At 46.2% G+C, this 244,521-nt stretch overlaps 7 protein-coding genes and 1 non-coding gene across 19 annotated transcripts in view; 6 read left to right on the top strand and 2 right to left on the bottom strand.

Moving 5' to 3' along the window:
• Positions 1–438: 438 nt before the first annotated feature.
• On the top strand, positions 439–6,920 carry RILPL2 (Rab interacting lysosomal protein like 2). The gene is made up of 4 exons (XM_048514701.1): positions 439–955; positions 4,413–4,564; positions 5,208–5,321; positions 6,832–6,920. The coding sequence occupies exons 1-4, from the start codon at positions 605–607 to the stop codon at positions 6,854–6,856; spliced, it is 642 nt and encodes a 213-aa protein (XP_048370658.1). The 5' UTR covers positions 439–604; the 3' UTR covers positions 6,857–6,920.
• A 2,106-nt stretch (positions 6,921–9,026) lies between these two features.
• On the bottom strand, positions 9,027–22,424 carry KMT5A (lysine methyltransferase 5A). 2 transcript variants are annotated; one of them, XM_048514698.1, is made up of 8 exons: positions 22,296–22,424; positions 20,262–20,380; positions 17,273–17,429; positions 16,457–16,670; positions 15,698–15,785; positions 15,143–15,202; positions 13,125–13,315; positions 9,027–12,279 (listed from the first exon to the last, which is right to left on the bottom strand). In XM_048514698.1, exons 1-8 carry the CDS (start codon positions 22,303–22,305, stop codon positions 12,069–12,071), a joined length of 1,050 nt encoding a protein of 349 aa, XP_048370655.1. In that variant the 5' UTR covers positions 22,306–22,424; the 3' UTR covers positions 9,027–12,068. The 2 variants fall into 2 exon arrangements, with proteins under 2 accessions (XP_048370655.1, XP_048370656.1); XM_048514699.1 differs by having other exon boundaries at positions 20,262–20,376; positions 22,296–22,393.
• A 1,268-nt stretch (positions 22,425–23,692) lies between these two features.
• On the top strand, positions 23,693–60,648 carry SBNO1 (strawberry notch homolog 1). 4 transcript variants are annotated; one of them, XM_048514338.1, is made up of 33 exons: positions 23,693–24,130; positions 28,325–28,446; positions 29,241–29,342; positions 29,917–30,226; positions 31,154–31,198; positions 31,474–31,574; positions 33,930–34,026; positions 34,950–35,110; positions 36,107–36,240; positions 36,329–36,419; positions 37,246–37,407; positions 38,013–38,148; positions 38,230–38,335; positions 38,776–38,929; positions 40,624–40,806; positions 40,953–41,050; positions 43,618–43,769; positions 44,839–45,036; positions 45,215–45,382; positions 45,494–45,660; positions 46,313–46,444; positions 47,021–47,156; positions 48,274–48,386; positions 48,493–48,564; positions 48,819–48,918; positions 50,181–50,255; positions 51,990–52,136; positions 52,522–52,616; positions 52,725–52,817; positions 52,929–53,066; positions 55,732–55,808; positions 57,846–58,039; positions 59,080–60,648. In XM_048514338.1, the coding sequence occupies exons 2-33, from the start codon at positions 28,327–28,329 to the stop codon at positions 59,220–59,222; spliced, it is 4,200 nt and encodes a 1,399-aa protein (XP_048370295.1). In that variant the 5' UTR covers positions 23,693–24,130; positions 28,325–28,326; the 3' UTR covers positions 59,223–60,648. The 4 variants fall into 4 exon arrangements, with proteins under 4 accessions (XP_048370295.1, XP_048370297.1, XP_048370296.1 ...); XM_048514340.1 differs by lacking the exon at positions 29,241–29,342 and having other exon boundaries at positions 23,887–24,130; XM_048514339.1 differs by lacking the exon at positions 31,154–31,198 and having other exon boundaries at positions 23,894–24,130.
• A 7,530-nt stretch (positions 60,649–68,178) lies between these two features.
• Positions 68,179–89,306, top strand: CDK2AP1 (cyclin dependent kinase 2 associated protein 1). 3 transcript variants are annotated; one of them, XM_048515089.1, is made up of 5 exons: positions 68,294–68,555; positions 84,736–84,842; positions 87,038–87,164; positions 87,885–88,864; positions 89,021–89,306. In XM_048515089.1, exons 1-4 carry the CDS (start codon positions 68,510–68,512, stop codon positions 87,950–87,952), a joined length of 348 nt encoding a protein of 115 aa, XP_048371046.1. In that variant the 5' UTR covers positions 68,294–68,509; the 3' UTR covers positions 87,953–88,864; positions 89,021–89,306. The 3 variants fall into 3 exon arrangements, with proteins under 3 accessions (XP_048371047.1, XP_048371048.1, XP_048371046.1); XM_048515090.1 differs by lacking the exons at positions 68,294–68,555; positions 89,021–89,306 and adding an exon at positions 68,179–68,267 and having other exon boundaries at positions 87,885–88,449; XM_048515091.1 differs by lacking the exons at positions 68,294–68,555; positions 89,021–89,306 and adding an exon at positions 68,186–68,271 and having other exon boundaries at positions 87,885–88,449.
• Positions 89,254–94,774, bottom strand: MTRFR (mitochondrial translation release factor in rescue). Its single transcript, XM_048515088.1, has 4 exons — positions 94,627–94,774; positions 92,883–93,190; positions 91,630–91,853; positions 89,254–89,914 (listed from the first exon to the last, which is right to left on the bottom strand). Exons 2-3 carry the CDS (start codon positions 93,162–93,164, stop codon positions 91,641–91,643), a joined length of 495 nt encoding a protein of 164 aa, XP_048371045.1. The 5' UTR covers positions 93,165–93,190; positions 94,627–94,774; the 3' UTR covers positions 89,254–89,914; positions 91,630–91,640.
• A 163-nt stretch (positions 94,775–94,937) lies between these two features.
• MPHOSPH9 (M-phase phosphoprotein 9) lies at positions 94,938–131,538 on the top strand. Of its 6 annotated transcripts, none has more exons than XM_048515081.1 (24): positions 94,938–95,156; positions 100,017–100,149; positions 101,192–101,339; positions 102,793–102,882; positions 106,111–106,631; positions 108,512–108,641; positions 111,911–111,986; positions 112,854–112,957; positions 114,533–114,655; positions 116,006–116,466; positions 118,524–118,739; positions 119,346–119,433; positions 120,108–120,323; positions 121,665–121,712; positions 121,908–121,972; positions 123,155–123,256; positions 125,112–125,249; positions 126,002–126,183; positions 126,771–126,944; positions 127,320–127,440; positions 127,914–128,014; positions 129,770–130,008; positions 130,481–130,549; positions 130,755–131,538. In XM_048515081.1, exons 2-24 carry the CDS (start codon positions 100,046–100,048, stop codon positions 130,854–130,856), a joined length of 3,618 nt encoding a protein of 1,205 aa, XP_048371038.1. In that variant the 5' UTR covers positions 94,938–95,156; positions 100,017–100,045; the 3' UTR covers positions 130,857–131,538. The 6 variants fall into 6 exon arrangements, with proteins under 6 accessions (XP_048371038.1, XP_048371040.1, XP_048371041.1 ...); XM_048515083.1 differs by having other exon boundaries at positions 118,584–118,739; XM_048515084.1 differs by having other exon boundaries at positions 106,111–106,370.
• LOC125443183 lies at positions 129,135–129,238 on the top strand. The gene has a single exon (XR_007246085.1). It is a non-coding gene; the product is annotated as a U6 spliceosomal RNA (small nuclear RNA).
• A 12,052-nt stretch (positions 131,539–143,590) lies between the features above and the next one.
• PITPNM2 (phosphatidylinositol transfer protein membrane associated 2) overlaps positions 143,591–244,521 on the top strand; it is a 242,925-nt gene continuing 141,994 nt past the window's right edge. The window contains 2 exon segments of the mRNA XM_048514019.1: positions 143,591–143,798; positions 178,744–178,842. The gene's annotated coding sequence lies outside the window, so the exon portion shown is untranslated.

A 244,521-nucleotide genomic window follows, 5' to 3' on the forward strand; every position in this document is an offset into this window, starting at 1 on the left:
ACTGGATGGGGATCTGAGTGCAGCTCTCCCCAGCCTTTGAACTACTCCTCCCCCCCCACCCCTGTTGGTTCACCAGCAGATGACGAAGACGGAAGACAGGTCTCAGTACTAGGTCCTTTTTATTTTATTTTTTAAAATCAATCAATATGAATGGTGACTGCCCCAGACAATAATTCAACATATCCAGCAATATTGCCCCCAACTTCAGCCTTCCTCAGCAGCTACACATGTTTTTTTAAGCATAAGCATTTATTGTCATTGTGCACGCACAACGAAATTTACACAACGAAGGTTGCCCATGCGGCATACAAATGTCTTCCAGGACTGCCTGCCAACTTCCCCTCCGGCTCCATGGCAACCTTCCCCTTTAGCCCCACCTCTCCTTCTGGCTTTTGATTGGGGCCCGCAGAGCTCCCCCCGCAGGGCAGATTGGCAGGAGTCAGTCCCAGATGAAAGTTTCAGAGGAGGAAGGAAGTTGCTGGGTGTTGCGACTTTGTCTGACTGGCTGCATGAGCCAGAAGAGCTGTCCCTGGCCAGGGAAGGACAGCTGGACCCCCCTCCCTCTCCTCCCTGCTTTCCCCCACTAGGTACCCCCTTCCTTGGCATGCATGCTGAACACCCCCAGGAGGAGGCTGAGCAGGAGGAAGAGGAAGGCAGTGGCTGCGAGCCCGAAGGGGCTTTTCGGAAGGACCCCTTCCAGCTGACAGTGGAGGATGTCTATGACATGTCTTATGTCTTGGGGAGGGAGCTGCACAAGATCAGCAGCGAGCCTCGGCTGGAGGTGCCGGCCAGGGTAGCGCATCTGCAGTTCAAGGTGGTCGGTGTGCTGGAGATGCTGGAAGCCTTGGTGAATGACAGCAGCCTGGCGGTGGAAGCCCTGAAGATGGAGAGGGACAACCTCAAAAGAGAAGTGGAGCAGCTCCGGGCACAGGAGTCCCACGGCTCCACACAAGAGGTAGGCGGCCCGTGGCTGTATGATGGTTTGTGAGGATTGTCGTTACTTTTTTTAAAGGAAGCGCTGGGAAACAGCCTTTCCTGGACCCCCTCCGCTGTCACATCAGTTATGAGGAAGCTGCTTTGATTTACTCACTGGGAAAGGATAGGAGGTACACTCATGGGTGACCCTGGGCCAGTCACATGCTCTCAGCCTGGCCTACCTCACAGAGTTGTTGTGAGGATAAAATGGAGGAGAGGTAAATGATGTAAGATCAGTGGTGGGATCCAAAAATTTTAGTAACGGGGTTCCCATGGTGGTGGGATTCAAACTGTGGCATAGCGCCAGTAGGGCTGGGTGGGGCACAACAGGGGCGTGGCCGGGCATTCTGGGGGCAGGGCATTCCTGGGCGGGGCTGTGGCAAGGATGCAGCCTTTCGCCAGTCCTTGGGCGGGAAACGAATGCCCGCAGGCGCAGGCTGCCACGCACGCCGGTGCACCTCCTGTTAGACTGCTTCAAGTTCTGCACGCTACTGCTGAGAGGAGGGGCGTAACTAAGGCAAAAATCACGTGGCAAAATCACCCATTAGTAACCCCCTCTCGGCACACACAAATATTAGTAACCTACTCTTGGGAACCTGTGAGAACCTGCTGGATCCCACCTCTGTGTAAGGTGCTTTGGGTCCCCATTGGGGAGAAAGACAGGGTACAAATGAATACAAAAATTAAAAATTGCTGTTGGGCACAGAGGTTTCAGTTAACCAATCGTGGCTAATCACCGTTAGGGGCCTCTCAGCCACAAATTTGTCAAACCTTTTTTAAAAAGCTGTTTCCGTTAGTGGCTGTCACCTCATCTTGCTATATAAATTGGAATGGACGGACCCCTTGTGCCTTTGGAGATTCTTGGGGGGCACTTCCTGTACCGGGATTTCAGATGTGAAAACTATCCTTTACAGCCCATCTTTCCTGCTAAATCTCAAAGCAACTTTTAAAATATTTTTGTTCTGCTTTCTGTTCTGCATTTGAGTCTTTCACACAAGTCACACAAGCCAGGGGTCAGCTGTTGCTTGACTTTTCAAGTATGAAAACATCCTAAGCCAGAGCAATAGCTACGCTTTTTGGTGGGTGCCTGAAATTTAAGAATTATTGAAATACTTGTATGATGAAGTCATGTAAAATTCTCCTCGGAAATTGAAAGAATTATACCATCATAAGAACATAAGAACTAGCCTGCTGGATCAGACCAGAGTCCATCTAGTCCAGCACTCTGCTACTCGCAGTGGCCCCCTGGACCCCCTCCGCTGTCACATCAGTTATAAGGTGCCTTTGGGAGCTCACGTGCAGGATGTGAAAGCAATGGCCTTCTGCTGCTGCTGCTGCTCCCGAGCACCTGGTCTGCTAAGGCATTTGCAATCTCAGATCAAGGAGGATCAAGATTGGTAGCCATAGATCGACTGCTCCTCCATAAATCTATCCAAGCCCCTTTTAAAGCTATCCAGGTTAGTGACCATCACCACCTCCTGTGGCAGCATATTCCAAACACCAATCACACGTTGCGTGAAGAAGTGTTTCCTTTTATTAGTCCTAATTCTTCCCCCCAGCATTTTCAATGAATGCCCCCTGGTTCTAGTATTGTGAGAAAGAGAGAAACATTTCTCGCTGTCAACATTCTCTACCCCATGCATAATTTTATAGACTTCAATCATATCACCCCTCAGACGTCTCCTCTCCAAACTAAAGAGTCCCAAACGCTGCAGCCTCTCCTCATAAGGAAGGTGCTCCAGTCCCTCAATCATCCTCGTTGCCCTTCTCTGCACTTTTTCTATCTCTTCATAAGAACATAAGAACATACGAACAAGCCAGCTGGATCAGACCAAAGTCCATCTAGTCCAGCTCTCTGCTACTCGCAGTGGCCCACCAGGTGCCTTTGGGAGCTCACATGTAGGATGTGAACGCAATGGCCTTCTCAAGTGCTGTTGCTCCCCGGATCACCTGGTCTTGTTAAAGGCATTTGCAATCTCAGATCAAGGAGGATCAAGATTGGTAGCCATAAATCGACTTCTCCTCCATAAATCTGTCCAAGCCCCTTTTAAAGCTATCCAGGTTAGTGGCCATCACCACCTCCTGTGGCAGCATATTCCAAACACCAATCACACGTGGTGTGAAGAAGTGTTTCCTTTTATTAGTCCTAATTCTTCCCCCCAGCATTTTCAATGAATGCCCCCTGGTTCTAGTATTGTGAGAAAGAGAGAAAAATTTCTCTCTGTCAACATTTTCTACCCCATGCATAATTTTGTAGAGCTTCCCCCAAATCATATCCCCCCTCAGCCAGCCTCCTCTCCAAACTACAAAGAGTCCCCAAACGCTTGCAGCCTCTCCTCATAGGGAAGGTGCTCCAGTCCCTCAATCATCCTTGTTGCCCTTCTCTGCACTTTTTTTTTTTTTCTATCTCCCTCAATATCCTTTTGAGATGGCTAATTGTGAACTTTGGATACAGTTACTCCCAAGTGCGGGCTCAGCGATCCACTGCTTTCACTATAAGGGCGTATGACAATCTTTGCAGTTTTATTCTCCAATTCCTTTCCTAATTATCCCCAGCATAGAGCTTCTGCCTTCCTTTTTCACAGCTGCCATGCATTGAGGTTGACATTCCCATGTGAACTATCAACTAAGACAGCCTAAAATCCCTTTCCTGGTCTGTGCACTGATAGCACTGACCCCCTGTAGCGTCAATATGTGAAGTTTGGATTTATTGCCCCTATGTGCATCACTTTACATTTTGCTACATTGAACTTTGCATTTGCCATTTCTTAGCCCACTCACCTAATTTATCAAGGTACTCTTGGAGCTCTTCGCAATCCTTTGTGGTTCTCACCACCCTACATAATTTGGTATCATCTGCAAACTTGGCCACCACGCTACCCACCCCTACTTCCAGGTCATTTATGAATAGTTTAAAGAGCACTGGTCCCAAAACGGATCCTTGGGGGACACCACTCCCGACATCTCTCCATTGTGAGAACTTCCCATTTACACCCACTCTTTGTTTCCTGTTTCTCAACTAGTTTTTAATCCATAGGAGGACTTCCCCTCTTATTCCTTCATTGCTGAGTTTTCTCAACAGTCTCTGGTGAGGAACTTTGTCAAAAGCCTTTTGGAAATCCAAGTAGACAATGTCCACCGGTTCACCCCTGTCCACATGCCAAGATCCTTTTTGAGATGTGGCGACCAGAACTGAACACAGTACTCCAAGTGCGGTCGCATCAAGCATCTTGGGTTCAGTTCTACTCTTTACAATCATTTCTGGAGGGAAAAGACATTTAATATGCCTTTCCACTTGGTGGTCTTGCAACCAGCATTTATATTTTCCAGCATATATTTTATCCTCATGGTTGTAAATCTCATGGTCCTTCTCCGAGCCACTAGGATGGGCAGTTAAATACTTGGATTTAAAAAAATCATCTTGTATGGCCTCCTAGGTCAGCCTCGGCCCCAACCAGATGGTCATAGACCTGGCGGACGCCAACCGGCCTCGCTTCACGCTGCAGGAACTGCGGGAGGTACTCCAGGAACGGAACCAGTTGAAGGCCCAGCTGATGGTAGCACAAGAAGAGCTGCAGTTGTACAAAAGGTGCGAAAGAGCACCTGGTCTGCTAAGGCCACATCTGCTTCATTAGACACTGGGGGCAGGCAGGGAGAAGAGACTCAGTGGTTAAGGCTCTCCATATGCATGTGCCCAGAGGGACCAATAGGGTCCTACTGCTCAAGGGGACATATGGGATCAAATGTCCCCGGGCTGCGGCCATTTAGTCACATGGGAGGCGGAAAATCACCCCCCAACCCCTCCTCTTTCCTCCTGGGTCCATACACTGACTTCAAGTCCTGGTGCAAAAAAAATTGTATGGTCGTGGTTCGGGGCGGGGGGTGGCCGCCCATGCGGAGGGTGGGGGAGGGCGGGAAGATTTTGCACCGGGCAATTTGCCCTGAATACGCCTCTGCCAGCACCACAGAAAATTCTGCTGCCTGTGCCAAACACAGGTCTCAATAAGGGGGATCTAGGAGACAGAAATGTAGCATTTTAAAAGAGACTGTCATACTGTGAAGAGTGAGGTGTGGTTTACCCATATTGGAAAATAAGGAGGCAGAGTCCTGAGGCGGAAGAAGAGGGTCTGTGGCTCAGTGACAAATCCACATTTTGCATTGAAGGGGGAAAAAAAATCCACATTTTGCATTGAAGGGGGAAAAGAAAATCTTCTCCCTTTCCTTCTCTCCAGTGGCTACATCTCCCAGAAGCAGAATCCAGTCAAGCAGAACCACAAGGAACCCATGGCGGGCACCACCTCTGGTTCAAGTAGAGGAAGTGAAGAGAAAACCACAATAAAGCGCCTGTGAGTAGTGCAGCTACATCTTCGGAGGTTTGGGAGAGAGTAAACAAAATGCTGAAAAAGCACAGATTTGGGTTTTGCACCAAGGTTTTTTTAAGAACATAAGAACTCACCTGCTGGATCAGACCAGAGTCCATCTAGTCCAGCACTCTGCTACTCGCAGTGGCCCACCAGGTGCCTTTGGGAGCTCACGTGCAGGAGGTGAAAGCAATGGCCTTCTGCTGCTGCTGCTCCCGAGCACCTGGACTGTTAAGGCATTTGCAATCTGAGATCAAGGAGGATCAAGATGGGTAGCCATAGATCGACTTCTCCTCCATAAATCTGTCCAAGCCCTTTTTAAAGCTATCCATGTTTTAGCTTCGTGTTGGAACATTAGCACACTTAGTACTCAGCAGATGGCCAGAAGCAAAGCTGCCCTAGACAAACCGCTAGAATAGTTACTGGGCCTGCTGGGGTTTAATTTGTTCACAACTGGCTGTCAAGGGAAACAATGCCAGGTCCCATTTCTTCTCAGTTTCCTACAAGGTGAGGTCTGGTACCTGCCAGCTGCAGTGGAGTGAATGAACGATGCACCTTATAAAAAGCCAAACGCTGGCCAACCGGTCGGTGGCAGTTGGCCCTTTAAGAATCCGGCACCCACTGACTGATGGCTTTTCAACAGCCAGCTGACAATCAGGGAGGCGGAGAGGTGGCAGAAGGTGCCCCTTTTGGGCCCTCATAAGCTGGACTGCATTCCCATAAGGCTCCTGAGCAGAGGAGGGCCCTGGGTTTGGGGGTGGCTTGGGTTTGGGGGTGGGAGGCAGGCCTGCTGTGGCTCCCTGCTCAGGAGTAGAGCTAAAGAGGAGGTGGGATAGGATGGTACCCACCCCTCTGCCCTGCTCCAAGACCAAGGAACTTCATCCAAATTAGGCCCTGGGTCCCCATGCTGAACTGGACGGGAGGGGCCGGCAATAAACAGAGAAGGGATCAGTTATTCAGGATGGGAAGAATCTAGGTGTCAAACTCATGGCCCTCCAGATGTTCATGAACTACAATTCCCATCAGCCCTTGCCAGTATGGCCAGTGTTGGGAGGGACTGATGGGAATTGTAGTTCATGAACATCTGGAGGGCCACGAGTTTGACACCCCTGATCTAGGAGCTCCTAAAAGCTTTTTCTTCCAAGCCTGGCAAGTACAAAACAACCTAGTCACTGAGGTTCAATGAAGGTGCCAAAAGATGCATCGTGGGGCCCAGAATCTCTGCTATTCCACTCCAACTTGGCCAATCCTCTCTATTCAGATAGCCCTTGGAAATTAGCTTTCTCAATTTCGTCATCACTCCCCGCTTCGTTCCATTGACTACACCTTTTATTTCACCTGAGACATCAAGAAGTTCATGTTCCGCTTTAACTTCTTTTGGCAAGAACTACTAGAGCCCTTCTCCGCACTGACAGGAGCCTGGGGGCCAGCTTGCCCTCTGGGGCTTCTCTTCTCATTCATGTGGCTTCACCGCTTTCTTCCCTTTTGATTGCAGGTTTGCTTTTAAAAGACCAAGATGAAGAGCTGCTGTGTTGTGACTCAAGAGGAAAAAAAAGTGTTAAAAGAAGAAAGCATGTTTTTTTTTAAAATAACAACCCTGATCTCTGAAGTTTTAGGATTTGTGTTAATTTTCCAGTGTTCCTTTCATTTTGCATTTGTGTACTACAGTTTCTATGGAGGAAGACTGTTTCTCATCTGTCAACCTCATACCGGAAATCTTTTTTTGTCTACAAGAGGCAAAAATAAATTAATGCGCTTTTGTCTTCAGTTGCTTTCTGAGACAGATTTGCTGGTATTGTTGTCACTCTCCCATGGAGAGATGTTGTTGTTCTGGGTAGTTACTGGATAACTAGGATATTTATGCTGATTTGAAGAAACTTTAGTCAAGGAGTCACTTGGGGCTTTTAAAAAGCCATAATCCAGACTAAAAACTGCACAAGATAGCCAGTGGTGGGATCCAAAAATTTTAGTAACAGGTTCCCATGGTGGTGGGATTCAAACTGTGGCGTAGCACCAATGGGGCTGGGCGTGGCACGACGGGGGCGTGGCCGGGCATTCCTGGGCGGGGCTGTGGCAAGGGCGCAGCTGCTGCGCCGGTCCTTGGGCAGGAAACGAATGCACACAGGCGCAGGCTGCCACGCACGCCGGTGCACCTCCTGCTAGACTGCTTCAAGTTCTGCGCGCTACTGCTGAGAGGAGGGGCGTAACTAGGGCAAAAATCACGTGGCAAAATCACCCATTAGTAACCCCCTCTCGGCACACACAAATAATTAGTAACCTACTCTCGGGAACCTGTGAGAACCTGCTGGATCCCACCTCTGAAGATAGCATTGGGAGCTGCTGTAAAGGGAAGCCGCAGAAGCCCTGCTAATTCACACCAACAGGGCATGTGTTCCAACTTCCCATTTCCTCCAGTGGCCAGTGACATTCCTCAGAGTTGTTCAGCAGTTAAGGAGTGAAAGAAATCCCAGCAAAGCCAGCAAACGATTCAACCCACTTGAAAACACAGTCAAGTACAGCTGACTTCACTCCCCTATCCCTGCATAACTGAAAATACAACAGTGCAGTATAGTGATTAAAAGCATGTGGATTCTAATCTGGAGAACTGGATTTGATTCCCCACTCCTCTACCTGAGTGGCAGAGTGGTGGTGAACCAGATGTCTTTCCACACTCCCACTGAGTGGTGAACCAGATGTCTTTCCGCACTCCTACATTCCTGCTGGGTGACCTTGGGCTAGTCACAGTTCTTCAGAACTCTCTCAGCCCCACCTACCTCACAAGGTGCCTGTTGTGGGGAGAGGGAGGGAAAGGAGCTTGTAGGCCACCTTGAGTCTCCTTACAAGAGAGAAAGGTGGGGTATCAATCCAAATTCCTCTTCTTATGCCCTTGTATAGATTTATACTGCAGTCACACTTGAAATACCCCATATAATTCCAGTTTTTCTCTCACAGAAAGGGTAAGGTTTTCATGCCCTCCTGCTAAATTTGCTGAAAACATCAGAGTGGCCCCTTTGGGAAAGGGGATGCCGGCAGGATACTGGTCCAGTCCAGCAGGGATCTTCTTACATTCTAACCTGCCCCTGTTTGCCAACACCAGTGGCATTTAGAGATACGTTGCCTCAAAACAGGTTTATTTGCCTGTTCTCTGCAGTCCTTAATTTCTCAGCTACTGGCTATGTCCTATGGCAGTAAATTCCAGTTATACATAGATTTTTATAAGCTCGGAGACATGAATCCCAGTTTGTCACGGGGAAAAGAAGTAGGAGCAGCAGTGGCGTAGGAGGTTAAGAGCTCGTGTATCTAATCTGGAGGAACTGGGTTTGATTCCCAGCTCTGCCGCCTGAGCTGTGGAGGCTGATCTGGGGAATTCAGATTAGCCTGTGCACTCCCACACATGCCAGCTGGGTGACCTTGGGCTAGTCACAGCTTCCTGGAGCTCTCTCAGCCCCACCTACCTCACAGGGTGTTTGTTGTGAGGCGGGAAGGGCAAGGAGATTGTAAGCCCCTTTGAGTCTCCTGCAGGAGAGAAAGGGGGGATATAAATCCAAACTCTTCTTCTTCTTCTCTGCCACCATTCTGAAGAGGGGCTGTAAAACTGACATCAAACCTCCAACTCCGTCCAGGGGCTCACAATGCGAAAGGTAAGTTGAGCAAGACAAAGAGAAAAGCTATGAAGGTTATAATAGCCGGTTCCCTGTTAATAAATAGCTCACTTTTATTTCATTTATTTGTACACAGAAATATTTTCAAGTGTTTTTTTTTTGCTTTTAAAAAATACAATATGAAGCCAGACCCCATATTTCCCCCCACCACTATCCCCAATTGTTGTTCAAAGCATACAACGGGGAAGTCAAGAGTGAGATTTTCTGAAGCAAATACCCACTAACTCCCTTAGTGTAGCCAAAAGCCCCCCCCCCCCCGACCCCCGGTGTGTCACATAAAACAGGAAGAGATCTCACGTTGGAAAACACAAAGCCATCAAAAGACAAGGCCCGAAACTGCCACATCCCCTCCCTGGCTCCCATGTGGTAGGGAATGATGGCAGGGGAAATGGCCCAAACACAGCAAATTCTTATTTGCCAGGAAGAATATGGACAGAGCGCTTTCCGCAATCACCACAGGGTTGTTTTTTACCACCGGCAGGCCCCAGAACTGTGCTGGAAGCAAGGCCTCCTCCCTTTCAAAAGGTGCTAGATTCCTTCCTAACTTGGCCAAGGTACAAAACTCCTCCAAGGCCGAAGAGAGGCACCCTCCCAGCCCTCCTCTTCTGTGAAGTGCTGAATCAACCTCAGGAGCATGGACCAGTCAGACACAAACACCCGGCGGAAAAAAGGCAGGCTCCTAATTCCGAGGACCTGATTCCAGCAGTGATTTCATAATTGTACCAGAACTGATTAAGATTCGAAGGCGGATTGCGGAAAACTTGTTCCTTGCACAGCTTCCACTGATTCCAGCCACCGACCCGCAGGAAAACATCAGTGTTTTCCAAGGTTTTTTCCGTCCCTCGTTGAGAATGAAAAAGAAGCAGAATTCTTCAGTTCTGTTACCATCGTTCAGCTTCACGTGTCCAAGTGGATCAAATGCCATCCGTTAAAAAGATAAAAACATCCAGCCATCTCTGGAGTGAAGTTCACTTCTCTTTTAAAAAAAACCACACAGCCGTGGGCATCTTCTCCCAGCAAAATAGGCAAGGCTTGGGTGCCGGGCAGCATCAGCAAGGAAGCCTTTGTTGAAAAGAGGCCAGGCTCTTCCCGCCATCTGGCCATGATCAAAACCAAACAGTGGCCTTACCATGATGGGGCCACAGTCGACGCAATACCCGTTATCTGCACACACACACACAGACACCGAGACCCGCAAACCCGCCTGCTAGTTTCTCGGTGCAAGAATTCCAGAGTGCAAGAATTCCAGAGTGGATAGGATTCTCGGTGCAAGAATTCCAGAGTAGTTTCTCGGTGCAAGAATTCCAGAGTGGATAGGATTCACGGGTCTCAGCAAGGAAGCCTGTACAGCAGAGGTGGCCAACCTATGGCGCTCCAGATGCTCATGGACCACAATTCCCACCAGCTCCTGCCAGCACGGCCAATTGGCTGGTAGGAATTGTAGTCCATGAACATCTGGAGAACCATAAGTTGGCCACCCCTGCTGTACACAGTACGGTGGCACACGTGACTGGCAGCAACTGGAACAAGCCATTCAGGGCCCGCCAATCATCCACTCCCTCAGCAAGTTTTCCCTTTATCTTACAACTTGATCACACCCCGGACCCCTCCCATGCCAGGCTTACCAGAGAACAGACAACCAGCAAGTCAAGGGGATGTCCAAATCAGGCTTCACGAGTTAGGTGCCGTTTGGTCCCACCTGGCTGAACTGCCTTTCTTGAAACATGATCAGCAAAGGGAGAGCGGAGATTAGGAAGCAGCATCTGTGGCCACAGTGAGAGGAGGAACACCCATTCATGCGCAAGGAACTTCTTTGCAGTCATCCGCACTGGGGTTCGGGCCCCCTTCCTCTATCTACTTGCCTACCCAGGAATCACAAGTGCATCCTAGCTAGCATTAATCCCCCCCCTTGGAGGATCTACCATCCCCTACAACTGGGATGCAAGACAGTGAGAATGGATGCATACGTACAAACAATGACAATCCCAGATGAAACCTCACAAGTGCCTGAAAAGTCAGAGAAGCCCTCGGGAACGACGAGAGTCCTCTGAACGCGACAGTCGCTGGCAGGACCAAAAGTCTGGAGCCAGGCTTGATATAGGCTTAGGGCCATGTTGGCAAACCTTTGGCACTCCAGATGTTATGGACTACAATTCCCATGAGCCCCTGCCACCATGACCAATTGCCCATGCTGGCAGGGGCTGATGGGAATTGTAGTCCATAACATCTGGAGTGCCAAAGGTTCGCCACCACTGGCTTAGGGAAAGGACCAGTGTCAGGGAAGCAACCCTCTCCTTCACTGCCATTTTTGCTGGCCTTCTCCCCTCTCCTGGGTGCTGGAGCTCACATGCAAACGTTACCCTTGCTCCCCATTTGGGCTTCAATGGCACCATGTTAGCCCAGGACCCACTGGCCAGATGGCGTTGCCACGAGTCAGAAACACAGCAAAATCAATACAGCCCGCCCCAGCATCTGGAAAGCTGTGGGGGGAAACTGCCACCAGCAAGAAGCAGGGAAAGCATTTTTGTTTCTGTGTCCCCCTACCCAGAGGGGAACCCCTGCCTATGCAGAGGCTGGAAGGACAACAGTGGAATTCCATGGCGAGGATGTGCGGGCCAGCTCATCACTGCATGCCCAGACATTAAGAAAAAAAATACCCATTTTCTGAGGATCAGCAGGGATTATCAGCATTTGCCATATTGTGGGAATTCACTTTAGATTATTCTTTTCCCTCCGCCAAGCCGAAGCATGGCTCAACCCGGTCAGCTGCACCCCACTACAGAATTCTGTATTAATCCCAACGGCTGCAATCAGGAAACACTGATCAGTTCACCTATCTGTATGTGAAAGGATGGGAGGCTGAAATGCCTGACCAGTCCAGTATATAAACAAGTCGGGAGGTCTGTTTCAGGCCTGCCCCGGAGTGGAGCGGTGGGTGAAGAAACCTTGCAACAGTCATTTTTAAATAATTACAGAGTAGACCCTGGAAACATCTCCGCAAAGAGTGCTGTAAACAAAGCCGATTGAATCCCCTTGGGGGAAAAAATGGCTCTTTCCAGAACAAAATGAGCTAGTGTTTTAGCCACGGGTGAGCCTCTAGAGAGGCTCTGCTCCGGTCTCCATAGTCATACAAGAGTTCTTCGCCAGCCTTGATGTCACGCAAAGCGACCAGGATGAGGTGTGGGACGCCGTCAATGTCATGGAGTTTCGTCTGACAGTTCCCGCATTTGCTGTGATTGATCAGCCTTCCCAGGCGATTGGTCTCTTTCGTAGCATCAACACTGCAGGAAAGGAGGAGGGGAAAAAATAACACGAGAGATTTTGGGGTGCTGTGTGGTTTCCGGGCTGTATGGCCGTGGTCTAGCAGCATTCTCTCCTGATGTTTCACCTGCATCTGTGGCTGGCGTCTTCAGAGGATCCTCTGAAGACGCCAGCCACAGATGCAGGCGAAACATCAGGAGAGAATGCTGCTAAACCATGGCCATAGAGCCTGGAAACCACACAGCACCCCAGTGATTCCAGCTGTGAAAGCCTTTGACAATACAAGAGATTTGATTTCTTCACGGCAAAGAAAAGAAACTGGAGTTTGTGGAGCTGGATTTCTGCCTCAACAGAACACGCCAGGACAGTTTCTCCATTAATGCTGGCAGATTTGGAGAACTACAAGTGCCAACAAGAAATGTTCTTCACTATTACACAGGGCTTCAGAGTGTGTTTATAGATCTTCACATACGTTGTCTCAGTATGTTAACAGGTGCTCGCCTAGGGTGAGTAAAAAGCACCTTCAAGCAAGCAGCTACTGAAGTTACGGAGAACCAGATGGCAATTTTTGTTTACAGTTGCACCGAGCATTACAACAGGATGCACAAGGCCAGAAACATTTGAGGATTGAGTAGGACTTTTTCTTAAGAGAAGGCCAATTCAAAGCAAGAATTATTTCAAGAACAGATATGAATTGTTGGCTTCCAACGTTCTGAAAGGAAACTACTGCTGGTTCCTTCATTCCATTCATGTAAAAAAAATAAATTCTACGTCTCTGTTACCAGACACTGGGGGAAACTGCTTTTACTCCATCATCCACTAACTAATGCTGCAGGAATGGAGAAAGGAGGGGGGGGGATCTTACCAGTACGTTTTGCTTAGGTATTGAAAGTAGTACATATAGCAGCCAGTGGAAGGGTCTTGGGCGTACACTGCTTCTCGCTTCTTGGCATCAGTGATCTCTATGAGGTCCCCATGATATTCGACCACAAACTCTCCCCGGTTAAAATGCCTGGTTGCAATGACCCCTCGCCCTTTGCCATCAATGAAGTCAATCTGCAGACGTGGGAAGAAGAGACGCAAGTTGCGGGCCAGCTCCAAGGCAGAAAACAACTTGCAACACGGAGGTTCTTTATCTTTGTCTCTCTGAACAGCCGATCCCCACTCACAGATGGCTTTTGGAAAGGCATTACTCGTCTAATAACAAATCTCCCAAGCCTGCAGACTCCATTGCCCCTCCCTGTTCCCTTTGCAGACCATACCTGAAGACTTTCACAACACAACCACAATCTACCATAACATCTTAAACCTTAACGAACTGTAGTCTTTTCTTGACTACAAATCAGGACTGTATCCTAATCAGAGGCGTACCAGGGGTAAATGGTGCCTGGAGACAAATTGTCTCCAGGACGTCCCCCAGGCTCTGCCCCTGCCCCTGCCCCGCCCACCTCGGCTCCACCCACATTGCCCTCGACCCAGCTGGCAGGGGGGAGGGAGGGAGGAGTCCTGGGCGGGGTTGAGGGGGCTTGGAGGCAGCAGGAAGTCCTGCTGTTTTGTCATTTTTGCATGCCTCAGACGGGGTCGAGGCGCGCAAAAACGACGAGACAGCAGGACTTCCTGTTCACGTGGGGGGCCGATTTTGCGCCCCCCACGGGACCAGAAGAGTGGCGCCCGGGGACAAGGGGTACCCCTTGTCCCTAGGCAGATAGGCCACTGATCCTAATTTAGAGTGCTGGTTTGTAGGCGAAAAACTAAAAAAAACCTGCAATTTAAGTTTGAACTTCCCAACAAATTCCTGTTCTTTTCCAGACATGAAGTCTTCAATCTCAACTGGCCACACAAAAAAAGGGACAGAGTCTCCTGGGTTCGTTCTCATCCCAAATGAGTTCACGAGAATGCAGTTCATGTGAAACCTGGGTGGCTCCTGTTTGAGAAATAAGAGGCCAAAGATGTGTGGAACAAGCCGTATGGCCCTTTGGATTGTGGCCACCGTCTGTGAGAAATGTTGACAAAATCCTTAAAATAGCATCTCTCCTTTTCTTCCAGGAGACTGGAATACCGACAGCTGTAGTCCTACAGAGTGGTGTTTTGATTTACTCCTTTGAAAAAGAAATGCTGCACTCTCAGGCCCTTTCCGCATGGGGGCGTATGATGGACGCCGATTTAATTCCCATCTCTGGGACTGGCTCGCATGGAACCGGCCTCGGAGCCATGGCGCAGAGCTGCGCCGGTGCCAAGCATCCAAGATGAAGGTCCTGCGGCCCTCCGGTACGTCGCCGAGGCCAGGGGACACGCCCCCCTGCCCTGTGCGACCGCTTGGGAGTCGCAGGGCAGAGGGGGCGTGTCCCCAGGCCTCGGCGATGCGCCAGAGGGCCGCAGGACAGGTAGGACGCCCGGACATGCGGGGAGGGAAGGCGCCGCGGAGCCGCCGTTTTCCAAAAACCTCGCTGGGCAAAGCAGCTGCGCCCCCTGTGCGAACGGCTCCCTGGGGACGGCGTTTTTGCCTTCCCCAGGCTGCCGTATTCCGCCCGTGCGGAAGGGGCCTCACACACAAATTTGTCTTTCTTCTCAGCTCACTCTGTGTGCGCGCGTTTCCTGCACGCGCACTTTTCCAGTCCAGACCAGCCTTTCGCTCTACCTTGCAACTTTTCCAGTCCAGCCTTCACCCTACCATGCAACTTTTCTACGCACAAATTTTGCATACAAATAATCATTTTTTTGTAGAGAATCTTACTGCATCTCGGTGATAACCACACATTGGCCTGTGGAGAGGTAACGTGTATACTTTCTCCCCAAATAAATAGATCTGTAGTTCCTCAGCACTGAGATATGTACAGAGGATCCAAACAAAGCCATCCACATTTCAGCCAACGCGCTAATTACCTTCATGCCTTCTTCTTTCCCACTTTCTATTAACTCATCGATTTGCTTCTTCTCCTCTAACTGGAAAGAAACAAAACAAAAACATGCTAGAGAGAGCACTACGGAAATGCTTTTCATTCTTTACCCCAGCATTCAATGTAAAATTGCCCCCCCCCCCACCAAGCAGCTTATGCCTATTAGTAACAAACGTATTAAATTACAGGTCTTTACTGTCTGATTGAATTGCCATTCGTAATTTGCAATTGCCCTCGAGTCTCAGAGAGAAAGGTGGGCTAGAAATTAAGTTAATAAAAATGATTTCTGTTGGCAAGTTTTCCACAAATGAACATTTGAAAAAATAGTCCAACTACCTGTGGTTTGAAGTGCCCGGTTTTGCCACCTTGTTTCCCTGAATGTGTGAACCAAGCCTTGGATCTGGAATCCTGTCCTGACTTTCTGTTTAGTGATGGAGTTCCCAATTCCTTGGTGGACTATTTACCCTGAAAGGATTGGCAAGACGGGGGAAGAGAACAGGTAGCTGGGAAGTTTATTCAAGGTAGCTACAGGGAATGGTACCTGCAATTCTTTTTTGCTCTTCCGAGAACTCCTTCTAACAGGGTAATAATCTGTCACCTTCCGATTCGGTTGGGTCTTCCCTTGAGCTCTGAGAAAACACAGAGAAAGCCATGTGAACACTGCTGGGTTTTCAGCAACTTTGTATTTCCAAGAGAGACACTCTACTGTAAATGCTACCGTGTTTCCCCGAAAATAAGACAGTGTCTTATATTAATTTTTGCTCTCAAAGATGCGCTATGTCTTATTTTCAGGGGATGTCTTATTTTTCTGTGTTCTGTTCGTCGGGCATGCTTCCAAACAAAAACTTTGCTACGTCTTACTTTTGGGGGATGCCTTATATTTCGCACTTCAGCAAAACCTCTACTACGTCTTATTTTCAGGGGATGTCTTATATTCGGGGAAACAGGGTAGGAAGGTCTCACTACATTCACACTCTGCTTGATGATAAGAGAGTTCAGCAAGGGACCGTAGCCTTGAAATCTTTGTTGAAGCGGCTACTGAAACAATGTCAATTGGACCATCGTCGTAATTCTTACTAGAAAATCAAAATTGCAGGTAACGCGTACTGGAGGTCAACACATTCAATAAATCAAAAGATTTTTAAAAAATGAATATATAATTGAAACCAGAAGCTTTCTAGTGGACAAACACGGGCAGAAAAGAATATGGGAGTTTGATTTTATACATGCCATCTGCTGCAATAATACTTTCTGAGCAAAAAAATGGAAACCTTCAACTATACCTGCAACTGGCACTTACTTTCTCTTAGGAGCAGGCTTCGTTTTTGTTCCCTTTTTCTGCACTGCTTTTGCATTCGCTGCAACAGCAGACTCGGCGGGCAGGGGCTTTTGAGTTTCTGTGGCCTCTTGTTTTTGATTCGAGACGGATGCTGGAGATTCACCCCCACTTTCTTTGTCATTCTGGCCTTCAGATTTCACGGCGTCATCTATTGCGTTGCCGATATTGATTCTACCTGCAGGTAACGGCACGTGGGTGGGTGGGTGGGTTAATGCTTGTTGGCATGAAAGGCCTCACATTTAATTTGTTTCCTTGCTCCTCGGCTTGCAAACTGTTCTCATCCAGTATCACCAGGAGGCCAGAAATATTGGGATACTGTGCCTCTCCCACAAGGCAGTCATGAGAACACCTGTTCACTTGTTAAGAATGCTCATGCTACAATTTTCATTTCACCTTCACATTTGTTGGAAGGATTTCTAAACAGAAAATTGCATGACCACACTATACCTCTGTCTCTGTGGACTGTTAGGGGGAAAAACCATACAAATAAATGGGTCTGATTCTCTGTATTTTTAAATATACTGCAGAGACAAGGCAAGTAGTGGTCAAGGATAAAGTCTTTCGAGCAGATATCCCAGGTGATTTTGGGCCAGTACTTTGACCATCCTTATGTACCAGGTGAAAAAAAAATATTTATGTACCAGGTGAAGACAAATTTACTTACAAAGCTTGTCATAAAGAGGAAAAATCAGGTTTTGGCAACAAATTATATTTTTCCTGATCTTTGATTCAAATGTGGTGGGTCTGGGTTGGTTTCTAACAGCAACGGATTCTTACCTTCTCCTTTTCTGCAGCTTTCGTTCACAGTTTTGCCAGGGCATTTGGCCTCATGATGTGCGGTGGAGTTTTCTTCTTGGAGCGGCGGTCGAATAGTGGGAGTTTTGTTCACACTCATGTAGGTGTAGATTTTGGACTGACAAGAAAATATGTTCTCCTAAAGTGAGAGAGATGCGAGAGAATCTACATTATCAAGCCCCTGGTCTCAGTGTTTCTAATGCATGTAAGAACTCTGGTAGAGAATCCCACCATGTATTTGAATCATTTCAGGGGGGGTTTCTTGTTCAAAGCACTTGACAACAAAACAAGAACATTTACAACTGTCCTCTCTCCCCCACCCTTCCTAATATCAGCCCCTCGCTCCGGTTCAAGCTATGTTTTATTCTGCCCTGGATATTGCTTGGCTACACATTCTCCTAAAGAACTTACTGTATCCCACCAAAGGCCCATGCAATCGAGAATCTGCTTTCTTACGAGGGAACAAACAAACATCCCTGGAATGCTTGTAAGCCAGCCAGGGAGGTCAAATTCTCCACCTGAAAAAGCAGGTATCTGGAAAAGGTGAGCTGTCCTTTTTTCATGCTGGGTTTCTATGGTTCCCAACCTCCAGGCAATACCTGAAGATGTGCTATTACAGTGATGGCGAACCTACGGCACGGGTGCCAGAGGTGGCACTCAGAGCCCTCTCTGTGGGCACGTGCACACAGAGTTCGTCATATGGGGGGCGGAAAATCACCCCCCCACACACACATCTAGGCTGGCCTGGGCCACTGAGCATGACGGGCCTGGCTGCTGCCGAGGGGGGTGGGGTGGGCAGAGGAGGCAAAGATGCTAGAGAGGCACAGAGCGGTGTGCACGGGACTTGCTGGAGGCTAGAGCAGACTGGTCCCTGCTCAAGCGTGTGGGGCGGAGGAAGAGGGAGCCAACCGGGTTTTTCTAAACTAAAACCTCAGCATTCAGGTTAAATTGCCTGGTTGGCACTTTGCGATAAATAAGTGGGGTTTGGGTTGCAATTTGGGCACTCGGTCTCAAAAAGGTTTGCCTTCACTGTGCTATTATAACCGATCTCCAGATGACAAGATCAGTCCCCCTGGAAAAACTGACTGTTTGGAAAGTGGATTTTATGAGTGTGTACTCCTCTGGAGTCCTCTGCCAGGCCTGCTTTCCCCAGGCTCCACCCAAAAAATCTCCAGGTATTTCTCAACATGTAGATGTCAACCCTGTGGCTTTCTATTGACTAAACACAAGGATGGGATACACCCTTGGCACTCAGCGCTGCCTAGTTACAACTACGATGCATTATATTTTTACTATTCTATCATCTTTTGTCTTATGTTTTAAAACTTGGGAGATCATGTTTCCAATTTTATAGGCTCCCCACTAAAGCTAATATTCATAACTAGTTTTTTTTTTAAGGGGGAAAATAAACATGCACAGATATGCAATATTCAGAATATACTGATGCCATTTCTACTTCACTTTTCTACCCAGTGGGGACCCAAAGAAGCCAACATTGTCCTCTTCTCCCCCATTTTACATTCACATCAATCCTGTGAGGGAGGTCAGGCTGAGAATGTGTCATGTGCTGTAGGTCACTAAGCAACCTTCTATGGGAGAGAAAGGACTTCAACGTGGGTCTCCCAGAAACACTTGAGCACAGCAAGAACGATTCCCGACAGTCAAACATGGAACAATTTTGTCAGGGAGGTATACTTAGCTCTCCCACTGTCAATCAAGATGGCCATCTGTCAGGAGTACTTTGATTATGTGTTCCTGCATTGCAAGGGGTTGGACTTGATGGCCCTTGGGGTCTCTTCCAACTCTATGATTCTAAGAAGCAGGTGAAGTCCAGTCTCTGGAGGAAAGAGCTAAACCTAATTACTGTGACAGCAGACAGACATACAAGGGGAAAGGATCATGGCTGGATAGCAGAAAGCATGGCTATTTCATTTTAATTCACTCTGCAGCGGATCCAGCCTCAAACAGACAGCAAGGTTCCAATCCACACTGAACCACATCCTTGCTGAGGGGCCTTATCCTTCCAGTCACAGCTCACTTTTTGTAAAATGGGAATAATTGCAGTGACAGAGCCACTATGGGGAAGAAAACACAGTGGAGATGAAAAATAATAAAAGGGCGTGGAGGAGAGTGCACTGACTATTTTGACTCCCCCTCCAAGCAACTGAAGTCAACCCCCACTGAATGGGGTATTATGGGATGCCACTTCCACCTGATTCTGACTCAGTGGCCTCCCAGAGGGCGGGCAAAGCAGAGCACCTAGGCAACGGAGGTGCAGAAGCAAGCTGTGCCAATAACAGGCGCGATGCGACCCTTGCAAAGCAGAGCCTTTATTAAAATCAATTCCGCACTTTTTAAAGAGATGAAAGCCGCTGAAGCATTTCAGGCGCTTGCAAAGAAGCCCGGAGAAGGGTCAAGCCTTCCCCTTTCCCCCAGTCCCATCTGCGGCGTTTCTCTTTTCCAAAAAAGAAGTGGGTGTGTCTGGACGGAGCACTTTGGCTTTGGAGAAACTGGCGAGAGAGTTTGTTTATCTATTGATTTCATTAAATGTATAGACCGCCCTCCCCCGTAGTCGGGCTCAGGGCGGTGAACAACCACAAGGCAAAAACAATAAAAACAGCCATAAAATACAGTAATAGAAACAATAACAACAGCAGATGGATGACCCCCCCCCCCTCCCCGTACCCATGAGAGTTGGCCAAGGGATTGGGGGGGATGGAAAGGCGAGCGCCACCTTTGCAGGCATGGCAGGCGTGCAAAGGATGCGGGACTCCGGCCAAGCTGCTGCTGCTGCTGCTGCAGAGAGCAGGGCGGGCCTGCTCCGCTCCGAGGCCTGGAGGCGCTCCCTGCAAGCCAGCCAGCCAGCCAGCCAGCCAGCCGGGCTCCTTGCGCGGAGCGGAGCGCGCTGCGCCCAGGGCGCACGGCGGGGCGCGCGCTTTGGAGAGGTTGGGCAGGGCAGGAGGGCGCTTACCCCGTTCATCCTGGGCCGGCCGGCGGGCCGCTTCTCGGCGCCCCCCTCCGCCGGGCCGTCAGCGCTGCCGCCGCCGCCGCCGCTTTGCTTGGCCGCCTTGGACATCTTGGGCCTCCTGCCTGCGGGAGAGGCGAGCGGTCAGAGCCCAGCCGAGGAGGAGGAGGAGGAGGCGGCCTCCACCACCCCGGCCCCGGGGCATCCCCCCTTCCCCGCCGGCGGCGCCACCACCACCACCAGCACCGCAGGGCCGGCGCCACCGCCAGCCGCCCGGCTTGCAGGGCTCGGGGAGCCGCGGCGAGGCCGCCCCTTCCCGGACGCCAGGGAGGCGGAGCTGCTGCTGCCGGCGGTTCCCCGGAGAAGGCGGCCGCTGCCCCCTAGAGGAGCCGCCAGAAGGCCCCCGGAAGAACCGCGCGCCTAGGCTCGGCTCCTTCTCCCCCAGCCCGAGGCTCCATCCTCACAACAACCCCGCGGGGTAGGTCAGGCGGAGAGAGCGGCCCAAAGTCAGTCCAGGGGGATTCGAACCCAATACTGCTGGGGCCTGGCCCCATCACTGCCACCAAGGATCCTAAGATATTGGAAATGGTGGCCACTTTTCTTATTAATACTTTGAATTAATCCTTTGGGGGTTTTCCCCCTGTTTATATTACCCTTACGAATGTTGGATATTATTATTTTTTACCCAGTTACTTGGTTCCCTATTTGTCTCTATCTTGTTTGATTTCCTTTTTTGATGCCTAATGAAGGTTTATTTCTTTCACTGCCACCACCCTGGCTCTTAGAAGCCAAGACTCTCTCCTGATCAGAGAAGCCAAGGTGGCGGAAGGCCTCTGAGCAGGTGCAAAGTGCATTTGCTTTACCACTGAGTGACTGTAGAGAGTCTCCACCAACCCCCAACTGCTCAAATAAGGGTTTAGTGGGGAGAAAAGAACTTCCAGATCAGACCACCAAGAGATTCGTGGGTTGCTCTAAAATGCTCCCCCAAATACTCTAAATGCTCCCCCAATACCAAATTTACATTTTCCCCGGGGGACACTCCACTCCAGAACTCCCCAGTGGGTTTGTTTTTCTTTTTACAGAGGATCTGGAGCATCAAGTTGCTTGTGTTTGGTAATGTGAAATCTGTACATGCTCAAAGGCACTACTGCAACTCAGCTGTGATATTCTCTTATGCTTTTGTATCTGACCCACACAGGTATGTACCTTCCCATCAAGACCTCCCAAGTCACTCCTGTTTTCCCCCACCCCATAAAGTTTACACCTTTTGATACACCTTCTACGATCTGCAGAGATTCTTGGCTAAGGCTTCTAAGAGCCAGAGTGGTGGTAATGATGCAACCAGGCCCTAGTAACTCTAACCAGCCGTTTTTCCAGAACGGAGTCCATAAGGAAATGGCTGTTTGATGGCCAGCGTCTCTGCCAATAAATTGGTGAGTCTCATCGCTCCCAGACCCCCTTCCAAGTGGCTCTGGCATTCCACATATCTGGAGCGTTGTGGGGTTTCCAGGCTGCATGGCCATGTTCCAGTAACATTTTCCCACGACATTTCGCCTGCATCTGTGGCTTGCATGCAGTCATATTCCAGAGCAGATTCAAACCTGGGCCCTCGATTCTTAATCCAACACCCTAACCACACTGGCTGCACCCCTTTAAAAACATCCCCCCCCCCCCCAGGGATCTCTTTGCCACCATATTTAACTGAAACAACCAACCCTTAGAAGTGGTGGTGGTGGGGAAACACTCTACTCTAGCATTTGAGTTAAGCCTGGGTGAAAGCCCCCTTCTTGGGAAGTCTTGTCCCACAAAACCTGCTTCTGGGGAGCCTTTCCAACAGTGGGTTCCTACCCCACCCACCCACCCACCCTCCCTCCCTCCCTGGTTCCCTTTTCCACCGCACACTCTTGGTCAATCTCAAGATTTTTCAGTCCAGCCATTACAATGCAGAGGTCGCACCCTGAAAGCACTCTACCTGCCCCCCTCCTCATTTCTTCCAACCCTTTGATGCCCTCCCCCCAGCCAAGAAGACCACAAAACCACCTTTGGCCATGATTCCGCGGAGCAGACTTCAGCCACGTTAAAATCCGCCTACTTCGGAAGCAAAGAGACGTCCCTGTTTGACAATTCAGAGCCCCAAAAATCTGGTCCCGCCCCTGGAGACTAACCAACTGCTTCTAAAAAGATACAACTGAGCGCTCTCTGTTCCCTGATTGGCTTGCCCAGCTGCTACTCGTGGCCTCGCAGCCTCTGGTTGGTGCGTGTGTGAATCGCCCCGCCTCTTTGTCTTTCCCCTTGAAGCTTAGCGCACCCTGGCGGGAAGGAGTGTTTGAAATGAGCGTTATCTGGCTGTTCATTGGCCAGCGGGGAGGATGAGCGGACGGTGATTGGTGGAGAAGGATCCCGTCTGTCCCTTCTCGCTGTACGCTTGCACCACGTGTGTAAGAAAGACATTTAATGCAGTTAAGTCTGATTCCCGCAAGCAGGGAACTGAGATTAGGGGACGAAGCACCTCTGCGGGGTGTGTGTGTGTTGCATTTTACAATACTCCACGACTTTAAAAACTACCTGCAAACAAGAAATTAACAAATCGATATAAAAAAAAAGTTTATATCATACAAAAGCACACGTGGTCCTGGCAAACGAAAGCAATGCCAGCTAAGGAAAAGGTCATCCAGATCCGCCTGTCACTTTATTTGCATGGCAGAGAACGGTGTATGGAGTGATTTTGACAGCCGTTCAACAGGTACAGTTGTTTTGGCGTCGGGTCAAGCCATGGCCTCTTTTTTTGGCTGGAAGTTGTTGTCAGAGACCTAGCATTCTGCATAAAATGGTAGTTATGTATATCTGGATCCCACGTGACTGTGATCCTTATTGGCTCGATTGGCTTTGATCCCTGAGCTGGATTGCCCCAGGCTAGCCTGATCTCATCAGATCGCAGAAGCTAAGCAGGGTTAGTCAGATCAATGGCAAAATGCGGGTCTTCATTTACAGTACTACGCATGCGCGCTAGCACCGGTTCGCTGACCAGGACAACAGCTTCGTTTGGCGGCTGCAGGTGCTTCCCACGTGACAACCGATTCGCCCTCTCTAATATGGCTCCCTCCGTCAGGCACCTCTCTCCCATCATGCACCGGTCGGCAATTTGTCACGAGGTTGGACGTACAAGCGACCTCCTCGCGTTAAGACGTCAACACTGCCATTTTACATGGGTGGGTCACGTGACTCCCAACGGTCGTCTCCTCGACCTCCTCTCCTTGCCCCTCCCAACGGAAAATCGGGCCTATGCCTGCGTCTGAGAAGGCAGTTATGGGGCTACATCAGCCGCTAACGCTCGGCGGACGGGTTGCTCCTCCACATCTTGTTCTTGCTTCCGGCCTCCGTTTGGATTTCTCATAGGTAAGAAAGGCCACGAAAGGGGGAAAAAAGCGGTGAGCCACGTGATCAGCGAGACGAGGGACGATCCGCCGGAGAGTTTGGACACGTGACATCCCGCAGCCTATGGCGGGCGGCCTCGAAGAACGGAGGCCGAAGAGGAAGAACGCGCATGTGCGGGAGCTGGCGAGCGCCCTCGTGTCTTCAAGGTGCAGAAAGAAAAAAGGAGCGCGGCGCGCGTGTGTCGTCGAACGGTCACGTGGCGAACGTCGCAGGAGTGTGCGCGCGCCGCCCGGCAACAGGAGGGCGGGGGCGGCGGCAGGAGGCTCCGAGGTCACGTGGCGTTGGAGCGTCGCCCGCCGCCCGCTCCCCTCCCCCTCAAGAGGGGAGGGAGGGACGGAGAGCAAAGATGGCGGCGGCGAGTTAGAAAGCGGCGGACGGAGCGGCGGCAGAGGAGACCGAGTGAGGCGGGCGTCGTCGCGAGCGCCCGAGAGGAGGCCCCAGTGAGTCAGCCGCTGCCCCCTCGAAAGGAAACCGCCTCGCGAAGGACCGGCTGGGGCGGGGGGGGGGGGAGGGGAGAAGGAGAAGCAACCCCGCGCCCAGGCAGAGTCGCCTCAGACTCGGTTGGCGGGCGGAGAAGCGCCGGGGCGTTCGGGCGACTTCCTCCCAGAGGTCTCTTCCACCGCCCCCTCTTCCCCACCCCCTGGCAGGCATGGAAGCGCCGCGTTCGCCCCCCCCCCCCGACCGCCTCAGGTCGCCTCGTTTGGGGGCGGGGGGGGGTCAGTCGTCCCGTCCCCCTCCTCCTCCCCCCCCCCGAATTGACCCTGGAGCCTTCCCCGTGGGGGCCGTCTCGCCCTTTGGGCCACCCCGCAGGAGCAGAGGCGAAGGAGGGCTTTCGGTTTCTTTATCTCTCCCCCCTCCAGTCTTTCCCATCAGGCAACCCCCCCGCCCCCGTCCTGTGGGTCGTCATTGTGTGGGAAGGTGACGGGGATTGCTCTCCTGCCCCCAACTGTGGGGTTTCGTTTCTGCCCCCACAGACACCGGGGGGGGGGGGAGGGGAGGATAGGTTGCCTCAGTTCTCTTCCCCCCCCCTTCCCTATTTCCTACCAGCGCAAGGATTCCCCTCCTATATATTTCACCTCCTCCGTGCCACAAAATTATGCCCTACACAAGATCGAGAGGGGGGTGTTCTTTGTATACACAGACTTGTGTTCATCCGACCGGGTTATGCCTATTCAACGTCCCGTATCCTGCGCCACGAGGAGGGGTAGACAGTGACAGCGTGCCTAACTGACCTGCTTCTGCTTGATGATGTTGTGGTGTTAGCCTATATGGTGCCTTAAAAAAAACACCTTTATATCTTTCCCCGAACAGCCTGAATCTCAGTCTCAGTGGGGAGAGGTCTTTCCGTGCTTGGCTCTTGGCAACAATCCACTCCCTGGCCGAGCCAGGCTCTAAGTTTGTTTATGCAGGAGTATCTGTGGGTCTCCCGAGTCATCGTGACATGGGATTGCAGCCGTGGTGTGCAAGCGAAAGCGTGCTTCTGCCACCTAGCTCGGTTTGTGGTCTGGCGAGGCGTGTGCTGCGGCCAGGGTGCCTCAGCAACGGAGGAACAGAGGAAACTTCCCTGCAGTTTGCCACTGGCAGGAGCATGCTTGTGAATGGAGCTCCGTCAGTGAGCTGGCCATTATGTGTTCCTTCTGCACGTGAAATGGTGAAATGCTTTGCAAGCTTGAGCTAGCAGAGTTTTTTTGTCAAAGGATGCTGAGAGCTTTGTGGCTGTCTTGTTGAGTGGGTGAACACTGAAGATAACCTCAGACCCTAAAATGTAATGGGAGGAGGTTGAGAAACCTTCAGTTTGTTTCTCCTGGCTGATGAAGCAGAAATACCTTTTGTTCCCTAATGTTTCCAGTCGTTTTTTCCCCTTATCTCTTTGGCAACCAAATTTGCTTCTTACCCTGAGAAATATAAAGTATCTGATTAAAAAAACCCTGAAACCAGAAGCTCTGTATAATCTGTTAGTTCTTATGTGCTTTATTAGTCTCCTATATTCTGATTTAAGGGTATTTTTTTTTGTCAGGAGCAAGCAAAGATGCCTGAGACAATTATGTAGTTGTTCCTAGCTCAACCCGGAAGTTTTTTGTCTTGCACATGTGTTTGTATGGAAGGCAAAGATTTGATTATTCTTCTAGAAACTTACTACTCCTGTGAGTTAAAATGTTTTGAAGTTATCAGGATTGATTGGGATGGATGCATTTTTGAAAGACTCAAGGTATATTATATCCCTGTAAGCTTAATCAGTGTGCTGTTTGTAAACAGATTGCTGGTGGAATTGCTGATGGTTGTTTGCAGGTGTAGCTTTCTGTCCCCAGAACTGTTGTTACCTTTTATTTTGTGAGATTTAATATTCATATTCAACCCTTTCCCACAATTAAAATCTACCTGAATGTAGGTAAGTGCTTTTTACCTGTTCAACTTAAAGTGTTAAGTATACGTTGAACTGGTTTACCCACGTGTGTTCTTTATCCTTGAACTGTGTTTTGCTGCACTGTAAACATTACAGTGCAAATTTTGATCAAATTGATCTTGGCTGAATAGATACACTGTCCTGTAACTTTCTGCTTCTTGCCTTCCTATGAGAAAAATGAATACTAGATTGATGGTGAATTGCATGCAACAACCTTAGTGCTTAAGTTCCACTATCAGTCTTAGTTTTTATTAATCAAAAGGTGTGTATTGTGTTACATTAAACCAATTGAACTGCAGGTTGCTGGATCTGTAACGTTAACAGCTGCCAAATACAGCTACTGTAAAATTCTTTGCTCCATTGTAACCTCCTAATCTCTGTAGATGAGTAACATCTCTGTACATCTGAGGATCTTTCTTTGACTGATCTATGGATGGGTTACAGTATCCTGAACTTGAGTTTGAGCTGGAATGTGCTTGTCTTGAAAATACTGAAAGATAGCAGAGCTTTTGGACTCTTACCCTGGGCTCTGGGCTCACAACTCCATGAAACCCTGCTAAGTTTCTTTGAAATTAGATGTTTCAGGGTTGCCTTTTGGTGACTCAGCCTTAAAAAGGGTTACTAGATTCGAGCTCACTAGCACCTTGAAGACCAACAGGATTTTTGAGTTAAAACCTTTTGAGATTCAACGGCTCCCTTCATCAAATGACTCTCAAAGCTTACACTCTGTAAATCTTGCTGGTCTCTGAGGTGCTACTGGACCCCCGCTGTTCTGCTGCAACTAGCATGGCCACCTTGTGGATAGGATTGTTTCTTTAGCGCTGAGGAATGTATTTCAAGATAGGACATGTACCATTTATTATTTAGCTTGGGAGTTCTATTTAACAAACATTACATGGCTACTAACAGTGAAAGGGCTGTTCAGATACAGTTATTGTAGTAATCGAGAGCAACTGGTTTCTGGCGTCGTTCAGGTAGCTTTCATTGTGGTCAGCCTAATTGTGGTCAGTTGTCTAGAATGTAGCATTGGTTCTCTAGTCTTTCTAGCAATGACATCAGCAAGATAAGAGAACCAATGATGCATCCTGTATAGCTGATATTTTACATGTTCAGGGGGTTTGTGATAATAGCAGACCCAATCCCATTACTTTTCTATCACTAAGAGGTAGTAAGGAGCCAGCCCCATGGTGCAGAATGTGGTAAGCTGCAGAGTACTGCAGTCAGAATCTCTGAGTTCAATCCTGATGGAAGTCGGTTTTGGATATAGCCTGTTCAAGGTTGACCCAGCCTTCCATCCTTTTGAAGTTGGTAAAATGAGTACTCCGCTTGCTGGGGGTGAAGTGTAGACAACTGGGGAAGGCAGTGTCAAACCAATCCATAAACAAAGTCTGCCTAGTAAAACATGCTGCGACAAAGCCCCATAGGTCAGTAATGATCTGGTGCTTGGACAAGGAATTACCTATACCTTTTAAAGAAATAGTAAGGTATGGGAGTGAATCTTAAGCAGCCTGTAGCCATTTTACCATATTGACTGGAGGCTTGTGTAGAATCAAGCCTTTTATGGGTGCTACAAGTGGCACAAAGTGTAGGAGTGCATAGCCCTGTTGGATAAGAGTGGGAGCATCCATTAGCCGTGCTATATGGCACAATCCTGCCTATGTCTCCTCTGTTGAGGAGGTTAGTAGGTACAAGGAGCTGACTATACCATAGAGTGCACTACGTTAATAGAGTGTACGAAGTGTACTGCCAGATGAAGTGACTACTGAAAGGGGACGTGCAGTGATCCTTTCTGTGGACTGACTTTTAAAAAATCTAAATCCCACCTCTGAGTGCATGGTAGCATGTCAAAATCCTGCCAATTTCCCTGGAGTTTCTCACACCTTGGTCTTAAACACATGTTGTTGTTGTTGTTGTACATCCCAGTGACATAGTGGTGGTTCTTCAGAGCAGGCACTTGGATAGAAGGGTGACAGGCTGACAGTGTTTACCTAACAGGAAGTTCAGAAACTTTCATCCAGCGTGTTCATTGCAGCGAGTACTACATGCATAATGTTTACATGTTCCCAGTTTTAAGAGAAAAGTAGTTGCCACAGTATCTTGTAGGTATCAAAACTTCATGCAAACTCATTTATGAAAAGGCAGTTGAGAGAAATGTTGACTTCTTAAGGTTTTTTTAAGTAGTATAAGTTGTTACAGCTTACTAACATGCCTATAACATCCTTTATTTCAGAAATGGTGGAGCCGGGACAGGATTTGTTGCTTGCTGCTTTGAGTGAGAGTGGAATCAGTCCAAATGATCTGTTTGACATCGATTCTACGGACGTGGGTCTTGCGACTCCAGCTGCTCAGCAGGTTGAAAAATCACAATTCTTTCTTTTCTGCTATAACATTGGGCAGCCTTTATTTTTGTTTCTTGAAATGTGCTGCTGAAATTGTTGGCCGATCCGTGAGGAAAGGGGAAGTTGGGTATTTTAATAACTCACTGCTAACATATATTGCCATTGGGCATTGTCTTGTTCATCAAAGCTACATGGTTAGTATAGAGTCAGGGCCTATTGTGATTTGTTCACAAACGCTACATCTTACTACATTTCATTCTTGCATCCAGTTTCAGGGCAAAAAGATCAGGTGGTGTGGCAGGCTATAGGAAACACACTTTTCCCCCTGCTTGTGTATTTCACTTAATCTTAGAGCAAGAGTAATTTATTTGGTATTACATTTCTGGCAGTTTTCTCTTATAAAATGTAATTCTTTGCTATGTTGCCATCAGTACTATTAACCGCAACTCCAAAGTCAAAGAATTTGATATAAAATTGGTAACTTGATGGTCATTGATTTTGGCTAATTACATAGATTGCAATAGGTATGTCTGCCAATAGATTGCACACATCCACCTGCTGCCATCCATATTTTGCATCTAGTCAGAGTTGTCATGTTTTTTATTTGCCTGGCTTGAGGCATGTCGAAGCATGAGTCTCCCTGGATAGGATATTTTTTTTGGTGTATTCTCTGGGTAGAAATTACACTTACGAAGCATCTTTGCTGGGATACGTCTAATGTTAAAAAGCAAGCATGCTGTATTAACACAGTCTTCTTTCCAAGCTATATATACCCGTGTAACTATGATAATCCCTTCCTTTGTTTAGTCAGTACCACTTAATGCATTAGAACTGGGTTTGGAGACTGAAGCAGCAGTTGCTGTTAAAGCAGAACCACAGACCCCTTCTTCAACTGTATTGAACATCAGGGTAAGCAGGTTGACTTGTAAGTGGTTTTTTAAGGGGCCACAGCACTCCTTTGCTCATCTCAAGTGCCCATAACATTCATCAGGTACTTGAAAATTGTAGGTTTAAATAAAAATGCAAGGATTATGTAGAACAGAAGGATGTATTTTGAAGTTTCTCATAGGAAGTATATGCAGCTTTCAAAGCCACATACTCAGGGGGTATCAGGTCCCTTCAAAAGCAAATGACTCCTTGCTTGCAATTGTGCAGGGTTGTCAGGTGCATTATCTCTGCATTTTGTACAGTCACATTCTTCTTTCCAAGAGGTAACTTTTTCGTAGCAGAGTTCTCCTTTCCCACTCCAAAAAACCCCACCCTACTTAGGGACATCTTGATCAAAAATTAACAGCTTGAATGAGGAAGTTTTGAGAGAAAGTTTCCAAGTAGTTCATCTGGCTTTGTAAATGTTACCAAAGCTAAATTTGGAAATACTGTAATCATAAATCCCCAATTGTTCAAGGTAATCGTTGTACACTAAAAACATGTACTGTATGTGCTATTCTTTTGATAACAAACACCATGTTTTCTGTTGTTACAGCAACCGCCATCTACCACAACTTTTGTATTGAATCAGATAAATCAGCTCCCAACTTTGGGGACAACTATAGTGATGTCGAAAACCACACCCGTTACAACTAACAGGCAGACGATCACTGTAGCAAAAATTATACAGACCAGCACCACTACCCGCCCCTCAGTCGCAGCGCCAGCAGTACGCAATGCTTTGACCTCTGCAGCTTCCAAGGACCAGATCCAGCTGAAAGACCTGCTGAAAAATAATAGTCTTAATGAACTGATGAAGCTGAAGCCACCTCCTAACATTGCTCAGCCAGTTGCAACAGCCGCAAGTAAGTCCCTTGAGAATCTCTGGTAGCGGTGGGCTGTTCTGTTTCTTAGGGTGAGATGGGAGGCTTTTACAGAACAGCATCTGAATAAAGAAGGTATCCGTTGATGCTTATGGGGTACAACCAGTGGTGGGATTCAGCCGGTTTGCACAGATTCAGCCAAACCGGTAGCTAACCGGCTGTATCCCACCACCCCAAGGGAAGGGATAGCGAGGGACCTTTCTGAGCTCCAGAGCGGCCTGCCGCATTGCTCGGAAAGGCCCCTTGCTCACCCTTCCAGGCCAAGCCACAGCCGCTGCGTTCCCTCTCCCATCCCCCCCGCCAGCCATGTTCCTCCACAGTAGCCACGTAAGTGGGCAGCCGGGGGAGGGGGACACACCATTAGCTAAATTAATAGAATCCCACCATTGGGTACAACCCCTTCCTTCTGAATGGCGTACAAACACCAGTTTGGTGGGTTGCAGACACTCGTAGAATTGGGAGGGGGATTACCATATGTGATGAAAATGTATAGCCATCTGCTGTCATGAAATTCATATTATAAGTGTTTTCTCAAACAAATTGTCTAGGGCATTTTTGCTGTTCGGTTTCTGTGAGGGTTGTAAATGCTTATTAGCCATCATTTTAGTTTCATCGGTCCTGGCAGACCTGGTGTTTTCAGGCTGTGTGCAGCATTTTAGTTTTGTGGCCCAGTCCATGGCTGGTATTCCATGTGTAGCCCAAGAAGCATGGATTTGATGGTTGTATGAGCAATTTATTTGATCCCTTTGAGCCTTGCAAAACAATCCATACACATTTAGGTAGCAGGCCCATAACTAATGTTCAGTCTTGTCATTGTGGGGGTGGGGGAGGGGTCGGATAGTATATTTTGCATTCATCTGAGGACTGTTAAAACAATTGAGACCCCCCCAAATGTTGACTTTTTTACAGAAATAATTGTAGTGTCTCCAAAGGTGGTAAACGCCACCAAGCCAGGTAAGCTGTCTTCCGCTGCTAAAACTGGGCTTGTGGCTTCCTGTCCTTAACCCGCGTATGATGAATTTAAGGTGAACTATAAGGTGAACTCTGGTGAAGGGTAGCTTTTTGAAATAGCCAACCTTGGTGTACAGGCCTGCAGCTTGTTTAATGTGGCCATGATGGAACTTCCTGACAGCTCTGGCATATTTACGTAAGAGCAATGAGCATTCCTGGGCTAGAGGAGGGGAAAATGTTGTTTGGCAAGTGACATGAACCTGGAATTCTTCCTGTAGCTGACCTCAGCAACGGAGCTGTGAAAAAGGAGGCGCCAACTAAAGAAGTAGCAAGAATATGGATCAACGATGTAAAAATGAGGAGCTTTTCTCCTACAATGGTAGGTGCATCTTCCAGCTGCTGCATAACAGAAATCAAGTTAGGGGTGAAATGGTCTGTGCGCATTGGATTCCAGAATACAAACTGAGGTCATTTCGGGTGTTTGTCATTGTGGTTCAAACTGTGGTGTTTTTATAAGTGCTTAATGTTTAACTGTAGTAACTAGGCAAGACCATTTCTGAGCCTGTTAGTGCTGTTTGGACCGAAGATGCCTACTTTAAGTCAGTGATTGTGGCCTATGTAGAATAGAATAGAATAGAATAGAATCTTTATTGGCCAAGTGTGATTGGACACACAAGGAATTTGTCTCCGGTGCATATGCTCTCAGTGTACATAAAAGAAAATACATTTGTCAAGAATCATAAGGTACAGCACTTAATGATTGTCATATAGGTCTAGTAAGCAATCAGGAAACAATCAATAGTAATAAAAACATAAAATGTAAAATCATAAAATAAAATGAAATGTCAGCACAGGCTATAGTCATACAGTCATAATTGGGAGGAGATGGGTAATAGGAATGATGAAAAAAGTAGTGCAGTAATTATATAATAAATATATAATAAATAGTTTGACATTATCGAGGGAATTATTTGTTTAACAGAGTGATAGCGTGGGGAAAAACTATTATTCTTATGTCTAGTTGTCTTGGTGTGCAGTGCTCTGTAGCGGCGTTTAGAGGGTAAGAGTTGAAACAGTTTATGTCCAGGATCTGAGGGAGGGTCAGTAAATATTTTCACAGCCCTTTTTTTGACCATTGCAGTATACAGGTCTTCAATGGAAGGCAGGTTAGCAACAATTGTGTTTTCTGCAGTTCTGATTATTCTCACAAGTCTGTGTCGATCTTGTTGGGTTGCAGAACCAAACCACACAGTTATAGAGGAGTTACGGATGACAGACTCAATGATTCCTCATGGGAACTGTATCCGGCGCTCCTTGGGCAGTTTGAGCTTCCTGAGGTTGGCGCAGAAAGAACATTCTTTGTTGTGCTTTTTTGCAGTGACATTTTTGATATTAGGTGTATTTTAGGTCATGAGATATGATAGAGCCTAGAAATTTAAAGGTCTCTACTGTTGATACTGTGTGTTGTCTAGTATTGTGAGAGGGAGGTGGGATGGGAGGGTTTCTCCTGAAATCTACCACCATTTCTCTGGTTTTAAGTGTGTTCAGTTCTAGATTGTTCCAGTGGCACCACGAGGCTGGATTGTTCAACCTCCCGATCTGTATCTTGGTTCATCGTTGTCTCGAATGAGACCAATGACTGTTGTATCATCTGCAAATTTCAGTATTTTAACAGATGGATCATTTGAGGATACCGGTCATTGGTATACAGAGAGAAGTGAAGTGGTGAAATTACACATGCCCAGGGGGGCCCCTATGCTCATTGGGTGTCTGATGTAACTTTTCCTCGCTTCACCTTCTGTTTCCTATCTGTCAGGCAGCTTGTGATCCGCGACACAAATATGCTCCAGGTACTGCTAGCTGATTTGTTTTAGTTAGAAGAATGTCCGGTCTGATAGTATTGAATGCTGAACTAAAAGTCAACAAAGACTGCACCCTTGCATAGGTCTTTGGCGATTCAAGATGCTGTAGGATATAGTGCAAAGCCATATTAACAGCATCATCACAATAGAATCTATTTGCTCGGTATGCAAATTGCAAGGGGTCCAACAGTGGATCCGTGATGGTTTTCAAATGGTACATCACTAGCCTTTCAAAAGTTTTCATAACTACAGATGTTAGAGCAACTGGTCTGTAGTCGTTCAGTTCCTTGATGCAAGGCTTCTTCGGCACTGTATAGTGGTAGAGAATGTTAGCAGGGTGTTCTTTTGTGGTAATCCTGGCTCACCCAAAATGGAGTACTTAATGACTGGCATGTAGCATGATAGGTCCGTGCACTGTGTGCTTGATTCATCTGAATGTTTGATTCAGTGTGCACAATTCCATAAATACTCCTCTGCTCTTTTCCCATCCCTCCGCTTCCTTCCCTATCCCCCCCCCCCCCAGGTCTTTTCCCCTCCCCATCTCCCAGCCTGCCATGTTAGAAAACAGTCTTAATGATTCATGGGATACAGAGTCTTAGGAGAGGGTCCCCTGTGGGGGTATCCTCTTTATTCAAAACCACAGGGAAATCCTATGATGCTAGTGTTGTTGGTCTAATGGTAGATATTTGTTATTAATGTTTTTATTTTACTTAAGGGGTTGATTATTAGACTAGAATGTTATTGTTTCTACTGTTATATTGTATGATGATATTGTTGTTCGCCGCCCTGAGCCCAGCTTGATGGGATAGGGCAGGATAGAAGTTTAAAGTAAAGTAAAAGTTAAGAAAGTAAAGCACTTCTATTTGCTGCAGAAAGTGCCAGTAACAAAAGAAGAAGATGAACCTGAAGAGGAGGATGAGGAAGAAATGGGCCATGCAGAGACTTATGCAGAATACATGCCAATAAAATGTAGGTGTTTTTTTTTCCTGTGGGGAAATTATTCTTTACTTATTGCACAGGTAATTGAACTTGGGTCCACAAGAGTGTTTCTACAAACAGAACTATTCCCCCTCAGGGGTGCTGTGTGGTTTCCGGGCTGTATGGCCGTGTTCTAGCAGCATTCTCTCCTGACATTTCGCCTGCATCTGTGGCTGGCATCTTCAGAAGATCTGATGGTAGGAAATCCTCTGAAGATGCCAGCCAAAGATGCAGGCGAAACGTCAGGAGAGAATGCTGCTAGAACATGGCCATACAGCCCGGAAACCACACAGCACCCCAGTGATTCCGGCCGTGAAAGCCTTCAACAATATTCCCCCTCACCTCTGCTGGTGTTTCCCAAAATGCTGTGCTTATAGGGTTCTATATCCTTTTAAGGGCAGCATTGGGGGTGGGGGTCATTTTGGGATATGAGGGAAGGGAAGAAAGCCGTTCTCCATAGCTGTTATTTTTGTATATGTGGATGCATTCCAGTGGATCCCATCCATAAATGATGACATTTGTAGAACAAAAATTATCCAGGTGTGTTCCTGGTAAATAGAGGTCGAGAGTGGGTCTCGATATGCTTCTGTCAGTTCGAACATTGATACTAAAATGGGATGATTTTTGGAATGTTTTAACTCCATGATACGCTTACTGGCTTGGTTGCTGTTATGTTTCTGCTGAAGTGAAGCGTGTGTGTTTGTAGTGTTGTTGTTCTTTTAATTGCTTTTCATAACTGATGGAAATTAAATTGGATGCTCAAGTAGGCAGCTGGAACTGTCTAATTATAGTCCTCTTGTGAGCAAAAACTTGCTCTGGGAGACATTACAAGTTTTCTATGTCTGTGAAACAGCTTGTGATAGGACATTGTGTGGAATATTGATGGCACTAATCCTCTTTTCTCCCCCAAACAGTAAAAATTGGTCTACGCCATCCAGATCCAGTGGTAGAAACCAGCTCACTCTCTAGTGTTACCCCTCCTGAAGTTTGGTATAAATCTTCAATCCCTGAAGAGAGTATTGATAGTGGCTGGCTGTCAGCATTGCAACTGGAAGCTATCACCTATGCAGCCCAGGTATGTTGCAAGACACTTGAATGCTTTGGTGTGCTTCAGGGACATCAAACTCTTTTGTTGTAAGGGCTGGATAGGACATAGATGTGATTTGGTTGGGCCAGTCCGCCTTGGTTGGTGAGCTCCCAGCAGGCACACCAGCCCAGATCAGCATGGGGGGGAGGGGGCTGCCTCAGCCTGTGATCTTCCAGTAGGCTCACCAGCCCAGGACAGAACCTCGAGAAGATTTATCAGGTCCATGAGCCTTTAATCTTTAAGCAAGCCTTTATTGGCATAGACAACCATACAACAATAATAAAAAAACGGATTAAAAAGCATATACAAAACAGGAAATAAATGTTAGGTTGAAGGAAATCTACTGGCGTTTGGTAATTTCCAGGAGAAAGTCTGCCACTATCATACAGAGTAGAAGGATCAGGGTTGTCCAACAAGTAGTGTAATCTAATTAAATCGGGGAGATCGGGTAAATGTAAAGGAGTAAGATTCACATACTTGGATCTGATTTCCTTGAATCTGAGACAGTGTAGTAATTGGTGGGCCAGAGATTCAACTGAGCCATCGTTATATGGGCACAATCTTTTAGCCTTTTCTTGCTTATTAAATCTGCCATGCAACAAGGCAGAAGGCATAACATTAAACCTGGCGAGCATTATGGCTCTCCTTTGAACGGGGTTTATTAAGCAATACAGGTAGTGTGCCAAGTGGCCCCATTCAAATGGGAGAGAAAAATACAGGGGGGAACATGTTTTCTTGGCTGTGGTGATTAGGGTAGGTCCATGAGCCAATGGCTCGTGGGGGGTGGGGGTGGGGAAGGGACCATGCCTGATCTGGCTCATGGGCTTGATAAGCCTTCTTAAGGGGTTGAATCCAGCCCCCGGTCTGTATGTTTGACACCTCTGGTCTGCTTGGTAACTAAATCTCTTAGAACTTTTTGGCAAGTAAGTCAGAGGGGGCCATGATGTCTGAATCTGTCCAATACTGTGTAACTTTCTGTTTCAGCAACATGAAACATTCCTACCCAATGGAGAGAGGGCTGGCTTCTTGATAGGCGACGGTGCAGGTGTGGGGAAAGGAAGGACCATAGCTGGAATAATCTACGAAAACTACCTCTTGGGTAGAAAGAGGGCAGTGTGGTAAGTCAGGAATGGCAAACACAAGCATCATGAGCTCTTGCAATCAAATGTGTACATCTTCATGGTTGTGTTGTTTGCCGTCTCCCAGGTTTAGCGTTTCAAACGACCTGAAATATGATGCGGAAAGAGATTTGCGAGATATTGGAGCAAAAAATATTTTGGTTCATTCACTAAACAAGGTATGGAGATTTTTAAACTATGTACCATCAAGGCAGAAACATCAGGTGATCTAGTCCTTGTGCCATGTGCCTCTGAACTTAGAATTGCTTTACAGTTCTTTGCGTTCATTCAGAGGTGTGGCGATCTACTCCCATTGGAACATAGTGTTTTCAATGTTAAAGGGTATAAATCTTTGAGGGCTGTTTTCAGACATTCGGTGGGCTTCATCACCTTTCTAATTGAATGAATGGCCATTTTCATACCTGCCAAATCCATTGCCGATGTTGTAACAGTAACTTGGTGGTGTTCCTGTAATGGCTGGTGTGCCAAGCAGACATGAAACATGCTGCAAACAAGCCAGTGCCATTGAGGCTGGTGGAATTTCCACGCCAGGTTTGGGGCACCTTCCACCGGGGATTGCACTAGCACAGGTTTTTTTTTCTCCCAAAAGTTGGATACAGCCCTTTTTCCAGCTTTGACAGCCATGGCTCCTGCTGTCTTTACCCAAGCCATTGTAATGGTGATTTAATTAGGGATTTTCTCCAGTTCTCTGAATGGGGGGGCGGGCTACTTCAGACTCTTCCCTCCTCCCCATTAGGCTGTTCCTTTATGATGCGGAGACCAAAGGTCACTGCCACCAGGGTTTTCCAGCCAGTTCTGTGCTGTTCGCTTTGTATTGACGTGCATATTGCTTGGCAATAATCCTGGTACAACTCTGTTTTTACTGCAAGAGGAGAGAAGCTTTAGGTTTACAAGAAGATTACAAAGTTTTGATGTCGTGCCTGTTATTCTTGGGCCAGTAACCGGGATGTCTTTGGCAGTAATTTAATCTTGTTTCCATTTTAGTTCAAATACGGGAAAATCTCTTCCAAGCATAATGGAAGCGTGAAGAAAGGTGTCATTTTTGCAACTTACTCTTCTCTTATTGGAGAAAGTCAGTCTGGTGGTAAATACAAAACTAGACTTAAGCAGCTTCTTCATTGGTGTGGAGGTGACTTCGACGGAGTTGTATCTTTTCTTTGGCCTTGTTTTGTCTATTTTGCCACCCAGCCACAGCTGATTTGTGGGGGTCTCTTAGGGCTTTCAAGGCAAGCAGTGTTCAGCCATGGTTCGCCATTGCCCAGCTCTGAGTCGCAACCCTGGTATTCCTTGGGGGTCTCCCATCCAAATACTGACTAGGGCTGACCCTGCATAGGGTCTGAGATCTGACAAGATCAGGCTAGCCGGGACAGGTTTTGTTGGGTAGCTAGGTGCAATAATGGTCACTTCCCTCCTTGAAAATTGTGTGCTGTGATATAAACCAGCTGCCAAACTTCACATCAAGTGTTCATTCTTTGCTAATTTTTAAGGAGACCAAATGGTTTTAGACTTTTATTGCGCTGTTCATTGTATAATGCTGTTTTAAGTGGAAATATTGATGCATAAATGTATTAAGTATCCAGGCTTATCTAGATCTTGGGCAGGGTACTTCTCAACGATGTAATGCTTCTGAACATAGCAAAACTGTTTACTTTCAGGTAAAACTAGCACCAGGCTTAAACAAGTCTTATTAATTAACAGACAGTTTTGAAATACAAATGTTGGGATGTTCTGTTCCTTAACGATATGTTCAGATCGTATTTGATGAATGTCACAAAGCTAAAAATCTTTGTCCTGTTGGCTCCTCAAAACCAACCAAGACAGGTTTGGCTGTTTTGGAGCTGCAAAATAAACTTCCAAAGGCCAGAGTGATTTACGCCAGTGCCACCGGTATGTACTACCATATATTTGCACCAAGTGCGTTGAATTTTTTTGTTGCTATCTATGATCCTTATGAGTGTTTGCTTTTAGGTGCTTCTGAGCCTCGTAATATGGCGTATATGAACCGTCTTGGGATATGGGGTGAAGGAACCCCATTTCGGGAGTTCAGTGACTTTATTCAGGCTGTTGAAAGAAGGTAAGTTCCTGAATCTGCCTGGCAGTTCCATTTACATAGGAGAGGAGGGTGCGTAGAGTACATGCTTCACATGCAGGGGCTGTGAGTTACAGTTATGAGCAAAAGGAATATGGGGAGCAGGCCTCAGAAGTCTGCCTGAGGCCTTCAGTTAGCTGGGCTTGGGCAAGGTACCCCAGCTGTCTGGCTCAAAGTGCAGCAGTTCCTCTGAAGTTGCTGATGACTTCTGAAAAGATCTTCCTCTCTGACATTTTTCAAAGGAAGGTGCTTGAGATTTGAGCTTCCTGCTGTGTAATGTCAAGGGGCTAGCTGCAGCTGTGCAAAAATCACTTGCTAGATCTATAGCCTTATGCAAAGTGTTCATAATGTGCTAGCATCTACTTGTATTAAAGCAGTCTTAATGGTTAAAAAATTAACTTGATTTATCCTGTCTCTGTCTTCAGAGGTGTGGGTGCCATGGAAATAGTTGCTATGGATATGAAGCTAAGAGGAATGTACATAGCAAGGCAGCTGAGCTTTTCAGGTGTGACCTTCAAAATTGATGAAGTTCAGCTTTCTCCGCACTATGTTAAAATGTATAACAAATCTGTGAAACTGGTAAGTTTATTTAAATATATGGCATTTCACATTGCATGCCACGATCGGAATATTTAAGCTCAGTGGGATCTAATTTGTAGTTTTTGTGCATAAAGCTTTCTAGCAATCTGGTAATTCAGATATGTGGCTATTTCCTTGTAAAACTTGCTTTCTTATCTAAAACATTTATACCTAATCTCTTCGCTGGATGCTGTCAAGGCATTATGCAGCAATGAAAACAATTAGTGCACTAACAACTATAGTAAAGTAACCACACTATTATAGTTGAAGTAAAAAATCAATAAAGAACATTAGTAGAGTCATAAAGAACATAGGAAATAAGCATCAGAAGAGGTGAATAGGTCAAACAAACCAAACCCAGACAAAAAAGTGCAAATTAGGACACAACCTGGAGGAGTTTTCCATTCAAGCACGTTTAGGGTGGGAGGCAAATCACTACAAAATAGTTCCCATAGAACAATGATGGCGAACCTTTTCAAGACTGAGTGCCCAAATTGCAACTCAAAACCCACTTGTTTATCGCATAGTGCCATCACGGCAATTTAATCTGAATACTGAGATTTTAGCTTAGGAACACGTTCCTCAGGAGTAGGTGAAGCAACCGTGCAACTCTTCAAATGGGTTAATCACGACTGTAGGAGGGTTTACTCAGAAGCAAGCCCCATTGCCAGCAACCGAGCTTACTCCCAGGTAAACAATCGCACCCAGGCCAGCCTAGGGGTGTGTGTGTGTGATTTTCTGCACCTCCACATGACGGACTCTGTGCACGCGTGCCCACAGAAAGGGCTCTGAGTGCCACCTCTGGTACCCGTGCCATAGGTTCGCCACCGCTGCCATAGAATGGTCAGTGACCAGTTCAGTACCCTGTCCACACGCCTCTTAAGAGGTGGCTTTGGGTGTGACTTCTGTTGTCCTAACAATCTCCATGCAGATGTAGGCATTAAAGCTACTTCTGTGTAGCGTAAGTTGTGTTTGTATCTACCAGCTTCTGGTATCTGGGCAAGGCTTCTTGCTAGGACAGAGAATATCAGAGTGAGTGGAATGTATCCTTGGGATCTAACCAATTCTTCGTTTGTCTAAAGTGAACTCCCTGTTCCTCAGTAGGCACAGACAGCCATCGTGTGCTTTACGGCAGTGGTTCTCAAACTGCGGGTCATACGGTCAGAAGAGAGGAGGAAGAGCAGGATGAGCTGGCAAAGGTGGCTTTGGGAGACTTAACAGCAAACCTGAGTTTGCTTCTCTGCAGTGTGCAAACTGCTTCTGAAATACAGCCTCTTTGTCTCTAATGTTGTGTATAAAGTACTGAGCATGAAAAATAAACTTGTTTGGCTTATAGCTCGCTTTGCATCTCAGTGAGAAAGATGGACAAGTAAATTAAAACAGGATACAAAAAAAATCGACATGAGTTTGTGGTGGGTTACTAAGGAAGCATCACACTTTTCTTAGCAGTAGATCGCCCTTGAAAAGGTTTGAAAACCACTGCCTTTAGTGCATGATCCAGAGTTGTCTGTGTACGCACGCTGGAGGTAGGAAGCCCGTGCAGTAAGCAGTATGCCCATCTTCCAGATCTTGATCTTGTGGCTCCTGCTTTGAACTATCTGCTTTGAACCATCTCCTCTGACGATGCCAGCAGAGGTAATGTTGCTTTATTTTAGTAATGATCTGAAAGCTGACAGAGAACTGTTTGTTTCCAGTGGGTTAGTGCCAGAGAAAAATTCCAGCAATCTGCTGACCTCATTGATGCTGAACAGCGAATGAAGAAATCTATGTGGGGGCAGTTTTGGTCAGCCCATCAGAGATTTTTCAAATACCTCTGCATAGCATCAAAAGTTAGAAGGGTGGTGCAGCTGGCCCGGGAAGAGATAAAGAACGGCAAGGTAAGTTTTGCTTGAAAGCGTTTCGCTCTTAGAAAACATGAGAGTGGGGATGGCCCGAGGTGTGGGAGGAACGTTATATGATCCGTATATTTTGAAAGCACCTGAGCTTGAACCCCCTAATATTGTGTATCCATTTATATCTCTAGTGTGTCGTTATTGGGCTGCAGTCCACAGGGGAAGCAAGAACGTTGGAAGCTTTGGAGGAAGGTGGCGGTGAACTGAATGACTTTGTATCCACAGCAAAGTAAGACAGCTTCCCCACTGAACAGATTGTGAGGCAGCAAAGTGCTGCAGCAATGTATGGTTCAGCAAAAAAAAAAAATCAAGACAGCCGGTCCTGCTCACTGATTTCTGCTCTAAAAACGGTGGGAGAGCTGATGCATTGGATCTCATGGATCATTTACTGTGGCACTTTTCCCTGCCACAAGAATTGGGGGAAGGCATCTTTGCACTGTGGGAAAGCTGCTGCCCAGTCCAGTTTCCACAGTCAGAGTTGCATTCCAAAAGTCACGCATAAAAGTCTGGCAGCGACAAGCCTGAGGGTAAACCAGAAACACAAGTCCAGAGATTCAGGCCAAGGTCAAGACAGAGCAGATATGTTGTCAAAGGCTTTCACAGCCGGAATCACTGGGGTGCTGTGTGGTTTCCGGGCTGTATGGCCGTGTTCTGGCAGCATTCTCTTCTGACGTTTCGCCTGCATCTGTGGCTGGCATCATCAGAGGAGATAGTTCAAAGCAGGAGCCACAAGGTCAGCAGCAATTTGGCATGTTGCTTCCATGCAGCAATGCCCTTTCCAGCTACTCTCAGGGGTCTGCAACCTGCTGGCAGGGGCTGCTGGGAATTGTAGTCCATGAACATCTGGAGAGCCGCAGGTTGCAGACCCGTTCTACAGGCAAGACTACTCAGAAGGCTTGTAATTTATTGTCAGCATGTTGTAGGTGTCTTATAGGTAATGTTTTAATGTTATACTTAGACATTTTATTGTGTTTTTAACTGGTTTTTAATTATTTTAACTGTTGTAACCCGCCCTGAGCCCTTTGGGATAGGGCGGGATAAAGATATGAAAGCTAAATAACACTGTGCGCCTGCCAGCTGCCTCAGACCTGCTCCTGCAAATACTTGTCCTCACTGTCGATGCAGGGCCTGTTCTGGGCTGCCAGGTGCACACTTCGCCTTCTGACCTGTTCTGCGTGTTCTCCTCTGTTCCCGAGGCTCTGGGGGTGAGGGAGGTGAACAAGCTGGCACCTGCTTTCCACAGCTCTCTCAGAGCTGGAGGGCTGCAGGGTCACTGCACCGGTGCCTGGCTGTGGGTTCACGTCCAGCCCCACAGGAGCATGTTCCTGGGGAAGAGGGTTTTATAAGATTTTCTCTCCCTCTCCCCTTGTTTAGCGTAAGCCATATGTAAAATATGGCTTGTATTGTATTATATGTTAATATTAGTTAATATCTGTCTCATCTGGGGTATGTAGAAACTGGTTTCTGAGGTCTCCACTTACATGTGATTGCCCAATCCGAGTGGGGGGAGGAGGGGGGGCTAAAGGGAATTGTGGAGGTGGTATGGCCGTACGCCAGTAGGAATGCCCTCCCCAGGGCAGTTACCCCGGCGGAAGAGCAAATTTGTTGGCAGGTGGCTACCAAGGCCTCCTGGGCATGGCACTGAGTGTCGCCTTGACGCTCCTGTGCCACCGCCATTCCCACTGGTACATCGTGGGCATTCCAAAGGCATGGTCAGGGGCACATTAGTCATCTTCCACCCTGGAATTTCCCTTAGGTATGCAGCGCCCCCATAAGCCCATTGAACCCAATGGGGGGCATTTTGACGGTGGGGAGGTTTTCCTTCATATTTTGCTTCCCCATGCTGCCGAAGAGCCCTCTGGAGATGCTGCAGCGTGGCTGGCCCTGGGTGTCAAAGGCTCTGGGTTGGGCTTCCCAAGTTTCACAGGTCAAAAGCTATAGCTTGAAATTGGCTTAGAAATCTGGGAGGCCAATCCTGGTTCTGGAGCAGCTTTTGTGTGGCCTGTTAGGTGTTATACTATTATGTTTTTTGCATCACGGTTGTTGCTCCCCTCCCACACACACACATATACACTTGATGGTTTTTAAAGTTCTGCAGAAACTGAATGCTTCAATCCATATTACATAGATATTTGCTGTTATGTCATAATTCAAATATTACCATGTTTTGCTGCTATTTGAATGAGCTTTAAAAGAACATGTGGGTTGCCTGCACAATTTCTGCCTCCTCCCCATGACACACAGGGAGCTAATTAGCTGAGTCACCTGCCTGATCTCTGCCCCCTCCCCCATTATTTAGGGTGAGCTAATTAGTGGCTTCCACATCACAGTTTACCACTACATCTGAACCAGGAAACCAACACTTTGTGATTTCCTCAAAGGCTAGATTTTTAGTCCACTGCTGTTAGGAGTTCCATATTTGTAAGGGGTAACTCCAATCATGGCTGGTTGTATCCGTTACTTCTAGCCTCATGCCAATATCTGGAAGTAATTCAGATCTGCTTGTTGAAGCTGTTTCTTGAGCTGTGGAGTTCCTAAGAGAGTGGTGGCGAATCTATGGCACTCCAGATGTTCATGGACTACAATTCCCCTCATGGACTACAATTCCCCATGGCCAATTGGCCATGCTGGCAGGGGCTGACGGGAATTGTAGTCCATGAACATCTGGAGTGCCATAGGTTCGCCACCATGGTCCTAAGAGAATGCTTGGGGAAGAGGCCTTGTGCATGATGCTTGATTGCCACTTCATCAAAAAAAAACCAACAACAAGCACTTCTGTTTGTTGTTATGTTGCAGGGGAGTGTTTCAGTCTCTCATTGAAAAGCATTTCCCAGCTCCTGACCGAAAGAAGCTGTTTAGTTTACTCGGGATAGACTTGTCTGCTCAAAGTAATAACAACTCGCCCAGGGACAGTCCTTGCCAGGAGGATAAAGTAAAGAAACGCAAAGGTAAGAGCGGCATTCTGAAGCTGCAGAGTTATGCTGATGTAATGATTTCTTTCTTAGCGCTTGAGATAAATTCTTTAGAAGGTTGTTTAGACCTGGGCACTGAGAGCCACTGAAAGAGCTTATCCTGAATGGGGCGAAGTTTATACACAAGGTCAGTTGTTAATGTGCACTTACCCATATTGTGGAACTGTTGGCCTAAAACGTTCACAGTTGTCCTTCTGTGGTGGGCCTGCATATCAGAGGAGGTGAAACTGGAGTGGTGGACTGGTGGGTTAGGAACCCCTTTTGACATATGACCGTTTTCATCTTGCAGTGGTGGTGTGGGAGGGATGGTGCCACTCTTTTCCGCAGTGTAGTGACAGAATAGCTGGTAGTATTCCTCTTGAGAGCAGTGAGGCTCCATCTTCATAGGACTACATCCACTGTAGACTGACTGGGTCTTCTACTGCACCAGTGCAAACCTGGAAGCTTTAACTGGGTGTGCATTGCAGACTCTGCCTACTAAATTCTCTACCACATCCCAGATGTGACTAATCTGGTTAGCTCTATGTGGATTGAGTGGTCATGTAATTTTAGTAGGGGGGGGGCTTTGGTTGGAGTTGTAGATGATATTCTCACGGAGTTGTTTATATACTTGTATTTTTTGGGGGGTGTTCTTTTATTATTGTACCCCACCAAGGGACTTTGGTGGTAGGCAGGAAATAAATTTACATTAATAAAATAATCTCTCGTGTCATTAAGCTCAGTGTTACTTGGGACTGTATTATGCAGTCCTGTTTCAGGCTTCTCAGAATTAAATTCCACCGAGCTCAACAGGACTTACTTGCAGGCAAATGTGGATAGCATGAGCCCCTTTTCCTTATCAGTGGCGGTTTTGCGTGTTGCACTTGTGAAGCTTTGAACAGTGGACTAAGGAACCCAGTTACAGTCTTGAGTTGTTGCCAGTTTCTGCCATTTGCTAATACTTATACAGCTGCCAAGACGTTGCTAATAAACCATGGGGAGGCTGTGGGGATAGTGCACATATGCCATTCCAACTTCACTGGTTCATTTTCTTTGCCTTAAACAGGTGAAGAAATAACCAGAGAAGCCAAGAAAGCCCGTAAAAGTGGTGGACTGGCAGGGAGCAGTTCAGATGAAAGCTACAGTGAGTCGGAGATTTCGGACAACGAAGAGAGTGATAACGAGAGCTCCAAGTTTTTAAGCTCTGGGGACGACGACGACTTCAATCCATTTAGGGATGAATCTAGCGAGGATGATGAAGATGGTGAGACACCGTGAGGCTGCTGTTCGTCAAAAGTCATAGGGTCTCTCTTAAGTTGCACTCCTGCTTACCTGAGCAGTTTGGTGCATGATTTACCTGCATGGCCGAGCAGAAGTGTGATTTTCCAGGAAGCCAAACGTTTAGCTTGCTGCTTCAGTATTTTTTTTCTTCTCCTCCTCAGACCCCTGGTTAATTAGAAAAGAGCACAAGAAAACCAAGGAGAAGAAGAAAAAGAAAAGCATAGACCCCGACTCTATACAGAGTGCCTTACTCGCGTCTGGCTTAGGATCCAAAAGACCAAGTTCTCTCTCTTCTGCAGTTGTTACTTCATCCACTACTAATGCATCTGGTACGATGGACGTAGTACTCTTAAACTGGATTTTGGGAGGTGGGATTCTCTTTTTGCCAATGGAAAGAATACTTCCTGGCTTGTAAACTTAACTTCTTTTTTTGTATCCAGCCAACAGTAATACAAACAGCTACATCACTAGTCAGGATGCTGTGGAAAGAGCCCAGCAGATGAAGAAGGAATTGCTTGATAAACTGGAAAAACTCTCAGAAGATCTTCCTCCTAACACACTGGATGAGCTGATAGACGAACTGGGTGGTCCTGAAAATGTGGCAGAGGTAGGTGCTGAGGTCGTCAACTGGAGTGGGCGGTCTTCTTGCCACTGAAGCAAGGAGCAGCAGTGGCGTAGGAGGTTAAGAGCTCGTGTATCTAATCTGGAGGAACCGGGTTTGATTCCCAGCTCTGCCGCCTGAGCTGTGGAGGCTTATCTGGGGAATTCAGATTAGCCTGTGCACTCCCACACACGCCAGCTGGGTGACCTTGGGCTAGTCACAGCTTTTCGGAGCTCTCTCAGCCCCACCCACCTCACAGGGTGTTTGTTGTGAGGTGGGAAGGGCAAGGAGATTGTAAGCCCCTTTGAGTCTCCTGCAGGAGAGAAAGGGGGGATATAAATCCAAACTCTTCTTCTTCTGAAGTAAAACTGGGGCCAGTACCTTTATACATTGATGGTCAGTAAATGTAAAATGTCCTTCAGTGAGGCTTTACAGTTTGCTTCTTGCTTGCTCATTGGAGCTGGGGGAAGGTGCTCCATTGAGCAATTGACAGGTGAATAGATTTATTGACCTGCTGGTCTTATCTTACAGAACATGAAAGGTTATAGGGTGAGCTTTTTCCCTTAGCAGTCCCAGAAACACACACAGTATTTGGTTTTGTTTTTATGGGATCCCCACGGCACTCTCTGGCAAACCAAACCATGCCTTGTTTCCAAAGATGACAGGTCGCAAAGGGAGAGTTGTGAGTAATGATGACGGGAGCATCTCTTATGAATCACGGTCTGAGCTTGACGTTCCTGTGGAAATCCTGAATATTACAGAGAAGCAGAGATTCATGAACGGAGATAAGGTAACCATTTCCAGTGCTTTGAGTCTTTAAGGAAGTGTTCTCATGCTGTATGTAAAATGCTTCATTTCAAAAAGAGGGCATAGTGTGTGGGTTTTTTTAATCCAAAATTGTTTTGGTGTAAACTAGCTGTTATTTAGAAACCTTGTGTGCAAATGGCTATGGCTTTGAGAAATTCCAAAGGACGAGCTGGGGTATGTTTCTTCTGGCAAGGTCATTCGGCTTGTTCTGATTCAAAGAAACTGGTTGGTACAAGACGTTGCTTTTTGAACATCCTACGCCCCAGCCGCTTTGATTCTGCTGAGTAACTGTGGGGCTGGATGCAGAATGTCTGCATTTGCCAGAAGAATTTGTGGGAAACCTTTAAAAAAATCTCTTTGGAAGCTTTATGTGTCAGTTGTCCAGGAAAAGGGGGGTTGTGCTTGCATTTCTTGTTTGCCAAGCATCAGTGTGCATAAACACACGCTGGATGACCCAAAAACTCTCCCATGAGCTGCCTAGGACAACAACATCCGTTAGAGACCAAAGCGTATAGGTCTTTGCTAAATGCTCCCTTTGTCTTTCCTTCCATTTAAAAAGAATATTGCCATCATCTCGGAAGCAGCCAGCTCGGGCATTTCGTTACAAGCCGATCGCCGAGCCAAAAACCAGAGGCGAAGGGTGCACATGACCTTGGAGTTGCCGTGGAGCGCCGATAGGGCAATACAGCAATTTGGTGAGCAGTTTGGTCCTTGCTTAATGTGGAACGTTGATTGGGTAGGATGTGTGTTGGTCTGTAGTATTAGCAGTAAAAGACAGCTTCATCAAAGTGGTCCCAAGAACCCCGTTTCCTAAGAACCCCGTTTCAGGGGTCCCAAGTGGTCCATCCCAAAGTGGTCCCAAGAACCCCGTTTCAGGGCAGGGGTCCATCTCGTGCAGCGTCCTGTCTTTACCCAGTGCCCAGCAGCGAGGGATAGAGACTTTCCCCTGGTGATGTCTCCTGGCACTGGTATTCAGAGGTTGACTACCTCTAATTGTGGAGGTCTCCTTTAGTCATCATGATAGGCTTATTCTCCAGGATTCTGTCAAATCCCATTGAAAGCCATCTGTGGTTGTCCCTGCACCCTCTGGCAGCAAGTTCTGTATTTTAATCACCTGTTGAGAATTTCCTCTTGTTCATCCTCAGTCATGAGCTTCATTGGGTTCCCCTGAGTTCTGATATTTTGGGGGGAAGAGAAAAAGGTCTGTTCTCTGTGTCTGCTCTTCTCCTTGCATAATTTGAAAAGTTCCTGTCATGTCTCCCATCTTCTCCCTTAATCCTCACTCTTCCAGACTGAAAAGTCTCACTCTTGATCCTTTTCTCCTGGAAAAGATGCTCCACCATCTAATGATCTTAGTCACCCTCTAGCTCTTCAGTGTCCTTTTTGAGGTACATTGACCAGTACTGCACACAGTGTTTAAAAATGAGGATGCACCACAGATCTATAATTCAATGTCATTCTGAAATTTTGTCTGAGTTGACAGGTGGAACTTGCTGTGCGAATTCCCCAATGTCCACTTTCACACAGCCTGTAGCGGTAGGTCTGATGAGCTCGAGCGCATCTCTGCAGTTCAGCCTAAGTTGGGTCTTAGTTGCCAGCAAGTCAAACTGGGAGTAATTTCATGAAGGATATGGTCGGTGACTCAATTGAGTGTTTAAAACAATGTAAATATTTGTTTAAATACTTGTTTAGTGATGCCTGGAGGAGGGTGGTGCACATTTTTGTGATCTTGCCTCCCAAGCCACCTCCCAGATTTATAAGAGCTGACAGTAGCAACTTGAATGACCAAAATGCACTTTCCACTTAACGCAGGTCGAACCCACAGGTCAAACCAAGTGACTGCCCCAGAATACGTCTTCCTAATTTCTGAGCTAGCAGGAGAACAGAGGTTTGCATCTATCGTGGCCAAACGACTGGAAAGCTTGGTAAGTTTGGATCAATGCATGCAAGCCTGGGTCAGCACATGTAGTTAGGTGTTTTCAAGCTCCAGGCCTTGTCAGTCTTCTTCATCAAAGTGTTGTTTCTTAACAGGGAGCTCTCACTCACGGAGACAGGAGGGCGACAGAAACGAGAGACCTGAGCAGGTTCAACTTTGACAACAAGGCAAGTATCTTTGTGTCTTTTTGACCTTTCTGCCGCTACTGTTTGGAGAATTAGCAGACTGTTACATTATCCTACCTTTCAGAGTTGCATCACTCTGCTTGCTGTTCCCTTTCTTTTGGGATGAGTAGAAGAAAATCTGTTTGGAGAGAGCAGCAACTGTTTCAGCCTTCAGAGGAAAGAACAATGTTACCCTGTTGAGTTGGATGTTTGTGTGTTCATTTGTTACACCAGCTTCTTTTTTAATCTTTAAACAGTATGGCCGGAATGCACTGGAAATTGTTATGAAGTCCATTGTAAACCTGGATTCCCCGTTAGTGTCTCCACCTCCTGACTACCCAGGAGAATTTTTTAAAGGTATGTGAAATTCATTTATCAGTACTTAATTGGGAATCACTTCTGATGTGCTCAGGGGAGCATAGAATGAACTCAGGTCACTCGGTTGACTGTAACTTGAAACAGTTATGCTTTGTTGCTGTATGAACAAGCCGGGGAGATCCTCAGACTTAACGTTCACAGCAAAGCTGTTGGCTTAAAGGTCAGGATTAAACCAAAATGTTTGGAATCCTCGTTTGTGATTTTTGAACAAAATGGCAAAACTCTAGTTTACTGTAAAGACTAAACTGTACTGTGGATGGCTAAGGATGTCAGGATACCTGCTCCGGAATGGCCAGTAGCCACCACAAGACAGCTTGGGAAGCAGGCTAACGGCAGTGAATAAGCACACATACACGACTGGTATCGTTCCAAAACAGGAAGGTGCTTATCTTCTTGCTTCCAAAATACCAGATAACACAGTTCTCAGCAAACTTTTCTCTACCGCTACCACCACATGACTCACAATCATCACACCACACCAACATTATCTCTTCTGCCCTTTTTATGGGAGCCTAGCTTGAGCTAGCCAATCATCATTTGGATGATGCAATCCAACATCTGGACATTTAATTACATTGACCTTTAAGCTTTGCTGGCCTTGAGGTGTAGACCATAATATGTCCATACTGGCAAAGGAATCCTCCCAGTCTCAAAGCAGCAAATCTTGGTTTATAGTTGTATCCTAATTGAGCTGCTTTGCTGTCTTCCTGCCAGTGAATTCCATGAATGTTACTATTCAAGCTGAACAATTAGTTCTCAATTATTTGGTTCCATGGGCTGGCACTGGCTACAGAATGCCCTTCAGCAATGTATGCTTCCTTCATTCTGGATTAGTTTCATCCGGCCTTTCGGTGGTAGATTTAGCTGCCTGGTGGAGCTGCTGAATTTCAGAACTTTTGGGTGGGATCCCACTGATCCATTCAATTGATGGTAATATCTTCCCTTGAAAAGGACGGATGTTAGCAGAACAGGTCTGCAAGATCTAGCCCATTTAATATGTCAGATGAATAGGTTTCGTTTATTGTTTGTGGTTTCAGATCATGGATTCCATGTACATGTTGGGTATGAAGGCAGGATAAAAACATGTAAAATATCTGAGCTGAAATTTTGTATTAAATTGTGCCATATCATGAGTAAAACTTAGATTAAAGGTTAGAAGTTATTTCTTAAGTAGCAAAGGTAAACTGTGAGGACAGGAATGCAAAGCATGAAATCCTTCATAATCTCTCTTACCCTTCTAGATGTCCGACAGGGATTAATAGGTGTGGGCCTAATCAATGTGGAAGATCGGTCTGGGATTCTGACACTTGATAAAGGTATTGTCTTTTAATTGAGAACTTCGAACGTAATTTGTTGGCTGTTAATCAACAGGGAAAACTTTACAAGCCTCCCAAGTGTAAGCAGAATAAAGCAAGGATAAAATTGCAGGGCACGGGGTCAGAGTCTCGGCATTATTTCTCCAGGCATGGCTCCTTTCCTCTTCTGTATGAATTACAAAATAAATACTGGGTTGTATTCACCTGCTCTTCTCCGTTAAGCCTGAACCCTTGATCAAAGAGCAACTCTTCACTGAGCTGAGAAGAATGGTAGGATTGTCCGTTAGTATTTTCTTAGTAACATAAACAGAGCCAGTCATAGTAATGTGCTTATTCTTTGAGCTGTGTCCTGGGAAAGTATACTTAGTCCCACCTCCCTGCTTTCTGCCTGAATCGGAAGATACCTGATAGACACAGATATTCAGTGTGTCCCTTGAGGTCTTTGAGGGAAGCACGCCAAGTTAAAAAGCCAGGAGAACCGACTGCAGTGATGTTAGCTCAGCTGAAGGGATGTGTAGAGCACAATGGTGTATGCATATTCTGATGTAACTAGGAAGCCAGCAAACTATTTGTTAATAGCGGACCTGGGAAGACTTTGCATTCCCTCGAGCTAGTGGCCAAGATGCCTTTTGGAGAGAGTCACTGAAAGAATTCTGGATTTTAGAATTAAAAGTACAATGCAGAAAAAAAAATAAACATTAAAACAATTGGCTGTGCTATCAAGGTTTCCTGTTGCCGGTTGTACAGGGCCGGTCAGCTTCCCTGCCCTCCCACCTGTGGCTGTATAATGCGACCAGCACCATACTATGTGCTGTTGAATAAGCAGAAGTTTTGCTTATTGAAGAGGTTGGGAACACCCACAATAATGGTCCACAGCACTGTGGACTGTGTACATTATAGTGTACTTTGTTGGCAACCCTGCAGCCACATACGTTAATGTGATCCAAACTTCACGTGGGAAGGTTAAGAGCTCGTGTATCTAATCTGGAGGAACCGGGTTTGATTCTCCGCTCTGCCACCTGGGTGACCTTGAGCTAGTCACAGCTTCTCAGAGCTCTCTCAGCCCCACCTACCTCACAGGGTGTTTGTTGTGAGGTGGGAAGGGCAAGGAGATTGTAAGCCCCTTTGAGTCTCCTGCAGGAGAGAAAGGGGGGATATAAATCCAAACTCTTCTTCTTCTCCTCCTCCTCCTCCTCTTCCTCCTCCTCCTCCTTCTTCTTTATTATGGTTAAATGACTTGCACGGCTATTTAATGCTGTTAATTTAAAAAAAAACCTTGAAATTCTTAATGAAGCTGATTTTTCTTCTGGTTTTTTGAGGGAGCAAGGAATTTTATAAGTGAATGAAGGGCTGGTCTGCTACCCTTCAAGCTGGCAAGTACTGTTGCCATACCCAGGAGTGGGGGCTTCTGCAGGACTGTCGTGTAGGCATTCTTGTGGATAGGCCTGTGTAGAGGTGGCTGGCTTCTTACTGCTCTCACCCCTTGGTCTGAGTGGGTTGTCAGGGTGGTGTTTTCCCACTGATCCAGAGAACAGCCTCTAAAGTTGAAATAATTGCAAGGTCAGAGTCCACTGTACAGGGCCTGACTATGGTACTTAAAGAAGACCTGTTGAGTCAGCATCCACATTCAGTTAAAATATGTTCTCTTCAGGATAAGGGGGAGGGGTGTGATATCTCCTAGTTCTGACTTAGAATCTTCATCATGCTTTTTAATGTTTTTTTTTCCTTTTTAAGATTACAATAATATAGGGAAATTCCTAAACCGAATTCTGGGTATGGAAGTGCATCAGCAGAACGCATTGTTCCAGTACTTCTCAGATACACTCAACGCAGTAATACAGAATGCTAAGAAGAACGGAAGATACGACATGGGCATTTTAGGTGAGTGCCAGAGTTTCCACATGCCGGTATGCCAGCTTCCCTTCGGAGTCCAGTTCCCTATGCTACCAGTAATACAGGGACATAACAATGAACATGCCGCATGCTGCCCATCCAGCCAGTATCAAGGCCCTGCTTTGAGCTGTCAGAACTCTGCTGCCCAAGTTACCTTTTAAAAAAACCAAACCAATGAAGCTCTTCAGATGGCTTAAGACAGGGATGTGAAACATGTTTCTCAGTAGGTTACAGTCTGCTACTTTGTCCTCCCATTTGACATTGATTCCATGGTAGTTTCAGGAAATGGCTATATGGAGTCATGCTGCTATAAAATTCTGGTTTTGTGACTTTCTTCTGCCTCTCTCTCCCTTCCCCCCCCCCTTCCCCCCAGATCTGGGTTCAGGTGACGAGAAAGTGAGGAAAGCAGATGCTAAAAAATTTCTAACACCAGGATATTCTACCTCGGGACACGTAGAACTGTATACTGTAAGTCTGTACATTTTCTTCCTGGTTAAAATAATTAGCGATTAGTGTCACATCTTGGTGAAGGGCTCTTAAATGGCTAAGTGTCACTCTTGTTTTTGTGTGTTTCAGATAAGTGTGGAGAGGGGAATGTCTTGGGAAGAAGCAACTAAGATTTGGGCTGAGCAGACTGGACCGGAGGATGGGTTCTATTTATCATTACAGGTGAGGCTGCATCTTTTGTGGAAACATCTTCCAACAGGGAAAGGGCAGACCCATTCAATCTGACTTGTCAAGTGGGGCTAATAAGGTTTTTTCCCTGTTTTTTTCCCCCAGATACGAAATAATAAGAAAACAGCCATCCTTATGAAGGAGGTGAATCCCAAAAAGAAACTTTTTCTAATACACAGACCAAATACCGGGAAACAGCTCAAATTGGAAACCTATGCAGAAATAAAGAAAAAATATAAAAAGGTTAGTTTTTCAAAAATCTATTTTACCTTTATACGACATATTACCTTGTGCTCATGCATCTTGTTTCCAAAGTGCTGTTGATGTGCTCCGGTTCCACTGAAGCATCCCTGCTTTTGAGATGATTTTTAATATTATGCATTGTGTGTGCATACAGCCCCTCCCTCTTTCTTTCCCTCTCCCCTCTTTGTAATTTAGTCTATTCTCTTCCATACACTGACCAGCAAGGTGATTTTCTTGACTGAAGCCCTCTTTAGATTGCTCTTTTTAAGGTGTGGGCGTCAAGTGTACTTCAAGTGAAAACCATGAGGAATGCTCATCAAGGGAGCTCCTTAATTGAGAATATAGTCTAGAACAGGGTGGCCAAACTTGCTGAACGTAAGAGCTACGTAGAATAAACTTCAGATGTTTGAGAGCCACGCGTTATTAACAAATATTACACATTTTGATCATTACATGCACATTTTGTTACAAACCTTTTATATAAATACTAGCAGGCCTGGCCACGCATTGCTGTGGCTGAGTCTGGTGAAGTGGAAAAGAAAGAAAAGGGGAAGCGAATGGTTCGAACATGTGTCATTGCACAATGATTGCAAGGGAGGGGAGGGACAAGGGGCCCCTCACTCCCCTCCCTCTCTCCCGTTCCCTTGCATGGCAACCCGGCTGGTCCCTCCCTAACATTCTCCTTCCTCTGCTAGGGTGGGTGGGCCATGTGCAGGTGGCTGGTCCTGTCCCTTTCACTTCCTTCCCTTGCAGGTGAATTATCTAGCATAAAACACGCTGGGAGGCATGAGCTACATTGTGTTCAAATTTCAGAGCGTTTGGTCCAGCAAACCCCTGGACCCTCCCTTTGTGTCATTGTGTCATTGCACAATGATTGCAAGGGAGGGGAGGGACAAGGGGGCCCTCGCTCCCCTCCCTCTCTCCCGTTCCCTTGCATGGCAACCCAGCTGGTCCCTCCCTAACATTCTCCTTCCTCTGCTAGGGTGGGTGGGCCATGTGCAGGTGGCTGGTCCTGTCCCTTTCACTTCCTTCCCTTGCAGGTGAATTATCTAGCATAAAACACGCTAGGAGGCATGAGCTACATTGTGTTCAAATTTCAGAGCGTTTGGTCCAGCAAACCCCTGGACCCTCCCTCGCGTTCCCCTTCGTCCGCTAGGGTGGGTCGGCCATGTGAAGATGGCCCGCCCCATCCCTTTCTCTCCATAAGGCAGTGGTTTTCAAGGAAGGCATGGTTGGTTCCCTTGTATCAGAGCGAGTTGCTTTGATGGCCAGCAGATGGCGCTGTTGTGGAACAGAACTGTGGTTCCAACTGTCACAGGTGTGGCATAGACACAATAACTGGCACAGTTGTGACGTGTACACAACAGGAGGTGTGGAAACAGTATGGAAACCTGACCACACGCGAATGTGACGTGTGAAAATTTCAAAGCAATCGGTCCAGTAGTTTGGGAGGTTATCTGTCAGCAGAAAAATGCACTGATCAATTTTTATATATATAGATAGATGAAGAAATACACATAAACATCATTAATATTCATGTATATAAAAGCTTGACCAAGAGGCCAATTAAACAGCATTTGCCAAACCACCTCCCCCTTCTCTGATTTGCATTCTTCCCTTTTTGTTTGTAGCTGGTGATTGTGGGCACATCTATTAATGTTTTGCAACTCACTTTGTCCCAATCCTATTTGGCTGTCCATTCTTCTGTCTGCTCCCCTCCCACCTCACTGAGACCAGGAGTTCAAAATTCCTTCTGGCTACTAATTAAAAGCCAGCCCTCTGTTGCAGTAAGACTCCCGGTCTAGATATTTCTGTGCCACGTGAGATGCAAGGCAGAGGACACTTCAGGACACTAACCAGACCTGTCAGCTTGGATGATAGTGCCAAGTGATGGTAGTGCATGTTGGGGGCAACAAGTGAAGCCTTTCTCCCTGCTTGGCACCTTCCAGTTGCCTTAGGCCATGGAACTGTCTCTCGTTCTGTACTTCCTGGATTCTTTTCTCTGCAAAGATTTGCCTGGGGCTGCACTGGCTTAAGCCGATCCATTGTGGCTGTTGTACAGCATTTATGTTGCTTGTTAATGGTTTCCTAGTTATACTGGCCAGTGATCACAACAAATTATGAATTTGATTGGTTTCCCAGCTCAAGAAATAACATCTCACAAATTGCTGTACTGTATCCTAGTGGTTTATAGTTTTCAGAGTACACCCTGTTGGTTGCATTCTTGTTATCCATTTTGCTCAGGAAATAGTACCCAGAAAGTGTAACAGTGTAATATTCATGACTCCTTAGATACACTGTGACCTGTGTGGGTTCCATACACAACTGTTTGGGGGAGGGGGGGCATGGCCTATCCACATTGGTAAAAAATATTGAGAATAAGCTTATAAAGAAGGTAATAAAACATAAATGTAACTTATCTGTCAGCTACAAATGTGTCTTGGTAAGGTAACTTCTAAATCCTTAGTAGTATTTTAGGGCACCTTAGAAACTAATATTCATGTGATGTTACACAAAAGCCACTTAATTGTTTTGGCAACTACAGGCTAAAAATTGTGTAATTCTCAGTAAGCTGCTTCCATTACAAGAACACAGTCATATGTTTTACTCTTTGACTCAAGAAACAGAATCAGGCTGTAATCATGTCGTCCATTTGTTATTCCAGGTACCTTCTGAAGATGCCTTTCCCCACTGGCTAGAGCAGTACACGTCGTCAGCCGACATTTGCACCCATGCTTATTGGTGAGTTCTTACTCACCGAAGTGCAGTCTTCTTCCCACAAGGCTACTCATAGTCGCTTGTTTGGGGTATATTCCAAAAAGTTCCTCTAGGGGAAAACATGGCAGAAAGTTTTGTCGACGGCTTTACCCCGGCACTAGTAGCATAAGAATAGTGCTAGTTCGACTTAGATTTTGGGGGAGGACTTTTTGTTTTGGTCTTCCTTTCATGTTTAAAGTATGAGAAATTTTAAGGGGGAGCTTGGTCGTGATTTCTCATGTTGACTGGGCAGAGACACATGAAACCTCATTTTCCACTGTGTAGAAAAACAGCATTGCACTTTTTATCCAGTGGCCTTCTGTGCAGGCAGGCATTCCTCCCTCCCTCCCTCCCTCCTTCCCTTCTGCAGACTGCTATTTAACATGTTGCACTGAGTTCCCCTCTTTAACTATTAATACAAACTTCCACAGTGGCAGAGAGAAGTGCTCTCCCTGCTCCCATCATGTGATCACTAGGAGGGAATGGCTGGCTCTGCCTACAGGAGGGGGGGAGGAAGTACTCACTATTGCAGATCTTTCTGGAACACTTGCTGAAAGCTGTCCGCAGCAAGCCTGCACGTGCGTGGTGTCTCCAGTGTGGGATTGCACATGAAAACCATGCAGATGAACATCTAGAATTAAAGTTAAGGTATCAGACTAGAGCAGTGTTTCCCAACCTTTTCGAGGCCAGGATACCCTTGACCTCACTCTTCATATCTCACGGTACCCCTGCCGCCACCCTCCACCTTCCCCTCCCATTGCCCCTGCTTGCCACACCCCCCCCCCCACCTTCCCCTCCCAGGGTGAAGGGAAGCACTGGGGGGGGGCTGCTGACCTTGTGGCAGGCCCTGCCCCATGGGCCAGCTCCATGTCCTTGCTGGCGCCGGTGGGAGACACCACAAAAATGAAGGGGGGGGGCGGTAGTGTTGCCACGGTACCCCTGGGACATGCTCTATACTCAACCAGGGAACCCTGGGACATGCTCAACCAGGGAACCCTGGTTGAGAATGGCTGGACTAGAGTCTGGGAAATCAAGGTTCAGATCCCCACTCTGCCATGGAAACTTGCTGAGTGACCTTGGGCCAGTCATACACACCCAGTCTTGACCCTGGCAACCATTTGGATGGGAGATCTCCGAGAAATACCAGGGTTGTGACGTGGAGGCAGGCAATGGGAAACCACCTCTGAACACCTCTTGCCTTGAAAACCCTCTGGAGTGCCTGTAAGTCAAGCTATGATTTCGTTGGGAAAAGAATCCTTGTGTTCCTTCTGCTCTTGCCAGAGAATCATGCAGCAATCTATCATTGCTGCAGAGGCCAATTTACTGGAGATCCCTGGCCTCTCAATGATGCGGCTGGCCTCCACTCGGGCCAGGGCCTTTACGGCTCTGGCCCCTGCCTGGTGGAACTCTCTACCACCAGCTATCCGGGCCCTGCGGGACCTTGGAGAGTTCTGCAGGGCCTGTAAGACCGAGTTGTTCCACCGGGCCTTTGGAGAGACCAGCCGCTGAGGATGCCCCACCCACCACCCCTTGCTCTACAGGGGTCCCTAACATCATCGGGACCCATTATTTTCTTTTGGGAGGGTTGCATATGGGTTTGTGGGATACTGTTTTAGAATGTAGTTGTTTTAACTTATATGTATGTTTTTATCTATGATATTGCACTATTCACCGCCCTGAGCCCTTCGGGGATAGGGCGGTATATTAAATCAAATAATAAATAAATAAATAAAAATTGTAGATTCAGGTTTGCTGTTAGCTGCTACTCATCTCCAGAAGTTGTTTTTATTATCTATATTGAGGCTTATGTGTAATGATGGAGAATATGGAGCCTGGGTATCAGTTTTGTTCTGTTAGTATGGAGAGGAGGAGGGACTAGTGTGAGACATTTACATCAAATCACTTCCTCTTCTGTAAAGAATAATCAAAGTGCAGTTTGTGGAATATCCGTATTCGTGTAGCTGTTTGCATACATTTAAAGCTGGCTGAAGGGCTGTGTCTTGATTCTCCTCCTTCTCCCAGGAGAGGCAACTGCAAGAAAGCAGGCCTGGGCTTGGTGTGCGAGGTGGGCCTACGCTGTCGGACATACTACGTCCTTTGTGGTTCAGTCTTGAGCGTCTGGACAAAGGTGGAAGGAGTGCTGGCCTCGGTGAGCGGCACAAACGTCAAAATGCAGATTGTTCGGCTAAGGACAGAGGATGGACAGAGGATTGTAGGTAAGTGTGATCTCCGGTCAAGAAAAAAGCAATTTTTTGGTCCAAAAATCAGGATGAACTCATCTCCCAAAGCAACCTGGATGTATCAGAATTCAATATGCTGAGTTGGCGACAGGCAGAAAACAAAAACAAGGCAGAAGCCCTCCCCTCAGGCCCAAAAGCAATAAAGGACGAGGTGCCCAGGAAAAAGGGATGGGGGCTAGGGGGGGAAGGTCTTGTCAGGTGATGCCCAAACCAAGCAGTCAGCTAATAAGCATTTTCTTTCCAGTCGGGGTCAGGATACTAATGTCTAAAGTTTCTCCTGTTGGTGTCCAAAAAAACCTCCACAACCACTTCACAGGGCCAAAGCAAAGCCTCCCTTTTTAATAATTTTTAAGGAGGGCTAGATCCTATGTAACAGGGTTACAGCTTTTCTAGATGGGTTAGGTCAAGGCAAAACCCCAGAAGTGCTCCCTTTTTTAAATCTTTGTTGGAGAAGCCAGCACCCTAAACCCTGGTAGTGGGGCTTTGATCTACATTATGGAATCTGATAAGAACATAAGAACTAGCCTGCTGGATCAGACCAGAGTCCATCTAGACCAGCTCTCTGCTACTCGCAGTGGCCCATCAGGTGCCTTTGGGAGCTCACATGCAGGATGTGAAAGGAATGGCCTTCTGCTGCTCCTGAGCACCTGGTCTGCTAAGGCATTTGCAATCTCAGATCAAGGAAGATCTAGATTGGTATCCATAGACTGATACTATAGTTCCATTATCCACTGATGGTTTTAGGGGGTCTGAATTGAGAAAATGCTGGTTTAAGAGTCGGGTGGGGCTAAAGTCTTTCTCAAGGCCGCATACAAACTTGGGAGGCTTCTTCATGAAAGTATTTGTTGTTATTTCCGAAAAGCACAAGCGGGCCGTGTGAGGGTGGGCTTGCAGTCTGGGCTGCCCCCTCCTTCCAGACTAGCCCTAGTCCCATTACAGTCACACGGCTGTTCCTCTTGCCAGACTCTGGAGCTCTTACCCTGTGAAACCAAGCCCTGCCTCCTTCTTCCTTGCAGGCTTGATCATTCCTGCCAATTGTGTGTCTCCCCTTGTCAATCTCCTGTCAACGTCGGACCAGTCCCAGCAGCTTGCTGTGCAGCAGCAGCAGATTTGGCAGCAGCACCACCCACAGAGCATCACCAACTTCAACAACGCGTGAGGAGGAGGAGGGAAGAGAGTCTTTGGTATTTTGAAAAACAGCTCTCAAAGGTATATCATTCGCATTCAAAATAAATATCAGGGACAGATTCCAAAGAAATAACTTTCAGTTCCATCGTTCTCTCCTAGAACTGTACAGAAGGAAAGAGGCACCTTGAAGGGTGATCAAACTGAAAGCCCGCCACTGCTTTACAGCGGTCCATGCCTTTTTTTTTTAAATTCCCTTTGCTCTCTGTAGTGCTTCCTGTTTGGTTTTTTTTTTTTTACTTTTGTTGTCCTCCTCAAGCTACCAATCCACAGCTTTTGATTTTCAAGAGGCTTGAAGGTTCTCAGCCAAGCTGTTCATCGTTTTCCTCGTCATCCAGCGCTCAGGGTTTAACGCAGCACGTCGGTGGCGTTGCTGCAGGGAGGTCCTCAGATGCATGAATTTTGCGTTTGTGTATAGAGACAATGAATCTACAACGGCAGGAGAAGTGTGTGCGCGCGCATAGGCCTCAACTTGCAAGAGAATACCTTTTATTTTTTAAAATACAAGATAAGCATGGAACTCCAGACGTTTCGCAAACCACGGGTTTGTTCAGGTTTGTTCCCTGTTTCTGTTTCGGCTGTGCATGTCTTCGCATCGGGCATGACCAGGATCTTGCAGCAAACATCAACTGGGAGAGAGACACGGTCTCGCTGCGGCTTTGAGGGATCGCTTTCGACTCAGTGAGCATCTACCCAGCTGTTGCATTTTTTTCTGCCTTTCTTCCCCAAGATTATATATTTGAATCTGCAGCTCGTGTTTTTCCTGTGTGTGAACAAACATGTTAATTTTTAAAAGTTCCTCTTTTTTTAATGTATTAATGGTGTTCCTGATGTGTGCTGCAAGGATGGCTTTTAAAAAGCCTGATTTCTTTGTATTTTGTGTTTTTTTTCTGAAAACCCCCCCCCTCCCCCCATTCTTTTTTCCTTTTATCCAGTGAGGTTTCTGGAAACTCGAGTGTAAATTCGCTTCCATTTCACATGATAGTCCTATTTTTATGTGTTATTTTTTTGTTACTGAAGACTTGAGCTGTAAATTAGACATGGGGGGGGGGGGGGATGGGGCACGCAAGGATTCTGATGTATGTACTTTTTTTTTCTTCCTGTTGCCCCGTAACTTGAATACTGTTTATGTTGTAAGACATTGTAGAGTTTATCCTGGAGCTGTTTAAAAATTGTAAATGTACAAAATGTGAATAGTCACTTATCTATAATATGGGTAAGTTTTGTTTTGCCTATAATAGTAGATGTTTATAAGAAAGTGAAGGACAATGTTTGTCATTTTTTTGCTTGCACAGGATGCACTATTGAAAATTTGAGATTGTATAAACCTGTCCACGAAGCCGCAAGATATACCAAAAAATCTTGTAGGTGTCAAATTAAAAAAAAAACTATTGTTCTAAGTATCGTTGTCCTGTTTTGCCGTTCAGACTGACATATCAGGTGCAATATTGTTAACATTCTCAACTTTGAATTGTGCTGCAAGATTATGCCAAATCCTGACATGAGTATAAAGTTATATTTTAATTATCCAAACCACTTGCTTGGGAGAGATACTTTGTGCATCTCTATATGATTAACTGCTCCGACCTGTGACTTCCTTATGTTCAGTCGTGACTGGGTTCTTGCAGTACTTCCCTTTTGCTACATTGGGTACCAGAGGTGGGATCCAGCAGGTTCTCACAGGTTCCCGAGAGTAGGTTACTAATTATTTGTGTGTGCCGAGAGGGGGTTACCAATTGGTGATTTTGCCACGTGATTTTTGCCTTAGTTACGCCCCTCCTCCGCTCCTCAGCAGTAGCACGCAGAACTTGAAGCAGTCTAGCAGGAGGTGCACCAGCGTGCGTGGCAGCCTGCGCCTGCGTGCATTCGTTTCCCGCCCAAGGACTGGCGCAGTGGCTGCGTCCTTGCCACAGCCCCACCCAGCAATGCCCCGCCCCCGAAATGCCCGACCACGCCTCCGTTGTGCCCCGCCCAACCCCATTGGCGCTACGCCACTGTTTGAATCCCACCACCATGGGAACCTGTTACTAAAATTTTTGGATCCCATCACTGGGTAGGACTCTTTCAACAACTTCCAATGCAGAGATGCAGCAGAATTACCTCCTCCCAGAATAGGTAGCCTGTTGCATCTCCGTCTGTGTCAGGCCTCCAGACTTGGCGACTTCCACTTGAGAAGTATGCTCAGAACAAGGACTTTTATAAGAAACTGACAACTTTAAGGGTAGGCAGAACTTGCTTTTGTATATTTTGAATGTAAACCATGGAAGGATTTATTTATTGAACATATATACGCCACCTTCCCTCATGCCACCATGTGAAAGCCAGTGTTTTCAAGGCAAAGGACTTTTAGAGGGGGTTTGCCTGCCTCTGTGCAGAAATCCTGGACTTCCTTGGTGGTCTTCCATCCAAGTACTAACCAGGAACAACTCCCAGGAATTAAGAAGATTGGACTAGCCTGGACCATCCAGGACAGAACTCAAGCCTGATTTATACTGTTAGAATCAGGGAAATGCTGACTTTTGAGGGGAACAAAAATCCCATGGCTTTCTCTGTGGCTAGCTGGCTGCAGTGTTGTTCTGTACAACAGGAGAAATCTCCATCTCCTGCCTGGAGAGAAGGACATTTTTTTTCATGGGGCTGGTGGATCTGGCCACTGAAGGGACTGCAAGTCAAACAAAACTACAGAAATATCTGGTGACCGAAAACAAGCGCTGCGATGTAGCTTTATGTACCTCAAGGGCCTGCATCTTCTAATCTGAAGAACTTTGTTTCCCTAACTCCAAGCTGGCGTAGTAAGGCTCTAGCAAGACTCTTATCCTCACTCCTGTAATCAAGATCCTACCCAAGTGAGTTGGGAGCCTGGCCTACACAAGCACCAGAATGCGGTGGAAGATTAGAGGTGTACCTGCAATTTTATGAGTGGCATTTTTGAATGTGTCCCCTTTTGTTGTTGGCAAGATCTGGAACTGAATATATGAAAAGGCTGCTCTTGAGATGATGAAGGGTAACAATGAACAGGTAGAGTCTGATGTGGTCCCTTTGAATCAATTTAAATCGACAGTGAACCTTGCTGCTGAGAGGGTGAAGAGCCTACTTACTGGCACAGTGTACACTGATGCGGCACATGTTGTGAAAGGATAACGTGCTCATGGAGTAACATACATCTCTGGATGAGCAAGAAGTGCCTAAAATTTCATCCCAGGAAGGGAGAAACAAGTTTGTGTTTAGCTCAAAGGGAACCTCAATCCTATGTTCAATTTGCACTTTATTGTATTGTTGAAAGCTTTCACGGCCGGAATCACTGGGGTGCTGTGTGGTTTCCGGGCTGTATGGCCGTGTTCTAGCAGCATTCTCTCCTGACGTTTCGCCTGCATCTGTGGCTGGCATCTTCATCAGATCCTCTGAAGATGTCAGCCACAGATGCAGGCGAAATGTCAGGAGAGAATGCTGCTAGAACATGGCCATACAGCCCGGAAACCACACAGCACCCCAATTTGCACTTTGCTTCAGGGGTGTTGGATGGGTTTCAATTTTCCTATTTGGCATCTTCACCTCCATATCCAGACTTCAAAAGTAACGTGTACAAAGTAGGCTTGGAAAGAGCTTGGAAAGCCTGCACCCTGAATTCTTTTGTGGGGAGGACCTCCCCAAATCGTTTGAAGTTCTGTGTCAAGACTGATCACAGAGATCCTGTCAGTCCGTGCCAAAGATGCTAAACCATGAATCCATTCCTTGGGCAGGAGTGATGGAAATCTTGTGCTTGTACAGGATTAGCTACCAGTAAATCTGTTTGTCTGTAGAATAGTCCATAGATAGAGGGTTATACATCTCTATGGACTTTCCCCGATTATCTGTGCTTTCTGGGTTTACGCAGCGTTATTAAGCTCATTTCATTACATTCACAATCTCTCTGAAGGTGGACGATTTCACCTATGTTAACTGAGCAGACAGACAGACAGACAGACCTTTATTAGGCATAGAATCCATATAACAGCCAACATTGTCCAAACAAGTATCCCATACATGAGAACCATCGCAGGTAATCATTTCAAAGTTTCTATAAGGAACCTAGCTACAAAAGTTAAAATCTCGGAGGCAGAATTGTTTAGTAGAAACGTAATCTTCCCCACAACAGAGTATTCATTAAAGATTACAGGACAAAGCAAAAAGTCTGGTCCTAGATCCCTCGTATTTAGGGCAGTCAAGCAATATATGTTCCATAGTTTGTATTGCTGTGATACAATGAGGACATTTCCGCTCTTGCAGGTCGATTCTTTGGAACCTTCCTTATAGCATAGAGCAAGGGAAGGAGTTACAACAAGCCCTAGTGATTATCCATCTATGCTTGGGTTCCTGAAGTAAACTCAAATAATCTGCCATGTGATTGATTTTAAATTTGATGTTAAAAAAGAGGGTAGCAATTGCTTCTCGCCTTGTACTGCAGAACTTGAAACTCTTGATCTAGCAGTCGCCTTTTTAATTGAGAGAAGATTTCAGAAGCTGGCAGCATTTGCAAGGCTTCCCAGGAAAATCCCAGGGAAAGTATTTTAGTTCCCACTGTCCGCCACCACTTGGTTAACTGAGCTGCTTAGCTTGACACTAAGTCAGGGGTCCCCAAACTACGGCCCGGGGGCCAAATGTGGCCCCCTGAAGGCATTTATCCAGCCCGCCAGGCATGGCAGTGATGGCTCCATTCATGTGCAGTGGGGGCTTGAGGGAGAGGAGGAACCGGCCCCAACGGCTGTTGATTGCAATTACATGAAGGCACCCCCAAATCTCCATGAATTTTCTGACCCAGAGTTGGAAACCTTACACGTGGCAATGCCTGCTCTGCCCTTCCCTCTTGGCTACTCCATGTGTTGCTCTCAGGCTTTCTGTTCCGCCTCACTCCCATTGGCATCAGCCAGGCTGGCTGCTAGGGAGGAAGAACCCAGGAAGATACCTGATCCTGGGTTAGATGGAATGCTTCATTGGGAAAGTTCTGCTTTTTTTTTTTTACAGGGGAAGGTATTCCACAGCCTCCCCAACAATATTTGGAGCCCACCCTGTACTTGACATACTTTGGTCACTGTTCTAAAAATAGACCATGACAGAAAGGCTGAAAGGTGAAATCAAACATTTTACAATCATTTGTGCATAGGAATTTGTTCATAGTTTTTTTTAGTCCGGCCCTCCAACAGTCTGAGGGACAGTGTACTGGCCCCCTGTTTAAAAAGTTTGGGGACCCCTGCACTAAGTGCTTTAGTGCTGACGAATCTGAATGGGGGTGGGTGGGAAGCCCCTAGGTCAGTTTCTCTCTTTCTTGTGCAGATTCCCTGGCTTGTCAAAAATGGTTTCTCAAAAACTTTTAAAAGGCTCCTTAAGGGTGACTGCTTGGTCCAAGGAAAAATAAGTTTGTGCTTAGCTCAAAGGGAACCTCAATCCTATGTTCAATTTGCACTTTGCTGCTGAGCTGTGGATTCTCAAAACCTCAGGATAACACTACCACCAGTTCCCCTTAACTAACAAGGGGACATAGTCTCTAGCCGCCTTCCTGGGTACAGGATCAAGAACCCAGCCCTCCCAAGATAGGATGCTCACTTTCTGAAAATAGTTATTGTGGTTGTAGCCAATATGGGCTAAAGTACTTAACAAAATCTGAAGAACAACACCAGATATAACTGAAGTGGTTTATTAAATGCATGTGCAGGAATATATAATACGGCAATGAACAATGAGGATAAAGTAATGAAAGCTAAATAACTTGCATAAGCACATTTTCAAGCATTGGCTCTAAATCCAGATGTTCCCTGGTAGGACTGAGTCCCAATAGTCTTAGAGTCCAAAAAGTACTCTGGTCAACCTGGCCCAACCAGAATCAAGAAGTTCGTTAGATGTAACTCAGTTAAAGCAGCAGTGGCGTAGGAGATTAAAGCAGTTAAAGCAGCAGTGGCGCAGCAGTGGCGTAGGAGGTTAAGAGCTCGTGTATCTAATCTGGAGGAACTGGGTTTGATTCCCAGCTCTGCCACCTGAGCTGTGGAGGCTTATCTGGGGAATTCACACACGCTAGCTGGGTGACCTTGGGCTAGTCACAGCTTCTTGGAGCTCTCTCAGCCCCACCCACCTCACAGGGTGTTTGTTGTGAGGGGGGAAGGGCAAGGAGATTGTGAGCCCCTTTGAGTCTCCTGCAGAAGAGAAAGGGGGGGATAGAAATCCAAACTCCTCTTCTTCTTCTTCTTAAAGGGCCCCACTAGAGTGACAGATCTTTCCTTTATGCCCGATGACCCAACTTGTCCTAATTCTAGTTGGCCAATCAAATGTATGGCCAGTAATGTAACTTGGCCACTCAGGTGTGTTGCTACCCAGGTGTGAGAACCAGCATGGTATAGTGATTAAGAGCAGGTGGACTCTTAACCTGGAGAAGCAGATTTGATTCCCCACTCCTCCACATGAGCAGTGAACTCTCACCTGGTGAACTGGATTCGTTTCCCCACTCCTACATGTGAAGCCTGCCGGGTGACCTTGGGCTAGTCACAGTCCTCTCGGAACTCTCTCAGCCCCATCCATCCCGCAAGGTTGTGGGGAGAGGAAGGGAAAGGAGTTGTAAGCCGCCTTGAATCTCCTTACCGGAGAGAAAGCCAGGGTATAAATCCACATTCTTTTTCTTCCGATCAAGTGAATGGGCATTATGAGGCAATGCGGTTGGCGGCTATGCCAGGCCTAATTAAGCTGGCATTTTCTCCCCCGCCCCATGGGTCCTTGCACTAAGGAAATAGAATGCGTAGGCTACACTCCCTCAGGAATCTTTTGGCCTTGAAACCACAGGCCCAACGGTCTGACTGGCGCCTGCGTCAGCCTCCCATATTTCTGATTTCACTCTTCGAAGCTTCAGTCAGCTTGACCTCACTTTATTTATTATTATTTATTTTTTATTTATCAGTCTTATATACCGCCCAATCCCCAAAGGGCTCTGAGAAAGGGACTTTCTCAAGAGAGAGAAGCTGCCATGATTTCTGCTAGGCCCAAGCCTGACCCAAAGTTTCAGAACTGTCGAGGGGCCGTGAGGCGAGCTACTCTCTTGACGGACCAGGGTCAAAAGAACTCCTTTTTTACTTTCGACCACTCTCCCTACTAAGGAACCCCTTCCCCTGGTAGAAGGTGCTGCCACAAAAAGGCGGCTTACAACTCTGGTATAAATATTCAATTTATTAAATTTATCTGTGCCCTGGCTTTCTCCCCAGAGTGGCTCCCATCGTTCTGCTTTCCTCTGTTTTGTTCTCACAACAACCCTGTGAAGTAGATTAATCTGAAAGAATATGACCCACCCAGGGAGCTTCCATGGCACAAGCAGGAACCACTGGGTCAAGTTTCAGATATTGTGTTGGTGCTCTTAACCCCTATACCAGTGATGGCGAACCTTTTTGAGACCGAGTGCCCAAATTGCAACCCAAACCCCACTTATTTATCGCAAAGTGCCAACCCAGCAATTTAACCTGAATGCTGAGGTTTTAGTTTAGAAAAAACCGGTTGGCTCCCTCTTCCTCCGCCCCACACGCTTGAGCAGGGGCCAGGTTGCTCTAGCCCCGTGGTGGCGAACCTTTGGCACTCCAGATGTTATGGACTATAATTCCCATCAGCCCCTGCCATGGGCCATGCTGGCAGGGGGCTGATGGGAATTGTAGTCCATAACATCTGGAGTGCCAAAGGTTCGCCACTACTGCTTAGACTCCAGCAAGTCCCGCACGCACCGCTCTATGCCTCTCTAGCATCTCGGCCTCCTCTGCGCCACCCCCAAGCAACAGCCACCCTGAGGACAGGCACCAGGGCCGCCAACCGAGTCCTCCCTGCTCACCATAGTGCGCGCACGTCGTGTTTAGTGGCCCAGGCCAGCCTAGATGTGTGTGTGGGGTGTGTGTGTGTGATTTTCCATCCCCCACATGACAAACTCTGTATGCGCGTGCCCACAGAGAGGGCTCCGAGTGCCACATCTGGCACCCGTGCCATAGGTTTGCCATCACTGCCCTATACCACACCGGCTGCCTATTCGTTCCAGAAACTAACTATAAATTGAAACTCCTGCAATAGAAAAGTTAATAGTCGAAGATTGACTTTTGGGAGTAAAAGTTTATTTTTCCAAGTATAGTTCAGACTTTCATATCCCAGAAACTGGGGTGCAGTAGAGCACGGTGCATGTTTAACTTAGAAACAAACTCCACTGGGTTCTAGTGGGCTTAACGGCAAGAAAACGGCAACTTCCCTACATATCTGATAGCCAGTTAGCTACAAAAGATATTAACATTGTTTTAAAGACTTGTAATGACAGAAATTGCTTCCTGGGGTGGTTTTTTGGCATTTGGTTCAACAACGGACAGCAAAACCTGCCAAAAGACAAATTAGGAATGATGAAAAAGACGGTTAAAAAGCAAAGTATTTGGTCTCCATCAGGTGACAAATTATCAATTTCCCTTATTAATTTCTCTGCTGCTTTATTGATATTCTGCATACACTCTTCTAGGGAGAAAAAAAAATGCACACTGTGGCTCAGTAGATTCCATTTTTAATCCCTGCCACCCCAACTCCCTGTCGGGTTTTTGGGAGGGGTGGAGAGGGAATCCCCTTAGAAATTGTGCTTGCCCATCCATCCCTCCCAATCCCATTCTTGGAAACTTTCCTTTTGGGGGAGGGGGGGGTGCAGAACGGAAAGCAAAGGAAACGCGCTCTTCCTTGTAAGTGAAAATCCCCAATGAGACATTCTCCCCAAACTTTGTGATCTTGGTATTAAAAAAAAAAACCCACACCTTATAGAAAACTTTTTTTAAAAAAAAAAAGTTGCATCTCTGAGGTCTGCAACTGATGCCAGGTTTAAAATATAGGTCTATGCACATACATATAGACACATTATATTGTTTTATGCCAGGGGGTGTCGCTTCCGTCCTCTCGGGTCGGGCTGCAGGGGGCGACCCGGGGCGCGCGCCGGAGGAGCCATGGCCGTCCGCGGGGCCGCCTCGCCCTCTCCCTCCCCGGGCACCTCGGCGCGCGGGTGGGTGAGTGAGTGAGTGAGGGCGAGAGGGTGTGTGCAGCGTGCGGGGTGTGTGTGTGGTGTGTGTGCGGCCATATTTGCCGCGCGCCGGCCTCCCTGGCGCAGTAAACAATCCCAAAGTGCCGGGGAGCCGCCGGGGCGCGCCAGGCAGCCACCACGGGTTCCCTCCCCGGCGGGGCTGGGCGGGCGGGCGCGGCGCCGCTGTCTCCCTGTCTGCGTCTCTGCCCGGCTGCTGGCCCGCCATGTCCTACAAGCCCAACTTGCACCTCGCGGCGGCCGTGAGCCAAGGTAAGAGGCGCCCCCCAACCCAGCCGGGCGGGGGGGGGGGGCAACTTTGCGCCTCTCGCGCGCTGCGCCCCGGACTCCAACTGGGTCCCCCCCGGTGCCAAAGTTGGCCGCCGCCGGACCGGTCCTTGGAGACCCAGCCGGGCGGTGGGGGGGGGGGGAGACACACACTGCTGCTGCCGCCGCTCCCCCTCCCCCCCCCCCTCTGGCTCGCCTCCCTCCCTCGAGCTGCTGATGGAGTCGGCTCAAGGCAGGAGGGAGCGCGGCTCGCCTCGGCGAGGACCGCTGCTGGCCGCTGCCTGCAAGTGCGCGCGCGGGCCGGGTGGGGTGTGGAGAGAAGCGGGGACGCTCTGCACACGCTCAGGGGCACTGTCGCGCACGCCGGCTGCTGTTGGCCCGCCGGGGCTGCGAACTTTTTGAGCTTCGGAACGGTCCTGCTCGCTCTGAGCCCTGGACCTGCGGGGCCTTTCCCAGCGGTGGCCCCAAGAAAAGCCTGCAGGTCCACGCAGCCCAGCCACTGAGAGCCCTGGAGGCCCCATTCCTCTGCCCTAGCTGTCCATCCAATTCCTACGGTGACCCCAGTTCCAGGTTGGGAAATTTCTGCAGGTTTAAGAGGGGAACCTAGAGAGGGCGGCATCTCCCTGAGGTCTAGCACCCTAGATTGCCCCCTCCGGAGTACTTTTCTCCCAGGAACTGATCTCTGGGGATCAGTCATGATTCCTGGAGATCTTCAGATTCCATCTGGAAGTTTGACCCTGAGTTTCCATAGTATGTGAGAAAGCTTTCCGTATAGCAGTGGTGGCGAACCTTTGGCACTCCGGATGTTATGGACTACAATTCCCATCAGCCCCTGCCAGCATGGCCAATTGGCCATGCTGGCAGGAGGCAATGAATCCTAACATCTGGAGTCTCAGGTCGCTTCCACCCTAACTCATTTTCTTTACAACCTGCATAATTGTGGAGGCTTCTAAATGGGTCAACCACAATTGCACCACAGTGTGCTGCCCCTGCTCATTTAAAAATGCTCAGGGCTCCCAGGGTAGCACTTCCTATTGGCAGCAGGGCAGCTTTTCAAAAAAAAAAGGGCAGGCTGAGAGGATTCCTACTTCTCCTTGTGCCTCTGGCCCCTGACCCCTGCTTGCAGTTACTTATTGCGACATCCACGCGTGGCCATTTGCTCGATTTCTTGTCTTTTCAATCGCACCTTGCCAGGAGGCCAGCCCTGGAACGTGCAAAGTTGTCAGCTGTGATGCGCAGTTATGCTTTGTGGTGATGCGAGGTGCCGTAGTTCTTATTCTCGCAACAAATCACTGCTTGATGCTGCAGCTGGCAAGTGATGAACCTTCATGTGTAAAGAGGCCCAGTTCCCACATAAATGGTTTCACTGGTGGCACTGAAGAAATGGCTGGCATGAGTGAAGGAGTCATGGCAGAGAAAGCTCGTCCAGGGCGCCGGCGTTCACTTAACCCGAATGGAGGCTCTTCGGATCTCGTAAGACTTGGAAAACTGATGCGCAAAAAACCCCCGAAATGTCACCGTTCTTATTTATTACCATTTACACGTAATTCATTTCCGCTGTCCTTGCTTTTATTGTTATCTTCTGCTTTCTGTGCTCTTCTTTTGTTTTCTTACTTTTCTGTTTCTTTCCTTTCTTTTTGCCAACTTTCCCCATTTTAACTGACTGATATCTTGCCCTTCCTCTAATCCAGGGGGGTGGCCAAATTATGGTGCGCCAAATGTTTATGGACTACAATTCCCATCAGCCCCTGCCAGCATGGCCATGCTGGCAGGAGCTGATGGGAATTGTAGTCCATGAACATATGACACACCATAAGTTGGCCACCCCTACTCTACGCAGCTTAGAGTAATGTCCTTTTATCCTCACAACAGTCCTGAGAGGGAGATTAGGCAGAAGGTAGCGACTGGCACAATGCCAACTGGGCAAGCTGTCTTGCTGAGGAGGGATTCGAATCCAGATCTCCCTGACCTGAATTCTTTTGGCCGAACGTAGCACCTAGCCAAGCAATTTGCACACAATCCCCAATCTTTTCGACAGTCCTGAAAGAGCGTCCACCATAGTTGCTGGTTGAGAGAGAGACTCGCCCCGAAGCCACCCCAGGGAGTCTGTAGCGAAGGTGAGCGTGGAAACAGGGAATTCCTGAGTTGGTTTCTATTTCTGTTACTTTCACCGCTGTGCTGGCTTCCAACTCTGCCTTTTTGAAAAGTCGCTGGGTGTGTATTTGGCATGTGCAAACTCCATACCACCATTGCACACAGAAGACTTCAACTGGCTAGCCACGTCCTTTGCATGGAGAATGCTTGGATCCCAAAGGCGGCAATGAGGTGGATTCCTCCAGATGCCAAACAACGCCAGGGCGCCCCCAAAACTCCTGGAGGAGAACATTCAAGCCAGACCTGAAGGCACTGAATATTGCATGGGAAGAGGCTGAAACCCTCGCCCAAGACCGGAAATGCCGGTATTTGTCTCCGTCCCGGCTCATTCTGGGCATCACCAAAGGAACACTGTGCACAAAGCTGCTACAGTCATTTGTGATTCACATTTTCCTGAACACATAGCTATGAAGCTGCTGCTCTGTACTAAGTCAGACTCTTGGTCCGCTGAGGTCAGCGTTGTCTATTTGGACTGGCAGCTGTCCAGTAATTTAGCCCTTTGAAACAATCCCTGTGGTTTATCACTGGTGCTGATGGAGAGTGCCATCAAGTCACAGCTAATATTCGGCAGCCCTTTCATGGGGTTTCCATGGCCAGAGAGGTTCAGAGGTGGTTTGCCATCTCTTGCATCTCTGTATCAGTCCTGGACTTCCTTGGTGGCTCCATCCAAGTAATAACCAGAGGCAACTCTCTTTTGCTTCTGAGATCTGACCAGATTTAGCCTGGGCCATCCAGATCAGGTTGGAAACAAGCAGAGGTGGTTTGCCATCTCTTGTATCTTTGTATCAGTCCTGGACTTCCTTGGTGGCCTCCATCCAAGTAATAACCAGAGGCAACTCTCTTTTGCTTCTGAGATCTGACCAGATTTAGCCTGGGCCATCCAGATCAGGTTGGAGACAAGCAGAGGTGGTTTGCCATCTCTTGCATCTCTGTATCAGTCCTGGACTTCCTTGGTGGCCTCCCATCCAAGTAATAACCAGAGGCAACTCTGTTTTGCTTCTGAGATCTGACCAGATTTAGCCTGGGCCATCCAGATCAGGTTGGAAACAAGCAGAGGTGGTTTGCCATCTCTTGCATCTCTGTATCAGTCCTGGACTTCCTCGGTGGCCTCCCATCCAAGTACTAACCAGGACTGACCCTGCTTAACTTCTGAGATCTGATGAAGTCAGGCTAGTCTGGGCCACTCATGCCAGGGCAGGTTGTTATTACATCACCAAAAGGTGAGGCATGCAGAGAGAAAATAATGAACCCAAAATAATCCAGCAGGTCTTGTCTTAAGAAGGAATTGAAGCTCAAACTACATTAGTTCAACATTGTAGCCACCGCACTGCCATTAACAGAGTTGGCTTTTTGAAAGTGTGCCTTACAGACCATCTTTGACTGGCCCTGGCGGAATTACTTTATTAGAAAACTTCAGCAGCTAAAACTGGTTTGTTCAAATGGATACTATTGACTGGGATGCTTTTGTAAATTAGTATTCCTTTCTTTTTGTATAACATCTTTCAGTGTTCCTAGTGTTAAGGGCTGCGTCAATGATAGTTTGAGTTGTGGTGCTGTGTGGTTTCCGGGCTGTATGGCCGTGTTCTAGCAGCATTCTCTCCTGATGTTTCGCCTGCATCTGTGGCTGTCATCTTCAGAGGACCTCTGAAGATGCCAGCCACAGATGCAGGCGAAACGTCAGGAGAGAATGCTGCTAGAACACGGCCATACAGCCCGGAAACCAAACAGCACCCCAGTGATTCCGGCCGTGAAAGCCTTCAACGATAGTTTGAGTTGTTTGAAAGTCATTGTCATCAGACGAGGCCCGGATCTTATTTATCCTGTCCCAAGTGACAAAGTCAGACATGATCTGGCAGGATGTTCACCTGTACAAACTTCACTGAAAATGAATGAAAGCTGTGTGAGAAATTTGGTCTTTTGTTGGTTTCCCATTGATTTCGTGTTGAACCTGTGCGGGAAAACTCACCAGCAGCCCAAGGTACTGAAGACTGAAGTTCCAGCTGCTTTTCTGGAATGTTTTGTGTATAATTTTTGTTTTTGTACCCCTGGGATTTGAAAATCCTTGTCCCCAAGATACGACAAAAAGAAGCATATCTTCCATAGGCATTTCCTAACGAAGCGGGATCTCTTGGATTTAATGGCAACCCATTTTTTTTTCCTTCTTCCAAGTGACTCTAGATCTTGTGTAGGGATGCCTCCCCCCCCCCCTTCTCTCGACATTTCTTTCTTGCATTTTAGTATGATGGTAACATGTGGGGCACGACTGGGGGTGAATGCCCCTCCGTCTCTAAGAGCTAAAGAAAACAATAAGATAAGTCACCGCAGCCTCCAAATTAATTAAGCTGGTTAACAATACCTGAGGAAAAAAATATAATCTTTTAAAAAGCAACAAGAAAGGCCCTTCTCGGCAGTCCTCAAGGATGCTCCGACCATCTCTGGTAACCTGTACTTCTTTCTTCACATCACTCCTTCTGTGGAGAAACTCTAGGTCAGAAAAGAAAAGAAGCTCTCTCATCATTATCCAAAATGGTGTCTCTGTCTGCTTTGTATAGCAGCCTTTCCTTCTCTCTCTCTCTCTCACGCACACTAATGCCAGCACCCTGGCTTAAGGCCAAGGGACTTAGACAAAGGCATTCCGGCAATTCAATATATCGGCTTTGCAGTGCTTTGACTGTAAATGCTCTTGCGCTGTGCGGAGAGTCTTGGGGTTTGTGCTGCCAGACTTGGAGAGTCCTCCTCTTTCCTGGCCACGTTAAATGCTCCCACCCTCTGCCCTACCTGTCCTTCTGGTTTAGTTTCCGAAGTAGGAGAAAAATCATTTATTTTCTTTTATCTTAAAAAAAAAAACGCGCAGCAGAGGACAGAAAAGCCGGCTGTTCCTTTGCTTGCTGGCGTATTCCTTCCGGAAAATATAGTTGGACCACTTCCCCTGTTGAACTTCTTCCCGTACTAAAGGCTCAGGAGCCTCGTTGGAAAGTGAATGGGGCAACTGGTCCCACTCTTGAATCCAGGCATGAAGGATTAGGCAAGTCCAAGTGGCGATTTTTCACCTATTGAGTCGTGATCCAAAAGCAGCTCTGAAAAATTTTGAGCGCCGCTGTGGGCTTGGAAATAAATCATATTTTTCCTTCCTTGTGCTTCGCAGAGGGTTTCATTATGCATTCCAGGTGGCTAGAGGGGCGGGGGAGAGGGTTTTTAAGGCTTTCTTGCAGCTGTTAATTACCCACTTAAGTTTGATTGCCCCCAGCAATTAGCTGGGAGGAAAAAGGTTTGTTCTCTCAGTGCATGGCAGAACACTGGGGGTTGTTGCGATATTTATGTGCAGAACCTCTCAAAAATGTCTCCAATCTGACCCTGATAATAAAAAAAACCCCTTTATTCTTCTTATAGTGTTGCCAGCGCCTTTTCCTACTTCTGAACCGGGGTTGCCAACTCTTGGTTGGGAAATTCCTGGAGTTTTGGAGGGTGGAGCCTGAGGGGGCGGGGTTTGGGGAGGGGAGGGGAGGGGCTTCCATGGGGCATAATGCCACAGAGTCCACCTTTCAAAGTGGCCATTTTCTCTGGGGGAATAATTTCTGTCTCCTGGAGATCAATTGGAATTGCAGAAAAACTCCAGCTACCGCCTGGAAGTTGGCAGCCCCATTCTTTGCCTTTTGCCCAATGCACAGAAAATCAGCAGGTGAGGCTCTCCCCCCCCCCCCCCCGTGGGTAACATGGTAAAAAAACCCTTCCCCTCTTAGATCCCCCCCCCCCCCGCCGCCCCAAATTAAAGAGGCAGGAGTAGTTTTTTAAAAAGTTGACGCCCTTTTTGGCTTTTGTAATCCTGTTTCTCTGGTTTTGACTGCAACCCGGGCTGCCTTTTATTGTGGCATGGTTCCCAAGGTGGGTGAAGGGCTGGAGTTGCTACATCTCCAAGCTGAGTAGAAACCTGTTGAATATCTGCCTGCAAATTCGCAGAGGAAGACACAGGGGCCCCTGCTAGAAAGAAAGCTGGTCACTCCAGGTTGAGGCTGAAATAGTGTCTGACAAAAAATAACCAAAGGAGAATTTTTTTAAAAGCAATTTTTTTTGCACTCTGGAAAACAAATCCTCTGAAACTAGACCATTTCCTTTCTTTCAGGAGAGGGGGTTTGCTAATTTGGTCCCAGGCATTGGCAACTTATACTGTTCGGATGCATGAAAAACTTAACCTGCTAACTTGATAATTTCCTGGCTGGAGTCACTGTTGGAAGAAGTGTGAGAGCAGGTCTATCTGGTTTCTGTTTGAATGCAAGAATTCTGGACAAATGAAACTCGAACAGGGCTGTTGGGGTTTTCTTGTGCGATGGTTCCCGGGCCTTGACTAGCTGGTTGTTCACGCTCAGGGCTCAGCTGAGCATAATGTGTTTTTTTGGGTGGAGGTCTTATTGGTTGCAAGAACTTTTATTGAACGATCTTAGAAATGTGCCCCCTCTCCAGTTTGCTGAGGAGAGCCCCTCCAGGTAGCTTGCTGCATTAAGAATGCAAAAAACCCTTACATGCTAACACAACAGGAGCATCCAAAATAAGCAGGGTTTTTTTTTAAGTGGCCCAAAATAGAAACCGAGGAAATGCTTCTGAGATAAAATTTGCCTCTTCTAGAAAATTTAATCTGTTGGCACTCAGACCCACCTGCTAGAGTAAAAACTTCTCTGCTGCCTTTCAAACTTTGAAAAGAATGGGTCAAGGAACTTCTTGAAACTTTGAAAAGAGTGGGTCAAGGAGCAGCAGTGGCATAGGAGGTTAAGAGCTTGTGTATCTAATCTGGAGGAACCGGGTTTGATTCCCAGCTCTGCCGCCTGAGCTGTGGAGGCTTATCTGGGGAATTCAGATTAGCCTGTGTACTCTCACACATGCCAGCTGGGTGACCTTGGGCTAGTCACAGCTTCTTGGAGCTCTCTCAGCCCCACCCACCTCACAGGGTGTTTTGTTGTGAGGGGAGAAGGGCAAGGAGATTGTAAGCCCCTTTGAGTCTTTTTACAGGAGAGAAAGGGGGGATATAAATCCAAACTCTTCTTCTTCTTCTCTGAGGAAAGGCATGCACCACAATAAGGGAGCCACCTCTCCTGCCTGCTAATTTGCCCCTGGGCAGAAATGACTTGTATCCAAAGGCCTCATTCAGTTGTCTTAGTCTTGAGACAGCGTCCCCTAAAGTACCGATTCCATAGTGCTAATCCCACCAAATGTGATTTCTGCCTTGGCTTTCTTGCTCAAGAGCTATTATTTAGCTGCCTCAAGAGCATTGCTGAAGAAGCACGTTGTGAGTGTTTTAATAAAAATGTTTGCTGTGGCAGGTATCTCCCCATGGTGGAGTTGGTCTCTGTTTGGGAGACTCTATGGCCAGCATCAGAATTTTTTTGCGGCTCCTGAGAAGGAAGACGAGCAAAAAAAAATCCCCCTGCTAGATTTAGGGTTGCCGGCTTCAAGTTTGGAAATTCCAGGAGATTTTTGATGGTACAGCCTGATAAGGTGTGGTTTGGGGGGCGGGAAGCACCTCTGTGGGGTACAATATGCCAGCGAGTCCAGCCACCCAAAGAAATATTTTCTCCAGGAGAACTATCACTGTCATCAGTTGGGATTCCAGGAGATCTCCAGGCCCGACCTGGAAATTGGCAAGCTTAAGAAGACCCCTGCAAGGGAGTCAGGCGACCACATGTCCAAAAAGACCCCTTCTGGCCCTCGGTGGGGTATCCGGTGGGCATTGCAGCCTTCAGTGGCCCTTGCCTAATAAAAGGAAAAGAAGAAGAAGAGTTTGGATTTATATCCCCCCTTTCTCTCCTGTAAAAAGACTCAAAGGGGCTGACAATCTCCTTGCCCTTCCCCCCTCACAACAAACACCCTGTGAGGTAGGTGGGGCTGAGAGAGCTCTGAGAAGCTGTGACTAGCCCAAGGTCACCCAGCTGGCGTGTGTGGGAGTGCGCAGGCTAATCTGAATTCCCCAGATAAGCCTCCACAGCTCAGGCGGCAGAGCTGGGAATCAAACCCTGTTCCTCCAGATTAGATACACGAGCTCTTAACCTCCTACGCCACTGCTGTAGGAGGCAATGCAGGGCCTTTGATGAACTGAGTGACTCCCAGAAGTCTTCTAGCCCCCCCTCCCACCTCAGCAGGATCAGGGCCCTAATTCCTGCCCCACATTTCCACCCGCTGGAGCAATCAGTGGCCCAAGCAGAGGGCCACTGGGGGACTTGTTTTTCCTCCCCGAAAGGGCTGGACTAGATGGCCTTTGGAGTCTTTGCCATGCCACAGTTCTTTGCTTTTCTTTTGAAGGGGAAAGGAAAATCGGCTGTGTTTTCACTTCCCATCTCCCACCTTCACCCTCCAGCTGGGCTTAGCTGGCACGGCTGCAAACATGACCATCTGCATTGCGCGAGCGGGCTGGCACCGTGGCCAAGCCAGAAGCCCTCCTTTTGTTCTCTGCGCCTGCTGCTGCCGATTCGATAAGGCGCACGGCGTAGCTTGCTGCAATGTCTTATTACATTTTCGAGGCAGACGGCAAAGGAACAGGTAAAGTCCAACCAAGGCTGCCAGCGGCTTATCTTCTTTGGGTGGGTGGGGAAAGTGCCTTCACTCAGTAGCGGCCCCTCGTGCTTGCTGTGGTGCGCTGCAGGGACGGGGAACATGGGAGGTATTGTGCAGGGACCAAATGGGATTTCACCGACGGTCATGTGCTTGGTTCCCTCTGGTGCATGCATGCTGGCACTCTTCTCTTATAATCCCCACTGCCCTGTCTTTGATGTATTGTCCCTGAGACCATTCTTTGCTGCGCCCGTTGTCAAAAATACACGGGCGGGGACCGTAGATCCTTGGGTACAGCAGTGCTCCGCATGTTCTTTGCTGCACGCAATAATCTGTGTGCGTGTGTCTGCCATTTCAATGGGTGGTGTGGTCGCCTATGACAACCCTGAGCATCTTATTCAAAGGCAAGAGAGAAGACCAGCCTGTTCAGATGATGACTCTACCATAACACCAGCTCAGGAGATGGGATGCCACTATCCACTGGATGTCTCATGTTGCTATGGGAACAAAAGAGAATTTTTGTGGCTAAGAGCAGGTGCACTCTGATCTGGAGGAACCGGGTTTGATTCCCAGCTCTGCCACTTGAGTTGTGGAGGCTTATCTGGGGAATTCAGATTAGCCTGTGCACTCCCACACACGCCAGCTGGGTGACCTTGGGCTAGTCACAGTTTCTCGGAGCTCTCTCAGCCCCACCCACCTCACAGGGTGTTTGTTGTGAGGGGAGAAGGGCAAGGAGATTGTAAGCCCCTTTGAGTCTCCAGCAGGAGAGAAAAGGATATAAATCCAAACTCTTCTTCTTCTATCCTCCCCGCATTTCAGTATCTCTGGCAATGTCTTCTCCTGTAGCCCTGGGCATGTCTGCTAACTTTCTTTGGTTATCACTTGGATTATTTTAACACTATTTTTTTTTGTATCTGAACAGAAAGCGCCCCTCTGGTGTAGCGGTCAGTGGGTTAGGTTAGAAATTGACTGGCTCAGATTCAAATCCCTGCGTTGTATGGATTTTTTAAAATCAGGCTGCTGAGTTTTCGTTTTATTTTTTTTAATGCTCATGGCTTGTTTATAATCTTGAACATTTATGTTGCTGTTGTGATGATGGGGTAGTTTTCTTGCGGGAGCTAGCTCAAGCAGGTCTCAGGAGAGGTGGCATAAATTGTCTGCAGGTCTCAGGAGAAGCGGCATATAAATTCTCTACAAATTAGGGGTGGCCAACCTATGGTGCGCCAGATGTTCATGGACTACAATTCCCATGGGAATTGTAGTCCGTGAATATCTGGAGCACCATAGGTTGGCCACCCGTGCAACACACTGACAGTGAGTTGAGTTCTTTCCACATGCATGCTCTCTTTCAGTCTAACTTACCTTGCAAGATCGTTGTGAGGATAAAACGCAGAAGGGGGAAATCATCCCGAGCTCCTTGGAGGAGGGGAGGAAAGCAATACTAGACGCCACTTATATTCCATCTTATTGTGATGGTTTACCGCTGCTTTTAATGTTTTAATGTTTTAACTGTTTTATATTGTTTTCTTACATGTTGTACATCACCCAGAGCCCTTCGGGGATGGGGCGATACAGAAATCTAAGAAATAAATAAAAATAAATAAAATTAATTACTTCTACCCACTTCCTCCGTCTGATATGTGGCATAATAATACTGATTTACCCTAATGGTGGTGAAAAGTGTCATTGAGGCACAGCCAACCTTTGGCAACCCTGTAGGGCCGTGGTGGCGAACCTTTGGCACTCCAGATGTTATGGACTACAATTGGCCATGCTGGCAGGGGCTGATGGGAATTGTAGTCCATAACATCTGGAGTGCCAAAGGTTCGCCACCACTGCTGTAGGGTTTTCAAGGCAAGAGGAAATCAGAAGTGTTTTGCCTTAACCTGCCTCTCAGGAGCAACCCCTGTAGAGAGAGTGCCTATGTTAGCTTAACCATAGCCATTTTGTAGTCTATAATAGTGACCGTTGATGATGAACTTTATAATAGTTCAACTTTACTGCTATGGCCTTCCTGGCTCCTTTGTTGTGAATCCAAAAGATTAAGTCATGAAAATAATTGCCTATCTTTGGCTTCCCACTAGCTTTCCCATCCTGGTACTGAGTAACGGTTAATTGAAGGTCTTGGCCCAGCTGCACGAAGTTTTGCTAACGGTTCGAACTTCAATAAACTTTCAGCCACAACACCTGATAAGAGTGAAGACTTACATCACCTGCTTTAGTTAATTGGCACTAAATCGTGATTGGCCCACTAGGGCCAACTGATATGCAATTCCCCTATATCTGCTTTTTCATAGTGTAACAAAGGTAACTTTTTTCCTTGCTTCCCCCCTCCCTTTTCATTCCCAATACGCAATGCTACCTCACGCTGGCTAGAGGCTGTCTATTGAAATGAGAGCTGCTTGATCTTTTCTTTCACCTGCTAAGCGATGGAGAAATTTTATATTTTGATTTTAGTAGGTTCAGTAATTTTGTCTCTGTTTGCTTTTATTCAATTGATTGTATGCATAGTATGCCATCTGACTATCGTTTGTTGAATGAAGCTGAGTTCAATAAACTTCAAGAACCTGTTTTAAAGAAACAGTCTTTTTTTTTTGAGTTGTGTGAATGTTCAAAATCCTGACCCACGTTTGAGGAGAGTAGGTCGCTCTTCCTCTACAACCCCCGTCTTCCTTGGAGGTCTCCCATCCCAGTGCCAACCAGGGCTGACCCTTCGTAGCCTCTGAGGTCTGAGGACGTTGGGATAGCGTGGACCACATTAGTCAGAGCTGATACTGTTAATAGTATTGGGGAAAGTATTGTCAAGCTTACTTATAACAACCTTTTAGGGCAGTGGTGGCGAACCTTTTCGAGACCGAGTGCCCAAATTGCAACCCAAACCTCACTTATTTATCACATAGTGCCAATCTGGCAATTTAACCTGAATGGTGAGGTTTCAGTTTAGAAAAACCGGTTGGCTCCCTCTTCCTCCGCCCCACCCGCTTGAGCAGGGGCCAGCCTGCTCTAGCTTCCAGCAAGTCCCGCGCGCACTGCTCTGTGCCTCTCTAGCATCTCTGCCTCCTCTGCACCCCCCCTCTCAGGCAGCAGCCACCCGGAGCACAGGCACAAGGCCCACCAGCCAGGTCCTCCCTGCTCACTGCGGTGCACACACGTCGTGCTCAGTGGCCCAGGCGAGCCTAGATGTGTGTGTGTGTGTGGGGTGTGTGTGACTTTCCGCCCCCCACATGACAAACGCTGTGTGCGCGTGCCCACAGAGAGGGCTCCGAGTGCCACCTCTGGCACCCATGCCATAGGTTCGCCATCACTGTTTTTGGGTTTTCAGGACAAGAGACAAACAAATGTGGTCTCCCATTCAAGAAGAAGAAGAGTTTGGATTTATACCCCACCTTTTCCTTCTGTAAGGAGACTCAAGGTGTCTTACAAGCTCCTTTCCCCTCCTCTCCCCTTAACAGACACCTTGTGAGGTAGGCGGAGCTGAGAGAGTTCCAAAGAACTGTGACTAGCCCAAGGTTAGCAGGAATGTAGGAGTGCGGATAGTACTAACCAGGGCTGTCCCTACTTAGCTTCTGAGATCTGGCTAGCCTGGACTTTACTGGTCAGAGCACTGATTTACCTTATAAGGTTTTCAGCTAGCCTGTTGAAAGCACTTAGGAAAAGTAAACAGGAGTCTTGCGGACTGTAACAGCGACCACTTTTTGAAAAATCCCAGCAGAAGTTTCTGTGGCGCTGAAGCCCAGTTCTCCAGACTCAATCAACAGAGCCTCACTGTGCTATCTGTTTGTGTCTGGGATCAAAAAGAACGAAGGAAAGAGGGGGGGTCTGGGAGTCATGAAATGCAGGAAGGGCAGTTGAAACGTAACGTGGTCAAGTCCCAATGCAGCGGGGCTGGCGAACGGTTGCTGTTTTTCTTGACTAGGTTAGAAATGTCGCAGCTCGCCCTGCGCTTGCGTTTTGTGGTCCTCGATCCCGCTGGCTGTTTGTTTTGCAACTTAATATGCAACTTATCCTTGAAATCAGGCTCCATCCCTGAAGACTGGAAGATGGCCAATGTCACACCAATCTTTAAGAAAGGATCTAGGGGGGACCCGGGAAATTACAGGCCAGTCAGTTTGACATCTGTTCCTGGTAAATTAGTAGAATCTGTCATTAAAGATAAAATTATAAAACATGTACAAAAGCAAAACCTGCTGAGAAAGAGTCAGCATGGCTTTTGCAGAGGCAAATCCTGTCTTACAAACTTACTAGAGTTCTTTGAGGATGTAAATAGGCATGTGGATAAGGGGGAACCAGTGGACATTGTCTACTTGGATTTCCAAAAGGCTTTTGACAAAGTTCCTCACCAGAGACTATTGAGAAAACTCAGCAATGAAGGAATAAGAGGGGAAGTCCTCCTATGGCAGTGATGGCGAACCTATGGCACGGGTGCCAGAGGTGGCACTCAGAGCCCTCTCTGTGGGCACACACAGAGTTCATCATGGGGGGGGGATTGCCCCCCCCCCACATCTAGGCTGGCCTGGGCTGCTGGGCTCGATTATTAGCCTTAAACCTAAGACCTAGTTTTGGGGAAGCATTGTCGGTAACCCTGTTAAGTGATGTTAAACCCCACAGATTTTCATGCAAAGAACTAAAGCGCGATCCTTTACCTGGGAGTAAGCTTGGTTGCTGGCAATAGAGCTTGCTTCTGAGTAAACCCTCCTAGGGTCGTGATTCACCCGCTCAAAGAGTGGCATGGTTGCTTCAAAGCAAAGCCACCTTCTACCACCAAGCTTACTCCTCTGAGTAATGCACGCCTCGGAGCCAACCATTTTTTCTAAACTAAAACCTCAGTATTCAGGTTAAATTGCCGTGTTGGCACTTAGAGATAAATAAGTGGGTTTTGGGTTGCAGTTTGGGCACTCGGTCTCGAAAAGGTTCGCCATCACTGTCCTATGGATTAAAAACTGGTTGAGAAACAGGAAGCAAAGAGTGGGTGTAAATGGGAAATTCTCACAATGGAGAGATGTGGGGAGTGGTGTCCCCCAAGGATCCGTATTGGGACCAGTGCTCTTTAACCTATTCATAAATGACCTGGAAGTAGGGGTGGGTAGCGTGGTGGCCAAGTTTGCAGATGATACCAAATTATGTAGGGTGGTGAGAACCACAAAGGATTGCGAGGAGCTCCAAGCGGACCTTGATAAATTAGGTGAGTGGGCTAAGAAATGGCAAATGCAGTTCAATGTAGCAAAATGCAAAGTGATGCACATAGGGGCAAAAAATCCAAACTTCACATAATGCGCTTACAGGGGTCAGTGCTATCAGTCACAGACCAGGAAAGGGATTTGAAGTCTTAATTGATAGTTCCACGGGAATGTCAACTCAATGTATGGCACCCGTCACAAAGGCAAACTCTATGCTGGGGATAACCAGGAAAGGAATTGATAATAAAACTGCAAAGACTGTCATGCCCTTATATAACGCCGTGGTGCGACCACACTTGGAGTACTGTGTTCAGTTCTGGTCACCACATCTCAAAAGGATATTGAAGAGATAGAAAAAAAGTGCAGAGAAGGGCAACAAGGATGATTGAGGGACTGGAGCACCTTCCTTATGAGGAAAGGCTGCAGCGTTTGGGACTCTTTAGTTTGGAGAGGAGACGTCTGAGGGGGGATATGATTGAAGTCTATGGTATGCATGGGGTAGAAAATGTTGACAGAGAGAAATTTTCTCTTTTCTCCTGTCTTTTAGAACCAGGGGCATTCATTGAAAATGCTGGGGAAGAATTAGAACTAATAAAAGGAAACACTTCTTCATAGCGTGTGATTGGTGTTTGGAATATGCTGCCACAGGAGGTGGTGATGGCCACTAACCTGGATAGCTTTAAAAGGGGCTTGGACAGATTTATGGAGGAGAAGTCGATTTATGGCTACCAATCTTGATCCTCTTTGATCTGAGATTGCAAATGCCTTAACAGTCCAGGTGCTCGGGAGCAACAGCCACAGGAGGCCATTGCTTTCACATGCTACAGGGGAACTCCCAAAGGCACCTGGTGGGCCACTGCGAGTAGCAGAGAGCTGGACTAGATGGACTCTGGTCTGATCCAGCTGGCTTGTTCTTATGTTCTTATGTTCTTATGTTTTGAGACCCCCTCCATAAAATGGTGAGGATACGCCGATTGCGTATCACTAAAAGTGATATCGCTAAAAGCAAAAGTGTAAAATCACTAAAAGTTATTTTAGTCCACAATATTGTATTCTGGATTTAAAAAGTTAAGTCTCTCAGGTGCCACAAGTTTATTGTTTTTGCTACTGCTCTGGAATTATTACTTATGGAAAGCACTTAGAACAGTGGTGGCAAACCTATGGCACGGGTGCCAGAGGTGGCACTCAGAGCCCTCTCTGTGGGCACGTGTAAACAGAGTCGCCCCCACCCCATACATCTAGGCTGGCTTGGGCTCGATTATTAGCATTCAACCTAAGAACCTAGTTTTGGGGGAAGCAGTGTAGGTAACCCTGTTAAGCGCTGTTAAACCCCACTGATTTTCATGCGAATAACTAAAGCACGATGCTTTACCTGGGAGTAAGCTCAGTTGCTGACAATGGGGCTTGCTTCTGAGTAAACCCTCCTAGGGTCATGATTCACCCATTCGAAGCATTGCATGGTTGCTTCAAAGCAAAGCCACCGACTACCACCAAGCTTACTCCTGAGTAACACACACCTCAGAGCCAACCGTTTTTTTCTAAACGAAAACCACAGTATTCAGGTTAAATTGCTGGGTTGGCACTTTGCGATAAATAAGTGGGTTTTGGGTTGCAATTTGGGCACTTGGTCTCAAAAAGGTTCGCCATCACTGACTTAAAATATTCTTCTCTGGAATCTCTATTGCAATATCCAATGCACCCTGACTCTTTAGTATCACCTTGCCTCATCCTTTTAATGGTGCATTTTTTGAAAAGTTTGTTTTACACTGAAAGGACCAGAGGCATACCTCCCTAGGGGGTCATATGGGGTCAAATGTCCCCGGGCTGCAGCTATTTAGTCACGAGGGGGCGCAAAATGATCCCCCACACCCTTCTCCTCCCCCCCCCCCCAGGTCCATACACTGACTTCAAGACCTGGTGCCAAAAAATGTTGTTGGGCTGTGGTGAGGGAGGGCAGCTGCCCATACGGGGAGGGGGGAGGCACAGAAAACTCAAGATTTTGTTTATTGCTGTTTTTATGGAAGTACTGTAACTTTGATTTATTGCTGTCTTTCCCCCCCTTTAGTTAGTGATGCTTTATTAATGATCTTAGTGCTGCTTTTATTGATTTGAATGCTCCCAGCTTTAAATTTTTAGTCGAATCGATTTTCTTTTGTGGATGTTGTAATCCATCTCAGAAGTTTTTTTTATATGGGACGAGGAATGTTTTAAATAATGAAACAACAGCTAAATACGTTATTTTTAAACAGCCTGATTTTCTCTCCCCCCCTCCCCCCCGCAATTTTCACTCTGCAAAGGTGGGAACATCCACTCTCCATCTACCAGCATGGCAGGTTCCGGACAATACAGGCAACTTATCAATGATTATGGACCCCCATCTCTAGGTTACACGCAAAGTGTGCAGGTAGACACTTTCTACTTGGCTTTAATCTTTTTGTGTTGAGATTGTCAGGGGATTGTGGGATGTTGCATGGAGAAGCTGTCCTCCATTTCTCTCTCTGTGTGTGTATGTGTTTGTGCATGCATGTCGTCCAGTCGTATGACCTGTCCTATGGCAACCCCTTCAGGTTTTCAAGGCAAGAGACATTCAGAGGCAATTCGCCATTGGCTGCCTCTGTGTGGGCTGAGAGAGTTCTGAGAGAACTGGCCCTGGCCCAGGGTTACGCAGCGGGTTTCATGCGAAGGAGCAGGGAATCTAATCCAGTCCACCGCCCTTAACCACAACACCAAGGTGGCTCAACAGGGGTTACAATATGACAAGAGCTTGAGTTATGGTATTTTAAGAGGCTGGGTTAAACTGTTAAGGAATTGCCTGGTTTAAATCAGTGTGGTCGGCGCAAATGCAAAAGAGCGAAGTTAGAAATGTGTAGTCGCCAAGCCTTCTGCTTGCGCTGCCAACCGGTTCAACTGCCCCCCCTCCCCACCATTATGCAGATTTATGAAATTATCCCTCTTCTTCTAAACACTGTCACATGTAGCCCCGCCCACTTCAGAAAGTTGCTGGATATACATATCCAGGTTCCCTACACCTAGCCCATAGGTGTCAAACTCGTGGCCCTCCAGATGTTATGGACTACAGTTCCCATCATCCCCTGCCAGCAGCATGCTGGCAGGGGATTGTGGGAACTGTAGTCCATAACATCTGGAGGGCCACGAGTTTGACCCCTGTGACCTAGGCAATTCTCCAGTAGTTCTGGCACTCCTCCCTCCTACATAACTGCTCTTCCGCTTTACACTTCAGGCACAGTTGCATTTCTCCTTTTCAGAGATCCCACTTGGGGTGTCCAGTACATTCATTTATTGACAACAGTTTTATCCCGCCTCTCTGCTGCATCAGGGCCACCGAGGTGACTTACAGTTAAAGCAAATGTTATAAAAATGCATCATAAAACGATCAAAGTCAAAACAAAAGGGCAACATAGGCAAGATGGAGGGGGATGTAAGGGGAATGTAAGATGAGGGGGATGTAAGATGAGAAGGAAAAAGTATTCACCCACAGACAGAAGACAAGGACCAAAGGGGACTGATGAATATCCCTGGGGAGAGTTCCCTAGTTTTGATTTCTGATGATTCTATGGTCTCCCATGCAAGTATCAATGCTGTTTAGTGTCCAAGATCTGCCTTGTCCTCTTTCTAGAAGCAGAGCAGATCAGCTCTGCCCATGGCAGCCACAGAGCTATTTGTCTGCCTGTCTCCTCCTTCTGTGACATCACAGCAGCACAACCAATCTCTGGAAGAAGCTTCTCAACACTACTGCCTTATAGTTCCTTAGTAACATGGACAGCCCTGATATATGAAATTGATCACATAGGTTAAGATAAGTACAATCTGGCATTTTTAATCTTTGGAAAATTATTTCCAATACAGTTGTTTATTTAGAATATTCCTATGCTGCCATTTCAGAGTCTTGCTTGAGGAAGTTTACAATTTAAAACACAGGATTTTTTTAAAAAGCCATTAAAAAGATGCATGTGCCATCAAGTTGCAATTGACTTTGATGGCTCCAGCAAGGGGTTTTTTTTTAGTCAAATGGTTTGCCAAGCCTTCCTTGGGTGTTTCCCAACCAAGTACTGCCCCTGCTTGGTTTGTGAGATGCAACATCACATTATACTGTTGCTTCATCAGGCAGAAGCAGTATTACAACTTCTATAAAACAGAGTAGACCACTAGAAAGCCGATTGGATAAATCCCTTAATTAAAAGATGGGGGGTGGGGTGGGGTGGAGCTGTGTTTTATAAGCCTGGCGCCTCAAACAAAATTCTGAATATACACAGATTGGGGTGCTGTGTGGTTTCCGGGCTGTATGGCCGTGTTCTAGCAGCATTCTCTCCTGACGTTTCACCTGCATCTGTGGCTGGCATCTGCCTGGAACCCACACAGCACCCCAGTGATTCCGGCCGTGAAAGCCTTCGACAATACATTATACACAGATTGTCTGACATTATACCTCAATCCCAACACTTTTCCCACACTACACAACTCTGATTAAAACACACACTTTAAGCTGCAGTGCATATGTTTATTGATGTGGGGCTGATGTTAGATTTCCTGGTCACTGGGATTTTTTGCCTAATTCAGATCCTCTTCCCACACTTCCAGGGTACCGGCGGCAGTCAAGTACCACAGAGTAAGTATGCAGAACTTCTGGCCATCATAGAAGAATTAGGAAAAGAAATTAGACCAACGTATGCTGGAAGTAAAAGTGCCATGGAACGGCTAAAACGAGGTAATCCACGTTTATTTCGAGGGGAAAAGATCCCTTTAAGGCTCTTTTATTTAATAGAAAACATGGAATGATGTTTTTAACTTTGTGAGATAAAGGGGAAAGCTTGAGGAGACAAGAACTGACTCTGTTTATTTTTTATTCTGTCTCCCCAAATGCTTAGGACAGCATATGTTCTGTTTTGCCCTCACAACAACCCTGTAAGGTACTTCAGGTCGAGTGACTTAGCCCCATGTATTTCCCAGAGAATTTGACAGTCAAGTGGGGATAGCTGTGACACATGGCAACTGAGGAGAGTCCGCAATTCGCATATGCCTCTTTCTGCCATTCTTCTTCCCTGCCTTTTCCAGTTTTCCGTTTTCAGGTTCTGTTTTGTGTATTACTGGAATCAGGAACTTTACAGTTTTTATTATTAAATTTTAGCCACCATCTGAATCTGGAATCATTTTAATATTGATTTTATTGTAATTGTGGAAACTACCCTGAGCCCATAAGGGAAACATAGAAATGAAATTAATAATAATAAATCTTTCTGTCCCCTGCTTGCAATATGTATTTAAGTGCCATGAAGTTGCAGCATGAGAGCATTTAAACAGGATTTTTTTGCAGAATTCTGTTTCCGTGGCTAGAATTTTTGTTGGCAAGAGCTAACATCCTCACCTGTTTCCTAAATGTGGGATATTTTTAAAGCCACTCCAAACTGACTGAGTGTGTGTTTTGCAGGCATCATTCATGCTAGAGGATTAGTTCGAGAGTGTTTGGCAGAGACCGAGCGAAATGCAAGATCCTAGCTTGACCTCTCGAGGTTTTCCATCTCTTTATGAACAAGACAGAGAATTCCATTGGAGACGACGGAAACATTCAGACAAATCCTTTGACTGTTCGCTCCCTCCTCCCTGCCCTTTTTCAAGAATGTGGACTGGGTCCCAAAGAGCTACTTGAGTCGCACCCGAGGGCTTTGGGTGCCTGGTGGAATGTTCAGACCAGACTTTTCGCTTTGAGTAACAGATTCCACCCCCCACAACCTGTTTTTGAAACTCCCCTTTATTTCAAAAGCAGCTCACTGTCTGTCGACGAAGGCATCTGTGACAGATGCAAAGCCCAAAGCCCCCTTGGCCATATGGAACATGTGCATCTCTTTCGATCCTGGATGTAAAGAATGAGATTCCTCCTGTCTCCCCTTTAATAAGGAGCTGACAACATTTCAGTTCAGTTGGACACTCTTTGAATTCATTTGGAATCTTTTTTTTTAAATGAAAAAAATTGCACTCAGTTGGCTTTTCCTCAAGTCTCATGTTCTGTTTCTTAATGCATTTGTCTTCGAGCAGCATTCCAGGGAAACCCCAAAGGTTCTGGGGAAGGGATGGGGGGTCAGTAGAAGCAACCTGCCCATGAAATTTATAGCTGCAAGACTGTTTGGTGGAAAAGCTAGTTCCAGAATCCTTTGCACAGCACTAGGATTTCATGGCAGATGCACAGATGCCTTTGTGTCTGGGCCAACATGGAAAAGGGCCCTTGAACACAGAATCTGTGAAACACTTCCCTAAACCCCTGTATGTTCACCCTCTAAGAATTTTATGTTAAGGACTGAGATAATCTCCCTCCCCACCAATACGCTTCCTATAGACCCGTGGTGGCAAACCTTTGGCACTCCAGATGTTATGGACTACAATTCCCATCAGCCCCTTCTAGTAGTGCCAAAGGTTCGCCACCACTGCATAGACCAGGGGTTCTGCAACCTGTGGCTCTCCAGATGTTCATGAACTACAATTCCCACCAGCCCCTGCCAGCATGGCCAATTGGACATGCTGGCAGTGGCTGATGGGAATTGTAGTCCATGAACATCTGGAGAGCCACAGGTTGCAGACCCCTGCTATAGATTGATACATAAACTCCATTTAAACCCCTCCCCCATCTTTTTTCTTTTTGCATGACTGTTCATGTTGCAGAAATGATTTTAAATGCATGAATCAGAACATACTCTGTTACATCCTGTAAGGACCCCCCCAAACTAACTGGATTTCTTCCAAGATTTAAAACGGTAACTTTGCCCCCAAAAAGGGAAAAAATCCAAATAAGCAACTAAAACGTATTTGCATCTTTGTATGTATTTATTACTTGATGTAATAAAGCTTATTTTCATTACCAGTTTGTATTACTGAGAAGTGAGGACAAATATTGTACTGCCTTGCAATCCCGCAAAAGCATCTTGTGTGTCAGTAATTCAGTGGAACTGAAGTCCCAGCAGAGGGCAGCAGAGGCACAGAAATGGAAGCAGCTGAGTGAAAATCAGGGGCATCATTGAACGGCAAGTCCTTGGGGAGATGATGGTTGTCAGCTCATCTCTTGTGTTGCTTCCTGATTCGCAGTTGAGCCACGACTTTCTTGGGACGACTCCCTGTGTCTGCGACAATGCCTTGCGTCTCGTTTGTCAGCTGATACAAGGTGTGCAGTTGCAAGAAACGGGGTGTGTGTGTGTTACTGCCCATAGTTCTGATTGTGGGCCACCTCTACCTCGAAGACTGCTAAAAAGCTCTGGCCCACCCTGAAGAGGGGTGTGTGGTAGAAGCCTGCTTGCAAGTTTCAACTGTCCCATAAAGGGAACCAGTTCTGACAATGCAGGGTGAAGACCCCGTCGAGTGTTGGCAGGGGTACTGGTGTCCAGCCCACCCACGTCTGCAGACCAGAAAAACACAGAGACATCTCCAACAGCCTTGAGCAACCAAAACGGGTGCCTTTTCTTCATTTTCAGCCTAGGAAAACAAAAGATATCCAGGGGGGAAATATGAGAGATTTATTAAATTATGCATGAGGTTGAGAAAGTAGAGGGAGTTTTTTCCTCTCTCTCGTTTAATATAACTTGGGGCAGCCAGTGAAACTCAATTGGGAAATTGACTCGGGACAAGGGAAAACAAAGAAATCCTTCCTTACTCAACATCTGTGCAGTTCACCAACGGAGGAGGTAGGGATGGCCATGAGTATATATAGCTTTAAAAATGAGTTAGACATCTTCCCTGAAAAGAGATCCACCCATGGCTACTAGTTATGGTGAGGGAGCTCTCATTGACAGAGGCAGCAAACCTCTGAATAGCAAACCTATGCTGTAGGCAGCATCGGGAAAGTTTGGCCTCTGTACCCTGTCTGTTTACACTCCAGGGCAACTGGCTGGCCACTTTGTGAAACAGGATGCTGAAGACAGACCCCTGGTCTTTTCCAGCAGAGGGAGCTGTAGATGGCATTACAGCCTCTGTCTAACTGCTTCTCTTCTCTTAGGGATGCAAGAGGGGCCAAAAGGTTCCACACAGATCTCCAAGACCTTCAGAGTTTGGGCTGGTTCCCTTTTGATTAGCACATTGCTTGGGTGAAGACTGGGGTGTTCTTGGCCTAACCTTACCTGGTTGTTGAATCACCCGCTTGATACAGGCCAAGAGAACGAGACATAATTCTTTTGCCTTTAAGTAATCCATTCGGGCATTAGTAAGACAAAGCAGGAGCATGGGGAAAGGGCAGCTGCTACACTGTCATTTGGAGGTAGGATGCTTCAGATTAAAGTCAGTCTCCTACAGACTACAGTGGATGACCAAGGAATTTATCTCTTATTGAACAGAGCACGTTTCTTGCATGCTGTTGTGTGGCTCAGGAACGCCACTGTTTTGTATTGTCAGCACTCGAACTGACAGTTTTTTCTTCTTTGTGCCAGTTCTGTTTTGTGTGATGTTGCATCATTATGACAAGAACAGAATGGGTTAAAGCTGTATATGACAAAACAGGCTGACGGCAACTGGAGACTGATGCTTAAAAAAGTGGATAGAAAAAGGCCTTAAAAGAAAGGCTAGTCACCAATAGATGGAGGAGGTTGGATAGATTTATGGAGGAGAAGTCGATTTATGGCTACCAATCTTGATCCTCTTTGATCTGAGATTGCAAAGGCCTTAACAGACCAGGTGCTCCGGAGCAACAGCCGCAGAAGGCCATTGCTTTCACCTCCTGCATGAGAGCTCCCAAAGGCATCTGGTGGGCCACTGCGAGTAGCAGAGAGCTGGACTAGATGGACTCTGGTCTGATCCAGCTGGCTTGTTCTTATGAGGCGGCTCCATCCATGATGTCCTGTATTATTCCAGTAATTGTTTGCAGGCGAGGCTTTCAACAAAAAATACAGCACAAGAGATCTGTCCAGAAATCCATGAAAATGCTGTGATCTCCACTTGGAAAGGCTTCTAGGGGACTCTATGCCCCAAGAGATGAGGGCCTCAAGGAAGAAATGCCAGCTATATCACCCTCATACCATCACCTGCATTTTTACTCTTGGAATTCCAAGCTTATCTTCTTGCAAACTCAAATTCTTATTTCCCTTCACACATAGAATGTACCCAGCCTGAAAGGAAAAAGCTGGGAGTTCTAATACCAGTATGCAAAAAGCCTTTTTATTTTGGGAGGGGGGGATGGTAATACAGGAAATCACAGGTACCTAAATGCTCCTTAATTGTCCTCCAGTGCTTTCATTTCTTTCAAACGCCTCTTCCTTTCAAGATTCTCGTTCGCCTTCCGCCTCTTTTCTTGCTTCTTCTTCTGCAATTCCTTTTTCTCTTGAATAACCTCGCTGGTTTCACCTTTGTAGAAGACATCCACTTTCTCCTGCAGGATTTCTCTGGCTCTCTTGCGGTTCTGGTCTACCGATCGTGTTTCATGGCACTGAGCAGAAAAGAAAATTAATTTATTGGAGAGGCGGCAGCCGGTCCTGGCGCAGGGGTTAAATATATTTCAGCAGTTCTATCATGATAAGAAACAAGAGGTTATTACTGGCAAGAAACTTGCCCCGGAGGAAAAGAAGCACTGAAGGGACTACAGTAACCAGAGAGACTATGAGAGCCAAGCAAATGAAGTGAGAGAAGAAACCTTGTGGATATACGGATGGATACGTGTAGGGCTGCTGTGCTTTCTATTACTTTCCTAACTGTTGTTTCTTTGGGGCATGCAAGCCATTAAGAAAGCCAGAGAATGCAGCAAGAGCAATTTCTATTCTGCAAAATGCTGGACTGTTTTGGGAAGGGGCTGGGCTCAGTGGGAGAGCATCTGCTCAGCTTGTCATGCACAAGGACTCATATTCAATTGCCATCTCCAGTGAGGATCAGGTTGCAGGCAATCCAAAAAGCTTCAGCCTCAGACCTGGATATCCCCTGCCAATCTGAGCAGACAATACTGACTTAGATGGACCAATGGTCTGATTCAGTATAGGGCAACTTCATATATCCATGTAGAGTTGTACTTCAGAGTCACTTCCTTTGAAGTGCAGCCATGCTGTCACTGCCTATGCTGGCGAAGGTGGAAAAACGCAGTCTAGGCTGTTCTCGTGACCCGGTCCTCCAACGAAAGGGGAGAGTCCAAGGTCACGCCAAGACTCTTCACTAATGAGGCCAGATGTAGGGCCTCACTATCTAAGGCTAGCAGTTGGAAGTTCCCCAGCCCCTCCCCCTGACCCAGCCACGGGATCTCTGTCTGATGATCACATGGGTCAATCTGATTAGCCTAGACGCATTAAATATTTATGCCACCACGGCTTCTTCTTTGCTCACCTGGAATGTGATTCTTATTCTCCATTCGTGATCAGGGGGCTATTTACAGACGTGCTACATATCAGATCAGGTTATGTGACATGATGTACAACTGTGCAACCCCCCCCCCCCCCCGTGTTATGAAAGTTGCTGAGTGTCACAGAGTCACCTTGACTACAATCCCAGAAGGAACGTGCTTTAGGACCACACAGTTGCTCGTCTTATTTGTCGCCTGGCCTCCGGGTCCGGAGCCTCGCACAAACTGCTCTTCCAAGTCAGTTTCATTTAGCAGCAGAAGGTCTGTAAAGTTCTTCTTTTCTGCTGTGAGGACTAAAAGGCCAGACCACTGAGGCAACAGGAAACGGTGCTTTCCCTGAAGTCTTGGTGCCTGAGGGACACCACTTAATTTAATCAATGAATGTGTGAAGTTCAGCAAACTTGAAGGAGACATAGAAAACTGGAGACAAGGCCTCAGTCCTGGAAAAGAAGGAAAGCCATGAAGTCTCTTATTAGTACACAATCAGGCACTCTACGTTCAACACATATTTCAGGTTTGTGAACTTTTTGCTGTAGGGCTGGAACCAGCTTTCTGTGGCTACTTTTAATGCAATCTGGAAGGAATGGCAGCTGTCTGCTTGCATTAATTTTTTTCTCATTTAATATTATGCCGCTGGATTTCTGCTATAGCAGGGGTGGATTTGCTGTTCACAACAATTACCATATGTAATGTTTGCTGGCCTAAGTCCAACTCATAACACAACCAATTCTGCTGCTTTGCCTGCTGATATTGCATATCTTGCACTGTGGGTGAAGGCAGGGCTGGGCTGCATCTATGGGGCATCTTTGGTGTTTGCTCTCGCCAAAGTCAATCTTCCCCAATCCACTTTCTTCTGGCTTGTTACTAACCAGCAGAAGAAGGTGCTATTTCTGATATCACACTGGAACTGTGGTGGCGAACCTTTGGCACGCCAGATGTTATGGACTACAATTATGCTGGCTGGGGCTGATGGGAATTGTAGTCCATAACATCTGGAGTGCCAAAGGTTCGCCACCACTGCACTAGAAAGACCAGGCTCCACTTGGTCGGTTGTAAGCTGGTGATGAAGGTGAGGTTGTAGTTAAAGTTTATGCTAGAATAAAAATGTGTTATTCCTTAAAATGCCCTGACCTGAATAACCAAGGCTAACTTGCTCTTGTCAGACCATGGCAGCTAAGGAGACTCAGCCCTGGTTAGTACTTGGGTAGGAGACCACCAAGGAAGCCCAGGGTTGCTATGCAGAGGCAGGCAATAGCAAACTCCTCTGAACATCTCTGGCCTTGAAAACCCTGCCAAAAATCAGCTGGATAGCCAGATTACTCCAATCTCAGCAGACTTCAGAAATGAAGACGGGTCAGCCCTGGTCAGTATCTGGATGGGAGACAGAGGCAGCAATCAGCACATCATAGAGCAGGAGTGTCCAACTCTGGTCCTCCAGATGTTTATGAATTATGATTCCCATCAGCCCCTGCCAGCACAGCCAGTAGGCCCTGCAGGTTATAATGCCATAGGTGTCTAGCTCTGTCCCAAAATGTTCGTGGACTACAATTCCCATCAGCCCCTGCCAGAACACCCAATTGGCCCTGAAGGATATAATACCATAGAGCAGAGTTGCCCAACTCTGGCCCTCCAGATGTTCGTGGACTACAATTCCCATTAGCCCCTGCTCTATGGTACTATATCCTGCAGGGGTTCCTTCCCTCCCCAAATCCCGACCTCCCAAATCTCCAGGCATTTTCCACCCTGGAGATTGCAGTCGCTCAACAGGCCCCTGTTCCTGACTAGCCAGAAGGCCTCCGATTCCTGGCTGAAGGGAAGCAGGTGACCTGAGAAACGCCGCTGCCTCAGACCCGCAGCTGGGAGGAGGCTCCCTTACCTCCAACGGGTTCTGGTCGAAACGCCTCGGACAACACCAGGCCTCGCTGAGGACCGCCTTGCGCATGCGTTCCCCCGTGTTTACTAACCAAGCACGAGCGCCCCCTGCCTCCCAAGGGAGGGCGGGAGTAACCAGCCCACCGGCCAATCACAGGGCAAAGGGCCCTTTTACGCAACGCCCTTCCCCCTATCGCAGCCCACGGCGCGCGCCCAAACGGCCCAATGGCCTGGGAGCCTTCTCGCGGCCCGTCCCTCAGCCCGTATTGGCCAATCGCGTCACAAGGCTGCCCTCGCCGCGCTGCCCTAAGCAGCCAATTGGCAGCAGGGGTGAAGCCGCCTGGCGAGCGTTTGCCTGTGCCAGAAACCCTTCGAATCTCAACCGCCAACCTGGTGGGGGAGGGGGGAGAAAGATGGAGCGCGAGTCTGTTGACGCTTCCTCAGCCGCCTGAAGCGAAGACAGCGGAGAGGGCTGAAGAGACTCCTGCTGGGAACACCCTCCCGCCTCACCTGGGCCCGCCAGCCGAAATGCAGGTGAGCGGCCCAGAAGTGTGGCCGTTACTGCGGCGGCCGGGGGGGGGGGACTGACCCCCCCAGCTGGTCGCACCAAGCCGCACCCCTCAAATAGGCGAGTGACGTCTCCCGTAGCCAATCGCCTACGGCTATGCTGTCAACCGTTCGAAAATGACGCGAGGCCTGTCCAATGGCGAGAGAGGAGGGTGGGGCTTGAGAACTGGAGGGAATGGGCGAGGAGGGGGAGGGGAGAACCCTGAAGTGGGGCTTTAAAGATGAAAAAGATAAAGTTGGCATCTGGATCGCTGAGGAGAGTCCTGGGCCTTCCCGGACTGTGAAAGGGTCCTGTTGGCCGGGAAGGGCTCCTTGTGTGCTAATGATGTTTTGGAGGATGAAGAAACGCAACTAGAATATGGTATTAATGTTTAAAAATGGATCCAGTAGAGCATTCGGATGTTTTTGAGAAGAAAGAAGGGTCCCTGTTTGATGTTGTAGTTATTATAATTAATGTATTGCAGGTGTTTCACCTATTCTGATCTTTTAGAGAAGATTAATCTTAACATTACTTGAATAATGACTTTATATAACTTAGAAATGCCTTTATGTGTGTGTGTGTGTGTATATATATATATACACACATACATACACATGCAGAGACAAATGGCGTTATATAATTTAAAATAATGGTTTCATATAGTTTTAAAATGAAAAAGTCAAAATTCACTATTAAGCTTTGCTATTGTTTTTATATATATATATATATATATATATATATATATAGTTATATAGTTATATAGTTATATAGTTATATATATATATATAGTTATATAGTTATATATATATAGTTATATATATAAAGTTTTGTTATTAGACTTTATATATATTTATATATAAAACATTACAAATATATGTATTGCATAGATTTCCATAATAGATATGTAAGTTTTGTTGTATTTGTGTGTATGCCGGTTTATCCTCACAACAATCCTGTGAGGTAGAATAGGCTGTGAATGTGAGGGGCCTAAAGTCACCCACCAGTCTTTCATGGCTGAGTGGGAATTTGACCAAAATTTCCCAGATCCTACTCAGACACTTCGAATCACACCGGTGTCCCTAAGGCCACATAGTTCATGACTGAAGTGAGATTTGGTTATTGTAGTTTTTATGCCTGTTTACTTGATAGTAAGCCTCACTGAGTTCAATAGGATTTGTACCCAGTTAAACGGAAGGTACAGCAGCCTCATTCTCTTTGCTTCTTTGCTAACTTTTAAGACTTTTTTTAAACAGACCTTCTCCTGCGCCTTGAAAAAGATTTTCACAGGCATCAATTCAGCAGGTGAATCTTTTCCCAATGCTTTTGCAAATGTGCCAGAAGAGAAACAGTTCCAGATATTTTTGTGTCAGGCTATTACTGAAAAGCAATAAAACACTGACGATTCTAATTTCTTGTCACAGGGATGATAAACAATGTTAAGAACTTCTTGGTTGAACATATTTAAGAGCAGCGATCTAGAAGGCATCACTGTGGTTTCTTGCATACACGTTTTGCTATGTTGTACTTGTTATTGTAGACTGTTTCCAAAAACATTGGTCTCAGATACCTAAAGCACAGGCTATTATGAGAGTCCTATTGGCTCTCATAAAATGAACATTTTCCCCCTTAGCTTCTTTATCCAGTAGTGACTTGGCAATTCATTATCTGTCCATACAGCTGGGCTGTGGGTACGTGTGTATTTGGAAGTGTAGTTTCAGCGGCCCTTGAAATGAAATGAGGTAGCAAAAGGTATTTTTCCCTTGTTATAATTAAATGATCTTTATGGATCTTTCTGTCATCTCATTTCTTGCTCTTTCCCCTTTTTTTCCATGTGCTTTATATTTCAGTTTCTTCTAAGACCTAACTAAACATACACTGAGCAATATTTTTATATGTTTGGGGAAAAATGAGCAATAAATGTCTCTGCTGCAAATTTTCTGCTGGAAAAGTAGGTTGTGAGCAAATTGCAGATGTGGTACTGTCATTTCGTGCATTTATTGGTCAGGCATGATGCGCTAGAAAATTCGTAACTTCTGCTTTTTAAAAATGGCTCTTTTTGATTATGATGTGGAGGGGGAGGTAGGATCCGCGGATCAGATGTAAAACTAGCAGAACGCTTCAGGTTCTGTCTCTGATAACTCTAGGGCAGTGATGGCAAACCTGTGGCACGGGTGCCAGAGGTGGCACTCAGAGCCCTCTCTGTGGGCACACACAGAGTTCATCATGGGGGGGGGATTGCCCCCCCCCCCCACACACATCTAGGCTGGCCTGGGCTGCTGGGCTCGATTATTAGCCTTAAACCTAAGACCTAGTTTTGGGGAAGCATTGTCGGTAACCCTGTTAAGCGATGTTAAACCCCACAGATTTTCATGCAAAGAACTAAAGCGTGATCCTTTACCTGGGAGTAAGCTTGGTTGCTGGCAATAGAGCTTGCTTCTGAGTAAACCCTCCTAGGGTTGTGATTCACCCGCTTAAAGAGTGGCATGGTTGCTTCAAAGCAAAGCCACCTTCTACCACCAAGCTTACTCCTGAGTAACGCACGCCTCGGAGCCAACCATTTTTTCTAAACTAAAACCTCAGTATTCAGGTTAAATTGCCGTGTTGGCACTTTGAGATAAATAAGTGTGTTTTGGGTTGCAGTTTGGGCACTCGGTCTCGAAAAGGTTCGCCATCACTGCTCTAGGGTTTGGTTTAGCGATCTAAAGTAGCAAATGTTGGGAACGATTCTGCTTCAGAGAGTCATTGCCGGACAGAGGAGAAAACTTGACCTAGAAAGCAAGCCACCGCTGTAAGTCTTCTGCCTTGAAAACCCTACAGGGTCGTCATAATTCAGTTGACTTGATGGCACTTTATATGCAGATGGACCAATAGTTTGGCGTGATATAAAGCAGCTTAACATGTTCGTGTGGGTTTATACATAAAACACTACCAATGGAACAGCAAATGGCCAATTTGTTTTATATATTCACATTCTCTGGTAGTCTAGCATGTTCTTTATATGGAACTCATTTGGAAAGGCCCTCAGAAACATAGTTTAGTCCAAAATGAGTTAATTGTCAGGACTAACTACTATGATATATTGCACACGTTTTCATTCAACTTCCTTTGCTGCCACCCCCACCCCCGGCAGCCTGGATTGGGTAGGATTCGGGAACTTCTGGATATTTGGGGGTGGTGTCTACAGAATGACCACAACCTTAGTCCAGTCCAGTGTCATAGAGTCTGCCTTTCAAAGATCCATTTTCTTTCAAGGAACTGATCAATGTAGTATGGAGATGAGCTGTAATTCTGGGGGGATTGCCAGACCTCACATGGAGGTTAGCATCCCTATTGACTGCCAATTCATTTCTGAGAACAGTTTAGAATACTGCTTTTGACTTTTAAAGCAATACATGTTTTAGGATCATAGTTTCTCCCCTCTTCAGCAGGAGCCTACCTGAACATTTGTGTCAGCTGGTGAGATGTCACTGTCAGTTCCTCCGTTGTTGGGCGTTCAGTAAGTAGTGGAAGCCAAACGGGACCATTTCCTGATGTGCTTTCAGCCAAATGAAGTAAGCCAGCCAGGAGGAAGGTCAAAAAGGTCTTTATTTGAATAAAGTGAGCTCCAGCTAGTGAAAGGGCAAGGGGTCACCCATTCTGTGGGGGCCAGTGAGTAATATTGGTATATTCTTCTACAGCATCCATCCTATATTAAAACTTTCCCAGTCTGTTTTCTAAGTTGTCATTTTATCTGGGTTGCTGGGCTGCTTGACCACACCTCCTTAAAACTAAAGAAAGAGACAAACTATTGTTCTACTGAAATACCGGGCTGCAGGCTACAGAATCATAATGTATCTTCTCCCTGTCATTCTAGGCCAGTGATGGTGAACCTTTTCTAGACCGAGTGCCCAAACTGCAACCCAAAACACACTTATTTATCACAAAGTGCCAACACGGCAATTTAACCTGAATACTGAGGTTTTAGTTAAGAAAAAATGGTTGGCTCTGAGGCGTGCGTTACTCAGGAGTAAGCTTGGTGGTAGTTGTTGGCTTTGCTTTGAAGCAACCATGCCACTCTTCAAACGGGTGAATCATGACCCTAGGAGGGTTTACTCAGAAGCAAGCCACATTGCCAGCAACCGAGCTTACTCCCAGGTAAAGGATCGCGCTTTAGTTCTTTGCATGAAAATCTGTGGGGTTTAACATCGCTTAACAGGGTTACCTACACTGCTTCCCCAAAACTAGGTTTTAGGTTTAGATGTGTGTGTGAGGGGGAGTGATTTTCCACCCCCCACATGATGAACTCTGTTTGTGCATGCCCACAGAGAGGGCTCTGAGTGCCACCTCTGGCACCCGTGCCATAGGTTCGCCATCACTGTTCTAGGCCCTAATTTCACAGCTTTTTCTGTAAGTGTGTATTTCACCTTTAACCAGAATAATTTAAAATGGAGGCTTTTTGGTTCTTATTCATCAGCAGTAACATATGACAGGGCCTTTACATCAAGACAACAGAATATCTTCTCTCATGACATGCAGCTGACACCTTTGTGAACTTTCACACAAGCTTTTGGATTAGTTGAAAATTGTCTCTGCTGGAGTATTCACATGGAGACTTTTAGAAAAATATATTGACTGAGGCTATTTTGATCAAATGTAGTGGAATAATCCCTTACTGCCAAACTGTTGTTTTCTGTATTGCTTCTCTCTGCTTTTCCGGTGGTAAGTTGAAACTCTGTTTTGAAGTTTAGATACAGGAATTGCCAATAAGTGATAAAGTGGAATGGTTAATCAGATTTCATTTTGAACAGTGCATTCAAGTGAGTGTGAAATTTACCAGTGTGAAATTTGTCTGCATGTGTGTTTTTTAGGATAACAACATTTTCCGTGAGCATGAGATATGGAAAATTTGTGTTTGGTGAAAACTGAGCAAGACACGTCTTCTGCAGATACCAGTATCAGAAATGCTCACAACTCTTTTGGCTGTGATTTGAGTAATAACAGGTAAACACTGTTGTGCCACTCAGTCTGTTTTTTATTTCTAGAAAGGCTCTCGTTCCTAAGTTCGTGTAAAAATGTTTTAGGAGTTTCCCAAGTGTAATTCTGCCCACAACCTCTTGGAGAACATTGTTTGGATTGTTTCCTGTTATTTTTTTTTGTTTGATTATAGCAGTTGACTTTGAAAGCCTGTTTGGTATCCCCCCCCTTTTTTTTTTGTTTTGGTGCTTGTGTTGTGTGTTGCTTGATTTTAAATAGAGCTGAATAAGCATTCTGACTGTACAAATAGGTTGCAGTACAGTCTCAGAGGAAACTAGCTTTTTACCTAAAGCGAATCTATGGAATTATAAAACTTCATATGATAGTTTAATTTTCATCCAGCCTGGGAAATGTGATTATTTGTGGATTGTGCCCTCTTTCCCTATTTTTGGCAGAAAAGCTGAGGGAAAAGAGGATATATAGAGATCCATAGAGTGCAATGCTAAGCAAGGTTATAACTTTCTCAGACCATTGAAGTCAATTTGTCTTAGAAGGGTATAATTTTGTTTATGTTGCACTGGTGGTTCACCAGATGGTGGAGCTGCTTTGTTTCACCTCCTAAGTGGAAGAAAGTTGAGAGTTGGCAGGAAAACTGCAACTCTTTGACAGACTCTGAAAATAGTCTATATACTTAACCTTTCCTGGTTTTGGGGTCTCTGGAAATTGGCCGTTAAGCATATCATGTCACTTATTGGCTACTTTCCTTATTTTAAGGACATCAGTATTGATGGATATTAATAGCACTGTAATAAATTTTCATATTGGATGCTGTTCCTCATTCCTGTTAGCAAGGCAGTTTTTTGTTTTTTGCTGAGTTTGCATGTTCAGATTTGGTTAATCTTTTAGCTTGTATGGGTTATGACAAATGTGTCCTAGACTGCTTTCAACACAAAGCAGTTCAGACATGAAGGAATAACTGCCAAAGATGTTTCTATTTCTCCCCAAGCACTTCCCTGTTTGAGGCACTTGGCTCAATAAATAATTCACATCCTTTTTTTTTCTTGAACAGAAGTGGTTCCTTGCCAAGCCCAAATGGCATCTCCAGTTTCTCGGGGAAAGACAGCCCTGCCGTAATACCTGGCGAGGTTGATCTGCTGACCTCTTTTGTGCGAGACACTCAAAGGAGTGGTGACTGTGAAATATTGAAGAGCTGTGAGGTATGTCATCTTTTTTAAAAAATTAGATTTTAGTGTAATAACCTCATGAAAGTCTTACATTTTGAAAAATTATATGGTCGTCTACACAGGTGCCTATGGCATTCAGTATATGGAAAAAGTAGTATACTAGTCAGAATAAGTCCATCTAGTCTAATATTGTCTCCTCTAATGGGCAGTGGGTTTTTTTTAATGCTTTTGGCAGATGGTTTCTTTAGCCGTCAGAGATCCAAGTAGTAAACTTGGACCCTTTCTGAGCTTCAGCACAGGTTTCAAGTTTCAGCAGATCCAAGCAGGGGTGCAGTCCAACAATCTAGCATCATCTTCCCCAGCTTCCATAGAAAATGCAAGCTGTAATGGCAATATTTGGTGAGGCTTATATGTGGACTAGAGGTCAGGGGCTTCTGTCAATGCTGCTGGTGTTTGTAGCAGAACTGCTACCGGTAGTTATTTCATGGCACATTCTTGGGCAGTTCTGCCTCTACTGGGGTGCACATGCATGATCAGCATAAGACTCTGGAGCTGTGACTTGTACTAAGTATGTCTATCCAGACAGGGTTCCACCAGATGTTAAGCCATGAAGTAGAGCACGTAGTTTCTGTATCTTATGATATTAGTGTGCCACATTGTAAGAATTTGAATATGTGAGAATGCCTTAGATTGAGTCCAACTCTTGGTCTTCAAATGTTGGTATTGACTACATGGACTGGCACCTGCATTCCAGGGTCTCAGGGTCTCTTTCACATCATCTACTATCTGATCCCTTTGAACTGGCGAAGCGAGGGATCTGAGGCCTTCATGCAAAACAAATACTCTGCCATTGAGCCTCAGCCCTGCCATTTTTATTTGACATTTAATGAAAAGAAGACAGGGAAAATTATGGTGCCGAGGGAAATGAATTCTTTAGTAATTTTTGCAGCCTCCAGGCATTTTACGTGCAGCTTCTTCAGGGGGAATCTTTCAGATTCTTTTTTAGTAGCATCCCTATCCGTGCATTGAGGCAAAATGCATGCATGGAGTTACTAGAAAAGAATCTGAACCTCTGCACCATTTGTTTCCTTAGTGTGGTCCCCTTCTTTTCTTCATCCGTTGAAATAGCCAGGCATTGCAGATTTTGCAATGTGAAGAATTCAGCATGAAAATTAAAAACAATGGGAGAAATAAAATGACAGTTTGGAGTCTTAGACAAAGGGTGTCTTTATTCTCAGATGAGTCCATTGGACATTATGGGGGTGCTTACTTTTCCATATCTAAGATAAATTGTGTTAGCGTAGCCCCAACGGGGCGGGAGGGCGTGATGCCCCAGGTGGGGGCGTTCTGAGGCGCGGCAGGCGGCGCTGCAGCAGGGGCACAGGGCGCCTGCGTGCCCCAGACGCAGTTCTTCCTCACTCCGCCCCTGGTGTTAGCTGCAGGGGGTTTTTTTTGTCTTTTTCAAAATAATTTTGTTGTTTAACAGGCAAGGTGGTTACATTTCTTCAGACTGGTAGAAAAGCAATGCCAAGAACAGATTGTTGCCCAGCAGAAACACTTTTACCAGCAAATACATGTAGGTATTTTGTTTTACTTGTTTATTTTGTTTTTCAGTGTGTGCAATGGTTTCAAAAGTGCAAGATATACATGGGTTCACGGCTGGCAATGCAGAAGTTTCTTCCTGCCTGATCCCAGTTCATCCAACGTGTGTCATAATTTCTAAGTTGATGCGTGTATGTGTCTGCCAGTTTTGAATACATGCATCAGAGAAAGCAGTTTCTGTGCCACAATAAATTGTTGTGTATTGCAGTAGAGAATGCCGCATTAGACTGTAGCCCAGCTACACAAGTGCTTTTATTCTCTAGGCACTCAGAGCATTTCACTTTCTCCTGTGGGTATATATAATTCCTTACCTTTCTATTATTTTGGCTTTCTTTCCTTTAATCAAGAGGGAGCTCTGCCAAGTACACTATTTGTATTTGCACTGATAGTATAAAGAGATGATTGACTTCTTAGCTAAGAGGCCTACACATGACTTCATCTGAACTACAGCTTTTAGTATTTTGATTAATGTTTTCAAATCTAATTGATTCTGTGTACGTACACAGGGCCTGCTAATTCTATCAGTGTGCTATTCTTTGTGTGTGCTCTAGAAAGGAGGCGTTGAGTTGCATTAAATGTTGTGTGTCGCAATACATTTTATTATCCAAATTCTGTAATACTTTCAAAGATGGAAGAACTCGGCTGGTATTGTGGTTGAAAGACCAAGTGCATACTACCGATATTAACTGGTAGGACAAAATACTTTCCCTGTAATTGCTATTTCTGCTTTTTGCAGTCTTTCTCACCTTGGTATCCTACAACTGCAAGGATTGCCTTGCAGACTTTTGGGAGTGCAGACCAAGAATAACTGGAGAGACTCTTTGCACTGGGGCAAAGGTTCAGAGAAACGTCTTTTGGGAATCTATAGCATCTTAAAATCCTGTCCCAAGAACAGCTCCAGTTTCAAGTATACCTGCAGCAGTGTAGGACAGTATGGAGTTCTGTACTCTACACCTGCCTTTGCATTACTCTCAGGACAAGTACTTCAGTTCTGAGGTGCTAATACTGAGTGTTCCAACATCAGTTTTTCCCTGAGCTTGTAGACACATCTCAGATTTCTCAATGTAAGCATCAAGCTGTTTTGAAGCCTGGAATATTTCTTATCACAGTATGCAAACACAGATGTTTTATGCTTGACACCAGTTGTGTGTTTTTTTAGAACTTCAACTTCTCCTTTTTCACAATAAAAGCCACAATGCAAGTATTTTTATATGTGAAAAAATGTCTTTAATACATTTGAAAATAGATTTGATACATTTAATATTTACCTCCTTTTGGTTTTTCCTTTCCTTTTCTTGACTCTGCGCTAATAGTAGCCAACAATTGCTGACAGTGAAACAAATGCTAAGAGGTACTGTTATTTTCTTCTCTCCACCACTTCCTCCTGTATTCGCTCTTAACACTCTCTTTCTATCTCACCCATGCTTTTCTTTGTGTGTAGACGTCTATAGTCATTTGTTGGTATGGAGAGGCTCAACTCATTGAGTGACACTTGCCAGAGTTTTCAGGAAGTTTTTTTGAAGGAACTGGTTGTTGTAGGTTTTCTGGGGCTGTGTGGCCGTGGTCTGGTAGATCTTGTTCCTAACGTTTTGCCTGCATCCGTGGCTGGCATCTTCAGAGGACACAGTGTGTATCAGACTTCTCTCTGCGATGCACCTCTGAAGATGCCAGCCACAGATGCAGGTGAAACGTTAGGAACAAGATCTACCAGACCACAGCCACACAGCCCCAGAAAACCTACAACAACCAGTTGAACCCAGCCATGAAAGCCTTCAACAATACATTTTCCTTAAGGAAGGTCTGCCATTGCCAACGGTTGTCTTACTCAGGTTTCACATTTGTTGTACAAGTCCCTTGCAGTTCCTCTGCATAATCCTGAAAAGAGCTAGTTGGGTCTGATCATCATTTCTTGGGATCAGAGCCTCATTTGGCAGCTTTTTGAATGTTTCTAATTGTTTGTGGCTTTGTGGAAGGAAAAAAAAACATTTTGCGAGTGATAACAGGGTGAGTGTTGTTTCAGCTGCATGTTGATTATGCTAAACATTATATATTTATGTTTGTGTTGTGCTAATTCCACTGAAGCTGGGTAGGTGATCTGTTTTAGGCACGATTGATTTGCAGAGTGGTAGCAAGGAAGAAAAAAAAAAGCAAGACCATAACATTTTATTGAAACGAACTCCTTGGCTGCTAAAACAAATGGCTCATTGACAACAGAAAAGAAAAAACTTTGAGGCCAGTTGAACTTTTAACACCAACTAAGTTTTATTCTTGGTATAAGCTTTCCTATGTATGCGCACTTCTTCAGATACCCGCTTCTGAAGAAGTGTGCATGTGGATGCCTAACAATCAGCTTCTAGTTGTCAACAAATCCAGTTCCCTGGGGTGCTGTGTGGTTTCCGGGCTGTATGGCCGTGCTCTAGCAGCATTCTCTCCTGACATTTCGCCTGCATCTGTGGCTGGCATCTTCAGAGGATCTGATGGCAGTAAAGCATACCGTCAGATCCTCTGAAGATGCCAGCCACAGATGCAGGTGAAACGTCAGGAGAGGATGCTGCTAGAATACAGCCACACAGCCCGGAAACCACACAGCACCCCAGTGATTCCGGCCGTGAAAGCCTTCGACAATACAAATCCAGTTCAATTTAAACTGGTGAATTCAGGGTGAGGCTTCTGTATCCTTGTGGCAATTCTTCTTCCAAGATGGGCTGGGTTTCAAGGAGGTGGAAACAGCTGGGCAGGTGAAGGATGTAGAAAGGGCCATTAGGCAGATCAAATTGTGGTTGGTCCATGATTTTTGTGTCCCTCCATATTCGTGACGCATGTAAGGCTAATCGTCATGCTATAAAAGCTGGTGACTAACAACCATTTTGTTAGGTCAGCTTTGCCAGGCAGGTAACCATACTCTCTGGGCCAATAGTTGGCCTTGTTCCATTCTCATAAGAACATCTTGGGGAGGTGAGAGACTTCTGCGCTGTGTTAGACATGTAGTGTAGTCATCCTGCACACTCAAGCAACACTGACTGTGAACTCATATTTTAATGGCCAAAGTGGAGCAACGCTCTGGTATTGATTTGTCTCATAACACATTATTGCATGGTTCGTCTGTGTTTGAAAAGTCTTGCAGGAGTGACCATCCAATATAACAGAAGTTCACTATTCTTGTGCAAGTCTCACAAAAACTTTCTCCTGCTTTACTTTGCAGCACATCCAGAATGACATCAGGCAGTTGGTGAAACTGCAGAGCCAGAACGCCTGTTCATGTGCACAGCAAAGCTCTTTAGCCAAGCGTGGAAACGCTTCTTTTTTGCTAAAAAATCCGATGGGGTTGCAGTCTGAAAACTTTGAAGAAAATGAGCTCTCCGTCCATCAACTTAATGCTAACGAAGCTGAGAACCAACTGGAAGCTTCCGCTTCATCCGGGCAGCACGGGTTTCTCACGAACAGTGTTTCGATGAGCAGTGGGTATGGCACCTGTTCCGCCACAGAACTGAGTCCTGTCAAGGCTAAAGACATCCGGGGGTGCATGGAAAATACAGGGGGGGTCACCAATGGACAGGATAGTGTAGCGTCAACACAGAAGGTGTCAGTCACAGCCATTGCTCAATGTAAAAAGGAGTTCACATATACAACTATAGAACATGGTTTACCACCAAAGGATAACGTTGGTTTTCCTGCTGAATCTGAGCTTGAGATTAGTGAAGGTCAGTGCGGAAGAGCAGGCTGGTAAGTGACAAACTTTGGAGTCATTAAACTTATAAGCTTGATATGTTGCACTGTTGCTTTTGGAGTCGGAACTGTGTGGATGGGGAATGTATTTTATTCAGGAACACCTTCAGAAGGGATGGGGTGGTGAGCCCCAACTCAAAATGCTGGGGGAGGAGGCAGAGCCAAACAGTACCCCTGCCCTCCTTGATAAATAATAACTGAAGGGGAATAAAACTAAATTAATAAAAGCTTTAGGGAATGAAGGGAAGGGGGGGGGCATAAAGTGGAATGGAATCAGAAAACTCATTCATTTGAATAAGGGCAGCCAATAATACATCCGTTCTTACAATGTCTCCCTTCTCTGAAAACCTCAGACGGTGCCGGGGGGAAAGTACTGGCAGGCATCATGTTGGGGAACCTGTTATAGGACACTGCAACTTACAATGTGTAATCCTAGAGAAGTAACACTTTTCTAAGCCCATTGGTTTCAGTGGGTTTTGGCAGGAGTAACTGCACAGGATTGCCATGCTGATAGCAGCAGCTGAGTGTATTAATGCTGAACAGCACCTGAAAGAAGAATTTGAGCTGGGCACTGGACGGAACTGCTTAGCAGCACTTTTAGAGGGTTTGACATCAAAACGGGAATGGGTATGCTGCAGAATCTCAGTCTGTTCAGAAGAGAAGAGATTATTGTGAAGCCTAGATACACTAAAATGAAATGATTCTAGAAGATTATGAAGGATGTGGAGAAAATGAGTCAAAGGGTTTTCTTTTGCCTCCCAACTCTCTAGAACGTGAGCTCACCCCATGAAAATAGCATAAAAAAGAGAATGTCTTTGCGCAGCACTTAGTTAACTGATATAATTTCCATCCAATAACTTTTCCAGTTATGACCACTGACTTCAACGACTTTAAAAGGGGACTAGACACAGTAATGGAGAATAGGTCTGTCACTACCCCAGGATCAGTAACTGTCACCTCCCTCTTTGGAGGCATTGTATCTCTGAATGCCAGATGCTGAGGAGCAGACAAGGGTTGGTTTTATGGATTTATGGTTTTATGGATCTTCTTGGCAGCATCTGTTGGAAACAGGAATACTAGATTAGGTAGTCTGATCCATGACAGTTGTTGTCTTGAAGTATTTGTGCATTAACTCCCAGACTGATCTGGATTGATGTAACCTGGTCACCAGTCTACTGAATTGTCTTTTGTTTTGGTCATTATCACACGTTGTAGTGCGGTTCACAACAGTTTATCTCTAGTCCATAATGCTAGCGACTGATGCTCAAAGGTTTGGGCACATCTGCTTGTTTTACTGACATTTTTCTTTTGATTATGAGACCTGCTACTCCCTCCCCGCCTCATGCTATAGGTTTCTTCTGAAATCATCATCGTTTTAAAAGAGATTTACTAGCTTGTCTGGAGGGCTGCTGTTAAAAAAAATACAGGTCCAAAACCATCTAGGGGATACAGAATTAGTCGTATTTGGGGGGGGGGGGAACTCAACCATTATATTATTGGGATCTGGCATTCAAGATTCTGCAAATTTTGTACTTATTTGTGTATTAATAATTTGAAAAATTATGAATTATAAGGGCAGGGTTTGAAAAGCTAATCGTGAGTTGTACCTTCTCTGCATTTTGGTACACAACTTCTTTTAAACAAATTTATAGGCTATCGATGTTAAGCTCAAGGGAGCAATTGTGTTCTTGCCAACTTCCTTGCTGAAAATGACAGTGTGGAAAATCAATTTTATATCCAATTTCTTTTCCTGAACAAAGAGTGTTCAGTCTATATCCAGGAAGCCACAAGTAAGAAAAATACCTTCAAAATAAATGGAACTTTGTATTACTACAGCAAAATCATTTTTCCATGTGTCTTCCTTTCCCTTCTATCAGTAAATCTTTCACATCATGGGCTCAAAGGCTTAAACAAACCCAGCTGAAAAGAATAAATGTGGAGGAAGAAGAAGAAGAGGTGCACTCTGTGGATGGGAAAGAGCAAACAAAGACTCTAACATTTGAGAATGTAAGTGATGTATCCTTCCTCTTCAGATTATTTCACAAGAAAATCATGTTGTGTTCATTTGACACAACATTCAGTTTAGTCAGCCAGCATCCAGTTTAGTATGCCCAGCAACTTGTGTGTGTGCTGTGGTATCTTTAGAGTTTTCCACCCTGTTGTGAAGTTGTATTTGGTTTCAAAGGTGATTTGCCAAATTGAGTGGGAGGTTGCTGCTCGAGAAATGCAAGCCCCTCAATTATTGGCTTGACCCTGTGTCTCCTGGCTGTTCTCTTCATTCCTTGGCGATGGAATCGTATGACCACTTTTGTCTGTGCACACAAGGAGGTGAAGCCTTGTAGTAGGCATTAAAAAATATTTTGAATTGACCTCACTTGTTTTATGAATCACTTTTGATGCAAGTACTTTGCCTGTAGGTAATCTTATGTTCCCTGAATCCAGTAAAAACCTATTATTTTTACATATAATAAAGTGTACTGGTACAAACTCCTACTGAAAATTATGCGCTTTGTGGATAATTGCAGAGATTTGAGAATCCTAACAGCGTGATCCTCTGCATACTTTCCTGGAAGTAAGTGCTTCTGTGTTCAGTGAGGGCTTGCTGGCAACTAAATCTGTATAATATTGTTCCCTTAATTGCCTCTTGTCGGCATGGGCGAGGGGGGGTTGCATCAAAATTTGCATTGTGTTATTCTTCCATTTTATGGTTGTGTATTGAAAGCATAATCATGCGGTGCCTTCAAGATTACTACAAGACTGTGGTTTTTATTGCCACTTCCCGTTGAACTGGGAATCTGATTTTGTTTTCTAATGTTAGCATGTGTTTTCAGCATGATAATAATTTCAGAGGTCGCTGTGTTGGTTTGTAGTAGAACAGCTGGAATCCAGTCCGATCATACATCAGAGCCCCTGCAAGATTTTGAGGGTATAAGCTTCCATGAGTTCAAGCACCCTCGTCAGATACCATCTTTGTCAAAGACGTTGTACGTTCTGTTGTCATCACTGGTCCCTTAAGGAAACTCAAAGGTCAAGTGTCAGTAAGGCTGTGCCTGTTTGCTAGGTTAATTCACGTACAAGTACTTCTACCTGCTTTTATAAATCTTCATGACTTTTATTCTGCTTTAGCTATTTTTTGGATCTTTGGAAAGGTAGATTGAACCCAGACTTGCTGCACTAACATAAACTAGATAGTGTAAGACCCACCAGTTGCTGTGATAGCATACACAAATAATTATATGCTTGAGGTTTTGTTATGTATATATCCCAGATACGTAGAACAAAGGTATTAGCATTTAATGCTTTACAAACAGGGCACATGCAAGGATTTTGGGAGCGTCTCATTTTCCCTTCACCCACTGTTTCTTCTTTCAGTCCTGGGAAAGCTCTCATAGCCTGATCACTTTTCCTGCTTCATTCTCTCCTTCACAACTATCAATAGATATTTAACCTAATGTCTCTTATTGTCTAGTCCAGGGGTCCCCAAACTTTTTAAACAGGGGGCCAGTTCACTGTCCCTCAGACTGTTGGAGGGCCGGACTAAAAAAAACTATCAACAAATTCCTATGCACAAATGATTGTACAATGTTTGATTTCACCTTTCAGCCTTTCTGTCATGGTCTATTTTTAGAACAGTGACCAAAGTATGTCAAGTACAGGGTGGGCTCCAAATATTGTTGGGGAGGCTGTGGAATATCTTCCCCTGTAAAAAAAAAAGCAGAACTTTCCCAATGAAGCATTCCATCTAACCCAGGATCAGGTATCTTCCTGGGTTCTTTCCTCCCTAGCAGCCAGTGAGTAATTCACCAGCCTGGCTGATGCCAATGGGAGTGAGGCGGAACAGAAAGCCTGAAAGCAACACATGGAGTAGCCGAGAGGGAAAAGGATGGAGCAGAGGCGTTGCCCTACTTGCGGTAAAGGTTTCCAACTCTGGGTCAGAAAAATTCATGGAGAGATTTGGGGGTGCAATCTGAGAAAGGCAAGGGGTTTAGGGGTGGGGAGCCCACCGTCCAAAGTAGTCATTTTTTCTCCTAGGGAATTGATCTCTGTCACCTGGAGGAGGTCCGCTGCAATTCTGGGGACATCTCCAGGCCTCCCCTAAGAAGGTTGGCTACTCTTACATAGAGGTAATATCCCACAAATATGTCTCCTGCCTGTGATCAAGTGTTTAGAAAGCAGCAACTCCAGTCACAGAAAAAAGAGCAGGGTACCTGTGGGCATTTGCCTTTGTTGCATAGGCAGGTTGGGGAGAAAGGAGCCCAGGAGCCCAAGGGAGCCGATCCTGGCAGACCCCAAAGGGAGCAGGTATCTCCAGGACTCTGTTTTCCCTCCAGCAGACCCAACAGTCAAAGCCAACGGAGACCCCGTTCGCCGCATACTACCAGCCTGTTCCACGCAGGGGTGGAGGGTGGGGATACGCCCATGCTTGCTTTCTATGCTGGCCTTGTTGGCAGGGCGCACTGAGGAGAGGTGTGTGGCCCCCATTCACAGGTTTATTGGCAGGGGCCTGAAGGCAGACGGCGACTGCAAAGCACAACAGCTCAGTGGGAAACACTCCCATGGGAGCCCTGCAGAAGCAGATAAAAGCGAGACCCTGCCAGTTCTTTCGGGAAAGCGCCCTTGCCAGAGCTAGGAATCCAGGTGGATTCAGTGCCCTGTTAAGCTCAACGCAGTCGTTGGGTGACCCGGTGTGTTTTAGAAGTCACGACATCTGTTGCCCCAGCCTCGAGATAGAAAGCCTACCCCGACTGGGGCTCAACAGTTACCTGTCCTCTCAAAAGCACGTTTGTTCTCATTCCCCCACCCCGAGCCTCAGGGCTGTCCTGGGCATCCAGGGACAGGAAATCCACACCCGCTTTGCTTCCCTCCCCGCCGACTGAAGAGGAGTCGCCCTCTTCGTTCCCCCGATCCTTCGTGCTGGTGGTGGGGTGGGCGAGCCCCTTGCGCCAGAGGGGCCGATTCCTCCTCTCCCTCGAGCCCCCACTGCACGTGAATGGAGCCATCGCCACCATGCCTGGTGGGCCAGATAAATGCCTTCAGGGGGCCACATTTGGCCCCCGGGCCGTAGTTTGGGGACCCCTGGTCTAGTCAATTACAACAGCCGTTACGTGTCAGGGGTTCAGGATTAACTTTGGTTAATGTCTATTAACAAGCTTAATCAGTATGATTTTTGTGGTTGTTACACATGTATTCTTTCTGCTCACTAGGAGCTATGCAACTTTTATTTAATTGTTGGTCTGTACAACTTTTGTGTTTCCCCCCCTTTTGCGGAATTTTAGGTGAGTGCTGCTCCATCATCTTTTTACCTCAGTCAACCAAATGGAAGTCAGAATTCATTGGTGTCCGATGTTTCAGGTATGGATTATTACTAATACTACTTTTTTCGCTTTCTGTTTTTAGTGTTGAAGTGTTATGCGCAAAAGTAAAAATATATGGCGATTACCATTGTTCACCTTCTTTTGTATCTCATGTGAGATCCAGAGCACTTACGTGCTTTCAAGTCGCTCTGATTTCAGAGGATCTGTAGCATGCTTAAATGAAAGTCCTGCAGATTCAGTGGGACTTCAGGGGTCCGCAGATCTTGAATGCAAAATAGACAGCTGTAGTTTCTAGTAGCCAATAGATTTTGAGTTTCTTGGTTCTGCCCGGTTTCGAACTTCCTGCTCAGCAGGAGTTTTGTATGGGGAAATCAGAGGGTGGGTTGTGTGTACCTCTCTGATGCTGTGTCCAAACACATAGGCCAGAGCGATTTTGAAAGAGGTGCTTTCTATCTTCCCATGTTGCCTCTGACTTTTACAGAATTGCTGAAGTGTACTGGAGTCTTCCTAAACAGGCCATCAGAGTGGCATTTTGAGTCTCTGGTGGAGTGGCAATGGTATTTATGTGTGTAGGATTGATACCCAACTTTCTTTAGATTGCCCTCCATCCTATAGAGAAGATGAATTTAAATGGAGATTGTGTTGATATATTGTTTTGTATCAATATTGTTATTACATTCTTGACTCTGGTTTCCCCAGAGCTCTCTGCATTATTAATATGTTACTTTAAGCACTATTTCATTTCAAACCCTGTTGTTGTCAAAGCGCAGAAGTGTAATATTTCAGATATGAGGGTTTCATAAGCTTCTGAATTTATGCTTGCAATGCGAAAATTGGAAAAACATGTCATCTTCACATATCCTTTTAAGACAGAAAGAACCTTTGAATGTTTTTCTTCTTTCAGGACTGACGTACTGGAAACTAGATGAAAAGGAGATGTACCTCTCTTTGCCTGAGAACTTCAGGAATGAATTTAATATATTTCCAGCAACGGTATCCTCAGAGCAGGTATCTTGTTTTGTTTTGCTGGCTGTTAGGAACTGCTTATTTGCTCTTGGGTTAATTATGCTCTTCACATTAGTTTCAGTGCTTTTATTGCTGATGAGCCATTTCATAAAGAGAGTCTGAGGACCAAGGCTCCCCTCTGAAATATATTGCCCCTCCCGATTTTGCATGTAGGCTTTGGGCATCTAAAAAGGCAAACTGCTAGATTTTGAATTTTCTATTGTTATGTTTTTAATGGTTTTTTTATGTTTTTAATGATTTTTTAAAGATGTTTTTTAAATGATTTTTAAAAAATCTTCCTTTTTCATTGTCTCCTAATATTGTTGGAGTTACCAGCTAATAAAGGCACAATTGTCCAGAAAATTGTTGCTAGCAAGAGGGGCTTTTTGTCATAGAGTGGCACTTATCTAGTATTGTTAAATGCTAGGTACTAAATGCAAATATGTGACAGTCTTTGCTTAGAGAAATAGATGCAGGCTGGGACCAGAGTTAAAGGGACCATGTCCAGTTTGGGCAAAATGGCAGCCTAGAGATCAAACAAAGCTTTGTTTATGATGAAAATTATGGTTTTAAAGGAGTTCATGGAAGTGACGAAGAAGACCAGGGAAGCTGGTTCCAAATGCGAGAACCAGAGGTATAAGAATAAAAACACAGAGCTAAAATAAGTTGTGCTTGCACAGAGAGAATGAGGGGGAGAAATGGGAGACCCCCCCGCAATTCTAGAACTGTTTGATTAAAGTGGCAGGGAGACGCCCAGTGTTGAGATGCAAGAAAAGCACCTCCTTCCGTCTTGACAGACATTTCTGAGAATGTCATGGCTCTTTTTAACTGAGTATCTTTATCTGCAACAGCTCTTGTGCAGCCATTTTATACGCAAATCTTCCATTCACTTTGGCTGTTTCAAATTGTTTTTGTTGACAGGAGAGCTGGATGCTCTCTGGTGAGTTTTTGCTTTATTTGTTTTATTTACTTATTATTTGGATTGGATCGATCACCCACCACCTATGTTTGTCTGAAATCTGAAGCCAGTAATATAAAAACGAGGAAGAAGATTCCTTTAAATAATACTGTGAATATTTTAGGGAAAGGGAAGTTCTGCTTTTTTCTACATATTATGTATTTTATTTTATGTACTTTATTGTAGGTTGCCTTGAGCTCCAGATGGAAGAAAGGCAGCTAATAAATAAATGAACAAGTAAAATTTTAGGCTATTTCAGAGGTGGCCAACCCCCCTACTTCCTCCACCCCACAATAACAGCCTTGTGGAGCTTCCCTACGCAGGGATGTTCCTTCAGTTGCCAGAACAGCTATGCACAAAGTATAGTGTATCCTTGTGTATCCAGAACTGTCACTTTCTGGATACCAGCACTGTCACTTTGTGTATCCAGAACTGTCACTATAGTGTATCCTTGTGTATCCAGAACTGTCAGTTTTGTGGAAACCCTTTTTAATACACAGGTTTTGATTAAAAACATAGCAGTCCTCCTCCCTCCTGTGAATAATGGGAGTTAACTGACTGCTATAATGTCGACCTTCTGTTTTGTGCAATGCTGTTCTAATTGTCAGTGTTGTTTTAAGTCTTCTTCTGCCGATGAAGTGAATCCCTCCTCCTTAAAGGAAATTTATCACAAGAAACAAAGGGAAAGCAAGCAGCTTGCAGACTGGAACCTTTCGCCCTCGCAGTCCACTCACCCTCCCGAGGTAAGGATTGATGCTTGGAAGCTCCTGATGCTTCATTGCCATTTGGGCTGGCAGTCCCATTCCAGATTCCCTTGCCACAAGGCTGAGCAGCGGCTCTTGACAGCAAACTGAACTAGTCATGGTGGTATCTGATTGTCCTCTGGTCTCCCTTTTCCTGATAAGATCCAGAACACCAAACAAAGAATGTTTATTTCGTGTGCCTTGTGAATTCCGTTGTCACCACGGCCATGATCTGCTTTTATGCATCACCGCTGTTTGCTTGGTAAGAAGATAAGTATAAAAGCAGCTCATGGCCGTGGTGTTTCTTTCAAACAGAAGCCCAGCAACTTGCTGGCTTAACTGAATAGTCTAGATATGCCTCTGCTACTGTTACAAGTCACAACTGTGCCCTACCCCCTGATGGTCTCTGTCCTTCGCCCTGGGCGGGGTCCCCGTTGGATCGCCTGTTGCCAACCCACCTTCCCCTGCCCGGATGCTGGAACTTCCGGCCTCACTCCCGTTCTCCGGGGAGTGGACTAAGTGGGACAGCCGTTTTAGCCACAGGTTGCCCCGGCTGCCCACAGCTGACCCAGAGCCTGCAGAACGCTAGGGAGGGAGAGTAGTGACGCCCTCCTTTTAGCTTTTGGGCTGCTGCCTTTTCCTCCCCTCTCAGCTCTCGCCCCCTCTGGCCGTTCGCCACCTCTCCCCTTCTCCAAGACTTTCACCTCTTCTGACTGGCCCTCTCTTCCACCTAGACTTCCCCATTGTCCTCCTTCTCCCTGTCTCTCCACGCCTTTTCGTCCTCCTTCCTCCGCATCCACACGCTCCCTCCTTCTCAACCTCCTCCCCTTCCTTCCCGTGATCCTGTCCTTTTATCCCCTCCCTGGCCTCCTGCAGGGCTAAAAAACCCGCCCCCACACCGCCGCGCTCGCTTCCGCCTCCCATCTTCTGCTCAATAGGGCTCAGCTGGTCCTTCCCGTCCGGCACGGCTGCCTCGCTGCGGCGACGGGATTTTCCGACGCATTGCTCCTCCGTTGAAGTAACGACTCGTCTTCCCCCGCAGCCAGGGTCCCTGCCCGCCAGCCTGACTGGCAAGAGAGCAAGGCGCCACTCCAACTCCCCGTCGTCTTGGCGACGAGACGCCCCTCGTGCTGCGGGGCGCCCCCGTCCCTTGTCGACACGGCGACCGGCCTCCCACTGCAGTGCTGCCAGGGCAGCGCCTGCCAGCCACAGACTGGGGTGCAAGTCCAGGGAGGGGGTGGGGGCTACCCCCGCTCTCCGACAGTCTCTATTTCTAATATTAGATTAAAAATTATTCCGTAAATAGCTGGGTGTAAATTTTGGTCCCTGTCAGCCATGTTTGTTTTGCAGATCCTGACGCTAGACCCAACGCTGCACATGAAGCCAGGCCAGCAGAATCCAGCACTTCCCCCCCACGGCTTTTACGGGACCCCTGAGGAGTCTCCTCTCTCCCCAGACTCCATGGCAGATCCAGCTTTTTCCATTCACTCCAACCCAGATTCATTTTCGCACATGAGTGCTGTCACGTCACCTCAACCCACCAGCTCTCCAAAATATGCTTCTAGTGCAATTGCTTTGCAGGCGGACACCTGGAACAGCCGCCCTTTCCGGAACAAAGTGGAGGACACTGGCGGTTCTTATCCAGCTATGTTTTCTCACCTAAGTCTTCAGATTTCAAACCCCGAGGATGAAGACAATTTAACTCTAACATCATCTTCATCTGCACAGTCCCAGTTTCCCTCTGCTGACAATAGTTTAGCAGATTACAGTGTTTCACTGACATGCGCAGAAGACCCCGTGATGCTGTCCAAGTAAGGCTATCATCAGTAGCTTTTCAAGTAAAGATTATTATAGTAAACAGTGCTAGTCTGAAAAGGTCAGTTCTCTGTCCTTTCTTGAAGACCATTTGCTGAGTAATTTATTATGCTGAGGATATTTATTATGGGCTTGTAAACAGTTGCTTCTGCCTGTAATGGATAAGAATTGCCTCAAAATGACCAGGCGGGAAAGTTTAAAGTGAGTGAATAGGGTTTCCCCCTTTGTTTAGGCCACAAATGGCTGGCCAAAAGTAAGTGTGGACAGATGGACTGGCAGATTTTTTAATGGGCCAGTTAGTGTGGGAAATTATATTTGCAAGGTTGCCTTATCTCCACTTTACATAATGAAAATAATTTAGACTCAGCCTGGGTTCTGAGGCCACGTTAGCAGATAGCAGCCTGAGGTCCAATCTAGACATAACAGGTCTCTAGACCACAGGTGTCAAACTCGCGGCCCTCCAGATGTTATGGACTACAGTTCCCATCATCCCCTGCCAGCATTATGCTGGAAGGGGGTGATGGGAACTGTAGTCCATAACATCTGGAGGGATGCGAGTTTGGTACCTATGCTCTAGACCCTTTGGTTAAACCAAAGACTGCCTCAGTCATATATCGATTGTGAAGAAGTGGGGTGTTTTGTTTTGGGGCTGCAAAATGGTGCTTGTGAATTAACATCCTCAGGCATAAGCCTGGGTTTAAATAAAGGAACCTGCTGCTGTTGCCATCAAAATTAGTCGTAGACTTTTCACTCTGGTAATTGGACGAGTAAAAAGAATGCCTGGCATTGCAAGGGCCAAACTATTCTAAACGTTTGTCGCAAAGTTCAGTGCAATTTTAAAGAAAAACTATCTGTGGGAGGCTGTAATACTGTCTGAGTACAGCAGCAAGAAGTGTTGGACATTTTTTCCTGCTGGACGTTTTTTCGTTTGGAGTTGCTTTCTCTCCACTGCTTTCCCTACTCTGCTTGTAGTATTCCTGGTAGAATGTCAACTTCCCCATGGTTGCTTTTCGCTTGAAGAAAAAAGTTTGAGTTTCGTTTCATGGATGTGCCAGTATAGGCTGATGGGAATTGTAGTCTATGAACATCTGGAGGCCCAGAGGTAGACACTCTGGTGTGTAGTATATTGCTTTTCCAAGCCCTTGAATCAAAGGAATGCTCAACCAATTTGGAATTCCCCTTTAGCTGGCAGAATGCCCTGAATAAAACTGGATACTCCAAAGAGGGAAATGTTTGCCTTTGTTTGAATAAAGAATTTTAGCTGCCTGGGGAAGAAAGTAGACTGTTTTAGGATAGTGCATCTGTTCTTGCTGTGTCTTTCAGTCTTGGGCTGATTCCGCACGGGACAAAAACAGCGGTGTGAAAATGGTGTGAAAACAGTATAAACCCTTTTACACTGTTTTAAATCCTTTCACACCGTTTTCACACTGCTGTTTTTGGCCCATGCGGAATCAGCCTTGGTGTGTAAGCTTTTCGTGGGTATACACGGAAGACCTTAATTAGAGATCTTTCACAGGTCCCTTACATTGTTGATACGTATCTTATTTTTCCTGTGTGGTATATTGCAAAGGAAAGAAACAAATGCATGACTTGTGAGCAAACATTTTCACATGAAAATGCCCAAATTGACAGATTTGGTAAAAAGGAACTGTAGAAATTCCTTTTGCTCTGTATTAACAAAGGGTTATCCATGGTTCCTACTTCAGAGAACTGCAGTGGAGCATCCAAACGCTTCAATATTAACTCTGGGTTTTGACTTACATTTTTTTAACATGAGATCCTCCTCACCACCCTAAATGTTGATACAGAAACTGTTGTTGAAACACTTTTCAGTTTCAACGGCAGTTTGCCCTACAGCGTGAGGGAAGTGCTGTTCAAGGAATCCCATTTACAGCCCAGTTGGGCATGTGGATCTTTTTCATGCAGTTTTCTGATCCTGACGCCTTTATATATTAAATTCCATGGGAACAGTCTCCAGATGTAGTAAGATTCTAATAAGTGTATGTCACTGCTGTGTAAAAGCCAGTGCAAGTCTGGATGTTTCCTTCCTCAGAACTATGGGCATCCAACAGAGTGCAAGGGAGTCTGATGTGCTTTTAATTTCAACAAACAGGATCAGGCAGAATTTGAGGGAAAAACATGCCCGTCACATCGCTGACCTGCGAGCTTATTACGATTCAGAAATCCAAAGCTTAAAGCAGCAGCTGGAGACAAGCCATAAACTTCCTTCTGAAGACCTGAAGAAAATTAATCAAAGTCTTGCTGACAGGTAATACCAGAGGAGTAAGGAACAATAGGCATATTAGTTTCCTGTATCTTTTTTTTTTTAAAGCTGTGGACTCGAAACCACCCTTATTATAGATTGCTTGCTTCAGGTTTTGAAGAAGCCGGATGCATATTGATGGCTACATGAAAATGTAACAGACCCTTGCAGGGAAGACCGTGAAATGCCTGTTAATGTGGGATGGGTTTTCTATTTAAGAATTCTGAGCTCTTTTTTTTTCAAGAGCAGGGTTTTTTTTTACCCACGCACAAACACAAAAAGGACCACGTCTTACATCCGTTCAGCTTTGCCTTATCTCTGGGATCTTAGTAAACTCCACATTTGTTGTGCTGTCCTTAGCATACATTCGTTCTCACCTTCTGGGATAGAAGCAGTGAACCTCTGGAAACAAGTTTGGGTTCTGATTATTTGGCCCAATTATTTTCTCTATTTGTATTAATCCAAGAATTTTTTGTTAAAGCTGGCCTGATAATTTTCCATTACATTTTAGGCCTTTCTCTGGCTGCCTAGTAGGGAAAATCAGATATCTTAAATTATTCCAAAAATCACCTTCAGTATTTTTAATGGTTTTTTTAATGGTTTATTTTTTAGATGTGATCTATTACAGGCAACACTGAACGACACTAATAATCGTATGCGAGCCCTTGAAAATAAGAATAACGCTTTGGAGATGGAAGTGGTAGGTGCATAGCAAGCACTTCAGTATAGAGTATGGTTCTCTAGAGAGAAGGTGCAAGTCTGATCCATCCATCTGTGTTATGTGTTAATGCCGATGTATGGACTTGTGATTTGGCATGAATCTAGAGCAGATATTACTTACAGGGATACTGTGTTTGTTTCTCTGCTTCATTCCTCCACCAAAAGACCAATTGTAGGTGGCAGTGTGGTGTAGTGGTTAAGACCAGATGCCCTCTAATCTGGGGAACTGGGCTTGATTCCCTGCTCTGCCACTTGAGCTGTGGAGGCTTATCTGGGGAACGATATTAGCTTGTGCACTCCAACACATGCCAGCTGAGTGACATTGGGCTAGTCACAGTTCTTCGAAGCTTTCTCAGCCCCACCCACCTCACAGGGTGTCTGTTGTGGGGAGGGGAAGATAAAGGAGATTGTAAGCCCCTTTGAGCCTCCTTACAGGATAGAAAGGGGGGGGTATAAATCCAGACTCTTCTTCTTCTTTGCCCTTGTTTCAATTTTTAAAAAAAATATTCCAAGCAAAAATAAACATGGGCAACTGGATTTTTCTTGAAAGTGCTACATTGCTGATTCTGCTCACTGTAAATTCCCACTGATGCTTTCAAAGTGAGCATCCGTTCATGACGTTCTGGTGTGATCCTTGGCCTCCTTGTGCTTCAGACAGACTGGAGGGAGCGCTTCTCCATTGTCAGCAGCACAACCAAGGCCTTGCAGGAGCAGGTTGAAGAGGTGCACGCCGGCAGCAAAGAGAAAGACAACACCATTAGCCGTCTGAAGAGGAGGCTCAAGGACCTGGAAGAAGCATTTGAAAAAGCCCACAAGCTCTCCGATAACAAAGAGGCCAGGCTCAAGGCGGAAAACAAACTGTTTCAAAATGTAAGTCAGAAAGTGCAAGATTGTGCCGGACGCTGCTTGATATTCTGATTGAGTTCAGCAGAATGCTCTCTTTGCACTGCAGAGCAGAGTGCCCCTGCTCCATGTCTCTGCTGTGCAGAGATGATCTTCCCAGAGCATGGCAATAGGGCCCTTTTATGCCCATTGGCCATCTCGCTAGTTCTTGAGTGTAGATTTCACTGCGCTCACATTTCAGTTTTCTGGGCTAAAACAGAAGCACCTTTGTAGGAGGCAATCTTTGAAGAAAGAAAAGTATTGACTCCTGGAGGCATTATGGGAAGAGGATTGTTCTATTCTGTTGAACTGCAGATTGTGAAGTGTTGATTTTCAGCCAGAGGAGAGAAGTCTCTGGTGTTTCTCCGGCTTCTCCTGTTTCCTTTTTATCCCCATCAGTTCAATAGATATGCTGTCTTGGCTTGCCTTCAGGATTTCAGCTGAGGTGATGTTTTCCTGAGCTTCTTTTTCGTTGAGGTGTTTTTGTTTGGGGAAATCTCCATCAGTCGTAGAATTATTAAAACAGTTTATTCCCATCCACTGAAGCAGACAAAAAAAACCATTGAAAATATGGAACCACAATTTGCCTGGGAAAATAAAGTATTTTAACAATGCGTAAAAGAGTTGGTGTCTATCAACAATTTTTGAGCAGGAGGTGACATCACGCTTCCTCTGCAGCTGTTCAAAATGGCGGACGTTGTAGAATTTGATCTAATGAGAAAAGGGATTCAGTAATTTTGATATGTCCCATCCATAATGCAAAATTTCAGTCTGAGTGCCTGCCATGGATTATGGGAGGGCTAGGGTTTTGCCCAAGCGTGTTGTCCTTTCCACTTACAAGGTGTACCTTTCCCCCCTGTTTTGCATCTTTCTAATGCAATTGTAGTCCCAGTTGTTTTTGGAGTGTGGGAGGGAAATCATCGTCACCATCAAATCCATCATGCTAAGCAGCATATCGGGCAACAGGTGGTCTCCAGCATTTCTGGTCTTGGGTGAGTGTTTCGGCCCAATGAACCAGCAATGGCGAAGTTTGTGGAGGAATGGTTTAGTTTTTTTCAACCTTACATCCAGTACTATTGATACTTAGGGGGATGCTCTTTTGCATGCATTAGTGAATGGCTTGTATCTGCAACAGGCAATAGGGTAGAATTGTAGACAGCCTCTTGCAGAATTTCTCTGGGGACTTGGAAACTGAAATGCTGACACATACATATACACAGAGCCCAGTCAGTACATGCTAAAAAATTCATTGTAAATGAGTCTTTATGTTATTAATGTTAAAAAAATAACTACAGGATTGACAACAACATGATTTTTTCTGCTTTGTAGCTTTTAGGAGAATACGAGTCTCTTGGGAAAGAACATGAAATGGTTAAGGTAAGGGGAACCACATGAGTGCGCACACACACACAGGGTACTAATATGTAGTGCTTAGAGGCATTAGAATGGGGTAGACCCTAAACAAAGAATGCTTTGGAGGGACAGAGTCCCAAACTTCTAAGGCTGGCAGATTTATAGTGTATAATTAACAGAAACCGTGAACCTTACGTCTTTTTTTTTCTGTTGTTACAGGACACGTTAAATATAACTGAGAATAAACTGATTGATGCACATGCTCAGATCTCTGATTTGAAAAGGTAAATGTGCCATTTAACTCTTAATAGGAAAAATATTGGCATTTGAGAATGCACTGAGATTTCAGAGAGCACAAACTGCTACTTTCTCCAGCCTTGTGTAAAGACATTCATGAAGATTACTGACTTCCATCGCCTGAAGCAGGTGGTGACTGGTGACTTGCGTTGGTGGAGAGGCAAACGGCTCTGTACAATTTCATGTTATTCGATTGGTAGAAACCTGAATCCAGAATGGACAGTTGCTCTGTATAACCTGATCTGATTTATGAACATTCCTCCAAGGTGCTTGGGTTTCCTGGCTCTGTTGAAGAAGAAGAAAGGGTATTGCAGGACAATGCAGCAAGAGCTGCATTAGCGGCAACCAGGCACTGTCAGACTATCTGAACCGAAGACTGAAAATGTATTGTTGAAGGCTTTCATGGCTGGAATCATTGGGGTGTTGTGTGGTTTTCATCCTCTGAAGATGCCAGCCTCAGATGCAGGCGAAGTGTCGGGAGAAAATGCTACTGGAACACGGCCATACAGCCTGGAAACCACACAACACCCCAATTAAGACTGAAAGCTGATAAGCAAATGTGTCAGGTCAACCTTCTGCCCTCCAAGAAAGATTTTTTTCCCTTGGTTTAGTTTCTGAACAATGCTACCAGGATTTCCGGGCAGTAGATACACTTACATCCCAGCAGACCAACATTGGTAATATGAGAGCAAGGGAAATTGTGAATGAAACTTGCTTCATTCTATACTACCCTCCCTGTAGGAATCCCAGAGAAAGATTCCTCCCAAGCTTGCTTATGAGTATGGTTGGGCTGTTGGATTGAAAAGTGTTGTCATCTTTGTGATTCGGGATAAAAATGACACCTACAAGACTACTCCTTGTGGAGCTAGGAAAATCAGAAGCTGTAACTGTTTATCACTCAAACATGCCATAACAAGCTTAATGTGATATTTTTTTTTAGAGGCTCCGTAACTGTTGTGATTGGTAAATATAATGCTAATTCCAAATTAGCTAATTTGGGACATGAGCACGAATTTGGAACACTTTGCGCATATTTTTTTAAAAAAAATGTTCTTCCGCAGCGACCTTTGGTTTTAAACAAACAAACAGGACTGAGATACCCTGTCGGAGTCGTTAGATCGAACCTATTTTGAACAGTTCTTATAAAATCGCGTCTCTGCTTTTTTTAGAACAGTCTCAAAACTGGAAGCTCAGATCAAGCAGGTGGAACATGAGAACCTGCAAAAATTTCGACACCTTGTAGACAGTCATTTGAAGACAGCTTCTGCCAGGTAAGTGAATGCACGACTCCTGGAAGCTAGTGTGACTTTGAAAGGTGACTGCTGACCAGCATTCCTGTGTGCAGAAGCGGGACTGCAGGCAGTCCCTCCATGCTTATCGAGGAAGAGTCATATTTCCCTTTGGCTGTCATTATGTAAGGTATAGCCTGCTTTGGATGGCGTGTGTGAATTACTTTGCATGTCTACCTTGTACTGTGACTTGGTGGCAGGACATCTCAACAGACATGACAATATTTACCACTTCAGCTTGAATATACAGAGAGAAAGTGCATTCAGTAACAGGCAGATGCCTTCAGGAAAATGCAGGAAGGCCTTTAACAGCACTTGGCTTTTAGATCTCCTCCTGCAGTCCGAAGAAATTAGCCCCTAGTGCAGCGGTGGCGAACCTCTGGCACCCGTGCCACTCAGAACCCTTTCTGTGGGCACATGTGCACAGAGTTCATCAATGTAGGGGGCAGAAAATCACCCCCCCACACACACACACACACACACACATCTAGGCTGGCCTGGGCATGACCTGGGAGTAAGCTCTGTTGCTGGCAATGGGGCTTGCTGCTGAGTAAGCCCTCCTAGGATCGTGATTCACCCATTCGAAGCGTTGCACAGTTGCTTCATCAAGCTTACTCCTGAGTAATGCGCGCCTCAGAGCCAAGCGTTTTTCCTAAACTAAAACCTCAGTATTCAGGTTAAATTGCCATGTTGGCACTTTGCGTTAAATAAGTGGGGTTTGGGTTGCAATTTGGGCACTTGGTCTCGAAAAGGTTTGCCATCACTGCCCTAGTGCCTTCCAAGAAGGTCATGTGCAGAGGGCAACTTTGAATGACAGCAAGGTGACATCCAAAGCTTCTGGTAGAAAGCAGGGATCCAAAGCATTATGGGGCACCCACGTTCCTGGGGCAGGTGGGGGGGGGGGCGGGTTATGTTCAGAAGCAAGTCAGAATACCACACCTGAGCTGGAACCTGCTTTGCTTTCAAAAGGTCCCAGGTTCAATCCCTGGCATCTCTTAATTTAAAAAGACCAGGCAGTAGGTGATGTGAAAGATCAGCTGCCAGTCTGAGCAGGCAAGACTGACTTTGATTGACCCAGGGTTTGATTCTGTATGAGGCAGCTTCCTGTGTGTTCAATCCATGGAAGAGGCTTTTTGGTCTTTAAAATCCAGGGTTCTCTCTTGGAAGTGCACAGCTCTGTTTACTACTCTTTGACAGCATTCGTGTCTAAAACTCTTGTTGTCAAATTTGGCAAAGTCTCACCTGCTGTCTGAATCTTTAGAATGACAAATACACAGGAAAGCAAAAGAGGCAAAGGAGCCCTACTGAAAAAAATAAGATGTTTTGAAATGTTGGTCACTATGGGGAAACTCTTAGCAGGTATTGCTGATATACCACAGTGTTGTCAAATTTATAATGGGTAGCAAAACTAAACTGAGAATGACAAGAAAATCAGAATTGGCCTCCAAAGTCAGAGGCAAATCCATTTTACTTAAAGTTGAAGTCAAGTGTCTCCTTCAAACTGAGCTTCCCTTTATGTTTCCTTTTATGTTAGCCTTCATGGTCTTCTTCCCAAAATAGCTCTATGGTGGTGTTGGTGCTTTGGGATTTATGCTGGCTGTTACTAATTTCATCAGGAATGTAATACTAGCCTATACCTTCCAGAAACAAAGGCTCATTCCGCACATGCAGAATAATGCACTTTCAAACTGCTTTCAGTGCTCTTTGAAGCTGCACGGAATGGCAAAATCCACTTGCAAACAGTTGTGAAAGTCGTTTGAAAATGCATTATTTTGCATGTGTGGAAGGGGTCAAAGTGTGAGTTTTTAACTAACACCACATTTTTTTGTCCCAGCAGCAAACGCACAAACTCTGATGTCAGCAGAAGGAAATGGCTGATACCTGGCGCAGAATATTCCATTTTCACGGGCCAGCCTTTAATAGGTGACGAGAGTCCCAAAGATAACAGGCTAGAAGATGCATATACTGCTTACAGGTAAAGGGGGGGGGGTTGAATCCATACCTTCCCAAAGGGGAAGGATTGTTCCTCCAATTCTGGTGTTGTGAGGACCAAGAACCTTTTGCTGGTTCTTCTCCTATTGCTGGTCCACCTTGTATCGAGGTCATAGAATAGCCCCGGTTGCTATGAACTTTTTTCATGGGCCAAGCTAGAACCTGGAAGAAGATTCCCCTAGCCCTCAGTTGCTTACATTTCAGTATATTTTAAATACATTTCTCCATGACTGTGCTCTCTTGGAGCAGCAGTGGCGTAGGAGGTTAAGAGCTCGTGTATCTAATCTGGAGGAACCGGGTTTGATTCCCAGCTCTGCCGCCTGAGCTGTGGAGGCTTATCTGGGGAATTCAGATTAGCCTGTGCACTCCCACACATGCCAGCTGGGTGACCTTGGGCTAGTCACAGCTTCTCGGAGCTCTCTCAGCCCCACCCACCTCACAGGATCTTTGTTGTGAGGGGGGAAGGGCAAGGAGATTGTCAGCCCCTTTGAGTCTCCTGCAGGAGAGAAAGGGGGGATATAAATCCAAACTCTTCTTCTTCTTCTCTTCTTGTGTAACCTTAAAGACTTACCAATCTGTTTTGGCTGCAATGCTCTTTATTTTGGCTGTCATGAATTAATGCAGTTATTCTTTTTGGAATTTCTCCTTGAGTTCAACTCTTTGGGCTTTTTTTTGAAAGGTGAATATGGCAGTGTTGAATGTGTATGATTCCCTCACATGTTTTGTTTGTTTAAGGCACAATTCTCCTCCAGAAAAGGACTTCTCTTCTGATCCCTCACTTACCTATGAAACAGAAAAAGAAGAAAGGGAAATGCCAGAAGCACCCATATTAAAAGCTGTTAAAGAACTTGAAGAAAGGAAGGCATCGAAAAATTGGGGCACTCAGGCAGAAAAGGAGGGGGCGGCTCCCACCGGCAGTAAGTTGCCCTGGATCTTTTCAGGCTTTCTGAGCTGAGCTATTCTTCCTATCCAAGTTCTGCTTTTTGAGTACTGTTTGTAAATACCTGCTGACCGTTCCCAGACTTGCATCCGTTCTTTGTTTTTTCTCAAGGTTTTAAAAAATTTAGACCTTGTTTTATTTCTTTCACCATGAAGGTAAGAAATGTGGGGGACTTTGAAATAGGGTGGTGAAGCAGCCCTACTTGGTTTCTGCTGAAAGGAAATGGGCAGACCAAATTAACAAGGTGTACAGATGAAGGGGTGCGATGCCTCACATTTACTGGGGCTCTGGAAAGGCCCTGATGAAGAGAAGGCAGCCCAACCACCAGGAAGCAAGCAGCAGCTGTCTAAACCTGTTGAACACAAACTTCGGGATTCAAAATCCCTTAGGAATGAGAGCCCGGTCATCTTTTTATCAACAATTCTTGGCCATTCATGACCACTTGCACATTTGAGACAATCTGCATGTTTAAGGAGCAAGCAGTGACCTTGGGCAGGGACATTATCTGGTAGCTGGCTGGGGCGTTCTTCTACATCCATGTTCTTGTGCTACTCCTTGTTGCAGAATCAACCAGCCGACGCCTGACCGTTGGATTTGATGAAGCCTCACTCACTGCCAGTCGGTCCCCGGAGAAAGGCAAAGACCAACACAGGCACAAAAGATACAGCTCACCTTGTAGCCAAAGGTCCTCATCTCTCCCCCCTTCCAGTAGGAAGTCAAATGCTCCAAACACTCCAAGTAAGGGTTGCAGGAGATCTTGTTTACCAGCAGGCTATTTATTTGTGATGGTGGTTCTGCTGCATTTATGGACTCTCCTGTAGGACAGTTGTCCAACCAGCAAGTTCTATGACAGTTTTTGTTTAGGGTGGGGAGACGAAGAGGCCCTCATTCCCAAAGAGGACTGCCAAATTGTGTATGTCCACAGCTGCCACTCCCTCTGCATACTGTCTGCAAGTCGCGGAGGGAGGGGCACTCATACCTCTCAGGGAGCTGCATTTGGCCTTCCTCTTACTGGCCTCTAGTCAGTGTCCTTGTGACAAAATGCATTTAACCCAAATAGGCTACAGTGCATATGGTAGAATCCGAGTTGTAACAAGTGATTTCTCTCACCAGCCAGGAGAGAGATAATGCTGGCTCCAGTTGCTGTGACATACAGCCCAAAACGGTCTCCAAAAGAGAACCTGTCTCCAGGATTTAGTCACTTGCTCAGCAAAACTGAGAACACCGTGACAAGGTAACAGGTCCTGCCGATGCATGCTTGGGTTGGGGGCCCTTGCCTGTGCATTCCAGATTTGCATAGAGTCACATAAAAGCAAACTGTGCTCCAGGGAATCGTGGGAGCTGCAGTCAAAGACCATTCATCCACTTTGAGGTAGTTTGTGAGGGGCACATCTGTGTAGTCTCTGTCCCCTGCTCAGGATCGATGCAGTCTACGCAGTGCTCAGAGATGTGCCTTCAGTGGGTTAGTGCCAATCAGTCGTTCCTAGCTGAGCATGAATATTTTATAAGCACACGTTAGATCTGTGAAGTTTAAATAAGTATTGTGTACATTATTAAATCCAATGGGGAAATTATAGTGGACACCTCCCATCTGTCAATTTCCTGTGCTGGCAAAGAGTGTATCTGGTCAGCGTTCAAAGATGGGAGGAGGAAAAGCTATTGACAAGAACTCCTCTTCCCCCCTCCGCTCCCCGCCCCAAACTCTAGGTTTGATGTCCTCCTGGATGAGCTGGAAAATGCTCCACCTGCATCGCAATACAGCAGCCCGCGGAAGAGGCTTCAGTTTCTTTCCGTCGGTGACACAGAAGGTAAATTTTCATCGTAGGTGGGTTCCGGTTTTTGTTTTGTAAAATACATGAATAAGTAAACAGTTGTCAATTGGCCATGTCAGAACATTTTGCATTGACAAGACTTGAGGGCGTGTGTGTGCCTGTCTTCACAATGTGCACATTCCATGGAGTTCCCAAGAGTAATCCTGTGCTTATGTGTTCTTTCTGAAACCCCTCCTCCCCACCTCTAAATGCTTTGCACAGTAATCAGTAGTTACTGTCTTGAAGTGCTGAAATTGTTAGGCACTTGCTGTTTGTATGAGTGGAATCAAATGTGCTGCAGAGTAGCAGAAGATGGGTTTATAACTGCATTTGTTATAAGCCAGCATGAGATCCTGCTGTGTGGGAGACAGTAGACTCTGTTATGCAATATGGCAATAGCCAGATTTGAGGCTATAAACTCCTCCAGGCCAGAGTTTTTCTGCTTTGTAAAATGAAACACATTTTGATGACAATATATAAACAGCAGGGATCTCCCCCTGGATTCAAGTCCTGCTTAGCGATGACATTTACCTGGTGATGTCTGACCAATTGTGACCACTTTACATGCCCTAACTGCTCACAGTTGCTCTTGAGGCAAAATGGGGCAGCCCCTGTGTATGCAGACCTCTGCTCTTTGGAGAAAGGGTATACATGTGCGTGGTACATGTAATGCATCCCAAGCTTCATGCTCAGAATGGATGTGTGAATGTGATTCTTTTGTTGGTGAAAAACCAACTTTAATTCTCTAAGCATCAAAACAGAGATCAGCAGATAAGTGAGTGTTTAAACATCATGCCAATTCGTCTTTCCAGATATCCATTACTCTAAATTGTCATTATTTTGTTATAAGACTGGAAGAAGCTTTTGGCTCTCTTTCAGGAGCCTTCCTCCCTTTCCCTCACTTGTTGTGACCTAACTAATGCTTCCTACCAAACCAAACCACATACCCTGAACTCCTGATTAGCAAACTATGGTTTGTCCCCTGTTTACAATCCTGATTCTGCTAACTTTTATTTAGTGAGTGAGCGAGCTTATAGACCACCCTCCCCCAAGCAAATCATAGCCAGTTGGAAACCAGGCTGTAGTTAATTAGCATGGCCTTCCAGTTTTAGTGTGTGTGCTGCCAAAGCATATATAACTAAGATTGGAAGGATACAGAGAAGTTGACCATGGTCCCAATTCAAGGATGACACACAGATCTGTGAAGTATTATCTAGCATGTGGCATAAGTGTGGAGGAGGGATCTTACCCGGCTTGTTCAGGCAACTGAACCAAGCCAATGAATGAACTTTGCTACAGGGCTTATACCAGGAAATATTTGAAATTCTGGGAGTCGCTCTAAGGATCAGTTTGCAGAATGCTCCAGAGATTATGACATTTGAATTTGTAGAAGTCTACATTGAAACCTTCTGCTAGAATAAACAAGGATTTTCACCTGTGTGTTTTTTTCATATCCCACACTTTTTCTGTTCTAGATCACGGTGGCTAACCCCATTATTCTATCTGTTGCAGGAGAAAAGAGAAAAAGTCCAGTAGCAACTTAAACACTAACAAAATTTCTGGCAGGGTATGATCTTTCGTGAGTCACAGCTCACTTCTTCAGATATCAGCCAGAAATGCTCAGGTATTTGAAGAAGTGAGCTATGATTCACGAAAGCTCTGACTCTCCTACTGGACTTGCTATTTTCTGTACAGTTTGCTGGTCGATAGAGAGCTTAAGGCCCTGTGTTTTCTTGTTCTGTTGCTGTCTAGGAACTCAGCATCACAGCCCAGGCAAAGATGGCCATGCGATGTATTCCCCTTATGCTGATTCTTTGCACGCCGGAGCTGAGAGAGGCGCATGGGGAGAAGACAGCACTGCGCATGCGAGTGAGGCACTCCTGCCTTCAACAGCACCAGCTTATGGGGCAGATTTCAAATATGTTTCAAGGATCAAGACGCTGGCAGAAACGGAAAAACTCTTTGACGAGCTCACACACGAAAAGCAACAGGTAGAACCCAAGGACTTTGGCAGCATTTTCTTTTCTGTGTTTTGTCATTAAAGCTACCTTGTGTTGGCAGATTGTCCCAGTGTCTGTGTGAAGCCAGGCTAGGTTGTCCTGTTTTCTGGATTGCCAGCAGCTCTGTCTTTGTGAGTTGGTCATGCATCCCATTGAGCACAATGGTGATGTCCACAGGCAGGTTAAGTTTTCTCCAGAGACACAGGCAGCAAGCACGTTAAACTAGCAAGGAGGGCAGGTTCATGCATTTGATGCATGTCACTTGAATTTGCTATCCTCAAATCTCTCTCCTATTTTCTTTCCCCTGCCTGATTGTGGAATCTCCTTCTTAATCATTTAATGGGAAATAAGCTTCCGATAGATAACAAAAGGGGATCTCTTGATATGCTTCCTGTTTTTCTTACAGGCACGATCACATTTAGTTTTATTCTGATTCTTGAATGTTTCCTACTTGTGTTACTAGATTGAGGCCCAGTTAAGCCGGATACCTGGTACAGGAGGGAGAACGACTCTGCAAGCAAGGTTAAATCAGGTAGAAATTCTCATTTTGTTACACCTTTGAGGGTTGTGTGTACCTCTTTTGAGTTGTGCCACTGAACCCAAAGTGATATATGGAAAGAACTTGCCCCCAATAAAACTGGTGAAAGATTTTGTGTCACACAGGCATTCCATTTTAAAAGGATCAAGTCTTCCCTTTCCCAGCTCCCAAACCAAACATTGTGTTTTCTTCTCCTCAGGAAGCCTTGGAAGATCGCCTGGAAAGAATCACTAGAGAACTGGGATCCATCCGCATGATCTTAAAGAGATTCCATGTTTTGCGTACCTCTGCAAATACCTGAGATGTCTCTATTTAAATTCCACATGTTCTTTCGTTTGCACTAAAGTCTAGTAATTATGCACTCTGGAAATGCAACCCGTTTTGTATTTTTGTAAAAAACAACAACCCAACCCTCCAACCGTTATGCAATCATGTTCCCCTTTACACACAGCAATATTTTGTATTGAACCACATATATTTTAAAACCTATTTTTCTTACACCTGAAGGAATCAAACTGTCAATCCTGTATTTTGCTACTTTTGAAGACGTGTTAATAGGTTTTTTCCCCCTGAAAATGAGGGACATGAATTCTTTGTAAGAACTGAAAAACAGAGGCAGCTTGTTTTCAAAGGATCATCATGTCGAAATTGTTTTTGGCAGTGCCCTCTGCTCATCATTTTTATAGAGCAACAACCTGTATTGTAAAGTAAGGTACGATGAAGTATTGTGTTTTTTATTTCCACTGAATGTGACACACAGCTTCTTGTTGTGACGTGAGCTCCAGTGTGAGATTCATATTTTGTATCTCGTTTCACACACTTGTTTCCGTTTCAGTATTTTCTAGAGGAAAGCTATTTTAAATATTGTATTCACAAAATGAAGCAAATGACATTATTCCCTCTTCTTTTTTAAAAAAGTGTTTTTATTTTGCATGTTTGCTGCAGGAGCATTTCATTAAAACATCATTGACAAAAGTGAAAAAGGCCGTGTTGTTTTTCAGTCCGGCAGGACACTTGTGGCGTTCCAGCCTTATGGTATAATTTGCAAAATGGAACAACGTTTTGCATGTAGTTTTTCCGTGAAAAGCAGCCATGGGTAGCCATGTTAATTCAATGCAGCCAAAACACCAACAGATTTTGTGGCACCGTAAAAATAAGAACATAAGAACATAAGAACAAGCCAGCTGGATCAGACCAGAGTCCATCTAGTCCAGCTCTCTGCTACTCGCAGTGGCCCACCAGGTGCCTTTGGGAGTTCACATGTAGGATGTGAAAGCAATGGCCTTCTGTGGCTGTTGCTCCCGAGCACCTGGACTGTTAAGGCATTTGCAATCTCAGATCAAAGAGGATCAAGATTGGTAGCCATAAATCGACTTCTCCTCCATAAATCTGTCCAAGCCCCTTTTAAAGCTATCCAGGTTAGTGGCCATCACCACCTCCTGTGGCAGCATATTCCAAACACCAATCACACGTTGCGTGAAGAAGTGTTTCCTTTTATTAGTTCTAATTCTTCCCCCCAGCATTTTCAATGAATGCCCCCTGGTTCTAGTATTGTGAGAAGAGAGAAAAATTTCTCTCTGTCAACATTTTCTACCCCATGCATAATTTTATAGACTTCAATCATATCCCCCCTCAGACGTCTCCTCTCCAAACTAAAGAGTCCCAAACGCTGCAGCCTTTCCTCATAAGGAAGGTGCTGCAGTCCCTCAATCATCCTCGTCGCCCTTCTCTGCACTTTTTCTATCTCTTCAATATCCTTTTTGAGATGTGGCGACCAGAACTGAACACAGTACTCCAAGTGCGGTCGCACCTCAGCGTTATATAAGGGCATGACAATCTTTGCAGTTTTATTCTCAATTCCTTTCCTAATTATCCCCAGCATAGAGTTTGCCTTTTTCACAGCTGCCATACATTGAGTTGACATTCCCATGGAATTCTATCAACTAAGGCGCCCAAATCCCTTTCCTGGTCTGTGACTGATAGTATGTGAAGTTTGGATTTTTTGCCCCTATATTGCATCGCATTTTGCTACATTGAACTGCATTTGCCATTTCTTAGCCCACTCACCTAATTTATCAAGGTCCGCTTGGAGCTCCTCACAATCCTTTGTGGTTCTCACCACCCTACATAATTTGGTATCATCTCCAAACTTGGCCACCACGCTACCCACCCCTACTGCCAGGGCAGTTATGAATGGGTTAAAGAGCACTGGTCCCAATACGGATCCTTGGGGGACACCACTCCCTACATCTCTCCATTGCGAGAATTTCCCATTTACACCCACTCTTTGCTTCCTGTTTCTCAACCAGTTTTTAATCCATAGGAGGACTTCCCCTCTTATTCCTTCATTGCTGAGTTTTCTCAATAGTCTCTGGTGAGGAACTTTGTCAAAATCCAAGTAGACAATGTCCACTGGTTCCCCCTTATCCACATCATGCCTGTTTACATCCTCAAAGAACTCTAGTAAGTTTGTAAGACAGGATTTGCCTCTGCAAAAGCCATGCTGACTCTTTCTCAGCAGGTCTTGCTTTTCTACATGTTTTATAATTTTATCTTTAATGACAGATTCTACTAATTTACCAGGAACAGATGTCAAACTGACTGGCCTCTAATTTCCCGGCTCCCCTAGATCCTTTCTTAAAGATTGGTGTGACATTGGCCATCTTCACGTCTTCAGGGATGGAGCTTGATTTCAAGGATAAGTTGCATATTAAAGTGAGAAGATCAGCAATTTCATGCTTGAGCTCTTTAAGAACTCTTGGGTGAATGCAATCTGGGCCAGGGGATTTGGTAACATTTAGTTTATCAATGGCTGCCAGAACTTCTTCCTTGTCTACCACTATCTTTGTTAGTTCCTCGGATTCGCCTCCTAAGAAGCTTGGTTCAGGTGCAGGAATTTTCCTCACCTCCTCTTGGGTGAAGACAGATGCAAAGAATTCATTCAGCTTTTCTGCAATCTCCCCTGTCATCGTTTAGCACACCCTTTGTTCCTTTGTCATCTAACGGACCTACCGCTTCCCTAGCTTGCTTCCTGCTTTTGATGTACTTGAAGAACTGTTTGTTGCTGGTTTTGATGTTCACATCCATGTTTTCCGCATAATCCTTTTTTGCCTCCCTTACAGCTAACTTGCTTCTCTTTTTCCACCATTTGTGTTCTCTCTTATATTCTTTATCAGTTAATTTGGACTTCCATTTTCTAATTGACATCTTTTTTTTTCTAATAATTTCCTCAAGTGTCCCTTGTTAACCATGGTGGCTTTCTTTTGGACTGGCTGCCTTTCCTAACCTGTGGAACACATTCCAGCTGAGCTTTTGTGACTGTGTTTTTAAATAACCTCCAAGCATCTTGGACATTTTTGACTCTCTTGATTTTCCCTTTCAGCTTCCTGCGCACTATCCCCCTCATCTTTGAGAAATTTCCCTTTCTGAAGGCAAATGTAACTACATTAGTAGTTGTCACTGGTTCGCATGCAGAGATACTGAATCTGACAGCATTGTGGTCGCTGTTCCCTATCGGCTCAACAACACTGACTTCCCGCACCAGGTCCTGGGTCCCACACCGACTTAGATCTAGGATCACATCTCCCCTGGTTGGTTCTACAACCATCTGCCCTAAGCCACAGTCATTTAGCATATCCAGGAATGTTCTCTCCTTACTATGACCTGAACATGCATTTTTCCAGTTTATATGGGGATAGTTAAAATCGCCCATTACCACGACATCTTTGCTTTTGTTGGCCTCTCTAATTTCTTTTTCCATCTCAGAATCCTCTTGTGCACTTTGGTCGGGGGGGGGACGATAATATATTCCTAATGTTAAACTATGCTTCACCCCTGGTATTGATATCCACAGTGCTTCTGTAGGGGAATCAGCTCCCCCTGCATTGTCTATTTTATGTGACACTATGCTCTCTTTGATGTAGAGGCCACTCCACCCCCAATCGCCCCTGTCCTATCCTTCCTGTAGAGCCTGTAACCTGGGATAACAGCATCCCACTGGTTCTCCTCACATTCCACCATGTCTCTGTGATGCCCACTATATCAATGTCCTCCTTCAAAACTCTGTACTCCAGCTCCCCCATTTTAGATTCGAGGAATGCTTCTACTATTAGCATAGAGACACTTGTATACTCTGTCTCTGTCCCTAACCTGGGATTTATGTGTTTTGCCCTCTAGCCTTTTGTAGACACTATCACTTATCACATTGCTGTGCTCTTCACTTGTATGTGGTTGATTTAAAAAAACCTCCTTCTCTGTCTGCATCCCCATGGACTCTGTATTCCGAACCGAAGTCACCTCAGCTCCTGTCGGCTTTCCCCCAGGGATCAGTTTAAAAGCTGTTCTGCCACCTTTTTAATGTTGAGTGCCAGCAGCCTGGTTCCTCTTTGGTTAAGATGAAGCCCGTCCCTTTTGTACAGGCCTGCCTTATCCCAAAAGGTTCCCCAGTTCCTGACAAATCTGAAACCCTCTGCCTTGCACCACCTTCTCATCCACGCATTGAGACCCTGTATCTCCGCTTGCCTAGCTCGCCCTGCGCGTGGAACAGGTAGCATTTCAGAGAATGCCACCTTGGGGGTCCTGGATTTTAACCTTTTTCCTAGCAGCCTAAATTTAGCTTCCAGAACCTCCCGGCTACATTTCCCAAAAAATAGAGATATACTGTGACACATGTCCTTGTGCATCTGTCAAAAGAAGACACGAACCACGTGGGAAGGGGCTGTGGGCCAGTGGAACGGCCTCTGCTTTGTATGCAGGTCCCAGCTGCCATCCCTGGCATCTGCAGTTGAAAGGACCAGCTAGGAGGTGATGTACAAAACCTCTGCTTGAAACCCTGGAGAACAGCTGCCAGTCTGAGCAGGCAATGCTGACTTTGGGGGACTGACGGTCTGATTCAGCGTGAGACAGCCTCATGTCTGTTCATGTTGCATAGAAATTTTTGGATCAGTATGTCGGTTAGCCTTTTGAGATGTCTGAGGAGCCTTCTTCAGTTTTTCTGCTATTGCCTGTAGAAAAAGAAAACTCCATCCACATCCTTTGCTCCTAGAAGCAATAACGGGAAATGCTGAGTGTGTTCAAGTTCAAGACCAGTTCAAGTTCAAGGCCAGTTCAAGACATCCAATCCAGGCTGATCGGTCTTGATGGCAAGCTTAAAATCACAGCGAGCACCATCTGAGCAATTTGGACCACTTTTGACAGTGAAATTCAGCCTTCTCTTTCCTCTATAGACCTAGGCACCTGGTCAGGTGAGGCAGCATCTGTCTGTAATTCAGGACCTGGCAGATATTGGAAGGAGGGAAACATGGCTTTTCCAAGCCCGCGGTAGTCAGAGAGGAAAACCCTGTTGGTTCCTTTGCAACTTCCGATGATGAATTCCCTCCTTAAGTCTGCAGGAAGATAAGTCCTCGGTGTGTGTTTGACTTTGTATTTGCTAATGAAAGACTCCACCTGGGCTCATTCTGAGATAGCTGACTCCATGTTCATTTGTACAGTAGATTTGTTCCTTGGTAAAAATGTTCTCCTTTAGCAGGTGGTATCTAATATCTGCATTTGTCTTCGTAAAACTTAATTAAGCTGAGTTAAGTATGCTGATGTTCTCTCTGCCCCTCACTTTTAAACATTAATGTTGCAGCTACTGAAAAACTGAATTAATTGCTCAGACTACAATCCTGCACTCACTCAGCTCTGTGGGACTTTCCCATCAGTAAACCTGCACACACAGGCCCTTTCCGCACGGGCCTAATACAGCGCCCTGGGGACGGCAAAAATGCCATCCCCAGGGAGCTGTTCGCATGGGGGGCGCAGCTGCTATGCAGCCGTGCCATCCTCGCTCCTCCCGAGCGGTGCGAAGCCGCCATTTTCCCACCTCACTTCCTGAGCAAGGTTTACGGAAAATGGCGGCTTCCGGCCGCTGCCGTGCGAATGGCAGTGGCTGGAAGGCGCCATCCCTCTCCCCTGTGCCCGGTCGACCTACCTTCTCTGCGACCATCCTGCGTGTCGCCGAGGCCTGGGGACACACACACCCTGCCTTGCGACGCTGGAGCGGTCGCGCAGGGCAGGGGGCGTGTCCCCTGGCCTCGGCGACGCGCCAGATGGTCGCACAGAAGGTAGGTTGACCGGTCAACAGGGCGGCGCCATCGTCCCGGTAGTTTCTGGGACCGTTCGCAGGGGGGGGTTGGGTTGGCGTCATGTATGCCGACCCAATCACCACCGTGGCCGTGCAAAAATGGCCATAGACTGTTGGCTTTCCTGGGTTGTTTTCCTCCTCCTTGCCGTTTGCCTGCTGCTTGGTTGATGGTGGATGGTACCCTGGCCATTTGCCATGTAGAGGTCTACCCTTCTCTTCCCCTGGGTTCATACAGAGGTCCCAGAATGCACTGGGCACTTGCGGGACGACAGAAGAGAGAGCATGGACCCAATTCTCCCTGGTCCCTTAGCTGGCACAAATTATGTGGAGATTTCATGACTGTTAGTTATGGGGAGCAGGGAGAGGCCCCATGTCCCTGTGTTGTTGTTCAGAATACACCCTCCCCCTTAAAGGTCTCTAGTGGATTAGAAGAGTGTGATTAGAAGAGAACTTTCTCATACAATTTGGTGTGCAGATACTCTCAGTGGGTTCAGTGGAACTGGAAAAAACACCAGTGATAAACTTAATAGTATAACCTGACCCAGCAAGGTTAACATACCCTTGTGTGCTGGAAGAAATATTGGACCAGATATTATGGGAAGAAGGGACCAAGTTCTCCCTCATCCTGCCCATGAGGGGTTCGGATCCCAAGAAATGGGAAAGGCTATTTGAGGAATGTGAGTGTTGGGATAAGTGCTCCTGGTAGTTGGAGATAATCCCTATTCACAGTTAGCAGAGCGGCAGGGGTGGCTAGAACACAGCAGAAGCCTTACCGCGTGTGCGTGATGGATCCCAATGTGCGGCAAGCTCACACAAAAGAAAGTCGGAGTCAGTTGTAGTTTCTAATCTAATAAAAAGAGTATTTATTAGTGAACTCCATTCTGGATAGAAAGGTAGGTAAATAGTCACTATGCTATCCTAATCTAGCTGGATGGAGATGGATGCGTGGAGCATCCATCCTCTCTCTAGGCATGGTAGGAAGAAGTGAGAAGGGGTCGAGGAAGAAGCCGGAAGGAAGGAAGTCCCTGAAAGTATCAGTCTAACATCAAAGGGATAGAACCAGCATGATAGAGTAAAGGTGTCAAATCCCTAGCTCCCTATCTAGCCACTAGCTCTCTAGTAAAGAGAGGTTGAGGCAGGAAACAGCGTAACAGTGTAAAGTCCTTCACTTCCAACAGTGAGGACTCTGCTTTACACAGAATGCTTTTCAATGCTGAGGTCAGTCTCAGCGGGTTTACTGAGTTGATGGAGCTTTTTTTCACTATAATTTGGCACTGTTTTAACCAGGGTGCCTGCCTTTTTCTCACAGAATCCGAGAATTGGAAGAGACCACAAGGGCCATCCAGTCCAACCCCCCTCCCATGCAGGAATACACAATCAAAGCACTCCTGACAGGTGGCCGCTTAGCCTTGGTTGAAAAACCTCCAAAGGAGACTCGCACCACCCGCTGAGGCAGTGTATTGTACTTTTGAACAACCCTTACCATCAGGGAGGTCTTCCTAAAGTTTAGGTGGAATCTCTTTTTCGGTTCCTTGAATCCATTAGTCCTTGTCCTGGTCTCTAGAGCAGCAGAAAACAAGCTTGATCCATCTTCAATGCCTTCTCCTAAAGCAGTGGTGGCGAACCTATGGCACGGGTGCCAGAGGTGGCCCTCAGAGCCTTCTCTGTGGGCACACGCAAACAGAGTTGCCCCCCCCCCCTAAGCTGGCCTGGGCCGCTGGGCTCGATTATTAGCATTAAACCTAAGACCTAGTTTTGGGGAAGCAGTGTAGGTAACCCTGTTAAGCGCTGTTAAACCCCACTGATTTTCATGGGAAGAACTAAAGACCGATCCTTTACCTGGGAGTACACTCAGTTGCTGGCAATGGGGTTTGCTTCTGAGTAAACCCTCCTAGGGCCGTGATTCACCCGTTGGAAGAGTTGCACAGGTGCGTCAAAGCAAAGCCACCGACTACCACCAAGCTTACTCCTGAGTAATGCACGCCTTGGAGCCAACCGTTTTTTCTAAACTAAAACCTCAGTATTCGGGTTAAATTGCCGTGTTGGGCACTTTGCGATAAATAAGTGGGTTTGGGGTTGCAATTTGGGCACTCGGTCTCGAAAAGGTTCGCCATCACTGTCCTAGAGCGATCCCAAAACTTCTTGATGTCTGTGCATACCAGGATCAACAGCCTGCTGAAGCTGGCTGTGTGATTCAATCAACCTCCTCTTACTCCCACACATTTTAGTGCCTTTTGTGTCCTTTGACTCCCAAGAAGTCAAATCTTCACTCCAGCTGACCTTTGTCTTCACAGTTCACTGTCTTCCCTCCTCCTCTTCAAATGATTCATTTTTTCTTCATTGCAGGCCTCTATCTAAAGCCAGCCTTTTCTTTTGATTGGTCCACTTGCTTTCTGCTTTTATCTGTGGGTAGATACACTTCAGAACCACGGTAGCTACAAAGTCCAGTGGCCAGCCTTTCTAGTCTTTTCTCTATGATTCAGGAGGCCTGCAAGTAGAACACGGCTCTCCGAGTCCCGGTAGGCATCCAGATAACCCCGCAGCAAAGGTTCACTCACGCTTTGTTAATGAAGGACAAATTGCTTAACGATGAAGCATCAATTATGTGTGTTCACAGCTTGGCTGGAACTGGGTACCCGATCATAAAGAAGTCACGAGTCGAGGCTTGTCTCTGTTCTCAGGGGAGTGCCTATTTCCATGCAAGAAAAACACATTTTATGTACATTGTAATTTGTTTCTTCCCAGCGGAGAAGAGTTTTGCAAATCAACGCCTTTTTTAAAAAATCAACAGTATTTTTTCTTCCACTGTTGCCTCTTACAAAGTGAATTGGGGGACATTCACAAGCCATTTGCCACGACCTGATTGCTTTTAAGCTGCTTTTCTCTTCTTTCAGATCTGCTAAAATATCCAATGTAGGGATAGGGCAATTGTCAACAGTGGGGGACAACTCTGCTCAAACATATCTGCAGCTAAGTTCCTGCAGCTGATTGAAGGTTAGAACCAACTTCCTTCAGCCATCTGGGGTCATAGGAGAGGAGAATTAGGATCGTGTCCAACAGTTGTTTACCAAACATGTTGCTTTCAAGCTCTGTTCAACTCTTAACCAACCTAACAACAACATTTGAAGGAGCATCTCCTTCCATATGTCCCTGTGTGCCAACTGTGTTCACCGGGCAGCCATCTGCTGACTCCCCACCGCTTAGGGTGGCCTGTCGGGCATCAACCAGAGCCTGGGGTCTTTTCTGTCATGGCTTCAACTCTGCGGAATGGGCTCCCTGAAGAGGTGAGTGGGGACCCCTCCTTGGAGATCTTCAGGGGGAGCTGCAGAGCCAATCTGCTTGCCAGGGCTTTTGAGGGGGCTTTGAATGGGCAGGCATCTTTAAAGGAAGGGAGAGATTTGAGGTTGGTTATTCTTGCTTTTAAACTGAAATATATATTTTAACTATTTTTGTAAGCTACCTCAAACCACAGGATACAGATGCTTTAATTACAAATAAATAAATAGCAATTTGACAATGGCGTCTGTCGCCCAAGAGGAGGATCTCCCTCTCTGGAGGTGTTTGAGGAGGGGCTGGAATAGCCATCCATTAGCGATTCTGGAGTCTTGAATTTCCTAAACTGTCACAGGGCTGAAGCCTGAATAGCTCTGGCTAACCTAATCGTATACGTGTTGATAGCTTAAGAAAGGTTGGACTTGGTTAGCACTTAGCTGGGAGATTATCAAGGCAGTCAGGGGTTGCTACGCAAAGGCAGGCAATGGGAGGCCACCTCTGTTCTCCACTTACCTTGAAAACCCCATGGCTGTGGGTTGCCATGAGGTGGTTGCAACTTGACAGCACACAGTAACGACGCAGTGGGTTGGACCGGATGGCCTTCAAGATCTTTTCCAACTCTGCAATTCACTGGGCAATTGAAGAGGAACATTGATTGGATTAACCTGGTCACCCTGAGGCCTTGGAATGTCCATCTCAGAGTTCTCCCACCCCAAGGAACCCATCTTTGGTTTGGCTGATGTTCCGTTTCTCCTACAGGATGCTTATTTGCACGACTCCATACATCCGGACTGAACCCCAGGTTCTGGTGTGGGCACAAATTCTGTGAATACCCAGTGCTGCCTTTTGGCCTTGCAACAGCACCTGGAGTTTTCATCGAGTGAATGGCTGCGGTGGTGGCCCATCTGGCTATCAAGGGATGCAACATCTTCCCTGACTAGATGATCCCCTGCTAGTAGGCGGTTCCCAGGAGGATGTGGCCCACCAGGTACAAGTCACCAATTCAGTTCTTTCACAACTTGGGTGGTTGATTAATGTGGGAAAATCTGTCATGTCGTCTTACAGAGCAGTAGAGTTCATTGGGGCAATTTTAGACTCATGCGCGAACTAGGCACTTCTACTCGTGTCCTGGGCTGTTACAACAGGTGGCCATAACCATTCACAGGGCTCACATCTGCAGTGGTAGCGCAAGCCAAGCTTCAGATGTGAGCCCCATGAAACTGGTTCCTCGCTAAGTTTAATCCACCAATTGTTGAAACTGTCCGTACCTATATCAGTAGTCAGGTCCTTGTCACGGTGGTCCAATCAGTCTGACCTTTTGCAAGAGGTTCCCTTTGGAGTGCATCTTTTGACCCACAGCTATTTAATGGCAGCTCATTATGCGGCTTGGATGCGCACTGTGTCTTATGCTGAATGTTGTTTGCACATTAACATGCTGGAATTGCCATCAGCGGGACTGGCTGGTTCCTTTGCTTCTGGCGCACAGTCGTCTCCCAAGATGGGAACAGTCGTGAAGAACTGTTTTTTTTCTTTTGCAAATTCAACTAAGTAAACAAAGAATGGAACTTGCCCAGACAAGACTTTGCTGCTCAATTAGTTCCTCAATCAGAAGCCATTTTATCCCTTCCGTACCTTTTGGGTGGTCTTTAATTTGCTACGTTATCCCTTTTGGGTGGTCTTTAATTTGCTACGTTATCCCTCAACAAATCCAGTTGAATGTGTTCGTTAGCTGGGCCCACCTTTTGGGTGGCTCCTCTTATGCTCACAAAGGTGGAAGCCTTCAGACTAGTTAAGAATAGGCTCTTGGATCTTGATTTTCATAATTTGACTCGTGCTGCCAAGACAACCTGTTCTCTGACTACATTATTAATCCCATGCGAGCGTGGAATTGTGGCAGCATATCTTCGTCTGCTGATTAATCCCACCCAGAGGAGAGCCTTGGCTACTGCAAGATGTCATGTGCTGCCATCAGCTCTGCTGGAGGGAAGATTCAAGAATATAGAACGTTCTAAAAGAGTTTGTTCATGTGATATGACTACAGTTGAAACACTTGACCATTCTCTGTTTCTATGCCCTAAATACAATAAGATACGCATAAAATACATGAATCCCATTTTCTTGCAATCTTCTCAGTGGCACGAGTGTTATAAGAGACCCAATCTCCTGAACAGCTCTGATGTACTCTTTTGTGAAACTGTTGCAAATTTTATACTGGAAATTAGTAATTTTAACTGTATTTCTTAACCTTGTTTTGTTTTAAAATTTTGTCCTGTTTTATATGCCAATAAAAACTTGTGTTGGTGTTGGGGGGTGGCTCCTCTTTTTACCTGGGTGGGGGGAGGCTTTGAGGCACCCTTTGGGTCTTTCGGGTGCAATTGCTGGAGTGTTTCAAGGATGGCAAAGCCAGGTCTTCTGGTGCTGGCTCTGGGCTGAGGTTGAACGGTCAGCCTGGCCATGCGTGGCTGCCCTTTGAGCACTTTTTCACATGATGAGGCTTCTAAATTAGGGAAATGTTTGCCAATTAGCTCCAGTTTATGGGACAAATTAAATCATTTTTGTTTCAGGATATTGGGAGAAGCCACACAAGAAAAGTCAGGAGTGGAAATAAAACCATCACCTGAGAACTTTAAAAGTTAAAAATTATTTGGCGTGTGCACGTGTTTCATGTTTGCAAAAGCTGTGAAAGGAAATAGGGACATGCTCAGCTTCCAGGAAGAGAACCCGTGGGTTTTCTGGGCTGTGTGGCTGTGGTCTGGTGGATCTTGTTCCTAACGTTCCGCCTGCATCTTCTGGCTGGCATCTTCAGAGGTGTATCACAGAGGGAAGTCTGTTACGCACTGTGTCCAGACCACCGCTGCGCAACCTGGAAAACCCACAACCAGTTGAATCCGGTTGGCAAAGCCTCCGAGTCTGTATCATTTCCAAAAGAAAATCTGAAGCCATCACACAGAAAGAGGCGTCTGGGTTATCCCAGAGGCCCCTTCCCCACATGCAAAATAATGCGTTTTCAAACCACTTTCACAACTGCTTGCAAGTGGATTTTGCCCTTCCGCACAGCTTCAAAGAGCACGGAAAGCAGTTTGAAAGTGCATGATTCTGCGTGTGCGGAAGGAGCCCAACAGACAGAGTTAGTCTAAATAAATCAGGGGGGGGGGGGGTCAGTTTGGAATAATGGCGGGAGTGAGGTTCACAAACTTAGATCTAATCCCCTTCCATCTAGAAGGCAATAACTGATCGCTCCCTTCAGTTGTGACACCGGGAGGGGCAGCAGCAGGCGAGGACGCCAACCTTACGGGGCTGCCATAAGCCGGCTGTGACTCGGAGGCGCTTTAAACCTATTTACAAGTGGGTGTGTTGGGGTGGGGGGGTGGGGGGAGGAGGAGAGAGAGAGAGAGCGGACTCTTGAGCCTCTTGACGTCGTCCACGCCCGGGCGGCCACCAGGGGGCGCGCCGAGGCCGCCGGGCTGCGCGTGGCTCTCCGCGGCAGGCGGCGGCGTGCGGGAATGCGCGCAAAGGGGCCGGGAGTGGGCGCCGCCGCCGCCGCCGCCGCTGCTGCTGCCGCCGCCGGACTCCAGCCCTGCGCTCGGCGTTGCATTGCATTGCATTGCATTGCATTGCCTTGCGCCCGCCGCGCTCCCTCGGCCCCGCTCGGCCCGGGCGCCCCTTCTTCTCCCCCGTGGTGCCCGCGGTGCATGGAGCGGGGCCGGGCCGGGGGCTCCAGTCCGCGCCGGCTTCCCTCCCTCCCTCCCTCCCTCCCTCGCCGCTGCTGCCGGGGACCCAGGCCGGGCGACCCCCGCCCCCCCACGCCGGGGCCGGAGGGCGGGCGATGCGTGGCCCCGCGCGGAGGTGAGTCAGCCCGGTCGGGAGCCCCTCTCCGGGGAGAGGCGTCGTCGTCGCCGCCGCTGTGCCGCTGCGCGCTTTCTCGCCGGCGGCGGAAGCGTGACCTGGGAGGAGCTTTCTCACGTTACGCGGCCGCGAACGCGCGTCACCTGCTGGCACCTGCTGCGACCCTCCCGGGCAGGGGTCGCCCTCCCAGGTGAAGCGCCGGGTGCTGCCGGGCCCTTCCGTGGCGGGGGGTAGGAAGCCTGCCGCTGGGGAAGCCGGAGGGGCCGTGCCCCGCAGCCTCTGGGGCTTCGTGGGTGGGTGGGGGTGTTTGAGAACTTGCCCCCCACCGCAGCGAAAGGGTCTGGGGGGGATTTTAGGACGGGTCAGGCTCTTGAGCCTTGATGGAGCACTTTCAGGAGTCAAAGCCTTTCGTCTGCTTACAGCCCTGTGAGGTAGGCTGGTGCGGAGGCCTCGAGTGAGAGTGTGGCACTGAGGCTGGCACTGAGGACCGGCTTCTTCTGTCCCCAGCAGCCGTGCCAACGGGCACTGCGGCACCTGCCCGGCAACCTCAGATGGCATTTGGGTTCTGCCTCAGAAGTGGAGGGCATCCCAGTTATGCCCGAGGGGACGGGCACTCCGCAAGGGGCAAAGTCCTGGCACCAGAACAGCAGCCGGGGACATCTCTGCAGCTCTGGAGGGGATTTGGGTGGCTTGGATCTGGCCCTGCTTCGGAGTCCTGGAGAAGATTGAAGGGGTGGTTGGCCGGTCCCAGGGGTAGCCAGAACGGGGTGGTTTGGGATTGCTTCCTCAGTTCCTGATCAAGCACATTGTGCAGAATGATGCCCTCATCTGAGGACATAATGAGAGCCAGCGTGGTGGAGTGGGTAAGAGCAGGTGCACTCTAATCTGGAGAACCGGGTTTGATTCCCGGCTCTGCCACTTGAGCTGTGGAGGCTTATCTGGGGAACCAGATTGGCTTGTGCACTCCAACACACGCCAGCTGGGTGACCTTGGTCTAGTCCAGTTCTTCAGAGCTCTCTCAGCCCCACCCACCTCACAGGGTGTTTGTTGTGGGAGGTGGGAAGGGAAAGGAGAATGTAAGCCTCTTTGAGTCTCCTTGCAGAAGAGAAATGAGGGGATATAAATCCAAACTCCTCTTCTTCTTTGCTGTGGGCTGCTTGGGCCACCTTTCTGTGTTCTGCCAGTAATTTCAGCTATAGATTAGTGAATGTTTTTACCTTGGGATGAGCTCAGGAGCAGCAGTGGCGTAGGAGGTTAAGAGCTCGTGTATCTAATCTGGAGGAACCGGGTTTGATTCCCAGCTCTGCCGCCTGAGCTGGGGAGGCTTATCTGGGGAATTCAGATTAGCCCGTGCACTCCCACACACGCCAGCTGGGTGACCTTGGGCTAGTCACAGCTTCTCAGAGCTCTCTCAGCCCCACCCACCTCACAGGGTGTTTGTTGTGAGGGGGGAAGGGCAAAAAGATTGTCAGCCCCTTTGAGTCTCCTGCGGGAGAGAAAGGGGGGATATAAATCCAAACTCTTTTCTTCAGTTTGTCCATTGGAGGCCCCCGTGCCATGGCTGACGCATCAAACCCCAGCCCAATAGGCCAGGTGTTGGGGCGACTCTTAAAGATGGATGAGGAGGAAAGCAGGCAGGCAGGGATTCACTTTCCCCCCTTCTACCTGCTCATGTTGGGCTGTAAATCCCCTCCCTTTATCGGGGCTTGGTGCAACCTGGCTAAGTGATTTCGCCCTAGTTGCACCCAGCAGAGACCCGACAGAGATCCCAAAGCCGCCTTGGGTTGAAAGGAGAAGAGTCTTTTGTGGACAGGGAAGTAAGAAGACCTTGCATTTATTTGCCTTCAAAGTCTTTCACGAAATGTTATCTCTGTCAGTCCTCTTTGCACCAATCTTTTCAGTCAGGCTGGTGTTGTTATACTTGCATCGCAAATGCCCGGGCCCGAGGGAGTTATGAGGGAAGATTGTGGCCAAGTTAATTCAGGCCTTCTGGTCCCAAAATGTGCACCATACGTTACCTTTTAAAAACAAGGTATGCAGCTAAGAAAGCCATGCTCACAACCTGAGTCCATCCCAACGAACATCAGTTTCAGGTAGCTGGCTTCAGGTTGACTCAGCCTTCCATCAAAGTGCAGACAACTGGGGAAGGCGGAGGGGAACCACCCCATAAACACCCCATTAATACATAAAGATATGCGTTAATATGCCTGTGAGAATGTAGTAGTACTAAAGAAAAAATGTGCTTAGAATAATGCATACTGGTGTTGTAGCCGGAGGCTTTGTAGAAGAGGCATTCTCCCCCTATCTTGGGAAATGCATTGTGGGTTTTTACTGGTGGTCCTTACCTTGTGGAACGGCCTGACCAGAGAGGCTAGGAAGGTGCCCATGTGTCTTTCTTTCGGCAGAATGCTTAAAACCGTAATGTTCAAGAGGGTGTTTTTAAAAGACAGCTTAGAATTGTAGTAGAAACGGCGTCCCCAGGAGGCACTTTTATGATGAAACGGGACTGTGATCTACTGCAATTCTAATTGTATTATCATCTGCTGTTACTGCGTTGTGTTTACCTTGTGATCCACTCTCTGTTTTGTTTATCAGATGCATGGCTTATTATTGTTCACGTGACTCTCTAATTCAGCAATCCTAGTCTTATTGCTTTGCTAACCAATCCTTCTATGCTGCCTGATAAGCATTGTTTATACATCCTATAATCTGCCCTGAATCTTAATGAGAAAGGCAGAGTATAAAATAAATAAATAAATATTTTAATTTTAAAAAAAAGAATACAAATCTGCTGTCCTGACTACCCAGGGCAGCATTTTTTTTTTGTCAACCAGTTTTAAACATCGCAGCCCTAACCTGGAAAATGTTGAGCTCCCAGTTTGCAGTTCATTATCTTGAGCTTGCAAATGACAGGTTTTGTTTTGTTTTTTTAAAACCAGGGCTGGGTGTGGTACCCTTTGGGCTGCTATCGTCCATTCTCCAGCCCCAGTCTGCCCGTGTGCTAAATGCAGTGGCATTGAGTCGCTTGGGGAGAATTGCAGCAGGACAGTATCTTGCGTGTGCCGCCCATTGCTGCCTTTCCCTCGCTTCGCCTTTTCCTCCTGCACCACACGCTTCTGCTGCATTCAAAAGTTCTGTTTCCTTTTCTCTCTCTCTTTTTTTTTGACCAGTATAGAATTCTAAACCTTTTTGACCCTCGGGAAGGGCGAGAGAATTACCGATCCAATGCCCCTCGGCTCCTTTTTGTTCCCCGACTCGCTTTCAGCTTAGCCGGCTCCCTTAATTATTAACAAGGTGGAAACGGGGCGGGCAGGAGGAGCCATCCCAGCGGGTTGCTAAGAGATGTTCTCTTCAGGGGAACTGGGCACCGAATCTTGTGCGAAGGGTAATTTTGTGGGCCCACTTGACTGCCGCTTCGAAGGACAAAGGGCTCGCCTTTCAGAGCCGTGGACTCGCAGCCCTCCTCTTGGCTGAGAGAAAAAAAGGTTTGCTCTCCTCTTATAGCTGACGGCCAAGTTTAGTTCTGAATGATTTCCGCTGCGGCTTAGAATTGTATGGTAGGAATAAAATGGGACTTGAAGAGGCTGGGCAGTGTAGTGGTGGGAGCATCCATTTAGGACTGGGGTCTGGCATGAAGCCCTGCTTAGATGTACAAACTCACTGGGTAATCACAGCAAAACCTGCTTAGCAGCGCGGTTGTGATGATCGTTGCTGTGTGTGCCACCCTGAGCTCCCTAGAAGGAGATGGGGAGCATGCAAGGGTGAAAAGTAAAGCCACTGGGTCATGGACGTTGCAAAGTTATCTTCAGATGAGGGAGAACGATATGTAAGAGGGAGAACGATATTCTAACCCAACCTTTTCCCAACCTTTTCGAGGTCAGGGTACCCTTGTCTTCAGATGACCAGAGACATCTGCAAACTGCGCTGGTTTTTCTTTTCAAGGAAATTGGTATTTTTGGTTGAGGAACGTTCAGCTGTCTTTTGTTGTAGGCTGTTTCAGGTATCTTACAGACTAATAAGATTTTAGGGTTTCAGCTTTTGAGAGTCAAAGTTCCCTTGGTCAGATACTTGCTATAGCCTGGCCCTACACCTGAAAACACCTCTAAGGAGAACGTGTGGGGTAGAGACATCTTCATACGTGCAGCCAGGGTAGGATTTCCTCTCAGCTTGTGGGAAGATTGTAAAGGGAACCTTTATCTTCCAGGTCCAAACACAAGGAAGATTACGTTTTCATATGCCTGTATGTAAGTCAGTGATTCATAAGTAAATATGCAGACTGGCGCCGTTGAAAAGCGTTTGACTTTGAGGGGATGGGAAATGTCTCCGATGGGCTATGGCTCCTTTACACCAATTTTGCAATCAGTCCCAGAGATTTCACTGGAGTTTAGCTCTAGTTCCAGAACCTCTTTGTGCTGCTGTGGCTTCGTTTTGGGCCCCTTGAAGAGAGTATGCCTGTGTTCCTTTGGGAGCTAGTAGGGATGGAGTGTTGGGCTAGGAGCCTGGGAAACCCAGGTTCGAATTCTTGCCTCTATTAGTTTGTTGCTGCTGTGAGAAAATGCAAGAGGGAGAACGATATTCTAAGCCATAGGTGTCAAACTCGCAGCCCTCCAGATGTTACGGGCTACAGTTTCCATCATCCCCTGCCAGCATGATGCTGGCAGGGGATGATGGGAGCTATAGTCTATAACATCTGGAGGGCCGTAAGTTTGACACCTGTGTTCTAAGCTGCTTAGAGTCCCAGCTGGGTGGGATATGAACAGAGGTGGGATCCAGCAGGTTCTCACAGGTTCCCGAGAGTAGGTTACTAATTATTTGTGTGTGCCGAGAGGCGGTTACTAATGGGTGATTTTGCCACGTGATTTTTGCCTTATTTACGCCCCTCCTCTCAGCAGTAGCGCGCAGAACTTGAAGCAGTCTAGCAGGAGGTGCACCGGCGTGCGTGGCAGCCTGCGCCTGCATGCATTCGTTTCCCACCCAAGGACCAGCACAGCGGCTGCATCCTTGCCACAGCCCCGCCCAGGAATGCCCTGCCCCGGAATGCCCGGCCACGCCCCCATCATGCCCCGCCCAGCCCCATTGACGCTACGCCACAGTTTGAATCCCACTACCATGGGAACCTGTTACTAAAATTTTTGGATCCCACCACTGGATATGAATGCAAGAATTCCACATCTATGCTGCTGGAATTCAGGAAAAACATCTTGTGTGTGGGTCTGGTTTTGCAGGTAAGACAACCAAATGACTCCTTGGGGCAACCCACTGAGAAGGGGACTGATGCCCCGGAGGGACTCAGCCAGCTGTCAGCGCTCGTGCCAGTCACAGCTGGATAAAAGCTTGGCCCTCCGGCAATGATGCCAGAGTTTGAGTGGGATCGAACCGGCGTGGATGCAGGCTGGGAGGTGAGGGGGTGACCAAATCCTGTGAACCGTCCCTTCCCGACTTCCAGCCTCCCTTCTTCAGGAACCAGCCCCTGAGTCTGATGGGAACGGTTCCTGCCTCTGAAAAACAGCGTGTGCCGAGCAGCCTTCGGGTCGGAAGAAACAAAAGGGTGCGGAAAGCAACCAGGAGACCGCGTGTAGTAGTTCATCCGCCTCCCTTGCGGAAGATCCTGTTAGTTTTCATGAGTCACATTTAAGATTTTATAACTTTTTAATGAAATGCCTGATCAGTGCTGCTCTGATGAACATGCGTGCGCTAGGCTGTCTTTGGGAATAAAAATGTGTTTCGATTCTGGCACGATTCCCTTTACGAGCTGTCTTTGCCTCTGCGGCTGTTCCGAGCCGTGTTCAGCGGCAGCTGTTTGCTCGGTTGACTTCTGGTTCTTGGTAATTGTAACTCATCCCCATCCCACCCCACCCCATCTGAGTGCGAGAATTAAGAATTGAGTTGTAAACAGCTCCCTTTGCAAAGAGACAAATGAGGGCCACGTGCCGTTGAGAGACGGCTGTGTTTACAGGAAACACCGTGGGCTTATTACCTTGAGGCCGGGCATCTGGAGGTGGCAATTTTAAATGTCCGTGGAGGTGTTGAAGGGAGGTTTTATTTGAATTAGTCAGCTGTATAGCGAGGGAGGCAGAGAAACAAATCGATGTTCCTTCTGCTGCTGCTTGCATATGGAAATAAGTGTTTGGTGTTCTGGGAGAGTCTGATTCATACTTTGGGGGTGATTAATATTTGCCGGCTTCCACGCTGCACATTTGCCTTCTGGAGGATTTGGGTACATGGCTCCAAAACCCCAAGAATTGATCTGTCCATGATAATTTTGAGCAGGGGTCCCCACCTTTTTTTGAGCTTGCTGGCACATTTGGAATTCAAGCACACTGTGGTGGGCGCAGCCACAAAATGGCTGCTGTACGATGGCTGCCAGCCACAGGAGGAGGAACCAGCCACTGCACAAAATGGCCGCTTCACCACACAAAATGGCCACTTCACCGCACAAAATGGCCGCTTCACCGCACAAAATGGCCGCTTCACCGCACAAAATGGCCGCTTCACACAGGGGCAGTCTGTGCTGGCAACTGTTGCAATGTTTTGTTGTGTTTTAATCTGCCCAGCCAATTAAATTTCCAGTGGCCGGTCAGTAGCCTTGCTGGGCAAAGGTCCCATTTAACTCTGCTCCATTGGGGACCCTGCTTTAGAGTCTAAACACATTTTTATTCTACTAAGCTTTCTGTGGGTTTCAGCTTCCTTTTCCAGATGTAGTCACTTGATAAAACAACCTAAGCCCCTAGCACCGTGGTGGCGAACCTTTGGCACTCCAGATGTTATGGACTACAATTCCCGTCAGCCAATTGGCCATGCTGGCAGGGGCTGATGGGAATTGTAGTCCATAACAGCTTCTGCTACATTAGCAGTGCAATCTGGATGGGGGAAACTGCACCATGTCTGGAGGTGGCGTGGCGAAGGCAGTGCCATGCCGTCTCCAAGGGGGCTCTGGGTGGCATAGGTAGGAGAAACATTCAAAATCCCTCCTGCTCGAAGAGCCCATAGGGGAAACAAACCTACACCACTGTGGTGGTGTTGGGTTTCCGGGCTGTATGGCCGTGTTCCAGTAGCATTTTATCCTGACATTTCGCCTGCCTCTGTGGCTGGCATCTTCAGAGGATCTGATGATAGTAAAGCAAGTGGAGTGGAATGTCCCAGATGGGAAAAAGAACCTTTTGCATTGGTTTACAAGTGCGAAGGGTGCAATTAGCAAGTGTGATTTGTGGAATCCACCCATTTTAGCATATGTAAGTGGGTGGAATCCACCCCTTTTAGCATACGTAAGGCTGATTCCACATGGGCCAAAAACAGCAGTGTGAAACCGGTGTGAAAGTGGTGTAAAAGGGTTTAAAACAGTGTGAAAGGGTTTATACTGTTTTCACACCGTTTTCACACCACTGTTTTTGGCCCGTGCGGAATCAGCCTAAGTAACAATGAAGTTGCATAATCAATGAGTGAGGGCATCTGCATAGTAGTTTAATCCGTCAATCAACTGTATTTGTGGTGTATGAGGGCTGTGTCCGGGGTGTTCCCGGCACGAAAACCCAGCAAAATCAGCTCTGCCCCCTGGACTGCCCCCAGCCACGCCAGCACAGGCTCTTCCAGGTTGGGCACCTCCCAGTTTGCTCTCCTCACTGGTGTAAGCACCACTTACTCTGGTGTGGTGGGCAAACTAGCCGGCACGCCCCTTCTCCCCTTATTGGGCTGTAAATGTGTTAGTCGTGAAGATCCCACAGGTGTATACCTTCATTTTTGGTTCAGTAAACTCACACTCAGGTGGTTACTGCAAAATCCACCGCAGCTTCTGATTGTGAAAGAGATACTTTTTGTGTGAGAGAGCTAAACCTGGGTACCTGCAGCAAAAAAGGTTTGCTTGTTTAGTGTGCTAGAGGGACTACAGGTTCTTAGCTGGGCCCATCGTCTTGCACGTCTGTGTGACTCACTGTTGTTGGCATTCCCTCTCTGATAAATCTGCTGTGTGTCTGCATCAGGAATTATCCAGTGATTGAATCACATCTGAGATGGACAGAGACCGTTGCTTTACCTTTTCCCAAAGAAGGCCGACCAGAAGGAAAGTCTGTGGAGAAATCATGCAGAGTTGCAAGAGCAGGATACTCCTTAAGCAGGAAACTTTGGTATAGCAGGATACTATAATTTTACAGCCAAGGTTGACTTCTACTGAAAATGGCCCTGATTTCAGGTTCTAGGCCAGTGGTGGCAAACCTATGGCACGGGTGCCAGAGGTGGCACTCAGAGCCCTCTCTGTGAGCACGTGCAAACAGAGTGCCCCCCCCCCCATACATCTAGACTGGCCTGGGCCGCTGGGCTCGATTATTAGCATTCAACCTAAGACCTAGTTTTGGGGGAAGCAGTGTAGGTAACCCTGTTAAGCGCTGTTAAACCCCACTGATTTTCATGTGAATAACTAAAGCACGATCCTTTACCTGGGAGTAAACTCAGATGCTGACAATGGAGCTTGCTTCTGAGTAAACCCTCCTAGGGTCATGATTCACCCATTCGAAGCATTGCACGGTTGCTTCAAAGCAAAGCCACCGACTATCACCAAGCTTACTCCTGAGTAACGCACACCTTCGAGCCAACCGTTTTTTCTAAACTAAAATCGCAGTATTCAGGTAAAATTGCCATGTTGGCACTTTGCGATAAATAAATGGGTTTTGGGTTGCAATTTGGGCACTCGGTCTCGAAAAGGTTCACCATCGCTGTTCTAGGCAGTTGGGAGTGTCCGGGCACATCTTAGTAGCCTCATGACTCAGAGCCACGCAATACCTATCGGCTTGCAGAAACCAAGGGCAGGTATTCAGAGGGCTCTAAGCTGCCTCTTGGTCTTCTCCAAGAGCAGAGACACCTTTTGACTGAAAGCCCTTTTTTTTTTTTTTTTGGTCACACAATTTCAAATGTATTTTGGGTTCTGCTTCTCGCAGCATGTTTTCATGTGTTCGCCAAGGCTGTGCATCTAACAGCCCAAACGTTTGGTGTGCTTCTCGCCATCTGGTATGTGGGTGTTCTCCTTCGCTTCCTAATTTTAGCCAATAGCAACTACCTTCGTTGGGAGGGAGAGGGGAGGATTTGGTATTCAACTATTAAGAAGTTTGCTTGGAAGAAGAAAAAGTTAGCTGCGAACAAAAAGCGATGCACGGGTCACGGGCCGGTGCACCAGTTCATCCTTTTTCCAGCTGGCAGAGCAGTCCCCGAGGACTGAGCGCTAAAAATTCTAAGCTAACAGAGAAAGGCAATTTGTAGAATCCTTTTTGTGCAATAAATTGGATTTTTTAAAAAAGCAGGTGCGGTCAGATCCAGCTCACTGGCCTGGAATAATAGAAGAACTGAGCATATCCTTCCTACATTTCGCAGGTAAATAAATCTGTACTGTGCGCTGTTTTAGAGGCCTTTCTTCAAAGAGGATGTGGACAAATTGAGGGAGTGCAGAGAAGAGCAACGAGGGATGGCCGGGGGCTTGGAAACCCAGCCCTCCGAGGAAAGGGGGACTCGGGAACATTCAATCTGGGAAAAATAGGTTGTGGGGGGAACATAATCACTGACTCTCTCTGCCTCTGGCCCTCACATCAGCTTCACTCTCGAGGAATGCTGTTGGTGCTAAGGAAAGAGTATCCCTCTGTTCCTCTTGGTAAGGCACATGCCCTCACATCACTTCGCGTATGCCAACGTCATCGCTCCGTGTGACAGCGGTTGGCCTGGCTTTCCAGGCTGTGTCACACCTGCTGTTCTCTTTGATGCCTCGGTAGGGTTTTTAGCATTCTTCTGGAGTTCCTTCCTAGTAATTATTTTGTATCGGAAACAGCGCAGCTCTCTGCAGAAAGGTTCTTCCAAAGCCCTTGCTTCGTGTTAACCATCCTTCTCTGTGTGCGTGTGGGGTGGGGGGAAGAATGTGTTTTAATTCTCTCTGCTGGGAAAAAAAAAAGTGCAACTTTTTGGCACTCTCCTTCCATTGCTTTTCACAATGTGGCATTCTCCTCAGTCGCTGTGGCACGACTTGTGGCCCACTGAGCCGGCGGTGGCTCTGCAGCCTGCCAGGTTTTGCAGCTTTGGCCTGCTCAATTGGAGGGTAGACACTTGATGGGCCTTAATACAGAGCAGAAAAATCGAAACTCTTGTATATCTAATTGTCAGGTGTGCCTCAATCTACGGATGCCTAAATCTGCAGATTTGGGGCCTTTTATGCAGAAGTAAGATTTTCCTACCAACTTGGGGAACCCCTCCCTCCCTCCCAAGCGTGCAAAATATCTTAAAACTGTAGAAAGGAGGGCTGATTTAAGAGTGCTGACTGTACTGACAAAGCCCTGTCATGACTGGCAGGAAGAAGAAGAAGAAGAGTTTGGATTTATATCCCCCCTTTCTCTCCTACAGGAGACTCAAAGGGGCTTACAAAGTCCTTGCCCATCCCCCCTCACAACAAACACCCTGTGAGGTAGGTGGGGCTGAGAGAGCTCCGAGAAGCTGTAACTAGCCCAAGGTCACCCAGCTGGCATGTGTGGGAGTGCACAGGCTAATCTGAATTCCCCAGATAAGCCTCCACGGCTCAGGCGGCAGAGCTGGGAATCAAACCCGGTTCCTCCAGATTAGATACACGAGCTCTTAACCTCCTACGCCACTGGTGCTCAGAACTGGGGGTCAAGGGGTGGCTTGAACCAACACAGTCCGTCGCAAAAGTTGTGCGTGAAGGGACTGTTGCTTTCCCCTCTTCAGCTCTGAGGGGAGCTGCCATTACTGTTGAAAAGGCAGAATGGGTGAGCAAGCGAGTGAGTCTCTGCCGCTCGTAAATTTCATGGTCTTCTCTCCCAGACCACAGTTGATGACTGATTTGTTGGGTTGATGGGCCACCAGATGTACAGGGCCAACTCTTTTGCTGCCTGGCCCATCTGCAATTCTGCAGTTGATGACATTTTGACTTATTATGTGACATCGTAAAGATATATTAGACACCAGGGAAGAATCTCAGGCGGCACAAACGTCTGGTGTTTCATATCTTCCCTGGCAGAAATTTCACTTTGGGCAATAAAAGCTGTTGTTCCCCCCATCTCTAACATTTGAAGACAAAGGAATGGCTGCAGAGATTTCTGACGCGATAATGTAGAAGAAGAAGAAGAAGAGTTTGGATTTATATCCCCCCTTTCTCTCCTGCAGGAGACTCAAAGGGGCTTACAATCTCCTTGCCCTTCCCCCCTCACAACAAACACCCTGTGAGGTAGGTGGGGCTAGGAGAGCCCAGAAGAACTGTGACTAGCCCAAGGTCACCCAGCTGGCGTGTGTGGGAGTGTACAGGCTAATCTGAATTCCCCCGATAAGCCTCCACAGTTCAGGTGGTAGAGCTGGGAAGCAAACCCGGTTCCTCCAGATTAGATACACGAGCTCTTAACCTCCTACGCCACTGAAGCACTTTGAATTTGCCATGACCACAATTCATTTTATACTTTGTCTCAGATAAAGATGTTAGTTTGGTCTGCTGTGGTGCAGCGGTTGAGAAAATTGTATGCTTTGGAATTAGAATATAGTCCTGAATGAATCTGGGTGCGAAGCAGAGCTTGGATGCGAAATGTCTGGGTGCTGTTCTAGGCTTTCAAAGGGAAGAATAGATAAATGTGTTGAAACTCCTTTCAACTTAAGTCCACCTGTCCCATCTCAGTTGCCTGGCAGTCGCTGTCTTGAGTCTCGGGTAGGGAAGAATCTTTTCCAACAGTCACCACGTGTACTGCCTTGATCTGCTGGGGCATATGGGGTCAAAGGTTCTTGGATTGCAGTCGACCCCATTTACCACATGGGGTGGGTGAAAATCGCCCCCACACCTACACCAGGTCCTGCTCCCCATGTTCCCAAGGGTCCCATGTTGTCCAAAGAATGGCTTCCGCTGTGTGGCATGGACCATTGTTGTGTTCAGATTTGTGAGTTGGGGCATGTTCTATAACCGTAGTGGCGAACCTTTGGCACTCCATATGTCATGGACTACAATTCCCATCAGCCCCTGCCAGCATGGCCAATTGGGCATGCTGGCAGGGGCTGATGGGAATTGTAGTCCATAACATCTGGAGTGCCAAAGGTTCGCCACCACTGTTCTATAATGTGTTGGTGACTTTGAGATGATTTAGGGCCAAAAAAGTTTGGCCGTGGTTGGAAAGGGCAGCCACCCATATGGGGCGTGTGTGTGTGTGTGTGTGTGTGTGTGTGTGTGTGTGAGAGAGAGTGTGTGTGTGTGAGAGAGAGAGAGAGAGAGACAGACAGACAGACAGACAGACAGACAGACAGACAGACAGACAGACAGACAGACAGACAGACAGACAGACAGACAGACAGACACTCAGATTTTGCACCGGGCTGGATTTTTTTTTTCCCTAGATAAGCCTCTATTGATCTGGATGGTCCAAGGCTAACCTGATCTTCTCAGGATCTCTCAGAAACTAAGCAGGGGTTGGCCCTCAAGCAGTGCCGATTACTTGAATGGCAAACCACTAAGTGGAAGTCCATGTTGGCTAATGCAGAAGTGATGAGCAGTGGTAAACCACCTCTTGCCTTTCAAGTCTCTTGCTCTGAAAAGCCCAAGTTGGTTTCACCATGAATCAGTTACTACTTGATAGCATTTTCCCACCATGGCTAGCTTGTTCTGTGTGTGGAGATGTCGGGTTGAGGGAAGGCCCCTGGTTCTTGCAAACATTGTTCAGTACCACTGAATAAATGGCCCACTTCAGAGGGTGTGTGTGTGTGTGTGTGTGTTTTCTGTGGTTGTATGCAAGATCAGGGGAAAAGAGTGGGGAATGTGGTGCAAAATGCATCCTTCTAGGAAATTCCATCTTTCTTTAGCAAGTACATTTCCAGTTCTTGGTTTTGAGAATAAGCTTGAAAAGTATGCTGGCAACTGCTTACAAACCACAAAAAATAGTACAAGGGAAGGTTCCGGGTCCGAAGATTGGGACTTCTGAGGCCATCCATAACTCTTTAGCTCTTACCCCTTTCAGTGATTTACAATACTGGAAGGGGATGCACTAAACAATAAAAATGGGGGGGCCCCTAGAGGAAATGGTGTGGAAGGGGTGTGGGAAAGGAATGTTTGACTCTCACACAGATCTCTAGAAAACTTCATTTGCAGGGTTTTCTAAGCTCTTGGACACAGGTGTCAAACTAGTAACTTTCAAGATGTTATGGACTACCAGTTCCCACCATCGGGGATGATGAGAACTGTAGTCCATAACATCTGGAAGGGCCGTAAGTTTGGACACCTATGCTGAGGGATTTGAAGCAGACTTGCCTTTCTCCTCCTCTTCCCTTTGCTTACACTCTCAGTGACTCTCAATTATTCCTTGTCCGTTTTGTCACATATTTAATACTGTTCATCCAGCCTGTTCCATGATTTTTTTTTTAATTAACCTGTTCTTTCTTTTGGTTGAATTTTACAAAACAACTTTTTTAACATTAGTTGGCGGAATCACCGATGTAGGTAGAGAATTTGTATCCCTGTCTGCATATGGCCTGCTTATGCAGAGTTGGGTATCTACGGGAGTAAAGCCAGCTTACTATTCAATATAACAGATGCAGAATATAGATTTACAAATTGTTGGCATGGTTATGTAGGTTGCTAGAATTTTTCTGCCTCTGGAACAGAAATCTGGACATTAGGTGCAAATTCTGATTTCTTACTGGAGTATGTGGGAATTCTTTGTAGGCGTAGACAGAAATGTGACTAAAATGTAATTGCTCTTGATCAGGGGGGGGAGAGGAGGGACTCTCCTCAAACCACACCCCATGCGCTACCCTAATTTGGCCCTTCCCTGTTGGCTAACAATTATATTGGGGACAAGAGGGTTGGCTATCCAATTTACTCAATATGGATCAGAATCTGAATAAATGTAGTTTCTTAGTTAAGAAGTGTACTTTCTACTTGACGGTAGGGCACTGTGCATAATTTCTTTCTTGCATTGCAACCCCAATACTGCCATATATCCCTCGGCTCGGCTCGGCTCTTGGCTTCTTGACCCACCTCGCTCTTGCAAATTCGGCTCCAACCTTTCATAATGTCCCTTTGGCTGACCTTCCATTTAGCCTCCTCTGGGAAACAGATGGCTCTACAGAAAGACTTTAGGTGACCTTTAAGCCCTTCTTGTGTCACAAGGTCTTTAATCCCATTAAGGGCCTTAAACAAAGGGTAATGGGAATACCTGAATTGTCGCGTTTTGTTTTAAGATATATTGCTGACCCTCAGCAAAAGCTTGCATGGGTCAGTTTGCAGCCACGTGCCTTTCAAAACAGTCGAAGTCATCGCTGGAAAATCTGGTTTTTTCTTGGGGGCTTGCTGATGAGCTCATGCTCTGTCTTGATGATTTATGTTGACACTGATGAGGGGATGACTGTAGCTTCGGTTTGCCTGGCGGTGTTAACTGTGACATCGTCTGGAGCAGGACTTAGGAAGAATTAACATGAAATCTACTTCTCTCTACCAAACAGGTGAAATTGCCTTCCCATTCAAGCTGTCTGTTGTGGTTCCCAGCCTTTGTGCAAGGTCGTATGCCAATGCACTGCGAGAAACTGAAGTCCTTTTCATATAAGCCCAAAGGTCCCACCCACAGAAAGGGGTGTCAATTATAACTCTGGACGCCTCAGCACTGTGGTCTTCCTCCCTTTCCCAGCCATCCGGTACTAGGGAGGGCGTTACAATTCTGCAGCGTCTTCACTGTAATGGCTGCACTCTCATTGAATTAATTCTCAAATGTAAAAGTCTCACAGCGGTTATTGACCCTCTGGGGGGTTATTTGGGGTGTTGAATCTCCTGCATGAGTCACGGTTCTTGGCTTATATCCCTCCAATGGCGGATAATTCTGCCTTGTTTCTACCTTGGGCATGGTTGCATCAAGTATATTCTCTTAGAAATGTTTTTTGTACCGTTCGATTCTCTCCACAATTAAAAGCTGATACAGTAGAATTTCCCACCTTGGAGGCATGCCCAGAGATGTAGGGCGAGACTCCTCTAGATATAATAACTCTTATGCTTTAAAAAAAAATTAAATAGTTTCTGAACATTAATAAGTGACACATCCTTAGTAAATATAAATTGACAGCTTACCTCAACTGGGGCCAGGACCCAACCTGTTGCAATGCTCCTGTCTCTTTCTCTGGTCCCAGCTTGGTGCAATGCTCTCTTCTTCAGGTCTGTAAAGACTGAGCTGTTCCTAACCAGGCACCACGGTTGAGGGCAGTCGTGTAGTTTTACCATCCAGGCTCCCCACTTCCCCCACCTTTTCCAATCTTTTTTACTCTTGTATTTTATTGCATTTCCATTTCTATGCCATCTTTTTTATGCTCCTCTCTCTCTATTGTACCTCTTTGGACATTGGAATATAATTACGCCATCTTGTTTTAGAAAGATGTAATAGTTGATGATGATCCTGGTTTAAAATTGATGCTGTATTTTCTGCAAATGTTGGGAAGCTGCCCTGGGCCAGTCGCGAGGGCAGCTTCAGTTTCTAACTTGGGATACAAAACTAATAAATGAGAAATTAGGTAGATACTTTTCCCCTCTGAGCTACAGGACACCTCCCCTGGGAGAAACAGCTGCACCTGAGGCTTTGGACAGGGAGGTTGAGTGCCAGATGAGGGGCACTCTATCCAATCTGTCGTGCTTACGCCTGCATTGGCTTCCAGTTGAGTTCCGAATCACATCTTCCAAAGGTGTGGGTGTTGACTCTTTAAGGCCTTCACTTGCAGCCTGGGACCCTCTTGTACCTTCAGGACTGCATTACCCCATATGTCCCTACTCTCGGCCTCTGCGCTCAGCCAGAAGAGGCCTTGTACTAGTAGGTTCCTGGCCCTCAATGATGCGACTGGCTCCTCTCCGCCGGGCCAGGGCCTTTTCAGCCCTGGCCTGCCTGGTGGAACACTCTCCCTCCAGCTGTCCTGGGCCCTCTGGGATCTTGGTGAATTCGCATGGGGCCTGGCAAGACTGAGGGATTGTTCAGCCCAGGCACTGGAATGTCCAGTGTCGCTGACTGGGGGTGCTACCCCTTTTATTCCCCTCCGGTCTGAGTTCCCGTTGTCACTCTACAGGGACCCGTTGTCATCTACAAGCGTTGTCATCTGGCAGCTTAATTTTTTCTGTTTTGCTTCCCCTCTCTGGGGAGGTTTTTTTAATTGGGGTTATTAGCATTGACATGATTCTTTATTGAAATCTTATCACTGTGTTTAACCTTCTAATTTTAATGGGGTTGTTTGTATGGGTTGTTGTTTTGCGGCAGAGGGAAGTTATAGTTGTGCAATCAGCTCAGAGCCCTCAGGGGGGGGTAAGCGGGTATAAAATCTAATAAATAAATAAATAAATAAATAAATATAAAACCCATAAAATGAGTGGGTGAGTGGTGAGTGGAGTGAGTGGGAGTGAGTGGAGTGAATGAAATGAATGAATGAATGAATGAATGAATGAATAAATAAATAAATAAATAAATAAATAAAATAAAATAAAATGGAGGGGTCGGCCTGCCATCCCACCCTTTCTTTGGACATCTGGCGCGATTGCTGAATTGGAAGGTAAGAGAGTCTTTAGCTGTGCAATTGATGCAGACTTTAAATTGTTCCGCGGCAATTTTAGTAGTATCTACGATTTCAGAAGAAACTGACACAACATGGAAAATTGGTATACTCTCAAGTGGGTGGCTTACTTCTATCTTAATGTTACTTTTTCATTTCATCTCTTACCTCCCCACTGTTGCATAAATCAGCATGGCTGGCGTGTTTATGGCAGAAGAAATTTGAAATCTAAATATTTTTTCTGTCTTCAGGACTGTCTCTCTAGCTTTATGCAACTGATGGTGAAGTCTTAAAAGGCTTTTGAGTGGTGGTAGTTTTCTGGTTTGTTTTTCAAGATGGCAGGAGGGTGGCTGGGCTGCTAAAAGCGTGAGAGCTTTGAGCAGGGGCAGAGGGTCGGTCATTAAGAACGTGGAGAGAGCAGGAAATGGCACCCTGCCAGAGGCCTTTTCAGTAGATTGTTGGCTTGCAGAGTACCATCTGCAAAACGGAATTATGTAGAATCATAGGGCCCCTTCCACACATTACCAAAATAAATGCAAGTTTTTCAAACCACTTTCACAACTGTTTCTGCAAATTGGATTTTTGCCCAATTCTGCACAGCTTCAAAGAGCACTGAGAAAGCAGTTTGAAAGTGCATTATTCTGCAATGTCTTGGAGCGAGCCATAGAGTTGGAAGAGACCCCTAAGGACCATCAAGTCCAGCCCCCCTGCCATTCAGGAACACATAATCAAAGAACTCCTGACAGATGGCCAACCAGCCTCTCTTTAAAACTTCTAAAGGAGGAGACTCTGCTCACACTCTGGGGTAGTGGCATTCCACCTGTCTAACAGCCCTGACATCCCGGGAAGTTTTCCTGATGTTTGAGTGGAATCTCTTTTTCCTTCCACCTTGAACCCATGACTTCTGGTTCTCTGGGCAGCAGAAAACAAGCACTCCCTCCCCAACATGACATCCTCTTCAAATATCTAAACAGGGCTATCATGCCATCTCTTAACCTTCTCTTCACCAAACTAAACATCCCCTAGCTCCCTAAATGTCTCCTTTTGGGGCCGTTGTAGTGAACCCTTGGCACTCCAGATCTCCTAGGCATTCCAGGATGTCCCTAGGCCAATTGGGACCAATGCTAGCAGAGACTGATGTAGAATTGTAGTCTATAACATCTGGAGTGCAAGGTTCACTCCCTGCTGACCCACAGGGCATGGACTCCAGACCTTTTACCTTTTGCATGGGTCCTATTCAGGTCCCGGCATTGGTAGATGGCTGACAGGTTCTGGCCCCAGGGAAGCTTACAGTCTCAATAGTGGATGGGACTATGGAGCTCAGTGTGGTGAAATGCAGGGAAGGAACCAGGCTTGATTCCCACTCTTCCACATGAATGGCAGACTCTTAACTGGGTGAAGCAGATTTGTTTCCTTTACTCCTTACATTTTCCCTGCTGGGTGACTGTGGGCTATTTTCAGTTCTCTCAGAACTTTCTCAGGCCCCAATTCTACCTCTCTTGTGGGGAGAGGTCCTGGAAGGAGTTAAGTAAGTCTCTTTGAGACTCATTACAGAAGAGAAAGGTTGGGTATAAGTCCAAATTCTTCTTCATTTTATTCTAATAATCCCCTCATTCTCATCGGTGACTAAAGGCAATACATCACTGTATAATGTTGGTATCTAATCTGGAGGAACGGGTTTGAATCCCAGCTCTGCCACCTGAGCTGTGGAGGCTTCATCTGGGGGAATTCAGATTAGCCTGAACACTCCCACACTTGCATTAAAGGCTAAGGTGACCTTGTATTGGCTAGTCACAGCTTCTTGGAGCCTCTCAGCCTCCACCTACCTCACAGGGTGTTTGTTGTGAGGTGGGGAAGGAACCAAGGAGATTGTCAGCCCCTTTGGAGTCTCCTACCCAGGAGAAAGGGGGATATAAAATCCAAACTCTTCTTCTTCTTCTTCTTAGTCACACACTGGCTGCCTCTAATATCTAGGTTGCCAGCCTCCAGGTGGGGTCTGGAGATCTTCTGAAACTACATCTGATCTCCAGAGCACAGCAATAGAAGTTCCCTTGGAGAAAATGGCTACTTTGGATGATGAGCGTGGTGGCATTATACCTCTTCTTCCCAAACATTACCTTTCCCATGCTCCCACAATGATCACCTCAGGAATTCTCGGGCTGCTCGGAGCTGGCAGTATCCACATTAATGTTGGATTTTTTGAGCATTGGTGTGCTGTGGCAAACTGATTTCACAGTTGGTTGTTCCTTTGTTGAGAAGATGCTCCCATCACGAATGATTGCTGTAGGAGAATAGCCAAAGATGTGGGTGGCTTGGCCTCTGTCACAAGCTGATCTTGGCTCACTGCTGGAGAGATAACAATACTGGCATATTTTCTCTGTGAGTGAAGGAAGGAGGGGTTTGTGCTTCATAGATACTGTTCTCGCCTAGAAGAACTCCAGAGCAGGAGAACCAGCAGTGCTGAAGACCAGGGATCTGGGCCAAAATGCTGGGCGAGTGAGGGAGGCTGGGGCAGTGATGGCGAACCCATAGCGCGGGTGTCAGAGGTGGCACTCAGAGCCCTCTCTGTGGGCAGCGTAGTGCATGAGGAGCTTCGTCATGTGATAATAGTGCAGTTATTTCAGGAGATTATTAGCACTAAACCTAAAGACCCTAGTTTTGGGGAAACAATGTAGGTGGCAACCCCTGTTAAAAGCTGTTAAGCCCTACTGATTTTCCTTAGAAGAACTAAAGCAAGATCCTTTACCTGGGAGTAAGCTTCGGTTACTGGCAATAATGGGCTTGTTTCTGAGTAAATCCTCCTAGAGTGGTAGTTCAACCCATTCAAAGTGTTGCACAGTTGCTTCAAAGCAAAACCCACTAACTACTACCAAGCTTTCATCTCCCGAGTAACCACGTGCCTTGGAGCCAACCAATGCTTTTCCTATACTCAAAACCCTCAGTATTCAGGTTAAAGTGCCATGTTGGCACTGCTACATAAATAAGTGGGTTTTGGGTTTGCAGTTTGGGCATCAGTCTTGAAAAGGTTAGCCATCACTGGGCTAGGGTCTGCACCCTGTGGCTCTCCAGATGTCCATGGACTACAAATCCCATCCCAGCTCCCTGCCAGCATGGCCAGTTGGCCATGCTGGCGGGGGGGTGGATAAGACTATGGATCTATAGTTCCTAGGCTTGGAATTACAGGCCCTAGACTAAGGATGAAGAAACAAACACCCATCAATAAATATACACCAGCTAAACTTGATATGGTAGATCAGCAAAAGCTTCCACTTACTATCATTAAAAGCAGCTGACAATTAAAAGAGGTACCCTAAAAAAAACAGGTCCAACAGACAAAATTAATGTCTGCCATAATATTGGTCTGTTTTGTAGGGCTGTTGGAGATAATGATTCTGGAATAATATCGTACCAAGGTACTTTGGGCACCTCAAATTCTTTTTTAAAATTTACCTGGTTTCATCATTTATACTCCCACCTTTTCCTCATTGGGGACCCAAAGAGTTCTATCCATTATATCACAATCCGACAATCCTGTGTAGGTGGAGTTAGGCTGAGAGTGTATGACTGGCCACGGGCAGCCAGCAAGAGTCCATGGTGGCAGAGTCGCAGTTTAAGCCTGGGTCTCCCTGGGTCCCTGAATCCCACGCTGTAAACCACTACACCACAGCTGTATTTTTGAATGTGCATGAAGAGCACCATTGCTTATTTGTTCCTGGAGACCCTGAAGAAGATTCAAATCCCCTGATTTGTTTTAGAATCCTGTCATCTAATGAAGTCTGCAACTGGGCTTACATGATTCCAAGCTGGGGCAGTATCCTAGAGTTGTGTCCAGTACCTGGGGAGGGATAGGGAATGGCCTCAGTGGGGATGTAATTCCATACTATTTAATCTCCAAAGATGCCATTTCTCCAGAGGAATTACATGTTATCCCTTTGCATCTTGCAGGGGTTGGGGGGCACAAGCCCCCTGCGATCTGGAAAATTCATGCATTAACTCTACTGCTCCCTGGTTTGCCCATAGGTCAGTGGTGGCAAACCTTTGGCACTTCAGATGTTATGGACTACAATTCCCATCAGCCCACTGCCAATTGGCCATTACGTGGGCAGGGGCTGATGGGAACTGTAGTCCATAACATCTAGAGTGCTAAGGGACTACCACCCTCTCCATAAGTCGAGGGAGGCAGTTCCTGGCCCAGTGGTGTTACTCTGCCGTTTGCCCGTAGCAGCTGCGAGTACTCTCTGGCAGCTGGCATGCCGAGCCCTGGGCTATGGTGCCATCTTCAGAGTTGGGGCTGGCTACTGTCCTGAAACAACTCCTAATTTACAGTCATTTCTTTGCTGCCAACCCACGCATAAACTGAAATCACTGCGATGGGGAAAGTCACAATGTGGTCGTGGAAGGGACTCTTGAGGCACCGACCACAGGATAATTTTGGGCATAGTACAGTGATGGCGGAACCTTTTAGAGACCGACTGCCCAAATTGCAACCCAAAGCTCCCACTTATTTACTCGCCAAAGTGCCAACCTGACGAAAATTTAACCCGAATACTAAGGGTTTCGTTTAGAAAAACGGTTGGCTCAAAGTGCGTTACTCAGAGTAAGCTTGGTGGTAGTGATGGCTTTGCTTTGAAACAGCTGTGCAACTCTTCCAGCAGGGTGAGATCACGACCCTAGGAGGGTTTACTCAGAAGCAAGCCCCATTGCCAGCAACGAGCTTACTCCCCAGGTAAGGATAGTCGTGCTTTAGTTTAACAGTGCCCAAGGGTTACCTACATCACTACTTCCTCAAAACTAGGTCTTAGGTTTTAGTAAATGCTAATAATCGAACCCAGCGGCCCAGGCCAGTCTGGGGCACTCTGTTTGCTGGCGTGCCACACAGAGGGAGTTCCTGAAGTGCCACCTCTGGCACCCGATGCCATGGAGTTCGCCATCACTACCATAATTGTTACATGGAAGACTATTCTTCATTCTTGCTTTCGTGCAGTGCCAAAGGTGCCCAGCATCTTTTTCTTTTTTGCAAGTAAATAAATGTATGTTTTAAAAGTACACCTACTTTTTTTGTATTACACACCCGGCTCAGCTTCTTGCAAGCCCGGTTCTTCTGCAAAAGCTAGTGGCATCACCACAGACTCCCTGGCCGAAACGCTGGGCTGTTTTAAAATGTGAAACTGCTTCTTAGGGCCTGTATAGCATGTTTACCTGCTGTGTGCCTGAATCGCCGCGTTATTGCTTGGCTTTTAAAGACTCTGTTTCAGAAGGGCAAAATTTGGTTGTGTACCGTTATTAAATCTAGCCGAGAAGTTGTTTTGCAAATACTCATTGCAGCTTTATTGTGGAGTGAATGTTCACTCTTGAGGGATAAAACCAGGTATAGTTTTTAGAAGTTTTTTGTAAAGTTAAAGCATCAAACCCTGATTGTCACAGAGATGTATGCTGGGGAACAAGTACAGCAGGCCGGTACTGAGTGCCAGTAAGAAGAAGGCTGGAAATTATTCCTTCTATTTTTTGGGCTTAGGGCCTCCTAGGAGTCGGAGAATGGTACTAGGAAGAGAAATTTAACTGTCTTTTCAGCCCATATGGAACAATATCTACTGGAATCTCCTTAACCTAAAGATGAGACTGAAATATCCATGTAAGTAAGAGCAGGAGTGGGCAATTATTTTTTTTCCATGGGGCTGCATAAGAAACAGAAATATTGTGGAGGCCGGGACCCAAAGGCGGAAGGGCGCAGAAGCCCTCCAGAAGGCGGCAGCCAAGGCAACCCGGCTGAGGGGCTTTCAAAACGCCTAACTCCCCTAACTGAACAAGAGACCCAGTCAGGGGTCATCCGATTGGGCCGGATGTGGCCGATGTGCGATTATAATGCCGATATAATGCCCGCGGCTTGCCTGTATAACTCCTGCTTCCTTCCACCACTACTGAATCCCGAATGAAATTATGAAAAAAATAGTGATAAAAGATTTTAAATATTAATTGTGCAAATTACTAAGGGCAGAGGGTTTTCCGCCTAAGATATGCAAGCTGCAGAATTTAGCCTTCTTTTCTCTCATCGCAGTTTGGCTGAGTGCAGAATTTTAATCTCTCCGTGTATGTCATGGGCTGCTGGCCACTCTAGTTGTAATCTTGTGCCACGCTGCATTTTTTTTTTTCTGAAGCGAGTCACGAACTGGCCACTGTCTGAGAGGGACCTCTGACGGAGCTGGAGAGAGGCTGCTGTTCCTTTGGCTCCGCGCCAGGGAACGGCGGGTGACATAACTAGCAGCTATGCAAAACTCAGATAAGATTTTCAGAATTTTCCCACTTAGACAAAAGTAATTGATGACTGCCTGGGATGCGTGGTCCCTTTTGTGATGGGGAGGTTAATAATTTTTTTTTTTCCAGGCAGAATAGATACAGTGGGGCTGATCAATCCAAATTTGTTTACCGGCAGCTGACAGAAGGGAGATGAAAACCAGTGAAAGACAATGGGGAAGAGCAGGAACGTTCTCTTACAATCCTTCCCAACCAACTTCCTTGGCAAGCAGGTTTGTGTTCAATCCGCTTAATTGCTCATCCAGACTTCATCAGGGCTTCACGGTTACAGAGAAGCAGCATTATGCTGACGGTTCGCACATAACTTGCCAGATTAGCGTTGCTTCGGATTAGGATCTAAGCCTGCCTCTACTACCTATCGTTCTTTCCCTCGGCATAATCTACCTCACAGGGCTGTTGTGAAGATGAAATGGAGGCAAGGAAAACTGGATATGGCATTTTGGGCTCCTTGGAGGAACAGTGAGATAAAAATGTTGTAGAAGTATATATATATTTTGCCATCAAGTTACAGCCGATTTGTGGCAACCTCGTGGAGTTTTCAAAGCAAAAGAGGTTCAGAGGTGGTTTGCCTCTCCGTAGCACCACTGGCCTTCCTTGGGAATCTCCCATCCAAATATGGCCCGACACTGTTTATCTTCCAAGATCTGATGAGATTGGGCTAGCTTGGGCTATCTAAATTAGGGAGAGCCAGCATGGTGTAGTGGTTAAGAGCAGGTGCACTCTAATCTGGAGAACTGGGTTTGATTCCCAGTTGAGCTGTCGGGGCTTATCTGGTGAAGCAGATTAGTTTGTGCACTCCAATATGTGCCAGCTGGGTAACCTTGGGCTAGTCACAGTTCTTTGGAGCTCTCGCAGCCCCACCCACCTCACAGGGCGTTTTCTGTGGGGGAGGGGGAAGGGAAAGGAGATTGTAAGCCCCTTTGAGTCTCCTTACAGGAGAGAAAGGGGGGGGGATATAAATCCAAATCCAAACTCTAGGGCAGTAATTATTATAGCACTCCTGTAACGCAGGTCAAAACTGCCCCTGTACTCAAAATAAGGACTGAAGTTGAGAGATACGTGGCTTGTTTGAAGATCATTAGTGAGTTTGTGGTGGACTGAGAGTTGAAGAGCAGAATTTCATGACTGACAGCTGTGCTGTGCTATATCAGTATATAAGAATACTTCCTTAAAATGCCAAGCTGCCAGTCTGAATCCACTGTTGAATTAAAATTGCATGTTCGTGGTGGCCGCAGGGAAGGGTGTGCAGGAGACACTACCCTAATGATGTTAATCCATGTACTGAGTATTACAGGCCATGACTCACCACGGGACACTTGCAGTGGTGTTCTTGGGACAACGGTAATATGTGCTTCAGCTCTTAGTGTTGTAGCAGCCCTGTAGAGTGATGATAATAATAGTATTTAGCATTTGTGTTTCGACGTTCACAGCGCTTCGCTTACATTATCGCAGTGACTTTGAGTGGCAAAACCTGCCCTCCGCTTTCTGTTTCCTGTTAAGGTGGTTCCCTCCGGGGAGCAAACGGGATGGAGGTGCAGTTGTGTTTCCTCTGGTTTGGGTCTTTTATTTCAGGGAGTTTTGGGATTTTTGTCACTGGGTGGATTTCTGATTTTTGGCTTGCCTTTATACAGTCAGACACCCAGGTTAGAATGCTGACAAAGTGTAGGTCTTCCAGCTGAACAGGTCTTTGATCCTCTTTGATCTGAGATTGCAAATGCCTTAACAGACCAGGTAATAGGGAGCAACAGCTGCAGAAGGCCATTGTTTTCGCATCCTGCATGTGAGCTCCCAAAGGCACCTGGTGGGCCACTGCGAGTAGCAGAGAGCTGGACTAGATGGACTCTGGTCTGATCCAGCTGGTTTGTTCTTATGTTCTTATGGTGTCAGATGTGTGGACCATCAGGAGAGTGTCTGGGTGGTACAGAGCAATGGTTTCCCCTCAGTTTCAAAATGCCATGCTTCCTTTGAGTCTCAAACGCTCACTACCCCAAAAAATTTTTTGTGGGTTTGAACTCAAATCTAAGGATCATTCTATTCCCAAGACCAAAGCAGTTGGGGACGGCAGTTGTTTTTATACGGTTCCCTCTTCTGTCGGGTGCTGCTTGGAGCAAGCCCCAGAAATCTTTGTTCAGGTCTTTTTGGTTCCTGACCAAATGCTAATGTGGACCAAGAGGGATCTTGGAGCTCTAAGTACGTGCAAAGAAGCCCGTTTTAAAGCATAACGATGTTTCCTGAGGTACTAAAAAAATGAACAACCGTCTGGAACCCGAAGGACAAGTACTAATAGCTCAATAAAGGCAGCGACTGGATTTGTTGTAAGCTATAAAATGATGGGTTGGAAAACATTTGTCCCCAAGACGTGTGGACTGCTTAGTTCACAGCTTGCTTAGGGTAGAAATATACATTATCTTGGTAAAAGTAGATTCCCATGGTAACACCAATATGGAAATGTTGCATGTGTGCGTATGTAGCGGACAAGAAAAGGTGTGTCTAATTTTTTCCAGGGCGGCCAGTGCTTTTTGGTGGAAAAAAGGTCCTAAATGTCTGGGAGGCAGAAATTAGTTAAAGCTGACCAACTCATCCCCGCTTGCTGATTCCACCCAGCGAATATCCACCTCCATTTCTGTCTCTTATAATTTATTTAATTAATTTTTACCCCACCCTTTCCCCCCAGTTGGGACCAAAAGTGACTAGCATCATTCTCCTCCCCTCAATTTTATCCTCACAACAACCCTTTGAGGTAGGTTAGGCTGAGAAAGGCCATTTCGACACAAACCTTTTAAAACATTTTGAAGCAGTAAATAAAACGTTTCCAACATGGAGCTGCGTGTTGTTGTTTTTCCCCCTTTGGTTCCAAAAACTTTATTTCCAGCCTCAAAACGTTTGAAATAAATTCCCTTTAAAACAATTCTAGTCTGAAATGTTTTCAAGATGTCATCCCTTGCCATGCAATCATATTTACCATGTTTTAGAGTCACCGGGAGAAAGGAGGAGTGAGCCGAGGCTTTAAAGGGGCTTGCCCTCCTTTGTTCAGGCCATTGTGCTCGCCGGACAACAATTTGCCCACCCACCTCACCCTACTTTTATATGTTAATGCATGCTGTTATGTCATAGCCCTGGATTAATGGCCGGGTTGGCGCATGGAGTATTGATGATCTGGAAAGAGGCAAGGAAGGGGGGGGGGCTAGGGAGCCGCGCCTTCCCCTTGGGAACGGCAACAGCGACAAGAGGCGACCGCCCTGTCGAACCGGGCCGAAAGGGGGAACATCTTTGGCCAGGAGTGGCTGCCCGGCAGAGCCCCACAGTAGATCGAAGCTCAGGACCGGGCACCCGCCCTGCTGAGCTGCAGCACCTATCCGCATGACCAGATCCAGACCCATGCTTAGCCTCACGCTTCTGCTCAATAAAATGGCTATGGCCAATTGTCCCCAAACTTCCTGTCTCCCCTCCCCTTTTCATTTTTTTTAATTGGGGGTCGCAAAATCTTCAAAGCATTGGTTATACCTAGCTATAGAGAATTGCAGGTAGGAAGCGTTGAAGTAGTAATTCTACAAGTAACCCGCCCAAAAGGGGGAAATTCCCTCATGGCAGCCTTGAATCGTTTCATGGGGGTGAGGGCGAACAAATGTCATGGTGAAGGAGGGTATTGAAAACGCTTTACAAACGCTTTTACAAACACTTTTACAAATGTTTTAGGTGATTTGTGCAGAAAGGGCCTTAGGCCCCTTCCGCACATGGAAAATAATGCGTTTTCAAACCACTTTCACAACTGTTTGCAAGTGGATTTTGCTATTCCGCACAGCTTCCAAGAGCGCTGAAAGCAGTTTGAAAGTGCATTATTCTGTGTGTGCGGAATGAGCCTCCGTGTCAATGGCCCAAGGCCACGTAGTGATCTTTCACAACACATGAGGGAACTGGGAACCCCAGTGTCCCAGGCACTGGCCTGACATGCCTAACCACTGCACCACACTGCATGTAGCTAATATGTCGCTCCTCAGTGTGGAGTTACTACTTCATCCTTTCTACGATTTTTTTCTCACCCTTTATCCAAGAGCTTAAGGAAGGGTCAAAGTTTTCCCCTTACTCATTTTCCCCTTACAACAACTCAGTGAGAGAGATGAGGCTGAGAAAGAAGATCTGGCCCACGGTTATCCATTCAGCTTCATGACTGAATAAAGTTTTGAACCCAGGATTTCTGGATCTTTGGCCCCTTCCGCACACGCAAAATAATGCATTTTCAAACCACTTTTACAACTGTTTGCAAGTGGATTTTGCTATTCCGCACAGCTTCGAAGACCACTGGAAGCAGTTTGAAAGTGCATTATTCTGCATGTGCGGAATAAGCCTTTGTCTCACGCTATGATCACAAACCTATACTTGCTTCAGAATATTACAGGGCACTTTACCGAATACAAACCTCTGCTCTGAGGAGCTTATAATCTAATATTTGAGAAAGTGAGACAGTAAGTGGAGGGAAGTTGAACTGAGAAAAACTCTGCTGAGCTGCTACACCAGGCTATGTTTCTTCTATTTGATGCATCCTCCAGAAAGCTGAAAAAGGTCTGTCTGACCCCTTTCTAAATATTTGCTTTGTTTATTTATGAAGATTCCTACTTGTTACTGTGACTTGAACTTCTTTGCTTGTATCTGAGTTAAACATTAAACAGAAATTGTTTCAAAGCATTTGTTGGACCAACCAAAATCTTTACAAAGCAAGGTATTAGTTTATTCTCCACTTAAAGAGTAGTAATTAACCGGTGAAATTGACTATTGCAGGAAACCGTGGAGATCACTAGTTAAGTTGGTTTAAAAGGGGATAGACAAATTCAGGGAGGAGAGATCCGTAGAAGTTTATTAGCTATGATGACTAAATGGAGCCTGCATATTCAGGGGCAGTAAACCTCTGAATATGAGGGGCCAACAAGGATTGGGAGACTCTGGCCTTCCAAGGATTTCTGGTTGGCCTGAGTATTGAACTATTTGGTTTGATCCACCTTAGCTGCTCTTCCGTTTCTGGTATTAATTCAGGGGTTGTTTTGGTTCTTGAATTTGTCTGTGAGCAAAGTGAGGTTATTTAGAATTTTTGTCTTATTTTAAGTAAAACTTTGCAGCAATCTTGCAGCGGTATTTGTGGCTCTGTTCCCTCCAGGCTTTTGATGTCTGGATGCTTTGTGTTAACTCAGTGTGATGTGTGAACTAAGTCCCGCAGTGAAACCTGAAACACTTTTAAGAGAGACAGACCCCATGAGATCTATGTTCAAAATCCATGCCTACTAACACATACAAATTAGACTTAGAACAAGAGTCCTCAGCCTCTTTGAGTTTGCAGGCACCTTTGGAATTCTGGTGTGGTGTGGTGGACTCAGCAACAAAATGGCGGAGCTAGCCACAAAAGGACTGCCATAACTTACCTTCAGTCACATAGTGTCCAGTTCAGTTCAGTTTATTCCAATACAAGAGCAGCATGAACATTCACAGAGTGACGATCCTTGTGCTACTGTGGTAATGGCTGCCAAAGCAACATTTAAACAAGATATGCATGGCCAGCTTTACTGGGTAAAAGCCTTACCTGGCTCTACGCACTTCCTAAAAACACTTGGTGTATGACAGAAAGTATGTTGGTGGGTGCACTGCAGAGGTGGGATCCAGCAGGTTCTCACAGGTTCCCGAGAGTACGTTACTAATTATTTGTGTGTGCCGAGAGGGGGTTACTAATGGGGGATTTTGCCACTTGATTTTTGCCTTAGTTACCCCCCTCCTCTCAGCAGCAGCGCGCAGAACTGGAAGCAGTCTAGCAGGAGGTGCACTGGCGTGCGTGGCAGCCTGCGCCTGCGTGCATTCGTTTTCCGCCCAAGGACCGGTGCAGCAGCTGCATCCTTGCCACAGCCCCGCCCAGGAATGCCCCGCCCCCGGAAAGCCCGGCCACGCCCCTGTCATGCCCTCCGCCCCAGCCCCATTGGCTTCTTACCACAAACCTTTGAATCCCACCACCATGGGAACCTGTTACTAAAATTTTTGGATCCCACCACTGGTGCAGCGGTGCTTATAATCACCATGTTGGGGACCCTGGCTTGGAAGGAAAGAAATAAAATCAAAGTTGGATTGTTTGCAAATGTCATTTTTTTCTGTTAGTTATCAAGGGATTCATTTTCAAAAACCAAGAAATGTAGAGTATGCCATGTTTCACCAACAGAGTTGGCATTTGTCGTGTCTTGGAGGAGATTAATTAGAGCCATTTTTAGCTGTCTTTTGAAGCCTTGTCTGCTCAAGGGATATCTTGTGCTTCGTTTTTATTTGAACTGTCCTATGGATGTATCAAAAATGTCAGCACTGAAAAATGTTTTTAAGCTAACACTGTGTGCATGTGTGTGGGAAGGAACCTTTCCTGTATCATCATATCTGCAGAGGGTCCCTTGCACGTCTCCCACTGAAGAGGATTTTGTTACCTGCACATTGTCAAAGCCAGACAGGACAGAACTGTGTTTCTGAGTCTGCCAGTTTGTGGTATTTTTTTTATTTTAAAAATTGCAACAGGAGCCCAGTCCTGTAAGAGATCACACCAGGAATGAGGGACTCCCCCTGCCATTTTCAACAGCTGTGCAGCTATTTTAGTCCAAAAACTGGGCTTCTGAAAGCCAAGCAGATACTCTGCTATTGTGTGAACCCAAACCTGCCCTTTAGAAAATGTTTTCATAGGGCAATAGAACAGCTAGATTCTAGTCCAGTAGCACCTTCGAGACCAGCAAGATTTTTGGAGTGTGAGCTTAGAATCATAGAGTTGAGAAGCAAGCCTTTATTGGCATAGACAACAGTACAACAATAATAAAAAAAGGGATTAAAAAGCATATACAATACTGGAAATAAATGTTAGGTCGAAGGAAATCTACTGGCGTTTAGTAATTTCCAGGAGAAAGTCTGCCACTATCATACAGAGAGAAGGATCAGGGTTGTCCAACAAGTAGTGTAATCTAATTAAATCGGGGAGATGGGGTAAATGTAAAGGAGTAAGATTCACATGCTTGGATCTGATTTCCCCTTGAATCTGGAGACAGTGTAGTAATGGTGGTAGGCCAGAGATTCAACTGGAGCCATCGCATTACATGGGCACAATCTTTTTAGCCTTTTCTTGCTTATTAAATCTCGCCATGTAACAAGGCAGAGAGGCATAACATTAAACCTTGGCCCCTGAAAGCATTATGGCTCTCCCCTTTGAGCCGGGTTTATTAAGCAATACAGGTAGTGTGCCAAGTGGCCCCGTTCAAATGGGAGAGAAAAATACAGGGGGGAGCACGTTTTCTTGGCTGCGGTGATTAGGGTAGAGAACTCTCTATCCAATAGTTGACCTTTTAATTTCCTATAAGCTTCTGAATAGGACAAAGGGCAAAGTGAATCCACTGACAGTCCAATAGAGGCCATTTTTTCTTCAATTATGAAAAACCAGGGGTTGGAATGGGTGTCAGAGAGCAGACGGTGGACCAGGGAATTACAGTCCGAGAGAAAACGAATTCGCAGCCAGAATCTAAAAGTCCTCAGCCTAGCGGCGAATCATAGAGTTGGAAGAGACCACAAAGGCCACCGAGTCCAACCCCCTGCCATACAGGAACACACCATCAAAGCATTTCTGACAGATGGCCATCCAGCGTAGAGACTTAGGGAGCTGGGTGAGTTTAGTCTGGAGAAGAGAAGGTTAAGGAGTGACACGATGGCCATGTTTAAGTATCTGAAGGGATATCATGTTGAAGAAGGAGCAAGCTTGTTTTCCTGCTGCTCCAGAAACTAGGACAAGGAGTAGTGGATTCAAGGTACAGGAAAAGAGATTCTGCCTAAAAATCAGGAAGAACTTCCTGATGGTAAGGGGCTGTTTGACAGTAAAAAACATTGCCTTGGAGGCCCCTTCCGCACACGCAAAACAATGTGTTTTCAAACCGCTTTCACCACTGTTTGCAAGTGGGTTTTGCCATTCCGCACAGCTTCAAAGAGCACTGAAAGCAGTTTGGAAGTGCATTATTCTGCAGGTGCGGAAGGAGCCGGAGTGTGGTGGAACCTCCTTCTTTGGAGGTTTTTAAACAGAGGCTGGATGGCCACCTGTCAGGTGTTCCTTGATTGTGTGTTTCTGCATGGCAGGGGTTTGGACTCAGTGGTCCTTGTGGCCTCTTCCAACTTTATGATTCTATGATTCTTTGGAGTTAACATGAAGAAGAAAAAATAATCTTTTGCTCCATTTCTTCCCAGAGAACCAGGAGGCAGAACATGTTTTGAAGCAGGTGGAGTTTACCACAAATGAGATAAAATTGGCAAATTAGCACAGAAATAATTAGAGGTGCAAATAAAGGTCTTCAACAGGAAGATAGGGAGAAATTGAAATTTGGGGTTTTTCACAGCAATGCTTAATTTCACAGATGCAAAGAAGTCTGCTCATTTTTATCTGTTGGGCTCCAGCAATAATGATTCCAGTTGCAGAGCTCTGGAGGAAAAGAGGCTATTAAAATTTTCAAAACCTGTTCTGGGCATCTTCTTATGGACTGTGGACGTTGTAGAACAGGGCTTATGGACTGTGGACGTTGTGGAACAAGGAGCAGCAGTGGTGTAGGAGGTTAAGAGCTCGTGTATCTAATCTGGAGGAACCGGGTTTGATTCCCAGCTCTGCCGCCTGAGCTGTGGAGGCTTATCTGGGGAATTCAGATTAGTTTGTACAGTCCCACACATGCCAGCTGGGTGACCTTGGGCGAGTCACAGCTTCTCAGAGCTCTCTCAGCCCCACCCACCTCACAGGGTGTTTGTTGTGAGGGGGGAAGGGCAAGGAGATTGTGAGCCCCTTTGAGTCTCCTCCAGGAGAGAAAGGGGGGATATAAATCCAAACTCTTTTCTTCTTCTTCTTCTTCTTCTTCTTCTTCTTCTTCTTCTTCTTCTTCTTCTTCTTCTTCTTCTTCTTCTTCTTCTTCTTCTTCTTCTTCTTCTTCTTCTTCTTCTTCTTCTTCTTCTTCTTCTTCTTCTTCTTCTTCTTCTTCTTCTTCTTCTTCTTCTTCTTCTTCTTCTTCTTCTTCTTCTTCTTCTTCTTCTTCTTCTTCTTCTTCTTCTTCGTTCTATCCTTTGGAGCAGCTCAGTTTCTTCATTTGGTCTTCCATCCAACTCAGTATGTTGCCATCTTGTGAAGCAACTGAGTCATAATTTTGACTCGGCTTGATGAGTTCTGTTGCGTGTTTTCACTTAAATGCGCAAGCTCGGTTTATTTTAAATGTCCTGTTTCCTGGCCCTGCCTAGAAACCCATAGAATCCAGAATAAAACATATAATCAACCATAAATGAGTGGAAACAAGAATGTCTGCATCTGACAACAAAAAGATACTAAGTTATACCAAGAGTTAGTGGGGAAGGCTGGTTCACCTTCATAGCACTACTACAGAACAGACCCTTTCCTAAGTGACTACAGGTCAGGGAGGGCACTGGAGCAAAGGCTCATTCCGCACATGCAGAATAATGCACTTTCAAACTGCTTCCAGTGCTCTTTGAAGCTGTGCGGAACAGCAAAATCCACTTGCAAACAGTTGTGAAAGTGGTTTGAAAACACATTATTTTGCATGTGCGGAAGGGGCCAAAGTTTCTGATGTGAGGTAGGCAAAATGTTGCAGAGGGAAAGACTTAATTCCCTTTCCCTCATTCTGCAGCCCCTTGCCAAATAGCCCCCCCCCTGCACCTGGCTAGTTAAAGAAAAAAAAACAGCCGGGAATTCTGAGGGAACTTCTAATAACATCATATTTGGTTTGGCTCTAAGATGTGGTAGGATAAATTTCTGTGTGTAAGGCTCTTTCCAGACAGGCAGAATAGAGCCCGGGGACGGCAAAAATACTGTCCCTGGGGAGGCATTCGCATAACAGGTGCTGCTGCGCCGCCCAAGCAGCACGGATTCTTTGCAATCACGTGATGAATGCACATCGTCTTGAGCAAACCGGTCTCTCTCACCTCTCATCTACCATCCGGGGATAATCACGCTGGCCCTACCCTGCAGGAGTCTTGTAAAGATAGCGTACGTGCAGTGCTTTAAAAATTCTTAAATAGCTGTGTATGTGCTACTGTTGTTACAACAGCAATTAGAAGCTCCAGCTTTTCAAACTGCATCCCGTGCTCATTCATTCCTTCTGCATAGTTCAGTTTGAAAATGTGGGAATTTTTCTTTTTCTTTTTAAATTGCTCTAGCTTGAGGCATGCCTCATCTTCTATAGAAGAGACAAGATCAGAATACTTCACCTTAGAAAAATACCTTGGCCTAGATAAATAATGTTTTATTGTTAACTGCATGATGTGCTTTTAAGAGTAGGAGAAAAGAGAAGAACACACATTAATTTGGGCCCTCACGGCTGTGTCTGTGGCCTTCATATTGATTGGTTTCTTACAGCCTTCCAGGAAGAAAGTTACATGATTTGACAGCTGAGTAGGAAAAAGAGCTTCTTTTTCTTATTATTTCTTACCACTTTTATCCAAAGCAAAAATTATCTGTCAGATTCCTTCTTAATTAAATTGGATGTTTGTAGAGCAGGACATCATTGGAACGAGAGTACTTGTAGTCAGTAGATCCTGCGTTGTTTTGGATCTTACAGGGCGGCAGCTCTGTTGAGTTCATCTTGGGCTTTATTGCTAGATTTGAATCCAGTAATACATTAAAGACCAATTAGATTTTGAGGTATGAGCTTGGACAACTGGGGTATAAGCTTACACCCAGGAAATCTTGTTGGTCTAAGATGCTACTGGGCTCAAATCTAGCTGTTCTTCTGCAGATCAACGTGGGCGCAACTTCTGACACAAAGGCCGCTTTCCTTACGACGCCACGCATTGGGGAATTTGGGTCGGGCGTGACGCGGCCCGCTGACCCAAGCTTCCTGGGAGCCGTTCGCGATGAAGCGGTCCATTTCTTTGAAAACAACCGGGAAGACGGCGCCGCGGAGCGCCGTCGCCCAATTGACCTACCACCGCTGCAGCTGTCCGGTGCGTCGCCGAGGCCTGGGGACACGCCCCTGCCTTGCGCAACCGCTCCAGCGTCGCAGGGCAGGGGGGGGGGGCGTGTCTCCAGGCCTTGGCGACACGCTAGACAGCCGCAGCGAAGGTAGGTCGACAGTTAAAAGGGGGAGGGAGGGCGCCTTCGAGGTTCGCATGGCAGCGGCTCGAAGCCGCCGTTTTCCATAAACCTCGCTGGGGAAGCGAGGTCGGAAAATGGTGACTTTGCACCGCTCGGGAGGTGCGAGGGCGGCGCGGCTGCGCAGCAGCTGCACCCCCTGTGCGAACAGCTCCTTGGGGACGGCTTTTTTGCCGTCCCCAGGGCGTTGTTAATGGCCCGTGCGGAAAGGGCCAAAGACTTTAGTGTACCTTGGCACACAGCCAGTGTGATGTAGTGGTTAAGAGCAAGTAGACTCTAATTTGGAGAACTGGGTTTGATTCCCCACTCCTCCACACGAGCGGCGGACTCTTATCTGGCGAACTGGTTTGCTTTGGGTGGCAGGAAGTAATGCCAGGAGGGGATTTATCTGCCCCAGTTCAGCAATGGATCCAGATGCTCTTGACCAGATTCCAAGCCTGCCCTACAGTGTTAATTGGGGGGAAAAAAGGCTTGTCGTTTTAAAATGAAAAGGATTCTTGGTTTATCATAACAGAAGTTGCCGTAGTCTAGAGTCTTCTCACATCTGTTGCGTGTTTAAAATTATCCCTGCCTGTGATTTGAGTTGGAAAGAGTTGTGTGTGGATGGGGAGACTGATGGTTTTGATCAGGGGCAGGGACCGTGTGATAGTGGTCAGCATGCTGTGCTATTCCTTATTCCCCCCACCCCACCCCGCTTAAATTTCCATGAGTTAGAGATGACGATGACTCACAGCTTGAAGCAAGTCGAAATCCCTAAGGTGCTCCCTCTGGCCGCCTCTTGTCACGTATTGCTTTGCCAGCATACTCTTGGGATGTCGGCAGAATCTCTCGGATAATGTGCAGTTCTGAAACCTTCCTCATTTGTTCGCCCAGGAGCTGTTAGCATAGTGCGTGTCACTCAAAAGCCAGTGCTTCATTGCCTGCTCTTGATTCCCGCCGGCTCCTAACTTAAGTCCCTGTCTCTTGATGTTCCTCTAGGTGGATATTAAGGATCTGGCGCTGACATGCTCCCTTTGGCAATGCTGCCTTGATTCCCTCCAGCAAGCGGAAGCGTCAGGTGGTGAACGTGCCCCCAAGGTAAGTTCTGGTGCTTTCTAAGAGATGTTGCAAGCATCAAAATATTGATTTTAAAACAATGAGTGAGCTTGGGGTGCTGTGTGGTTTCCGGGCTGTATGGCCGTGTTCTAGCAGCATTCTCTCCTGACGTTTCGCCTGCATCTGTGGCTGGCATCTTCAGAGGATCTGATAGTAGGAATGGAAAGCAAGTAGAGTATATATACTGTGAGGTCAAAAGGTGAGGCCCTCTGAATAGAGTAGCCTGGTATGTGAGTCACAAAGAAGTCTGTAGCCTGGGAGTAACAATGAAGATATCAAGGTCAATAGCAAGCCTTCGACAATACAATGAGTGAGCTTGTATGTCCATGGTATTTGCAACTGAGATCCAAGAAAAGCCAGCATAAAGCATATGAACGTGCCTAATTTACACTTTTTTTGCTGGTTGTACCAAGAGTCAAGGAGTTAGGCATGGGCATTTAAAACCCTGTTTTCTGACCAGGGGAAGTGTTTCTGATTTGCCTCCCTGGCTTTTGAAATTCGACCAGGTATTGCACAGGTGCTCTTAAGCAGATCTTCATAGTCATCATAAGGTCTAGAAACTTGTGTGTGCATGCACATTCTCTTCTACATTTAAAGCTAAAATTCTCCAGGGAATGGAACCCTGGGTGAAGGAAAGTCTATTATGCGTCTACATTATATCCAAGGCTTTTGTATGCGCTCTCCAGTTAAAATAGGTATACATTTTGCTCCAACAAAAGTGAAATTATGCCTCCTCCAGTTCTACCCTGTTTCCCCGAAAACAAGACAGTGTCTTATATTAATTTTTGCTCCCAAAGATGCGCTATGTCTTATTTTCAGGAGATGTCTTATTTTTCTGTGTTCTGTTTGTCGGGCATGCTTCCAAACAAAAACTTTGCTACGTCTTACTTTTGGGGGATGCCTTATATTTCGCACTTCAGCAAAACCTCTACTACGTCTTATTTTCCGGGGGTGTCTTATATTCAGGGAAACAGGGTATCTAGCTGTCTAGAGTGACAAATAAAAATGGGTTTCTTAGTGCCATGCCTATGGCACCCCTTCCCGTCTTGTGCCTACCCATTTCTGTTTCAGAAGGTTGGCCAAAATGCTTCTTTGTAGTCAGTGTTTAATTAAGGGGTTGATCTTTTTGCAGTGTTTGCAGTCTGTTGCTAACCTGCCAACTGTTTTAAGGCTTCAGAATTTCTTTTTGCTGTTTTAATGCTCTGGCCAGTGTTTTAATAATTATGGCTTCCAGGTTGTTTTGTATATTTGACTATGGAAACTGCTTTAGGGAGGGAAGGCAACGTGGTAGAGCCTCATCTTTTGCTAAGCAAGGTTGGTACTTAAAAGACTGCTGAGGAAGGTCGCCATAAGTCCACTGTGACTTGATGCCACCTTACACGCACGCACGCACGCACGCACACACACACACACACACACAACACAGCTGCCATAAACAGGTTATCTGGAGAGTCGGCATAAAAAAATTCTGAACTCATAAGAACATAAGAACTAGCCTGCTGGATCAGACCAGAGTCCATCTAGTCCAGCACTCTGCTACTCGCAGTGGCCCACCATGATGCCTTTGGGAGCTCACATGCAGGATGTGAAAGCAAATGGCCTGTTAAGGCATTTGCAATCTGAGATCAAGGAGGATCAAGATTGGTAGCCATAGAGATCGACTTCTCCTCCATCAATCTGTCCAAGCCCCTTTTAAAGCTATCCAGGTGAGTGGCCATCACCACCTCCTGTGGCAGCATATTCCAAACACCAATCACACGTTGTGTGAAGAAGTGTTTCCTTTTATTAGTCCTAATTCTTCCCCCCAGCATTTTCAATGGATCCCCCCTGGTTCTAGTATTGTGAGAAAGAGAGAAAAATGTCTCTCTGTCCACATTTTCTACCCCATGCATAATTTTATAGACTTCAATCATATCCCCCCTCAGCCGCCTCCTGTCCAAACTAAAGAGTCCCAAACGCTGCAGTTCTGAGTTAATTATTCAAATTAGTTTTTTTAAAATTTTTTGCATATCTTGTGATCCTTCTGCCAGTTAAGCCAAAGAAGAAAATGCCGAGCAGGACTCTAACGCTCCACTTTTTTGATATCCAGAAACCCTGCTTGCCCAGCAACCCTTTCCTCCTGGGCTTCTGAGACATGGCTGGGAGTTGGAGGGGAGCAGGAATGTTTCGAAGGCACCATGGTTGTCGAAGAAGATGATTTTGGATTTATATCCCCCCTTTCTCTCCTGGAAGGAGACTCAAGGTGGCTTACAAGCTCCTTTCCCTTCCTCTCCCCACAACAAACGCCCTGTGAGGTAGGTGGGGCTGAGAGAGCTCCAAAGAGCTGTGACGTATATCCCAAGATCACCCAGCTGGCGTGTGTTGGAGTGCACAAGCTAATCTAGTTCTCCAGATAAGCCTCCACATCTCAAGTCTCCACATCAATCATTCTGAACTACATACCACGATGGCCACATTAGCATTGTCCCTTTCCTAAGGGAGAGGTAGGAGCCCCGGGTACTCTCTGTATAGGACCCCCCCAAATCTGGGTAAAGACCTGCCTAAGGGATCTGGCATGGGACCCCCCCAAATCTGGGTAAAGACCTGCCTAAGGGATCTGGTATGGGACCCCCCCAAATCTGAGTAAAGACCTGCCTAAGGGATCTGGCATGGGACCCCAATCTGGGTAGGAACCTTGCCTAAAGGGATCTGGCATGGGACCCCCCCAAATCTGGGTAAAGACGTGCCTAAGGGATCTGGCGTAGGACACCCCAAATCTGGGTAAAGACTCGCTCATGCGATCTGGTATGGGACCCCCCCAAATCTGAGTAAAGACCTGCCTAAGGGATCTGGCATGGGACCCCCCCCCCCCCAATCTGGGTAAAGACCTGCCTAAGGGATCTGGCATGGGACCCCCCCCCCAATCTGGGTAAAGACCTGCCTAAGGGATCTGGCATGGGACACCCCCCCCCCCCAAATCTGGGTAAAGACCTGCCTAAGGGATCTGCATTGCTGGCATGGGAAGAAATATCTATGTGTGACTGAGCTTTGCCATTCCTCTTTATGGAGTTCTTAAGAACTCAGAGTAAGGTCTCTTTGAGGAAGTGACTTTCTCCCCTCCCTATCAGTGCATGAATTGAGCCTAAATATATCTTGCAGTGTAGGGACCGTTCCTCCTTTCTCTGTCAGCTGTGTGTACAGCTCTAAGGCACATGGTTAAGACCTGGGAGGAAGGCGTGGGTGCTGCTTGTGGGCGCCTAACCACGATGTCAACGGGCTGCACTTCCTGTTGCCAACAGCAGAGGAGCTTTTCTGGGGTGCTTTGTTCCTCTTGCCCATGGGCTTTTGATTCGCCTTTACTCTGAAGTTCTCTGTTGCTTCTGAAAATAGGCATCTGGAATGTCTGTTGCGGTGGGAGGAGAGAGAGAGCTACAGACCTAATTATATAGCAGATAACTTTTTGCAAGAGTCTTGCTCTCTCTGAAATGAAACGCAAAGACTTTGTTCCTAATTGCAATAGATCTGTTTTTTTAAAACCTTATAGCACCCATTCAGTAGACGCTTAAAGTGCAGACTTTCTGCCTGTGTGTGTGTGTGTGTGTGTGTGTGTGTGTGTGAGAGAGAGAGAGAGAGAGAGAGAGAGAGAGAGAGAGAGAGAAAGAGAGAGAGATGCCCTCCAAAACATCCTACCGATAACTGCCTTGCTTAGATCTTGGAAATGTAGGGTCTTGCTTCCTTGATTGAGTCAATCCATCTCATGTTGGGTCTTCCTTTTTTCCTGCTTCCTTCAACTTTTCCTAGCATTATTGTCTTTCCAATGAGTCTTGTCTTCTCTTGATGTGAATGAAATATGATCACCTCAGTTTAGTCATTTTAGCTTCTGGAGAGTGTTCAGGCTTGAGTTGGCCATGCTGGCAGGGGCTGATGGGATTTGTAGTCCATGAACATCTGGAGAGCCACAGGTTGCAGACCCCTCGTCTAAAACCCACTGATCTGTCTTCTTGGCAGTCCGTGGTCTCTGCAAAACTCTCCTCCAACACCACATTTCAAAGGAATCTATTTTTTCTATCAGTTTTCTTTGGGGGAGGGCGGTATAGAAATATAACCAATAAATAAATAAATTGTCCAACTTTCCCAACTCTGCACAGTAATGGAGAATACTATGGCACGAATTAATTTGATCTTGGTAGAGGAAATGCAGGGTTTGATAGCACCCTTTATCTCACTCTCTAGTTCATTTGGAAAGAATTTCCTACGTTGTCTCAACTGGTGATTCTGCGGGAAGGCTTGTTAGTTTCCCTTGCTGTGTATGGCCACATTTTGCTTACTTGGCCTCCCTGGGTCTGTTTCACTGTAACTTTCTCTAAATAAACTGGGCTTAAAGCACTTTACAAGTGTGATTTTGTGCAAAATTGCTGCACTTGATGGGCTGAAGTATTTCTGCATCGGATTGTACAGTTAGCCTACCAGTCAGATTGATTACCGATTACAGATGTGGGAACTGGATTTGAGAGGTAGTGACTTGCCTAGCCAATATGGTAAGACGTGAAAACCGGTCTTTTGGAACAGCTTTGAACATTCCTTTCCACCGCCAGGTGCGATGGACAGCTTCTCTGAAATCAGCAGGGAATATGAGTCAGGCATACTTCTGGTCCCCTCTGTTTTTCCAGGATGTCTGAAACACCTCTCTGCCCTGCCTCTGATTTTGAAGCTGGGATTCCTTGCATGCAAAGCAGGTGTTTTACAATGCAAATCAGGTGCTCCAGAAGTTGTGGCAGAGGGGTTTCACTTCTCTTTGGCCGTTTCCGCACGGCCCATTAACGACGGCCTGGGGGCGCTAAAAACGCCGCCCCCAGGCCGCCGTTTGCACAGGCCTCAGGCCGCCCTAAACAACAACCCTTTAAAGGGTTGTTGTTGAAACTTACTGTCTCCTTCTGCGCCCCTCCGCGATGTCCGCAAATTAGGTAGTCTGCTGGGCGTCGCCCAGCCCGCCACACTGTCCTCCGACCTCCAGAGTCGGAGGGCGAATGGCCGGGCTTCGGCAACGAAGCAACAGTATCGTGAAGCGCAAACAATCCGTCTTGGCGGGCCGCCTGCCGTCCTATCGACGCACTCTGCTTGGCCGTTAAGCGTAGCATCGCGAAGATCATACTCAGCCAGAACTCTTGGCGTGGGGCCGAATGGAAAACGATCTTGAAACGGCCTTTATTATGTTGCCACTGGTTCAGACGGGCTTTGCAGGTATTTGCAACCATGCAAAACAGGCAACCAGAGGCGCGGAGTGAGGTGAGCGCACGCATCCTGAGCAGCAGCGGCTCTTTCGAGCTTCCTCTTCGAACGAAACGTGACCAGCAGCTGACCCCCTTTGGGTGATGCTTTGGAGCATTCAGAAGCTTCTTCGCTGTTGGAGTGAAAATAGCCCCACTAAATATGAAAGATGAAATGGATTGACTCAGTCAAGGAAGCTACAGCGCTGAGTTTGCAAGACCCAAGGCAGTTAGCAATAGGACGTTTGGGAGGTCATTAATTCACAAGGGCAGCATAAGTTGGAAGCGACTTGACAGCACTTAACACACACACACACACACACACACACAAAACCCACAAAAGCAAGCTGTTAAGATTGAAGGGTTGTGTAACTCAGGGCCTTGGAATGTGACAACACACCTCCTTCCCTAGCTATGTGTAAAATATCTCAGCCTCTTGGTGCATGAGCACATTCTCTTCTGCTGTCCCTCAGCCGGCCAGGAATCTTGGACAGCTCCTTCCCTTGCGGTCTGCTGTGTTGTAAATAGAGCCACTGCCAGGTCGCACGTCCTCCAGCTTTTTGTTGTCGAGTCTCCAAGAAAGGAGAAGAATGTAAACAAGTCAGTTTTGAGGAGTTGTGGGAAAAAAAGGGCTCTCAATATTACGGAACAGGGAACTGCAGGGTTTTGTTCTGACTGCACCATTTTTGGGCTATTTTTTTTAAGGACAGGTTTACATTTATTACGAGAGGCGTATTTTAACCAAGACTTCAGCTCGCAGAATTTTTCTTTGAATCCAGTACATTATTGGCTGCCATTTTGCAAATAAGTCTATACCCTGTTTCCCCGAATATAAGACATCCCCGGAAAATAAGACGTAGTAGAGGTTTTGCTGAAGTGCGAAATATAAGGCATTCCCCAAAGAGAGTAAGGCGTATAGGATTTTTTTTTGTTTGGAAGCATACTGATGAACAGAATACGAAATATAAAGACATCCCTGAAAATAAGACCTTAAGCATCTTTGGGAGCAAAATTAATATAGACACTTTAATGTATATTGACTTCTGATGAATGTTAGGAGACCCTTAGCACATCAACTTATTCCTGAAGCTGAGTTATGCCGGTCATGGGAGGGATATGGCAACCTGAAATTTTGCAAAGTAAGGAAGTCTTCCACTTGAACCTGAATGCGCGAAGCTGTTTTAAACTGGCTGGGACCTTTGGCAGCTGCTCTGTCATGCAAAGAAAGTCCTTGTACAGCTGGTTGTTGTGGGTTTTCCAGGCTGTGTGGTCGTGGTCTGGTAGATCTTTTTCCTAACGTTTTGCCTGCATCTGTGGCTGGCATCTTCAGAGAACTCTGTGATACAGTTCTGAAATTGCGGCCTGAGACTCTGGCAACATAAAATTAAGATCTACGAATGACTCTGGCGAAGAAAAACCACAACAACTCGGATGGTATCAACCGTAGTCAACAATCCTTGTGCAGTATTTGCTTCCTGAGATGCTTTATGACTGGAGGTACTGGGAAATAAATCTAGGACCTCAAGCATGGGTGCTCTTCTGACCTGCAGTCCCTCTTCACTTCCGTCCCTGGAAGTGGATTTTACTCACCGCAGATAAACGAGTGGATGGCTATTTCCATGCCTCCTTTTATCATCACCTTTAACATGCTGGGTCTTGAAATTCTGTTTGATTATGCTGTGTCTGTCACTAGGTCTCTGGTCTGAACTGCATAGCAACTTCCTTTGCTCTTCCTAATGACTGAAGGGCATGTATTTTAATGTGGATAGGAATCTCTGTGTTTACAAAAAAAAAAACACCCCCTCAGTGGACAGATAGTTTTTTTTAACTTAATTGTCCTCCCTCCCTCCTTGTACATTATTCTTAATTTCTTAATGTATCAGTAGGAGCATCCGTCATCGCATCTTTATACAGAGCGAGATTGAGTGAAAATTTCTTAATGTGTGTTGCTACAAATACAGTATTATAGACAGTGGAAAACTCAGTGAAGCTTGAAGAATTCACTTCAGTACTTTTTGAACTGTCTGGATGCTTTGGATAAATAGGTTTTTTTTTAAAAGAAGGAAATGTGATATGCACTTTATCGTAACACAAACAAGCGCTGAGAAAAATAGATTTCCTGAGTGCATCATTTGGACAGTCTCTGTAGACTTTAGGATACACAAAATTAATTTAATTCTACTTGCGTTCATCGTCTCCTGTTTTTACTATGGCACGCAGTACAGATGCACTTAAAGTTGGAACCAAAAGCATTTGGATAAAGAAATACAAAGGCTCGGTAATGTTTTCTGAAGGACTTTTGGTAACAAAGGCATCAGCCAAATCTGCCTCTTTGAATTAAACTTTGAGAGAGAGAAATATACTGTTGCACCTCCTATAACTGTAATATATCTTATTTGTATCGCAGATGTTGGCAGAAGGGCATTAATTTGTAAGATAACACTGAAATTGCAAAGATTTAGTTGGAAATTTCAAAGACGGTTTGTTCTGGAGTTTGTGGGTGGAAGTAGGATATTTATTGGAAGTGAGCTAGTAATCAAATGAGGTTTTCAGTCACAGGTCTGGTGTACAAGTATGTATGCTTTCTGTCAGCACTGTGGAGTCTCTGAACTCAGGTATGTGCATATAAAATGCTGTCAAGTCGCAATCAACTTATGTCGACCCTATTGGGTTTTCAAAGCAAGAGACATTCAGAGGTGGTTTGTCATTGCTGCCTCAGTGTCATGACCCTGCACTTCCCTGGTGGTCTACCATCCAAACACTAAACAGTGCTGACCCTTCTTAGCTTCTGACATCTGACGATAACAGATTAGCTTGGACCATCCTGGCCTTCACCTCAGGTGCTGGAGTTCAAACCTGACAGTCCACTTGAAAGCTCTCAACCTGTTTGCAACTTGCTTGAGAGGCTAGTATGTAATCTATAGTACTATTACCGTGCACTGATACGTGGGTATAGTCACCTGAGGTTGCATATTGGGTTAAGCCATTTAAGTGTATTAAGCCAAAGTGGGAGCAAAATTTTCACAAAGTCTACCCCCGCTGCATTAGTCAAAATATCTTTTGATTTTCTGGTTAAGGAAAAATACCATGGGCAATTCTCTGTGTCCAGCCCTACCAACTTCTGGAGGCACTGTTCATCTTTACCGACCCTGGCATTAAGATCTCCTGCTACCAACCATTCATAAGCACATTTGCTAGAAAGTTGTAAAGTTTCTAAATATTCAGTGATTTTACGCCACTGTGTTTCCCTTGTCTTATTGATGGAGCTAGGGGGAAGGTAAACATTAATCATTATGAGACTGCTAGAGTTTAAGTTGGAAGTTCAAGTACTGCAAAGAGATGGTCCAACTCTGCTAATCAGATATGAGTGCAAGACCAGTTTCCTGTCAATCATGCTGGTCATTTTCACTAAAGACACCAATGCTAGCCAACCAGAAGCAAAGCAGGCCAGCTGTCTTCCTGCTATCTGCAAATTAAGGACATGGCCTGTTTTCTACCTCTTTTATTTGTTTGTTTTGCCTTCTCAGTCAATATTTTTTTGTATTGTCGAAGGCTTTCACGGCCGGAATCACTGGGGTGCTGTGTGGTGTCCGGGCTGCGTGGCCATGTTCTAGCAGCATTCTCTCCTGATGTTTCGCCTGCATCTGTGGCTGGCATCTTCAGAGGATCTGAACATCAGATGCAGGCGGCGTCAGGAACTCTGACCGAAACCACCACAACACCAATGTTCTTCCACCTTATTTGTTGGGATAATGTTTGATCCAGGCTTTATATTGGTCACATCCTGGCCCTGCGAGTGAAGGCTTACCTGAACATACCTGAAGTTGCTTTATATCATTGGTCCATCAAGGTCAGTATTGTCTACTCTGACTGTCAGAAACTCTCCAGGGTCTCAAAGAGAAGTATTTCTCTTCACCTACTGCTTGTTCCTTTTAAGTAGGGAGATGCTAGGGTGTGTACCTGGGAACTTCTGCGTGGCAAACAGAGGCCGTTCCATTGAGCCACAGTCACTCTTAATCCCTGCCTGCTGGGACTGGGAAGCCTAGACTCAAACTGCAGTTTGTTGTGACAACCAGATGCAGACACCAGAGTGAACCTGAGCTAGTTTCCTTCCTTATTGCTCCCTTTCCCCTCCCTCCGCAGCCTAGATTCTAAAACTGGGTGTAAAATCCCAGGGGATTTTTTTTTTAATAGAAGAGACCAGCTTCAAATCAGCATTTGACTGGAGGCTTCCCAAACCAGCAGATTTTAAATCATCCTCTTGCATGTGAGTGGAATTTCACAGCAACAAGATTTGTCTGTGCCTGTCACAAACAATTTTTGGTCTGTTTCTCATCATGAGCGAAGGCAGCTTCTAGCTTTTTCTGACCTGCATACATGCACTTGAATGTATCTCCCACCCCCCCTTCCCCTTAACTGGCGTGTTCAGTGTTGGGAAACTATCTCCTGACCATTTGTTCTCATTGAGAAAGCATATATAGCCCTTGAAGAACATTAGTGTTCTTTTCTCAAAGATCCTAACTTTGGGCCATGAACACATCCAACCAACCCGCCCATCCCTAAGAAACTGATCATGCAGATTTCCTCAAACGGTCACCAAGCTAAGCAAGCAGCCATTAGCAATGAGGAAAAGTACCCAACTTTTTCTTTAAACAGCATCCAGTGTCTTTATCCAACAGGGCAACCAAGTCCATTTTGCTAAACAGAGAATGATGAAGCTATCAATCAGCACCTATAAGGTTAGACCTATACGGTTAGTGTTCTTTTCTCAAAGATCCTAACTTTGGGCAAAGAGAGGGCCATGAACACATCCAATCAACCCCACCCTTCCCTAAGAAACTGACCATGCAGATTTCCTCAAACGGTCACCAAGCTAAGCAAGCAGCCATTAGCAATGAGGAAAAGTACCCAACTTTTTCTTTAAACAGCATCCAATGTCTTTATCCAACAGGGCAACCAAGTGCATTTTGCTAAACAGAGAACGATGAAGCTATCGATCAGCACCTATAAGGTTAGACCAGCTTTTGGGCACTAAATGTTTGAATACAGTTTAGTTTCCACCACATTTAGTAAACAGCTCTCTTGTGGGATTCTTGAGTTCCTTCAGCAAAATACACCACATGCTGTTTGACATAAAAATAAGCATAGACGGGGCACGTAGGTTAATTTTTTCCATACGAAAATGTCCTTATGTGAGTGTGCAATTAGTCAGAATGCATTTTCTTTGCATTATTTATTGTCTGAGTTCTGGAAGCATCCGCCGTACGTCTGATCACATGCTGACTGAGAAGATAAGGCCGCCTCTTCAAATAAGATTTTTAATGACTAAACAATGTAATTTGCTTCCCACTGAAGTAAATGGCAAAACGACCATTAGTTATAATGGGGCTAAATTATACCCTAAAGATAGTTAATGGATGAAAAAACGTACCCTATTCCCCAATGGCTGAGAACAGAGCAATATTTTAAAATGATAAATGCTATATTATAAATGAAACTTTCAACATTCGTCTGAGTAGGTACAAATGTTGTACGTCAAACCATTATGGGATATGTATCCATAGCTGTTCGTTTATTTACTGGCACAGAGAAATGGCCTGTAAGTTACATTTCTCATGTATTAAATTGGAATGAGAATGTGCGACAGTACTTGGTGATATATTTTAGATTTAAATGATATTCTTGTAATTGTAGTTTTAAAGTATTTATTGCTGTTTTACATATTGTTTTACCAGTTGTTGTAAACCACCTTGAGCCTTATAGGGAAGGGTGGTGAATAAGTCTAATAACAAATAAATACACACACCTTCACTGTGAAGATATTTTGAGAGGGTAGCCGTTCTGTTCTGTGGTGATGATAGAAAGTGCTATCAAGTCATAGTTGACTTATGGTGACCACGTAGGGCAGGGGTGGCCAACCTATGGTGCTCATTCCCATCAGCCCCTGCCAGCATGGCCAATTGACCATGCTGGCATGGGCTGATGGGAATTGTAGTCCATGAACATCTAGAGCACCATAGGTTGGCTACCCTTAATGTAGGGTTTTCAAAGCAACGGACATTCAGAGGTAGTTTGCCATCACCTGCCTCTGCATGGCTGAGAGTGTTCAGACAGAACTTTGGCTGGCCCAAGATCACTCAGCAGGCTTCATGTGGTGAGCGGGAATCTCGAGCCAGTCTTCACCAGATTAGAGTCCCACCAGCCTTAACTGCTCACTCACACATTTTCAATACTGGAAGAGGTCTGTAGTTAAAGATTTACATTAGAGTCCAGTAGCACTGTAAGAGTCCAGCAAGGTTTTTGGGGTATAAGCTTTTGAGAGTATCTAGTACAGTGGTGGCGAACCTTTGGCCAATTGGCCATGCTGGCAGGGGCTGATGGGAATTGTAGTCCATAACATCTGGAGTGCCAAAGGTTCGCCACCACGGATCTAGTACCTGACTAAAAGAATTCTGACCCTTTAAAGCAGGGGTCTTCAAACTATGGCCCTCCAGATGTTCATGGACTACAATTCCCATCAGCCCCTGCCAGCATGGCCAAGTTGTGGGGCTCATGGGAATTGTAGTCTATGAACATCTGGAGGGCCATAGTTTGAAGACCCCTGCTTTAAAGCTTATGCTGCGAAAATCTCATTGGTCTCTTCAGGTGCTACTAGACTCCAATCAAGCTCAATCACCTCACTGCTTCGCCTTCCAGAGTATCCTCCCCTCAGGAATCTTGGCCTTCATGAGATAACTCCAAATCCGCCACCAGTTGCCAGTGTTGTGGATTAGGGGCGCAGGAAGCTCTGACAGCCCTGATTTGCCTTGCTAGTTCTTGATGTACCTGTGCATGTGTGTGTTTGGTGGCAGGACATATGCTCCGGGGGTACCAATCCCTGAGACCTGTGTAATCTCCACTTGTCATACTGAGGAGAGTAGGAAGTTATATATGGTAGAGGGTGATCACCGGATTTTGTGAAATCTCCTGACTCTGTGTGGTTAGTGGTTAAGAATGGTGGACTCTAATCTGAAGAACCCGGTTTGATTCCCCACTCCTCTGTATGGTGCCAGCGTGGTTCCCCCCAGCAAGAGGCAGCATTGTGTAGTGGTTAACAGTGAGGGACTCTAATCTGGAGAACCGGGTTTGATTCTCCACTCCTCCACATGAAGCCTGCTGGGTGACCTTGGGCTAGTCACAGTTCTCGCTGAACTCTCTCAGCCCTACCTACCTCACAAGGTGCCTGATGTGGGGAAAGAAAGGGAATGTTTCTCCTTAAAAGTAGAGAGCCTCGAAACCAGTTTGGTAAACCACAGTGCCACAGTCTAAGCTTCAATCACAACCTGAGTTTGATCCTGATGGAAGTCAGTTTCAGGTATCTGACTCAGGGTTCACTCAGCCTTCCAACCTTTCAAGGCCAGAAAATAAGTACCAGCTTGCTGGGGGTAAAATGTAAACGGTTGGGGAACGCAATAGCAAACCACAGTCTGCCTAGTAAATGGGTCAGTAAGGATCTAGTGCTTAGATGGAGAAAGGCAGGGTATAAAACCTACTTTTCTTCTTTGTGTACACAAGTTCACATTTATTGAAAGTATTTATTTCCAGCTTCTCAGTATAAATGCTTCCAAGGTGGCTTCCGCTATCAATAAGTAATAAAATATTAACAACGATAAATAATAAACAGCTCAAAATTATAAAACCAGCCAGCCATAAATCATCTTTCAATCTTTTCATGGTAATATGCTGTCTCTCCTTTCCTGTTCCTTCAGGCATTTCACAAAAGAAGTGAAAACAACACTGAAATCTGGATAAATCTAAAACCAAACAGGCAGTAAATCTCCTACTCATTAATTAATTGCCAAGCAAGGACTGTAGGTGAATGCTTCAAATATAGTTACCTTGTGAATATAAAAGGACCTTCCTCCTTTCTAAATGGAATATAAATTTCCCGTGTATGTATCTGTTAACGTTTAAAGTTCCAGCGGCTCAATTGTATTGAGAGAACTGCCTCTGCATACTGAGGTTTGTCTTGACCTGAATTACCTCTGCCCTGTTTCAAGGTAAAATATATTGGTTGTGTTTATTTGGGATTCCGTAAATGTTGGATCAGTTATATCCCCCCCCCCTTCTTTAAAACTGTCTTAGGTCCACATTTTCCTCTCAACTCCCACCTGCTTTCAAGCGACTGCTTCGGTAGAGCTCCCATGAGGATATTGGAGTTGCCAGGCCAAAGGAGGCAATAAAAGTATTTTAGTGGGAAAAAATTCATCGAGGCGAGAGCAATATTGTTTTAATTTCAGTTCAGGGCGGGAGAGGTTCGTCTCAGGGGAATGGGGATACCTCTACTTTTCCTGGCACCTAGCCTTGGAGAAGCCTTCAGAACTCACAACACGCCCCAGGGCAAACAGTGACTATCATGGAACAGATGGAACACAATTTTGTTGTTTTAATTTACTTATTGTTCTTAACTGCTGTTGTGTTTTAATTGGATTCAGTTTTTATGCTGTATTAAATTGCTGTTGGAAACAGCCATGTTGTGTGCCGCCTTGAGCCCTTTGGGGATGAGGCGGCCTATAAATTTAATTAATTAATTAATTAATTAATTAAGTGCTCTACCATTCCCCCCCACACACACACACACCGACACCCATAACTGGAAGTTTTCTTTGGACTCTACTATGATTTAAGAACTTGGTAAGTATTGTGTACAATTTTGGGGAAAGATGACTAGGCCTGAATTGGGGGGGGTGGTGGTGGTGTACAATTTTGGAAAAAGGCGAGTAGGCATGTTTTTTGAGGGCTGTCAAGTTTTCAAGGCAAGAGATGTTCAAATGTGGTTTGCCATTTCCTGCCTCTGCATGGCAAACCTTGGACTGTCTTGATGGACTCCCATCCAAGTCCTAACCAGGACCGACCCTGCTTAGCAGCCAAGATCTATCAAGCTTGGGCTAGCCTGGACTATCTAAGTCAGAGCAGTGGGTAGGCCTTTGATTGGAAGGTCCAAGTCTGGCAGTCTTGAGCCCCAAGATCTGGGACCCAGCTTGGCTGAGGCTCTGGAGGCACTTGTGTTGTGGGTCTGAAAATGGGAGCTGTTCCTTTGGGAGTTGTTTTAGGTGGTTTGCTTTTGGAGTACGCTTCGATATTCATTTGCCAAGAAGGATGCCAGAGTGGAAGGATGCTAAAGTGGATTGTAGATGCACCAGAGAGTTAGCAAAGATCAGGTAAGCATCTTTTGCTTATAAAACCATGAATGGCGGCCATTAAAAAGGGTTGTTACTTATCCATCCCTCTCCAGGATCGGGTTTGTCCACACTGTAAAAACCAAGTGGAGATTCTTGCTCACATTATTCTTGACTGTCCGAGATATGTGGGCATTAGGGATTTCTCTCCCAGGCTGGCTCTAGACAAATCTGAAAGAGACTCTGACAGTTCTGATGTGGAGCTCCTGTTAAACAATACAGATGTCATGCTCTTGGAAAAAGTAGCAAAATTTCTTTTACAAGTGACAGAGCTTTCTAAGTAATGTATACTGCTATATACAGTCTTTCTGTCTGCGTTTTGAATGTACTCTTGATTTGTACTTCATAAATGTCTGGTAACGCATGGTGGTGGCGGTGGCAGCGGCAGCGGCGGTGGTGGCGACTAAGAATGGCATCCAGAAACTGCAGAGAGAGAAAGGCTGATGAATAGTAGACTCAAGACAAAGGGACATACTAATTCACACAATGCATACTTAATTTGTGGAACTGTATGCTACAAGAAAACTGATGACCACTAGTTCAACTGGCTTTAAAAAGGGAGTAGACACACTCACATGGTAGATGACTATCCAGAGCTATTAGCTATGATGCTAAGAAGGACCTCCTCTGAATGCCAATGCTATAAAGTTATGCATGGGGTAGAAAATGTTGACAGAGAGACATTTTTCCTCTCTTTCTCACAATACTAGAACCAGGGGGCATCCATTGAAAATGCTGGGGGGAAGAATTAGGACTAATAAAAGGAAACACTTCTTCACACAACGTGTGATTGGTGTTTGGAATATGCTGCCACAGGAGGTGGTGACGGCCACTAACCTGGATAGCTTTAAAAAGGGCTTGGACAGATTTATGGAGGAGAAGTCGATCTATGGCTACCAATCTTGATCCTCCTCAGATTGCAAATGCCTTAGCAGACCAGGTGCTCGGGAGCAACAGCCGCAGAAGGCCATTGCTTTCACATCCTGCATGTGAGCTCCCAAAGGCACCTGGTGGGCCACTGCGAGTAGCAGAGAGCTGGACTAGATGGACTCTGGTCTGATCCAGCTGGCTTGTTCTTATGTTCTTAATGCTGTTCACCAGTCTGTGGGCATTCTAGTTGACCATTTTAAGAAAGAGGGTGCTGGGCTAGATGGACCATTGGTCTCAACCAGCAGGGCTCTTCTTATTGACAACTGCAGATTCATCTTTTAAGTCAGAAAGACCAGAAACTTGTTACATTCAAGCCGGGAAATGATCACTGAAATTCTTGGGATGATCAAATTCCGTGCTTCCGAGATGCTCACATCCTGGCGGAATTGCTGAAGGCACAATGCCCTGCTTTAGCAAAGCCTGTGTTTCCTTCCAGTTCTGTAGCCAATTGACAGCCAGCAGCAAGAAGAAATTGTATTCCTTTCAAGCTTTCGTTTGTCTGAGTTAAAAGGTCAGACTCCAATTTTTTGGACCGCAGCCTGGAAAAGGTCTCCTCTCTTTTGTTTGCAAACAGTGGTTGCTGGAACAGATCCAGAGCTACTGCTGCCCAGATCCCTTCCCCCACGCCACATTTGTGAAGGATTTATTGTTGTTTTTTTTGCTCAAAGCAATTAGTCCGCCTTCTTACGTACTCTGTTTAGCAATGACAACGCCTGCAACGTGGGCAGAAAACACACATTTCTTAAGCCGATCCTCCTATCTGCTCCCTGGCCTTGGTGAGTTCCCTAGGACTAAGCACCTTCAACCCTCAGACTTGGTTTCATTCGTGAAAGGAAATTAAAAATGTGCAGTATTGGCCCTTCTGGTTGACTGGCTGTATTAGTCAGTCAAGTATTTACTGTTTGAGCCATTGGCTATAACAATACAGAGCTACATGCAGTTAAAACAGTAACTTAGTTAAAACAATAATTTAAATTAAAACAATAATTTAGTTTTACATTAAAATATAAATTATTAGTGTTCGCAATCTCTAAATTAAAATGCCCCATCAAATACGTCAGATGTTTTTGCAGCTTCTTCAGCTAGTCTAAGTTAATCTCCAGTACTTTGGAACATCAGTTCAAACAGCGCTTTAAATACTTTGCTCGTAATTTCCTAGCCGCCAGGGCAAAAAGAGCCATCTTATAAGAAACATAGGAATCAATATCAGATAATAAGAAAATCAGTTTCTCATCATCGGACAAAAAAGCTGTCCTAGGTAGTATTGGCTCCAAAAACCTTTTCCTTATTTCAGGGCTGGCTGTACGAAGCCTCTGGATCATTGGTGGCGAACCTATGGCACGGGTGCCAGAGGTGGCACTCAGAGCCCTCTCTGTGGGCACGCACAGAGTCACCCCCGTCCCCCCTCACATCTAGGCTGGCCTGGGCCACTGGGTTCGATTATTAGCATTAAACCTAAGACCTAGTTTCGGGGAAGCAGTGTAGGTAACTCTGTTAAGCGCTGTTAAACCCCACTGATTTTCATGCAAAGAAGAAAAGTGCGATCCTTTACCTGGGAGTAAGCTTGGTTGCTGGCAATGGGGCTTGCTTCTGAGTAAACCCTCCTAGGGTCATGATTTACCTGTTGGAAGATTTGCACGGTTGCTTCAAAGCAAAGCCACCGACTACCACCAAGCTTACTCCCGAGTAACGCATGCCTCGGAGCCAACTCTTTTTTCCAAACTAAAACCTCAGTATTCAGGTTAAATTGCCGTGTTGGCACTTTGCGATAAATAAATGGGTTTTGGGTTGCAATTTGGGCACTCGGTCTCGAAAAGGTTCGCCATCACTGTCCTATCTGCTCCCTGGCCTTGGTGAGTTCCCTAGGACTAAGCACCTTCAACCCTCAGAGTTGGTTTCATTCGTGAAAGGAAATTAAAAATGTTCTGTATTGGCCCTTCTGGTTGGCTGGCTGTATGAAGCCTCTGGATAGACCAGACCTGGTAAAAGTACCTGGTTTAAAAGGGTGTTCTGCCTTGCTTGGTCAGCAAAGCCGGCCTGGTTCTCAGTGTCCTTTTGGCTCCCGTTGAGTGCTCTTTTCTTTTCTACTGAATGTCAAACGTTTGACTGCCAGCTGGGCCTCGTCTTTTTCTGCTTACACCACAAGAAACTGTCTGCCATGATGGCCCCTTTCTACCTAAATTTGAAGGCAGAACATGAATAATTAAACAGCGAGGTTAAAAATCTAATGAAAGAACCACACACAATACTCAAGTCTTTCCTTTATAGTCCAATTCTGCCACTCGTATCATTTTTTTTCTTTTTTGCCCGTTCCTTTTCTCAAAACTTTTATGATGCAAGAAAAGACCTTAATTAAAAACACGATTGATATTCTGGTCCAATCCTGTCTTATTAATAATGCATGTCCTGTTGAGGATTCAATTGCACCTTCTCTTTTTCATTACTTTCCCCCATAATTTTTTTTCTGAGAGTTTGCAGATAGTATCAATAAAGTGGAAGAGTTGTTTTCTGTTGCAAGGATCCCATACAGGTGCAATTTTGATTCAGCAAACAGCAGCTTGTGGCTCAAGAAATGGCCTTGGAGCTTTATGTCATGATGCAACATGTGGGGGGAAATTAAGGGCCCCTCCGTACTGTAGGATTCGACCTTAGCATTCTACTGGAACACGGCCATACAACCCAGAAAACCCACAATACCCTAACAGAGATTTTTTTCTCCTCATCTAATTCTAGAATCCAGTGAAATTGATCAGTAAATCCATGCCATTCCTACTGTAGTGATAGCTTTAGAAGGCAGCAAGACGGATTCATGGGCAAAAGGCATGACGGTTGTTAGCTGTGGTTGCTAAAGGGAACCTCTGGGGTGAAGGCGTCTGGGGAGGGAGCTGGCCGAGGCTGGCAGGGGCTGATGGGAATTGTAGTCCATGAACATGCTGGCAGGGGCTGATGGGAATTGTAGTCCATGAACATCTGGGGCACCATAGGTTGGCCACCCCTGGGCTAGGCCCAGATCTACTTACTTTCAACATGGTGGCTAAATCACATGCCTTCATGTGATTTAGCCACATGAAGCAGTGGCGTAGGAGGTTAAGAGCTCACGTATCTAATCTGGAGGAACCGGGTTTGATTCCCAGCTCTGCCGCCTGAGCTGTGGAGGCTTATCTGGGGAATTCAGATTAGCCTGTGCACTCCCACACACGCCAGCTGGGTGACCTTGGGCTAGTCACAGCTTCTCGGAGCTCTCGCAGCCCCACCTCCCTCACAGGGTGTTTGTTGTGAGGGGGGAAGGGCAAGGAGATTGTCAGCCCCTTTGAGTCTCCTGCAGGAGAGAAAGGGGGGATATAAATCCAAAACTCTTCTTCTTCAGACTACATCCTGATAGGTCACTGATCCCTGATCGGCCATCTACAGAGGCAGCCTACCTGTCTGAAGAATGCTTCTTGCTGGGGCCAAAGCACAACAATTGGACAGAACTTACAGCAAACCCAAAGCCCTTTGGGGATCGGGCGGTATAGAAATTGAATGAATGAATGAATGAATGAATGAATGAATGAATGATGATGATGATGATGATGATGATGATGATGATGATGATGATGATGATAAGACCAAATATTACAGCTACTGTAAACTGAATACTGTGAAGCTAAATAAGTTTTTTCTCCTGCGTTCTGCTTATATTTACACCAGCTGCTGCTCTGATTTGGAGGCTCATTCCCTGATTAAACTGCGCACAGCAACTGTAAACTCAGGACAATACAACAACCTTAATTAGGCATATTAAAATAGGCTCTAGAGCATTACAGACATTTCTGAAGTACAAATCAAAAGTACATTCAAAACACAGTCAGATAAACTGTATCTAGCATTGGACATTACTTAGAAAATTCTGTCACTTGTAAAATAAATTTTGCTACTTCTTGCAAGAGCACGGCCTCTGTATTATTTAACAAAAGCTCCACAACAGAGTTGTCAGAGTCTCCTTCAGGTTTGTCTAAGACCAGCCCAGGAGAGAAATTCCTAATACCCACATATCTCGGACAGTCAAGTATAATGTGAGCAAGAGTCTCCACTTGGTTTTTACCAACTGTAAACTCCATACTGAAAAGCTTTAAAATACTTTAATTTCAATACTGAGAAACTGTAAAACGTTTTGGGGTACTGTCTGGTTTCCGGGCTGCATGGCCGTGTTCTAGCAGCATTCTCTCCTGACGTTTCGCCTGCATGTGTGGCTGGCATCTTCAGAGGATCTCCTGCATCTGTGGCTGGCATCTTCAGATCCTCTGAAGATGCCAGCCACAGATGCAGGCGAAACGTCAGGAGAGAATGCTGCTAGAACACGGCCATGCAGCCCGGAAACCACACAGCACCCCAGTGATTCCGGCCGTGAAAGCCTTCGACAATACATGTAAAAGATTTTGCTTTTGGAATTTATAGTGGACTTTAACTTGTGATTTACCTTAAGAAGGACTTCAAAAACATTGCAGTGAAGCAGTTTATTTGTCTAAGAGCAGCACCCCAAAAGAGTGCAGGAGCAGCAGTGGCGTGGGAGGTTAAGAGCTCGTGTATCTAATCTGGAGGAACCGGGTTTGATTCCCAGCTCTGCCGCCTGAGCTGTGGAGGCTTATCTGGGGAATTCAGAGTAGCCTGTGCGCTCCCACACACGCCAGCTGGGTGACCTTGGGCGAGTCACAGCTCTTCTGAGCTCTCTCAGCCTCACCTACCTCACAGGGTGTTTGTTGTGAGGGGGGAAGGGCAAGGAGATTGTCAGCCCCTTTGAGTCTCCTGCAGGAGAGAAAGGGGGGGGATATGAATCCAAACTCCTCCTCCTCCTCCTCCTCCTCCTCCTCCTCTTCTTCTTCTTCTTCTTCTTCTTCTTTGATTGAAATTAATTCTGGTTTATAATTGTTTCTTGTATTTGGCTTGTAACAATAACAGCAGTATAATTATAGGAAATATTTTCTTTATTGTTGATCCAGCTTCTGTTTATTTGACCTTACTGGGCCTTACTGGGGGTAAACCACAGGGCTGGTTTGGCTATTGGCTGTATCTGTGGCTGCCTCTTCAGATGTATGTCATGAACCCCTGAAGATGCAGCCATAGATGCAAGCAAAACATTAAGACGAAAAACTACCAGACTGCAGCCACACAGGCCAGAAGACCCGCAGCAGCCCATTGATTCTGGCTGTGTAAAACGTTGACAACACAACAGATCTAATGTTGGAATGAGAAACCTGGGTTAGATGGACCTAGAACCGATCTGGTAGGAATCAGGCAATGTCTGTAATGGTATGGAGAACCGTATGGTATGGACCTGCATATGGTATGGAGGAAGATAGCTGAATCTGGAAGCAGCCATTGGTTCGGATTGAATTTTGAAAAGCAGATGCCGTGTTTTAAAACGGGGAGCTATATTTGCCCGTGTGTGTGAGAATTTTGGGATTCTGAGCTGTCATTTCTGGAGGATGGAGAACGCAGACTTAGCAGCCCTGCTGCATCTGATGGAGGTAGAGGAGGAAGACCATCTGTACGCGTCGATATATATTCCTCCCCAGTTAATTAATAGCATGTTTGGGCTGAAGATATTCAGAACTATATAGGCTGCGGGAGATGTTAAGGAGCCCCGCAGCTTGTGAAGCCCTAATCTTAGCTGCAAAAGGCACAATCCATGCCAACGTCCGCCCACTTGGGTTTGCACCTTCTGAAGGAATTGGCACATCTGAAGTCTCTTTCTCACGCAAACGCAAACAGCACTTGTCATGGTGCCCAGCATTGCAGGTGGCAAAGTGTCACACAGCCCTGGAATAAAAATCTCATGCTCTTCTTCTTCGCCAGTAAATATTTAAGTGCATGGCTGCCATTTTGGAAAACATTGCCACCATGTTGGATCAACTCCTAAATAATACAATATGACCATTTCTGGCTACAAAGTTTTTCTCTTCTTCCTAAGTGTTTGCTAGTTAATCCCTTTCTTTATACTCTGTCCCACTAAAAGATTAAAACTGCACTTCTGCGTTGTTCAGTGGAAGTAAAAGCAGTGTGCCTCCGCTGCAGATAAAAGTCCTAATATTAAAATGTCCACCACGAATAGAACCACCTGTATTTCTAGAATCCCTTGGCCTATCACAGCAGTTTTAGCTGCATTCTGCTTAGCAACCCCTGAGGATTCTCCTGCACTAATCTGTTTTTTGACATTCGGACCCCCTTTGATTTTTCCCAAATGGCCTCCACAGGTAAAAATGCCCGTATCTCTGGAATCCTTTGGGCTATTTCAGTTATTTTGACTGCATTCTGCTTGGGGTGACCCAAGGATTCTTCTTCACCCATCAGTTTTTCAAAACTTAAACCTTCTAATTTCATCATATTTTCCTGGTCCCCTAAAATGGCTAACATCTCTTTTCAGTACAACGAAGGTCCGGGAAGTGGCTGCAGATTAATTCTACATTTAGATTCTATCTTTCTGTGAGACAAGGCATAGTCTGCCCTAAAGAAGAACAAATGGTAAATAATTACTTTACCAGAACATGTGAAATTGCGTTATGTGGAAGTCAGGTCGTTGTTCAATCTAGGGCCCCTTCCGCAAACGCAAAATAATGTGTTTTCAAACCACTTTCACAACTGTTTGCAAGTGGATTTTGCTATTCCGCACAAATTCAAAGAGCACTGAAAGCAGTTTGAAAGGGCATTATTCTGCGTGTGCGGAATGAGCCTAGGTCAGTATGGTATATTCTGACTGCTAGCAGTCCTCTGGGATCACAGGCCAAAGAGATCTTGGGACCTGGTCCCTTAAGATCTTCTGCCTGGAGGTACCAGGGATCGAACCGGGGAGCTGCTGTATGCAAAGCAGTTGCCTTTTCACTTGAGCCACAGCCTTTTGGAAGCTGTCGACTACAGTGAGCTAAAATTGCTGTTGGACAAATTGACGATTTTGTAGCCCTTGATACTTTTATCTGCCTCCTTCCCCTTTATGGCGCCAAATGATGAGCCAGAAGTATACATGGCCAGGAAGCAGTGGTGGGATCCAAAAATTTTAGTAACAGGTTCCCATGGTGGTGGGATTCAAACAGTGGCATAGCGCCAATGGGGCTGGGCGGGGCACGACGTGGGCGTGGCCGGACATTCCGGGGGTGGGGCATTCCTGGGCGGGGCTGTGGCAAAGACGCAGCCGCTGCGCCGGTCCTTGGGCGGGAAACGAATGCACGCAGGCGCAGGCTGCCACGCACGCCGGTGCACCTCCTGCTACACTGCTTCAAGTTCTGCGTGCTACTGCTGAGAGGAGGGGCGTAACTAGGGCAAAAATCATGTGGCAAAATCACCAATTAGTCACCCCCTCTTGGCACACACAAATAATGAGTAACCTACTCTCGGGAACCTGTGAGAACCTGCTGGATCGCACCTCTGGCCATGAGGACTGGTAACATCAGAAAACCAGGTTCTTCTTCTTCTAGGGCTGTGTTTCCCTTGAGGGAGTCAGCAGCAAACAAGGTTGTGTCTGAGGAAAGGCTTAGGAAAGACATGAAATTGGAAGGGTGAAGCATTACACATGGCTATGGGTGGGTTCAACACTCTGCAGCTTATAGGCCAGTGGTGGCGAACCTATGGCACAGGTGCCAGAGGTGGCACTCAGAGCCCTCTCTGTGGGCGCGCGCAAACAGAGCTCGATTATTAGCATTAAACTTAAGACCTAATTTTGGTGAATCAGTGTAGGTAACCTTGTTAAGCACTGTTAAACCCCACTGATTTTCACGTGAAGAAGTAAAGCGCGATCCTTTACCTGGGAGTAAGCTTGGTTGCTGGCAATGGGCCTTGCTTCTGAGTAAACCCTTCTAGGGTCATGATTCACCTGTTGGAAGAGTTGCATGGTTGCTTCAAAGCAAAGCCACCGACTACCACCAGGCTTACTCTCGAGTAACGCATGCCTCGAAGACAACCGTTTTTTCCTAAACTAAAACCTCAGTATTCAGGTTAAATTGCCATGCGGGCACTTTGCGATAAATAAGTAGGTTTTGGGTTGCAATTTGGGGCACTCGGTCTCGAAAAGGTTCATCATCACTGTTATAGGCCTTCATGAGGCATTGTAGCACACAGTGGTTTGTGTACCATAACCAAGGTAAGGCACAACACCCAAATTGACCAACCACAGTTTGCGATTAGTCTACAAACCAGAATTGGAAATTGTGGGTTTGCAAGCCATGTTTTGTGCTAACGGGCAGTCCAAATGACCAGACTTTTTGAAGAAGAGGAGGAGTTTGGATTTATAACCTTCCCCCTTTCTCTCCTGTAAGGGGACTCCAGGCAGCTTGCAAACTTCTTCCCTTTCTCTCCCCATGACAGGCACCTTGTGAGGTAGGTGGGACTGAGAGTTCTGAGGGAACCCAAGATCACCCAGCAGGCTTCATGTGAATGAGTGGGGAGACAAACCTGGTTCACCACATTAGAGTCCGCCACTCTTGACCACTCCACCATGCTGGAATAATTGTTTGACAGGATTAACCCATTGCAATAGAGAAGAGGGGTTTTATGGAGAGCGATTGTGAAGAAGCAGGAATGTTGGCTGGCTCCCCTTTTCCCTTCCTGCCAGCACTTTGGCAGTGATAAGCGGGCCAAACAGCAATTCCCACTTTCACATAGCTTTTTTAAAGGTACAGCTGCCTTCTCTGTATATTACATTGTGTTCATCCTAGTGACTATTCCAACCAAGCTCCTCTGAGGCTGAACAAGACAGATTGCTGTGTACTTTGTATCTAGAAAAGTGCTCCCATGTCTTATGAAATCAACCGCTGAAGCGATTATTAAAATGTTGTTTCGATTCCAGAGTGTTGAACCAAGGAAACTAGACCTGATTGAGATCTGGCTTGTGTTTCTCGTCTTCTTGCCGTGAAGACAGCACACTTGCCTGACCGCACAAATCAGTTTTAAAAATTTAAGCAGCTGGGCTGATTACTTGTCCTGCAAATGGGATAAACTGTAACTTGCCTGGCAGGGTCTTGTCCTGTTGTCACTCTTCTAATTACTGGGATAATACAATCCAGATGTTTGGACTCAGTTGCCTGTTTCTGAATGTGTGGTTGTGTAATTCATTAATGTGTTTACTGTGGAGGGGGGAAGAATACTTTTTTGCATGCAAATTGTAAACAATTGTGGAATGTAAACAGATTGTCCAACAGCCTTTGTGTACTTAGAACATTATTTCTAGTTGTGTGATTAGTAACGATTACTGGACACGTGGACATTTGACTCTGTCTTATACTGAATCAGACCACTGGTCTATCAAGGCCAGTATTGTCTACTCAGGCTGGAAGCAGTTTTCCAGTGTCTCAAGTGTAGGTCTTTCACATCAGAGAGCCAGCATGGTGTAGTGGTTTAGAGCAGGTGGGTTCTAATCTGGAGAACCGGGTTTGATTCCCCTCTCCTCCACCTGAGTGGCAGAGGCTTATCTGGTGAACCAGATGTGTTTCCGCACTCCTTCATTCCTGCTGGGTGACCTCAGGCTAGTCACAGATCTCTCTGAACTCTCTCAGCCTCACCTACCTCACAAGGTGTCTGTTGTTGGGAAAGGAAGGGAAAGGAGTTTGTAGGCCACCTTGAGTTTCTTTACAGGAGAGAAAGGTGGGATATAAATCCAAACTCCTCTTCCTCCTCTTCTTCACCACATTAGAGACCGCCATTCTTGACCATGCTGCTTTGGGGGGGGGGGGGGGACAGCTGATTTTGATGGATTTGAGGTTCCTTTTGTCATTTCCTCGGGTGTCTGAATTTTTAGTGTAATGATTTTTTGTTGTTTTACTTGACTGCTATTCATTTGCTGAATTTTTAAAATCGTATTTTGTGAGCTGATATGTATGCAAACGGCATTGTGAAACCATGTCACAGTAAAAAGCAAGATAGGAAGAAACGGTTGTTCACCTGGTTGTTTGGTGAGTATGAATCCGATTCAGGGGATAATTAGGGAGGCTGGATCGAAACTGGTTCTCTCTTCACCCTTTTTAGACCACCAGACACACATATAGGCAGACTAATAAAACATTTTGTGGGCTTCCTGATAAAAATCGGCAGAGCTGACTTGGATGGTGAAGAAGTCTTTACAAGCCTTGAACCGAATCACCTTTTCTGCTGAACTATATCCTTGCAGTTCTAGTTGAGAGAGAGGTTGGCTTTTTATGTTTGAAAAGTTCCCATTAGCTGGAAAGAAGCGAACATTTGCTTCCTGGGCGCCTTTCATTTTTAGCTGTCAAGAGCTCTTCAAACATCAGCTCCAACCACCCTCATGGTTGAGAAAGGAAAGTTGAACAACCCCGGGAGTGAAAAATGATCAGTCTGTTGTAGGTCTGTCTGGTCTTCCTGCGTGAAAAGACTCAACTTCAATAGCAGTGTCTTGAGCAAATTAACTTTGCTATGTTGTCTTTTGTTCTGGGTTCCAACTTTCTGTTATTCTGGGCATCAGGTTTTTAGTTGCGATAAGCAAACGAGTAAATGAGTCTTAGGCTCATCCCGCACATGCAGAATAATGCACTTTCAAACTGCTTTCAGTGCTCTTTGAAGCTGTGCGGAATAGCAAAATCCACTTGCCAACAGTTGTGAAAGTGGTTTGAAAACGCATTATTTTGTGTGTGCGGAAGGGGACTTAGCTTTGGAAAACCCATTCAGAGGTAGTGCCTGGGCTGCCACAGAAGCAATGGCGACTATACCCTTTTCAACAAAAAGAGTTAACGTCATTTGCCACCGTTTGCTTGACCGTTTCGGAATGCTCCAGTTGGGTCCTCGTGCCTGCCTAACAGAACGAGGTAGGCACTAGGACTCAAGCGGAGCATTCCGAAACAAAGGCGGTCCAGCACAGGATGGATGAAGTCTACTTAGTTCTTTCTGTTGAAAAGGGTGTAGAACTGGCCTCCTGACTTGCATTCTGCTCCTTTCTGCACTGTATTATTCTCTGCTGTTCTAACATACCCCTGTTTCTCCCAAAATAAGACATCCCCCGAGGAGGAGGAGGAGGAGGAGTTTGGATTTATATCCCCCCTTTCTCTCCTGCAGGAGACTCAAAGGGGCTGACAATCTCCTTGCCCTTTCCCCTCACAACAAACACCCTGTGAGGTAGGTGGGGCTGAGGGAGCTCCGAGAAGCTGTGACTAGCCCAAGGTCACCCAGCTGGTGTGTGTGGGAGTGCACAGGCTAATCTGAATTCCCCAGATAAGCCTCCACAGCTCAGGCGGCAGAGCTGGGAATCAAACCCAGTTCCTCCAGATTAGATACACGAGCTCTTAACCTCCTACGCCACTTCCGCTCCCGCTGTGGAGCGGAAAAATAAGACATCTCCTGAAAATAAGACATAGCGCATCTTTGGGAGCAAAAATTAATATAAGACATTGTCTTACTTTCAGAGAAACACCGTAGTTCCACCCACCCCAGCAGCCCGCTTGTTCTCTCTGACCTAGCCTTGCTGTAATCAAATCCTGGCTATCAAAGTTCCAACTTCTCCAAACTTCTGTCTCTGCAGTTTCTTCCTACCGTGTTTCCCCGAAAATAAGACAGTGTCTTATATTAATTTTTGCTCCCAAAGATGTGCTATGTCTTATTTTCAGGGGATGTCTTATTTTTCCGCTCCACAGCTGCATGCTCTGGTGTTCTGTTCGTCGGGCATGCTTCCAAACAAAAACTTTGCTACGTCTTACTTTCGGGGGATGCTTTACATTTAGCACTTCAGCAAAACCTCTACTACGTCTTATTCCCCAGCATCTTGTGCTCTTGGCTCTCTGTGCCCACATGGCTGGGACCGTTTTAGTTCCTGTTGGTAGTTTGTTTCTGTGACACTGTGGGGATAATGTCCTGACATGTGGCATCTTTGGTCGCTGCCCCAGCCTGTCCAAGGGCATGGCTGATCCTGCTCCCTCCAGCAAGTACCTCTGTGCATTTTGTACATCCCCCCGTTTCTCCATGGCAACATGGCTTATGTTCCTTGGTGAGGAGAGAATCTGTGTTCTTTGTGTGTGTGTGTTTTCCCACCCCGTCTGTTCAACGGGGCTTTTCTATCCAAGAGACATGGATGTGTTGCCGGGCTTCGTTGGTTTCCAAGGCATGGAATGAAAGAACCGAAGCCTGATGCAGTTTGGGGAGGCTGGGGCTGTTGACAGATGCTAGGAAAAAGGGACGCGTCAGGAGCCGGCGAGGACGAGAAGCGAGATCGACGAACGCTCCCGGTGGATTATTTTCAAAGGTAATTTGCAGACGGCAAATGAGGATATGGCAGCGTTTATCAGCTGTTCAGGCAAGGGTTAGCCACGCCGGCTTGTTTTCTCTTTCAGATCAGCTGCCGTTCTGGTTATAAATATGCACATACCTGAGCTGGAAAGGAAACAGTGTTGGGGTCGTGTGGCTTTTTGTAAAGAGAATTCTTAATGGGTTTGTGTCGTTCATCCATTCCGGCAGGTGAAGGATTGAGAACCGGGGAACTCTTGTATATTTCCATTCTGACTTCAGAGGTGTCCTAATAAAGAATGTGCAGTATGAATAGTTGATACTGAAAGTCCATAAATCTTCTATCACTGAAGGTGAAGCTGGATATTAAATTTATAGGCTGCTGGAATACTTCAGATAGTGTTGTATGTGCCCTTGATAAACATGTATATATTTTTTATTCTTGGGATGAATTCAAGGAAAATATTAGCTTTACAGATTTCCAGCGCAGTTGGTTTAGTGTGAACTGGGGCAAGTCTGCTGTGATTAGTGTCTGCTGGGTGGCTCATCACTGGGGCAGGTTTTGAACAGGTTTGTGAATGGGGTAGGGGTGGGGTTTAAGTCTGTGTGTAAATGAATCTCCCCAGCCATTGCAATTTTTCAGAAAACCCTTCTCCAGGTACCCCACCTTTTGAAGTGTGCTATTTGGGTCTTCTCAGTGGTGGCCCCATATACTATATGTGGAACTCTCCTTTGAGGTTTGACTGAGATTTTCACTGTATACTTTCAGGAACCAAATGAAACCTATGTTGCTCCATTCTTTTTAGTTATTTTTTTCCTGATCTTGTTATGTTCCTCTCTAGCTTGTTGATTCTTCCATACTGAGCTTTCAGACTTAAACTGCAGGTATATTTTTCTGTTAGTTCTTAACTGCTTCTGTTTTAATTTATTTAAAAGATTAATGGTTTTGTTCCACTGCTGATCAAGATTGAGCATTTTGAGTTGTTGGTTCAACTTTATGAAACAGCTCGGCCAAAGAAGTCATAGGTCTCTTTCTAAAGTTCCAGAAGGGCATGCAAAATGAAGTGTTTTTGTAAATCTTTCTTTAAATTGGCCATTGTGATTTGGATTATGACCTTTGTCTGGATTTCTGGATGTTATACTGAGCTTATTTTTTTTTAATTCACATTTTTAAGTAACCCAAATAGAATTGTTTCTTTAAATATGGCGTAGTGCAATATTGCAGTTAGATATACATTCTTTTCATAAATTAGAATTCTAATACATTTGTATGTTGCTTTTGAATGCTAGAAAAAATGGGGTATAAAGCTTTAAATGAACATAAGAACAAGCCAGCTGGATCAGACCAGAGTCCATCTAGTCCAGCTCTCTGCTACTCACAGTGGCCCACCAGGTGCCTTTGGATATGAATATGTATATGCCATTAGAACACACAGTCTGTTTGAACCACAAAAAGTTGTGCCAGGCTGAGGTGACTGCTAGACATGGAAAGCTAATTGCTGGTATGTAATCTCTGTTACTTGTAACTTCTGTAATATGAAGTGCGAAGCTTTGTTCACGGCATCGGAATTTTACAAGTAAGGAAAGAAAGTGAATCCTATTCTACCTGGACTGAAGGGATGTACCAACGTTCTCTCTCTTTAACATTTTCTAGAAATTGGGTGCTTTGTCATGTTCCAAATTTTGAGATTTTAGCTCATAGGTGTCAAACTCGTGGCCCTCCAGATGTTATGGACTACAGTTCCCATCATCCCCTGCCAGCATGATGCTGGCAGGGGATGATGGGAACTGTAGTCATAACATCTGGAAGGCCACGAGTTTGACACCTTTGTTTTAGCTCATTGCATTAGCAATTTTGATATCCCCTGATCATTAGTGATGTCAAAGGTTATTGAGAACTTCGTTGGGCATACAACCTTTCTGAGCTAGCAGCCATATTTGAAATTCTGACACTATTTGGCAGATGAAGCTACAAACCGGGGCCACAGGAGGAAAAACCAAACAAGAAATATTAGGGAATGTGACCCTACGTAACTCTAATAGCAATTCTTCAACACTCCAGGGAGAAGCTTTGCTTAGCAAGGCGCCTTATAAAATGAGCATCCTTTAAAATATGTTTGTGCATGTACACAACTTATCTTCAGTCATACCGTGGGATTCTTTGTGTTGTGGCAGCAGCAGCTGCCAAAGCCATTTTAAAAATCTGCGCAGCCAGTCTGATCTTCTTTAGCTACCGAGAAGCTTGACTGGGCAGAAATCCCATTGGCCGTGGCCATTTTCTGAAAACGTTTGGCAGACCCTGGGCGCCACGGGGCCCGTGTGCACCATATTGGGATCGCCTAGTATTCCAAACAGCTTTATATTCCTGGACTTCTGCACAAATCTGTGATTCCTGTTTTGTCAGTTGAGATTGAGGCGAAAAGCTGTTTGTCCTGAGTTATCAAGGGACTGCATTTAGACATCTGGTCTGGGAAAAATCCCGATAATCTTCAGGCTTGTCTGTCTGCCTCCTCCAAGCAGTGTGGATACTGAAGACTCCCTGGGCCCCGCAAAGGTGCAATTTGTCACATGTCCAAACTGAACTAGACAAACAACCATTGCTTGTTCTCATACCTGGTTTGGAATCAGGAGAACACCCCATGGTTTTCTGGGGAGTTTGTTTTTGGGAATCCAATCCAATCCAATCCAAAAACCTTTATTAGGCATAAACCAGAAGTACCATACATTCCAAGTACAAAAACAGGATCATTGTTATTTATTTATTTATTTATTTATTTATTTATTTATTTATTTATTTATTTATTTATGGGTTTTTTATACCGCTCTACCCCCGAAGGGCTCTGTAGAACATGGATTAAAAATGTAGCAACTGCTTCAGAAATTTCTACATTAGGGCTGTTCAATAGCTTAGACATTTTTTTAGTTTGTCTGAGGGAAACATAAATTCTAAGAGGTATGGGTAAAAGCTCCCAGATGACTGTTCTGAATATCATTATACCTCGAACAGTAAAGCAGGATATGAGGGATTGAGTCCATAGCGTTGGGACAGTACCGACAGCAACGCTCACTTTGTGGGATGTTAAGGAAACGACCTTGAAGATAGACAGAGGGGAATGAGTTGCACCTTGCTCTTGTCATGACCCATCTGCACTTATAATTAACAAGCTGTTCTAAATATACAGCAGGGCTAGATTTCGGGGGTGTGATCCCAAAGTATAGAGGGGAACAGGAACTTTGTGCAGCACTCAGGAGAGATTGGTATTCCTGGTTGTACAGTCTGATTAGATGATGGTAAATTTCCATGGCGGTAGGCATTTTTTGGGAATCAAGAAGTCTTCAAGCTGTGCACGAAGACAAGAATAAGAGGAAAGGGAGTCCATTAACACTGGGATTTCTGAGTTTTGTTCTTTGGCAAACTATTTTGTTTGGTTATCTGACACAGCCAATGTTTTGATCCATGCCTTCCGGCTTTAACTCCCACACCCATTCATTTGTACTATAGGTTTACCAGAGACAGGGCTTTCTTTGTGGTGACACTACTTGTGGAATTTCCACCTTGTGTGTTCTTGCTTGACTGTTCACCCTTGGAGTGTTCTCGTTTTTAACTGCTCTTCTGCCGGCTGTGGCTTTAATCTGAATTTTAATCTGTTGAATCATCTTCTTTCTAGTTGTTGTTGTCCTATTCAGTTAACTAGAACCAGGGGGCATACATTGAAAATGCTGGGGGGAAGAATTAGGACTAATAAAAGGAAACACTTCTTCACGCAACGTGTGATTGGTGTTTGGAATATGCTGCCACAGGAGGTGGTGATGGCCACTAACCTGGATAGCTTTAAAAGGGGCTTGGACAGATTTATGGAGGAGAAGTCAATCTATGGCTACCAATCTTGATCCTCTTTGATCTGAGATTGCAAATGCCTTAGCAGACCAGGTGCTCGGGAGCAACAGCCGCAGAAGGCCATTGCTTTCACCTCCTGCATGTGAGCTCCCAAAGGCACCTGGTGGGCCACTGCGAGTAGCAGAGAGCTGGACTAGATGGACTCTGGTCTGATCCAGCAGGCTAGTTCTTATGTTCTTATGTTCTTCTTATGTTCTTAACTACATCATGTTATAAATGTTCACTCAATTATAGTCTATGTTTTTTTTTGGTGAGCTGCCTTGAGGTCTTCTTTTTGTCTGCAAATGGAATTAGGGAGAGATTGATAAGTGCATAAATACATAATGAACATACTGGGGGTGGGGTAGGCGGGGAACCGTGTACCTAGGTACAGAACCTGCTTTAGGAAAGATGTTCTAAGGGATGCTGGCTGTATCAGACAGTTATCTGGCAGTTCTGTAAGAAATTAAGAAGAAATAATTTTGTAATGGAAAAATATCAACTGTGTACTTCATACATCCGTAAATGACTTGTTGCTGGGGGAAAGTAAATATAGCCAGGCGAACAGATGGGAGAACTTGCTGCAGCTTGACAGTCAAGGTTTGTTAACAGACGTTTGTAACATGTTTTTACATTTTTGTATTTTAAAATAATGATAAAGAAATGTTTACTTCTTTGCGTCTCTTTGCTTCCCCTTCCCTTTAAAAAATGTGTTTGTTTGATTGCATTGGCGACAGCGTTTCTGTCTTTAGGCTGGATGTAGCTGGCATGGTGTTTCTTGTTTTGCAAAGAACACATCCACATGGTTTTCTTCCATCAGCAAAACAGGGTTTAGCAAAAACGGGATTTTGAACTGTTTCACCTTTGCCAGATGCTTTGCTGATCTGATGCTGATTTCAGATAAGAACGCACTGTGGTTCAGAATTTTAAATAAAAAAAAGATTTATCCGACTGATTATAATTTGATATAAAAATTAATTGTGTAGTAAGGATTGCTGATTTGTTTTATAGAGCAACGACTGTAGAGGGTGGAATGGGTGGGGGTCTCTAATTGACCCCCAACGATAGTTCCCTGGAGGTTCCTCTGATATCCTGGTTCACGTTTCTTCCCCTTTCAAATCGAAAGCACAAATAAAACATTCCAAATGGTTAAGAGCTTCTTAATAGTGTCTTCAGTGTAAAGGAGCAGTTGTGTTTGTCACTGAGTTTTCACTTCATTGGAGTCATTTAGACCTCAAAAAACTTTGCCTGTGGGATGTCTTATCCCATGTCCTGCCTTTAATTGGGGTCGAGCAACCCATAATAAAACTTTTTTTAAAGCCACACAATGGGTGGGTGTATAAAACTCAAAAAGGGGGGGGTGTCTTTTTTATAGGAGAGGTGAAGAGGAGAAGTTTTATTTTTAATATATTCCTTTGTGGTCAGTTATATGTAGGAGGGTTAAATAATCATTTATGTTGGCAGAGTTTAAACTTCCCTGATGTTTTGAAGGAGATTGTGGGAGAGGATTTCATTTCATCCTGAAACCTTTTTCTTCTTCTTTCCTCTCTCACTGATAGTTTTGTGTAAAAGGCTGGTTTGATCTTCTGAAAAGCCTTGCCCCCCCCCCCTCTTTTTGTCTTGCAGAAAGGTTTAACAAATTAATGGAAAATATGACGGGATGCGTTTTTAAGAGATCGATTTTTGGCTATGGCTCTGCTTTTGTTACTCTTTCTTTACCTCTTACTCAGTAGAATACATGCATGCATTCTAATCGGTTTCCTTCCTGTCCGGATCTTGTGGTCCCGGTGTGTGTGTGTGTTTATGTTTTATACATCAAAATGTACCATACATCAATATGTCTCTTAAGGTACTATGGCCATACATGCCTCCTCTTCAAAGGGGCAACCACAATCTCTTGCTTACTTTTTAAGTGCAGTTGGTTACAGATAGGATAATGATGTTAAAAGAACTCAATTAATTTTTCCTTTTTGTAAAAAAGTCATCTATTAGGACCTTACATCAGAGGTGGGATCCAGCAGGTTCTCACCAGTTTTCGAGAGTGTGTTACTAATTATTTGTGTGTGCCGAGAGGGGGTTATTAATTGGGTCTGCTTTTCCATTAGAAATTCCATTAGGTCCAAAAATCATAAAGACCTGTTGTTTCCTATGTGGCTGGTTAGCGAAGGTAGAAAACGGGATAATTCTCTCTATTGGGCTGTTTTAAAAACATGTTTTAGAAATATGGTAAAGTTCTTTGTTTAAGGAAAGTATCCTTCTTTTGATTTCTAGAAACAAAATTAAGTATTTGAAAGTATTAAGTATTTGACAGGCAATCAATTGGAGGAGAAGTAGTTGTTTCTGTTGGCAGTAGATGATAGGACTTGCTATAATGAGTTTAAATTATGGAAAGGAAGATACCAGCTGGAAATTAGGAACTTTTTTTTACAGTAAGAGTGTTTTACAGTAACAGAGAAATTATTAATGCCCCGCCCCTGGAATGCCCGGCCACGCCCCCGTCGTGCCCCACCCAGTCCCACTGGTGCTATGCCACTGTTTGAATCCCACCACCATGGGGACCTGTTACTAAAATTTTTGGATCCCACCACTGCCTTACATGCTACAATTTGACAAATAACTAAGAAGTACATTTTGTGAAACTGTTCATGAACTTTTAAATGGTCTTCAGAGGGTGACTTAAAAATCTTTTTTCATCCCTGTTTTTGAACTCTGATTTCCTTCTATACGCTTGTGGGAAGAATGCATACTTTTGCAATGGATCGTAGTAACTGGGAGGGTGTCTCCTGCTGCAAGCTCGCTCGGGCGTGTGTTTTTGTTTTGAGTCTGTTTTCCTTTTACATATGTTGGCTACTGCATTTCACCAGCCAGCAGGAAACGATTGTCCTTAGACAGGTATTAGCAGCTGGCTCAGAAGGTGCCTTTCCAAACACTGTCTTGCATTACTCGGGTTTGCTTTGCTTGATGGAATTGACTGCCGGTGCCTGGGGTGGTGGGAGGGGGTTGATTTGGAGCTGGTTGTCCTGGATTTCCTAAAGATATCATTTTAGCTGTATTAAGAGAGCTGGTTGAGTTACAGCGAGGAACCGAACTTTTGGGGGTGGGGTGAGGTGGGGCTGGGGTAATAATTTCTGTTGCCTTTTCTTTCAAACAACAAACAAAGAACCTTTATTGGCATAACAATATTACATACACGCCTTTTCTTTCTAATTCTTTTTATGGAGAGTAATACAACACCAAGAGATTAAATTGAGGAAGAGGAGTGGTGGGAGGGATAGAAAATAAGATAGACTTTATAGATTTAACTATCATACAGAGAGAAAGATCAGGATTGTCCAACAAGTAGTGTAATCTAATTAAATCGGGGAGATGGGGTAAATTTAAAGGAGTAAGATTCACATACTTGGATCTGATTTCCTTGAATCTGAGACAGTGTAGTAATTGGTAGGCCAGAGATTCAACTGAGCCATCGTTACATGGGCACAATCTTTTAGCCTTTTCTTGCTTATTAAATCTGCCATGTAACAAGGCAGAAGGCATAACATTAAACCTGGCAAGCATTATGGCTCTCCTTTGAGCCGGGTTTATTAAGCAATACAGGTAGTGTGCCAAGTGGCCCCATTCAAATGGGAGAGAAAAATACAGGGGGGAGCATGTTTTCTTGGCTGCAGTGATTAGGGTAGAGAACTCTCTATCCAATAGTTGACTCACTTTATAGATTTAAGATGAGTATAGATTAAATGAACCAGAGTTATTGTAAATGCTTAAGTAATTTGATAATGGTTGGATGTAACACAGGGGCATGCAACAGGTAGAAAGATGAAGAAATAGAGAATGTTAGTAAAAGTAAAAGATTATATATGTTGGTAGTTAAACATTTGTTATGTATAAATGAAATGGTTATTAGTGGAACTAATGTCAAAAAAGATGGGAAAAATAATAAGATAAGCTGGTATAGAGGTAAAGGGGTTTAGTCAGTTAGAAATATTACACATAAGGTGAAGGCAAGATGGGAACCAGTTAGAATTCTTTTTCTCTGATCTTTTTAAAATTAAATGTCATTGTATGGTGTATTGGTTATTTTTGGGGGGATTAGAAGTTGACGCTTTGTATTTCACATCTGTTTCTTTTCTTTATGTAGGGTGGCAGGTCCACCATCTTGTAGCTGATGTAGTATTAAAAATAAAAAATGTACCAAAAAAGGCAGTAAGGATTCATAATTCATGATCTTGACAATATAATTACACCATATAAGTATGTATGGTGCTTTATCAAGCAACTTGACAATATAATTACACCATATAAGTATATGTGATGCTTTATAAAGCGTCATAAATGAAAACTAACCCCAAAAGCCAATCACAGGTCTCACCCTGAGGAGCTTATATTGTAAATGTTGACAGTAAAAGGAACCAAAACAAAAGGGAGAGGCATATAAGACAATTTATTGGCATGTTTTGATCCTGCTCGTGGTGACTTTACATGGTTCTTCCTTCCTTTACTCCATCCTCATAACAACTTTGTGAGGTCAGTTAACCTGAGAATTAGTGGTCCAAAGCAACTCTACAAGCTTCCTAATTGAGCAGGGATTTGGGTCTTATTGGGCTTAATTCCGTACTTTAACCACTACACCTCAGTGTCCACAAAGTAGTAAACACAAACAAAGGCAGTTGCAGGAACGTCGATCAGATTTTACTTGGTTCCGGGGGCCAAGGAGTTAAGCCTTTTTTATTTTTTTGACAACTTGTTTGGACCTGGGGCAGAGCTTTAATTTCATACCAGCTTCTTGATTCCTTCCGTCAGCCCCGCGCTAGTTATCATCACTTCTGCAGAGGAACGTGCAAAGATCTTACTGTGCCATTCAATGTTGTTGCGTGCAAAGATCTGTTGATTGGAACAGTAATCTTCCTCCAGTCTACAGATCTTCTACTTATAAACTAAAATAAATACAGCAGCAACACAAACAACCTGATTTAAATAAGATAAAATGGCAATCAGCCACTCTATTAGAATCAGAAAGTCAAACTCAAAAAGCTCTCATTATTTACCATTGTTGGTAGACCATGACTGAATACAGATATTGCACATATTCCACAGGTGGCAGATTTTCCAAAGCCATGATTTCACTTTTGAAAATAGCACAGGTGAACGTGGAGAAGGACCTTAGATGATTGCCTCAGTATCCCCAAAGGCCTATATGGAAGAAAGTGGCTCTTAAGGTACCTTGGATCCAGTCTATTTAGGCCAGTGGTGGCGAACCTTTGGCCATGCTGGCAGGGGCTGATGGGAATTGTAGTCCACAACATCTGGAGTGCCAAAGGTTCGCCACCACGGATTTAGGCCTTTAAGGTCCATTCCAGAACTTGAGATGGACTTAGAAACTGGTGTCAGCTAGTGAAGAAGAGAGAGAAAATGTTCTAACTCATGGCTGCTTTTCTCCCACTGACAGTCTAGCAGCGGCGTCCTGAAATATCGCACAGTTTCAGGTGAAGATTTGTAAAGGGGGTGTCAGTTCTGGAGATGGAGTTACCCACCTTTTTGTCGGTCTCTGGGAAACAAGAGGAAATGAACAGATCAATTGCCGTCTCAGGAAACCTAATTACAGATTCTGTTTGTGGTCAAAGGGTACATTGCCACTTCAGAGTAATGAAGTGGGTTTATCACAGATGTCATGTCTTTCCCTCAAAGAATCCCAGAAGTTCTAATTTGGTGATGAGAATTCTCTGTTGGATGTTGTTAATGGGCACACCCTTGAACTTCTCTGAGCAGAAGAGATGGAGCAGCAGTGGCGAAGGAGGTTAAGAGCTCATGTATCTAATCTGGAGGAACCGGGTTTGATTCCCCGCTCTGCCGCCTGAGCTGTGGAGGCTGATCTGGGGAATTCAGATTAGCCTGTGCACTCCCACACACGCCAGCTGGGTGACCTTGGGCTAGTCACAGCTTCTCGGAGCTCTCTCAGCCCCACCCACCTCACAGGGTGTTTGTTGTGAGGGGGGAAGGGAAAGGAGATTGTATGCCCCTTTGAGTCTCCTGCAGGAGAGAAAGGGGGGATATAAATCCAAAACTCTTCTCTGTATATTTTTGCACCCCTTCATAACTGGGGAAGGATTTCCCTGAAAGAATAAACATGGCAAAAAGGGGACATTTATACTGCAGAGACCTTTCCCTAAATACCACCCTGGTTATATATTTTATCAGATTAATAACCTTAAATATTATACAAGCTTTTGATTAAAGTATTCCCCCAATGCTAATTTCTGCCTATTTTTATTTTATTGTATCGCATGTTATTCACTAAAACATCGATATCTTACCTTTCCTTTCAGAGCATCTGCTGAAGAGTTCTGTTTGGCTGGAAAGCTTGCATAGGCTTTAAGCTCAGGGCCCCAGTTGAAAGATACGGCTTTGCCAGTTCTACACCTTTGTTCTCTTAAAGAGCAGGGTTTACGCAGCACGACAATATTAATGGATATTTAATGATGTTTGTATAGCCTCAGAGTCTGGCATGTACGTTTATAACAACTGCATTGCTGTGATCACAAGTTTCTGGTCGGGGCTTTGCCATAGAAAAGGAGGTAAAAATATCCCTTGCTGCTCAAAGCGTATGTCTTGCCGATGACACATGCTGGTTATTTTCGACACAGTGGGGCTATTTTTACTCCTGATGCTTCTGTATTTTAGTTACTATGGAAACAATGTTATTGGCAGGGGAGGAGGACAGTGACCCTGACAGATGTTGAATAAACTGGAGCCACCCCCACCCTTTCCTGATTCTGCCCCACGGGTGTACTCTTTGGCTTGTGAGACATTCAAGCGAGCATCGTCTTGGATGGCTACGGGGGTCGGCCGGGGGGTGGGGGGGAGGGATGGGAACGTGGGGCTGAGTCATCACTGCCTGCGTGGAAATGGTAATTTAATTTTTATAGCACCCATTGCCATAGCAACAAGGTGTTTCAATTATCAGAATGGGAACCATGTCAGTCACCTGCGCTCCTGCCAGGCTTATTGCTGCTTATATTAATTATTTGGGGGGGGGGTAATAATAGCAAAACGTAATATTATTGTAACAACAGCTCATAGCTTTAGGACCAAGTGAACTTAAAAACCACTCTCAACTCTCTTATCCGAAGCCACTGAAAGAATGTTTCTCAGGGTCTCTGGTTGGAAAAGCTGCTTTGGAAGTACTTTATGGCCATTGCTGATGTAGATCATATACCCTGCAAATAGACGTAAGCAGAGGTGGGATCCAGCAGGTTCTCACAGGTTCCCCAGAGTAGGTTACTAATTGTATTGTCGAAGGCTTTCACGGCCGGAATCACTTGGGTGCTGTGTGGTTTCCGGGCTGTATGGCCGTGTTCTAGCAGCAGCATCTCCTGACGTTTCGCCTGCATCTGTGGCTGGCATCTTCAGAGATGCCAGCCCGGAAACCACACAGCACCCAGGTTACTAATTATTTGTGTGTGCCGAGAGGGGATTAACTAATTGGTGATTTTGCCACGTGATTTTTGCCTTAGTTACGCCCCTCCTTTCAGCAGTAGCACGCAGAACTTGAAGCAGTCTAGCAGGAGGTGCACTGCCGTGCGTGGCAGCCTGCGCCTGCGTGCACTCGTTTCCCGCCCAAGGACCGGCGCAGCAGCTGCGTCCTTGCCACAGCCCCACCCAGGAATGCCCCGCCCAGGAATGCCCGGCCACGCCCCCATCGTGCCACGCCCAGCCCCATTGGCACTACGCCACAGTTTGAATCCCACCACCATGGGAACCTGTCACTAAAATTTTTGGATCCCACCACTGGACTTAAGTCTTAGAAAAAATGTCAAAGCAAGCCTGAATTCTCCCTTGAAGCCAAACTCACTAAACTGAGGCTCCGCAGATAACATCGTGTTCGGCAAATAACAACTTACTGGTGGTCCCTGGCCTGAAAATAGTCCAGCTGTCCTCAACCAGAGACTCTCTGTTGAAGGAGACGCCGGGCCCTGTGAGATTCATTGCAGTTCTGCAGGGCCTGCAAGACGGAGCTATTCTGCTTGGCCTATGGTTGAGGGCAGCAACAATTTCCATCTTAACTGGCCTCCCTTCCCCTTCCCTTCCCCCTTTTTGTTCCTTGAGAGTCAGCGTGGTGTAGTGGTTAAGAGCAGGTAGACTCTAATCTGGAGAACCGGGTTTGATTCCCCGCTCTGCCACTTGAACTGTGGAGGCTTATCTGGTGAACTAGGTTAGCTTGTGCACGCCCAACACCTTGGGCTAGTCATAGTTCTTCAGAGCTCTCTCAGCCACACCCACCTCACAGGGTGTTTGTTGTGGGGTGGGGGGGGGGAGAAGGCATTGTCCCCTCCTCACTGGGGTTTATTATATACTTTAGAATGCCATAAAGTGTGGGTTATATTTGTATTAAAACTATTATTTGCATGTGATATGATTTTTCCTTGTAAATAGAGTGTTGCAAGACCACGCTGAGCCTGCCTTGGCAGGGGGGAGCAGTGTATAAATTGAACGAATGGACGAATGAATAAGACAGTAATGCTGGGAACGGTTGAAGGACGCAGGAAAAGAGGAAGACCCAACAGATGACAGACCTGAGCAAGGCTGTTATCGATAGGAAGCGTTGGAGGCCATTCATTCATATGGTTGCCCTAAGTTGTCAGTGACTTGAGACCAGTTAATGCGCATACAAACAAACTGCAGATTAAACGTTTACACTGCTGTGTCCCTCACTAAAGGCCTGTCGTTGAGTTGAGGCTCTCCATCACCCTCCCTATTCAAATAAAAAGGCCAAACGTCCATATTCCCCCACCCCGGCCAATACGTCATCAGCTTACAGCTGGAGAATATCCTGATTTGGCCTCGTAGCTTCATGCTGAAGCTGGAATAGGAGGCCCTCAGGCTACTTTGCCGTCTTCCTTCTGGTCTTGCTTGCGTACTTTTCCCGTCTCATGGGTCAGACTCAGCCACAGATCTCCTCGCCTCTTGCCAAGCTATCTGTGGTCTCTGGGTAGTTATGTCATGCTCTTGTTCAGAGACCCATTAGATCTTGGGAACAGTGCCCCCACCCCCTTCCTGAGGACAGCTGCGCTAATGGGCGTGTAGGAAGAAAATCGTTTTTAAGGTTTGGCAGACACAGAGCGGGAAGCCGAAAGACTTCAGATTTGGCTGACGATGAAGCACCCGGGGTCTCTGTCTCTTTCTGTCTGCCTCCACTCATGCTCTACTTGTCTGTCTGTAAATGAAGCAAATATTACTAAACGCCATAAGTCTCTAGTGCTCTCCCATTCAAAGGAAACCAAACCTAGGTAATGCTGCCTCTGGCACTTGGAAAATGGGGAATACCTTTCTCCTCTAAATACCGAATGCTGGATTCGAGCCACTGGGTGTGCCATACTAGTGAGCTTCCAGAACCAATTACCTATTCAGTGTAATGCGGGGTTGGCAGAGGTGGGATCCAGCAGGTTCTCACAGGTTCCCGAGAGTAGGTTACTAATTATTTGTGCGTGCTGAGAGGGGGTTACTCATTGGTGATTTTGCCACGTGATTTTTGCCTTATTTACGCCCCTTCTCTCAGCAGTAGTGCGCAGAACTTGAAGCAGTCTAGCAGGAGGTGCACTGGTGTGCGTGGCAGCCTGCACCTGCGTGCATTCGTTTCCCGCCCAAGGACCGGCGCAGTGGCTGCGTCCTTGCCACAGCCCCGCCCAGGAATGCCCCGCCCAGGAATGCCCAGCCACGCCCCCGTCGTGCCCCGCCCAGCTACACCACTGTTTGAATCCCACCACCATGAGAACCTGTTACTAAAATTTTTGGCTCCCACCACTGTGTTACGTGAACCTTTGCCTTATCCAGTGTGGTAGTTGCTGTCTAGTAAGATAATGTGGGTCAGAAATGGGGATCTTAAACTGTCAAAGAGGGCACTTCACCCTGTTTTAATTGACCTTGCAACCTTTTAGACCTCATTCAGATTTTGCACTCTGATGGCTGGAGCATTTTCTCAAAGATTGAGTGACTTATTAAAAAAAATTGGGTGGTTGTCATGGATGTTGGCTACTACAGCCAAAGCCAAGGCAGGGCTTGTACCATGGGCGTATTACGTCTACAGATTACATGGGTGTGCCCAGCTAAGTGTTTTTTCATGTTCCGGGCAGCCGATGTGTTCATTCACAACGCCAAATCCCTGAGGGGTGGAACAGATGACTGGAAGCCCCATGTGGTACGAGGCGTACCATTTCAAAGCTCAGGTTGAGAAGGGGGAGGGGTTGTTGTTTTACATGCTCCCTGTCCACCCATGCTCCTCGGAAAATATTTTCTTTTCAGGAAAAAGCCTAGCTTAGAATCCTTCCCTGTCTACGTGTGTGTGCTTATACAGGTATGCCTAGAGAATTGGAGCACCTTCCTTATGAGGAGAGGCTGCAGCGTTTGGGACTCTTTAGTTCAGAGACGGCTGAGGGGGGATATGATTGAAGTCTATAAAGTTGTGCATGGGGTAAAAATGTTGACAGACAGACATTTTTCTCTCTTTCTCACAATACTAGAACCAGGGGGCATCCATTGAAAATGCTGGGGGGAAGAATTAGGACTAATAAAAGGAAACACTTCTTCACACAACGTGTGATTGGTGATTGGAATATGCTGCCACAGGAGGTGGTGATGGCCACTAACCTGGATAGCTTTAAAAGGGGCTTGGACAGATTTATGGAGGAGAAGTCGATCTATGGCTACCAATCTTGATCCTCCTTGATCTCAGATTGTAAATGCCTTAGCAGACCAGGTGCTCAGGAGCAGCAGCAGCAGCAGAAGGCCATTGCTTTCACCTCCTGCACGTGAGCTCCCAAAGGCACCTGGTGGGCCACTGCGAGTAGCAGAGAGCTGGACTAGATGGACTCTGGTCTGATCCAGCTGGCTTGTTCTTATGTTCTTATGTTCTTAGAATATTTTATGCAAGAGAGCTTCTTCAGAAGCCTTAAATGGTACAGCCCAACCACTAGTTCCTCTGTTCATCCCTTCTCCGGTCACATATTTCTGTCCTCTTGCTTACGTTGGATAGCATTTGGGGAGGACTCTGCATAAGCAACAATATTTGACCAAACTTCCATTACAGCGTTAATGGCTAAAAGCAAAGATGGCCCGCTCCAAGTCTTTTTATTCAAACGATTCTTCTGGGAACGGGGTCCCTAGTTGTGTTCATTACTTTGCCCTTTTTGCGTCACTTGCTTCTGCAAGTAGCTTTACACAACCGAGATGTTTAAAAGATTGCAAAAATCTTCCCGAATCCTCTTGAAATTCAGGCCCCGTAGCTCCTGATCCCCTTAGACACTGCTGAAAATCTCAGCTCCTAATCAATAGGAAGCAAAACTAGGTCAGCTTTTGTCCTGGAAAAGTTAAACTTAAAATAGGGTTTGGCTTTTTTTCAGGTGACTTAACCTGCTACGCTAATTCCCTGGAGTTGTGCATGTGTGTTTCTGTGTCAGGCAGCCCAATCCAGATGGCGGGGAACTCCGCGGCGGCTGGAGATGGTGTGGCGAAGGCGCTGCTGCACCTCTTTCGAAGGGTTTTCTGGTGGCGCAGAAAGGAGACAAAAATGAGAAATTTTCTGCTGCTCCAGTTGCTGGACCTTGAGTCCCGTCAGTGGCGTATCTGCCTAGGGACAAGGGGTACCCCTTGTCCCCGGGCACCACTCTTCTGGTCACATGGGGGGCACAAAATCAGCCCCCCACATGACCAGGAAGTCCTGCTATCTCCTCGTTTTCGCGTGCCTCGACTCTGAACAAGGCACACAAAAACGATGAGGCAGCAGGACTTCCTGCTGCCTCCAAGCGCCCTCAATCCCACCCTGGACTCCCCCCTCTCTTCCTCCCCCCCCACCAGCTGGGCTCCCAGCCGGCAGCCGGCAGTCTCTTCTGACCTCCCCTCCAGGCAGGCCAGAAGAGACTGCAGTCCTGGCCTTGGAGACCTTCTTTTATAAGCACTGAGGTCTGGGGGTGGGGCTTGGGGAGCAGGAAGTCCCACCCCTTCTTGCTCCCCAAGCCCTACCCCCAACCTGGGGGCATCAGGGGCGGAGGGGGGGCAGAAGCTGGGGGCGTCCTGGAGACAGTTTGTCTCCAGGCGCCATTTACCCCTGGAACGCCTCTGAGTCCTGTTGCTGGATTTTGAGTCCCGTTGCTGGACCTTGGCGCTTGAGCCATGGGCAAGACTGGGGGGCCTAGATTTTATACCAAGCTTAGCCAATCCTGTGGCTTCTTGCAGCCTACTGTGCTGGTGTTACATTCAACTCTCTCCTTTCTGTGCACGATGGTGCTTTTGACAGCTTCAGCTGAAGTCTCTTTAGAAGTGTGTGCCCTTGAATACCTCCGCAGTGACGCTACCACTTCTGGCAGGTAATCCTTGCACAGGTGGTGAGGGTCCTTGTGCAGAGTTGCACACTCAGGGTTCGAAAGAAACAATGGCCACGTTTCATTTTTTATCCCTGACGTTTGGCTGCGATTGAAATGAATCAGTTCTGCAAGGGTTGAAATTGATATGTTGTGCATTGAAGAGGTAGGATGCTTTTGAATAGCAAATACTAGACAAGGATGCAACCATCTCCCAGCAGGTAGCAAAGTTCTGTGCATTGGCGTATAAAAAACGCAAGGGCCTACTTAATCAGGGATGAGCTGAAAGCCAAACATTCATGTAAATGGTTAGCTGTAATAATTGTTGTAATTTGCTGTTGTGAATGTGTGCTGTTGTTTTGTTTTGTCTTTGCTGGCCTTTGGCCGTATTAAACTATCTATCTATCTATAGAATAGCAAATACTAAAAATTAGCCAAGACCTTTGCTGCACTGTGCAAGCCGGTATGCTTCAAAGTGATTCGTGAGTACCCTCTGAACAGGTGTGCTAGAAGATGTAATTCCTTGATTATGAGTTCAGATCTTGGTTGGCTTCTTTTCGAAAGCTCCCACCTGCCCTCTCGGTAGAGCAGGGGTCCCCAAACTACGGCCCGCGGGCCAAATCAGGCCCCCGGAAGACATTTATCCGGCCAGCCAAGTAGAAGCCGGATCTCCCCTTCTCTATCTCTTCCCCAGGTTTACAAACGGCATTAGCGAGTGACTAGCTGCTCATTCAAAGCGGCCAGAGGGACCGTCAGGATTGTCGCAAGGGGAGAGAGGAAAGGGCGTGAGCTAGCCTTTCTCCCTCCTCCTTGGTTGCATTGGTAATGGTCTCCGCCGCTTGAATGAGCATGAAGTCACTCAGCTTTTAATGCTGTTTGTAAACCCTGGGGGTCAAAGCCAAACTCCAGGCGACTCGCTGATCATTCCAAGCGGCCGGAGGGGACCCCTCCCTGCACTAAATGCAAAGGGGAGAGAGAAAGGCGGGGCGGAGCTTGTGGGCTGGATTGGGACATGGGTGGGGGGCGGATGGATGGCGCCCCCCCGCGGGCAGCACTTGGTCCGGCCCCCGGCTGGGCTCTGGCCATGCATGAACTGGCCCCCTGTTTAAAAAGTTTGGGGACCCCTGCGGTAGAGGATTGGTGCTTTGGTACAGTAAAGTCAGGTAATGATAACTTAGGCTCATTCCGCACATGCAGAATAATGCACTTTCGAACTGCTTTCAGTGCTCTTTGAAGCTGTGCGGAATGGCAAAATCCACTTTCAAACAGTTGTGAAAGTGGTTTGAAAACGCATTATTTTGCGTGTGCGGAAGGGGCCTATGTATGTTGTGGTATGTGTTAACTGTGGTAGATTTTTTTTATTTCTCAAGCTGTGTCTTATGGATCTGGGCCCTTCACCCAGGAGCAGCAGTGGCATAGTGGTTAAGAGCAGGTGTACTCTAATCTGGAGGAACCAGGTTTGATTCCCCGCTCTGCCACTTGAGCTGTGGAGGCTTCTCTGGGGAATTCAGATTGGCCTGTGCACGCCAACACATGCCAGCTGGGTAACCTTGGGCTAGTCACAGCTCTATGGACATCTCTCAGCCCCCACCAACTCACAGGATGTTTGTTGTAAGTGGGGAAGGGAAAGGAGTTTGTAAGCCCCTTTGAGTATCCTACAGGAGAGAAAGGGAGGATATAAATCCAACTCCTCCTCCTCCTCCTCCTCCTCCTCCTCCTCCTCCTCCTCCTGCTGCTGCTGCTGCTGCTGCTGCTTCTTCTTCTTCTTCTTCTTCTTCTTCTTCTTCTTCTTCTTCTTCTTCTTCTTCTTCTTCTTCTTCTTCTTCTTCTTCTTCTTCTTCTTCTTCTTCTTCAGAAGCTTTTGGCCCCTGGGCTAGCCAAGGTCCTTTGAGCAAGAGACTGAGAAAGAAAAGCCACCAAATACCAACACAAGGGATCTATGTAGTATCTGCTTCAGGAAAGAATATTATTCAAGCATGGTGTAGTGAGGGCCATTGTGGTACAGTGGTTGAAGAGCAATGGACTCTGATATGGAGAACTGGGTTTGATTCCCCACTCCTCCACATGAGTGGCAGATTCTAATCTGGAGAACCAAGTTTGTTTCCCTGATTCCGCATATGAAGCCTGAAGGGAGACCTTGGGCAAGTCCTAGTTCTTGTCAAAACTCTCTCAACCTCACCTACCTTGTAAGGTGCCTGTTATGGGATGAGGTTGGGGAGGTGGTTGTAAGCTGCTTTTGAGACTCTTTGGCCCCTTCCGCACACGCAAAATAATGCGTTTTCAAACCACTTTCACAACTGTTTGCAAGTGGATTTTGCCATTCCGCACAGCTTCAAAGAGCACTGAAAGCAGTTTGAAAGTGCATTATTCTGCATGTGCGGAAGGAGCCTTTATGTAGAGAAAAGCGGAGTGTAAAAACCAACTCTTCTTCCTGTCAAGATGAGAATTTTTTTAATAGTCAAAATATTCTGTGCACTAAGAAAATTCAGAGCAACTGTAAAAGCTAGCCATAAAAAAAATGGCTAGCGCTGCTAATTAAAAAGGAGGGGGGCTGGAATCCCATCAGCAACTGGCTGTAAAAATCAAAGCAACTGCAGTTGATAGTAGCACCCTTTTTAATGTGCAAAACTGTAGAATATACTGCTAAAATCTTTTTGTTAAATACTCACTGGGCTGTTGCTTTGGAGATTTTTCAATTTCATATTGTGCAGTTGAGTTATAAAGTCAAACGAATGCCAGATTCATGACTTGCTGCTTCATGTTTATCCTCCTCTGGCCTTTTAACATTTTTGTGGGTGCGCTTGTGTGTACTTCTCACATGCAACTATGACAGCTCGGAATTCTGGAACTCAACTGCTCACAGCCCAGACTCTTTGGAGAGACAAATGTTGTAATGCTGTCGACAGGAGACCAGGGCAGAGTGCCAGTTTGACAACTGACAGGAGCTACTGGAAGGCTGCTCAGCTGGGAGCTAAGAAGTTGCTATCCTGGATGTGATTTAAGGCCCATCTAGCTTAATCTGCAAGAACATCTAAAATCAGCTCAAGTAATGAATGGGCCGTGGAGATTATGGGCCCTGGGGCTAGGCAGCGTTGAGCTCCTGCTTCATGTTTATACACTGGCTGGCATTGCCCTGTTCTAGTTTTTGAACTTAAAAACAGAAAAGATGTCTTGCCGGACATGATGGCATCCATATAGACCATAGGTGTCAAACTTGCGGCCCTCCAGATGTTATGGACGACAGTTCCCATCATCCCCTGCCAGCATGATGGGAACTGTAGTCCATAACATCTGGAGGGCCACAAGTTTGACACCTGTGATATAGACCATCCCTGTTTCTACTAACTACATTCCTGCTGGGTGACCTTGGGCTAAATCCAAACTCCTGCTCCTCCTCCTGCTCCTGCTCCTCCTGCTCCTCCTGCTCCTCCTCCTCCTCCTCCTCCTCAGCCCCACCTACCTCACAGGGTGTTTGTTGTGAGGGGGGAAGGGCAAGGAGATTGTAAGCCCCTTTGAGTCTCCTACAGGAGAGAAAGGGGGGATATAAATCCAACTACTACTACTACTCTCTTCTTCTCTCTCTTCTCTTCTTCTTCTTCTTCTTCTTCTTCTTCTTCTTCTTCTTCTTCTTCTTCTTCTTCTTCTTCTTCTTCTTCTTCTTCTTCTTCTTCTTCTTCTTCTATCTTCACTTAAAGAATTGCAGGAAATAGGTGTGTGGAAAAAACTTCTGGAGAGCAGCTGCAAGTGAAGGCCGAGTTGCATGGGCCTATGGTCTGACTTCTTCCCTCTCTTCTACTTTTTAAATACCGTGTTTCCCCGAATATAAGACAGTGTCTTATATTAATTTTTGCTCCCAAAGATGTGCTATGTCTTATTTTCAGGGGATGTCTTATTTTTCTCCTTCTTCTGTGTTCTGTTTGTAGCCGAGGGTATAAGCCTAACAAAAACTTTGCTATGTCTTGCTTTCGGGGGATGCCTTATATTTCGCACTTCAGCAAAACTTCTACTATGTCTTATTTTTCGGGGATGTCTTATATTAGGGGAAACAGGGTATCACTTCACATACTAACTAGAAGATGTTCCCTTTGCATCAGTGCTGTATGGTGAAGGTTCACATACACACACAGGAAGAGAATCCACAGTGCAGTCAAGGAATTCCCTCTTCTCCAGTCACTGAGATATCCAGTGCTGTCAATGTTTTGGCTTTCAGGGGTGAGACTCCACAAGATAATGGTCATATTTTGACTCTCCATCTGGGAGTGTCTGCAACGCTTTCCTTGAACTTAAAACAAAATCTGGCCCAGATTCCCTGACTAAACCTTCAACTTAATCATGCCACTCCTTAAGCTTCTGCGAATTTTAACATTATTTAAGCTTCATATCCCCCAGGATCATTCAGGTCATGCGGGCTGGTGAACTGCTTTGAATTTATGGAAATGAGAGAGAGAGTAAATTCTTTCATTTAGCGAATGTATGCGATTCTGGGCTCAACTGCTTTTGATCTTTTTGCCTTCCTGCCCTTCTCGTGTCCCTTATTCATGGCCAAAATGGGTTTTATTTGACCTAGGCTGGAGCAGTTTCTGCCGTAAATGTTTTACGAAGCTTGGACGGAATGCTCTGTGTTCTTTTGAAATGCTTCAGCTTAAATTCTAGGAAGAAGAGTTGATTTTACACCCCACTTGCTAGAGACAGGTCATCCGTGAGCTCCCCCCTCAGGATACAGGATCAGGTTCTTCATCCCCAAGCAGCATGATGCTGGCAGGGGATGATGGGAACTGTAGTCCTGTGAAGATCTGAGGGCTTTAGCTCTGACACCTGTGCTCTACAGAGGGAGTCTTCAGCCCCTTCCGCATGCAAAATAACAAGGCTTTCAAACCACTCTCTACAACTGTTTGCAAGGGACTGCTATTCCACATTCCGCACAGCTTCAAAGAGCACTGAAAGCAGTTTGAAAGTGCATTATTCTGCATGTGCGGAATGAGCCTCAGAGTGGCTTACAATCTCCTTCCCTCCCCACAACAGACACCTTGTGGGGCTGAGAGAGAACTGTGACTGGCCCAAGGTCACCCAGCAGGGTTCATTTGTAGGAGTGGGGAAACAAATCCAGTTCAGCAGATAAGAGTCTGCCGCTCATGTGGAGGAGTAGGGTATCAAACCCAGTTCTCCAGGTTAGAGTCCACTGCTCTTAACCACAACACTACACTGGTTGTCACGGGAGGGGACCCCGCTGGCACCAGAGGGGCGAGTGGGAATTATACCTAGTTCTCCAGATTAGAGCCTGCCACTCTTAACCACGACATTGTGCTGGCTCTATGGGGGAGAAAGAGGCCATTAGAGAAGAGATGGAGACCAGGAATAGCTGGAAATATTTGTGAGCCCTTGGATAAGGGTGCCCATGGACCTCTGCTGCATCTCCCTCCCTCCCTCTAATCCCCACCCGCAGGCCACTGCCACACAGCTTCCTTTCTCCCATCTCTGCTTTGGTCTTCCACCAGATAGTCTGGAGTACCTGCAGAAGATAGCGGAGTGAGGCAAGAGGGAAGAAATCCAAGCCGTTTACCCCAAGAGCCTGTCTTCTAATGTTTTTACAGCATCTCTGGAAATGCTGAGTGGTTGTTGCATCACTCTCTGGAGGTTTCTCGTTGCTTCCGTCTCGGCTTTCTCTTACCATCCCTGCTGTCTGTACAGGAAAGCTGCCGGAGTTAGACAGCTGTGCCTCCCAGATGTGAGGCCAAGAGACATGAATATGCAGACAGTTTGCAGCCATCAAATTACAAAAGTTCTTGCAGGTTTTCTCCCCCTTTTTAGCTTCCAGAATAACTTCTGGCAAATGGGGAACACGCCGCATTCCCTGTTCTTCTTTCTCCTGGGTTTCTCTTTCAGACAGATTTGTTGCATGCCTCGGAAGATGAATTGTTGGGGTGTATGTTTGCACTGCCTCTTTGTCCCTTCCCTTCTCAGAATGTGGTGTTGTCGCTGGCTGGGTTCACATTACTCTTTTGGTACTGCCAACAGCATGGGGGCTGTTTTAACATCCCAGCCTTCGCTTGACTAGGGACAGGCAGGACTGACTTGGTTCATTCAGTAGGAAACCTTGTAGGGTGCCACACAGAATTCTAAGGAGAACCAATGTGGAGCAGAGCACAGCTAGCCACCACACGATGGAGATCCAGGTCTGGGGAAACATTCGAGTATTGCAGTACCCGGGAGAGCTCCATGATGTGGCCGAAGTGGTTTCCAAGGGGGCCGAAGTTCAGCTGAGACCCCTTCCGCACGTGCAGAATAATGCACTTCCAATCCACTTTCAACGCGCTTTGCAGCTGGATTTTACTGTTCAGAATAGCAAAATCCACTTGCAAACAATTGTGGAAGTGGATTGAAAGTGGATTGAAACAAAATGGCCAGGGAAAGGGAGGGAGGGGTGGCATTCAAGGGAGGGGAGGGAGGGGGCCCAGCATCTGAACATGGCCCACCCACCCTAGCGGAGGGAGGGGAGGGAGGGAGGGGTGGCATGCAAGGGAAGGGGAGGGAGGGAGGGGAGGCATGCAAGGGGAGGGAGGGGTGGCATTCAAGGGAGGGGGCCCAGCATCTGAACATGGCCCACCCACCCTAGCGGAGGGAGGGGAGAGAAGGAGGGGAGGCATGCAAGGGAAGGGGAGGGAGGGAGGGGGGCATGGGCAGAGGGAGGTGGTATCCAAGGGAAATTTATCTGAACATGGCCCACCCACCCTATCGGAGGGAGGGGAGAGAAGGAGGGGAGGCATGCAAGGGAAGGGGAGGGAGGGAGGGGGGAGGGGAGGCATGCAAGGGAGGGGAGGGAGGGGCCTGAGTCCCTGCTCAATAATTATCAGACTGCTTGCTATCTGTTTGCTCCAAGATTCATGTACTTAGGGTGAGCAAACCAAGAATTCTCACACTATCCTGTTGTCTTCTTTACTCTGCCATTCTCAAGTGAGGAAGGTAGGCCTTACCTGCTTTTAGGATGTCCCGTTCCCTCTTTCCAGCATATCATTTCCTGCAAGGGAACTGATGGTCTCAGAGGGAGGAATGATGTTGTGTGGCTACTACGTCTAATATATGTTTTATTTTGGTGGTTCATGGTTGTATGGTGAATTAATTGATTTTTCATGCTAGGCAGCAAGGCACCTCACAAAATGGGGCTTCCCTTCTGGCTTTTCTACATGGGAAGTTGATGTAGGAAGGAGGGAAGATTCTCCCCCCGGCCCCCCGTTTGTTCCAGAAACTTTTGTTATCTAATTCCCCTTCCTCTGTGCCTCCAGATCTTCCTATTTTGCATCAACGTTGTGTAAGGTCTGTCCTCGTTCTTTTGAATAGATGGGTTGGGTACTTTTTTTTAATAGCAGGTACTGTATTTTGTTTGGTGAAATGCAAATAATATGGAATTGCATAGATTTTTCCAACACAAAGATGGGCAGAGGTGATGCTAAAGGAAACTTGCAGTGTTACTTTGGTGTTCATTGTGGGACCTGCTTCTTCAGGGTCGCTGGAGTTCAGGAGGATGAACCTGGCTGAGAATGTGTGTGGAAGAGAGGGGATCGTGTTCTGTGTCTGCCGTGTGTTATCCAGCCCAAAATATTGCACACTCAGAGTTGCCAGTTTATTCCTTAAAAAAGGAGCTTGAGGATTTGACTTCTTAAGAACTCCTGCTGACATGTTTAGGTTACTAATGCTAAGCAACGGGCCTGGATTTCAAGTTAATTACATTTGATATCATGCTATGAATTACAAGGGGCAACCTCAATGTATCTCTCAGACTGAGGCTGCTTAAACTGAGGGGAATAATCTCTCAGTGTGGCCAGATCCAAATTAAGCAAAACACTCTTAAGCCAGAACTGGTGTCGAGTCGCAGCTGGCTTACGGCAACCCCGTAGGGTCTTCAGAGGTGGCCGGCCATCACCTGCCTCTGCAGATCAACCCTGGACTTCCTTGGTGGTCTCCCATTTAAGTATTAAACTGGGCTGACCTTGCTCAGCTTCTGAGAGCTGATGATACTGAACTCGCCTGGGCCACCCAGGTCAGGACTTGGCCAGAAGTAGATCAACAATATGGTTGATGTGCAGCTGGCTGGTCCTGAAAGTGGCCACCTGCATCTCTGCTGGTGGCATTTAGTCATGCAAAACCCACAGTGGGACGTCACTGCATTGCTGGTTTTCCTATTCCAGCAGGCGGCAGACAACAAAATGGGGATGTGGTAAAGTATTGAACACAACAACGTCATGTCACTTTTTCACGTTACTGGATTTTCCAGGCAAGAGTTGGGGTTGTTGCCAGCGTGGTGCAGTGGTTAAGAGCAGGTGGATTCTAATCTGGAGAACCGGGTTTGATTCCCCTCTCCTCCACCTGTGGCAGAGGGTTATCTGGTGAACCAGATGTGTTTCCGGCACACTCCTACATTCCTGCTGGGTGACGTTGGCCCAGTTACAGTTCTTTGGAACTCTCTCAGCCCCACCTTCCTCACAAGGTGTCTGTTGTGGGGAGAGGAAGAGAAAGGAGCTTGTAAGCCATCTTGAGTCTTTTTACCGAAGAGAAAGGCAGAATATAAATCCAAACTCTTCTTCTGCTTTTGCCTTGACCTCAGCTTGTGATTCCAGCATTAGAGATGTGTGCAGAAATCCCTGGGTAGATGAAGTTTGATGAAGTAGTTCCCAGAGTAGATGAAGATTTTGAGTGTCAATCAATGTTAGTGCATTTTCAGGTGCATTGAAACACTTGAAGAACAAAAGTAATGGGGTCCCTTTTGTTAGGCTCACCTTAATATCACAAAATGGAAAGCAAACTCCCAAGTTACCCAGAATTATTTATCGCATCAGATTGTTCTTGGGCACCATGTTGGAGACTGTTACTGCGCAGTATCCCGTTCTTCCACAAGCTGCAGATTTGAACTTTTCTGCTGTGGCTTAGAACAACATCAAGCCTTCTGATTGGCTATTGGAAATTTGATTGGCTATGCAAATTTCTGAAACAATTATTTGGCAGGAGCTCCATCACTGTGATCGAAGGTAATCTGTGCAGCCATTTCATGGGAGCCTGCTCATCCATCCATCCATCCATCCATCCATCCATCCATCCATCCATCCATCCATCCATCCATCCATCCATCCATCCATCCATCCATCCATCCATCCATCCATCCATCCATCCATCCATCCATCCATCCATCCATCCATCCATCCATCCATCCATCCATCCATCCATCCATCCATCCATCCATCCATCCTTTGCATTTGTAGCCCATCATCTCCCACAGGGCTCAGGGCGGCGAACAACCAAAACAATAGTAAAGCAACATATAATATAATATAATACTCAAAGAACTATAATAAAACAGATGGTGATAAACCTCCCACTCCCTCGTACCCATGAGAGGCCTAGATAGTAATATGGTGATAGTGCAATCAACCGGGCTGACCAGATGGAAACACCTGGTGGGATAGTGCAGTTTTACAGGCCCTTTGGGAATCTTGTAAGTCCCGCAGGGCCCTAACCTCCCTAGGGAGTCTATTCCACCAGGCTGAAAAGGCCCTGGCCCTCGTGGAGGCCAGGCAGATGTCTTTAGGGCCCGGGAGCTCTAACAGGTTCTCCGAATAATGGAGGGACCTGACGGGGCAGTATGGGAAGACATGGTCCCTCAGATATGCAACGAGTGTTAAGTTGTAATCCTAGGGGAGAATCAAGAAACGCCACTCTGTCTGGAAACACAAAACCAGACTATGATTAACTGATAAAACGGTTCTCTAAGAATTGCTTAGGGCATCCTGCATAATTCTTCGGATATTTCTCTTGAGCAGGAATCTCAAAACTTTCACTTTAGGCAAGATTTAACTTGTTTGCCTTTAGGTAAGTGATGGATTCAAACTGAAGTAAGATATGGAATGAGGGTTTTTGTAAGCTGAGCCTGTATTGTGAGATAAGATATTGCTTCAGGGCTTAGTTTTGGAACGGGCACCCAATAACCTGTTATTTGGGAATGCCGCTGGGTCAAATCTAGTGGGTCCCTCATTGACTAATTGAGGAGGCTTGCTTCAAGGCTGACCAGCGCATTACAAAATTCACCTTTCTGTATGTTCCAGGGAAACGGCGCTTCACTTCAGCTGAGCCTCGGGATGCTTCTGACCATTCTTGCTGAAAGGAGCTATTTTGCTGGCTGTAGGGCGAGTTTTTTCTCAGCTTTCGCCTTCCCAGGTACTGGGAGCCTAAAATTCAACAGGTGGACTTGATGTGTTTCTAGGGCTGGGGACCTCCAGCAGCAGAGCATAATGCCCTCTGGGAGTTACATTGAGAGATGCAATCATGACAGTCTTCGGCTGTTTAAGACTTTGATGGTTAACACCAAACCTTGAATCTGATCCAATGTTCAACTGCGAGCCAGTGTAGCTGGCAAAGCTTAGGTTGAATATGTGGTCTTAGAGAGGACCTTTACCTCAGTATTCTGGACCAGCTGGATTTCTGGAGTAGCTTCAAGGGCAGCCTTGCGTAGAGAGAATTACAGTAGTCTAGTCTGGATTAAGTAGGTTGAATATCTGATCTTAGAGATGTCCCTGTGGGGACCCTTAGCTCAGTATTCTGGACCAGCTGAATTTCTGGAGCAGCTTCAAGGGCAGCCTTGCATAGAGAGAATTACAGTAGTCTAGTCTGGATTCAGTAGGTTGAATATCTGATCTTAGAGATGTCCCTGACCAGCTGAATTTCTGGAGCAGCTTCAAGGGCAGCCTTGCATAGAGAGAATTGCAGTAGTCTAGTCTGGATTCAGTAAGTTGAATATCTGATCTTAGAGATGGCCCTTTGGAGACCCTTATGTCAGTATTCAGGACCAGCTGAATTTCTGGAGCAGCTTCAAGGGCAGCTTTGCATAGAGAGAATTACAGTAGTCTAGTCTGGATTCTAGTCTGGAGTGGCAGATAATGCATTGTATTGCAAAACGTGAAAAGGTGCAAATCAATCTCTGCCATTTCCAGTGGAAAGGGCCAGGCAGTTGTTGTGGATTCCTGTGTTGTGGAAGACCTGTGCCCAAGTCCCTGGAGAGTTGCTGCCAGTCTGAGTTGGTAGATGGACCGGCGGTCTGATTTACCATAAGGCAGCTTCATATATTCGCCAAGTGTCCAGCTGGCAAAGTAATATTCTTTAGATGCGCCCGGCTTTTTGTACGCAGCATTCATTGATTTCGGAGCTGCTTTTGACTTAGACTCTCACTCACATTTATGGAACAAGCATTATGCTGTCCATTTGCTCACTGGACCGCTGACATTAATTATGAACCTTTATTCTGGGAATTAATTATACATTAAACTAAATTCAGGCTTTGTATCTAACGGAATATCTGTCCAGAGAGGAGTACGGCAGAGTTGCACCACATTTAGATAACCTGTTTTTGAATGATTTTTGTGCCTAATTTATGGGCTATTCCTGTTCATCCACCTTGGCTGGAAGGTTGTTCAGTTCCGTATTATATTTAGATGATCTAGAACTGCTTTCTAGGTCTCCGATTAGTCTGAAAAGAGCTATAAATGCTTTTATGACGTACTGCGGTGACAAACTTCTAGAGATCAATTAGGACAAATCTAAAATTATCCTTTTTGCGAAATCTAAAAACTCACCAATCAAAAGGGGGACAGTTGGCGCATGCTTGTTGCAAGTGGTTGATGTATTTAGATATTCGGGGATCATCTTCTCATCAGATTTATCCTGGTCTAAGCATATTAAACATTAAACCCAACTGTCATTGTTAACACTTAAGAAATTGCGCTCAGTTTATACTAGCACTGTTGAGAGCCTATAGGGCTCCTGTCCTATCCCATGTCTGGATTTCTTGTGAACATAAATGGAAGCAGAGGTGGGATCCAGCAGGTTCTCACAGGTTCCCGAGAGTAGGTTACTAATTATTTGTGTGTGCCGAGAGGGGGTTACTAATTGGTGATTTTGCCACGTGATTTTTGCCTTAGTTACGCCCCTCCTCTCAGCAGTAGCGTGCAGAACTGGAAGCAGTCTAGCAGGAGGTGCACCGGCATGCGTGGCAGCCTGCGTGTGTGTGCATTTGTTTCCCACCCAAGGACTGGCACAGCGGCCTTGCCACAGCCCCCCCCCCCCACCTAGAATGTCTCTGGAATGCCTGGGCTACTCTTTGCCAGGCTCCCCTCATGCCCCGCCTAGCTCCCATTACATACACGCCACAGTTTGAATCCCACCAACTTGGGAACCTGTTACTAAAATTTTTGTATCCCACCAATGCTTCCTGCTTGCTTCCCATCTCCTTGACCTGTAACTAGAGAGGGTTTATGGAGAACACCCTGAGTCTGTAGCACCCTCTCTACAAAAATCTCTTCTTCTAGAGTAGGGGTCCCCAACTTTTTTTAGCTCGGAGCCAAATTGAGAATTCTGACATAGCTTAGTGGGCATAGCTGTGAAATGGCTGCCACAAAATGGTTGTTGTAAGAGGCGGAGTCAGCCACAAAAGGCAGCTTACCTTCAGGCACACTCTGAAGGTCGTGGTATGGTGGCCGCTGCTGTCAAAACAACATTCTTAAAAATCTGCACAGCCAATCAAATTGCCAGTGGCTAATCAGAAGCCTTGATGGGCAAATGCCCCACCTTGCCCTCTCATTTATAAAAATTTTTGGTAGGCACTAAGAAAGGTGTGTGCGGGCACCATAGTGCCCACCAGTATTACACTGGGGACCCCTGTTCTAGAGACCTTTCTTCCTTTTGGCAAATCGAGGAACATGGAGAATTAAAAAAGTAGTCGATGAAGGACTTTTCCCTTCCCCCTTTAACAATGGAATTAAAATTTCCAGACCCTGTGCTGGACAGAATCGAACTGCTGTGTTATTTTTCTTTCTGGTTTGGCTTTCGTTCTAATTTATGGTGAAGCGGCTGTAGAGAATTGCTTTGGCCCTGCAGAAATGTGCTGGTAGTTGTGAGATCCACTTGATATAATTCTTCTGAACAGCCATCGCTGGGCCAGGAGCTGAGGGAGGGAAGCTACCTTGAAATATAGGCTTGAATTGTCTTTCTCACTTTCCTCCTGTGCATCCCATGGCTATGGAAGAAATGCTGTTTTTGCCTCGTGCTGGGTTATCCAAATTCCTCACGGTTATCAATACTGTTCTCCTTCGACCTGCTTCTTCAACAAAGTCTTCATTCAGTCCTTACTGAGTCGAGGGGTTGTATACAGCCATTCATTCGGTCACCTGCAGGGAGTTAGAATTGCCTTCCTGGTGGGCAAACTGCGAAGCTTTACAGAAAGGAAGGGTCTCCCTCCCACCTTCAGACCGCATTGTTTGGAGGCAAGCTGGGTATAAATGCTGGTGGACTAGATTGCAGTTTGGATTGCACGTACAGCTGAATGGAGTGGTAGAATAGACCTCTTTCACGGTTGGGCAGGAGGAATTGCATATTCCGAATGCTTCGTCCATCTTAAAAATCTTGCTGGGAGGACAAAAGAGCTAACCCTCACCTTAGTTCATGGAGGCAGAGGGACATGTACCTGCTAGCTGCTTTGCTTTCCTAGCTTCTCTGCTTTAAGGAAGGTCTTGTGGGAGCTACAGTATATTAGACTAGGATTGAGGAGACCTGGGTTCAAATGCTTTCTTACTTGCCATGCCAGTCACTCCCTCAGCCATGCCTATCTTCCAGGATATCTGAGAGAATAAAATGGAGGAATGGAGGATTATGTGTGCTCCTCTGAGCTCCTCGCAAGGAGGACAGGATAAAAGTCTGCTTGATTGTTTTCTTGGAGGGGGGGGGGACACTTAAGAACATAAGAACTAGCCTGCTGGATCAGACCCGAGTCCATCTAGTCCAGCACTCTGCTACTTGCAGTGGCCCACCAGGTGCCTTTGGGAGCTCACATGCAGGATGTGAAAGCAATGGCCTTCTGCTGCTGCTGCTCCTCCTGAGCACCTGGTCTGCTAAGGCATTTACAATCTGAGATCAAGGAGGATCAAGATTGGTAGCCATAGATCGACTTCTCCTCCATAAATCTGTCCAAGCCCTTTTTAAAGCTATCCAGGTTAGTGGCCATCACCACCTCCTGTGGCAGCATATTCCAAACACCAATCACACGTTGCGTGAAGAAGTGTTTCCTTTTATTAGTCCTAATTCTTCCCCCCCAGCAATGAATGCCCCCTTGTTTTATTGTTTTATTTTAATGTTTTACTTGTTTATTTTACTTGTTTTATTTTGTTTATTTTGTTTACTTGTTTACTTTGTTTTACTTGTTTTATTTTAATATTTATGTATTGTCTCGTGGTGGTTACCAACAGCAAAAAGACCAGTAGCAAAGTGAAATCCAGTAAAATCCTACTATATAAAAGGCAAGTTGTGTTCCTGACAATTCACTCCTTAAAGTGAAGGACTCGGGAAACGTAGTCCAGAGGGCATTTTTCCCAAGCAAAGAGAGGCCGACTGGACTACAATTCCCACAAATATCTGTTTTACCAAGAGTCCTCACAGATACACGTTGCCTCCCTGCTCCCTTAGCAAAGTACACGTGGCCTCCCACCCTGGAGGCTGCAAATCTGTGGGGCTGGAGGCGGAAGTGAATCAGTGAAGGCACAGCCTTTGCAGCTCTTCCCCAAATGCCACCGTCCCCTAGCTTCACCCTAAGTGTTCAGGAATTTCCTAAATCAGAGTTGTCAGATTCAAATTCATACATAGGAGCCAGTTTCCATGGTGTGCTATCCCACCACACATGAGATATATAAGCAAGTACCTCAGCCACATGAGCAAATACGTGGCTTTCTCACGTGGTTGCAGCCTTATTCTGTATAGATTGTGGCAATGGCCTTCGATTCCTCAGGTCACCTCAGTTGCCCGTGGATCCCCAGTCTGGCTTTAGGTTTGCCTTGTTCAGGGTGTAATAATTTGCATCTCCAGTTTCTATATTTGGATTATTTTTCCCTCTGGAGGTCTCAAAATATTCACTGTGCTTTCTTCTCTTTTGCATTTTCCAGCTTGTTTATGCAAAAAAAAATGAAATGGAATATTCATGTCCGGTTCCGCACTGGCTGTCCTGAATAGCTCTGCCACTCTTTTTCATCATGCAAAATGGAACTGTTTTTAATTGGTGGGAGGGGGAGAGAAGCAACATTTTGCTGTATTCGCTATTTCTTTTTCTGCAGGAATGGGGATCTCCGATGCCCTCTTCACATTCCCTGCATTTTTAAGGAAGCAGAGATTAGTAAGTAACAGTTCTAGAAGTGAGATCTGCGTTAATATGTTGAGTTGACCGGCGTTATCTGCGCTATTCCTGCTCCCTCATTTAGGTGTCTGCTTGTCGCGGTGGCTCAAAGATATTTCTGAAGAGAGGCCCTGACTGTTAATGTAGAAGAAGTGAGATGTAGAAACCCCCACATTCTCTTATGCTGCCTTTGATCTTGTTTTGGTGCCCCAGGTGCAGTGAGATCGGTGGCCACCTGAACTCTCTGCCACTTCCTTTCTTATCATAAGGCTGCAGAGCTTATTCTAACATGCAGCTGTTTTGCAGGGCTTGATAAATAGTTGGGTTGTTTCTTAGGACAAACAAGGAATAGAAAATGAAGATGAATATGGTCTCCTCATTTCCCTTCTTGGGTCCCCGAATACTCAAATATGCCCTAAATAATCACATATGCATACTTCCACCCCTTCTTTCTAGTTCAGGGCAGAGGTGGGATCCAGCAGGTTCTCACAGGTTCCCGAGAGTAGGTTACTAATGATTTGTGTGTGCCGAGAGGGGGTTACTGATTGGTGATTTTGCCACGTGATTTTTGCCTTATTTACGCCCCTCCTCTCAGCAGTAGTGCGCAGAACTTGAAGCAGTCTAGCAGGAGGTGCACCAGCGTGCATGGCAGCCTGCGCCTGCGTGCATTCATTTCCCGCCCAAGGACCGGCACAGCAGCTGCATCCTTGCCACAGCCCCGCCCAGGAATGCCCCGCCCCCGGAATGCCCAGCCACGCCTCCGTCGTGCTCCGTCCAGCCCCATTGGCACTACGCCACCGTTTGAATCCCACCACCATGGGAACCTGTTACTAAAATTTTTGGATCCCACCACTGGTTCAGGGGTGTCCATCTCTGGCACTTAGATGTTCATGGACTATAATCCCGATCAGCCCCTGCTGATTGGCCATGCCAGCAGGGGGTGATGGGAATTGTAGTCCATGAACACCTGAAGCGCCAAAGATGGACACCTCTGTTCTAGTTAGAAAAAGACAGCTGTACAGTTTTGGAATGAGACTGCATAGGCCAGTGAGGCACCTGTACGAAAGATAATCAGGGAACAACAGGTACCGGAACGGTTGCCTACTCTCGGTTGAGTAATTCCTGGAGGCAGACTCTGGTGCGGGGAGGGAACAAGGTTTGGGGAGGGGAGGGACTTCAACATGATGTAATTGTTGGGTTTACCGCACTGAGAAGCGGCTGACAAGCTGATTAAAAAGGATAAAAGGTAAATTCTTATCAGGAACCATATCAGGAACCTGCCGTCTTGCTAGCGAGGAAGAGTCTCTGCAACCAACTTCCAAAAAGCAGCCGGATATTAGACCTGAAAGTATCAGTCTAAGGACGGGCAAGAAGTGACACAAAAGGGTGGAAGGATGACTAACCGTGCAGCCCTCTCTAGCTGACCCTGCTGGGTCTTCTTCTCAGTTCCTTTGCACATTAGCCATCGCTACGTCTGACAGTAATTCCCGAAGCCTAAAAAAAGCCCAAAATATTCTGAGAGACCCGTCTCATCCAGCACACTCTCTTTTTGAACTGTTACCATCTGGCAGACGATACAGGTCTATCAAAACTAGGACAAAGAGGCTTAGAGACAGCTTCTACTCTAGAGCTGTGGCGATGCTGAACTCCGCGGCTTCGTGTTGATGTGTTTGGGGCTGTGTAGGGATGGGTGGAGGAAGGGGAAAGTGAGGATGGGGTATGAGTCTGAAATTGTGTGCATCGAGGAATGCTGCTGTAAATTTCATTGGGCGTGCACAATGACAATAAAATGCTTATGCTTATGCTTATCAAACCTTCCTCCCAAAGGAGCTATTTTCTCCAGCAGAACTGAGCTCTACCGTCTGGAGTTCAGGTGTTCTGGGAGATTTCCAGGCCCCGCCTGGAGGTTGGCAGCCCTCAGAACCAGTAAATACGAACCTGTTTTCAGTGTGTGAGCTCACAGAGCATGAGTGTGTTTGTGTGTGAGCTGGGTGCTTAGGTGGGGGTGGGGGAGTGGGAAACACAACCTAGAAGAAACCCTTACGAGGCTTAAATGTTTAATTCTGTGTCTTGTGAACCACCTGGAAGATTTGGGCACACATTGCAATGAGCTGGAAGTGCACCTGGTTGATCTCCTACCTGCCCCTGTGGGAGGGGCTGCGTGATGTGTCATTTGGGGCACGGGAGCTGAAAGACAGGCGGCCTGTTTCTAAGAGCACTGCCGGTGGTTAGAGAGCGGCAGCGCTTTGGCGCCGCTGCTGCCCTCTGAGCAAACAGGCTTTGTGTGTTTTTGAAACGATACCAAAACTCGCAAAGCCTGCTTACGAGGTGAGGAGAGACGTTACAAGCAACAATCACCTCTTTCCGAACGGCCTTCAACTCTCAGGAAGAAGCCCAACCAATTCCAACTTAGAACAGCCCGCGTATTGGGGTAGAATTCTAAATTATATGTTGTTGCGGGATTATGATTTTAAACGCCTTGTGAGTGTGTGTGTTGGGGGGTGCGATTTAAAAGGATAAATTAGCAGCAGGAGAATGGACCCCCTCCCCTTTTGACTCTCGTTGCTGAAAATGAACATTGCTTTTGCCCATTGGACTTGGTGGCCCTTGGGGTCTCTTCCAACTCTGTGATTCTATGTCCGTGGTGGTGAACCTTTTGCACTCCAGATGTTATGGACTACAATTCCCATCAGCCCTTGCCAATTGGCCATGCTGGCAGGGGCTGATGGGAATTGTAGTCCATAACATCTGGAGTGCAAAAGCTTCGCCACCACTGTTCTATGTGGATATTTGTAAATTGTTTTACATTTGTTTTAAAATTGTTGTTTTTAGCCTGCTGTGTTTAATGTTATTATGTATTGTTGTTGCAGGCCTGCTGTACGCCGCCCAGAGCCCTTCGAGGATGGGTGGTTTAAAATCTAATAAATGGATGGATGGATGGATGGATGGATGGATGGATGGATGGATGGATGGATGGATGGATGGATGGATGGATGGATGGATGGATGGATGGATGGATGGATGGATGGGTGGATGGGTGGATGGGTAGGTAGGTAGGTAGGTAGGTAGGTACATTCCACCCCCACCCACCACAATGGTAGTAAAACCATCAAGAAGAGTTGTGGCAATTTGGGAAGGAAAACAGCTTATGGGAAATGGATTCAGTAGCCTCCCTCTCTGTTGATTTCCTTTTTGCAATTGAGGTCTGAACGGATGCATTCGGTTGTTGTTTTTAAAAGAGTTGGGGGAAAATAATGATACTTCTGCCCTTATAGTTGCCAGCCCCCAGGAATTACAACTCCTGGAATTAGCAGCTGATCTCCAGGCTATTAAAACCAGTTCCCCTGGAGAGAATGGCTGCTTTGGACTGTGAACTCTGTCGCACTATGCCGAGGTCCTTCCCCTCTTCAAACTTTGCCCTCCCCAAGACCCACCTCCCAATTTCCAGGAATTTCCCAACCTGGCGGGTAACCTGTATGCAAATAGATTGGTCGGTTTTGAGGCTGAAGGAGAGCAGCCCACGTGTAACTCAGTCGATACCTGCCTGCTAATGAACCATCTTCTTCCCAGTTGGCTCTTTAGTTGCTTTTATCTGTCCTGCTCTGTTTAATAGTCCCTTTTCTGTTCTGCAGTGAGCAGATGGCAATATTGCCATCTGGAATGTCATGTGCTGTTCCGGTAAGAATCTAGCAAGCGCCGAAAGGTGAGGGACTTTCCTCCGCCCAGCCCATAAAGAGAAACGGAGCTATTTATTTATTTGTTTGTTTTTAAATGGCAGGGCATGTTATCGCTGAGTTCACCTGCACGGTCAGATTTCGAGGAAGGGAACTGAGTTTCCGGCAGCCGCTTATAGGAGTGAGGAAAAGGATGGTCATTCAGGAAGCTGGAGAGGGCGAGATAGACTAGCAGCTCCCTTGGGAGGGAGGGAAGTCTGTATCCATGTCATCCAAGGGAAATGTGGGCATTTCCTGAGGGCAGGTAAGGGGGGGGGGCTAGTTATTATTCTGGACAACCTTGTTATTGAACTGAATTCTTGGACCCTGCTGTGCTGAATACTGGTTGAAAACAAACCAGTTGGTAAATTTCCCATTTTTTTTCATTTTTTTGGCAAAGAGATGTCTCCAGTATAACTTTAAAAAAAAAAAACTCAAGTCCTAAGGAGAAAATAACTAACATTTGCATTATCAAAGTCTTTCACGCTCAGAAACAAATGAAGGTTGTTGTTTTTCTGGTCTGTGTGTCAGTTGTCCGGACCATGGCCACACTCCCAGAAAAAACACAACCCACAGTTAACTTCTTATTGACTTGACTTGATGGTCTCACTTGCAGGAGGGGTAGGCTCCAAGAAGAAGACGAACGGTAACCTTTCAGCTGGTTTCTTACCAATACCTTGTCTCAGTTCTAACCCTCCCCCCCTGCAAGTCACATCAGATTCTGTTGTTACTACAAGGCTGTTGTGATATTTGAGAAGTGCCTGACCTCCAAATTCACCTGCTGCCAGGTGTGAGAATCCTCTATGTCTGCAGTATGAAATGTTCCCACTTCCTGGTGACCTTTCAAATGCTGCTCTGTGTCTAGCAGCTTTTGTCATTGTTGTTTTTCCAAGGGAGCAAGCTTGTATTCTTTTGCTGTTCCCGAAGGTGCGCATGTTACAAACAACTCGCCAGGAGTTTAGAGGCTGTGGTGGAATGGTTAAAAGGGAGCCGGCTGAAGATGGAGCGAAGATGGAGGTCCTGTGACGGGGGGCCAGGGACGCTCAGGTGGAGGATGCCAATTACCAACTCTGGTCGGAGTGCAGTTGAACCCTGTACCTATAGTCAGGAGTTTAGGGGTGCTGTTTGATTCCTTCCTGACAATGGAAGCTCAGACTGCACTTTAAGGAGACTCAAGGTGGCCTACAAGCTCCTTTCCCTTCCTCTCCCCACAACAGACCCCTTGTGAGGCAGGTGGGGCTGGGAGAGTTCTGAGAGAACTGTGACTAGCCCAGCAGGAATGAGTGCAGAAGCACATGTGGTTCACCAGATAAGCCTCTGCCACTCAGGTGGAGGAGTGGGGGATCAAACCCGGTTCTCCAGATTAGAATCCACCTGCTCCTAACCACTACACCACGCTGACTCTCTATGGAAATGTTGTGAGCTGCCCTGAGCTCTTGGGGAAGGGCGGCATACAAAGCCAGTAGAATAAATAAATAAATACATTATACTGAAATATTAATGGTCAGAAACAAGACAGAACCATTTGCTATTTGCTAGTTCCAAATAACTAAATTTAATTTCTGTTGCTCACATAGTTGGGATCAAAAAATAATTCATTGTATATGAGGAGACTTCACTTTTTGGGAGGGTGGTAACCGAACTGTGGCTTCCAAATGCCATACAGCCAACATATTCTTAAAAGCACATTTTAAAAAAAAATTAAAATGGGGAAATCAAATGTCAAGGGTTAGCAAAAGGAAGGCCCCTTCAGCACACGCAAAATAATGCGTTTTCAAACCACTTTCACAACTGTTTGCAAGTGGATTTTGCCATTCCGCACAGCTTCAAAGAGCACTGAAAGCAGTTTGAAAGTGCATTATTCTGCATGTGCGGAATGAGCCGAAAAGAGAAAAATCCCTCCAATTCAGAGCAAACGGTTGCATCAATACTGACTGCAGATTCCATCATGATCACCCTGAAAAGTGGTTTTCAGCAGAGCAATTGTTTCTCTCTTACTTCTCAGTGTGGGTTTTAAAAAAACTTGCCGCATCGATCCCAGCTTAAGTTGTTCCTTCTCTTTGCCTGCACCCATGCCTAAATCTCTAATAAGCTGTGAGGACTTATCTGATTTCCTTCAATATGTACTGCCCTGTAATTGGGATGCAGTCTGAATCAAATGGCCAACTGGCCATGAATGACTGGCCACTAACCAAAATCTCTCTCCCCCCGCTCCCTTTCCTTGCATCATGCTAGTATTTACCAAAAATAAATAAATAAATCCAGAAACTGCTTATTGAGAAGTTTGGCAAGGATGCTTCTGTGTTGACATAATTATACTGCAACATCTTCTGGATGTGGTTGCCAGCCAGAGGTTGAGCAATTCCTGGAGATTTGGGTGGGCATAGAGCCATGGTGGTGAACCTATGGCACTCCAGATGTTCATGAACTACAATTCCCATCAGCCCCTGCTGGCATGGCCAATTGGCAGGGGCTGATGGGAATTGTAGTCCATGAACATCTGGAATGCCATAGGTTTGCCACCACTGGCATAGAGGGTTGGGTGGGCAGGGCTTAGAGAGGGGAGGGATTTCAGCAGGGTATAATGCCATAGAATTCTCCCTCCAAAGCTTCAGTGTCAAACTCGTGACCCTCCAGATGTGATGGACTACAGTTCCCATCAGCCCCTGCTAGCATTATGCTGGCAGGGGATGATGGTAACTGTAGTCCATCACATCTGGAGGGCTGCGAGTTTGACACCTGTGTTCTAAACAGTAAATAAATAATGATTTGTGTAGTCTACAGATCAGTCGTAACAAGTCTGCATTGGTGTATCGGAAGATCCTTCCTACGTGTGATGTGATTCTCCTCTCTCCTTTCTGTCGTGAGCCAAAGCTAGCTTTTTAAAAAGGGAACTTTCTCTTGTAGTTAGTCAAACATCCATTTTCTGCCTGCTGCCC

Source organism: Sphaerodactylus townsendi, linkage group LG13 (genome assembly GCF_021028975.2).
Source record: "Sphaerodactylus townsendi isolate TG3544 linkage group LG13, MPM_Stown_v2.3, whole genome shotgun sequence".
Lineage (NCBI taxonomy): Eukaryota > Metazoa > Chordata > Lepidosauria > Squamata > Sphaerodactylidae > Sphaerodactylus > Sphaerodactylus townsendi.

Coding starts and splice junctions, on each gene's coding strand:
- KMT5A (XM_048514698.1), bottom strand. Junction 16,671..17,272: donor AAGCTGCAGAAAAGGAGAAG/GTAAGAATCCGT, acceptor CGTTACCTGCAG/GTAGAATCAATATCGGCAAC. Junction 15,786..16,456: donor AAGCCTGCTCCTAAGAGAAA/GTAAGTGCCAGT, acceptor GTGTTTTCTCAG/AGCTCAAGGGAAGACCCAAC.
- RILPL2 (XM_048514701.1), top strand. CDS start 605: ATGCATGCTGAACACCCCCAGGAGGAGGCTGAGCAGGAGGAAGAGGAA. Junction 4,565..5,207: donor GAGCTGCAGTTGTACAAAAG/GTGCGAAAGAGC, acceptor CCTTCTCTCCAG/TGGCTACATCTCCCAGAAGC. Junction 5,322..6,831: donor AAAACCACAATAAAGCGCCT/GTGAGTAGTGCA, acceptor TTTTGATTGCAG/GTTTGCTTTTAAAAGACCAA.
- SBNO1 (XM_048514338.1), top strand. CDS start 28,327: ATGGTGGAGCCGGGACAGGATTTGTTGCTTGCTGCTTTGAGTGAGAGT. Junction 43,770..44,838: donor TAAAGTAAAGAAACGCAAAG/GTAAGAGCGGCA, acceptor TGCCTTAAACAG/GTGAAGAAATAACCAGAGAA. Junction 55,809..57,845: donor ATTTGCACCCATGCTTATTG/GTGAGTTCTTAC, acceptor TCCTTCTCCCAG/GAGAGGCAACTGCAAGAAAG.
- MPHOSPH9 (XM_048515081.1), top strand. CDS start 100,046: ATGGAAAATTTGTGTTTGGTGAAAACTGAGCAAGACACGTCTTCTGCA. Junction 108,642..111,910: donor AGACTCTAACATTTGAGAAT/GTAAGTGATGTA, acceptor GCGGAATTTTAG/GTGAGTGCTGCTCCATCATC. Junction 127,441..127,913: donor ACTGAGAACACCGTGACAAG/GTAACAGGTCCT, acceptor CCCAAACTCTAG/GTTTGATGTCCTCCTGGATG.
- MTRFR (XM_048515088.1), bottom strand. CDS start 93,164: ATGTCTCCTTCAAGTTTGCTGAACTTCACACATTCATTGATTAAATTA. Junction 91,854..92,882: donor CTTCTGGGATTGTAGTCAAG/GTGACTCTGTGA, acceptor TTTTCTGCTCAG/TGCCATGAAACACGATCGGT.
- CDK2AP1 (XM_048515089.1), top strand. CDS start 68,510: ATGTCCTACAAGCCCAACTTGCACCTCGCGGCGGCCGTGAGCCAAG. Junction 84,843..87,037: donor GTTACACGCAAAGTGTGCAG/GTAGACACTTTC, acceptor CCACACTTCCAG/GGTACCGGCGGCAGTCAAGT. Junction 87,165..87,884: donor CATGGAACGGCTAAAACGAG/GTAATCCACGTT, acceptor TGTGTTTTGCAG/GCATCATTCATGCTAGAGGA.